The sequence below is a fragment of the Notolepis coatsorum genome (assembly GCF_963971535.1).
Source record: "Notolepis coatsorum genome assembly, chromosome: 13".
NCBI lineage: Eukaryota > Metazoa > Chordata > Actinopteri > Aulopiformes > Paralepididae > Notolepis > Notolepis coatsorum.
Genome location: NC_140177.1, coordinates 115,082,900 through 115,343,884, shown reverse-complemented (window position 1 = coordinate 115,343,884; position 260,985 = coordinate 115,082,900). Strand labels below are relative to the sequence as shown.

Below are 260,985 nucleotides of genomic sequence, written 5' to 3'. Positions count from 1 at the left end.
TCATCTCATGATCTCAAAGTGAGATGGGTCAGGGTGGGTTCGGGCAGGTAGCCTTAGTATTACCCTGATTAGCTTGTTTTGTGATGTCTGTAGTTTTATTTTCTGACTTTTGGGGGCACTGTTGTACCAGGAGCCACACGCATAGTCATAGTGACACTGTATGAGAGCTCCAGCAAGAATCTTCATCGCTGACTGATCTAAAAAATTAGAGATTCTGGCTAGGTATCTAGTCCTGTTATTTATCTTTGTAAGTGCTTGGTGAGCCATGCTTTCCCCTGATAAGCTGTTTTCCAGGACGCAACCGAGATATTTCACAGATGTTTTGTCTGTGAGAACAGTATCTCCTATTCTAATGTTAAAACCTGGCGATTTTCTGAGCCTGACCTTTGACCCGAATAGAATGGACTCAGTCTTCCCCACGTGGAGGGATAGCTTGTTGTGGCCTAGCCAGTTGCTAACCTTCTCTAGTTCTGCACTCAATGTCTGCTCAACCACTTGTTTGTCTTTGTGAGACACTAGTAAGGCGGAGTCATCTGCGTATAAAAAAAGGTCACATGAGCAAGCTGCTTTCAGGTAATTTATATACAGGAGAAAGAGGAGTGGACCCAAAACACTCCCTTGCGGGACCCCGCACTCTACTGTCCGAGGACTGGAGAGTACTCCGTTTATATCTACCACCTGTTGTCTCCCTGTTAGGTAGGAACCTATCAATTTCTGAGCTGCCTCATTAAAGCCTAGGGCCCTAAGCTTCATTAACAGGATGTTGTGATCCACTGAATCAAATACCTTCTGGAGGTCTAACATTACCATTCCACAGAACTTTCCCTCATCTACTTCTTTCCGGATGTAATCTGTGAGGAACAGCAGGCAGGTGTCTGTGGAGTGAGACCTCCTGAAACCAGATTGGTATTTGTACATGATGTTATTAGTGGAGAAATACCCGTCTATTTGCTCATATACTAGCCTCTCAATGGTTTTTGATAGAACGCCCAGGATGGAAATGGGTCTGTAGTTACCCGGTTCCAATTTGTTTCCCTTTTTGTGGAGAGGAATAACTCTTGCCGATTTCATTTTGCTTGGAAATGTTCCTGTGTCAATGGCTAGGTTGGTAATGTGAGCTACATATGGGGCAATGATTTCTGCAGCATCCTGCAAAAATTTACCAGGGATGTTGTCTAATCCAGTAGCCCTTGAGGTGTCAAGTTTTTTAAGCTTTTCCTGGACCTCCATCTCAGTCACTTTCCTAAAGGAAAAAGCATTTGCTTTAACCCCCTGATCTAGGTAGAATTTATGGACTTCACTCTCTATGTTGTTGCCGGGTTTAGCTGGTATCTTTTCAGATATAGTTTTTGCAATGGATGTAAAATAGCTATTCAGACAGTCTGCCACCTCTGATTTGTCTGCTGAAATTTTGTCTCCAATTTCTAAACTGATATTGCCCGATTTAGTCTTTAATTTCTTACTGTATCCTACCTCTTTAAGTGTCCTCCAGAGTTTCATTGAGTTGTTCCTATACTCTGTTATTTTTTCATTAAAAAAAACCTTCTTTGCCCCTTTAATCAAACTATTTACATAGTTTTTGTGTTTCTTTAAATCTAGGAAAGCCTGTTCTGTCCTGGACTTCTTAAATTGTTTAAAAAGATTGTTCCTTATTTTAATAGCTTTTAAAATGTCATCATTAATCCAGGGCTGTGTCCTTTGCTTTATCCTGACCATCTTCCTGGGTGCTAATCTGTCAACTACTTTAAGAAATGTTGTTTTAAAACCGTCCCATGCTTGATCAACCTCTTTGCAGTGCATTACATGAGACCAGTCCTCACCCCTTAAACCATCCAGGAGCATTTCCTTGCTGTAATTTTTTAAAGATCTGATTTGTATGTTGTTGTGACCCTCAAAATGACCCCTCTGCACCTTTCTGGTACAGAAAATTGCAAGGTGATCACTGAGTGCAAAATCAACAATGCCGCTGTTTGTTATCCTTTGTTTATCAGAGACCAGTATTAAGTCGATTATGGTCTGAGAAAGGGAGGTAACTCTGGTAGGTTCAGTGATGAGCTGGTGCAGGTCAAACAATTTACTATAGTTCAGAAGGGACTTTAATCCAGAGCTCTTCTTAAGTAAATCAATGTTGAAGTCTCCCATGACAACAACTTCTGATTTCTTGAAATCAGTGCACTTGGAGCATATCTCCTCTAGATCAACATAAAAATTGCCCTGATCTGGTGGCCTGTAACAGACAGCTTTTGGGTAACAGAATATCAAGCCACATCGCTTCTACCGCGTCGTGTTCAAGATCTGATTTAATATTAAAACTAGGGATGTCCGATATTATCGGTCGACCGATATTATCGGTCGATATCGGCAGTAAAATGTGATATCGGAAAATATCGGCATCGTTTTTTTTTTTTTACATTTATTTAACCTTTATTTACCCAGGCAAGCAAGTAAGAACCAATTCTTATTTTATTTATTGTCAAAAGTATGCATGTTGGTTTAATTCAACAACATAATAATGAATTGAATAATATAAATAATATGTATGATATAATATAATGTAATGTTATATATAATGTAATATAATAATAAAGTACAATATATGTAGCTCCCATTTGAATAATATAGACATAATTGTATGTAAAAAAAATTATGACATTCTTTAGAAGTCTTAAAATAAAAGACATTTAACTTTAACTTTATTTATATAGCACCATTCATACAGATTGCAGCTCAAAGTGCTTTACACAAAAAACGAAACAAAAGGATAAAAAAAAAAAAATAATAATAAAGACATTAAAATGATAAAAACGGTAATAAAACAACTTGATGAGATAGTAAAAATAGCTAAATAAGACAAAAAGTTACGCAACTTACTGATCATATATCAAACAATAATCTTAATGAATCTTTTCAATCTGGCTTTAGAGCCTTACACTCCACCGAAACGGCGGTTACCAAAGTCACAAATGACTTACTGCTCTCTCTTGACTCAAACCTAACTTCTGTGCTCTTATTGCTTGATCCCTGTGCAGCCTTTGATACTATCGATCATTCGATTCTTCTAGGTCGGCTTGAGAATCATGTTGGCATTCGGGGTCACGCACTTGCTTGGTTTAAATCTTATTTAACTGATAGAACACACTGCATGGTCTATAATGATTTAACATCTGAGACCCTCCCAGTGCAATGCAGGGTCCCACAAGGCTCTGTCCTGGGCCCTTTGCTATTTTCGATTTACATGCTACCCCTCGGCAATATCATACGCAAATTTGGCATAAACTTTCATTTTACGCTGATGACACCCAATTATATATATACCTATTAAGCCAAATGATTCCTCCCAATTACAAAATCTTGAGGCTTGCCTGCTTGCCGTCAAAAAGTGGATGTCGCAAAACGTTCTACTCCTTAATGCAGATAAAACTGAGATGTTAATTGTTGGCCCCCCAAACCACAGAGGCCTGTTTCAGGACATCTCCCTCAACTTTGATACTTGTCATGTATCCCAGAGCTCCACCATAAAAAACCTCTGAGTCATTTTTGATTCCTCCCTCTCATTTAATGCACATATAAAAAATGCCTTTGTCTACCACGCTCCCTACCTGTGGAACAAATTACCTGCCGTCGTCAGGGTAGAGCTGCCACGGTATTGATATTTTCCTTACCGCACAAATTTGCGAAATATTTCCTACCGCCGCGGTTATTACCGCACAGTGCGCACAAAAAAAAAATTGAATGCATTTTTTTTTTTTTTAGTAGTCTACTCTTATAGCCTGCCTCTAGTCTAATGGCGCTTTCCCACTGCATAGTACCTACTCGACTCGACCCGCTTTAGGCACCTGGTACTTCGTTCCTTTTCCACTGCAGCCAGGTACTACTCCGTTTGTCTCCGTGTGGGGATGCAGGCGGTGCCGCTCGCTTGTGTACACTGAAAGCTCCGTGGGCATAGCCAATTAGCCATGTCCGAGGGCTTGCAGCAAGCCAGAGTTTAACACAGTTTAAATCAATCAATCAATCAATAACAACATTAACCATACTCTCGTTGCGTCTATTCTGCCAAAGCTAACGTTACCTCTCATTGTGTATTCTACCAAGCAACCCGGGTTTAACGTTACCTCTCGTGTATATCGGCTGACGGTAGTATTAGGCTAATAACAACAACAAACTTAACACATCAGCGATCTTGTTGTGACACTAAACTCTCCGCTCGGTGGTAAATTGGGTTGATGTCGGTTTTGTTTCATCAATAAATAAGGCAGAATACACAGTGAATCCATTCTTTTTTGTTTATTGCACTTGGTTCTGTCGCAAACAAATCCTGAATGAAATGCATCCTTAGCGAGGCAGTAAAGATGGCGGCGTTCTGTTTTTGTTCAGAGCCTCCAAACTGTGACGCGTCTCTCTTCTGACCAGTCAGTGGTCTGCAATGTTTCACATGACTTTTCTGGTACCACTTCTACCCAATAGGGTCGCTTGGAACCGAGTAGGGTATATCTGCAAAGCCGCAAGCCAACTTTATTATTATGATAAAAAACAGCGGTGACGCGGTGTTCAGCCTAACTCTGCGGTGATCGTGATGCAACAGCGATACCGCGGTAATGCGGTTATCGCGGCAGCTCTACGTCAGGGGCGCCTGCACTGTCGAAGCTTTTAAATCCCTGCTTAAGACCCATCTTTTTTCTCTCTCCTTCAACCTACCCTGATCTCACCTGGTCGGGGACTGACCCTTAGATTAATCTGTCTAGTTTAGTTAGGATGTCTATTTGCTCCCTTGTCTGCTTTTCTGCAGACATAGGAGAACCTTTTAACCTCTGTCTCTGTCTCAACCGGTCCCATGGAACAGCTTCATACCGTCTTCTGTCTGGCCTGCAGTGCTGAACCCTGAGTGACTTCTCTTGCCCCCACGGGGCATACGGCCCTGAGCTATTGTCTTGTATCTCATCCTGTATCCATATGCTTGCAGTAGTTCTATCTATTACTCTATTTCACAATTTTCTTATATACTATAATTCTACTGTCACCATGTATGCATATGCTCACTACATGTATTTATTGCTCCATCTCCGCCAGCTACAAACATGGGAACTCTCTAACCCCCTCATATTGCTAGGTTTTAGTGAGTTTTTCCTTACCTTCGCGTGGGGTATGTCTGGGAGTGTTGCATTTATTTATTTTGCATTTATTTAAAAAAAATTGGACCTTATGGTGTTCTTGTTTTGTTCTTGACTTATTGTGATGTTTCTTCTTGACTTGTTTAAAGAAGAAGTGTACGGCCCATGGGGACATCAACGTGTGTTGTCGGGCCTTACAAATAAATTGGATTTGATTTGAGACATAATAATGATAATCTAGCGTTGATTTCAGGATGATTAGATAATCAGCCGATTTCCTGGAATTACTGAAAAACACCCAAACCATACTCTATTCAAAACGGTATAAAACGGAAATGTACGGATGAAAAAACAATCTGTCTCGGGCATGTTGACTAGAAGCAACTCACTGAGACTCGACGGCGTTATTAGACCCATAGATATAATATAAGATATATTTTAACTAAGGATGCTCAATATTGGCTTTTTTACCGATACCGATATACCGATATTGTCCAACTCTTAATTTCCGATACCGATATCAACCGATACCGATATATGCAGGGTTTCCCCCCAAAAAAATGGAATAATTTCAGGTAACTAATAATTTCACTGGATGCATTCAAAAGGCTTTCTAAAGGTAAGCATTATATGTGCAAAATATGATCATTAAAAAAGTAAAAATTAACATTACATAACTCTTGTTGTTGAATTAAACCAACATGCATACTTTTGACAATAAATAAAATAAGAATTGGTTCTTACTTGCTTGCCTGGGTAAAGGTTAAATAAATGTTAAAAAAAAATTTTTTTAGTTTTTTTTTTTTTTTTACCGATATTTTCCGATATCACATTTTACTGCCGATATCGGCCGATTGAATTTCCGATACCGATATCAACCGATATCAACCGATACGATATATGCAGGGTCCCCCCCCCCCCCCAAAAAAGAATTTAATAATTTCAGGTAATTAACATTATAATGCCGATATCGGCCGATAATATCGGTAGGCCGATAATATCGGACATCCCTAATTTTAACTTTTAAGCACTCGCAAATGTCACAGTCTAAAACTATATCAATTGAATATCAGCGCCCCCTGTGTGCTGGCGGTCAATGTGTTAACCTCTTAAGCGCTAGCCCTATTTTATTTTTAAATCCGCCTAAAATACATACCTAAGTAAATGGAAGATTGCTCCACTTCTACAAGGCCCATTTGCATGTTCTTGGTATCTATGGACATCTATGGATCTCAGGGAATGTATTCCCAGTGTCAGAAATATTGTGTCTTACTAGGCTTGAGTAAATTGTAATTAACCAAAGGAGAATATCAATTATATTTTTCTTTTTGTCATATTTGACGGTGAATAACACCATGCAAGAATTTACCAGCACCTTCTTGAGATCACATGTACAAGAAATCTAAGCAAATTAATAAAGGGAAGATGATTAAACGGAAGGTTTTGTAGATACAGTACTGAATTCTGCCATCCGGACACATGAAATTTGATATATGATTATAGAATATCAGGCCTATAAATTACCTTATTATGGCCAAGTCGCACATATATGGATCGGGCCAAATCTCCCCTTTCCAATGGCAGAGTTCAATCTGGATTTAGTATCACCAGGCGTGATTCACAAACCGTGAATGAAATCTACTGTAAGTACAGTTACTTTTTTATAATGTAAATTTCTCTGCCAATTTTCATCAGATTGCAATGCCATTTTTTTGCTAGACGTTCACAGAAAGGTAGAGAAACTAGCTGTGTTCTATTTTATGGCAATAACGTAATCCCGTAAAATAAGAGAAATAAAAAAGTTAATCCAGAAGTCACATGTCACATAATTGACAGGGGCTGGCGTGAGCTGGGTAGTGTAGTTTTTCGAAATTCGAAAGCCCTGGGTCTCTTCCTTCAAAAGACTACACTCACTTTTGGCTGTGCCCTTCCTCCCGTCAATATGCGCCGTTTTCCGACTCAATGCCCTGAGATTTCTAGAATCTTATATTTCACTAATAACAGTTAAAATCATTGGTAAACTAACGTAGTGCTGAACATATACACATTGACTGCTGTTTTGACAGGGTTATGGTCTTTACTCTTGGCTACATTTGAAAAAAAAAATTCAACATTAATTCATACATTCTGTAGAGATGGATTTATGGACCCCTCTGGCTTAAGAGGTTAAAAAGTAATGAGTGTAACATACGGACGATTTCCTTCAAATTGTTGTAAAATCTGTAATTTACGCTTTTCCGGTTGCCAGAGGCTTGAGGCTGCCAGAGGCTTGGTACATGGAAGGCTTCTCCGGGTCTGCAGCTGGACCCTACTCTCCCCACGCCACCCGCCTCCCTTGAATGCATAAACTGCTCTGAAGCCAAAACAACTGGTAAAAAAATCTTTACTGATCTGAACTTTAACTCCAACATAAAGTCTATAAGAAAATCTTCCTTTTTACCATCTTAAAAATATAGCAAGAATTAGAGGCTATATGTCCAAACAAGACCTAGACAAATTAATTCATGCCTTCATCTCTAGCAGGTTAGACTATTGTAACAGTCTTTTCTCAGGCCTCCCCAAAAAAGAAATCAAACAACTGCAGCTCATTTAGAATGCTGCTGCTAAGATTTTACAGTAACACCCTGCGGTGATTGATTGATTGAACATTTTATTAACAGCTCTGAAAATAACACCCATTAACACTGCACAGTGTCAATGAAACCGGACACTATATTGGTGAAAATAAACCTCACTGGTGTTAATTTTACACTTAATTTACTCTTGTATAGTGTGAAATTACATTTACATACAATATACATTAAGTAAGTAAAAATCACAAGTTACCACAAAATAATGAATTCAACAATTTTATTGTTGGTCAGGCAGGGTCAGACGGGCTTATAAAAAAATAAAACATAAACAACAATTACATTGACCTCAGCAGGTCTGCATAAAGTGCAATATGGAACAATACTTTGAGCAATCTGTGGTTTGAAGTAACACAGCTGATTTATATCCAACACCTTTACAACTAGGGTTGGGCATCGTTTGGATTTGAACGATTCCGGTTCAGATTTTTTTTGAAAATTTTAAAAAATTTTGACTTGATACAGTTAATTTGGTTGCTGTACTGTAACTATGGTATTAATTAACAAAGTAAAAAAAATATATATATTAAGAATCGAAATACAAATATGTTACTTCCGGTTCCAGAACCGGAAGTTAGGAACCGGTTGCTATTAGAACCGGTTTTCGGTGCCCAACCCTATTTACAACTCCGTCTGGATGCAGTAATAAAACAATCACATTAGCAGGTCTGCATAAAGTGGCAATATGGAACAATATACTTTGAGCAATCTGTCGTTCGATAATTCATTTGAATATCAAATGGTTTGAAGTAACACAGCTGATTTATATCCCAACACCTTTACAACTCAGTCTGGATGCAGTAATAAAACAATCACATTGACCTGCGTAAAGAGGACACGACCCCGGTCAGACGCCTCTGGTTTAGCTCCGCAACGATGTACACACTTTTAGCTATTATGTTTGTTTTTTCTACTTGTTTTATTAAAGCAACACTGGCGGGTACGTCATATGACCGCCAGACACTTATGGACCTAAACCCCGGGCTCAAAGAGGAGTTTGGAGACACTTTATGCCTAGAATGGCCAACTGAGATCAGAAGGGAGAACGGCGGCAAAGAAAATAACAAAGGATATGTTAGCCTCTCTCTCTCTCTCTCTCTCTCTCTCTCTCTCTCTCTATGCGTGTGTTTGGAGACGGAGCGAGTTTGTTTCTAACTTTTCTATTTATATATTGTGTTTCAAGTTGTGAATTAGACTGTACTTTATTTGACTGGTAGTGTTGTAACTTGTGGGGAGTCAGTGTTCGCTTGGTCCGCTGCCCGCTGCCAGTGACATGCCAATGCGTGGTACATGTTTGCAAAATGTTTGGTATAGCGCCCCCCATGGAGAAGAATGTACCGGCCGCTACTGCATCAGAGCCTTGAACAATGAACATTGAGTGCCACAGAACACTGAACTATCCACACACAAGCACACATGAGCACACACACGACATGCACGCTGTGCACGCTCACACACTAGCAGCCACTTTAACACTTTAACATGAGCGGGCACACACTCATGCCGCACACACCCACACTTATTGCCAAAAGGAAAGGCCACTTTAAATGAGTATAGCAACAGTAACAGTGTATTGCACTACCTAAGCTACCTAGCATGTCCTATATGCTCTGTAAATAACTATGTACAGATACCGAGATGTCACACCATGTTACCTGTTACCTGTTATTGCACAATGTTGTTTTTATTGGATTCTATTATATGTTGTACCACTGTATTGCACATCGTTGCGGGCAAGACCACCCGCATTTCATTGTATACTTGTATGCCGTGACAAATAAAACTCTTGACTTGACTTGACTTGACCTCAGCAGGTCTGCATAAAGTGAGAATATGGAACAATATACTTTGAGCAATCTGTCGTTCGATAATTCATTTGAATATCAAATGGTTTGAAGTAACACAGCTGATTTATATCCCAACACCTTTACAACTCCGTCTGGATGCAGTAATAAAACAATCACATTGACCTCAGCAGGTCTGCATAAAGTGGCAATATGGAACAATATACTTTGAGCAATCTGTCGTTCGATAATTCATTTGAATATCAAATGGTTTGAAGTAACACAGCTGATTTATATCCCAACACCTTTACAACTCTAACCCTAACACCTTTACAACCCTAACCCTAACCCTAACACCTTTACAACCCTAACCCTAACCCCTTTACAACCCTAACCCTAACCCTAACCCCTTTATAACCCTAACCCTAACACCTTTACAACCCTAACCCTAACCCCTTTACAACCCTAACCCTAACCCTAACCTAACACCTTTACAACCCTAACCCTAACCCTAACCCCTTTACAACCCTAACCCTAACCCTAACACCTTTACAACCCTAACCCTAACCCTAAACCTGAAAACGTACCAAACCTATAGCCACATCCAGTCTGAGCACATTTAAGGCGAAGTTTTTTTCCTTGAACGTAACCGTGAACTATTCGCAAATGCCTAACAAGCCTATTTGTACAACCTAACTCCTTCCGACAATCAAAACACTTCATGGTGGAGGAGAAGCCTCATGCACTAATGAAGCAACCTCGCCCTAACTTCAGCAACACAAGGACTCTCCTTGACTTTCCCAACATCAATACTGTACACAGTGGTCTGGAGGAACGTGTACATGTTGCGCAGCATGGTGTTGTATGCTGTGCCAAACACATAATGTGCCTTAAAGAGTTCATCTAAAGCACCAAGAGAAGAGATTGACTTGCAAGGTATGGCCTTCTTGTCAAGAATGATGTAAAACTGGTGGATCGCATTCTTCTTCACTCCAACAGCCAGGAGATAGGGTTGATTGCTGGTAGTGATGGCATCAAGATGCTCTTGGATGCTTGTTCCAGTCTGAGAAGACAAACACACATGGAGAAACAATTAGAATTACATGATTGTGGCGGCTGGGTGGCGAAGCGGGCAAGGCGCTCGTCACCAACGCAGGAGATACTGGTATCGAGCCCAGCTCTCTGCGTTGCTTCCGACTTGGCCGGCCGTCATACTAACACAATTGGCAGTGCATTATTTCCGGCGTTGGGTGCATGATGCGCATGCGCTGTGATCACAGCACAGGCGCACCAGGCAGCCAAATACGGAAATACAGCCGTTTTGAGCAGTGTTGACCAGTTTATAAAAAATATTTAAAATGTTTATTAGCAACGCCGAGCTTTCAAACCCTGCCGCGTGTGTGTGTGAAACCCTAATGGAACGCTGGGTACCTTTGAAATGTCTATGTGATATATTTGACCCACTGCTCGCTTTTAAGCAGTGCTTGATGTGCACATTAACATGGCTAGTAATGTGGGAGCCAGTGACTGCGTATTCGAGCCCCTGGCTTGCATCGCAGTCACGAAAGGGGCTAGGAATTGGCATAACGACTAACATTGGGATGGGAGAAAAACAGAGAAAAAGGAGGGGGGGAAATATAAAAAGAAATGAAATAAATAATTACATGATTGTAGCATTATAATCATAAATTCGTACATACATTAGGAGAAAATACCAACCTTCTTGAAGATAACAAGATGCTGCTCCGCGTTGGACGCCGACACCTTCCCTGGTCTCTTCCGACCCTGAGCAGAGGGTGGGATCAAGTGCAACAGCAGTAGAATCGATGAGAGATCACTGTCCCAACCTGTAACGATACAAGTTGGATGTTAAGACACTTGAATTATGTAGACCATAAACAAAATTCAGTCCATCTGCAATGTTAGCAGTATTTTTACAAAATAAGATAAAAGACAGCAGTTCATCACAAGAAGCTCTGCCACTCAAAATATGAATATACAGTACCAGTAAAAAGCTTGGATGCACTCATTCAAGTGAATGGGAAGACACTTTTGACTGGTTGATAATACAAAATGCCTCGTACATTTTTCACAGAAGTTCAGTGAAAAACAACAAGAATGGTATGCTCAAAAGCAGCTTACCAATGTCAGCATCCACTTCAGTGTCATCCTCAGGAGGATCAGCTATCAGCAGGAGCTCTTGAAGCTCACTGGTGGATGGAAGCCGTCTGCATTGTTGGATGATCTTTTTCTTGTATGTGGTCGGCCACTTTTCCAGAAGCTTGCCTGATACACCTTCTCCAAACATCAGAACGAAATCCTGTTCAACCTGGAGAGGGGGGATTGGGGGACAATTTCAGGATTTCACAGCCAACCAAAGTTAGTGGGTGCTAGTTGAGGTACAATACATCTACCCTCTATCATTCAAGTGTCACAAAATGGTCAAAATAATGGCAGATAATTACCACAGGCCGAAACGTTGTGTTCAAGTATATTAAAACTTGGGAACACTACAGACGGTGTGCAGACTTTTTTTCCACAACATTACAGATCTATTTTGAGTCTAGCACCCATGACTACACTTGGGATGTGCGTGAGTCTTTTCTACTAACTATAGATAATTACCAAGCCCTTGACGTCTTGGAAACGTGGAAAGTCAGACAGTATGCTGCTTGACTGCTGGGGGTCGAGGACCTTGTTGTGCCTATAGTCAAATGTCAGTTTCATCTTGTTGTTCACTGTGTCCTCATCAGCTGAATGTTTCATTAGTGAGATCGCTTCCTTGCACTCCTCTTCGCTCAGGGCAGTCTCTGCAACAACATGGGAATCTCGTCTGGCAGTTGGTCCTCCTCCACGAGATGGTTCTCCACAGGATTCTACAGAATATGGGGAAAAACACACACAAAAAAGAATCTACCAAAGGCCTGATTGATGGAGTTCTGCAGGTGGTTTATACAGTCATGGCCGTAGCCAGCTATGAGGTCACCGAGGTCAAACTCCCCAAACAAACAAGCACACCATTGATTTAATTGCCATATAAATCACACATAAAGATCTAACTATTACTCCTCTCTGAGCATGAATATAAAACAGGTGATCTATTAACTGTGTAAATCTTATGCAATATTCATCATTGATATTTGGATACTTGAAATCTGTATTAACTGAGTAGTTAGTATCAAATGAAATAAGATGGAACAGCTCCATGCATTAATTGCTCATATTTGCTCATTACCAGTATGGTATTGTTTAAATTGTACAGCTTTTTGTGTCTGTCTTTGTCTCTCCTTATTTTGTGTACTTTCAGTGAGCCAAGAAGTGGTGAAATATGTTAATACTTCAGTAACAATTTTTTTTACCAACAACAGGTGATTTTTTATTATAGATAATGCATTTTGAATGAATAGGTTGGGTTGTATAACTCATTTTGGTATGCATTTAGCCCATTCACCAAATTATAAATGCATAAGAGACCACAGGGCTTTGGTGCACTCTTTAGGCCACTCACCTGTAAGTGCCCCCACGTCCTGTAAATGACTTTGTGAGTGACTGACCTTAAGTTGATCTCTAGATAATAAAGTTTGTATAAAAAAAAATGTACCTCCCTAATTTCTAAACCCTGGCTGGGTGGTGTCCGACCGATTATACTGGGCCGGTCTGGGCCAAAAAAATAAATGGACCTCCCTAATTTCTAAACCCTGGCTACGGCCCTGTATACAGTAATCAATAATGCCGCATGTTTTGTTAATCAACTCGTTGTACTCAATATATGCATTATTAGTGTTACCTCCAAATGATGATCGTTTGTCTTTAGCAGCGGTTCTCTGAATAGTTTTAATCCTCCAGGCCAAGTACTCACTGCCACTCTGGCCATCATAATAATGCTCCTTGGAGGGTGAAAGATAAACAGACACTTCACATTTAAAAGTGAAAAACAGCATGCTCTGGTAGGATTAAAAATGTATCAACATTGCCACAACCATTACTGTGTGCAACTCACATAGCCATTCTTAGAGTGTGGGTCACTGAGGTAGGGGAATAAGGTCACGATTCCTCTGGCATACTTTTCTTTCAGATGTCTGGGTGGTGAAGTACTGGAAGATTAAAGAAGAATGTGTTTCTCAGTCATATTCCCTGGATTTCATTTAGATTTCAAATTAATTGGAAAGCTAGATTGAGAACAAACTAAAAACAAGGAGCTAATTACCCATTCTTCTCTGTCAAGTCAGCTGCCAATAGGTTCACCATTTTCCTTCTGTTGTCATCGTGCAAGGACTTGGTTCGATTGTATTCATTTATTATGCGTTCTCCACCAGATTTCTCACGAAGAATGGATTCCACCAACTTGAAGCACAAAAGCACAAGCACAAAAAACAATTCAGTGTTAGGAATATACTGTAGACTGCAATTCAAAGTTAAGGTAAAGGATAAGTATCCTTAATATCAGTTTTAACCCTATCTGAGGTCTGTCTAGCATGCTTCTAACTCGTGGAGATGATAATTTGAGAGATCCATCCAATCTCAAGTGAGCTACAATATTCTTACAGGCACGCGACCAGTACAATGGAATAGATGGGGGCATAACATTGACAGTAAAAAACATGCATTTCTGAGTTGTGAATCACAGGGTGATGCATACATATTACATGTGTGTCAACTCTTACTTGCTTGGCTTCTGTATCCAGCCTATGGCGTTTTCGTGAAGGGTCCTCTGAAATGATGACAGTATCCTGTGATCCTGACGAATCCAGGGATGATGGTTGGGACCCTGACGAATCCAGGGATGATGGTTGGGACCACTCAGATGAGGCTAGCGTGGAGACAGACTGCTCAGATGAGGCTAGCGTGGAGACAGGATAAATAAATAAAAAGATTATACACAGTTTCCTCATAAAGATGTCCCTTATCTAATCGAATGTAAGCTTCACATGACAAATAACTTATTCATTAAATATATATTACAAATATAATCAAACCTGTGTCATATTTGATGATTAGCACCCCAGTGGATGCATCTCTTGCTACCTCCTCAAAAACATCGTCATCCAATTCGGTCCCTGAACTGTCAAAAACGTTCACACCTTCCGTTACAGCTGGGACACAAAAACTTTGCAAATGCTAGAAACGGGCACAAAAGCTTTTGTAAACAGAAATGTCATTGGATGTATCCAGTGATTTCTAAATCTACTCACTAAATATTCACTTAATCTTGAATAATTGCTGTCTGCAATACAATAGATGAAGCCACAGATCCACCCAGTGGATAACCATGAGTATCACATTGAGGACAATTTCCCAATGATCCCAATTTCTTACCTGCACTCAGAAACTCCATCAGATTTATTTCTGTAATCCGAACAAACTTTTTCAACATCTCCCAGTTGTACTTTTAACAGCATGCTTGCAGCAGACCTGCAAGAGCGTTACCAACGAGTGGGCAACTTGAACACAGGGAAGTGTGGGAAATTAGTGTCAGGCTGGAATATTCAGTGACTTTGTACTTATTATTTACCTTATTGGGGACATTGATCTAAGTTAAGTTATTATTAAATGTTTTACTTAGATCAATGTCCCCAATAAGGTAAATAATAAGTACAAAGTCACTGAATATTCAAGCCTGACACTAATTTCCCACAGATGCAAACAGACAAAAAAAGGAGAGCTATATAACCCAGGGCTTTTCCTTGCATTTTCCCTGTGTTTCTTCCATTAAACTCAATCAACCATATTGTATGCATTCTAATGCACTCACTCTCATAACACACCATTTCATAGTACAGATTACTTATATCATTCAAGGGTATTTCCCTGCATTAACATTAGCTAGCAAGACACATTTGAAAAAACTCACGAAGGGCAAGGCTGGCTCACGTTCAAGGCCTCCCTCAATGTGAAATGGCGCACGTGCGTGCAGTCTTCTTGGCTGTCGCCGAAATCTGTGGACTTAACAAAATAATAACGTTGGTCAAATGCCAAATAACTGTTAATTGATTTCATACTGTAGGACACATTTACCTCAGAACATGGCGTGCAAATGTTCGTCACTAAGCCAATGTTAGCAGCTTGGTAACAGGGCCTTCCTTGCTTTTCCCCCGTTTTTTCCATTAAACTCAATCAACCATATTGTATGCATTCTAATGCACTCACTCTCATAACACACCATTTCATAGTACAGATTACTTATATCATTCAAGGGTATTTCCCTGCATTAACATTAGCTAGCAAGACACATTTGAAAAAACTCACGAAGGGCAAGGCTGGCTCACGTTCAAGGCCTCACTCAATGTGAAATGGCGCACGTGCGTGCAGTCTTCTTGGCTGTCGCCGAAATCTGTGGACTTAACAAAATAATAATGTTGGTCAAATGCCAAATAACTGTTAATTGATTTCATACTGTAGGACACATTTACCTCAGAACATGGCGTGTAAATGTTTGTTACTAAGCCAATGTATCGCCCTGTGTTTTTTTCGATCTTTTTTTCCAAACGATACAATTCACAATCACCCCTCCACATTGTATTTAACAACATTAACATTACCTCTTGCAAGTTGCTGGAAGCCAATAGCTACCGAATTAATTAATTAATATGTGATTAGGGGGAGAAACGTACCTGCTGAGTTACCTCTGCCGCGACGTGAAGAAAATGGCGTGTCTTGGACATTCTTCAAGAGAAGGAGATGGGCGGAGCTTCCCAGAGTAGTGATGACACCAGCCAATTAACTACGAAATATTTCACCAACACTGTCTGCATTTTACTCAAACTTGTTGTAATAACTCTGAAAGAGTCAATGTACTTTGACACTGCATATTTGACACTGCGTATTTTACTGTGCAGTGTCAGAAATATTGTGTCTATTACTAGGCTTGAGTCAATTGCAATGAACCAAAGGAGAATATCAATACATTTTTTTATTTATTTGTTGTCATCTTTGATGGTGAATAACACCATGCTAAAATTTACCAGACATGAGAAATTGCCACTGAGCTCATTCAGCACCTTCTTGAGATCACTCAAAATTCACAAAATCTAAGCAAATGAATAAAGGGAAGAGGATTAAACAGAAGGTTTTGTAGATACAGTACTGAATTCTGCCATCCAGATACATGCAATTTGAAATATGATTATAGAATATAGAATATCAGGCCTATAAATTACCTTATTTTTTTTTGTGATCACATTTGATAAATTACCTTATTATGGCCAAGTCGCACATCCATGGATCGGGCCAAATCTCCCCTTTACAATGGCAGAGTTCAATCTGAATTTAGTATCACCAGGCGTGATTCACAAACCGTGAATGAAATCTACTGTAAGTACAGTTACTTTTTTACAATGTCAATTTCAAAATTTTTCATCAGATTGCAACGCCGTTTTTTGCCAGACATTCACAGAAAGGTAGAGAAACTAAGTGTGTTCTGTTTTATGGCAATAATGTTCAGGTTTGTGGGAGATAACCCCGAAAAATAAGAGAAATAAAAAAGTAAATCCAGAAGTCAGATGATTGATAGGGGCTGGCGTGAGCTGGGTAGTGTGATTTTTCAAAATTCAAAAGCCCATCGAAAGCCCTGGGTCTCTTCCTTCAAAAGACTGCACTCACTTTTGACTGTGCCACTTCCTCCCATCTATATATGCCGGTTTCCGACTCAATGCCCTGAGATTTCTATAATCTTATATTTCACTAATAACTAACAGTTAAAATCATTGGTAACAAACGAAATTATACATGTTGACTGCTGTTTTGACAGGGTTAGGGTCTTTACTCTTGGCTACATTTGAAGAAAAAAACCGCACCATTAATTCATACATTCTGTAGAGATGGATTTATGGACCCCTCTGGCTTAAGAGGTTAAAAAGTAATGCACAATCAATCAATACATACATTTTTTTCTAAATCAAATGTTCTACAGTGGATGGGAGATGGGTGAGTCACTGGAGTGTAACATACCGATGATCTCCTTCAAATTGTCGTAAAATCCGTAATTTACACGTTTTACATGTGTGTACGCACAGAAAAATCGGGATTTATCAACCGTGCGTACACGGGTCCTACGCTCCTCCGTGTTGATAAATACCATTTGTTCTTACCGTCAATTCTCGTGCATGATTATCCATATTTGGTAATGGTCTAACCCGAGCGAACTCTGAGAAACTTCACTGAGAGGGAGATTGTTCACGGAGGTCTAAGCAAATAATTTAACGCGCTGTCAAACCAAGAAGACACAACACGCGTTATGGGAGAAATACGCGACAGGCTGTCGGACTTGTACAAGGTGATGTCAGATATCAACGGCTCCCTAAGACCATTGCTGCAATTCTGCCTGGACAGCTCAAAATACTAATAAAGACCGTTAACCACTGTTTGGCGTTGGTGTCAAACTGTCAATGTCATTATAACCATGCTGGAATATGAATGTCTTTGGTCGTTTTGTTCGATTGGCTACCGGTTATAATATGATTTGTAGAGGCATACAATCTATTTTGTTGTTGGTATTATAGTTATAGCCTATATACATTATATATGCATAGCCTACATTATGCAACAGTAATTTGCACATAACGCAGCATGGCACAGACATTTCACACGGAGCCCCACGCAGCCTGCATACAGTAAACTAACTTGATCGTTAATATAACTGTTGTCCTTGTATGTTTACGCTTATGAAAACATTTAATAATATTTATAGGCGATAGGCCCTCGTTTGGCCATAATAGCCTATTCTCAAATGGCTAAATCTCCTCGCTGACGGACCCATGTATAGCCTATATATCATATCATATTCCTATATGTCTCCAGGGAATCGTGGGGCTCGGGGGAAGAAAGGGAACCCCTGCTATAGCCTATCCTTTATAATGTTATGCTATTTTATTTACAGTAGTCTATTTATGATTTGTTTCCATAGCCGGTCTCAGTTATGCTGTGGTTGAGATGGGTTGGGATTAATGAAGCTGATAGGAGACTGCTTCTCGGCTATACGAATTAAAGGAAAGCCACGATTGAAAATAATGTACTTCCTTCTTGACAATAGCATAATATATAACAATAATACGAGAGTACAAGAACAATGAATCTCACTGCCATGTAGCCTATATGTATAGCATGCCTATGTGATCAATAAAAACACGAACTTGAATTCCATCATCATATTTATGTTGTGTCTCTCCACTATGTTATTTACTTTGTTATTTCTCCCCCCTATCTATGTAAAGCAACCTTGGGTCTCTTGAAAGGCGCTATATAAAATTAAGCTATTATTATTATTATTATTATTATTATTATTATTATTATTATTATTATTATTATTATTATTATTATTATTATTATTATTATTATTATTATTATTATTATTATTATTATTATTATTATTATTATTATTATTATTATTATTATTATTCTTATTATTATTATCATCATCACGTCTGTGCGGGAGCTCACAAATAGACTGTCTTAGTCTCAGTGAAGTTTCAACGGAGGTCATCTATTCTAACCAACAAATTGAAGTAGAAAGCATTTCGTTGTGACCAATCTTATTTGGAAACATGACACACAAAATAATAGTATTTAGCTTTTTATTTGAAACAATATTTAATCGCGTTTGGAGGTGAGAGTTCTGCGTCTGCCCCCTGTGCCAAACAAGCAGGCCAACCTCTTGTACTGTCGCTATTTTACAATGAACTATAATGAATTACAGTTCATACAGAACACGCGCCAGTGTTGAAACGGATGCATGAAATGCACGAATGCACGGAAGCTTATTTCCACGTTTGAAACTAATGCATGAAACTGATGAAAGCATAATGCCGTCCGTTTGCAGTCTCCATATTCTACCGCCGGGCGCCAGGTACGCATGGTCTGAGCTGAGCATAGATATATGCACAAAGTCAAGCACACGTTCAAATTGATAAGTCCCACACTTTGCTTAGAAATGATCATACGCACGGGTTACGCACATATCTGTGCGTACGCAACATTGATAAATGAGGGCCCAGGGTTATCGAGTGGGCACCTCCCTTCACTGGTGTTTCATCAAGTTAGGCCCACAACACTTCAGAAAGGTTCAACGGTTAGTTCCAGCATCCCAGAACCACCACCCTCCATGCTATAGTTTCACCTTTTCAATGATATCCACACACCGAATTTCCTTTATATAGGAAGACACTGTTGTGTTATTTCAGCATAACTATTAAAAGCAGTAAACAGAAAGAAACACGAGGTAAGCTAATAGTGGGTAAAGCTTTCTGATTCTTGTTTACCTTTAATTATACCAAGAATTACCCTGAGGTAGCTCTGTATTTGTCACGGTCCCAGACTGAGCCCTGCCTGAGGCAGTGGGGACAAGATGAACAGTGGTCTCCTGCCGCCCTCTAGCGGGCACAATCAGATGGTGCAGGCTATTATTATATTTGTATTGTTAAGTATGATTAATGTGATATCATTTTGCTTGTTGCCGTTGGCTTTCCCTTCCCTTGTGTGATGTCGTCCTCCTGTCTGGTTGTTGTATTTTGGTTATGCTTTTTGTGTCTAGTTTGGTGTTTATCTGATTCTGTGTTTTTGGCCTTGCCAGGTGTTGCTCATTATAATTAGTCTGTGTATTTAAGTTTGGTCTGTCCTCCCTTCCTTGTGGCGTCATTACCTCTGTTACCCCTTGTTGAGTTTATGTGTTATATATGATTGCATGTAACTACTTAACTGTTCCACAAGAGGGCGCTATAGGCGCAATGAGACGTAGCTATTGTAGCTGACGTCAGGTAAGAGGGTATATAAGGGATTGTTCCCTCCCCCTCGATCTCTTCCCCATCTTCCTCATCTACCTCTCACAGAAAGAGAAGGTCTCATGGTGCATATACAATGTGAAATAAACCATGCCGATTAAAGGCTAAAGAAGGACCTTGTCGTCATGAACCTATTATTGTTGCTCCCCAGGTGACTCTGTCAACAGGTTATGGGCCCAGATCACGGAAGAGCAAAATAATAAGGGTAGCTAGTTTAGCTGAAAGTATAGGCTAGGTTAGCAGCGGGAGCACCGCATGGCTAAGGCTAACGGGAGCTAAAGCTATGCCTACCATCAAAAAGAGGATGGCAACAAGAGGAAGGAGCAAGTGGCCCTCGTTTAACGGAAGGGCAGAAGACTACGAGCTCTGGGAAGAGCGAATTTTGTGCTGCATGCACGGAGTGGGACTGAAGACAACAATCTTGACGGCCCCCACGGGAGAAGTAACGGCGGAAGCGCAAGCCCAGGATACCAAGCAAAATGCGAGGCATACTGCGAGTTAGCACCACTCCTAGACGACACAAGCTTGGGGCTGATATTCCGCGACACAAAGGACAAAGGCCGAGAGAGCCTAAAAGTGTTAAGAGAACACTACATCGGCAGGGGTAAACCCCGGATCGTATCCCTCTATATAACACTGACCGCGCTGAAGAAAGCGCACACAGAGACTGTGACTGAATACATCATCAGGGCTGAACAAATCATCACGGCGCTTAAGAGTGCAGGAGAAGCACCGAGCGACGGATTAATGATGGCGATGGTTATGAGAGGACTACCGGAGATGTATAAACCATTCACACTGTTGGTGACACACGGTTCAGCGGACATGTCGCTGGGGGAGTTCAAGGCCAAGCTGCGGAACTTCGAGGCCTCAGAAGACACACACCCGGTCGCCGAGGAGGCGGGAGAGAGGGTACTGAAGGCCCGGGCGGCACCAAGAGAGAAGACCAGACCCCCGACGGAGCTGGCGTGTTGGCGATGCGGAGAAAAGGGTCACCGGAAAGATAACTGCACAATGACTGTTTGGTGTAGTTTCTGTAAAAGCACGGGGCACACAGACAAAGCGTGCAGAAAGAAGCGCGACCAGAGCGCTCGGTACGCGCACGTGCAAGATGGCGGCTGTGGACAAGATGGCGGCTGTGGACAAGATGGCGGCAACGGTGGACGTGAGGCGAGACAAGACGACGCCCGGAGAGCAGCGGGACGAGAGGACTTCATCTTCGGGGCGCAGACAACCTACGTCACCCAGTCAACGCAGCAGCAGCAGGTCCAAAGGAAGGGACTGATCGTGGACACAGGTGCGTCGTCCCACATCATCAACGACAGGAACCGATTCAAGAACTTTGACAACACCTTCGAACCGGAGAGAGACACAGCATGGAGCTGGCAGACGGGACGCGCACATTCGGGTTGGCGCAGGGGAGAGGAGACGCACATGCCTCATAAACAGTGAGGGGTGCCGGTGTAAAGTGACGTTAAAGAACGCTCTCTACATACCCTCGTTCCCACAAGAACTATTCTCTGTAAAATCTGCTACTGCAAACGGTGCCAAAGTGTTCTTCAATGAAGGTAAAGATGTCCTTGTAGAACCTGATGGTATGACATTTAACATAGAGGTGTACAAGAGAATGTATTATCTACAAACAGAATGTAATGATAATGATATGTGTAATGTCAGTCATGATATTCAGACATGGCATGAGATCATGGGTCATTGTAATTACGAGGATATACTGAAGCTGCAAGCGGTGACAGTAGGCATGCACATTAACGGTGAAAAGCATAAACCTAACAAGGAATGTGAAGTGTGTATAAAGGGAAAGTTCACTCAAACGAGGAACAGAGGTCCCACAGAAAAAGTAAAGATACCACTTGAGCTAGTTAACACAGATCTAGCCGGTCCAGTAGGCAATGAGTCCATAGGTGGCTTTAAATATGTACAGTCTTTTACAGATGTGTGTACAGGGGCAGTGTTTGTTTACTTTCTCAAAGCAAAGAGTGACACATTTCAGGCCACGGAGAAATTCCTTGCAGATGTAGCCCCTTATGGCAACATAAGATGCTTGAGGTCCGATAACGGAACAGAGTTCACAAATAGACAGTTCCAATCACTGTTTAGAGAGAACAAGATAAGACACGAGACGTCCTGTCCTTACTCCCCGCACCAGAATGGGATAGGATAGCAGAGAGGGAAGGACGCACTCTTTTCGAAATGGCTAGGTGTAAGCTAATAGATGGTAACTTATCCAAGAGTCTATGGCATTATGCGGTACAAGAAGCCGCTTACACTAGAAATCTGTGTTTTAATAAGCACACGGGCACCACCCCGTATACAGCACTGACAGGAAAAAAGTGTGATCTAGCCAGAATGCACAAGTTTGGGTCAGTGTGTTATGCTTACCAGCAGGACAGAGGAAAGCTTGAGTCCAGGTGTGAAAAAGGACTCTTTGTAGGGCACGACAAGGGCAGCCCCGCTTTTCTAGTATACTACCCCGGTAAAGGGAAAGTGCAAAAACACAGGCTAGTCAAATTTGTCACAAAGACAACATGTGAGAACGAGACACAGACACAGGAGCCAGAGCTGGACTCCAGAGTAGGGTGTGAAGAAAGAGAGACACCACAGCCTAGTGTACTGAGCACAGACGTGCAGACAGACAGTCAACAACCCCCAGAGGATGAGGACGGGAAGCACCCAAGGGTGACGTCACGTGCCTCATGCAGTGGGAGATATACCTCCCGGGAACATAAACCCCCAAAGTATCTGAAAGACTATGCCCAGAGAGAAAGTGACGAGGATGACAGTACACTTACCAGCATAGATTACTGCTACAGAGTAGTGAGTGGAGTACCTCAGACCTTTAAAGAGGCCATGGTGTCCCCTGAGTCAAGAAAATGGGAGAGAGCAATGAATGAGGAGATGAGGTCCCTAGAGGACAATCATACCTTTACTCTAACCAAGTTACCAGAGGGTAGACAGACAGTGGGAGGAAAATGGGTGTACTCAATCAAGGAGGGTATTGAAGGCCACGACAAGTACAAGGCCAGGTTTGTAGCTTAAGGTTACAGTCAGAGGGAAGGTATAGACTACGGTGAGACATTCTCACCCACAGCCAATCTGACCAGTGTACGGGTAGTGATGCAGAAAGCAGCTGAGGACAGTTTGATTTGACACCAGATGGATGTGAAGACAGCCTACCTGCACGCACCCATTGACAGGGAGATATATATGGAACAACCTGAAGGTTACGAGAAGAAAGGAGAGAAGCTAGTGTGTAAGCTAGAAAAATCCATTTACTGCCTGAAACAGTCTGGGCAAAATTGGAACGAGATGCTTCATACCTGTCTAATTGAAGATCACTTCATACAGAACCCAGTAGACCCCTGTGTTTACTCAAAGGAGTCAAAAGAGTCAGGAAAAGTGATAATTGTGATTTGGGTGGATGATTTAATCATCGCAGCAGACAACACTAGAAACCTAGAGCAGGTGAAAAGTATGCTCTCCACCAGATTCAAAATGAAAGACCTGCATGGACTTCGAAACAGTCTGCCGGTTGTGTAAAAATATCCCAGAAGAGATATGTGGAAAAGATCCTGAAACGTTTTGACATGCAAGAATGTAGAACAAGGGAAACACCATGTGATAAAAAGCTAGACTACCAAGAGGATGCTCAGAAATTGACAGATGTAAAAATGTACAGAGAAGCTGTAGGTAGCCTCATTTATTTGACAACATGTACTCGCCCTGACCTATGTTTTGTAGTGAGTAAATTATCACAGCATTTTGCTGATCCCACAGAAGAGCACTGGATTACAGCAAAACATGTTTTTCGCTATCTCAAAGGCACAGCAGATAAACAGCTTTGTTTCAGAAAGAGCAGAGAGGGCTTAGGGCTTCAAGCCTATAGTGATGCAGATTGGGCGGCAGACGCCACAGACAGAAGAAGTACTACAGGGTATTGTGTGAGTTTGGGTACAGACAGCTCACTGGTTTCATGGAAAACAAAGAAACAGCCCACAGTGGCACTATCAACTTGTGAAGCCGAATACATGGCTCTAACTATGACAATACAGGAATGTATTTATCTAGAACAACTGCTCGAAGGAATGGATACCTATGTATATAAGAAAACTGTTGTTTATGAATACAACCAGGGAACCATTGCACTCGCTAGAAACCCTGTGTGCCGACAGAGGTGTAAACATGTGGATATAAAATATCACTTCATCAGATCTGTCATCAGAGAAGAAAGGATGACACTTGTTTACTGTCCTACAGACGACATGGTTGCAGATGCTATGACCAAGCCTGTCTCCAAACTGAAATTGAGAAGATTTGCAGAGGTCATGTTTGGTGTGTAAAATATTGCCTGTTATGTAATATTGACTGCCATATTATTTTGATGTTTTGAACTGTATTATTTTCTTTGAAAAGTTGTTTTTGGAAAAGTTGTACAGTATACACGTCATCCATAAGTGGGAGTGTTGAGTTTATGTGTTATATATGATTGCATGTAACTGCTTAACTGTTCCACAAGAGGGCGCTATAGGCGCAAGAAGACATAGCTATTGTAGCTGACGTCAGGTAAGAGGGTATATAAGGGATTGTTCCCTCCCCCTCGATCTCTTCCCCATCTTCTTCATCTACCTCTCACAGAGAGAGAAGGTCTCATGGTGCATATACAATGTGAAATAAACCACACCGATTAAAGGCTAAAGAAGGACCTTGTCGTCATGAACCTATTATTGTTGCTCCCCAGGTGACTCTGTCAACACCCCTGTATCCTGTCGTGTCTCTGTCTACGTCGTTCTTGCCCTTTTGTTGTTTTGAGTCAAAGTAAGTGTTTGTTAGTATTCTGTTTTGTTGCCCTTTTGTTTTTGAGTGTTCAGTCCGTTTTCTGGTTAGGTTTTGTTTTCTCTCAGTACCAGCTCGGCTGCACCTTTTATGTTCGTGCTTTATATTACTTTTGTCCTTTGCCAAGTAAAGCTCTCACTATACGTTATTCTAGGGCTGGGCGATATAACGATAACGATAAATATCGCGATATATTTTAATAATCGATATCGAATATCGAATTATTTTTTTATTTATTTTTATTATATATATATATTTTTTTTTTTACCTGCAACAGGGCAGTTTTAAAACCAGAGACAGTGGACAGACTTGTCTTTCTTGCCTGCAACTTAAAGTAATGGCTTTGCTTGTCCAAATGACAATACTGACCAAATTGAGATTTATTTTTCTCTTGTCCATTTATTTTGTTTGCTTTCTAATTTAAAATACAGTTTGAAACCGTCTGTACACAGTAGGCTATGTGTGCTAGCAGAACTAGACTCCAGTCACGAGTCACGGTGCACATGTGCTGTGGTTTGTCCACCAAAAAAGCGCCAAAAGATCGAAAATAAACTAGCAGAGCCAGAACTGTTCAACTCCCCTGGAGCCACAGCCAGCAGAGAAGCCGGTTTACTTTCGCTTTTAAACCAGCTGCAGCCTGAGAACTGGAGTGTGAGGGGATGTAACACTAAAGATGGCGACAATGACAAAGAATTGCTGCAAAATAAACATACATCTGTTTTTTTATTTTATTTTTTTTAATACTTATAACAATTCGATAATTATCGATATCGAGAAATATGATAACATTATCATATCGTTATCGCGATATGATTTTTTTCCATATCGCCCAGCCCTACGTTATCCTGCCGTCTCTGCCTCCTTCCATTCCGCATATTGGGTTCTCCTCTCCTTCCCTCGCCACCCCATCGTAACAGTATTTATTAAAAAACTAAGTAATTCTACGCAAACTGCTTTTGTTAGAGCTGTCTAGCATTTCAGGGATAAAAAATGTATGGATTTAATACATTCATTTCTCAAATGTGACAACATACATGGACAGAGGAAAATACAGAGATATTATATGTAGGCTACTCATACTAAGAAAGCTGATTGCAGCAGTTGAATGAATAAGAAATCATGGCAGAATCTTTGCATGGGCATTGTCTACCCTCCAATACATCAGTCCAGCAATATGTCATTTGCACTGAATTTTGATCGCCACACCAATTTTTTGGGGAAAACAACTCGACAAAGAAATAAACAGGGATTAGATGGCGTTTGTTCATAAACTATAAATGTAGGGCAAAGCACAGGGATATAAATCACACTGAAGACCATTGCTGAGCAGAAATAGTCATTAGCCTGAAAACAGTTCAAACCAATGTAAGCGTTGTGTCGTTAAATTTTTATACTGGCCAAATACATGGTACCCGGTGTTACGTGCCCCCGTGGGGAGACGCAACACTAGGCCACAGACAGGATAGGTGAGGGTGCAGTGACACAAAACACCAGAGACAGATTGTAAAATAACAATATTTATTTTACAAATAAGGATCAGCAACACAGAGAGCAAAGAGGACCTACCAGTGAGCACCAAATAATATCAAAAGGAAACAAAAGCCCACCCCCCCTTTACAGGCGCGGACGCCCCAAAGTACAGGAGGTGGTGCTCACTCTAAACTGGTGTCTTTTAACAGTAGTTCTCCTACGTGATGCAGATGTAGACCCTAGGGTATCTTCCTGCCCTCAATGTCCCTGTGTGCGAAACAAAAGATTAATAACAAAGCAAAACAATCACCATAGGCTGGGTGACGAGGAATAAATATACACGGGTTAGGAACAAAACAGAAATGTACACAAACTATAAAGACTCCTAAACACAATGCAATGAACCAGAGCTTCAGGTACCAGCTCTACACCAAAGATACAACACTAAAGATACAGTTTATATAATAGAGATACACAACACTAAACACACCTCCTAAACTAACAGCACAAAGTGTCAGAGCCTTCACCAGCTCTATTACCAGAACACACAAAGGGCTCCCCCACACAGACCAAGAATAGTTACCACAGCACACAGACCAAACGAACCAGGGAGCTGACTAACACTGAAACACAAAGGGTATATGAAGGGAGAGGGGATGTTGATTGCAGAACGAGTCTCAGCTGCCGCTGCACCGGGGCTGAGTTGCTGATTGACCAGCTGCTGCTGCAACTGGGAACCTGAGAGTGGGATATGTGACACAAGAGGGAGACAAGACAACAACAAACAAAACATGCCTATATACACAACAGATTACATACATTACTCCCATATATATACACATAAGGACACCGTCCGTAATACTCCCCCCCATAAAGAGTCAGCCCATGGCTGGCGACAACACAACATACCACCCAAGTACCCCATCAGTTTTCCCAAAGAACACGCATCATAACACAAAACAAAACATCCACCACTGCCACCAACCAAACAGACCATCACCTTCCGCCTCTTCATACCCCTCTTGGTAGCATTTGACATGATCAGGGGTGCTGTTGACACAAAATGTCCAGGGGTACAGCAGTCCCAACACCAACATCAAAAGTATTAAGACCGTGGTCTGAGAAGGCACCTCACAAAAAGAAAACAGAGGGACGGTCCATGGTTAAAATGCACAATGGCAGACTGCTGCCCTTTTCCTCCTCACAAAGAAAAACACATAATACAATGTGAGAAAGTCCACACAGCACAGCACAAAAAGCAGCATTACAATATGCTGAGCAGCAGAGAGACCCCCCTCAGAGACAGCACTAGCCTCCTGCAGCCACTTTACAAGCCTGCACACACAAGACAACAAACCCCTCACCTGAGGTTTGTTGTGAAGAGTCTCTCCCATCAGCTGCTTCAACAGCCTCAAAGGACCGCCTATTGACCGAATTTTATCCACAACCGAACTGACCACCTCTCTGCTTCCAGCTAACCCTGGAGCAGGAGCAGTAAATGAACATGTGCCCAACCCAGCGTCTTCACTCTGGGCAACCACCAGCTTACCACAAGTCCTGGGTAACCGTGGTGCCTCAGAGGCTAGTGTTCCCCATCGAATTGTCACCCTGTCACTCGTCACAACTACAGGTTGTGGAGCACGGGTGATCGCACACACTGGCACATCTGGGAGAAACGGAGCAAACACATCAGGGCACAAAACATTAGGGTGATCCAAAACTTCAATACATGGCATAACTCTGCCACCAGCGATGTCATTACCTAATAAAAAGGTGACGCCACCCACTGGTAATGATGGGCGCACGCCCACCTTGAACACCCCCTTTGCCAACCCGCAGGTTAAATGTATCTGATGGAGGGGCACCGACACAAAGCCCATGCCGATCCCCTGCACCAACACACTAGAGCCAGTCGATGACTCATCACAAAATGGTAACATGTCTGATGTGATAAATGATTGTGCTGCCCCAGTATCCCGCAGTATGCGTACTGGACGCTGGTCCAACTCACTGCCACTGAGCGAGACCAACCCGTCCGACATAAACGGATCGTAACTGGGACCTGGGACGTCACACACTGTCTGGACCAAACCAACCGCTTTAGGTCGTCCATCTGTCTGAGACTGCTCCTTGCGTCTCAAAACAACACAGTCACTTATTACGTGGCCCACTTGATGACAGTAAAAACACTCCCGCTCCTCCTTGTAGCGGGGAGACACTGAGCGGGGCGGACTAGTCTGTCCAACATAGCCACTGCGGCGGATCTGCGGCGGACTAACATGTGACCTAGCTGGAGTGTGAGCAGAGGGATAAAAGGTCCTACTCTCATGTCGGAGAGTACCAAAAGTTTGCCTATAGGTCAGCACAAACTCATCAGCGAGCACTGCAGCCTGAGCCAACGTACCCACTTTTTGCTCATTCAAATATGTAGCCAAACGGTCAGACAGACTACCTTTAAACTCCTCCAGCAACAGTAACTCAGACAGTGAATTAAAATCAGACACGTCACTCGCCTTACACCACCGAAAAAATAGAGACTCCTTCTCACGAGCGAACTCCACAAAAGTACTGCCAGGTAACTTTCTGTGAGCTCGGAATTTTTGCCTATACGCCTCTGGCACTAACTCATAGGCTCTAAGCACAGCCGTCTTGATTAAGTCATATGACAAACTGTCGTTGAGAGGGAGGGCAGACAAAATCTCCTGGGCTTTTCCCGTGAGCTTACATTGTAGTAAGAGAGCCCAGACCTCTTTAGGCCACTTTAAAGATGAAGCAACTCGCTCAAAAGCATTAAAATATGCGTCTACCTCCGCCTCACGAAATTGAGGTACAAGAGAAATTAGTCTACTCACGTCGTAAGCCCCCACCGCCGTGGAAGAGGGTTGAGTAGGACTCCCAATCTTAGCAGCTTCAAGTTCCAGCTGCTTCATTTTAATCTCGGCGTCCACCCGGTGGCTGTCAGCGTCTAGCCGGCGGTTTTCAGTGTCCAGTTCCATTTTTCTTATAGCCAACCTGTGACTATATGTCCTCTCTTCCTTCCTCTCCTCAAACTGCAACCGTGCTAAACCCAATTGTAGACTGGCCTCTTCAGCACTCCCACTAGGGAAAGATGCTGCATGTCCGGGCACGGGAGACGTGACACCCGAAAGGGGAGGCTTATCCTCTACCCGGTCTTTAACCGGGTCTACCACCGGAGGTACCTCGCCCTCCCGCTCCTCGTCTGAGACTGGAGGGGAAGAAACAAAAGACGCTCCCTCACCGACACCGAGCACCTTGTTCCACACCAATATGCGCACCACCTCTTCTCTCAGGTCAGCCTTTGCCAAACTCTTAGCAAGGGCGACCTGAAAATGCAAGGCGATGGCAAACAAGTCTTCCCTCCTACACAGATCCAAACGATCAACCGAGGGATCATCCAGGAACACCTCCACCCCAAAAGACGACATCCCTACCCAGACACTAGTGCACACACACACCAAAAACACACCCAACAAACTACCACTCAAAACCAAAACCAATCAACGTGCCCACCGCACACCAACACCAACTGTCTGTTGCCCACTAATGAGCCCCCATTTATGTTACGTGCCCCCGTGGGGAGACGCAACACTAGGCCACAGACAGGATAGGTGAGGGTGCAGTGACACAAAACACCGGAGACAGATTCTAAAATAACAATATTTATTTTACAAATAAGGATCAGCAACACAGAGAGCAAAGAGGACCTACCAGTGAGCACCAAATAATATCAAAAGGAAACAAAAGCCCACCCCCCCCTTTACAGGCGCGGACGCCCCAAAGTACAGGAGGTGGTGCTCACTCTAAACTGGTGTCTTTTAACAGTAGTTCTCCTACGTGATGCAGATGTAGACCCCAGGGTATCTTCCTGCCCTCAATGTCCCTGTGTGCGAAACAAAAGATTAATAACAAAGCAAAACAATCACCATAGGCTGGGTGACGAGGAATAAATATACACGGGTTAGGAACAAAACAGAAATGTACACAAACTATAAAGACTCCTAAACACAATGCAATGAACCAGAGCTTCAGGTACCAGCTCTACACCAAAGATACAACACTAAAGATACAGTTTATATAATAGAGATACACAACACTAAACACACCTCCTAAACTAACAGCACAAAGTGCCAGAGCCTTCACCAGCTCTATTACCAGAACACACAAAGGGCTCCCCCACACAGACCAAGAATAGTTACCACAGCACACAGACCAAACGAACCAGGGAGCTGACTAACACTGAAACACAAAGGGTATATGAAGGGAGAGGGGATGTTGATTGCAGAACGAGTCTCAGCTGCCGCTGCACCGGGGCTGAGTTGCTGATTGACCAGCTGCTGCTGCAACCAGAGCCGTATAATTGAGAGTTGCGACACGCTTTGATCTCGCCGACAGGATATCACGTGGTTCACGGAGCTACCTGTAGTTCCAATTTGGCTTCCTGTCAACTTGATTTCAACGGTACAGAACGGCAGAACTAATTATACGGCTCTGCTACTACTGTTACAGCAATTTTTGGTACTTATTAATACAATGTGCATTGATCACTGTTGCGATATATCATTTACATATCTGCTACTTTAATATTTACATTATATCACTAGGCGATGACGGCAATTTCGAACGTTAAATGCTAGCTGTGCTAGCTGACTGATTGATTGATTGAAAACTTTATTAACAGATTGCAGAATGGGTACAGTACAGTACAGCTCAATACATACAATTGTTAAGGGGATGCAGACCAGAGAAAGACTTTCGTCTTGTTTACATCAGGGACGGGTCCCCCATTTTCAATTCATCGTAACATATGTGACATACAGATAGACAGTACTGCTACATCTATGATTAGATTTATGACTTATTTTACATTAGCCATATCACCAGTTGTTACACAATCAAGCATCATTGTATTATATGTGGGCTATTTATATTCAATATATATAATAGCATTTCAGGGGAGTGGCAGAGAGACTTGTGCTTCTACACATCCTAATGCTATATAAGACATTCATACATGCACATGTGAAAATGCAGTGAATATCATATCAAGCTGTTTACTCTGCATTTCTTAGCATTTACATTTCATACTGTAACCATTGATACTACTCAATTAAGCCAAGAAAGAAGTTTGGTCAACAGTAGAAAAAATACAAGGCAAGCAATTGCATTCCACAAATTTTTTATTATTATAGGCCTATAATATGTCCATGTAGAGGTCCAGTCTTCCAATCCTGTTGTTTGTAGTGCTAGGGCCTTTCTGTCACGACTGCTGCTCACCTCAGACTGGACACATGCACGTCATTATAGTGGTAATTTATCCTAGAAAACAAAACAGGGAGATAGAGTTATGGAGTTGCTCATGCACTCTACAACAACACACATCTTGTGCATAATCTTTCTATGGCCATAAAAACAGATAATAAACTATTCTATTTTTGATACAATTTGACTCATCTGAATTCCTACAGTTTCACTGTTTGACTCATTTAAAATATTCCACAACAGGTTCAATGTGTCCGGGTTCTTTGCAACAAGTGCTGGCCTGAAATTCATGGTGGAGCAGGAACAACGACCTCCATCTTACCAGACAACAGCATGGCTCCTGGAATGAATGAAAACTTTATTTAACAGGTTGCAGAATGGGTACAATACAGTACGGCTCAATACACACAATTGTTAAGGGGATGCAGACCAGAGAAAGACATTTGTCTTGTTTACATTTTTATTTTTAAAATTGAGCTCACCACCTACAAGGCTTTAAAGGGTGAAGCCCCAAGCTACATTGCTGAGCTTATAACCCCTTACTGCCCTAATAGGGCTCTCCGCTCCTCCGACCAAGGAGAGCTCGTCGTCCCCCGGACCAAACTGAAAACCAAGGGTGACCGGGCTTCGTAGCACCCAAGCTATGGAATCAGCTACCTTATGAAATCAGGTCTGCTGTTAGTGTGCAGTCTTTTAAACAAGGTCTAAAAACCTTTTTATACAGTGAGGCTTTTAATTGATCATGTATGTGGTATATATAACGTGTGTATGTGTGATTGTATGAAGTATTCTACAATCTTGTATGTGATGTAACATGTGTGGTTATTCTATTCTGATTAACCTTTTGCTGCCTGTAAAGCACTTTGTGATTTTAATCTGGAAAAGCACTATATAAATAAAATGTACCTTACATCAGGGTCCCCCATTTTCAATTCATATTGACATTTATGACATACACAACATACATGACATTTATGGCATAGGGACATAAAGGTATTTAGTACTGATACATTTGTGACATAAACGGTATTCAAATATACAGTACTGTTACCCATAGATCCTGACAGAGTATATACATATGATGGGGAGGGGACTGTACATTAGGAGGGGGTGGGTGGGAGAGAAATATACATACGGTGGGGAGGAGACTGTACATTTCTACTAATAATATACAACCTACATATCTACTAATAATATACAAACTACATTACTACTAATAATAATCAACCTCACAACTCCAAATGACTGGGACACGTCTCTCATTAGAGTCAAGACCACGAGAGGAGAGCCAGACAGGTCTGTATCCACTGTGTTATTGTCTATATATTATATTATGTAACCTTACTGTACCTTATATGAAGACCAGTCTATCTAGTGTCATGTGTTATTGTCTATATATTATAACCTTACTGTACCTTATATGAAGACCAGTCTATCTAGTGTCATGTGTTATTGTCTATATATTATAACCTTACTGTACCTTATATGAAGACCAGTCTATCTAGTGGCATGTGTTATTGTCTATATATTATAACCTTACTGTACCTTATATGAAGACCAGTCTATCTAGTGTCATGTGTTATTGTCTATATATTATAACCTTACTGTACCTTATATGAAGACCAGTCTATCTCGTGTTGCTCACTTTAACAATAAATCTAATAAACAATGATAAACTAATAAACACCAATATAATAACTGCAAATAATTTGGTAAATATAACGTTAGGCCAACGTCACGTCAGTATGGTAACGTTTGATTGATTGATTGATTGAAAAGTTTATTAACAGATTGCAGAATGGGTACAGTACAGTACAGCTCAATACATACAATTGTTAAGGGGATGCAGACCAGAGAAAGACTTTCGTCTTGTTTACATCAGGGTCCCCCATTTTCAATTCATCATAACATATATGACATACATGACATACAGATAGACAGTACTGCTACATCTATACATTTATGACATATCAGATTTGCAAATACAGTACTTTTGTGATACAAAAGTGTCCAGAAAAAGAGTGTATATACATTTGGCATAGAAACTGTACATTGGAGGAGGTTGGTTGGGTGGGGTGGGGTTGGGTGGGTTGGGTGAGGGCTGTACATTGGAGGTGGGGGGGAGGGGGGGTTGGGAAGGGGACACACACACATTTTACACTGTACATTGGAATATTGACAAAGCCTTACTTGGTCATTTACTGTACAACTAGGTTAGGACATTTGTAGGGGCCAGTTTCGAATTGCAGTCTCACGTAGGTGTTTTTTGAGAGTGTTTTTGAAGGTGGGTAGTGATTCACATTCCTTTACAGCTTTAGGCAGGGCATTCCACATTGATGTGGCATAATTGCTAAACGTGTTTAGTCCCTTGTTTGAGCCGAATCTGGGTTTTACATGATTTGTGGAGCTCCCTCTGGTGTTGTGATCGTGGTATTCACTGACCTTTGGGAAGTATTTTGACATCTACATGGGTACCTTGGTCGCGTAGTGTATCTTGTAGACCAGGCCCATTGCAAGTTGCTGTACTCTGTCGTCTACTCTAAGCCATCCTAGGTTGTCAAAGTGGGCAGGGGTGAGGTGGGTTCTAGGAGTCAGGTCAAGTAGTAGTCTGACTAGCTTGTTTTGAGATGTTTGTAATTTGTTTTTTAGTGCCTTTGAGGTGCTTTGGTACCATGAGGTGCAAGCATAGTCGTAGTACCCTTGAATGAGTGCTCCTGCTAGAGTCTTCAGGGTATTCTTGTTTACCAGAGAGGAGATCCGGTACAAGAATCGCGTTCGTTGGTTGACTTTTTTTATTACATTGGATGCCATTTTGTCACAGGAAAGATTAGCCTCTAGGATGGAACCCAGGTAGGTAATTTCATCTTTCCTTGTGATAATATTGTCACCCACTGTAACTGAGAAGCCGTCGGTCTTGCTGAGTTTGTTATTTGAACCGAAGAGAATGGACTCTGTTTTGCCCATGTGTAATGATAGTTTGTTGTCGGCGAGCCATATGCAGATTTTGCCTAGTTCCGAGCTGAGGGCTTTTTCAACCTGTAACTTGTTCTTGTCAGAGACCAGCAGGGCTGAGTCGTCCGCAAACAGGAACAAGTTGCAGTCACAAGCTGACGACATGTCATTTGCATAAATTAGGAATAGTAGCGGTCCTAGTATGCTTCCTTGTGGAACACCACAGCTCACTGTGAGGGGGGGGGATAGTGTACCGTTTACTTCCACCATCTGTTCCCTCCCCTCCAGGTAGGATTGTATCCAGCTCACTGATAAACTATCAAAACCAATTGCTTTTAGCTTGTCAATCAGAATGGTGTGATTGACAGTGTCGAAGGCCTTTTGTAGGTCCAGCATGACCATGCCGCAGTATTTGCCCGCGTCCACCTCTTGTTTGATGTGGTCGTTCAAGTAGAGAAGGCATGTGTCAGTGGAGTGGGATGTTCTGAAGCCAGATTGTGTTATGGTTTGTAACCGACCCCAATCGCACAACACAAGACAGGTATGATGGTTTGCCAAGAAACAGATATTTATTTGGAACAGGGAAAAAGGGCACTGTCCCTTTAAGGGAGAAAACACAAAACACTGGAATAACACAAGAGGGGAAGGTAAAGTGCCTTTAAGAGGCGGGCAGGAAAAGGGAACACTAAGGGAAGGTAAGGGAACGCCTAAGGGAAGGTTAAGGGAACGCCTAAGGGAAGGTTAAGGGAACGCCTTGGGAACAGAGGAACTAGAGACTAGGAGAACTAGGGAAAGAGGACTAGGGACTAGAAGAGCTAGGGATAGAGGACTAGGGACTAGGAGAACTAGGGATAGAGGACTAGGGACTAGGTGGAACTAGAAGGGGAGAAACTTGGGACAGAGGGGACTGAGGCCCGCGGAGGCGGGCTGGGGAACAGGGAGGAACTGGGGACAGAGAACCGCGGAGGCGGGCTGGGGACAGGGAGGAACTGGGGACTGGTGGGAAAACATCTGGGCCGCTCTGCAGAACAGAGGAGAGGGTTAATATTCAAAGGGAAAAAACAGAGCAGATGCAGAACAGTCCAAATAACAAAGTAACAAAGTAAATACTATCTTCGTGTGAACAAACACACAGTGGGAGATGAAATGTCCAAAATAATATCCACGAGAGAACAAAACAGAGTGGGAGATGAAATGTCCAAACTAATAACCATGAGAGAACAAAACAGAGTGGGAGATGAAATGTCCAAACTAATAACTAAGTGAGAACTAAAGGAGGCAATACGCTGGGAGAGTGACATCACAATCAAAACTCACCCAGGCGTATGCGTAATGGTACAGGAACAGCAGCGGGAACGGGGGCAAGGGCACTACGCTGAGTGAGTGACATCACAATCAAAACTCACCCAGGCGTATGCGTAAAGGTAAGGGACAGCAGCGGGAACGGGGGCAAGGGCACTACGCTGAGTGAGTGACATCACAATCAAAACTCACCCAGGCGTATGCGTAAAGGTAAGGGACAGCAGCGGGAACGGGGGCAAGGGCACTACGCTGAGTGAGTGACATCACAATCAAAACTCACCCAGGCGTATGCGTAAAGGTAAGGGACAGCAGCGGGGCGAGGGCATCGCCACCGGGTGGCTGGCTGTCCGAGCCGAGGAACAGAGTGCTGGAACAGTGGCGGTGACGAGGGAGTCGTCCACCGGGTAGCCGACTGTCGGAGCCGAGGAACAGAGTGCTGGAACAGTGGCGGTGACGAGGGTGTCGTCCACCGGGTAGCCGCTGTCGGAGCCGAGGAACAGAGTGCGCGCCACACCTTGGTGTGCGCGTCGGAACAGTGGCGGTGGCGAGGGCGTCGTCCACCGGGTAGCCGCTGTCGGAGCCGAGGAACAGAGTGCGCGCCACACCTTGGTGTGCGCGTCGGAACAGTGGCGGTGGCGAGGGCGTCGTCCACCGGGTAGCCGCTGTCGGAGCCGAGGAACAGAGTGCGCGCCACACCTTGGTGTGCGCGTCGGAACAGTGGCGGTGGCGAGGGCGTCGTCCACCGGGTAGCCGCTGTCGGAGCCGAGGAACAGAGTGCGCGCCACACCTTGGTGTGCGCGTCGGAACCGAGAGACGCCTCGGGGTGCGTCTGCGAGGAGGAGTGTGCCAAGCACGAAGGTCTGGAAGATGCGCGTCTGTGCGCTGGTACGGAGGAGCGTGCCAAGCTCGAAGGTCTGGAAGATGCGCGTCAGTGCGCTGGTACGGAGGAGCGTGCCAAGCTCGAAGGTCTGGAAGATGCGCGTCAGTGCGCTGGTACGGAGGAGCGTGCCAAGCTCGAAGGTCTGGAAGATGCGCGTCAGTGCGCTGGTACGGAGGAGCGTGCCAAGCTCGAAGGTCTGGAAGATGCGCGTCAGTGCGCTGGTACGGAGGAGCGTGCCAAGCTCGAAGGTCTGGAAGATGCGCGTCTGTGCGCTGGTACGGAGGAGCGTGCCAAGCTCGAAGGTCTGAAGTGGAACACTGGAATACCTCCCGTAGAGGATTAGAGAGCGCAGTACAGTGTCTCCCTCCAGGCAAACGGCGGCAGGTGGCGAAGGCTTGAGCGCATCTGGCGCGCTGGTCTGGAGTGGAACACTGGAATACCTCCCGTAGAGAATTAGAGAGCGCAGTACAATGTCTCCCTCCAGGCAAACGGCGACAGGTGGCCAAAGCCCTTGAAGATGCGCGTTGCGCGCTGGTGACTGGAGAGCGTGCCAAGCCCGAGGGTCCGGGAGATGCGCGTTGGTCTAGATGTGCGTCAGGACGAACAGCTGCGCTGGGGTCTGCAGTGGAGCGCTGGGGTGCCTCCCGTGGAAGTTACAGGGAGCGCAGAACAGTCTCCTCCACAGGCTACGGCGACAGCAGACGAAGGCTGGAGCAAACATCTCAAGGCTGGAGAGATCCATCTTACAGCATTGGTAGACCAGAGGATCTCCCGAAAAAGTCTAGATGTTAGAGAATATGACTCAGCATGAATACAACACGACCCCACGCCGAAACGAGGGGAAGAGCCCTGGTATTTAAAGCCCACAGGGGAACTAATTAGCCTGCCACCACAGGTGCGAGAGGTAATTGATAATAGACCAGGTGTGGCCACTGAGAGTAAACGAGAGAAAAGAACGAGAGGGTGGGGGCTAGAGAGAGTGAGTGAGAAGGGAATTTCTAACAGTAGGCTTTAAAGAAACAGAGAAAAGGTGGTGAGCAGCGGGCAAAACCTCACAGTACCCCCCCCTCAACGGGAGCCACCCGGCGACCCAAAACAAATACAGACAGAGTGGCAGGGGGCAAAACAAGAGGTACGGGCCAAGCCAGCAGGGGAAGCCACCACAAGAGTGGGGCTAGCAAAAGAAACAGGGTCGCCGAGGGGTAACTAGGGTAGCAGAGGGGCAACTGGGGGAACTGGTCTAGAGGAACTGGGTCTAGAGAACTAGTCTAGCGAACTGGGCAAGAGAACTGGTCTAGAGAACTGGTTTAGAGAACTGGTCTAGAGAACTGGTCTAGAGAAACTGGGTCTAGAGAAACTGAGGGGCGAGCAGGGTAGCTAAGGGGCAACCATAGAAGCACCGGGAAAGGGCTAGCAGAGGGAAGGTTAGCTGCCAGGGCACTGATAGCTACAGGGCCTATGCTAGCTGTACTGCTACATCAACATAGAGGCTGCGCAAGCTGCCGGAGCCAGGCTAGCAGAGGGAAAGGGTAGCTGCCAGGGCACTGATAGCTACAGGGCCTATGCTAGCTGTACTGCTACATCAACATAGAGGCTGCGCTAGCTGCCGGAGCTAGGCTGGCAGACAGGGCTGGACCAGCATGAGAGCACAAGCTAGCTGGAAGGACAGTCCTAGCTGTGCGAGATTCTACACAAAAAAGTGGAGGCCATGCAGAGGGACCGGGTTAGCTGCTTGGGCCTGGCTAGCTACAGGGCCTATGCCAGCTGCAAGGCTGCATTAACATAGAGGCTGTGCTAGCAGCCGGGGCCAAGCTAGCAGACTGGGGCTCTGCTGATAGTAGAGGCCTAACAAGCTGCAGGGGGGTCAAAACAGGGCTGACAGGGAAGCCAACAGGGCTAACAGGGGAGCTAACAGGCTAACAGGGGAGCTAAACTGGGCCAACAGGGAAGCCAACAGGGCTAACAGGGGAGCTAACAGGCTAACAAGGGAGCTAAACAGGACTAACAAGGAAGCTAAACTGGGCTAACAGGGGAGCTAGAGGGAACAAGAAAAAAAAAAAGGCAAACTCAACATACACCGTCTGTGCTGGCTGGGGTCGTCGATTTGGTGGGGTCGTACTGTTATGGTTTGTAACCGACCCCAATCGCACAACACAAGACAGGTATGATGGTTTGCCAAGAAACAGATATTTATTTGGAACAGGGAAAAAGGGCACTGTCCCTTTAAGGGAGAAAACACAAAACACTGGAATAACACAAGAGGGGAAGGTAAAGTGCCTTTAAGAGGCGGGCAGGAAAAGGGAACACTAAGGGAAGGTAAGGGAACGCCTAAGGGAAGGTTAAGGGAACGCCTAAGGGAAGGTTAAGGGAACGCCTTGGGAACAGAGGAACTAGAGACTAGGAGAACTAGGGAAAGAGGACTAGGGACTAGAAGAGCTAGGGATAGAGGACTAGGGACTAGGAGAACTAGGGATAGAGGACTAGGGACTAGGTGGAACTAGAAGGGGAGAAACTTGGGACAGAGGGGACTGAGGCCCGCGGAGGCGGGCTGGGGAACAGGGAGGAACTGGGGACAGAGAACCGCGGAGGCGGGCTGGGGACAGGGAGGAACTGGGGACTGGTGGGAAAACATCTGGGCCGCTCTGCAGAACAGAGGAGAGGGTTAATATTCAAAGGGAAAAAACAGAGCAGATGCAGAACAGTCCAAATAACAAAGTAACAAAGTAAATACTATCTTCGTGTGAACAAACACACAGTGGGAGATGAAATGTCCAAAATAATATCCACGAGAGAACAAAACAGAGTGGGAGATGAAATGTCCAAACTAATAACCATGAGAGAACAAAACAGAGTGGGAGATGAAATGTCCAAACTAATAACTAAGTGAGAACTAAAGGAGGCAATACGCTGGGAGAGTGACATCACAATCAAAACTCACCCAGGCGTATGCGTAATGGTACAGGAACAGCAGCGGGAACGGGGGCAAGGGCACTACGCTGAGTGAGTGACATCACAATCAAAACTCACCCAGGCGTATGCGTAAAGGTAAGGGACAGCAGCGGGAACGGGGGCAAGGGCACTACGCTGAGTGAGTGACATCACAATCAAAACTCACCCAGGCGTATGCGTAAAGGTAAGGGACAGCAGCGGGAACGGGGGCAAGGGCACTACGCTGAGTGAGTGACATCACAATCAAAACTCACCCAGGCGTATGCGTAAAGGTAAGGGACAGCAGCGGGGCGAGGGCATCGCCACCGGGTGGCTGGCTGTCCGAGCCGAGGAACAGAGTGCTGGAACAGTGGCGGTGACGAGGGAGTCGTCCACCGGGTAGCCGACTGTCGGAGCCGAGGAACAGAGTGCTGGAACAGTGGCGGTGACGAGGGTGTCGTCCACCGGGTAGCCGCTGTCGGAGCCGAGGAACAGAGTGCGCGCCACACCTTGGTGTGCGCGTCGGAACAGTGGCGGTGGCGAGGGCGTCGTCCACCGGGTAGCCGCTGTCGGAGCCGAGGAACAGAGTGCGCGCCACACCTTGGTGTGCGCGTCGGAACAGTGGCGGTGGCGAGGGCGTCGTCCACCGGGTAGCCGCTGTCGGAGCCGAGGAACAGAGTGCGCGCCACACCTTGGTGTGCGCGTCGGAACAGTGGCGGTGGCGAGGGCGTCGTCCACCGGGTAGCCGCTGTCGGAGCCGAGGAACAGAGTGCGCGCCACACCTTGGTGTGCGCGTCGGAACCGAGAGACGCCTCGGGGTGCGTCTGCGAGGAGGAGTGTGCCAAGCACGAAGGTCTGGAAGATGCGCGTCTGTGCGCTGGTACGGAGGAGCGTGCCAAGCTCGAAGGTCTGGAAGATGCGCGTCAGTGCGCTGGTACGGAGGAGCGTGCCAAGCTCGAAGGTCTGGAAGATGCGCGTCAGTGCGCTGGTACGGAGGAGCGTGCCAAGCTCGAAGGTCTGGAAGATGCGCGTCAGTGCGCTGGTACGGAGGAGCGTGCCAAGCTCGAAGGTCTGGAAGATGCGCGTCAGTGCGCTGGTACGGAGGAGCGTGCCAAGCTCGAAGGTCTGGAAGATGCGCGTCTGTGCGCTGGTACGGAGGAGCGTGCCAAGCTCGAAGGTCTGAAGTGGAACACTGGAATACCTCCCGTAGAGGATTAGAGAGCGCAGTACAGTGTCTCCCTCCAGGCAAACGGCGGCAGGTGGCGAAGGCTTGAGCGCATCTGGCGCGCTGGTCTGGAGTGGAACACTGGAATACCTCCCGTAGAGAATTAGAGAGCGCAGTACAATGTCTCCCTCCAGGCAAACGGCGACAGGTGGCCAAAGCCCTTGAAGATGCGCGTTGCGCGCTGGTGACTGGAGAGCGTGCCAAGCCCGAGGGTCCGGGAGATGCGCGTTGGTCTAGATGTGCGTCAGGACGAACAGCTGCGCTGGGGTCTGCAGTGGAGCGCTGGGGTGCCTCCCGTGGAAGTTACAGGGAGCGCAGAACAGTCTCCTCCACAGGCTACGGCGACAGCAGACGAAGGCTGGAGCAAACATCTCAAGGCTGGAGAGATCCATCTTACAGCATTGGTAGACCAGAGGATCTCCCGAAAAAGTCTAGATGTTAGAGAATATGACTCAGCATGAATACAACACGACCCCACGCCGAAACGAGGGGAAGAGCCCTGGTATTTAAAGCCCACAGGGGAACTAATTAGCCTGCCACCACAGGTGCGAGAGGTAATTGATAATAGACCAGGTGTGGCCACTGAGAGTAAACGAGAGAAAAGAACGAGAGGGTGGGGGCTAGAGAGAGTGAGTGAGAAGGGAATTTCTAACAGTAGGCTTTAAAGAAACAGAGAAAAGGTGGTGAGCAGCGGGCAAAACCTCACAGATTGGAATTCGTAGATTAGATTTTTTTCCGCGAGGTACTTTTCGATCTGTTCGTATACTATTTTTTCCATGACTTTCGAGATGGATGTAAGGATAGAAACAGGGCGGTAGTTACCCGGGTCTAATTTGCTGCCCTTTTTGTGCAGGGGTGTTACTCTCGCAATTTTGAAGTCCTTGGGGACGTGTCCCTGTTTTATGGAGAGGTTTATTATGTGTGTGATGACTGGGGTGATGGCTGCTGCTGAGTCTCTGAGGAATTTGGAGGGGATGTTGTCATGGCCAGTGGCCTTGTTTGGTTGGAGGGCGCTCAGTTTTTTGAGTACCTCATCTGTAGTTACTATTTCCAGTTTGAAGTCGTCTTTGTGGACGCCTAGGTTCTTGTAGTATGCTACTATGTGTTCTACCCCATACTGCCCTGAGTGGGAGGGTAGTTTGTTTACCAGTGTTGTGGCTATGTTTGTGAAGAAAGTGTTTAAGTAATTGGCTACATCCAGCTTGTCTGTGATGAGCGTGTTGTCCGTCTTTATGTTTATGTTTGAGAACCTGGTTTTGAGTTTTTTACTGCAGCCTAGTTGATTGTTGAGTAATTTCCAAAGTTCACGTGGTTTATTTTTGTTTTCCTCGATTTTGTCATTGATGAAATTTTTTTTAGCAGTTTTGATCATGGAGTTTACGTCATTTCTTAGTCTGTTTCTTTCTAGTTTGAGTTCAGTCACGTGGTCTTGGAGTTCACTGCTCGTGCTTTTGGTAAGCTTTGACTGACTTTTACGAAACTCAGAGCATTTTTTGTCTCTGGCTTTCATAGCGGTCAGTATTTCAGTGTGCATCCATGGCTCAGCGCGATTTTTTACCCTGGTGGTTCTTAGGGGGGCCATGTTGTTTAGTATTGATGAAAATTTGGTTTTGAAGCCAAGCCAAGTTTCTTCAACCAGTGTACCATTGAGTTCATCTGACCAGTCCAGACTCTCCAGTTCAAGGTTAAAGGCCTCGCTAGAGTAGGTTTTGAGGTCTCTAGATGTGACTGTTTTGTGACAGCCAGCCTTTAGTTTTAGCTTTTTGCGGGTACAGAATATCATATAATGATCACTTAACCCGCATGCTATAACCCCTTTATTGGAGATCTTGGACTTGTCAGAGGTCAGTATGAGGTCAATGGTAGTCTGAGTTGATTCACATATCCTTGTGGGTTGGGTGATTAGTTGGCTGAGGCCGTGCAGATCACAAAACCTATTGAAGGATTTGAAGACGGGTGCATCTTTTTGTTGCATATCCGTGTTCCAATCCCCAATAAGAATTTTTTCCGCATCCTCAGCTCCAGCTAAGCACACATCCAGAGTATCATAAAAGCCAGTTTGATCTGGCGGTCTGTATATTGTGCCGACTAGAACAGATTTTGCCCTTTCAAATAAAATTTCCACCCATACGGTTTCAATTGTCTCATGATGAAGGTCAGTACGGGTAATGAATTTGGTGTCCTTATGTATGTACATACAAACACCACCTCCATACTGGTTTCTGTCATTACGGACTATAGTATAGTTCTCTATTTCTATTTCAGGGTCTGTTACAGATGGATCAAGTTTAGTTTCAGTAAAGCATAATAAGTCTACCTTACCGCTCATAAACAGGTTTCTTATTTCGTCCAGCTTATGCTTAATGCTGTTCACATTAAGGTGAAAGATGTGTAGTCCGTTTTTATTAGCTGTGTTATTGATGTCTTCAAGTTCCAGGTAATTGTTTTCTGGTGCTGCTGTGGGGGAGGGAGGGGGGGGGCTTTGTTGTTGTCTCCGTGAGGTCTGTGTGCTGGTGTGTGGTAACTGCATTTAGAATCTAACAAGCTATTAACTTACGATCAACATTAACCAAAGCTTGCTACATAAAATACCAATATTGACTAAATCCATGAGTGGTCTGCTAATGCGTTAAAATGTACAAAGTAGTAAAAGTAAAGTAAACTTACCAGCGAGTTCCGCTCGGCAACAATGAAAATGCATGGCGTTGAGCTGAGACTTGAACTACGGACCACCCCTGAGGCGCTTTACTTCCGCATTCCACGATAACAACGAAAGTGGGTCGGAGTGGCGGAACTCTTAATTAAAGGGCTCTGCTGGGAACCTGAGAGTGGGATATGTGACACAAGAGGGAGACAAGACAACAACAAACAAAACATGCCTATATACACAACAGATTACATACATTACTCCCATATATATACACATAAGGACACCGTCCGTAACACCCGGATTTGCCGGTCTGGTGCATGAAGGCTCAGCAAAGACAAATCAGGAAATAACTTTTTTACAGAATTGCCCTCTTTTCCCAACAACTAAAACACTTGCTAGTAGTACGTTTAAAAATGAATTGATAAATGTCGACGTTTCTTTTATTATTATTTTTTCAACGTATTGTTTTTATTCAGCACAAAATTTAGACAGTACAGATACAAATACCTTTTACAACACATTCTCAATTACCAGCATGCCTGTACTGTATCATTACAGTACACACACACAACACACATGCTGCAATCGCTCACACACAAACGGTCACTTTAAACAAAATGGAAAGGACACTTTAAAGGAACGAGAAAAATAAAGGTCACTTTAAGGAAATAACCGATGTGGTTCTTGTATAGTATAGTTTAGATATAGCAAGTATAGCATAAGGATATAGAGTAACAACTGTATATTGTATAGTCGTGTACATAGGACCCAGTGCCTTAAATCCATAGCTAATATTTGTATTGCACTATCTCAGGACTTTAGGACTGAAGGCTCACAGCTCAAAAGAGGTGTGGGGGTGGGGTTTAGGAGGATAACTGGCTACAAGCAGCAAAATGCGGCTGTTGAGGGGACTCTGGAACGGGCAAACGAGCTAAACCAGTTCTTTAATAGGTTTGATCGAACAACACCCATGAGCTCAACAGGGCAGCCAGGTCCCCCCGGTCTTGCTCCCCATCCCCTACCTCAGATGGCCACAGCCTGCTCCCTCCCTTCTACCCCCACCTGCTCGCCCCCCTCAGTCCCTCATGTTCCCCTGTCCCCTACTTTGGATGGACATAGCTTGCCCCCCCCCCCCCTCCACCCCACACACCCCACACTTGCTAGCCCCCCTCGGCCCCCCCCTACCTCTGATGACAACAGCCCGTCCCCTCGTCCTCCTCACCCGCCCCCCCACCAACCCCACCCCCAGAACTCCAGCCCTGACCGAACACCCGGAGTCAACCCAACACCCACCTTCATCACAACGGATCGGGTAAGAAGGCAGTTCTCCAGGGTCAAGGTGAATAAAGCCAGAGGGCCAGACAACATCAACCCGAGTGCTGAAGACGTGCGCTGAGGAGCTGGCGGACACATTCCAACACCTCTTCAACCTCTCACTGAGACTGAAGAAGGTTCCCCGGCTGTGGAAAACATCCCTCATCGTCCCTGTGCCCAAGAAGGGACGCCCCACCACTCTCAATGACTACAGGCCGGTTGCTCTGACGGCACAGGTCATGAAGGTCTTTGAGATGCTGGTTCTGGAGCACCTAAAACGACAGGTGAGAGACTTTACGGACTCCCTGCAGTTTGCATATCAGCAGAACATCGGTGTGGAGGATGCCATAATCTACATGGTCCACAAGGCCTATCTAGATCTGGAGAAGCCGGGCAGCTCAGTGAGGGTAACATTCTTTGACTTTTCTAGTGCCTTCAACACTATTCAGCCTCCACTACTAGCTGAGAAGCTGTCAGTGATGGGGGTGGAGGACGACTTGGTGGCCTGGATCTTCAACTACCTCACTGGCAGACCACAGTCTGTCAAACTGCAGGGGTGCCACGCTGACGTGCTGATCTGCAACACTGGAGCCCCCCAAGGAACTGTATTGGCACCCTTTTTATTCACCCTGTACACCTCAGACTTCCGCTTCAGCTCCGGGAACTGCCATCTCCATAAGTTTTCTGATGACTCCTCCATCGTTGGATACATCACCAATGACAACAAGGAGGAGTACAGAGCTGTGGTGGAGAGCTTCACAGAGTGGAGCAAGGAAAACCACCTACAGCTCAACATCAGCAAGACGAAGGAGATGGTGGTGGACCATCAGCGGAGCAAGAGGAAGCCCCCAACTCCCGTCATCATCCAGGGGGTGGAGGTGGAAAGGGTGGAGAACTACAAATTCCTGGGTGTTCTCATGAACAACAAACTGGACTGGACGGACAACACCGAGGCCCTCTACAGGAAGGGACAGAGCAGACTGTTCTTCCTGAGAGGGCTTAGGTATTTTAAAGGGGATCTATTTTACTATTTCTTTCACTATTTGGGCACTTTTACACAATTCCTGTGAGTCTATGGAACACCTCTGTAATTTCATTGTTTTGTATTTCTAATGAAGTACTCAAAAACAGCATTTTTCTACCTCAAGATCTTAAGCCGTTTTGAGCCTGGGCACCTAAACCAGGTGGGGCCTGATCAGGGCCGCCTGGGAGAAATGCGAGGCCCTGTGCGAGATTTAAACGCGAGCCCGCCCCCCTAAAAGGTAAATATATATATATATATATATATATATATATATATATATATATTTTTTTTTTTCATATAGTCAACATATTCTTAAATAATAGCGCTGCCCGAGGCTGCGCATGATACAGTCAACATATAGCAAGAGAGAGAGCGAGAGAGAGCTCCCGTTCTACAGTCAATATACAGTGTTATCGCTGCACAGACCCGGCAATGCCCCTGACCCTCCACCAGAGCAAGGCCAGAGAGAGAGAGAGAGAGAGAGAGAGAGAGAGAGAGAGACACATTGGAAAGAAACAACCCAAAACCAGAGCAAATTTAAATGCTATTTGGCCCTAAACAGAGAGTACACAGTGGCAGAATACCTGAGCACTGTGACTGACCCAATACTAAGAAGATCCTTGACTAGGTACAGACTCAGCGAGCACAGCCTAGCCATCGAGAAAGGCCGCCATAGGCAGACCTGGCTCCCAAGCAAAGACAGACCCACTGCACACAAGATGAGGTGGAAACCGAGCTCCACTTCTTAACAACCTGCCCACTATACCAAGACATACTTCCCACAAATTGCAAACACCCAAAGAGTCTTTGAAAACATCGACAATAACTCAAAACTCCCATACCTACTTGGAGAAATACAAGAATGTGAAATAAAGCCCATTTGAATTGAAGAGAGAGAGATAGATAGAGCATGTCTGTGTGTGTTAGAAAGAGAGAGATAGAGAGAGAGCATGTCTGTTTGTGTGTGTGTGTTAGAGAGAGAGCATGTATATGTGTGTTAGAAAGAGAGAGAAATATAGAGAGAGAGAGCATGTCATTTTGTGTGTTAGAGAGAGATATAGAGCATGTCTGTGTGTGTTAAAAAGAGAGAGAGAGCATGTGTGTTTGTGTGTTAGAGAGAGAGCATGTCTGTGTGTGTGTGTGTTAGAGAGAGAGCATGTATGAGAGAGATAAGCAAAGATGAGCCCCTAAAGGATATTCAACTTTTAATGGAAGAACAAAACAGAAGGAAAAGATAACTTCACAAAGGCAACATGAATATACATAGATCCAAAAGGACAAAGATCAACACTTAAATCCAAAGAGAAGAGGGTCTATACCAGAGAAAACAAAGTAGCAAGGAGCCAATGGCTGACATCAGCTAAATAGGCTAACTGCAAATAGAGTAGCCAGGTACTGACACCAGGCCACACACCGTTAGCTACTACAACAGCTAGCCGGCCCGTTTGGCTCAATATAACGTTAGCTACGTTAGCTAGCCGGCCTGCTTTGGCTCAATATAACATTAGCTATAACAGCTAGCCGGACCGTTTGGCTCCCAAGAGAGAGAGAGAGAGAGAGAGATATATCTACGGCGGGAATAGAATAGAGTGCATTAAAAACTCACCAAACGTCCAAGAGGATGGAGACAACCGCGTGGAGTTGACGAAGTTCATCTGCCGAATGACCGTCCTCTTCATCTTGGCATAACAATGCTGCACGCGCTCTCTCTAGGTTAGCTAACGCTAGTTAGCCTTTAGCTAAGCTAGCTACTAGCCGACATCATCATGGCTATCCTGACTGAACCACACGTTAGCACTCGATATTATAACGTAGCTAAAGCTAACTTGCTGTCCCTGCCTTTAGCTAAGCTGACATGGCTAGCCTGACTGAACTGTCTAACATGCAACAACTTTCATCTTCAGTCCATCTGCCGAATGACTGTCCTCTTCGTCTTGGCTGGCATAACTAAGCATAACCTCCAAAGCTGCACGCGCGAAATAGTCAAACGCAGCTGACGCACGCCGGCGTACACATGATGTAACCCCTCCCTTCGTTGAAACCAATAGTATGTCTGCTGCAGAGTCCCAGAGCTCCAATAGTGAGTATGTCTGCTGCAGAGCCGCAGAGCCAGAAACAAGTCAGACACATTCTACAAACGTGTCTAATGTGAAATATATAAGCATATAAGCAAAACTAGATTTTAGGTCTGTGATGAAAAAGGGCCTCGCAAAAAAAATAAAAATAAAAAATAAATCTATTTTTTTTATTTTATTAATTTTTTTTGTGTGCGAGGCCCCCCTTCCCGCGAGGCCCTGTGCGACCGCACTGCTCGCACACCCCCTGAGGCGGCCCTGGGCCTGATGCTACACAGCCACATTATTATGCAGCTGGGACATCTCTGACATCACAGATCAGCACATTTTCAGATGACTCAGTTCAGTGAGGGTGAATATTGTGAGAGCAGAATTGGAAGAATGCGCCAATATGAGAATTAGAGACATAGATCATATTAATATAAGTCCACATAGCTATGCAACAATGCTAAACACTGAAAAAGGCCATTTATAAGATAGTTCCCCTTTAATGTCTGCAGCAAACTGCTGCAGATGTTCTACCAGTCTGTGGTGGCTGGTGCCCTCTTTTTCGCTGTGGTATGCTGGGGGGGAAACACCAACACAGACAAAATAAACAAACTGGTAAAAAAAGCAAGCTCTGTGGTGGGAGCGGACCTGGACAGTGAGTCTGGAGGTGGTGGCAGAGGAGGACGAGGAGGAAGCTGCATGCTATCCTTGAGAACCCCTGCCACCCCCTCTATGATGAGCTGACCGCAATGCGGTCCACGTTTAGCCACAGACTCCCCCCCCCCCCCCCCCCCCGACATACCACAAAGCGCTTTGGGCAGTCCTTTGTGTCGGTGGCAATCAGGCTCCACAACCAAGCAGGGCCAGGACGGGCCAACTGCGGTGGACTGGAGGAGCTGGGTTGTGGACTGTAACAAATTAATTTAATTATTTAACAGCACATTCATGATTGGACTTGTTTCTTTTTCATCACTTTTCTTTTAGCTCTTTTTAGTCCTATTTTAGCAATTTTTATCCCTGTGTACTTGTCCATCTTGTTTTTAACACATACTAATAAGTGTATGTTATGTATGTTATGTATAAACTGTTTTTTAATTGCTGTTTTTAAATGGCTGTTATGCTGTTTATGCTGTAAAGGACATCTGAATCTCCCCTCGGGGATAAATAAAGGTTTTCAATTCAAATTAGCATGTCTATTTTATCATGCCCATTTTATGTCTTTTAATTACCTGTTTTTTATGTCTATTTTATTATTAGTATTATTGCACAATCAAAGTGGGCATGGCCATCCGCATTTCACTGTATGCCCTGGTATGTATGTGACAAACAAAACTCTTGAATCTTGAATCTAATAGACAGCTATGCTTGGGGAAGGGGAGGGGGCATGTGGGAAACATAAACACAGATAAAACAGAATATAATGTGTGGATGAAAGAAATACAAATAATAATGATATAAAAGTGAAGTTAGTAGTTACAGTTTAGATGCAATCATAGTTGTGTATTGAGGGAATGAAAAACACATTTAGCTTAGGTAAGTATAATGGTGAGATAAATCAAACAATTTTTAAAAGAAAATGACAATAGAATGAGAAATAAGATAAAAAATAATAAAATAAAAATAAAAATAATACGAATGCCTTTATAGCCCTATACGCTCTATACATGCCCATGCACATTCTATCGAACTGTTTACCTTGCAACCTGACCAGATGAGTCATCCTCTCCATGACCTGGATTTCTTTAACTTTGTTTAGCAATTGGTTATGTGTTGGGGGACTGGACTTCAACCAATTAATTGTGATAATTTTCTTGGCAGCAGTTAACAGTATTTGAAGAAGATACACATTTCGAGGATGGCAGTTTTGAAATCTTGTGGAATGTCCATGTCAAATACCTTTTTTACATCCCTGAAGACATCATCCCAGAAGTGGCATAGTTTTTGGCGTTTCTTTTATTTTATTTATCTAGAATATTATACACACATTGATTGATTGATTGATTGATTGATTGATTGATTGATTGATTGAAGTTTATTTGAAATATGCAACAACAACAAACAAACAAGTACAGATATAGCCTTAAGCCATTCAAATATATACATTTATAAAGAAGAATACACAAAAGTTTATCTCAATTTTGTCATTTCATATTTTAAAAGGAGTGGGAAGAAGTATACACGTATTTAATCCCACCCCTTTTTACTCAAATCATACTTGACTCATTTAGAACGACCTGCTCTCTTCATAGTCACTTATAATGGAAAAAATGTACTTTGTTTTGATTAATTCCATATTATTATTTGCCAAAACTATAGGTTACCCTGTATAGTTCCTCTAGCCATTGTATATACATATATACAACTATACCTACATATGCACACATACACACACACACACACACACACACACACACACACACACACACACACACACACACACACACACACACACACACACACACACACACACACACACACACACACACACACACACACACACACACACACACACACACACACACACACACACACACACACACACACACACATCAAGGTTGACTGATGTCTTTCACCAAATACTGTACAATACAAAAAAAAATTCAATCCAATGGGATATAGTGTAACATCATGGGGGTAATGCTACTTAAGCATTACATCACGCGCAGGAGTGGTTTGTGAACAATAAACCATGCCTAGGGGTGGTCGTTAGACCCCCCTAGGCATGGTTTATTGTTCACAAATCACGACTGCAAGTGGTGTAAAGCTTTTATACAACTGCCACATTCATCCAACCTTATTTCTATACAATAAACACACATTAATCGAAGATTTATTGAAAAAACCATCCGCCAGAAAAAGTAGTTCCCACAACTACAAAAAAGACAATTTGCCTCCATGTGGAAGCAGATCGGAAGTGCATCCAACCAACTAACACATCCAACTGTGTATTATTGGAATGATTGAGAGAAGTTGCCTCATGTGGAAGCAGCTTGAAGTGCATCCAACCAACTAACACATCCAATTGTGTATTATTGGAATGATTGATTGAACATTTTATTACCAGATGCAGAATGGGTACAATACAGTACGGCTCAATACACACAATTGTTAAGGGAATGCAGACCTACTTTCCATAGAACTTCATTCTTAGATGCTTCTATAGAAAGTAGGTAAAACAAATTAAAAAGTTTTCTTTGCCCTATAGGAAAAAAACGTTTTCTTCGCCCTATTTTTTTATTTATTTTTTTAAACCTACTGTAGAGGGCCTAAACTTAACCAGTTGGAAACCAAGCGTACAGTAATAAAATTAGCAATCAATCAATCAATCAATCAATCAATCAATCAACTCAATAGGCCATGCTCACTTAGAACAGCGCAGCACCCAGCTCTCTCTCAGTCTGACCCGCGTTGCAGACAGGAGTGTGTGTGTGTGTGTGTGTGTGTGTGTGTGTGTGTGGGGGGGGGGTCTGGCGGTGGGTGGGGACTAGAGCTAGCGCTGACAGTCAGAGAGAAGGAAAAAGAAATTGAAAAAAAAAAAAATGCAAATTAATCAATCAATCAAATCGCGATTTTTCTTTTGTTCTAGAATGACTCAAGACCCATCAATTACATCATCCAACATTGTTTAAAGGACTAACACATTCGCAGTGACAGAATCGCTTCATATTTAGTCGTTATGGCGCTATCAACATATCCATTTGTTGTCCGCGATCTTGTTTTCTCCCGGAGTGAGCCGGCGGAGTGATATGTGATTCGGTTGTGGGCGGGTCCTGAGCCCAGGACCGTGGATTGTTGCCAATAAAGACGTGTAAATGGACTGTTTCAGCCAATCAGAATTGAGAAATTTGCATGCCGTTGTATAAATTGCAATATAAGAGGCATTTTCTGTCTACTGAGACTGAGGAGTACACTTCTCTACATGTCTGTTACGGTGGCACCAGGTAAGAGTGTAGAGTTCCAATAGTGGTTGGCAATAAGGAGACGGAGAGTAGGTTCGTTCTTCACAATTCGGGTATCCTCTTTATTAGGAACACACCGTAGAGCAGTTAGGTAAATAAGAGTACTAAACAATAGAGAGCAATGGGAGAGAATACAAGTCACTGCAGCACTTGTCTCTTGGTACCGCCGCATACTGGTTCTGGAGATTGTGTGAAGAGCCGACGAGGAACAAAGAAGACAGGAGTTATTTAAGGACACCATACCAGACATTCCACACATTCCACAGAGTGACAGCCAATCCCAGGTGACAACCAATAATACAATCAAAGGGGAGGAAAGTGACAAGTGACAGGATGGTAGCCGGGATCTCAGGTCAACCAGACCCGAGAACCCAGAACGTTACAGTACCTCCCCCTGACGAACGGCACCCAACGTTCACCTAGGGGCCTCGGGATGCAGCCGCCGGAAATCAACGATCAGGCTGGGATCTAAAATATCCCTTTGAGGCACCCAAGAACGCTCTTCTACCCCGTACCCCTCCCAATCCACCAAAAACTGAAACCCCCTACCCCTCTGTCTACAACCCAGGATCCTCCGCACCGTGTAGGCCGGCTGACCCCCGATCAACCGAGGCGGAGGAACCGCGGGCAGAGGCGGGGACAAGGGTGATGAGAAGAACGGCTTCAACAGGGACACATGAAACGTCAGATGAACCCTCATCAAACTCGGAAGCCGCAACCTGTAAGCCACAGGGTTCACCCGACGAACCACTCTAAAGGGTCCTATGAAGCGAGGAGCCAGCTTCCTGGGCCCTGATTTATCAACAATTCTTAGAAAGTGTTCTATTTTCGTACTTAAGCACAGAATTTAGAATGTGTGTACGCACAGAAATATCGGGATTTATCAACAGTACGTACACGGGTCCTACGCTCCTCCATATTGATAAATACCATTTGTTCTTACCGTCAATGCTCGTGCATGATTATCCATATATGGTAATGAAACACCCCCCATGGGATATGAAATAATGGACTGACCCGAGCGAACTCTGAGAAACTCCACGAGCGAGATTGTTTACGGAGGCGCTGTCGAACCAAGAAGACACAACCCGTGTTATGGGATAAATAAAAGGCTGGCGGACTTGTACACAGTGATGTCAGATATCAACGACTCCCTAAGACCATTGCTGCAATTCTGCCTGGACAGCTCAAAATACTAATAAAGACCGTTCGTTAACCACTGTTTGGCGTTGGTGTGTCATTCTAACCATGCTGGAATATGAATGCCTTTATTAGTTTTGTTCGATTGGCTATAATATGATTTGTAGAGGCATACAATCTATTTTGTTGTCGGTATTAGGTAGCTTATATGAATTACATATAATAGCAGCCATAGCCTACATTATGCAACAGTTGTGCATATATAATAGCACATGGCACAGCCCTGCGAACCCTGCACAGTAAACTAACTTGATCATTAATCTAGCTGTTGTATCTTTACGCTTATGAAAACATTAAATAATATGTATAGGCTATAGGCCGTCGTTTTGCCTTTAATAGCCTATATTCTCAAATGGCATTTAATGGCTATCCGACTCCTCGCTATCCTCGCGGACGGACCAGTATACCTTATATCATATCATATTCATATTCATATTCATATCATAGTTTACTCTATCAGCCTACCCAGCATGTAATACATTCTTTGTTAGAACTCAACTCGTTATTATTTTGCGCATAGATTGCAGAAATACGGGAATGTTTTGATTTATATTTAAAAGGCTTTGACACAAAACGAAATAAGTGGAATTTCGAAGTTGCAAGCAGAATACAAGTCATATCACCCACACGATATATGCTACCTGTATCCAGAGCATGTATGCTTTTCATTCATTTAAGACACATTTATTGCAAGGGTTTTGTATACACATAAACTCAACAAATAACCTCTGTTCTCTTTGCAATGCGTTTTTAATTCTTTCTTATACAGTAGGAAGGGGGAAGAACACTATATTGTGGGTGTTCATATGACTTGTATTCTGCTTACAGCTTCGAAATTCCACTTGTTTCGTTTAACAATGACAAAGCCTTTTAAATATAATCAAAACGTTCCCGTATTTCTGCAATCTATGCGCAAAATAATAACGAGTTGAGTTACGCGGAGCGCAGTCAGTGCACCCCGTATATTCCGATAACGCTATATATAAACCATGCTGCATTCATTCAGAAGGAAATGCCTATTATTCCAAATGCTATTTATAGGGTTTTGACCATAATTACACTACTATTGCTATTTTACAATTAACTATAATGAATTACGGGGGTCATACAGAACACGTCAGTCAAACTAATGAACGAAAGCTTATTTCCGCGTTGAAACTAATGCATGAAACTGATGAAAGCATATGCCGTCCGTCTGCAGTATCCATATTCTACCGCTGGGCGCCAGGTACGCATGCCCTGAGCTGAGCTGAGCAAAGTCAAGTTCACGTTCAAATTGATAAGTCCCACACTTTGCTTAGAAATGATCGTACGCACGGGTTACGCACATATCTGTGCGTACGCAACGTTGATAAATGAGGTCTCTGGACTCCACCCGGAGAGGGAGATCACGGGTGGAGAGCCAAACCCGCTGCCCAGGACAGAAAACCGGAGCCGGACGGCGCTTGCGGTTAGCCTGATGCTGGGCCTTAACCGAAGCCTTCTGCAGCGCTGTTCGAACCCGATTCCACGTCCGGCGACAGCGAGCCACATGTGCCTGGACCGAAGGCACCTCCGCCTCCTGCTCCTGCTCAGGAAACAGAGGAGGTTGAAAACCATATTGACACTGAAATGGAGACATACCGGTAGAGGAGGAGAGGAGGGTATTATGCGCATACTCAACCCAGGCCAACCTCCTACTCCACGTTGCCGGACACCCGGCAACGTAACACCTCAAGATCCCCTCCAGATCCTGGTTGACGTGCTCCGTCTGCCCGTTCGACTGCGGGTGAAACCCAGACGACAGGCTGACGGAGGCGCCGAGGCTGGTGGCAAACGCCTTCCAGAACCTGGAGGCGAACTGAGGACCCCAGTCCGACACGATATCCACTGGGAGCCCGTGGACCCGAAAGACGTGCTGTGCCACCAGATCAGCCGTCTCTCTGGCCGAGGGAAGTTTGGGAAGGGGAATGAAGTGAGCCGCCTTGGAGAAACGGTCGACCACCACCAAAATGGCAGTGAACCCATCTGACAAGGGCAGGCCTGAAATAAAATCCAGGGATATGTGCGACCAGGGACGTTTGGGAATAGGAAGAGGCTGGAGGAGACCTGCTGGTGCACGGCGAGAGGTCTTACTGCACGCACACACCGTGCAGGCCGCCACAAAGGAACGCGTATCCTCCACTGTCGACCACCAGAACCTCCTACGGATAAACTCCAGGGTTCTAGTGGCCCCAGGGTGGCCGGTGAGTGAAGAAGTATGTGCCCACTGCAGCAGGCGTGAGCGTGCAGCCTTGGGCACATACAGCCGTCCCGGAGGACCCCCACCAGGATCAGGCTCCCGTGCCAGAGCCGATCTTACCACCTTATCTATGCCCCAAGACACGGGTGCCAAAATCAAGGCCTGTGGAATAATGGGATGGGGGCTCTCCTCTCGACCCGGAGGATCAAATTGGCACGACAACGCGTCAGACTTAACGTTTTTGGAACCGGGTCGATAGGAGATGGTAAATCGAAATAGAGTGAAGAATAACGCCCACCTGGCCTGGCGAGAGTTAAGGCGTTTAGCCCCTTGGATGTAAGCCAAGTTCTTATGATCAGTCCAAACAATGAAGGGATGTGCCGCCCCCTCCAACCAATGTCTCCACTCCTGTAGTGCCAATTTGATTGCCAATAACTCCCGATTACCCACGTCGTAGTTACGCTCGGCCGAAGACAGCCGGCGAGAAAAAAAAGCGCATCCACCTTTACCCACTTTACCGTCCTTTAAACATCTCTGAGAGATCACCCCCCCCCCCCCCCCCCCCACGTGATGTCAGAGGCATCCACCTCCACAATAGACTGAGCCTCTGCATCGTGGCGGATCAGTACAGGGGCGGAGGTAAATCGACGTTTGAGGTCGCAGAAGGCCGACTCTGCCCTAGGCGACCATTCAAAGCCAGAGAGAGAGGACTTAGTGAGAACTGTTAACGGATTGGCTAAGGCGCTAAAATTGTGAATAAAACGCCTGTAAAAATTTGCAAAGCCCAAAAACCGTTGCAGCTCCTTGAGCGACGAAGGCTGTGGCCAATCCAAGACTGCACTCACCTTGGTTGGATCCATGCGAAGATCACCCTTCGTCAACACAAAGCCCAGGAAGGAAACAGTGTCAGTGTGAAACACACTTCTCTGCCTTAACAAATAGCTGATGCTCAAGGAGACGGCGAAGCACCTCACGAACATGCAGTTGGTGTTGCACCATATCACGAGAAAAAATCAGGATGTCATCTAGGTAAACAAAAACTGACACCCCAATTAAGTCCCGCAACACGTCGTTAACCAGGCTTTGGAAGACTGCTGGAGCATTAGCTAAACCAAAAGGCATGACTAAATACTCATAATGCCCATTAGGAGTATTAAATGCAGTCTTCCTCGTCTCCTTCTCTAATCCTGACCAGATTGTATGCATTACGTAGGTCAAGTTTAGAGAAGACCTGTGCCCCCTGTAAGCACTCAAAGGCGGTGTCCATGAGAGGTAGGGGATAACGGATCTTAACGGAAACATTGTTCAATCCCCTATAATCAATGCACGGTCGCTGACCCCCATCCTTTTTAGCAACGAAAAAGAAGCCAGCGCCGGCAGGGGATGTGGAAGGGCAGATATGCCCCGCGAGCAATGCCTCCTGAATGTAATCGTTCATAGACACAGTCTCAGGGCGAGAGAGGGAGAACATACGCCCACAGGGTGGAAAGGTACCGGGTAGAAGATCAATGGGGCAGTCGTATGACCTATGAGGCGGTAGTGTTTTAGCACGCGATTTACTAAAAACGTCTGCAAGGTCCCAATAGATCTCGGGTACACCCATTAAATCAGGATTAGGAGGTATGACAGAATCTGCAACGCTCACCACCATCCTGGAGAGAGAAGAGAGAGACAAAAAAGAAGAAGGGGTGGGTAAAACCTCGCCGGGGGACGACTCGACGCCGCTCCCCACCGAAAGTTCACCCGTTGCCCAATTAATGACAGGATTACGTTCGGCTAACCACGGATGACCCAAAACAACAACACACTGAGGAGATCTGATGACATAAAACTGTACCCATTCCCACCCCCCACCGGCCACTTGAATGTGCAATCGCGCCGTTCTCTGGGTAATGATCCCATCACCCAGTGGCTGTCCATCCAACGCCTGGACCGGAATAGGTACCTGCAATGTCTCTAAGGCTAAACCCCACTGTTCAGCCAACCCCACATGAATTAAATTCCCCACTGCCCCCGAATCCACCAATGCCCTGGTCTTTTTGAAAGTCTCCCCACAACCCACAGTAACCTCAAAAAACTTGCGCAAATCCCGGGTGAAAGGAGAAAGGAGCCCACCTGCTAAAGCCTCTCCAGAGCCTAGCGAGCCCTCCCGTTTTCCGACTCAGCCCGACAACTGCCGAAGCGGTGACCGGTCCGCCCACACCGGAAGCAGTGCTTCTGCTCCACGTACCTCCTCCTCTCGGCGTCGGAGAGCGACAGCGCTCCCAACTGCAGTGGTTCGCCTGTGTATCGCGGAATGAGGTCGGCACCGGAAGAGAAAGGGAATCGTACCTGAGGCTGAGACGCTGTTGATCCTCTCTCACGTCCTCTCTCCCGATGCCGATTGTCCATTTTAATGGCCAGGTTTATGATGCCATTCAGGTGCTCCGGCAATTCGCGAACCGACAGCTCATCCTTCATGCGAACCGAGAGCCCCTGGACAAACAGAACACAGCAGGGTATTTCGGGCCAGGCCGCCTCCCGGGCCAGAATGCGGAAATCAATGACATAATCTGCCACGGTGCGGAGGCCTTGCCGGCAAGCGATAAGTTGCCCACCGGCTTCATAAATGGAAATTACACGGGAAGTGTCGAAAACACGTCTTAACTCCCCGGTAAAGGCGTCCGCATCATGGCAGATCGTCGACCCGCTTTCCCATTCTGCCGTAGCCCAGGAGAGGGCCCGGCCGGTGAGAAGGGTGATGATATAGGCCACAAGGGACATGGCGGAAGGGAATGACCGTGGCTGGAGCTGGAAGACAAGCGAACACTGGGTGACAAACTCTCGACACCCCTCCTGGGCTCCCCCGTAGCGTCCAGGCGGCGTCAGCCTCGGCTCCCGAAGCTCCTTTGGGAACGATCGCCCCCCTTCGCTGCTGGAAGCCGTATCCTCCAACGAGAGACTTCCTGTAGCCCTCGTCTCGGCAGCCGCCTGGCGAGCAATGTTGGCCGAGGCCAGGGCTGAATCCGGCGTCTTCTGGGCAGTACCGGATATACTGCCCAGGCGACCCAGCTCGCTGCCCACCTCCTTCTGCCGCTCCATCACCACCCGCAGACCGCCCTTCTGCGCCTGGAGTTCCGCCCAAATTGCCTCCGTGGAACTCATCTTGGTCGGCTCTTCTGTTACGGTGGCACCAGGTAAGAGTGTAGAGTTCCAATAGTGGTTGGCAATAAGGAGACAGAGAGTAGGTTCGTTCTTCACAATTCGGGTATCCTCTTTATTAGGAACACACCGTAGAGCAGTTAGGTAAATAAGAGTACTAAACAATAGAGAGCAATAGGAGAGAATACAAGTCACCGCAGCACTTGTCTCTTGGTACCGCCGCATACTGGTTCTGGAGATTGTGTGAAGAGCCGACGAGGAACAAAGAAGACAGGAGTTATTTAAGGGCAACATACCAGATATTCCACACGTTCCACAGAGTGACAGCCAATCCCAGGTGACAACCAATAATACAATCAAAGGGGAGGAAAGTGACAGGTGACAGGATGGTAGCCGGGATCTCAGGTCAACCAGACCCGAGAACCCAGAACGTTACACATGTCACTGAGTGGCTCAGGAGGTAGAGTGGTCGTGAGGTATTCAGAAGGTTCCTGGTTGGATTCTGGCTCCTTCCGGCAGCTTGTCGATGTGTCCTTGAGCAAGACACTTAACCCCTAACTGCTCCCAATGAGCAGGTTGGCACCTTGCATGGTTGCCTCTACCGTCGGTGTGTGAATGTATGAATGAATGGGTGAATGTGAGGCATAAGTTGTAAAGCACTTCGGATAGAAGTGTTATCAGTCCATTTATATGAAAAGGATGATACATCTTTAGAAAGATGTTAATTTAGCTTTCACATGCTTAAATAATTCACAGCAGAGAAGACGTTTGGATTGGCAATTGGAGAAAACTGATCTTGGGTCTGTTGACAATGAGTTCATTCTGGCTTTAATATAAACAGCACAATGTTGTCCGGTCCATCAGAAGGCTTTTGCTTTCACTCATTCATGTCTTCACTCAACACCACCACTGACATGGGGGTGTGGCCAATCAACAGGACAGCATGGACTGGTTCGCAGAGCTCCGCCTCCACAACAGGGAACTTGAGTCTTTGGCCGTCGGTTTGCTGCAGACAGTATTACAGAACAGGGTTGTGAGATAGATTAAAGTGATAAAGAAATGGTTGTGAGCTAGATTAAAGTGATAAAGAAAGGGTCATGAGCTTGCTAGATTAAAGTGATAAAGAAAGGGTTGTGAGCTAGTACCCGGGACGCGTCTATTCGAAAGGCAACCGGTTCATGCGTTTTGCGAATCTGATTGGCCACTGACGTTTCTGGTCATGTGACATGTGCGCCCAATCGCGTGACGCGCCCATTTCCGCCTCGACCAGCAGCAAACTACCTAACGCCTAGTTTATCACTGGTTAAGCTTAGGCAACTCTTTCGAAGTTGGTTAGAGTTTGGAATCAGGGCTGGCGTTCTATCGCCATGCTCTAAGACAAACTCTAACCTTAACCAACTTCGAAAGAGTGCCTAAGCTTAACCGGCGAAATAACTTGCCGTCACACGATTGGTGCGACCAGAAACAGCAGTGGCCAATCAGAGCGCAAAACGCGAACGCGGAAGCATGAACCGGTTGCCTTTCGAATAGACGCGTCCCGCGTTAGACTCCCGGACCCGGCGACCTTTGCCGAATGTCTTCCCCCCATCTATCCTCCCATACTTCCTCTCTCTCTCTGCCGGACTTGTCCGAAAAAAAAACAATAAAATATCTACCAAAAACATAAAAAAAAGGGAAAAAAATCTTTTTTCTAGAGCTCTGGAACCATACAAGACTCCTCTTTACTGCCAAGCTCATTTATGCCAGTCCCATGCATAATTATTATTATAATATTTGTACATGCAGTACAAATAGTTACTTTAGTTACTTTAAAAAAAATTATTACAAGTACTGTAACACTAGTGCAGTGCCCGTTCAGTTCAGGGCATGGCCATTGGCCCTTCGGAACGGGCCAATTGCTTGGTTCCTGGTATTGCTGCTTGCAGCGTGGTCAGGGGGCGTGCCTGTTCAGAGCACATGGCTGTTATAGGAGCAGGCCAATTGCTTGAACCCTGGAAGTGCTACTTGCAGCACTCATTCATTTGAAGTTAGATTAAAACACATACACACACATAATAGTTGTAACCTTTGTTCAACTGTAAAATAGCAATACCTCAAAATTATTTGATAACTAAGTTTGAAGGAGCCTTGGTAAAATATTGTGTGTGAATATCAGCCAATATATCGTTTTTTTCTCAGTATCAGTATCGGCCCCAAACATCTACTATTTGTAAGGTTCTACTTTTGTCCTGTAAATATTGTTGAACACTTATTGAACTCAATTATCTGACATTTTAATTAATTATATAGTTCTATGTCAATCACACACACACAGTATTATGTATATGTATATATACAGGTATACAAACCAGTAACTCACCAGTGCGTAAGGCAGTGGCTCTTTGCGGAGGTAGTCTTGACAGTGTATGACTGACCAAAACACTGTGTAAATCAAGCCTGCCATGATCACTACAGAGACCACCGCTGTGGTGGGCGTCATCCAGGGGCTTCCAGGACCTGGAGGAACATCCAGCATTAGGGGTTGTTGATTATTGCAATCTGAAATCCTTGATTTTGTGGTGGCTTTTCTCAAAAATTGCAATGCAGTCTGTTTTATATTGTGGGGAAATTACAGGATATTGTGAAAATTGCCAGTCTGTGAAAAGAATTGTGATTGAAAAGTCAAATGAAGATTGTTCCATTGTTGCTACAATGTGGCAGAGTAACATTAAAATTTAAATCAAAGCAGAGCATTGTGTTATTCCAGTGACAATTAAAGGGGCACTTCACCAAAACAATGCTGATTTATTTTGCACATAATCTCACACACATCCAAAACCTCTAAATAGATTAATTTAGTGTGTCAGTTATTGAGCGTAAACGTGTTTGAATATAGCCACCAGTGATGTCATCAGAGGACACTGAATCCTTGTGTTGTGTTAATTACAGCTCAATCAAATGATAAGGTAGCAGTCCTTATAAGACGAGGTATGGCTATTTTTTCATCTACATCATTTCACGGTTTTAATTTTACTCTCATCAAACTAAATGAATGTGTAAAACTGTTTAGTTTTTGGATATGTGCGAGATTATGTGCAACATATAATATCTGTTTTTTCTTTTGTAAAGTGACCCTTTAAGTCAATATCTATAAACATGAACAACTGTCTTCCTAATCCGGAAATCAATACTTGCATTTGTGACATCTTCAAGTGACACTTTTTGGAGTTGGTCCATTGACAATTTGTTTTATGTAAATGTGCGGCTTACAACTCTGAATGAGAAGATATACCCATTTCCCAGTAAAATCACCATGGGTGCTGTCATAGTGTCCTAGTTGTTCCCTTATTCACTGTCTCTCAGTCACTGATGCTATCATGGTTAGAGTCTGGTCTCTCTGGTGTTCAGCTTAACAAGACGTGTTCATATTCACAAGCTGAAACTGAGCTGTATAGTATAATAGAAATAATATGTGGGAATTATATTATAGGGGGAATTTCCCCTTTAAGTGGCTCCATAGCTCCAGAACCAGGAAATTGTGAGCAGCTTGACCGTTTCATGCCAAAAACAGTGTCGCAAATTGCGTGGGATTTGGTTGAATTAGTGTTAATTATTGCAATTGGAACATCCTGGAGGGGCTGGTATGTCCTCAAATGTAAAATCTTCTTTCTAAATATCTAAATCCTGTGTGCATGATTATGGATTCAAATGAAAGATTGCTATAGATTTTTTATGTAAAAAAAAAAAAAACATCCACAGAGCTTTTAGATAAGTGCAAAATAAAAGTATTGCTTTTCCCCAAAAAAAAACATTATTGATTAATGAATGTATCATTTAAAACGTTTTGGTGGGTCCAAAATGAACTTTGTTTACATGTATGTATCCCCGCCCTACTTCCCATTTCCCCCCATGTGGAATGCACCAGATTGGATAAAGGATGTGCTAGTGCTCTAGTGCGACATCTAGTGGCAGAATGTTATCTATAGCACCTTTAAGTATTTAAAATGTGTGTGGGTGTGTCCAATCAGTTGACATAATAGCAACTTGATGTAAACTATCTCCTAAGTGGGAATACCCCTGCTTTGCTGTGTGAATTGGATGGTTTTCAGATGGCAGACCGCATAAGACCGTGGTATTAAACTCTCTTGGTCATACAGTGCTAGTGAGAGGAGGGTTCATGGTTTGAGGCTGGTCAGAGGAAAGATGCCAGTAGCTAGGAATCTGTGTGTGTGTGTGTGTGTGTGTGTGTGTGTGTGTGTGTGTGTGCGCGCACACGTGTGCGTGCGTGCGTGTGTGTAAAACACCTACTTCCAATGGTGACACACTGTTCAGTGCTGCTGCTTGTATGTATGTGTAAAACACCTACTTATAATGGTGACACACTGTTCAGTGCTGCTGCTTGTGTGCTGCATGTCCAGGTTTGTGTGGGCTGTGACGCAGTACATCGCTCCCTCCTGCAGGGCGGTGATATGGAGTGAATTCTGACCTGCTGGAATCACTTGCATGGAAGCCTGCCTTGGAGATGACGGCAATAAGTTATATACACTAATAAGCTGATCCAGTTAAAACATGTATACTGTTACGGTTGGGTAGGTGTGTTGGACCCAGGTGCAGTGCAAAACAGAGGAGACGGGATGCAGGAGTTGGTTTTCACAAATAAAAGCAATACTCTTTTATTTTGAGTAGCGAGTGGCACGTATAAACGGTACAAACAAAAGGGGAGAAAGCTCAGTCTCCACAAAACACGACAGTAAGTCGAATACATGAAAAGAGAACTTAAACACTAAACAGGGGAAAATAAAGGGGAGAAATCAAGTCTCCAAAACGGGATAAGCTAAATAATAAACTCGACAAAACGACGGTGCGGCAGACACACGCATCAAGATACACTTTCAATAACTAATTCACACGGCAATCAAAACAATTGGCGAACAGACTTTTTCGCCATGGCAAGAGTGATAAGTCTTACTCACAAAGGCATTACTCACGGATATTCTGGTGATCGACTAACAGTGTCAGTAGCAACACGGAAGAGTATATAAAGCCACCCTAACGACAGGTTATGTATATAACCTAGTTATATGAGTACTGGCTAAGCGTCCCGCTCTTAAGCCATACCGAGATATACCTCATCTCATGTACCTAGTGTACTCCATCAACGAATAAACCAAAATACACCCCTCACCTGCCAGGCCCCGCCCCTACTGCCGTACTATATTAGTACTGGGCATGGCCACCACTCACTCTTCCTCGGAAAAAATCGTTTCCAAACAAAAGTTTCCCCAAGGGAACTCAGGGCACGCTAAGAGCGGGACGCTTAGCCAGTACTCATATAACTAGGTTATATACATAACCTGTCATTATATTTCGTATTGGCATCGCGTCCCGCTCTTAAGCCATACCGAGATATGGGGTAGAGCGGACGCGAGGCCCGACAGATGCACCCCCTGAGGACCCGTAAGCCCACATCAAGGGGGAGGGGAGTCCCGTCACCCCATCCTTCCTAATGAAGAGGGGGCACAGTCAACTCCACCCGAGTGCGAACAAGAGGGAACTAGAACCCCTTGAACACACAGCACAGTGTGACACAACACACTGTGGCCCATACCCACACACCCCTGCTACCCCACCAAAGGACGGGAAGCAGGAGAAGCCACAGACCTCAGAACCGCCTGGGAGACAGAACCCCCGGTCATGTCCATGAGGTAAAACCTTAGGAAGGGACCCGGGGAGGACCATGAAGCTGCAGCACAGATGTCCTCCACCGAGGCCCCACCCAGCAGAGCGGCAGAGGCTGCCACCCCACGAGTGGAGTGCGCCCTGACGCCCCCAGGGGGAGCCAGCCCGGCCAACGTGTAGCAAAGGGCAATGCCCTCGCACAACCAATGGGACAGGCGCTGTTTCGATAGTGCCTTACCAGCACGAGAACCACCGTAACAGACAAAGAGCTGATCGGTAGCCCTGAGGCCCTGAGTATGGCTGAGGTAACCCCCAAGCCCGGACCGGACATGACAGGTGAAGGCCCGCCTCCAACTCACTAGCGTGAGGAGGCGGATGAAACGCCTGAACCATAATATCCCCGGAGCGGAAAGCACTCCGGATATTTTTAGGCACGAAGGCTGGATTAGGCCGCAGAGTGGCACCGCTATCGGAACGAAAAGACAGGCACTCTGGCCGTACCGAGAGAGCACAAAGCACACCCACACGTTTTAGCGGAGGTGATGGCCAGCAAGAATGCAGTCTTCGAACGACAGCCGTTCCAACAGCGCTTGCTCAAGAGGCTCAAACGGGGCCAAGGACAACCGACGAGGACCAATTGAAGATCCCAGCTCGGAGCCAAAGAGCATCAACGCCAAGCAGGAAACGCTTCACAAGAGGGTGGCTTTACACCACTCTTGGAAAATACGCCACTTACCCGCGTAACCCGCGATAGTGGAAGGAGCATGCGCGTTCCGGATGGTACCAACCACAGAAGGATCCATCCTCTCCAGACTCACCCTCTCACCAGCCAAACCACCAGCAGCTGGCCCAGCACAGGGAACTAACACAGAGACCTGTGCGCTTGAGAGAGGGCCCGCGATGACCAAGAAACAGGCCATGACGGGATACCAAGAGCTGGACCAGGACCGGGAACCACACAGCTGCGCCCCGGTCCGGCGCAATGAGGATCAAGGACCTGCGCTCCTCAACAAACCCGCCCCAACAACTGACCTAACAGATGTATGGGGGAAAGAATCCCAGGCGGCACGGCATCGGTCCCAGACCTGCCTGACTATGTCCGGACGTAATCCCCACCCGTCAGTGTGAGGACCGCCCTGCGACATTACACCTGTACCCACATTCACCCTGCCAGGGATGTGGAGAGCCCTCAGGCCGCGCAGATGGAGAACGCCCATAGCCAGCCGCCCGCCGCCCGGTGCAGACGGGGGGAGCGTACTCGTATTGACGTCGTATTGTCTGTCCTGACTTGCCTCTCACCGGGTCTATTTTCATACTGGAAAAGAACCACCTCCGTAACCTCCTCCTGGGGTGAAGAGGAGGCCAAGAGGGACCACGGAATGAGCAGATGCCCTCATACCGAGCAGGTGTATCACGGACAGCGCCGTAACCGTCCTAGGACGGAACCTCCCGAGCGTGTCGCAACACGCTCTGAGAAGGATGCCCATAGCACTCCACCCGTAGACTGGGAAGAGGAGTACTCTACTTCCAGTCTACAGCAACCCCAGGCTGGTAGGAACCCTGCCTGGCATGAGACCTGACGATCCACCTTGACCGCCAAGGACCAGAACGTCGGCAGGGCAGAATACACTTCGTAACCCCTGACGACACAGAGGCCCCAGTGCGGCCTCCACGCACTTGGTGAAGATGCGGGAGCCAGAGAAAAGCCGAACGGCAGCCCCTGGTACTCATACGCTAACCCTGTAAGGAAGCGTAGGTAAGCCCTAGGACGGAAGATCGGGGATGCGAAGGTCTATGGAGGAGAACCAGACCCCCACCTGACAGTGTTCAACAGGTAGGAGACGATCCAAAAAATACTGAACCTTCCCATGGTCCAACATGGGTCTGACACCCCCCCCTTCCCGATTTCTCAGGCACCAGAGAACACCGGGAGGAAAACGCCACGACGATGGCTTGCTTCGTCCACAGATATCAGATCTCGTCGACCAGAGCTGTCGCTGCTGGTGACCCTGACAATAGGGTCTGTACCAAACCCGAAAACGGGTGGGGTTGTGTTTTTAAATACAAGTCCCCGCCTCAGCGTTCTCTCCATCCACCTTGACATATGGTACTGCTGCAGCCATATGTGATGACACTCCCAACGCACCCGCCGCCATGTGGCGCAGGTCCGCCCGGTCCCACCCGCTGTGCGTAGCCAACCCTGGACCCGTGCGAGCAGAGCGTTCCGTGTCGGGGCATCTGACCCTGACACTACCCACGAGGCAATCGCACCCAAGGGGGGACCCCGACAGAAAGGGCCGGTTTGATACGGGGGAAGCTGACATCAGTTCTAGGTGACAAAAGCTCCCCCACTGAAACCCCTCCAGAACATGCTGAGGAGTCGTTCTGCAGCCGGACATGCAAGGTGTGAGGCCCCCATGGGTTCCTACACACCGTAGCCCTGCAGTGATATTACTACCACCCAAATCACGCGCGCCTGCGAGACCACTACCAATCTTTCAGGAGTGGGAGGCACCAACATGATACCTGGCCTGGCGAAGGCGAGGCCGGGGAAGCCTGCACTGTGTGCCTCAAAAGGTTTCGAGCCCCCCTGCTGACAACACTTATAGTTGACAGACGTAACACCAGGCTCAACCAACACAGCTTATGGTGTGGGAGCCGCTTGACGGCACAACATTCTCATGGACAGACCCAGGCTCAGCCATCAACTGGGTGTCAGCCCCTGTCCCCATGAGAAGCGAAAAGTGGGGCCGCCCGCGCTTCAACGAAGGCACGCGGCCCGCAGCCAAAGGAAACAATCAGAGCCCCCTTTTTCCGCTGGTGTTGGGGGAGGGAGTGATCGGAGAGCGGGCTGCTCACGGCAGGACGGCGACGGCTTGTATATTCCAAGCCGAGCCCATCCAACATGGCCGATCCCTCGGCCGCCAAGGCTGTCGGCCTTGTGGACACCTGTCGATTCAACGGCCAGGATACCTCTGGCGGGGGAAAACATGGCCGCCTGTCGAGGGCCTCGTCATCGCCGCTGACGAGGCCGTGCTCTCTCTTCTTCTGGCTGCACGGTGTGAGGCGGTGTGGGGCCTAGGACAATACCGCCCGCGCTCCAGCAGAAGACCAAAATCCTCTGCGGAGAGGGGAGCCCTGAGCGGTTATAGCTTGTGGCTAAGTCAAAGCTAATAACGTCAACAACCTCGCGCGATGTGTCGACGTCGGCTGGCCCTCAAGGCCCCGCCACCAGACACCATTTTTTGATAGAAAAAACAGCAATTCGAACACAGTTACTAATCGCTGCCAATTCCATACCGTGGCGGTACAGGCTTTAGCAGCCCACCAGCCACTCGCCGGGCCGACCCACCTCATGGTGTCGGCCGGGCGGGGCACTGTTTCAACATGTCAAAAGCAAAGGACTGATGCTAACACGGAGCACCAGTGGTGGTTGCAAACAGCAACCTCCACTGTGGTGTGCACCATGAAGGGGTTAATGAATAAATGAACTAACACCACGAACATACTGTAGAATGGGTAAGCCCATTGCACACAACGTTAAGGGGAGGCGGACCAGAGAGAATCAGTCCCGCATTCATTCATAATATTCACAACAGCACACCAGCCCTAGACCTCAGCCCATTTACCCATGAAGGTAAACAAAGCCCCCCCTGCACTACTCCCCCAGTAGACACCGATTGACCGTCAGCATGAATAGTTGAGAGGAGGGAAGGCTGTAGCATAGACAGACATTCCCGTAGCAGAGAGACAGAACAAAAACAGTAGCCCCACTATAGCATAGCGTTCGATGCTAATGTGGACAGAAAACAGTCAGCTGAGCCACAACACTGGCCGGCGCTAAATTCCATCCTGCAGCAGTATAGCTCTACTGCCACCCGCCGGGCCGACTCGCTCTCAAGCATCGGCTTCCGGGTGGGACACCGTTCAACCCCGCCGAGGCACAGGATCGATGCTACCTGGCTAGGCTACCTAGCCATGGCACACCCGCCCTGCACCCTGTTGTCAACCCATTTACCCGTAAAAGGATAAAATAGGACTCAGCAAAACCCCCCACATTAGCTACCGACTGACCTTCATCAATGAACCGGTTAATAGGAGGGAAAAGCGGCAACATCCCACGGCAGGGAACATTAGAACAGTGCCCAGCATTTCAGCATTAGTGTTAGCATTAGCATTAGCATTTAGCGTTAGCATTAGTGTGTAGCAGCACGCTCCAGGATCGCTTGGAACAGTCCATTTCAGGGGAACGTTCACCAAACCATCCCGCCCCTGGCGCCGACACACAACTCGGTTGTGTAACAAAACAAACCAGCATTACTAACACTAGCATCAATGCCTGATGACACAGGGCCTACCTGTGTGCAAGCCGGCTCGATAGCCAACCTCGCACGCTGTTCCTCGATCTGCTGCCACAAGACGAGGGAACATCAGAATAGACCCGACGTGTCGTTGGAACATACCCCGAAGATTCCAGGGGTAAGCAAATCTCCGTAAGCACTCAATATTATCTAAACTTTTCGAACAACTAGTTGCATAGGGCGTCTTGCATCCACTATGATGGAAACGAAAATAGAGGAAGAGTGAGTGGTGGCCATGCCAAGTACTAATATAGTACGGCAGTAGGGGCGGGGCCTGGCAGGTGAGGGGTGTATTTTGGTTTATTCGTTGATGGAGTATACACTAGGTACATGAGATGAGGTATATCTCGGTATGGCTTAAGAGCGGGACGCGATGCCAATACGAAATATAACTAGACACACCAATGAATGCAATCAGGGCAGATAGACAGGTCAATAACGCCAGGGCTTTGCTCCCTGAGGAGAGCAAAACCCCAAACATTACATATACAGGTGTTTGTTTTGTTTATTGTTATTCGCACTTACAAACATACATTCTGGAATAAAATAAGTAAAAAGAAGAAAGAAGAACAGTTCAAATGTGCAGGAAAGGTCAAAAAACCCAAGGGCTTATAAGCGACCTCCCCTCTTAAACCTATATAGGATAACTACACAAACCCCCCCCCCCCCCCCCCACACATTATGCACAAACACATGCGCATATCCCTCTCTCATACACACAGATACATACAATACAGCATTATACAACTATTATAATGTTGGGAATTTTTTTTAAAAAGACTTTACACAAATACACATGGATACTATAGACTACAGGATCTGTAGTTCTTTTTTAAGCTTACTTTTAAATATATTTAAAGTGGAACATGTTTCTATTAGATTAGGTGTAATTAACCCTTGTCTGGTGTTCGGGTCTGTGGGACCCATTTTCAATGTTTACTAAAAGAGAAATGATGGTCTTGGCTCATTTTATGTGGAGAACATACAAAATAACAAATTTTTATTGAATACACACTGTGCATCCCCTACACATTTATATCACATTCTGATCCACTGGACCCGAAACTGTGGACATTTTAGGTGATAACAAGTAAATAATAATGTGATAAAATGTTTACTAAAAGATCCATTGTGTACTTTCACTGTCTGCCTCCACCTTGTTTCATTTATATTCTTCAAGATAAACATGACTTATTCCATTGATGTCTTGATTATAATTAATATTTCTTTATACTAATTTTTTATCACAAAAAAAAACAAATAGCACTTTTGTTGATAAATGTGATCTAGCAGAGGTAAAGTGGCAAATGCTAACCGTAATATGGTTATATGCTAAATGTCTAAATTGCTTGTAATTGAGATAAAAGTTAAGTATTTTTACATTCATTTGTATGGCTTTATTGTTTTAAAATACCAATAATGTGGGTCCACCAGACCATGAACATTGGTTGAGTAACAAAAAACGCGAACACCACACAAGGGTTTATAGAACCAGTCAAGTCAAGTGTTCCTTTATGAATCCCGTTGGCTCTCATGGTGCTCCGTACGTCACCCTGGTGCCAGAGGAGTCTTCCCCATTCATCTCAGCATAGACCACTGCACTTTCGTGTTACATTAAGCTCATGGGAGAGAGAGCGGGGGGATAAAATGAATGAATGTGGATGAGAGCCTTGAAATTAGGTAGCTACGGCCGTGGGGGTGCTAGAGACATGATCCAATAGACTTTTATACGCCTGAGTCTCCCGAATACGGAGAGACCAATCCCAAATCGATCAGCACTTTCTCGGCCGAGCTATAGTCACTTTTCTGCACGTACTCCCAAACGCCGCATGCGCAGGTTGATCAACCTAGATCTCTGGACAATCCAGAGACTCCGTGGGCAATCTGCACATGCAGAGTTCGGGAGTAGGTGTGGGAAAGTGACTATAGCTCGACTATAACTGAAGTTGTCTGCCTCCATGAAAAATCTGATGTCAAATGTTTCTCAGGAAAGTGACCATAACGGGTGTCATTTGGAAATGAGAAATTAGAGTAGAACGTGACTGGCAGTTTTTATATCTCACCTTGTGTTCCTCGCCTCTCTTCCAGATGGTCACGCTTACTCCCACGGTCAGGGGCAGGTGCGTGAAAGACACCTGAAGAGCATCTCCCATCGCAGTCACACTCATCTCAGGCTCCGTCAGTATGGCTGTTTACACAAGATTAGATTAGATTAGATCCTAATGTATTGTCATCGTACAGCACAAGTACAGTACAACAAAAAGAAGTTGGCATCTGTGATGGACTGCTGTCTGTGGGTTTGGTTTTAGTTTATTCCGGTGTGCTATGGATTTATTTGGGTTTTTTTCTTGTGAGCTGTCAATCGCCAGACTCTCTGTGGGTTAATTGCCGCGTGGCATTCTTTGGCGTTTATTTTCAACCGCTAGGCAGTGGTGGTAGTTTTGGGTGTTTTCCCCCATTTCTTTGACCCTTGTGTTTTCAGTAGCTTTTAAATCTTTTGTTCAGTGTTTCTGTGTTTTCTCCGCCATATCTAATCTCTCTGCGATACCAGTGGGTAACTTTAAGATTCCCCCCATTTGTGTGTGTCTGCATGTGTGTCCAACCCCCCTCCCCCCAAGCCTGACGGGCATCTAACCAGAGTGCAAATATAACCGTGAATACAGATATGTAAACAGGGATATATGCAGATATATCTAATGGTTATAGATAAATATATATATATGGTATATATGGAATTATTGTACATGTCATACAGCAGGTATTTAAGCAGTAATATATTGGTAGACTATAGGATGAGGTAGGTGAATGAATGAATGAATGAATGAATGAATGAATGAATGAAAACTTTATTTAACAGATTGCAGAATGGGTACAATACAGTACGGCTCAATACATACAATTGTTAAGGGGATGCAGACCTGAGAAAGACGTTTGTCTTGTTTCCATCAGGGTCCCCCATTTTCAATTCATATAGAGGTAGTGTGGAGGACTGTCCCCTCCCTCAGTTGGGCTCTTTTCCCCTTCCCCCCAAATGTTCAGTCCCTCCCTTGTCCCCTCTACGCAGTTTTATTGTTCCCCCCCTCCCCTCTCCTTGGTATAAATGAGCCCCTCTCTCTGTGATTCGGTCTCTTCTCCCTGGTGTTCATAAGGGGAGAAAGCTCAGTCTCCACAAAACAGGACAGTAAGTCGAATACACGAAACGAGAACATAAACACTAAACAGGGGGAAATAAAGGGGAGAAAGCAAGTCTCCAAAACGGGATAAGCTAAATAATAAACTCGACAAATGACGGTGCGGCAGACACACGCATCAATATACACTTTACGATATATATTACTCATTACAAAGGCACCTCCCTCAAACTGAACAGTGACATCCAATTGGCAAATGATCTCAATACCTTTTATGCGAGGTTTGAGGCTGGGAATAACAACACCAGCCCACAAACCACTGCAATGGACGGGGGGGGGGGCACTGCCGATGGAGACTCAGTGTTCAGGATAACAGAACATGAGGTGAGGAGGACCTTTAAGAAAGTGAATATCAGGAAGGTGAATAAAAGTCTGTGCCGACCAACTGGCCCCGGTATTCACTGACATATTTAACCTGTCCTTAGAACAGGCTGTCATCCCCACCTGTCTGAAGAAGTCCACCATTATCCCTGTACCCAAAAAATCCAAGCCTGCTTGCCTCAACGACTACCGCCCTGTAGCTCTCACCTCCATAGCCATGAAGTGCTTTGAGAAGCTAGTGAAGGGCTACATCTGTTCCTCCCCATTAACATTTTCACTGCCACACACGAGATATCTCGGGTTTCCGATAGTTATGTTGAAAGATTTCTCGGATTTTTAATTTTTTTTAGCGATCTGAAATCATATTGCATCACGCGAGCCTACCCGAGTATACCCAAGCGCCGCCGGCGATCATATGTGGAAAAAAGCGCCCCCTATCGTCTCCCAGATGACATAAGGGATTTTGGAATGGACTCAATGAAAATGGATGGGGAAAAAAATCCGGTACTCCACATTTTCCAGTCCACTGATCCAGCCGGGGTTACCACAGTTCATTCTGGAGCCTCTCAGCCCCGTGGAATCATGTGTACTACTGTATCACGTTGGATCCATACACTTATTGATTTTTTCGAATGGTGATCAGGAATTGGAATATACCAGTTGGATACCATCTGATGTCAGGTAAGGAATCTATGTTATCAGTGTTAGGATAATCAGACAAATTTTGATGAAGATATAGGCTGTTTTGTGAAATGGGCTCTTTCGGTTTCACTGTAAAAGTCCAAGAGGAAATGAACACGGCGATTATCCGTGCACGGCGCGAATGTGCTTGCGTGCACGTATAATATTGATCATCTAGCGTTTATTTGAAAACGATTCATAAATAGGCCGACGAATATCAACGTTCTGGAATATTCCAGTAAAAGACGATTATCACAGAATGATCTAGAATGAACTGTTTTTTACCTCAAAACGGGTGCTTTTCAAAATGCTCTGAAACGGAAATGAAGCGATAAAAAACCAATCTGCCTTGACAGCACTGACTGGAAAAGTATTCTTTGATAAGCGACGGGCAGATTAGACACATAGCCATAATTTAAAACATAGATTAGGCGATATTAACGTTAACATTGAAGTGGACCGTGGCATCAAGGGGGTAAAAAGGAAAACCCGGCGTGGCACTCAAAGTGTTAACCTGGACCCCCTGCAATTTGCATACCACCCCAACAGGTCCACGGAGGACGCCATAGCCCATGTACTGCACACAGCAGCATCACACCTGGACAAGAGGCAGGGGAACTATGTGGGAATGCTATTCATCGACTACAGCTCAGCATTCAATACCATAGTCCCCTCCAAACTCATAGCCAAGCTCAGGGACCTGGGCTTGAACTATGACCTCTGCCAGTGGGTCTTGGACTTCCTGACGGGCAGACCCCAGGTGGTGAGAGCAGGCAACTGCACCTCCTCATCCATCACTCTCAACATAGGGGCCCCCCAGGACTGTGTTCTGAGTCCCCTCCTCTACTCCCTGTACACACATGACTGTGTGGCACAGCGGAACAACAACACAATCATCAAATTTGCTGACGACACAGTAGTGGTGGGCCTGATCTCTGCAAACGACGAGAGGGCCTATCTGGAAGAGGTAAAGGTTCCAGCGGGATGGTGTCAAGAGAACAGCCTCTCCCTGAACGTCAGCAAAACAAAGGAGATGATTGTGGACTTTAGGAGGTCGGGGGTCAGGGACTACAGCGCCAGCAGCATCGACGGAGCACCGGTTGAGAGAGTGAACAGTTTTAAGTACCTCGGCTCGGAGTCCACATATCCGAGGACTTGACATGGACCACACACATTGACAGTCAACCGACAGTCAACCGCTTTGACCAGAGTGGCCTCCCCACACCCCTCCCCCCACCCATCGACACCAGCACCAGATCACACCTACAAAGCACCCCCCCCCCCCCCCACCCACCCACCCACACCCACCAGCACCGGCACCCCACCCCCAACAGCAGCAGACTGCCTACCATCCCCAACCCTGACGATCACTAACAGTCAGGTCAGTAGGCAGCTCTCCAGGATTAGCGTAAACAAGGCCAGAGGACCGGACAACACCAATCCCAGGGTGCTCAAAGTATGTGCGGAACAGCTGGCAGCACCGCTCCAACATCTCTTCAACCTCTCCCTGAGGCTGGAGAGGGTGCCCCAGCTCTGGAAGACCTCCTGCATTGTCCCGGTGCCCAAGAAGGGACGACCCAGCACCCTCAACGACTACAGGCCAGTCGCTCTGACGTCACACGTCATGAAGACGTTTGAGAGACTGGTCCTGCAACACCTCAAGCCCCTGGTGCGTGACTCCCTCGACCCCCTGCAGTTTGCATACCAGGCAAACATCGGGGTGGAGGATGCCATCATCTACATGCTCCACAGAGCGTACACGCACCTGGAGAAGCCGCGCAGCTCAGTGAGGATTATGTTCTTTGATTTCTCCAGCGCCTTCAACACCATCCAGCCGTCACTGCTAGCGGAGAAGCTCTCCGCGATGCAGCTGGAGCACGGCTTGGTGGCCTGGATCAAGGACTACCTCACTGAGGCCGCAGTACATCAGACTAAAGGACAGTCAGTCTGACGTACTGGTGAGCAACACCGGCGCCCCTCAAGGAACTGTGCTGTCACCCTTCCTCTTCACCCTCTACACCTCAGACTTCTGCCGCAACTCAAGCGGGTGCCACCTGCAGAAGTTCTCAGACGACTCCTCCATCGTAAGCTACATCACCGACGATGATGAGGAGAAGTACAGAGCCCTGGCGGAGAGCTTCGTGGGGTGGAGCGACAGCAACCACCTCCAACTCAACACCAGTAAGACCAAGGAGCTGGTGGTGGACTTCCGGAGGGGCAAGAAGAGGCCCCCCCCGATTCCCATCACCATCCGAGGGGTGGATGTGGAGGTGGTGGACTCATATAAGTTCCTTGGGGTACACCTGAACAATAAACTGGACTGGTCGGATAACACAGAGGCCCTCTACAGGAAGGCACAGAGCAGGCTGTTCTTCCTGAGGAGACTCAGGTCCTTCAATGTGTGCAACAGACTGCTGCAGTCATTTTACCAGTCTGTAGTGGCCAGCATCCTCTTCTATGCTGTGGCATGCTGGGGAGGCTACATCAACTCAAGGGACACCAACAAGCTCAACAAGCTGGTGAGGAAGGCTAGCTCCGTGGTGGGAGTCGAGCTACCTAGACTTGAGGTGATGGCAGAGAGGGGGATGATAAGGAAGCTGGCTGCCATCATGGAGAACCCCTACCACCCCCTCTACGACGAGCTAGTCAAGATGAGAAGCTCGTTCAGCCACAGACTCATTCCCCCCCGACACTCAACTAACCGCCTCGGACAGTCCTTCATACCAGCGGCCATCAGGCTCCACAACAGTGGGCAGCGACTAGCAGCCTCCAGGCTCCACAACAGAGGGCAGCGACTGCTACCAGACATTGACCTGGGACTTATAGGAACCCAAGGAGGACAACCTACACTACCTTAGGCATACTGCACCTTATGTGGATACTGTGATACTGTGATACTGTGAATAATGTATATTTCAGTGGATACTGTGATACTGTGAATAATGTATACTCAGTAGATAGTAAATTATAACACTACCTTATGCATACTGCACCTTATGTGACACTGTGAATAATGTGAATATTTTTTTTTCAGCTAGTTAGATAGTAAATTATATTGACCAAATTGACCTAAGTGTTTACACTGCCTGTGTTGTTTTTACTACCTGTACCACCCCCCCCCCCCTTCCCCCATGCTGCTATGATGCCTGAATTTCCCCAAGGGGATCAATAAAGGAATATCTTATCTTATCTTATCTTAAGAAGGCACGACAACGCCTCTACTTCCTTAGGCGCCTAAGGAAGTTCAAAGTGAGTCAGAAAATCCTCAAGAACTTCTACTCATGCACAATAGAGAGCATCCTGACTGGCAATATCACCTCCTGGTTTGGGAATAGCACTGCTAGACCGTAGCAGACTACAGAGAGTGGCCCGTTCAGCCGAACGCACAATTGGAGGGGGGCTTCCCACTCTCCAAGACATTTACAACAAGCGCTGTATGGGTAAGGCTAAGAGAATAATCAAAGACCCCAGCCACCCAAACAACTGCCTCTTTGAACTGCTGCGGTCAGGCAAGCAATACCGGAGTCTCATGGGAAGCACAGAGAGACTCAGAAGGAGCTTCTATCCCCAGGCCATCAGGATGCTCAATGAACAATGAACAATAACAGTTCATCAAATACACCCACAACACACACATCCACACGCACACACTCACTTTAAATAAACAACACACTGTAGCACCCACTTTACCCACTTTAGACACTAATACACACTTTATATTTATTGGCATCAATCCCATGCACCTCATTGCACCTCACCACCACAAGGTGGCACCACAAGCTAAGCTATACCTCACCATTCTACACTGTACTGTATTGTAGCTGACTGTATAGACTGTACAGAAGTATAGACTGTACATATACTGTATATATGTATATTGAACATTTTTGTTTTGTTTACACTTGTTTACGTACTTGACTTTCTATTTTATACTTATTATACTATTTTACACTAGCTTGTTATTTTATCTAGCACACTCTCAGGAGCAAAACAGAAGGAAGCATTTCATGCAAAAGTATTCTGTATTTCTGTATGACAACTAATAAAGAAACTTGAACTTGAACTTGAACTTTCAATAACTAATTCATCCTGAGTTAATAAATTGTATTAACCTGATCCATCGACATGTAAGTTATTACATGTTTCCCACCGGATCCATCGACTGAGTAAGTTATTACATGTTTCCCACAGTACAGTAGCTATGATTATACACAGTTGTAGGCTGGCAGATGTAGACAGTGAAGGCAGTAGATGGGTATAACAAGGTCACATAAGATTCATACTATATTGAGTTTATGAGTTGAGCTGTTGTCTAAAAAGAGCTATAGAAAATGTAATTGTAGATGTTGGTCACCGTTCAATAGGGTGACCGAATACAGAGCCTTACTCTCTCTCCTTTTGAAGGGTTTTCCGAGCTCGGCCCACGGTGAAACGTGACCGCCGCACTGGGCTCTGACGCGGATGTTGTATTCCGAGTCTGAGCCGAGGTCAAGGGTCAGGTCACACTGAGTGCGGATGATCCGCTGGCATTCATGTGCGTCCACCCAACTTCCGTTCAAGATCCTGAGTTCAAACTCCCTGCAGGTGAGGAGATCGAGATGTTAATGACGCCATTTCCCTGAATGTAATCAAATCTAATCAAATTTATTTGTATAGCCTGAGATCACATGGAATAGCCTGCATAGGCTGTACAGGTGTTCTTGTATAGTAAGTCAAGAAGAAACATCACAATAGATCAAAAACCACCATAAAATCCAAATATGCCAGACTTTCCCCCAATGAATATAAGGAACGACTCACTAAAAACCTAGCAATAGGAAAGAAATACCATACCAAAAATACCATGTAAATACCATCTATAGTTCAGATTTGTGGTATCCAAGCCTTATGTCTTACCTATAATGTTGTTATAATATAATATAATGCAGGACCTGCTCAGAGGTCTTTAATTGGCATGCAATTATCCTCAACACACACACACCGGAACATACACGCATGCATTGTCTCTGTAGGATCGCCGATGCGATTAGTCTCAGCGATTAACCCATCCCGTTGACCTTCCCCCCCAAGGGCAGCCGGGAGCAGACAGGCGTCAACGTGAGCCGCGCCAGGGGACCAATCCAAGTGCTCCTGTCCGTCTTCGTCAAGGACGCCACAGCATTAGCGATCTGTTGTTGTGCATGTTTTTCCATTGGGTTTATCTTATCGGGGGGGAAACACTTGCGAGCACGGGGAGAACATGCAAACTCCACACAGAAAGGCCTGGGAGATACCCCCCCAGATAGCAAAAGGTGTTAATTCAATGTTGATTTATGGTCAAAATGCTTGATTTTTGGTTAAGGTCGACGATTGATGGTGAATCACCCATTAACCGATGAAGCAATTGACTAATGTTGAAAACATGTCATTGAATCAATATTGTTTTGTGGTTGCATTTTAATGATTGAAATGCCAATATCTAATAAATGTTGAATCAACGTATGCTGCTCAACGTATGCTGTCGTCATTGTCTCATCACCCAGACTGCACTGCACTTGTGCCCCGCCTCCCAGAATGCACCTGTGCGGCAGCTTCCTGGCAGCTAGCTACCTCATGTCTCTCTGCATAGTTAAGACTGGTGAGTACTGCATGGCAATAATGTCGATTATGTTGTATGTTGTATGTTGTATGTATGCTTTCGATTGCAAACGCCAGTGGAGTAGTGCCGTGTTCGTTTTTACATGGTAGAGAATATTATATTAACCGTTATGCATGCCTGCTAGTTGAAGCTAATTTAGCTAGTAGCGTTAGCAGTTAGCTATAATGTTTCTTGATTTTGGTGTTTAGTGATATCCACCTGTTGCATATAAGAATATAAGAGGCCAGGTATCAACGTTAGCTCCCGGAACGATAGCCAGTTAGTTAGCACCAGCCAGGTATCAACGTTAGCTCCCGGAACGATAGCCAGTTAGCCAGCACCAGCCAGGTATCAACGTTAGCTCCCGGCTAACTGGCTATCGTTCCGGGAGCTAACGTTGATACCTGGCTGGTGCTAACTAACTGGCTATCGTTCCGGGAGCTAACATTGATACCTGGCTGGTACCGACCCCTTTTTGACATTATTATCATATATTAATATTTTTATGAGTGATGCCATAAATTAACGTTTTTAAAATCAAACGTTTTCAAGTATTATTATCACTACTATGTCACAAATACATGTAGAATGTAAAACGTTAGGTTGGCAATAGTTTAGCAATAGGTTAAAAGTGAGTTTATATCATTTTAAGTTTTTTTTTCAACTCGCGTTTTTGACCCGGAAGCGGAAATGAAAATGTTGAACGATCAGAATTGGAATCTTTTTGCGGCCAGTTTCAAGAGGACCTCGCTAGCTATCTGCCAGTGTTGAAATTTCACCAAACTACACTTCCTGTGGTCCGCTATGGTCGTTCAAAGTTCGGCGTTCTGAATGAAACATATCAATAATTGTTATGATTCGCGATAATAAGCTACAAAAGGTAACGTTTTTGACAAATATTGAAACGCAGTCAGTTTCTCCACACTATTGTAATCATGTAGGAATAATTAGATCTGAAATTAGTTACAAAATGATTACACTGTGGGAGAAATAAAAAAGTACAGTCGATTACATTAAATATCAGTATATGTTATTATGCACGCTTGGTGATACTATATCCAAATTGAACTCGGCCATTTGAAAGATACTATATGTATATATATATAAATGTGCGAATTGGCTATAATAAGGTAATGTATAAGCATATATTCTATATTCTATAATAATATTTCAAATTGCATTGGTCCGGATGGGAGAATTCAGTACTGTATATACAAAACCTTCAATTTGATCATATTCCCTTTATTAATTTCCTTAGATCTTTTGTACACATGATCTCAAGAGGGTACTGAATGAGCTCAGTGGCAGTCTTTTAAGTTTGGTCATTATTATCATGGTTTTATTCACTGTCAAAGATGAAAAGAAAAATCATAATTCATATTTTCCTTTGTTTCATCAGAATTTAAGCAAGCCTAGTAATAGACACAATATTTCTGACACTGAGAATACATTCATTGAGGTCCATAGATGTTCCTAGATACCAAGAATATGCAAATAGCCCTTGTAGAAGTGGAGCAATATTCCATTTACCTAGGTATACATTTTTACTGATTTTCACCTGGGGTGGAACAGGTTAAGCTTAGGCACTCTTTCGAAGTTGGTTAAGGTTAGAGTTTGTCTTAGAGCATGGCGATAGAACGCCAGGTAGTTTGCAGGCTGTTTGGCGTGCCACTGGTCCTGCTAATGTTGAATGAATGAATGAAAACTTTATTTAACAGATTGCAGAAGGGGTACAATACAGTATGGCTCAATACACACAATTGTTAAGGGGATGCAGACCAGAGAAAGACGTTTTTGTCTCGTTTACATCAGGGTCCCCCATTTTCAATTCATAGTGACATTTATGACATACACATGATGACATTTATGGCATAGGGAGGGACATACATGACATACAGATAGTATATAGTTAGACGTTTGGTTATATGCATGGTATTTTCTAATGAACAATATAACAATAATATAATAATGAACTCTCTTGATATTGATCAAAATGTAGAATTATGCAAGTGTTTCACCCTGCACATTGCAATGCAGCACATTAATCAGGACCCTCCCCCCTTTTTTCTTTCTTTTTCCAGAATCACGTACCAGTTTCAAGAAGCCGCACGTTGCAGCAATTGAAGCAAAGACCTGTTCTAGCCAAGTAAATACCACAATTTATGTACCATTACATTGACTATATAGTTAGACGTTTGGTTATATGCATGGTATTTTCTAATGAACAATATAACAATAATATAATAATGGACTCTCTTGATATTGATCAAAATGTAGAATTATGCAAGCGTTTCACCCTGCACATTGCAATGCAACACATTAATCAGGACCCTCCCCCCTTTTTTCTTTCTTTTTCCAGAATCACGTACCAGTTTCAAGAAGCCGCGCGTTGCAGCAATTGAAGCAAAGACCTGTTCTAGCCAAGTAAATAGCACAATTTATGTACCATTACATTGACTATATAGTTAGACGTTTGGTTATATGCATGGTATTTTCTAATGAACAATATAACAATAATATAATAATGGACTCTCTTGATATTGATCAAAATGTAGAATTATGCAAGTGTTTCACCCTGCACATTGCAATGCAGCACATTAATCAGGACCCTCCCCCCTTTTTTCTTTCTTTTTCCAGAATCACGTACCAGTTTCAAGAAGCCGCACGTTGCAGCAATTGAAGCAAAGACCTGTTCTAGCCAAGTAAATACCACAATTTATGTACCATTACATTGACTATATAGTTAGACGTTTGGTTATATGCATGGTATTTTCTAATGAACAATATAACAATAATATAATAATGGACTCTCTTGATATTGATCAAAATGTAGAATTATGCAAGTGTTTCACCCTGCACATTGCAATGCAGCACATTAATCAGGACCCTCCCCCCTTTTTTCTTTCTTTTTCCAGAATCACGTACCAGTTTCAAGAAGCCGCACGTTGCAGCAATTGAAGCAAAGACCTGTTCTAGCCAAGTAAATACCACAATTTATGTACCATTACATTGACTATATAGTTAGACGTTTGGTTATATGCATGGTATTTTCTAATGAACAATATAACAATAATATAATAATGGACTCTCTTGATATTGATCAAAATGTAGAATTATGCAAGCGTTTCACCCTGCACATTGCAATGCAACACATTAATCAGGACCCTCCCCCCTTTTTTCTTTCTTTTTCCAGAATCACGTACCAGTTTCAAGAAGCCGCGCGTTGCAGCAATTGAAGCAAAGACCTGTTCTAGCCAAGTAAATAGCACAATTTATGTACCATTACATTGACTATATAGTTAGACGTTTGGTTATATGCATGGTATTTTCTAATGAACAATATAACAATAATATAATAATGGACTCTCTTGATATTGATCAAAATGTAGAATTATGCAAGTGTTTCACCCTGCACATTGCAATGCAGCACATTAATCAGGACCCTCCCCCCTTTTTTCTTTCTTTTTCCAGAATCACGTACCAGTTTCAAGAAGCCGCACGTTGCAGCAATTGAAGCAAAGACCTGTTCTAGCCAAGTAAATACCACAATTTATGTACCATTACATTGACTATATAGTTAGACGTTTGGTTATATGTATGGTATTTTCTAATGAACAATATAACAATAATATAATAATGGACTCTCTTGATATTGATCAAAATGTAGAATTATGCAAGCGTTTCACCCTGCACATTGCAATGCAACACATTAATCAGGACCCTCCCCCCTTTTTTCTTTCTTTTTCCAGAATCACGTACCAGTTTCAAGAAGCCGCGCGTTGCAGCAATTGAAGCAAAGACCTGTTCTAGCCAAGTAAATAGCACAATTTATGTACCATTACATTGACTATATAGTTAGACGTTTGGTTATATGCATGGTATTTTCTAATGAACAATATAACAATAATATAATAATGGACTCTCTTGATATTGATCAAAATGTAGAATTATGCAAGTGTTTCACCCTGCACATTGCAATGCAGCACATTAATCAGGACCCTCCCCCCTTTTTTCTTTCTTTTTCCAGAATCACGTACCAGTTTCAAGAAGCCGCACGTTGCAGCAATTGAAGCAAAGACCTGTTCTAGCCAAGTAAATACCACAATTTATGTACCATTACATTGACTATATAGTTAGACGTTTGGTTATATGCATGGTATTTTCTAATGAACAATATAACAATAATATAATAATGGACTCTCTTGATATTGATCAAAATGTAGAATTATGCAAGCGTTTCACCCTGCACATTGCAATGCAGCACATTAATCAGGACCCTCCCCCCTTTTTTCTTTCTTTTTCCAGAATCACGTACCAGTTTCAAGAAGCCGCACGTTGCAGCAATTGAAGCAAAGACCTGTTCTAGCCAAGTAAATACCACAATTTATGTACCATTACATTGACTACAGCACCTCATCACTATGTCATCTTATTCTCGGGCTAAAAGACGTAGAGTCAACAAATTACTGAGAGAGACAGAGCAGGCTATCCTCACTGATTATAAGTTAATTGTTGCTGCTAATTCAAGGACAAACCATCACTCTTTAGAGAACTACAACACCCCATCTGGTGTTTCACAGCGTAGACAGATGGCCGGCGATGACGGGCAGCTTATGAAAGGCAAGTCTATTGGACATGGTGTAATTCCTCGTGTGATTTGCTGCTTATTTTTATTTCTCACTTAATGATTTTAACTCTTCTTCTGAAGACCTTACCATCCAGAAGAAGAATTCAATGCTGGCTGAATTACTTGTCGTGGTGAAGGATCTATCGAGAGATGTGCAGTTCATCAAGACCGAGTTGGCTGAGGGCAACATATCTGGTGGGACCAGGGGACACGGGGTGGCCACTACAACCACTATGCTCCCCTTCCAGCTGCCAATCGCCAATGAGGCAGAATCATTACTGATGGAGCAATCAGTCCGTCAAAAGATGGTAATTTATTGAACTGCATTCATGTATCAAATGTAGATCGTTTCAGTGTGGTCTTGTTCAGGGGAAAAATGTGTTTAGCACTTTCTAGTTCAAAACGTGTTAGAGCTTGTATATCTGCTATTTATGAAACGTTTTGAAATTGTTCAAATATACCGTTTACATATGGACAGGAGGGTTAATGTGGTTAAACCTAATGACTGGCATGGGCTGGAATATCAGTGCATGCATAAAGTGTGTGTATAAACAAGTTGGTTGCTCTGTGTTCATAAAATAAACGTTATGCTGTTTCTAACGCAGGGCCTTCATTTTCTTCTCTCTGATTTAGATTTCTCGCCTGGCTTTGGTAGGAGGCACCAATTCAGAGAACCTGATCAGACTGATGTTGAAAACTGCTATGACCAACGCCCTGGCCAGTGGGTTCAACTGGGCTGGAAAGAAAGACAAGCGTTGTTCAGAAAGCAAGAAGCCATTCAATCACACCACACTACAAGCCTGCATGTTTGGTGAGCTTCCTCCCCTGCAAACTACTTCATAGGTTAAGTTTAGGTAGTGAGGTGGTGATGCTGGTGATGCTGGTGATTCAGAATATAATTATGCTGTTGCAAAAACTTAAAAAAAAAGTGTTATGTTGGAATAAAGTGATGAAAGTGCAACCTATAAGAAATGGACAACGTAATTGAGCTTTAGAGGTGCATGGATACACATTGTATTGCCTAGATGGTGTCAGGCTAGGCGATTGCTTAATTCTCTTTCCTGTCCAGTCTAACTGGATGCTGACTGTAGCTTGTTACTGTAGACCTACAGAGTGAGTAATTGAGTGATTAAAAAAAATCGCACTTGTGTGAAGTGAGGGGTGCTCTTATCATCGTACATCATCTCACCCACCTCTCTTCCTCACTTTTTTATTTTTGTGTCTATCAGCTGCTGCTCGACAGTTTGACCCCAAGCTGACCGACCAGGACTACAGCGAAACTGTCAAGAAGTGGCTTCGTTATGCGCCAGACCGGGAGGGAGGCATCTCAAGGAACCGAAGTGACCCAAACTTAAGTCAAGCGAACCAGAGTCAAACTTAGGGTACCCCAGCACAGCACAGCACACACTGTTTCCCTGGTTCATACAGTACAAGGAATTACCCTCATGGACACATGTTCTTCCATGGACGGCATCTACTTGAATGACTTATGCTGCTTCAGCCTGTTCTTGGAACCGAAGTGACCCAAACTTAATTGTCAAGCGAACCAGAGTCAAACTTGGGGTACCCCAGCACACTGTTTCCCTGGTTCATACAGTACAAGGAATTACCCTCATGGAAACTGTTCTTCCATGGACGGCATCTACTTGAATGACTTATGCTGCTTCAGCCTGTTCTTGCAGTGTTTATTTTTTTTATTTTTTATTTTAACCTTTATTTACCCAGGGTAGGTTCGCTGAGCACGGATGCTCTTTTTCAGCTACGCCCTGCTTCACATTCACAGAGTTCCATTCACACCTGGGAGCTGCCCAGGCCTAACAAAATTAATAGTTGGTTTCAGGTTGCCGACCGACCCTGCCGATTTAGGTGCGACCCAATATATTTTATGAGTTTTTAGAAAAAATTATATATTTTTTTCTTTTTTTCTTTTTTCTTTTTTTAATAAAGTTTCATAGAAATCTTAGTCAAACATTTAGTATTATGGATATTAAACATGCTGGCAGAGTACATGCATCCATGTTGTTGTGAACATTTTAATTAAATAAAGAAATTCCCTATCCATAGTCGCCGTGGGAAAGAATAAAATAAAAAAATAAAATAAAATAAATTCCCTACCTACCCATGGCCAAACTGACAACCAACCTGAAACCAACTATTAATTTTGTTAGGCCCCAGTACAACCACAGTCTGACACTGTTGGCCACTGAGCAACTCCACTGGAGCAGTTGGGGGTTTAGTGCCTTGCTCAAGGGCACTTCAGCGGTTGGTGTTAAGGGTATGGGAGAGAGTTATATGGGAGAGAGTTATAGAAACATTAGGGGTGTAACGGTACACAAAATCCACGGTTCGGTATGTACCTCGGTTTTGAAGACACGGTTCGGTATTATTTTCGGTACAGTGGGGGGGGGGGGGGGGATCCAAAAAAAATAGCTTTTCATTTATCTATTTATTTAACTGTATTAAACAATATAAAACGAATTGGCCATAATTGACTGAGCAAACTAATGCTTACTGCTGTAACCTACTAATAACACTTAAGTAAATCTGAAGATTATTATATAGCAGATGCCTTGGAGGATAAGTCGTGGACAACTGTAGATCATCTAAGCTCCACTGTGTTTAAATTCAAATCCTATGCCATTGTTATTTAACCCTTGTGTCTGAAAACTAAAGTATTATACTCTTATTAGGGGACTAAATTGAAAAACTCCATAAAAAGATTATGTTGAAATAATTTCCCACTTTCTTTTCCATAAATATTTTATTCAACTTCAGCCCTGATCATAACCATTTTTTATATTATTTTTGTAATGAAATACTCCCACTTTTCTGAAAAGAGTTGTTAAATATGACAAAAAAAAGAATATGTGGTGGTTATGATCGGGCTGAAGTGGAATAAACAATTTATGAAGAGTAAAAAAAAAAATACAAGATAATTAAAAGATTATGCCACATATTATGTTGGCTCATCACTGCAAAGTTATCAAACAAATACGAATCTGATCAGACACAAGGGTTAAGTTGTTGTTCCCTTTCTAATTTCCTCAAACATCTAGTCTAGTTAATGTGATCAATATTATTTGACAATTGATGCTTTTTGTTGGACATTTCAGTCAGTAGTGAGCTCATACTTTGAGCTCATAAATTTATAGTTAAAATGATTGAGACAACGCAATCTTGTCTTCGTTGTGCATGAATGCGTGTGCTCACCACACACAATATGTGTGTCACTATTCTGGCAGTGGCTATATATGTATTGTTAATGAAAGCCTGTTATAAGGTCTGTTATTTTTTTTTTGTAAAAAGTCACTGGAAGTTATGATACCCTAGAAAAAAATAAATGTTCATATTAAAGCCATGTTGTCATTTTTGTTTACACATTTTTGGAAATATGGTCATATAAGAATTTTATTATTATTTATTTAACAATAGTGTGTTTAACAGCAGGAAAAAAACATGTAATGTTATGATGTATACATATCAGCAGCAATATTTTAATGTAAAATGTACATTAATCAGTATTGATTCCTTAACTTTACAAGTTACAAGTAGATGTACAAGTTACAAATGTACAAGTAGAGTACCATTTAGATTATGGTTGAATAAACATTGATGTCTAACATTGATTCAATATAAAATCAACTAAAATGTGCATGTAGATTACCATTTAGATTATGGTTGAATAAACATTGATGTCTAACATTGATTCAATATAAAATCAACTAAAATGTGCATGTAGATTACCATTTAGATGATGATTGAATCAACATTGATATAGTATCAGCTATGGTTGACACCTAACGTTGATTCAACGTGTAAGTCATAGACAACGATCTGTATAATTTAGATGTCAGGCTTCAACATAGATTAAATATTTCTGCCTAACCCTATTTCAACGTTGATTCACCCTTTTTTTGCTACCTGGGTACCTGGCATCATGGAAACCTGTTCCCCAAGCAGGAATCGAACCCTGGACCTTCTTGCTGTGAGGCGACAGTGTTAACCACTACACCACCGTGCCGCTGTTCATTGGTAGAGTCCTTTTTCAGCACAATGCATGCTGCTCCCCATGCTACAGTGGCTCCAGATAGTTAGCCACAGACTGTACAAGCTGACTGAATGTCACTGAAATCTACTTTGTCAGCTTGTAATTACAGGAGCTTGATCCCATTGACTTTGCATTGGTCTGTGGCTAACTAGCCAGAGTGAGTATGAGGAACAGCATGGATTGTGCTGAGAAATGAGTCCACTGATCAACAACATTATTGGTAAGAAATAAGGCTAGGGTTCCAAAAATCGGAACTATCCCTTTAACCATTTCCAATAGTTGACCATAATCGTGGAATTATATCATTTCATTCTTTCTCACTGTAAGCAAGAGTAGTGCTTATTCCCAATCATTACTTGTGCAATTCTCTTTAAAGATAATTATTAAAAGAAGAGTTACCCCAGAACTAGCTCTCAGTAATGTGTCAGAAAACCTCTCCAATACTAATTTAATTGAAGACATAATATGCTAGTACTATTGCTGGACCAGTGTAACTTACCCCTGAAACTGAACAGAGTAGTAGACTGTAGTTCCACAGAGAGACTTTAGAGGGAACCATTTCAGCCTGTGTGTCATGTTTATTGACTCAATGGAAACTCCACGGGGTGACTGCAACAACCAAGCATCTACAGTATATGGACAAACACACAAGTATTGTAAATAAACTGTGACGTTAATTCTCAGTAGGCTGGTGTTTCCTCAGAATGCCTTCAGAGCCTACAAGAATAGACTGCCATAAATAGGTGACCACAATAATATAATTACAGTACGCCCTTCATATAATATAACTATGAATGAATGAATGAATGAATGAATGAATGAATGAATGAATGAATGAATGAATGAATGAATGAATGAATGGATGAATGAATGAATGAATGAATGAATGAATGAAAACTTTATTTAACAGATTGCAGAATGGGTACAATACAGTACGGCTCAATACACAATTGTTAAGGGGATGCAGACCAGAGAAAGACGTTTGTCTTGTTTAAATCAGGGTCCCCCATTTTCAATTCATAGTGACATGTATGACATACATACACAACATACATGACATCATGCCATTTATGGCATAGGGACATACATGACATACAGGTAGTACTGTTACATTTGTGACATATACAATATGCAAATATACAGTACTGTTACCCAGAGATCCTAACAGAAAATATATACATATGATGGGGAGGAGACTGTACATTAGGAGGGGGTGGGTCATTGTATCATAGTTCTATTTCATATTGGATGACACTGTTGCCCAGCCCTGCAGTTGAAATGTGTGTCATGTGTGATTCATGCATTCCTGTGTGTGCAAAAGTGGAAGAACAGGACATAGCCTTGATTAGGGTAGTCTCGCACGCACAGCCAGACCTCCACACTATACTAGCAATCTGGCTGAACCAAATTTCATTGTGGGGGAGAAATGTTTCTTTGTCAAAGTTTTCGGTCATGATTGTAGCTTGCTAGCTCAAAGACTTGTTGTTCTTGATTCTAGTGATGAAAAAAACAACAACAAAAAACAGCAAGCGGAACAGGAAGTTAATTAAGTTACTTAATAAAGTAAGTGAAATAGTCTGGAAAGGGAAACTAATTTATCATTATTTGATCAAAACTCACCATTCTGTCAATGCTTGGCCATGTTGGGGGTTGTGAAAAGGCATTCCTCTTTTTAGGGTTAGTCACAAATCAAAATCGAACTGACATAATGTATAGCATGTTATCACTGTTATCACAGGAATGCACAAGCACACATGAACACACACACACACACACACACACACACACACACACACACACACACACACACACACACACACACACTGAACTCTCTCACACACAAACGCACCACAGGTCACTTTAAACACATAAGAAAAGGACACTCTAAAGGAAGGAGAAAAAAGGTCACTTTAAGGAAAGAACTTGTTGTGGTTCTTGTATAGAATAGTTAGTATAGCAAGTATAGCATAGGACATAGAGTGAAACTGCATATTGTATAGTAGTGTAATAGGACCCAGTGTCTTTAATTCGTAGCTTAACACTTTGGATGCCACCAACGCTATAAGTCGTTAGTTCATGCCACCAGTTGAGTGCCCGCCAACGACATATATCGTTTGTTTGCCGTATTTTTTTATTTGACTTCATATTTCATCAATCGAGCCTCGGGTTAGTGCTGCAGAGTCTCTCTGAGCTCAATTGGGAAGATACCGCCCCCTATCGTCTCTCCCTGTGGTACTGCACCCCATTAGTTTAGATTGATGCAGGGGGAGTGGTCAGTTTCCTCATTTTATTTTTCCCTCAAGGCATCTGAAGGATCGATAGTGCTCACCGGCCCGGAAAACGTGTGGATTATGTATTTACAGGACTCAACACTGTAATCAATAAGCGTGATCGATATTTGGAATGGCGATCAGGAATTGGAATAATCTTTTTGGATAACATCTGATCTCAGGTAAGGAATCTATTTTACCAGTCTTAGAATAATCAGACCTGTTTTCACGGAGATATACGCTTTTTCCCTATGCGTGTGTGTGTGTGTGCGCGGTGATCGCTGATGAGGAAATGAGAGAATATATTTTTCAGCCCGCCTCTATAGCGTGCATAAGTACACATATACTATCGATAATCTAGCGTTTATTTGAAAACGATTCATAAATGAAAAATGACAACGTTTTTGTGTATTCTAGAATATTCCAGTAAATGCCTTTTATCACGGAATCTTTATATTTTCCTTGAAAACGAGGGCTTTTCAAAATGCTATAAAACGAAAATGAACCGATAAAAAAAAAATCCGTTTTGACAATGTTGACTGCAAACAAGTCATTGATAAACGACAGGCAGATTAGACACATAGCCATAATTTAAGAGAGAGAATATGCGTTCACAACGCTATCATTGAAGTCGGTGGTGGCATTTAACAGGGTTTTACCAATTACTAATTAGCTTTGCCTCTAGCAGCTACTATGCAGGTCCACAAGATGGCTACTTTTAAAAAACCCGAGAATAAACACTGAACTAGGAAGAACAGCTTTTTCAAGCTTTGCACCTTGGGCATGGAATGGGCTACAGGACCATATCCACTTAGATACCCTGGTCTCCCTCTGCGAATTTAAATCTGTATTACATAACTTCCTACAAGAAGAATGTCGCTGCTTTCTCTAGTTGGGTCCCAACTGCAAAACTGCAAAATTACTGTATTACCCTGTATTTTACTGTCGTACACTTTTACTATTATGTAGACTATTCTGTTTTGTGTTTTTATGTTTACATGTGATGTATTGTATATTGTATACATGCACTTTTATTATGTTCTTGTGTGATGTACCGCACATTTTATTCCTGTCTGATATTTGCAAATGCTATTGCTGTCATCTTGGCCAGGTCTCCCTTGCAAAAGAGATCTTGTATCTCAATGGGACTTCCTGGTTAAATAAAGGTTAAAAACAAAACAAAAATTCACCAGTGGTAATCAAAGTGTTAACATTGTATTGCCTTTTATCTCAGGACTTTTACCATGTCTATTTTATTATCTTCTACTCTCTTTGATTTACTATTGTATTCTTGCACAATCAAATTGGGCATGGCCAGTGCCACCCGCATTTCAAGTTCAAGTTTCAAGTTTGTTTATTATTTGTCAGAACAAAATACAGAATACTTTATAATGAAATGCTTGTTTCTGTATGAGCCTCTGAGAGTGTGCTACATACAGTAAAAAGAAAGTAAAGAAAAATTAAGAAGTAAGTAAAAAGTAGGTAAAGTCAATAGACATATACAATACAGAGTAAAATGAGTAACAGTGAGGTAGAATGCAGAGGTACAAAACTTGGGGTAGGGGGCAAATGAGGTATGAATGTAGTGCAAATCTCTTTAATAATAGATCAATATAAAGTGTGTTAAAGTGTCTAAAGTGAATAAAGTGAGTTGTAAGGTGAGTGTTTGTTTAAAGTGAGTGTGTACATGTGGATGTGTGTGCAGTGTGTGTAGATGATGGGTTGTTAGTTAGTGTCATTGTCATTGAGCATTTCACTGTATGCCTTGTGTATGTAATGTATGTGACAAATAAACCTCTTGAATCAATCTTGAATCTTCAGTAGCAGACTAGCACACAGCCACTGTGTAGAGTTACTACTGTCCAGCATACTGTAGCCCACAGCCCACTGTGTAGAGTTATAATAATGATAAAAAAAATATATATATATTTTTTTAAAGCTTGCTTTAATCCCAGTAACGTTAGCGAGCTAGCTAAATTATACATAAAGCGGTTTTCATATAAATCAATCTTCACTACGACTTTAAAACGGTGGCGCGGTACAGTCTACTGAGATGCAGAAAAGAGCTACCAAATCCATTCCGAGACAACGGAGCACAGTGCGTAACGAGTCTCAGTCTCTCTCTCTCCTTCAAGTAGCCAAACGTTACACTATAAAAACGAACTGAATAGTTGACTTACAGTAATGATATTCTAAAATCATTAAGTCTGCTTAATGGGCGCTCACGCACGCACACACACACACACACACACACACACACACACACACACACACAAGCACATATAAGCCATTCTCCCTTTCTGTGTGTGTGTGCACCCATCCCAATTCTGGTCTTCGGAAAGACCAAATGAGGTCAGAGGAGTTTACTGAGGATGGCCAGATAATGTTGATATTTAAACTTAAAAAATTATTATACAGAGAGAAGCTTCAGCAAGTACAAAACGCTGCTGACCGACAAAAGAGAATCCCTCTCTGAGGAAAACACAAAGGCCTAACCATCATGTATCACAATGGTGATGTCAGCCAGAGATGATGAACCTTAAACTCATTCCCCACCAACAACGAGTTTACTGTGTAGTTACTACTGTCTAGCATACTGTAGCCCACAGTCACTGTGTGTAGAGTTACCACTGTAGCCCACAGCCCACTGTGTAGTTACCACTGTCCAGCATACTGTAGCCCATAGAGTTACCACTGTAGCCCACAGCCACTGTGTAGAGTTACCACTGTAGCCCACAGCCACTGTGTAGAGTTACCACTGTAGCCCACAGCCACTGTGTAGAGTTACCACTGTAGCCCACAGCCCACTGTGTAGAGTTACCACTGTAGCCCACAGCCCACTGTGTAGAGTTACCACTGTAGCCCACAGCCCACTGTGTAGAGTTACCACTGTAGCCCACAGCCCACTGTGTAGAGTTACCACTGTAGCCCACAGCCCACTGTGTAGAGTTACCACTGTAGCCCACAGCCCACTGTGTAGAGTTACCACTGTAGCCCACAGCCCACTGTGTAGAGTTACCACTGTAGCCCACAGCCCACTGTGTAGAGTTACCACTGTAGCCCACAGCCCACTGTGTAGAGTTACCACTGTAGCCCACAGCCCACTGTGTAGAGTTACCACTGTAGCCCACAGCCACTGTGTAGAGTTACCACTGTAGCCCACAGCCCACTGTGTAGAGTTACCACTGTAGCCCACAGCCCACTGTGTAGAGTTACCACTGTAGCCCACAGCCACTGTGTAGAGTTACCACTGTAGCCCACAGCCACTGTGTAGAGTTACCACTGTAGCCCACAGCCACTGTGTAGAGTTACCACTGTAGCCCACAGCCCACTGTGTAGAGTTACGACTGTCCAGCATACTGTAGCCCACAGCCACTGTGTAGAGTTACCACTGTAGCCCACAGCCACTGTGTAGAGTTACCACTGTAGCCCACAGCCCACTGTGTAGAGTTACCACTGTAGCCCACAGCCCACTGTGTAGAGTTACCACTGTAGCCCACAGCCCACTGTGTAGAGTTACCACTGTAGCCCACAGCCACTGTGTAGAGTTACCACTGTAGCCCACAGCCACTGTGTAGAGTTACCACTGTAGCCCACAGCCCACTGCATATGGTATATTTCAACCTTTGGCCTTCCAGGTTAGTGCACGCCTGTTACCAGGTTTAGTTGGTATATACAGTATATAAAAGGTAATTTGCAATAAGTAGAGATTCTAATTCTAGGACAATTTATTGAACCCAGGATTTAAAAGTAGCTTTCAGCTCTATTCCGTACACAAGAAAGAAAAAAACTGTTTTGAAAAAACGATTGTGGTTTTGAAGTTCATCTGCATGCCTCTAAGTCAAGTCAAGAGTTTTATTTGTCATGGCATACAAGTATACAATGAAATGCGGGTGGTCTTGCCCGCAACGATGTGCAATACAGTAGTAACAACATATAATAGAATCCAATAAAACAACATTGTGCAATAAACAAGTAACATAGTAGGGCATATCGGTATTTGTACATAAGTTATTTACAGAGCATGGAGGACATGCTAGGTCCTTTGGTAGTGCAATACACTGTTACTGTTACTATACTATTTTTAAAGTGACCTTTCCTTAGTGGCCATAATAGGCGCCTGGCCTTAAGAGCACGCGGAGCAGCTGCTCTCCCACTATTGAACTTGGGGGAGCAAGGGTATGATCTTGCCCCACCACTTTTTGATCATATGAAAAATATGATATACCCCCCCCCAATATATAAATCTAACCATAACTACGTAATTTCAATCAAATTAATAATACGCAATGACACTTAATAACAAGTTTTTAAGTTTCCAAAGATTGCGAACCCCCCCCCCCCCCTGCCCCATTATGGTTTGATCCAGTTCCTCCCATCTCCAGCGCGTAGACCTTGGAGCACAGCGCTGCAGTCTGGCTGCAGGTAGGCTGAGTGTAAATCAAAGCCCACAGAGTGTGTCATAATATTGGTGGCAGGCAGGCAGGCTTTTCCAGTAAGTTGTTCAAATAAAAGGATTATGTTAGACATAAGTTACTATTGAGTGGTAGTAGAACTTCTACGGTTCTACCACGCAATACAATAAAAGTGTTTCACGGTCCCGAATTGCGATCTGGTCATACGGTTTCCTCGAATAAATAATAATAACGTTTCCCTCTCTGGTTGGCGTTAGCTTTAGTGCTAGCCGCTAGCTAACGTTATCTAGATATGTGGTGTGAGCTGGATGACGTTGACTTCATTTCCAAACGTTAACGCTATCTATATGGCAGACGAGCAGGGCCGGATTAATGACGGCCGCGGCCCGTGGGCCTATAGTGACGAGGGGCCTCCATTTTTTTTTTTTCTTTTTTACTTTTTTTTTTTTTTAATTTTTGAGATCGATGTCATGATTGTGCACTGCAGACTCAGGGAGGAGGCAGAGAAGGAGAGAAAGAGACACAAGATTTACAGGTAATGGAAATATATCTTTTTTCTCTTTCTTATTAAAAACTTGGCCTATTTGAAAGGAGATTGATTTAATAAAAATGAATGAGCGAAAAATCAATATACAGTGTATATACAGTATAATATATTATTATTATAGTAATCATACTGCAATATAAACTGAGTTTTATAGTGAAAAGAGCAGCATTATTGGTCAAGATTGAAGGCTCTATATTGCAGGAAATTGCACGTACAGGTTCATTAAATTTAAAAAAAAAGTCTGCCATGGAGGGGGTCGTGCCGGACCCCCTCCAAACAACCCCTTGCATGTCAAAAAAAAAATAAAAAAACGTGCACCCCCACTTTCAACTATAACTAGGCGGCCATGTGGGCGTGTGCAGCATGAGTGTGTGCTTGCTCATGTTAAAGTGGCTGCTAGTGTGTGAGCGTGTACAGTGTGTGTGTCGTGTGTGTGCTCATGTGTGCTTGTGTGTGGAGAGTTCAGTGTTCAAGGCTCTGATGGCCTGGGGGAAGAAGCTGAGCCGAAGTCTCTCTGTCCTAGTAGCTGGGGTTCGCAGGCGTCTGCTTGACCTCAGCAGCCTGAACAGGCTGTTGTTGGGGTGGTGTGGGTCTTTCATTATTCTGCAGGCTCTGGATTTGCACCTCTTGTTGTATAGAACCTGCAGGGGTGGTAGTGCAATACCCGTGGTACGCTCGGCTGAGCACACCACTCTATGTAGGGCCTTCTTGTCCTGTGCCGTGCTGTTTCCATACCAGGCAGTGATGTTTCCAGTCAAGATGCTCTCTACAGCTCCGGAGTAGAAGGACTGGAGTATCTTCCCAGATACTCTGAACTTCCTTAACTGTCTCAGGTGGTAGAGGCGCTGCTTCGCCTTTTTTACGACTGAGTCTATGTGTGTTGTCCATGTCAGATCCTCTGAGATGTGGACCCCCAGGTACTTAAAGCTGCTCACCCTGTCCACGGTAGCCCCGTTTATCCTCAGTGGTGTGTGTGTCTCCTGCTGTCCTCTCCTATAATCCACGATCAGCTCCTTGGTTTTACCAATGTTCAGGAGCAGGCTGTTGTCCTGGCACCAGCGTTCCAGTACCTCAACCTCCTCCCGGTAGGCCTTCTCGTCGTTGTCCGAGATCAGCCCCACCACCACCGTGTCGTCCGCAAACTTCACTATGGAGTTGGAGCTGAACTTGGCCACACAATCGTGTGTGTAAAGTGAGTACAGCAGGGGGCTCAGAACACAGCCCTGGGGGGACCTGATGCTCAGGGTGATGGTGTTGGAGGTCTGACCCCCCACCCTGACCGCCTGGGGGCTTTCACTCAGAAAGTCCAGTACCCAGGCGCTCAGAGCGGAGCTCAGACCCAGCTCGATCAGCTTGTCCACCAGTCTGGTGGGGACTATGGTCTTGAACGCTGAGCTGTAGTCAATGAACAACAGTCTCACATAGCCTCCCTTCTGGCGGTCAAGGTGAGAGAGGGTGCTGTGCAGTACTTGGGAGACCGCATCGTCAGTGGACCTGTTTGGCCTGTATGCAAATTGCATAGGGTCCATATCACTGGGGAAGGAGGCACAAATGTGATCCTTGACCAGCCTCTCGAAACATTTCATGGCCACAGAGGTGAGTGCCACCGGTCTGTAGTCATTGAGACATGTTGGGGAGGGTTTCTTCGGTACAGGGATGATGGTAGACATCTTGAAGCAGGCAGGGACCACTGACTCCGCCAGGGATTGATTAAATATGGCGGTGAACACAGGGGCTAGCTGGTTGGCACAGGACTTAAGTATGCGTCCTGTTATACCATCTGGGCCAGCAGCTTTTCTGGTGTTCACCTGCATAAATGCTCTTCTCACACTGTGTTCCGTCAATGAGAGAGCGTCCCCGCCCCCCTGCGGTTGCCCCCCCCCCCCCCCCTCCACAACAGCCGGCGCGCCAGTGACGTCACTAGCCGTTGAGCTAGCGGCGCCACTGTCTACACCAAACCGAGCGTAGAAAGAGTTGAGTTTGTCCGCGAGAGCCATTGAGGGGGCGCTGACTTTGTAGTCAGTTATTGTCCTCAGTCCCCGCCATAAGCCTCTTGTGTCGTTTTGTGCCATTTGTGTCTCCAGTTTATCAGCATATGTCCGTTTTGCAAGTTTTACAGCCTTGCGCAGAGTATAGACTGTATCCTTGTACTCCTCCATGTTTCCCGACTCTCTGCCCAGGTTATAGGCAGTAGTGCGGGATTTCAGAGCTGCTCTGATAGTACTATCTACCCACGGTTTCTGGTTAGGGAAGACCCGGACCTTTTTAGTGGGGACAATACTATCAGCCAGCGTTGTAATGAAACTCATGCTAGTAGCTCCCGCTAACGGCGGAAAACATGCTAACTATTCTAAACTTTTGCATGTGTTTTGGCCTCAGGCAAAAAGTACAACTTGCATATCCAGTAGCACACTCAGACATGCACTTTTGGAATCTAGTGTGTACTGTATACCCACAATGCAGTGAAGCCCGTAAGTCAGAGTCTGGTGAGCAATTCTTGTTATTTTAGCTCTGTACTCCAACACATTGGATTTTAAATGGAATAATGACTGAGATTAAAGTGTAGACTTTCAGCTTTAATTTGAGGGTGTTTGCATCCATATCAGGTGAACTTATACATACAGCTCAATGAAATTATGAAAAAAAAGTGATCCCTATTGTAATCCTACACGGTGATTGATTGAATGAACATTTTATTAACAGATTGCAGAATGGGTACAATACAGTACGGCTCAATACACACAATTGTTAAGGGGATGCAGACCAGAAAAAGACTTTCGTCTTGTTTACATCAGGGTCCCCCATTTTCAATTCATAATGAATTGTAAGTAAGGGTGCAATTAGCACCATGCAATCCATTCTTTGTGGATCTAGCCCTAGCCTGTTCCCTAGCCATATTTCCCCCCCAAAAATCACCTGCAATACATACATCCAGACACATGCAATATGAATATAGAATGTAAAATGCCAGGCCTATAAATGGCTTCATATGATCAAGTGATGCATCATTTGAAAGGTTAAGATCTCTTCTATTCGAATACCAGTGATACATCTGGATGTAATACCACCAGGTGCCCGGTAGAGGGCATCAACGACAGTGAATTAAATCTACTGTAAGTACAGTTACTTTTGTATAATAGGACAGTTGCGTAAAAGATTACCGGATTGAGTCAAGTTTTTTTATCAGACGTTAAAGAAAGGTAAAGAAACAATATACGTTGTATTTTATGGCAATAGCGTTGAGGTTTGTTTGACCCGTAAGATATAAACACGATATTCTAGTCAATGCTTGTGGTCAATGGTTTTCCTTCCTTTGTCTGCGGCTGGTGTGAGCTGGGTAGTGTAGTTTTATGAAATTTAGATGTCCATCGAAAGCCCTGGGGCTCCTCTTTCTCTGGACTACAATGATTTAATGACGACTTCTTGTTCTCGCATCTAAATCCTCTGTTTTCCGGGCCAATGCGCAGAGATTAAAATCATTGCTAGACAAACGTAGTGATACAAATATACACTTTTACTGCAAGTAATGGGGCCACTGTAAAAACCACTTAAACATTAGGAAAATATCCCTAGTTTTGGCTTGTCCACAAACCATGTCTCCAAGCTAATAAATCTATGTTTAACTCGTCTCCTCACGGTCTATATTTCCTCCATGTGATCCTCCTCACTGTCTACACCTCCTCACTGTCTACATCTCCTCACTATCTAGATCTCCTCCTCACTATTTATATCTCCTCACTATCTACATCTCATCCCTATCTACATCTCCTCCTCACTGTTGTCTACATCTCCTCACTATCTACATCTCCTCCTCACTATCTACATCTCCTCACTGTCTACATCTCCTCACTGCGCATGCAGGGTACTTTCTAAATTGATAAGGTCTATTTTTTCGTGGATATAGTATACATTTCTTCACATTTGAAAAAAATAAAACGTATCTTTTTTTTATGATGCGCACTTGGGGCAAAAGGTCAGGGGCTCAAGCCCCCCCCTATCTCTGCACACCACTGCTTTTGAATATGTTTAATGAATAAACAATTTACAAGGATCCATGTTTTATTTATTTTATTTATTAACAGATTGCAGAATGGGTACAGTACAGCTCAATACACACAATTGTTAAGGGGATGCAGACCAGAGAAAGACTTTCGTCTTGTTTACATCAGGGTCCCCCATTTTCAATTCATCATATGAGCGCACAGTGAGCCCACATCATCACAACACATGGGACTTATTGGCAGATAGTCTTTTCTGTGCGGTAGGCTACTTACAGTTTGTGGAGATGTGGACGACCAGAAGCAGCACAACGTTGGAAATCTCTCTTCTCGGTCTCATAGCCTCCATCTTCAGCTGCTCCAGTGACCATGTGCTTAACTGCTTGATTCTCTTCTCTCCTAATAAAAATTATCTTTGGGGTGATGGCACTTCTTACGCTATTGTTTTCTCACAGATTGCAAGCTCTCCTTTTCCACCTGTAACATGCTGTCCATTTTTTTATTTTTTTTTTTATTCCAGGCTAACTTGTGTGTTTAACTTGCCTTGTTTATTCCTATTACATGAGCTACTGTACACGCCTGAAAATAGAAGTCTTCTCCGATGATATTGGTTATATTATATGGTTATAATTGTTCAGTTTTCTGCTTCTTGGTTCTTGTAACGGCTGCACCCACTCCTGTTTTCATCCCGGCAATTCTCATGTCGGGTTTTGCACATTATTCCTGAATGCGTCTTGAAAATGTCAACAGCAGACCTAGGTGATGATGTGTGTATTCCTGAGTAGCTGCTCCTGTTTCTCTGCTGTTGGTTCTGAAGTGAATGTATAGTATAAGGTGAGGTCAGGTGTCTCAGAAATACTGGTACGGCCAGATGCTGAAAAAGAATTATAAGCTGCAAAACTGGTCCAACTTGTTATGAAAGGCTGTGCAGTTCACTTATGCGTTTCAACACTGAGTTCGCTCAGTATTTATAACATGAAAAATGTTGGTTCAATTCAAAGATGCTTCATGACTGTCTTAATTAACAATATCGCTAAAACAGTTTTACAATACATGATTCAAGATTGTTTATTGTCATGTGCACAGACACATGTACAGACATGACTGTCTGTCAGTGTCATGTACAGACAGTTTTGCCATACACACAAAATCACACAGATCACACAGTTCCTAACAAAAAATTAGCAACGTAAATACAAGCAAATGCTAAAAATAAGGGGATCTTAATATGTAGAAGATATGTACAAGGCACACGTGAGTAACATTAACTATTATTGCACGTTCCGTTCACAGTAGGATCCAGTAGTGTTTATAAATAAAAATATAAATATAGAGGTGACAATGGGTCACAGCAGCAGTTAAAGGAACATGCCAACATTTTGGGAAATCTGCTTATTATGATTAATAAGCAGAAAGATGCCACTGAGCTCATTCAGCACCTTCCTGAGATCAAGAAGACGTAAAAAGCTAAGCAAATTAACAAAGGGCAGATCATTTACAGGGTTTTTTGAAGATGGAGTCTTCGAAATCACTGATTTATTTTGAATCACTGTTTTTTATGATTGTGTTTTCATGAGGGTCACACACACACCCCTACCAAAAAGATGTGGAAAAAATAGAATGATACTAATCATAATCATACTATTATTTTCTAGACTATAGACCACTTGCACAACGTGAAGTAGGCATTTCCGGTAGGACTTCTGGGTTGAAAATGGTTCTTCCGGTCCCATTGATTGATTGATTGATTGATTGATTGATTGATTGATTGATTGATTGATTGATTGATTGAACAGTTTATTAACAGATTGCAGAATGGGTACAGTACAGTACAGCTCAATACATACAATTGTTAAGGGGATGCAGACCAGAGAAAGACTTTTGTCTTGTTTACATCAGGGTCCCCCATTTTCAATTCATCATATGACACACACGACATACAGATAGACAGTACTGCTACATCTATACATTTATGACATACCAGATTTGCAAATACAGTACTGTTTGTGATACAAAAAAATCCAGAAAAAGAGTGTATATACATTTGACATAGAAACTGTACATTGGAGGAGGTTGGGTAGGTGGGGTGGGGTTGGGTGGGGCTGTACATTGGAAGTGGGGGGGGGGGGGGGTTGGGTAGGGGGGACACACTGTACACTGTACATTGGAATACTGACATACATTTGACATAGAAACTGTACATTGGAGGAGGTTGGGTAGGTGGGGTGGGGTTGGGTGGGGCTGTACATTGGAGGTGGGGAGGGGGGGGTTGGGTAGGGGGGGGGGCACTGTACATTGGAATACTGACAAAGCCATACTTGGTCTTTACTGTACAACTGGGTTAGGACATTTGTAGGGGCCAGTTTCGAATTGCAGTCTCCCGTTGGTGTTCTTTGGGTCCGTTTTTGAAAGTGGGTAGTGATTCACATTCCTTTACAGCTTTGGGTAGGGCGTTCCACATTGATGTGGCATAATTGCGAAACATGTTGCGTCCAAATACATTGTTTTTAGCAACTTTTCTCCTGTTATTTAAACAACTTTGTTGTCACAGAGAGGTAATGAAACGTTTGTATTATTATATTATAGAATGTATTTAATAAGCAAACGTTTGTCAGCAGGGTTTTTGGGCTGTATTTCATGTAAAAACGTTTACTGTTAGTTTACTTGCTCACGCTAATTAAGGCTAATGCTGGCTAACAGAAGCTAGCGCAAGAAACGACGCCGCAAAGTAGTGTTTATGGTGCATTTATTTCCACCTTATAGCATTTGTACATTTGTATGACAGTCTATAATGCTCCTGTGAGGTTTTTCCGGACGTTTTGGTAATTATTTTCACTATAAAAACATATTTCTAAAAGATAAGAAGTTGATGAAAACGGGCCGGATTAGCTTTGAGCTAACGATCTTTGCCGATGCATACTTGATGTATTCATTCCATTCTAAACGTAGCGTTAGTTTACAAAACATTACCTGTCTATATAACGTTGAGGAACAAGGGTGTGTTTTGGTGAACATTGGACCGCAAAGCAGAAAATGCATTGCAGTTACAGACAGTAGCTAAATAGTTAGCTGCACTTCTTTCTCAAACCGAATTAATCACTCTAGTTTCCAGAGCTGATGTGATTATGTACAACAATACACACTCACACACTTTATAATTTGTTCCTCAATGTTATATCTGGTTACATTTGTTCCTAATGTGTGCTCAGTGCTCAGTATGTATGTGATGACAACACAACACACAAGAGTAATAATTATTTGTGTCGTGTCATCATCACTGAGCACACTGAGCACACATTAGGAACAAATGTAACGTTAGCGGCCACCACATCTACACGAACGTCTACACAACATAACAGTTGTTTGTAGGTCGGAAATGATGGAATAGATTTACCAACAAAAAAAGGTGTTTAACCTGCTCATACCTTATTAAAAGCGTGGGGCAGGAGCAGCACGGATAACTTGTGCTTCCATTCAAACAGACGGCAAGTCGGCAACACACGTGACGTCAAGTCTCGCTCGCGTGAGACTTCCTCTCTAGATACTCTTCAATACCTGGCCAGGGTACTCCTGGGTCCTAGTGCCCCCCGATGTTACACTACATGTCATGCACATGTATTTTATATGTTAATAAAATTGCATTTATCTTTAGTCCTAATTCTGTCACTGTTTGATGTCACAAAGAAGGGTGTATCCGAAAGCTGCCTACAACATTTGTAACATGTGATGAAAAAGTAAACAAATAATTAACTGTATTAGACACTTGTTAATTATGAATAGGCTTCACTTTAGATTGGCCCCCACGATAGCATCTGCAAATGATTTATAGATGTTTTATGAATGTCTTAACAAATCATTTGTTGAACATGAAAAATAAATGGAGATACAGTATAGTAGTTTTTTCATATCCATTTTTCAAAGCATCTACAAATGTGTTACTACAGTACACATTAAACAACATTATTTAATGATGAACAAATCAAGTACAAACAATGTTGATAATGAGTTATAAATAATGTAGAACTAATCTGTAAATGTTATACAAATATAGTTATAAATGATTTAATAATCATTTATGAATGTATATAAATGGTTTGTTCATGATTAGTTCATTATCCACTAATGCGTTATGAATACTTTGTAAATGGTATACAAATATAGTTATAAATGATTTAATAATCATTTATGAATGTATATAAATGGTTTGTTCATGATTAGTTCATTATCTACAAATACCTTATAAATGTATTATAACAGGGTGTTATTATAAAGTGCTACCAGAGTTTGTCTTAGAGCAGGGCGATAGAACACCAGCCCTGATTCCAATCTCGAACCTTAACCAACTTCGAAAGAGTCGCCTAAGCTTAACCAGTGATAAACTAGGCGTTAGGTAGTTTGCTGCTGTTCGAGGCGGAAATGGGCGCGTCACGCGATTGGGCGCACATGTCACATGACCAGAAACGTCAATGGCCAATCAGATCGCACCAGAAACGTCAGTGGCCAATCAGATCGCAGAACGCGAACACGGAACTGGAAATCCGCTGGTAAAAGAATAGACGCGAACGGGTTCCACAGTCTGGATTCTGGTTTGGCGCCAGATCTCTCTTTAAATTTTTTTTATCAAATTTTACTTTTTATAAACAAAACACCACAGCACACTATACAGTAACAACAACAATAATAAACATAACAATATCAAATAACAACAATAACAGTACAGTAATGACAATAATAGAAATGATAAATGGAGTAAAACAATTTATATCAAATACAAATATAAAAACAACACAAACCCTACAAAAGACATTAGACATACAAATAAAAAAAAAAAAAACATGCATGACAAGCATTTTTAAAGACTCATTCAAAGGAATCTGTGCTTGAAGTTTCAAGTTCAAGTTTCTTTAATATTTGTCATACAGAAGTACAGAATACTTTTATACAAAATGCTTCTTACTGTTACGCTCCAGAGACTGTGCAAGACAAGATAAGTATGAAATAAAATAACATAGTAAAATTAGAAGTAAAAAAATGAGGTCACAGTGTTCAGTTTAGACATATGTACAATGTTCGATGCAGAATAGACGTAGTTACCATACAATATACAATACTGTGCAGTGTACTAATATACAATACTATATAGTGCAAGGCAGAAATGGGACGAGGTGCAATTTAGGTACAATTCACAGTAGGTGTACGAGTTGTAGTGCAAATCCTTTATCAATAAATATAAAGTGTAAAGTGTGTTTGTGTGATCTAAAGTGTGGAGAGTGGGTGCTGCAGTGTGTTGTTTGTTTGAGTGAGTGTGTGCGTGTGGGTGTGTGTGCTGTGTGCATTTGATGGTTGTTGCATAGTGTTTATTGTTCGTTTAGCAGCCTGATGGCCTGGGGATAGAAGCTTCTTCTGAGTCTTTCTGTGCTCGCCTTAAGACTCCGGTATCGCTTGCCTGACCGCAGCAGTTCAAAGAGGCAGTTGTTCGGGTGGCTCGAGTCCTTAATAATTCTCTTAGCCTTCCCCTTGCACCGCTTGTTGTAAATGTTCTGGAGGGTGGGAAGCCCCCCTCCAATTGTGCGTTCGGCTGAACGTGTCACTCTTTGTAGTCTGCTACGGTCTTGTGCAGTGCTATTCCCAAACCAGGAGGTGATGTTGCCGGTCAGGATGCTCTCTATTGTACATGAGTAGAAGTTCCTAAGGATCTTCTGACTGACTTGGAACTTCCTTAGGCGCCTGAGGAAGTAGAGGCGTTGTCGTGCCTTCTTCACAACACTGTCAATGTGTGTGGTCCATGTCAAGTCCTCGGATATGTGGGCTCCGAGGTACTTGAAACTGTTCACTCTCTCAACCGGTGCCCCGTCGATGCTGAGGGGGCTGTAGTCCTTGACCCCCGACCTCCTGAAGTCCACAATCATCTCTTTTGTTTTGCTGACGTTCAGGGAGAGGCAGTTCTCTTGACACCACTGTGACAGGTTCTCTACCTCTTCCAGGTAGGCCCTTTCGTCGTTGGCAGAGATCAGGCCCACCACTACTGTGTCATCAGCAAATTTGATGATGGTGTTGTTGTTCCGCTGTGCTACGCAGTCATGTGTGTACAGGGAGTAGAGGAGGGGGCTCAGAACACAGCCCTGGGGGGCCCCTATGTTGAGCGTGATGGATGAGGAGGTGCAGTTGCCGGCTCTTACCACCTGGGGTCTGCCCGTCAGGAAGTCCAAGACCCACTGGCAGAGGTCATAGTTCAAGCCCAGGTCCCTGAGCTTGGCTATGAGTTTGGAGGGGACTATGGTATTGAATGCTGAGCTGTAGTCGATGAACAGCATTCTCACATAGTTCCCCTGCCTCTTGTCCAGGTGTGATGCTGCTGTGTGCAGCACATGGGCTATGGCGTCCTCCGTGGACCTGTTGGGGCGATATGCAAATTGCAGAGGGTCCAGGTTGATGGGGAGGGAGGAACAGATGTAGCCCTTCACTAGCTTCTCAAAGCACTTCATGGCTATGGAGGTGAGGGCTACAGGGCGGTAGTCGTTGAGGCAAGCGGGCGTAGATTTTTTGGGTACAGGGATGATGGTGGACTTCTTCAGACAGGTGGGGATGACAGCCTGTTCCAAGGACAGGTTGAAGATGTCAGTGAATACCGGGGCCAGTTGGTCGGCACAGACTTTTAGGACACGGCCGGAAGGAAAGTGACGTGAACTTGGCCCCCTTTTCTATTGCCGCTGTGTTCATGGATTCAATCGATCTGTATTGAAATATAAGGTTTTTTTATTCACAAACAGCTGCAGCTCTTGGGTCGGCCTTACAGTAGCTTGTGATACTAGTCTACATTCAAGGAACTGCAGAGAGCGAGACAGAGCAGACTTTGGACTCTCATGATGATCAACCATTAACTGAAGCCATAAAGCTATAAACCCCCATGGCCCACAAACACACTCTGCCCTGATGGCTTTTATTTTCTTCCCTTTTTTTTTTTTTTTTTTTACCATGAAACTAGGGGGGGGGGGGGGGGGTGATAAATGATTAACCACACTTAACAACCTGATCATTACCAATGACATATGCATGACTCCCATATGTCCTTCTGGTCGTAATGTACTATTACAGTCGGTATCCTCACTGAATCATCCAGTATCAATGGCTACGTTCACACTGCATTTTTGGCTCATATGTGACTCAGATCTGTCTTTTTAATGACAGTGTGAACAGCACAAATCACAGTGATTCTGATCTTTTCTATTCAGATTTGGACCACTTTCATATGTGGTTCTAAATCGGATACAGGTCTGATTTTTTTGCAATGCAAACTCAGTCTGAACAGTATAATTCATCCTTTTTACATAACTCTAGATTGACATTCATCACAATTCTGTGGTGGGTGTCACTCAGTGTATACAAACATGGAAGACAAAGACAGCTGTGATGGAGGTGATCAGTGGAGAGCCATTGAGGTGTTTATTTGGGGTGATATTTCTGTCAAAGCAAAACTTGAGGGGACATATCATAATGTGTTTGAAAGCATATTGAAAAGAAGACATGGCTCTTTCACCTCCTCCCCGCCCATTATCATTATGCTCATGAATTAGTTGGCCTCCACTGCACATCATAAATTAAACCATAAACTGTCACTTCAGTGTCCTCCATGTTTACATCCATCTTCGCTATTGTTCATTTGCACATGCGGGTCAGTTATTGAGCGTGACCAGTTCACACTGGAATCTGATATTGGCCACATTAAAAAGATTATGTGAAGAGCCAAACAAAATAATCTAAGCAATAAATCAGAATTGAACACTAAGGCTTGCAGTGTGAACATAGCCAATGATACTTCTCTTTACTAGAACCATGTAGTAGTGGTAAAGTTCTTCATGTTTTATATTCAGATTCAAACAGTTCCTGGTCAGTATATCCCATTGAGCCAATCTTTGAATCGCCCTAAAACCATACGATTTCTCTGGACTTCTAACCTCTAACAACTTGTTTTTATCATTGGGTTAATTTAGTTCACCAAGTCTTTGGGATAAGTCAAGAGGCGCTTTTACCAAATATCTGGGATAATGGTGCAGTCCTGGTCAAGTCAGAGATGTTTGGGATTTTTAGGAATCCCAGCATGTCAACATCATATTTCTGAGGATGTCTCATGATACTCCATGTTCATAATAAAATATATTTGTGCCACAAAAGATGAAGGGTCAGTGAAACATCACAACAACCTGCCTGAGTTTACCACTGGTATTTACCATTCGAGTGCAACTTCCTGGTGGTAAACTCGAAAATGTCCTTTACTTTGACCAAACGCACGATAAGTCAAGAGGTACTTCACAAAGTCTCTAGGATAAGTCGAGAGGTACTTTCACCAAGTCTCTGGGATAAGTCGAGAGGTACTTTCACCAAGTCTCTAGGATAAGTCAAGAGGTGCTTCACCAAGTCTCTAGTCAAGAGGTGCTTCACCAAGTATGTGGTAGAGTCAAGAATGCTTTCACCAAGTCTCCAGTCAAGAGGTGCTCTCAGTCTCTCACCAAGTCTCTAGTCAAGAGGTGCGTTCATCAAGTCTCTAGTCAAGAGGTGCATTCATCAAGTCTCTAGTCAAGAGGTGCTTCACCAAGTCTCTAGTCAAGAGGTGCTTGTCTCTAGTCGAGAGGTGTTTTCATCAAGTCTCTAGTCAAGGTGCTTCACCAAGTCTCTAGTCAAGAGGTGCTTCACCAAGTCTCTAGTCAAGAGGTGCTTGTCTCTAGTCGAGAGGTGTTTTCATCAAGTCTCTAGTCAAGAGGTGCTTCACCATGTATCCAGTCAAGAGGTGCTTCACCATGTTCACAACATTTATAATAATAGGGCCCCCTCTTATCTTACAAATTATTTTCAGTGGAACAGGGACATGCATACCCATAACACCAGAGCCAGCATTGCTGACCTGCGTATTCCAAGGTTCAAAACCGGGCCGCCTATCTACAGTTCCTAGCGGACCTGCGCCACATGGCGGCGGGTGCGTTGGGAGTGTCATCACATGTGGCTACAGCAGTACCATATGTCGAGGTGGATGGAGAGAACGCTGATGCGGGGACTTGTATTTACACAACCCCACCCGTTTTCGGGTTTGGTACAGACCCTATTGTCAGGGTCACCAGTCAACGAGATCCAATCTCTGTGGACGAAGCAAGCCATCGTCGTGGCATTTTCCTCCCGGTGTTCTCTGGTGCCTGAGAAATCGGGAGGGGGGGTGTCAGACCCATGCTGGACCTGTCCCATGGGAAGGTTCAGCATTTTTTGGATCGTCTCCTACCTGTTGAACACTGTCAGGTGGGGGTCTGGTTCTCCTCCATAGACCTGTAGGATGCGTATTCGCATCCCCGATCTTCCATCCTAGGGCTTACCTACGCTTCCTTTGCAGGGTTAGCGTATGAGTACCAGAGGCTGCCGTTCGGCTTTTCTCTGGCTCCCCGCATCTTCACCAAGTGTGTGGAGGCCGCACTGGGGCCTCTGCGTCGTCAGGGGTTACGAAGTGTATTCTGCCCTGACAACGTTCTGGTCCTTGGCGGTCAAGGTGGATCGTCAGGTCTCATACCACGCAGGTTTCCTACCAGCCTGGGGTTGCTGTAGACTGGAAGTAGAGTACTCCTCTTCCCAGTCAAGGGGTGGAGTGCTATGGACATCCCTCTCAGAGCGTGTTGTCGACACGCTCGGGAGGTTCCGTCCTAGGACGGTTACGGCGCTGTCCGTGATACGCCTGCTCGGTATGATGGCATCTGCTCATTCCGTGGTCCCTCTTGGCCTCCTCTTCACCCCAGGAGGAGGTTACGGAGGTGGTTCTTTTCCAGTATGGAAATAGACCCGGTGAGAGGCAAGTGGAAGCGGCTAAGGTTCCCGTGTCAGTACTGGGGGACCTCGCCCCTGGGGAGGGCCTGGGGTCCCCATGGGCAGTAGGCTGTCACACGTCATGTTTTTCACCGACGCCTCCCTCGTTGGAGACGCGTCGGGCCAACGCAGTAGGGGGCAGCTGGCAAGCCATGCTGCCCGGTCTGCGCTACGTTCAATGTGTTGGTATTGAAAGCGGTCCTTCTGGTCCTCAAACGGTGTTTGATCAGGACGGACAATACGACGTCAGCGTCGTATATCGACAGACAGGGAGGAGTACGCTCCCCCCGTCTGCACCGGGCGGCGGGCGGCTGGCTATGGGCGTTCTCCATCTGCGCGGCCTGAGGGCTCTCCACATCCCTGGCAGGGTGAATGTGGGTACAGGTGTGATGTCGTGGGGTGGTCCTCACCCTGACGGGTGGGGATTACGTCCGGACATACAGTAGTCAGGCAGGTCTGGGACCGATGCCGTGCCGCCTGGGATTCTTTCCCCCATACATCTGTTAGGTCAGTTGTTGGGGCGGGTACGTTGAGGAGCGCAGGTCCTTGATCCTGATTGCGCCGGACCGGGGCGCAGCTGTGTGGTTCCCGGTCCTGATCGAGCTCTTGGTATCTCCGTCATGGCCTGTTCCTTGGTCATCGCGGGCCCTCTCTCAAGCGCACGGGTCTCTGTGTTAGTTCCCTGTGCTGGGCCAGCCGCTGATGGTTTGGCTGGTGAGAGGGTGAGTCTGGAGAGGATGGATCCTTCTGTGGTTGGTACCATCCGGAACGCGCATGCTCCCTCCACTATCGCGGGTTACGCGGGTAGGCGGCGTATTTTCCAAGAGTGGTGTAAGGCCACCCTCTTGTGAAGTATTTACTGCTTGCCGCTCGGCGCTTTAAGCCGGTGAAACGTTCTCTGGCTCTGAGTTGGGATCTTCAATTGGTCCTCGGTCGGTTGTCCGAGGCCCCGTTTGAGCCTCTTGAGCAAGCGCCGTTGGAACAGCTGTCGTTCAAGACTGCGTTCTTGCTGGCCATCACCTCTGCTAAGCGCGTGGGTGAGCTTTGTGCTCTCTCGGTGCGGCCAGAGTATCTGTCTATTCGTTCGATAGCGGTGCCACTCTGCGGCCTAATCCAGCCTTCGTGCCAAAAAATATCCGGAGTTCTTTCCGCTCCAGGGATATTATGGTTCAGGCGTTTCATCCGCCTCCTCACGCTAGTGAGTTGGAGGCGGGCCTTCACCTGTCATGTCCGGTCCGGGCTTTGGGGATTTACCTCAGCCGTACTCAGGGCCTCAGGGCTACCGATCAGCTCTTTGTCTGTTACGGTGGCTCTCGTGCTGGTAAGGCACTGTCGAAACAGCGCCTGTCCCATTGGTTGTGCGAGGGCATTGCCCTTTGCTACATGTTGGCCGGGCTGGCTCCCCCTGGGGGCGTCAGGGCGCACTCCACTCGTGGGGTGGCGGCCTGTGCCGCCCTGCTGGGTGGGGCCTCGGTGGAGGACATCTGTGCTGCGGCTTCATGGTCCTCACCGGGTCCCTTCGTAAGGTTTTACCTCATGGACATGACCGGGGGTTCTGTCTCCCAGGCGGTTCTGAGGTCTAGAACCTCTTCTGCTTCCCGTCCTTCGGTGGGGTAGCAGGGGTGTGTGGGTGTGGGCCACAATGTGTTGTGTCACACATGGTCCCGCCTGTGCTGTGCGTTTAAGAGGTTCTAGTTCCCTCTTTTTCGCACTTGGGTGGAGTTGACTGCCGCCCCCTCTTCACTAGGAAGGAGGGGTGACGGGACTCCCCTCCCCCCTGATGTGGGCTTTCGGGTCCTCAGGGGGTACATTTGTCGGTCCTCGCGTCTGCTCTGTCCCCATATCTCGATGGCGAAGAGCAGGACGCGATTCGCCAGTACGACTATATAACGATAGGTTATGTATATAACCTAGTTATATGAGTACTGGCTGAGCGTCCTGCTCTTAGCTTGCCCTGAGGTCCCTTGGGGAAACTTTTCTTTTGGAAACGGTTTTCCGAGGAAGAGCGAGTGGTGACCACGCCTAGTGCTATATAGTACGTCACTAGGGCGGGGCCTGGCAGGTGCTGGGTGTATTTGTTTTATTCGTTGATGGAGTACACTAGGTACTGGAGATGAGGTATATCTCGATGGCGAATAGCAGGACGCTCAGCCAGTACTCATATAACTAGGTTATATACATAACCTATCGTTATTTAAGGTCATGTTTTGTATTGCTTGTCTGTCTGAGACCAAGGACCACAATGGAAATAAGTCTTGACTTTTTTGTGTAGCATCCTTGACGTTTTTCTGGAATCTTGTATTTTTTTTAAATGTCTAATCAAATCAAATCAAATCAAATGTATCCAGTCAAGAGGTGCCTCTTGTTTTTATTTCTTAACCCTTTCACTGCCACACTACAGAAGGTTAACCCTTTCACTGTGACAATACACAGAAGGTTAAACAACACCATGAATTTTGTTAATAAATAAATACATAATAATAGTAACAACAACAACAATAAAATAACACACCATAATAACACCAATTATCAAATAATTAATTAATTAATAATCTTAGAGAAAAACCCAAACCGGGAATAGTATTTGAACATAAAATTGGAATCAGTTTAGTTGACACATACTAAGTGTTGTTAGAAGCCATGTGTGTGGTTAGAAGCCATGTGTTTCAATAGCATAAAACTGCAGTGCCGCAGCCCCATACATAGGAGGGGCCTGTACTGTGCGTTGGGGGCCTGTATTGTGCGGTGCACTACTGCGCATGCGAGAAACAAAGTAAAGTAATTCTAATCTAGTCTAAGGCTTAAATTTAGGCCCTCATCCAGAAGAGGTTAAGCTTAGAGTAACAGTCAGGGCTGGTAATCCAATTGATATTCAGTAGATAAAAATTCTAGTCAATAGACAATTGGTTGCATTGAATGCTTTATTTGGTTACTCCTAATCCAATTGATATTCAGTTTAAGAGAAACATATTTTGGACATTAGGTCCTATTTTCCGTATGTTACTTTATGTTCCGTATGTTACTTTATGTTTCTAGTGTCCTATATGTTACTTTGTTTCTCGCATGCACAGTAGTGCACCGCACAGTACAGGCCCCCAACGCACAGTACAGGCCCCTCCTATGTATGGGGCTGCGGCACTGCAGATATACCCTACTCATGTGTTTACTGGACACATACTAAGTGTGGTTAGAAGCCATGTGTATACTGGACACATACTATGTGTGGTTAGAAGCCATGTGTTTACCACATACTATGTATGGTTAGAAGCCATGTGTATACTGGACACATACTAGGTGTGGTTAGAAGCCATGTGTTTACTGGACACATACTATGTGTGGTTAGACGCCATGTGTTTACTGGACACATACTACGTGTGGTTAGAAGCCATGTGTTTACTGGACACATACTACGTGTGGTTAGAAGCCATGTGTTTACTGGACACATACTACGTGTGGTTAGAAGCCATGTGTTTACTGGACACATACTACGTGTGGTTAGAAGCTAACTTCCCACATAGTGTACAGAGGATGTCTTTTATAATTTCCTGTTTGTCCTGTGCATGTTTAAACTCATACCTACATCTTATAGGTTACATGCCTCTGTATTCTATAAAGTATTGTATTCAAATTTCTTAATTCCTGTATATTCTATAAATATTAATTCTATAAAACACAGACGGTTGCAAGATAAATAAATGAACCCTAACAGCAGTGTGTGAACTATTTCTACTTACAATAGTACAGGCTCAGGGGAAATGCATGGTCATAAAACCATTATCTTGGTTTCATAGCAATTACCATGGTATACTCTATTTCTGTTTCACATCTATGCCTATGACTCATTTATCTGCTCTAAAGTCGAATGAAAAACCATCACTTCTCCTCCTCCACCTCAGTGGAGGTTCGGGACCAGCTGGATCAGATAGAGCGGAGACCACACATCCTTCAGAATTGTCGGTTCAGGACCAGCTGGACCAGATAGAGCGGAGACCACACATCCTTCAGAATTGTCGGTTCGGGACCAGCTGGATCAAATAGAGCGGAGACCACACCCTTCAGAATTGTCGGTTCGGGGGCGACCGGGTAGTGCAGCGGACTAAGCGTCTGTCTACCACCACAGAGACAGTGTGATCGAATCCAGCTGTGGTGCTTCCGGGTTGGCCGACCGTCCATACTAACACAATTGGCAGTGTTAGAGGGTGGGAAACCCGGCGAGGGTGGGTCCTGGTCGTTGTAAACAGCGACTCCTACAGTTCGGTCGGGGCGCCTGCACAGCAAGGGAAGGATCTAGGAGAGGTAGTGTGACCTTCCACACGTTACACTCTCCCAGTGAGAGTCCGCGCTGCCAGGTGAAAAGAAGCGGTGGGCTGGATACACATGTGTCGGAGGAAGCATGTGATAGTCTCCGCCCTCCCAGACCGACGGTAGGGGGTAGAGTGCGCAACGACCAGGAAGGGGATTGGGAATTGGCATAACGACTAACATTGGGATGGGAGAAAAACGGAAAAAGAAGGAGAAAAAAAAATTATAATACGTTGTCGGTTCGGGACCAGCTGGATCAGATAGAGCGGAGACCACACATCCTTCAGAATTGTCGGTTCGGGACCAGCTGGATCAGATAGAGCGGAGACCACACATCCTTCAGAATTGTCGGTTCGGGACCAGCTGGATCAGATAGAGCGGAGACCACACATCCTTCAGAATTGTCGGTTCAGGACCAGCTGGATCAGCAGAGCTTTAGGAGATAGAGCTAAGACCACACATCCTTGTTTTTCTAGTTTTCTTTTCCCTTTTATTTGCCCAGGATAGGTTCGCTGAGCACAGATGCTTTTTGTCAGCAACGCCCTGCTTAGTCCACACATTCCCACTGGGAGCTTATACTGTTGGCCAGCAGCACCACTGGCCACTGACATGGTTGTGTTTTTAGGTGTAGTGAGTACATTATGTGGTGTGTGTGTGGCGTTGAGGGATCAAGTGGACATGTGATAATCAGACATGAGACTTAGTGATGTGTTCTGTGTCTCCAGAGCTGCCCTGCCGTGACTCTCCACCTCTGACTGTAAACATCTCATGTGTACTGTGTATTAGGGTTGATCCCGACTAGTCGAATAGTCGACTAATCGATCGAAAGGAGCTGTAGTTGACAGCCAATCTCTCAGTCAAATATTATAATATATTTTTTTTTAATAATCATTCTTTCCGAAAGCAAAGAGGCCTATAAGCATGACTAACGCTAATGGCATGCATACCGGAGAGGCTACGAAAACGGGCACAGAGGTACAATGTGTGTCCCCCCCCTACACAACCCCCCCCCCCCCCACCTCCAATGTACAGCCCCCACCCACCCACCCAACCCCACCCCACCCACCCAACCTCCTCCAATGTACAGTTTCTACGTCAAATGTATATACACTCTTTTTCTGGACACTTTTGTATCACAAACAGTACTGTATTTGCAAATCTGATATGTCATAAATGTATAGATGTAGCAGTACTGTCTATCTGTATGTCATGTATGTCATATATGTTATGATGAATTGAAAATGGGGGACCCTGATGTAAACAAGACGAAAGTCTTTCTCTGGTCTGCATCCCCTTAACAATTGTATGTATTGAGCTGTACTGTACTGTACCCATTCTGCAATCTGTTAATAAACTTTTCAATCAATCAATCAATCAAGGCACTGAAAGAGGATTTCTTCCGTCTAATGAACACACACTAGACAAACAAGATCTATCCATCAGTGGACCAATTGCATGCTTTCGCAGAGGACAAGAAGTCTTCAGTCGACTCCTTCAGACATTAAGCACCCCCCACAGCCCAAATGCAATGATACAAAAAATAAAAGAATATATATATATGAGATACATCGGACTTGACTTCTTCGTGTCCCTCAATTAGTGTAATACCAGCATTCAACTGTATGCGCCACAGAGGTTTCTATCATCATCATCATCACCACCCACGCTATGCATAAAATATATAGGTCCGCGGAGAGGCACGCTGAGGAGGCCGTGCAAACTGCAATGGAATATGGGACATCTCTCTCTTTACCTAATATTTTGATTCTATCCTGACATTTTTCAGTTGGAACGGCAGTCTATATGCGTAACGGTAAAAAGAAAATATTATTATAAATTTTTTTTTTAAAGGGCACTTATTTTTTTATGAGGCTCAAAAAGGCAGGTGCTCAAGCACCCCTTGGGCTCTATGTGTGCACGTGCCTGAACCCAGGTATGTAATTTCATCTTGTGACAATATTGTCACCCACTGCATCTGAGAAGCCGTCGGTCTTGCTGAGTTTGTTTTTTGAACCGAAGAGAATGGACTCTGTTTTACCCAGGTGTAATGATCGTTTGTTATCAGCGAGCCAGGTGTAGATTCTGCCGAGTTCCGAGCTGAGGGTTTTTTCAACCTGTAACTTGTTCCTGTCAGAGACCAGCAGGGCTGAGTCGTCCGCGAACAGGAACAAGTTGCAGTCACAAGCTGACGACCAAGGCCAGATTAAGACTTCAGAGGCCCCTGGGCCAGATTCTTGTGGAGGCCCCCCCACACACACATACACGTGCATGCACAGTGGCGTTTTTATATGTCACTTTAAAAAATATATAGAATATTTAGAAGTGGTGGGCTCTGAGGGCCAAGCTAAAAGGACTTTGATCACCCCTGCCCACTTTGACAACCTAGGATGGCTTAGAGTAGACGACAGAGTACAGCAACTTGCAATGGGCCTGGTCTACAAGATACACTACATGACCAAGGTACCCATGTACATGTCAAAATACTTCCCAAAGGTCAGTGAATACCACGATCACAACACCAGAGGGAGCTCCACAAATCATGTTAAACCCAGATTCGGCTCAAACAAGGGACTAAACACGTTTCACAATTATGCCACATCAATGTGGAACGCCCTATCCAAAACTGTAAAGGAATGTGAATCACTACCCACTTTCAAAAACGCTCTCAAAGAACACCTACGGGAGACTGCAATTTGAAACTGGCCCCTGTAAATGTCCTAACACAACCCCCTCCAATGTACAGTAAATTACCAAGTATGGTTTTGTCAATATTCCAATGTACAGTTTTGCTTGTACAGTTGTCCAGTACTGTACTGTACCCATTCTACAATCTGTTAATAAAGTTTTCAATCAATCAATCAAGAAGAGAAAAGAAACACATCATGTTTAGATGGGGGGATGGCGCCATCCTCAGGAAGAAAAAAAACATGCACACACTTTGGAGACAAGAATATAATATTAGAATAGTAAGCTTACTTTTACGTGAATGTCAATTTAAATTATAATTAGGGAAGGGAGGGGGTTGAAATGTGTTTTTGTCCTGTGTTACTGTCTGTGAATTAATGAATTAATGAAAATTGTATTTAACAGATTGCAGAATGGGTACAAATAATACAGTACAGCTCAATACACACAATTGTTAAGGGGATGCAGACCAGAGAAAGACGTTTGTCTTGTTTACATCAGGGTCCCCCATTTTCAATTCATAGTGACATGTATGACATGCACAACATATATGACATCATGACATTTATGGCATAGGGACATACATGACATACAGGTATATAGTACTGTTACATTTGTGACATATATGATATGCAAATATACAGTACTGTTACCCATAGATCCTGACAGAGAGTATATACATATGATGGGGAGGGGACTGTACATTAGGAGGGGGTGGGTGGGTGGGAGAGAAATATACATATGGTGGGGAGAGAATATATACATTACATACGGTGGGGAGGGGACTGTCTATTAGGTGGGGGTGGGGCTGATGTATGTATGTATGTATGTATGTATGTATGTATGTATGTATGTATGTATGTATGTATGTATGTATGTATGTATGTATGTATGTATGTATGTATGACGTTTCTTAGGCGACTCTTTTGAAGTTGGTTAAGGTTAGAGTATGGAATCAGGGCTGGTGTTCTATCGCCCTGCTCTAAGACAAACTCTAACCTTAACCAACTTCGAAAGAGTGCCTAAGCTTAACCGGTGAAAGAAAGAGGCGTCACACGATTGGCGCTACCAGAAGCGTCAGTGGCCAATCAGAGCGCAGAACGCGAACGCGGAACTGGAAATCCGTTGGTAAAAGTATTCAGGCGTCGGGGCTGGGATGTGGAGATGCAAGTTTTGACTTTTTATTGCTGTTTTTACCTCAAACGGAAAACCTCAAACTCTTATGAAGAGGAGAAAAAATACTCAAGATTAGCCACCCACAGACGGCAGGGTGTGACGTACTGTATATTTTAGTTGATGAAATATTTTTGTTGACTAAATATTTTAGTTGATGAAATATGTTTTCATTTCAGTGTCACAGTATGACATCGATCTCCAAAATAAGAAAAAAAATAAAAATAAAATGTGGGGCCTCTAGTGACGAGGGGCCTCCAAAAAAATTAAATAAAAGTAAAAAAATAAATAATAATAATTTGGGGCCTCTAGTGACGAGGGGCCTCCAAAAGGCCTCGAGTGACGAGGGGCCTCCAAAAAAATAAAAAATAAAAGTTAAAAAAATTATAATACTAATTTGGGGCCTCTTGTGACGAGGGGCCTCCAAAAGGCCTCTAGTGACGATGGGCCTCCAAAAAAAATAAAGATTAAAATTTTTTTTTTTTTTTTTTGAGGCCCCTCATCACTAGAGGCCCACGGGCCGCGGCCCGGACGGCCCGGTCGTTAATCCGGCCCTGCTGACGACATGTAATTTGCATAAATTAGAAACAGTTAACGGTCCTAATATGCTTCCTTGTGGAACACCACAGCTCACTGTGAGGGGGGGCATAGAGTACCGTTTACCTCCACCATCTGTTCTCTCCCCTCTAGGGATTGCATCCAGCTCACTGATAGACTGTGTCGCTCAGTACCTTGGTCGATACATAACGGCCTTCCAGCACCGTTCCAGCCAGTCTGCCACAGTGAGTATCGAGGTTGGTTTAAGTGAGTATTATCGAGGTTGGTTTAGGTGTGGCTGTGAGGTGCTTCTGTTGTGATCATCACCACCATTAATCAATAATGCGTGTAGGGAGAGGAGAGGGACCTGCAGGGCGCGGTTCACTTTTATGGCCCTTGGCTACGGTGTAAAGTCCTTGTCAGAGCCGGAGACCTTAGATACGAGACACAACGCACAGCGTCAGGGTAGAGGTGAAAGCTTCCAAAGACCTTACTAAAGAGAATTTACATTTGCCTTTGTGATCTTATAGGTCCTGTTTTGGGGATTAATTTTAGATACATATTTGATAGGGTCCAATTGCTTTGGCCTTTGGATACTTCTGGGCCTCTCAGGCTAATCAAGTGTTTTCTGCCTTTTTTTTTTAAATACAATTTTTTGTCTTTGAAGTATGTCGACGGCTATAGAAGCGACTGGGTTCTTCTTGTGTATAGCCAGCTGGCTGGTGACGGGAGCGGCACTCGCCAATGACTACTGGAAGGTGTCGTCCGTCTCTGGCAGCGTCATCATCTCCAATCGGCAGTACGAGAACCTGTGGCACTCCTGCGCCGAAGACAGCTCGGGCATCGCTGAGTGTCGGGACTTCGATTCCCTGCTTGGCCTCCCTGGTAAGAACTAAACGCTGGCCGCTATTACAATGACACAGATGGGTTAAATACAAATACAAACATTTTTCATAATGATGGTGGATCAAACATGGACCACCATTTTAAACTTGATTTGTTAAGGCACATTTTTTAATCAGGTGTCCAAAGGTGGTTGCCAACATTTCCCCCGCCTACGATAATGATAATTCTATTAATGATTACAGCAGATACAGTATATTGTTTTTTGTTAATCTATTTAATTCATTCATAATTTCTTCTCTTCTTTTTTGTGTTTTATTTTTTTATTATTTCTTCTCTTCTAATGTATGACATAACATTATCAGTTAAGGATACCATTTTGAGCCTCCATAATCCATTGACAAAATGGAAGGAAATAGGCCTATGTATCAGACCGGCAATACGTCATCTGCACTGACTCCTTTAATTCACTGTTTCCTTTACATGAATGGAAAACTATGGGATATGGTTGAAGTTACTGACTATCTTAAGATGTTTTTGTTTTTCCTAATATCCAATATCCTAACCCATTATTTTAGTGATGTGTGCTTTAGTATTTTAATTTAAGTAGGCTAATCTGAAAAAGTCCTGACACCTGGTGGTATGATAGCCAGAGGTGGAAAGTATCCTATTCATTCACTCATTCATCCATTTAGTCTCGATTTTCTTTTTTTAAGTATTTACTTCTACTTGAGTACGTTTTATTTTGGTCATAGGAGCACTAACTACAATGAGATCTAGTACAGTTATGCTGGATATAACTGACATGAGCTTTTGTGGTATGATACGTTTCAAGTATTTGTCACGTATAAAGTACATGTACATTACAGTGAAATGCTTAGTTCTGTATGAGCCCCCTGAGAATGTGCTTCATACAGTAAAAAAGTTTAATTAAGTCCAAACACTATACAAAATATACAATATACAAACTAAAGTACAACCTAAAGTACAACCTAAAAGTACAAAATACAAGGCATGTCGAGCTCTGATGATCTTCTAAGCCTTCATGCAGCTATGTTTTTGGTGCCCCCTACAGGCCACGTGCAGGCATGTCGAGCTCTGATGATAATCTCTCTGCTCATGGGTCTGGGCTGCATGATCGTGGCCCTGCTGGGCCTCAAGTGCATTAAGATCGGCAGCGCCACGGAGCAGAGCAAGGCCAAGATCGCCGTCTCCGGTGGAGCCCTCGCCATTCTCTCTGGTGAGATTCAGATGAGGAGAAAACGGAATGAACCGGTATCCATGACGTGTTGTAAACGAAGCAAATAATGAATCACAAGTGACAATAATAATGTTCTAAAACAACCATAAAAAGTGTATTTCCTGTTGCAATGTTTACTAATGCAATAAGGCGGGAAACGTCTGTTGCTAGGGGAACAGCTTTGGTCCCAGTTTATTTCCTGTCAGTTAAATTATAGTTATAGGAAATACATTTGGGCCCATTAATAACATTCTAATTATAACATTATTACAAAAAATAAAATAGACCTATTTCTAACATGACAACATAAATGTTTATGTTGTCATGTTAGAAATAGGTCTATATTATTTTGTCATTGGGGCGCCTCCAAAATTGGCCATTTTCGTTTTCGTTTTTGAGGACTGCATACTTTTTTTGCAAACCAAAACAACATACTTTATACTTATAGCACATGCATGTGCCTGGTCTATTTTGAAAGATGACATTCTGAAGTTTCTGATTCCAGAAAAAAATGCACTTTTAGTGCTGACGTAATAGAGTAACATAGGTCTGAACTTGAGTTGTAAAAAAACTTGTTACTAAAGTTTTTCTGTAGTAGTTAGTAGTCCAGAGGTAGTATTTCCCCAGAAGGTGGTAGGTATGGCTTACAAATCCAGACGGAGCCATAGCCTGAAGCCTTATGTAGTACTAGTAGTAGTCGTGTTTTTTTGTTTTTTTTATGTAGATCCCCATGTGGGGTATCATTGGAAAGCCACACTCATTGGCTATAACGATCCACAATAATTTTAGAGATCGGATCTAGATTGACGGAGTCGGGAGTGGTATTTTGCGCAATACCGTGTACTTTGCACAAGCCTCAAATACCGGCATGTAACTCGAGAACCGCTGAACGGATTTTGTCGGATTTTGTCGCTATCGACAGACAACAAATAAGCCTTCAATTCGATATATATATTGTATTACAAAATATGCACACCCGAGCCACTAGGGGTCGCCAAAGTGCCGGTTGCAAAAAGTCCGAAAAACGTCCCATATGAGTGACGTTGCAGCTTAAGAGGATTAATGTGTCTTAATGTGTAGCGTTATACTGCGTTACACCCTTTTTCAGTAATTCAATTCATTCCTGAATTCCTTTCATTTAAAAGAACACTCACACCAAAAAATAAAGCGCAAGATCTCACACATCCTGTATACCAAAACTATAAACTGTTCGAGAGTTATTGAGCTAAATAGTTTGAATGTGTGATGTCATTATGATGATGTCACTCTAGGCTAGTGGTACATATCCACTTCCATTCATTTGTGCTAAGCTAGGCTAGCTTTCTACTGAATGCACAGAGGAAATCGCATTTCCCATAATGTTGGTGTGCTCCTTTAAGATATGAGCTCCCCTGAAAAAATATTGTCAATAATGCTTTTTGCCAAGTTTGACTTGAAGATGGAAAACAAGCTTTTGGGGATTTTCTTTACCCATCATAACTCAAAACACATGTCTATTTTAGTCCCAATATTCACAGATATTTCACATATAAACATCTATAAAATGGAGTATAATTTCAAGTTTAAGTTTCAAGTTCAAGTTTCAAGTTTCTTTATTAGTTGACATGTAAAAATACAGAATACCTTCACATGGAATGCTTTTTTCTGTTATGCTCCTATGAGGATCGTAGGACGCTTGGATCATACACATACAGCTCATTACAGTAATATTCCACAATTATTACATTTTAGATAGTAATAATGGTACAGAGCCTTGAGACAAACATATGCGTATTCACCACTGCAAACAGACTGGCAGCCGTCATAGGCAGCGCCATGTACGGAAGGAGGGGGGAGTGGGTTGGGGTTGTTACAGGGCTGTAGGAGGGGGGGGGGGGGGGGGGTGGGAGTGGGTGATGAGACAGCGTTAACTGCGATATACTGTCGTAATAAGAGCTCAGTAAATCAATATTTAATAATCCATATTTTGGTGGTGGGGCTGCCCTTTTGTTTATGTGTTACTTGAAGATTTGAAGACAAATTATGTATTTACATTAGATTAGATTCAAATATATTGTCATTATACAGCTAACCAAAGTGCAAGGCAACAGTAAAGTGTAATATACAGTGTAACAAGTATAACAAGTGATTAAATGGAATATATATATATATATCCCACTCCTTGAATTCTTCTTCTGCCTCTGTGTGTCCCGCAGGTCTCTGTACCATGGTGGCCGTGTCCTGGTACGCCTCTAGAGTTGTGGAAGACTTCAACAACCCATATTATGGCGGTATAAAGTAAGTTGACACTCTAGTATCTACACTAGATACTAGTAAAGATGTGTTAATTATTTACACTCTAAAAAAAAGATTTAATAATTAATGCCTACATTATCGACACTCTAAAAAAGATTAGTTAATTAATGCATGCATTGTCTACACACACTCTAAAAACAACGTGTTAATTAATGCAAACATTATCTACAATGTGTAAATAACACAAGGTGAGTCACCTCCTATCTAAAGACAGAACAACAAACATGAATGTGTTTAGTAATGTTTTGATGAGTGTTATTGTGTGTCTGCAGGTTTGAGCTGGGCACCGGGCTCTTCATGGGCTGGGGCGGGGCCTCCCTGGGCATGCTAGGCGGAGCTCTTCTTTGCTGTGCATGTAAGAGGGTTTCTGATGGTAAAAAAGGGTAAGGACATCCCCCGTCACCTGGCTGCCACACTAAACAAATGATAGAACTTGTATTTCTGCCAATACTCGACTTTCAGTATAGTTTCATTTCTCGTTTTCATTGTTTAACTCATTTTGATTGCAGCCTTTCCGTTCGGTTGTCTCTTGCACTTGTTTTGTCTGCACTGCTCTTTGATCTTATTCCACAATTATTTAATCTGTGACACACTGTCAAAAGTGCTTTACAGTGAAAGTGCAGGGAAGCCATGTAATCCTATTTCAATTAAGTAAGGGCTCTACAGTTTGTAATAAACTTTAAAGCACCATGATATACAATATAAATTAATAACTCAAATCTACCTTTTTGATTGGTTATTTGACAGTGTGCATGTATGATACTGTTGTCATATAGAAATCAGCGTCTGTTTTGTACGAGACTCAGAAAAGCTTTGGACATTTTTGGTCAAAATCAAAATGTTTGGACAATTTGTGTCCACGTGTAGCAGGTGCCACCTAGCACCTGCCACGAAATTCGACCGTGCCTCGAGTGGGAGTCGAACCCCGGGCGTCTGCACCGGGGCCGACATAACAAACCGTTGCGCCAAGAAGGGAATTCCCCCCTAAGCGCTCGGTTTATATGCCTCTGGGGAGTGAGTTTTACACACTTCTATGTGCCATAGTCACACTATCGCGCCACATATCCGTTACACACGTATGAAACAATGCTTCTTTCCGCAACACTATGGACATTTTATGAAAGCCATCTTAGGTGTAATGAAAGGAATTACCAAGCTGTTTCTATCCATTCAAGGTCTTTGGCTGTCACCTCTTCTGCTGTTCTGATTCTTCTCTGACTATAAACACACAATCAATATCTGAATACAAATTATATTATGTACTATGCTATTATGTCGATACTACTACCATGTACTATGCTACTATGCCTATACTACTACCTACTATGCTAATATGGCTATACTACTACTATGCACTTAGAATGTAGCACTCAAGTTCGGCACTGCTAGACAAAAAATACCAATTACCCTTAGCCCCGTACTAACCCTATTACCCCTACTGCTGACTTGTTGTACACAATTATTGTGTTGGATAAAAGTATCAGCTAAATTAGGGGTGGACGGTATAAACGGTATATGGTATAAACGGTATGAATTTGCTCTACGGTATGGATTTTGAGTATACCGTGTAACCGGTAGTGCAGCTCTAAAATAGCAATGACGTCATGTAACCACAGCGCGACTATTTCACTCGCATTTGCCCCTAAAAATAGATAGAATTAGTCATAGATAATAGATATGTGCGAACTGGAAAAAGTTATTTAGGAGGCTTCGCGCAGTGGGCGTGCCAGCCCCTACCGCACGCATGTAAACACGGGTCTAGTAGTCTAGTGGGACGGGACACGGGAGCTGTCGGCGTCTCCCTGAGCTAACGTTAGCTTAGCTACCGTTACAAAATGACCCAGTCAACTATTCACTTTTAGTTTAATACATGATGGGGCATTGTCTAACCCAGGGGTTCCCAAACTTTTCAGGCCAGGGCCCAGAAAATAAGGCGTCAGAGAGCCGCGGCCCAATGCACATCGTCTGGCCTTTTTTTTTTTTTTTTTTGCGAGGCGACCGATTTTTTAAGCCAAATATCACTTCAAGCCTATTAAGTTAGTTCAAGTTAGTTATTCATTTATATGTGCTATTTATGAGAGGGCTAACTTGTTGCAAAATAATAATGATAATAATAATAGTCTCATTAAAATACTATTGTTGCTTCGGTTGTTTTCAGCGTTTTATGTGCATAATCTGTTATTTAGTTTGAAATGTTCATTGAAATAAGTAGATTTTTCGTTTTTGTTTATTTATTAAGTTAATATAAAACCATATAGTCACATTTTAGAATACAATAGAATAGAATTTTAGAATACAACTAGAAACACTGTCCTGGCCTGCTTCTAAGTTCAGTGGCCTGACAAAAAAAAATAATAATATTTTTTTTTTTTTTTTAATCATCTCGCGGCCCACCCGTGGCTGCTCGCGGCCCACCTTTGGGTCGCGACCCCGACTTTGGGAACCACTGGTCTAACCGAACGGTATCTAGTCGGCCAGCTACCGATAGCTCCTGACATCAACAAACGCTCCACAAAGTCTAGTACTAGAGACGTGTATGCTACCTGTTAGCTCACGTTAACGCAAGTTAGTTCACCGTTCAAAACGAAATGACCAATTGAACTAAATAATTCACTGAGGCGTTGTATTAACGTTATATATGCAGTAGCTACAGATAGCTCATGATATCAATGTCTTATAACACTGATTCGATGCGTATTCGAGCTGAGGGCTTGCTAACGTTATAATACCAATACAATAGGGTCCAGGTGCAGCGCCGGAGAATCCTGGCCGTAGCTCTGCTCGAGGCTACTAGAGTATAGGTCCAGGTGCAGCTCCGGAGAATCCTGGCTGTAGCTGGAGGCTACTAGAGTACACACAGACAGTGGAGCTTGTTGCGTGGTGGCGATGTCTCGCAGATAATACCAGTACAAGTCTAATTATATAATATATATATTTTATAAAAAAAAAATTATAAAAAAATTTATATAAAATAAAAAAACTTTTTTTATCAAAAACGATGATACCGTGATATATACCGTTACCGTCTATGCTTCAAATTATACCGTGATATAAATTTTAGACCATACCGTCCACCCCTAAGCTAAATTACTAAATGTAAATGATCCTCTACTCTGTGTTTCAGGGGCTACCATGCCGGCCAGCAGAAGCAGACAGTCTACACAGCCACTTCTAGATCTGAGGCAGATACTAAAGCCTACGTCTAACAACATCCTCCCCTCCTGTCCTGCTTAAGCAACATGGCAACATTACGTGAAATGCGCTTACCGTCTTCTCCAGAGTCAGACAAGAAGATAGATATATTTCCTCTCTGTGTGTTCATCTGGCTGCAAGCTAGCCTATAGCTTACCACAAATTAATGGAAGCAGATACGGACCAGCTAGCCTATAGCGGTTGGCCAAAAACACCTCTCCCGGAGTTTTAGGCTAGCCTATAGTGCTCCGTATCTGCCTCCATTCATTTGTGCTAAGCTAGGCTAGCTTGCAGTCGGATAGTTTTCTACTGAATACACAGAGACGAAATTGGTATCTATCTTCTTGTTTGACATATTGTTGCCATGTTGCATTAAGATTGCTTTCTTTCTTTCTTTCTTTCTTTCTTTCTTTCTTTCTTTCTTTCTTTCTTTCTTTCTTTCTTTCTTTCTTTCTTTCTTTCTTTCTTTCTTTCTTTCTTTCTTTCTTTCTTTCTTTCTTTCTTTCTTACTTTTTCTTGTTAGCCATGTTTCAATTTAGAATTGTTTGCTATTTGTTTCAAAGGTTTTTAAGTGAATAATAGATCTCATAGCCTAATTGCTAAATGGTATTTGGATATGAGTTAAGGATTGTGAGCTTGTCATGTGGCCATTTTAAATTAGTTTTAATACTATCCCAATAATGTTTTATTAAACAAAATGTTTCTGTCATTCTGCATAGAAGTTGGATAGATGTGTGAAGTTCTAGAATATGCTACTATTGTTACAAGTGCTCATCTGGGAGGATAATTGTGTATAATAGCCTACTATGCAAAGGATATTTCTATCAAACGTCCCTTCATGTTCATTGCATTTCTGAATTGAATCATGTTAGTTAATTGTACTAGTTCTGTTCATAAGATTAAATCATTTTCCAATAAAATCCATCATTTGTGTATGTAAATGAGACATTTTGTATCTGCGAACATTAGGAAATGTGTTGAAGTGACAAGGGTCATTCAGTTCAAATGACAACGTACTTCTTTGTGCAGCACATGGAGATGAATGATAGGTCTGCAGGATATGTGTGTTTGTGTGTGTTTGTGTGTGTGTGTGTGTGTGTGTGTGTGTGTGTGTGTGTGTGTGTGTGTGTGTGTGTGTGTGTGTGTGTGTGTGTGTGTGTGTGCGTGCGTGTGTGCGTGCCTGCGTGTGTGTGTGTGTGTGTGTGTGTGTGTGTGTGTGTGTGTGTGTGTGTGTTTGTGTGTTTGTGTAATCTCCAGTCTCCAGGTTGGTAATCCATCTTTGTCTCTTAAAATACCTCAGCTGTTTCTCTGCTGACGGAGTGGATAAAGGATTAAAGCTACACCTTCACTCTTTATGTGTGTGTCTGTCTGTGTGTCTGTCTGTCTGTGTGTCTGTCTGTCTGTCTGTCTGTCTGTCTGTCTGTCTGTCTGTCTGTCTGTCTGTCTGTCTGTCTGTCTGTCTGTCTGTCTGTCTGTCTGTCTGTCTGTCTTCATGACAAATAAAACCACAGCAAAAACTCTTATTACATCATATACATAACCTCAAAGCTTCTTTAAAACATAATAAGCTCACTGTTGGGAGTGTCTAGTAGATATCCACCTTTTTTCTCAGCTTCTACCACAACAGTAATTTCCCACACGGTCATATAGATGTGTCCATGAACATAAAGCACAGTTAGAGGTTTGCCACCATAGTTGTGGCCTCTAAGGAAGGGGTCCAAAATAATGACCAGGAACCTGGGTTCAAGTATAAGTGTGCAGTAGATTCTGTGAAAGGTTTCCACCTGGATGGACTGAATTTAAATGACCAAAGTGGCACAGTGATATGCTCAATCTGTAATCTAAATGTAAACAAACGGGTGTCCCCACCACCAGTAATGAGACGTGTTTTCATTCTCCAGTCGATTGATTGATTGAGCACAAATAATCGTTTTAAATTAGATTTGGTGTATTTCGTGGCTGTAAGGGTTTTGTTTACTTGGTTAAGAAAATTCCAAAAAACACATTTTACCATTCATCTGGAAAAAAAATTCAGTAATGTATGTGCATGCCCCACATTTTTATGACCAAAAGAAAATCCAGATTGGAGCTTTAAGAAGGCTGGGTGTATATTTCCAAAGCATGCTACTGTATACCCAGAAAAATAGATGGATCTACTCCCCATTGACCACATTGCTGAATGACTGCAACCCGTATAAATCCTGACTGGGGGCGATGAGAACAGAGGAGTGGGAGGTCACCCACACGTTGCTTCTGCTAAACATCTCCAGTGACCTATTGCCGCCATTTCTTAAATTTTTTTAGTCAATGTGTTTGTTAAAGTTTTAGACGTTACAGTAGACATTACAGACGTAACAGACATAAGCACACAAACAAAACAAAACCAAGAAAACAGAAAAACAGTTCACAGAGCTCTTCTCAATACACAACCGTTACAATACAATACAAAGTCATTATTTCAGGAAGTGAGAGACATAGTCAACCGTTCCATGTAAGAAATAAAAGGCTGCCACACCACATCAAACTTTCCACTTGATCCCCGCAATGTATATTTTATCTTTTCCACTTTTAAACAATACATAACAGCACAAATCCACCTGCCAAATGAGGGAGGACGATAATTTTTCCAGTTCAAATGAGATGTCTTGCTAGAAGGGAGGAGTAAGCAATACAGTTCAACTGTGCTTTTGTATTGCTGCCATTTCTAAAGAAAGTGATTAATAAAGGATATGATGGGCACTGTGTGACCCCCGGCTGTCTCGGAGGAGACTTGTCCCCATGCCGCAAGTCTTTCTTTCTTTCTTTCTTTCTTTCTTTCTTTCTTTCTTTCTTTCTTTCTTTCTCTTTCTTTCTTTCTTTCTTTCTTTCTTTCTTTCTTTCTTTCTTTCTTTCTTTCTTTCTTTCTTTCTTTCTTTCTTTCTTTCTTTCTTTCTTTCTTTCTTTCCCTCCCTCCCTCCATCCCTCCCTCCCTCCCTCCCTCCCTCCCTCCCTCCCTCCCTCCTTCCTCCATCTGTCCATCCCCCCATAACTCGATATAATCCGGCCCAGTGCTGAGTAAGGGAAAGCGGCCTCAATCCAATCAAGAAATGTTGCCCTGCGTGTGTGTGTGTGTGTGTGTGTGTGTGTGTGTGTGTGTGTGTGTGTGTGTGTGTGTGTGTGTGTGTGTGTGCGTGCGTGCGTGCGTGTGTGTGTGTGTGTGTATGTGTGTGTGTGGTGTGTACTCTCATCTGTGTCCATTTGCCATTCTATGTTTTGGTTGGGGTTTGGGGCGGGGGTTAAAAGTTCATCCCGCTCACCTGATTGGTCGAGGGGACACAGTGACAGGTGACAGATACATAAGGTTCCCTGGTACATAAGGGTCTTTTCATTCTCCCCAATCTCACCATCTGCAACTGCACAGGCAAGTGTGTATATGTGCGTACGTGTGTGTGTGTGTGTGTGTGTGTGTGTGTGTGTGTGTGTGTGTGTGTGTGTGTGTGTGTGTGTGTGTGTGTGTGTGTGTGTGTGTGTGTGTGTGTGTGTTTGTGGGTATAAACGTGTGTGAGAAAAGTGAATTCCAGATTCCTAGAAGGCAATTAAGAACGACTGGTAGCTTTGACAGCCATCTAAATGACTAGTTCTTATTTTGTAGTTAGTTTAACCACTGAACGCGTGAGTGTATGTTAGGAGAGCATGAACATATGGAGCAAAGATGACAATAATGTTTACAATGGTAGAGCTATTATGTGCAATACATTTAGAACCTGCTTTCTTAAAGAGGAGCAATGGCAAATATATTAGTGAACATGAACAACTGTCAGCTAACAGGAGTTTAGCCACGACCCTCCAGACATCAGAGGAGTTAAACAGCATCACCACAGTGTTAATAATAATAATAATAATAATAATAATAATAATAATAATAATAATAATAATAATAATAATAATAATAATAATGGCTTGAATTTATATAGCGCCTTTCACATACCCAAGCCACTTTACAATAAAAAGGGGGAGGGGAGAGGATAGCGGTGACCTAAACTAAGAAACAAAATACAAAAACAGAACAGAACAGAGCAAACAGAACAGAGCAAAAACAGAACCAAACTAAATAGAAAAAACAGAATGAATAGGATGCTCAGGAGAATCAGAGACCATAGTCCTGGGTGAAGAGGTGGGTCTTCAGCAGGTTTTTAAAGTGGACAAGAAAATTAGCATTTCAGATGTCCATGGGGAGGGAGTTCCAAAGGGTGGGGGCAGCGACACTAAAAACACTGTTCCCGAAGGTCCGCAACCAGGCTTGTGGGATGGTAAGTAAGCCTGTGTCAGAGGAGCAGAGATTCCGGGAGGGGGTGTAGGTGTGGAGAAGGTCGGATAGGTATTGAGGGGCGGTGGTGTGTAGGGATTTATATGTGAGCAGGAGGATCTTGAAGGTGACACGAGATTTTACAGGAAGCCAGTGAAGGTGTATGAGGGTGGGGGTGATGTGTTGCCAGGGTTTGGTGCGGGTGAGAACCCTGGCGGCAGAGTTCTGAACGTACCATTTACTGTGTGAATGGTAGCAACATGTTCAAAATGTTTAATAACTCTTACCTTGCAAGGGCCCACATGTGGGCCCTCTTGAGGACGATTTCCCCACCGGCACTTTGGCGGCCACTAGTGGCTCGGGTGTGCATATTTTGTAATACAATATATATATATATCGAATTAAAGCCCCATTTGCCTGTCGATAGCCCTTTCAGGTGACAAAATCCGTTCAGCGGTTCTCGAGTTACATGGCGATATTTGAGGCTTGCGCAAAGTACACAGTAAAGCGCAAATACTTCTCCCGACTCTTGGGGCTCTAGTTCCGTCAATCATTTGACGATCTCGAAAATTGGACAGGGTTGTAGCCAATGAGTGTGGCTTTCCAATGATACCCCACCTGGGGATGTACGAATCAGGGATCTAGGTGAAAAGTTACGAGCGAAAACAGGAAGAGAAAAACCGCCAAATGAATTGCAGTCTATGAGAAAACAGAGCTTTTCTTTTGTACACAGTTTACCAAAATCACTCCTAATCACTCATTTCTGAACGGATCTTTATGAAATTTGAACATGGTTTTTAAGCCATACGAATTTCTGGGGAAATACTACTTCTGGACTACTAACTACTACAGAAAAACTTGAGTAACAAGTTTATCTACAACTCAAGTTCAGACCTATGTTACTCTATTTCATTACCACTAAAGGTGAGTTTTCCTTATTGTCTCAGATACTACAGAATGTCATCTTTCAAAAGAGACCAGGCTAATGCATGTGGTATAAGTATAAAGTATAGTATTTTGGTTTGCAAAAAAAGTATGCAGTCCTCAAAAACGAAAACTTTTTACAGGTTTGAAATACATGTGTGAACAAATTTTATTGTTCTCAGTTCTGAAACTGAAAATGTACCCATATACTCAAAACATCCCCCCCATGGGTGCTCTCAGTGTCATATTTACCATATTTCTCAATTCACTGTCTATGGAGCAGCTCCAGACTTTATGACATCACCAAGTGTTTTACCACTCTGATTTGGTGATTTAGGAGAGATTGTTCACCCTTACATAATAGTATCATGGTATTTCCAAAAATAGTATCATGGTATTTCGATAATTTTTGGTCACTACCATCATGATAGTGACCAAAACTAAGTTAACATCAGACTACCATGATACTTATTTTGTAATGGCATATTCACAAATAGCTTGGACTATAATATGAATTCTTAAATTGGGTAGTGTTCCCCTTTAATTGTCTCTGTCTCTCTCCCCATCTAGAGTCTGTGGACTTGAGCATCTTTCCAGTTCGAAAATGAGTTCAAAAATGATATTCTTCAAGAAGACGTGCAAAGACAAGTCGGTGAGAGAATAGCTTTTTCTAAAACATGAACCATTCACCTCCCAAAATAACTTACTTGAGTTTCACAGTCATTCTTGTATATTACATGTCATTTAAATGGGCACTTCACCAAAATACAATGCCGATTCATTTAGCACATAATCATATGAATATGGCCATTCAACGTCATCAGGGACATTGAATAATAATAATTAACATATACACTTTATTTGTATAGCACCTTTCATACAAGAATTGCAGCCCAAAGTGCAGAATTGCAACCCAAAGTGCAGAATTGGAGCCCAAAGTGCAATCATTGTGTTGTAAATGGTGTAGATAATTTTTTTTTTTTAATATTTGTTAAAAAATATAATATCTTGTATTATAGGGATAGCTACCTTATCATTTCATTCATCTGTAATTAATATTAATAATGTAATTAATTTAATAACGCAAGGATTCATGATGATGTCACTGTTGGCCATATTCAAACTAATTTAATCTCAATAACTATCAAACTAAATTAATGTGTGCAAAACCGTGGACATACGGCAGATTATGTGCAAAATATATCAGCATGGTTTTTTGGTGAAGTGCCTTTTTTTCTAAAGCTGTTCAACTCCATTTATGTCTCCTGTCAAACTGTGCTGGTGACGGTAACACAAAGTAATGATACGTGACGTGACCCAATTTAAACCAAGTGTATGAGAGCATTATGTCAGATTACAGAAGAGTGTATTACTTAATTTAAAAGAACACGCCAACATTTGGGGAAATTAGCTTATCGTCTACTCAGTTTTCTCTCTGTGTGTTAGCCTAGCTTAGCACAATGAATGGAAGTGGACATGGCCGGTTAGCCTAGGCATTGTCCAACTAACACCTCTCCCGAAGGCTAACCAGCACTGTCCTCTTCCATTCATTGTGCTAAGCTAGGCTAACATGCAGCCAGATAGCTTTCTACTGAACACACAGAGAGAGGAAACTGGTATCTATCTTCTGGTCTCTCTCTGGAGAAGACGATAATAATTTCCCAAAATGTTGGCGTGTTCCTTTAACTGGAGTACTGTTTATCCATCCAGAGAGTTTCCATTCGCTTAGTTTTGGACATACAGTAGCCTATCTGCTGTAGAGCTCTATGCCATCATGCCAATACAATGGTTTGTGCGCTCAAAACACAACAAAATACAGTTACTCAAGATAATCCACAGACGTTGTTATGAGCAGTTGCATGTACAGTAGGAACTATTTTCTCTCCCATTCATTATTATAGGTGTGTACTTCAGTAGAAAATATTAGTTTGAATGCTTTGACTAATCACCACATATAATATTTACCTTTAAACCATATAATGTGGATAAATGGGGCTACCGTGGACAGGGTGAGCAGCTTTAAGTACCTGGGTCCACATCTCAGAGGATCTGACATGGACAACACACATAGACTCAGTCGTAAAGAAGGCGAAGCAGCGCCTCTACCACCTGAGACAGTTAAGGAAGTTCAGAGTATCGGGGAAGATACTCCAGTCCTTCTACTCCGGAGCTGTAGAGAGCATCTTGACTGGAAACATCACTGCCTGGTATGGAAACAGCACGGCACAGGACAGGAAGGCCCTACAGAGAGTGGTGCGCTCAGCCGAGCGTACCACGGGTATTGCACTACCACCCCTGCAGGTTCTATACAACAAGAGGTGCAAATCCAGAGCCTGCAGAATAATGAAAGACCCTCACCACCCCAATAACAGCCTGTTCAAGCTGCTGCAGTCAGGCAAACGCCTGCGCACACCAGCAACTAGGACAGAGAGACTTCGGCTCAGCTTTTCCCCCCAGGCCATCAGAGTCTTGAACACTGAACTCTCCACACACAAGCACACATGAGCACACACACGACACACATACTGTATACGCTCACACACTAGCTGCCACTTTAACATGAGCACACACTCATGCTGCACATGCTCACATTTATGGTCACTTTACAAAATGAAAGGTCACTTTAAAAATAGTATAGTATAACTTGAGATTGTATAATATAGCATTGTATAGCAGTGTACATAAAGACCCAGTGCCTCATCCGTAGCTAACAGTGTATTGCACTATCACAGGACCTAGCATGTCTTACCATGCTCTGTAAAAACTCATATGTACATATACCGATATGCCCTACTTTGATTACTTGTATTGCACAATGTCGTTCTATTGGATTCTTATTATATTATTATTATTGTATTATGCACAATCGTTGCGGGCAAGACCCCCCGCATTTCACTGTATACTTGTATGCCGTGACAAATAAAACTCTTGACTTGACTTGACTTGACTCACACCAAACGGTCACTTTACAAAATGAAAAGGTCACTTTACTTAAAAAATAAAAATAAATAAATAAATAAAGAACGGGAGTGGTTCTTGTATAGCAATAGATGGATATAGCAAGATAGCATAAGGATATATAGTATAACTGTATATTGTATAGTATAGTATTGTATAGTAGTGTACATAAGACCCAGTGCCTCATCTGTAGCTTAACACTGTATTGCACTATTGCAGGACCTTAGCATGTCTTTTACCATGCATTTTAAACTTTATGTACATTATACCTGTTATGTCTTATTCTTATTACTTGTATTATTGCACAATCGCTGGGGGCATGACCACCCGCATTTCACTGTATGCCCTGTATGCCGTGACAAATAAAACTCTTGACTTGACTTAACTTAGTAAGTGCCTACATGTGTGTGTGTGTGTGTGTGTGTGTGTGTGTGTGTGTGTGTGTGTGTGTGTGTGTGTGTGTGTGTGTGTGTGGTGCACATGCACAGTAAGAATAATTGTATGTTTGCATTTCGCTGGCTACTGTAGTTAAAGACATTTTGTTTTGCCCTCATTCAGGTCGGAGTCTACATGGGGAAAAGGGATTTTATTGACCGCGTCGATTCTGTGGAGCCAGTGGGTGTGTAGTTACACACACACACACACACACACACACACACACACACACACACACACACACACACACACACACACACACACACACACACACACACACACACACACACACACACACACACACACACACACACACACACACACACACACACACGATATTATACGCATGATATTATATATATAATATCATGATATTATATATATAATATCATGTGCACTGGAAACCTACGAGAAGTACTGAAGGTCTGTGAGTCATTCTGGGCTCCCGTGTCCTGCATTTGAAGAAACCTCTTTCATTCACTTTCAGGAAGTTTGATCAGGTTTTTCCTGATCTTGTTTTTGTCTCTACAATACGTTTTCTCATGCGCCTAAATGCATTTGAGAATCCTATGCAATATGCTTCTTATATAAACAATACACATACTGTAACCTGTACCTCTTCCTACCACTAGATGGCATAATCCTGGTTGACGCTGCAGCTCTGAATGGAAGGAAAGGTCAGTGCCTAAAAACGTTGTCCTCATTATATGCCCACTTTTCACATTTTGTTTAGGGACAAATGTGTGGAATAGGGACCAGGGACAACTTGTTGTCAGTGTACAAAACGTTAGGAACAAAGGTGTGAAATAGGGACAGGAGACATTTACTTTTCCCTCCCCCTCATAGCCTATATATTTACTGTTAGGATCTGAACTCTTGCAGGTCTTGGGATATTTCAATGTTTTGGCTAATTTTGATTTAAATTGTATAATTCCCATTTTTAAATGTTTTACCATGGTATGTTTGGTATCTTTTTTTTCAGCACAGCCTCACATATATGACCTGACAGTTAGTTTTCATATTGTATAATACTGTATATACTGTATACTGCATAATGTACAACACAAAACACAAAATCGGATTGAGAAAATGTGTTATTTTTTTTACTATGAACCAATGCAAACATATCAAATCAAGGATATAAAACAGTGGAAATGCACCCTCAGGTAGCATATTTACATAAACAAAAGAGAACAGATCAGAATTCAATTTACAAAGCATTATTTTCTCCATACACAGGTAATAAACACAGACGAAATTTTGATTATCAACTGGAAATGATCACCAGCATGCTTTTTTTTAAAACAAAAAGTCAGTAAAGGTAATTTTCTTTACAAAAAAAAGTAAAAAAAAAAAAAGGTTTACAGTAAAAAAGTAAAAAATAACTAAATAATTAAATTGTGGGATATTCAATATACATATATACAGTACACATATGACTAGAGTGCAGTCATATAGAGTGCAGGATGCCTGAGGCGTATCCAAAAAAAATATTGCACCTGTCAAACTGTAATGCCTTTTGACAGGTGTTACCTGTGTATACGTGGCATGGGGGTCTAGCTGCGGTCCTGGGGGTCTGCACGGCATGAACCGGAGGGGCTGAGGGGCTGGATCAGGATCACTGTCGGTCTTCCAGGGCGTCTGATCTCCTGCCTGATCTCCTGCCTGGGCTGGACGTCTTGGCCTGGCCTGGGTTGTCCTGCGTCGGACTGGAGCAGGCTGCTCATCATGTCTGCACATAAATGGCACACACATTGTACATATAAAACACTGCTCATACAACACACACTGTATATACACTCAATTTTCTATTCTGTATATATTGCGTACAAAGTCTGCAAACCTAGTAATAATAAAAAAGCAATAAACATCCATAATAAGTCTCTCACCTGTCTGGGTCATTTCTTGACCTGGATCTGGCTTGGGCACGCCCTGCCCCCCTAGATGTCCCAGGCAAATCATTGCTGTAGACAATGACATGTAAAAATACATTATTTTCAACTTTTATGAACAGAGTAATAACTAAAACAAAAGCACTAATAATAATAATAATAATAATACTAATAATAATAATAATAATAATAATAATAATAATAATAATAATAATAATAATAATAATAATAATAATAAGTCTCTCACCTGTCTTGGTTAGCCCTCCTTCCATGTCTCACTGAACTGGTTGAAGGCAGGGCTTCTGCTCCTTCTGCTCCTTGCTCCTCCTCACTGTAGACATTCAACATTCAACAAGGACTCTCTTGATGCACACTTATCATGTACACTTATCCTGTACATGTGCATTCATCATGTGCACTTATCATGTGAAAGCCTTTCTTTGCCTTTCCCAACAAGTCTGACTAAAACAAAAGCAATCAAAGTCCAAAATAAGTGTCTTTACCTTTCATTGTTGTCATCATCAAACAAGAATACCCTGAAGACTCTAGCAGGAGCACTCATTCAAGGGTACTACGACTATGCTTGCACCTCATGGTACCAAAGCACCTCAAAGGCGCTAAAAACAAAATTACAAACATCTCAAAACAAACTGGTCAGACTACTGCTTGACCTTACCCCTAGAACCCACCTCACCCCTGCCCACTTTGACAACCTAGGATGGCTTAGAGTAGACGACAGAGTACAGCAACTTGCAATGGGCCTGGTCTACAAGATACACTACACGACCAAGGTACCCATGTACATGACTAAATACTTCCCAAAGGTCAGTGAATACCACGATCACAACACCAGAGGGAGCTCCACAAATCATGTTAAACCCAGATTCGGCTCAAACAAGGGTCTAAACACGTTTCGCAATTATGCCACATCAATGTGGAACGCCCTACCCAAAGCTGTAAAGGAATGTGAATCACTACCCACTTTCAAAAACTCTCTCAAAAAACACCTAAGGGAGACTGCAACTCGAAACTGGCCCCTGTAAATGTCCGAGCACAACCCCCGCCAATGTACAGTAAATTACCAAGTATGGTCGTCAATAATCCAATGTACAGTGTTGTTTGTACAGTTGTACAGTGTCCCCCACCCACCCCTCCTACCCAACCCCCCCCCCCCCCCCCACTCCTACCCAACCCCCCCCCCCCCCCCCCCCAACCACCTCCAATGTACAGTCCCACCCCCACCTACCCAATCCAATGTACAGTTTCTACGCCTAATGTATATACTCTGTTCTTTCTGGACTCTTTTTGTATCACAAATACAGTACTGTAATTGCAAATCTGGTATGTCATAAATGTATAGATGTAGCAGTACTGTCTATCTGTATGTCATGTATGTCATATATGTTACGATGAATTGGAAATGGGGGACCCTGGTGGAAACAAGACGAAAGTCTTTCTCTGGTCTGCATCCCCTTAACAATTGTATGTATTGAGCTGTACTGCACTGTACCCATTCTGCAATCTGTTAATAAAGTTTTCATTCATTCATTCATTCATTCATCATCAGTGGACCTTTCGTTGTAGTCACCATCACCAACCAAAGATGGATCGTCAACGTTAGCACAGGATAGCTCAAACTACTACTACTAAAACGTCTACTAATACTACTACTACTGCTACTACAACTACTACTACTGCTACTACTACTACTACTACTACTACCACTACTATTACTGCTACTACTACTGCTACTACTACTGTTATAAAAGTCGAACTACTAACTACTAACTGTCCGACAGAAATTATCTAGTGGACGAATTGTGCAGGCTTCTTCTACACTTCTTTTCTGGCAGTAAACTTCCGCCTCCTTCGTCACTTCCTCCCAATCTTTTCCGTTTCATTCTAGCACAAAAAATGGCCAAGATATTGATAAAAATTTAACGCATGTAAAATTATATCTGGCACATTTTACGCGTGCGTAAAAGTTTATTTAGCGTCGAATTGAAATGATCCTGGTTCAGTCATTTATTTTGGTTTATCAAGACAAAATAAAAAGTAGCGTGTAGTTTCAAGGCCACGTCATAATGCCACGCCGAGAAAACCCGGAAATGGACTACGTTTTCGGTACAGAGCGTCACAAACTGATGACGTCACTTCATCACAGCGCCGTGAGCCGCGACCGGGAACCGTTCAGTACTGTATATTTGCAGAATCTTGTATGTCACAAATGTAACAGTACTGTATATCTCTATGTCATGTATGTCATAAATGATTAGATTATATTAGATCAGCGGTTCACAAACTTTTTTGGCCATGCACCCCCCGTCACCTCCCGACCTAGCTGACGCACCCCCAATCCCCAACATAAAAAAGACAACACAGTCTAGCGCACTAAAGGCATCAGGTTTATTCCAATAAGAACATATACCAAAGTGTAGTAGGCCTATGACAAACAAATAAAATACTTCACCACACAAAAGAACAAAATGAGAATTACATGCGTAGACTCAGAAACAGATTGGCCAAAAAACCAAACGCATTTTCATGGATTTTCAAGTGCAGTGGCCTGCAGAAAGAGAGCGAGGGGGCAGAGAGAAGGAGTGGAAGGGAGAGAGAGAGCGCGAGAGAAAGGCATGATTATTCCCAGTATAGGCCTGAGATTAATCATAATTGCAATTGCTTTTGCTTGGGTTTGTGTTGTTTTCTCTGTTATGTGGAGTCATGTTCTCTGTGTTTAATTTTAAATTAATATATTAAAACCAGCACTAACCTGGTAGCAATAATTATATTGATGGTTAATTACATACCCTCGTTTACTGGACGGCCCATCACGCGCACTTCGCGGCACTTTGCCCTCGTCTCTCGGATTAATGCTATGGATGGGCCTGCATCTGTGTACAAAGCTCTGCGAAGTTTGGTGATTTGGCAATTGAAGACAGTTTAATGAGCAAGTCCTTCTCAACATCATGCAGTCTGGCGATATTTTGTCTTCACTGCTGTGAGCAGATAATCCAGCCTCGCATAGATTTAGGTTTTGGCGAAGGGCATTTAAATCCTCCTCACGGCTTGCATTGCCAGGTCTGGGTATATGCTCCATCAGATGGTCGATCAGCTGTTGCTGCGGTTGTAGTGACAGGTGTGGGACAGGAGGGGAAACTTCAAATGGGTTGAATCCACGTCTGAGATGCATCCATAGGTCATGGGTCACGGTGGGAAATATGTCTGTAGCTGCTCAGCGAGTTGGTTGAGGTGTTCTGTTATTAGGCTTTTTACAGGTTCACCCATGACAACTTTGTTTCCCTCCAAGAACACATGAAGTGTAGGAAAACACATGAGCATAATATACGCTGCCACAATAATAGCGCACCGGTCCCAGTCGCGCGCCCATGGCATTTTGGCAGTAAGTAAAGTGCATTTTGGATACATATTTTTTTTTAATTATTATTAAAACGTACGTTTTTAATTGAAACGTAAATTTCATGATTTACACAGTGAAAATCCCCATTTGAAATAATGTATATTAGTTATATTTATTAGTAAAATAACACCATAGCACGGTAGCACCGCCATTAGCCTTTTCATGTCACGCACCCCCAAGCGGGCTCTCACAGTTTGGGAACCCCTGGATTAGATGATTAGATTAGATTATTATATCTGTATGTTGTGTATGTCATAAATGTCATTATGAATTGAAAATGGGGGACCTGATGTAAACAAGACAGAAGTCTTTCTCTGGTCTGCATCCCTTTAACAATTTTGGGTATTGAGCTGTACTGTACTGTACCCATTCTGCAATCTGTTAATTAAAATGTTCAATCAATCAATTTCAATCATTGTTGTCAGTGTACAAAACGTTAGGGACAAAGGTGTGATATAGGGACAGGAGACAACTTGTTGTCAGTGTACAAAACGTTAGGAACAAGGTGTGGAATAGGGAGACAACTTGACAACAAAAATGTGTGCAAAACTGTGTGTGAGATTATGTGCAAAATAAATCAGCATTGTTTTTTGGTGAATAGTCAAATCAATGAGGTGATGCTCCCCTTTTAAACCAGTGTTAAATAATTAATTCGCCTTATACACATCGCTGCTATCATTAATGGAGATATTCCTATCCCCCTATTCCAACACCAGGTCTCTCAGGTCAGCCGATCAGAGGCTCCTGACAGTCCGGAGGTCTAACCTCAATCTCAGGGGGGGCCGTGCCTTTGCTGTCGCAGCCCCTGAACTGTGGAACAGCATCCCCACCTCCATTAGGCTTGCCCCCTCGACAGATACCTTCAAGTCTAGACTCAAAACCCACTTCTACTCATTAGCATTTCCCGATGTACACTGACTCGTGCCCTGTTTTCTTGTGTGTCCTCCTGTAAAACTGAGATGTGATTGTTGTCTATATGTTGTCTAGAGATGTATATGTGTATCTACCCTCTGTACAGCACTCTGGTTGACATGTGTCATGTTTAAATGTGCTCTATAAATAAATCTGATTGATTGATTGATAGCATCAAAATGATAAAAATGTAAATCGTAAATCATAACTGTTCCTACATGACTCATGCAGCTGCATTTCTATTAGGTGTTGTTATTGACTTAGGTTGTTATGAACACATTTCAAACAAATGGCTCATTCACTCCCATACATTTCCAAAATACAAAACTATGGCAGTTAAAAACATTCTGAATCAGGTAATCACGAGTCTGTAGTAACATTAGTGTCTTCTGCCTGTTCTGACTATTCTGGTTCTCCAAGTGATATTTTTCACAACAAGGTTTTAAAGGAACATGCCAACATTTTGGGAAATTAGCGTACCGTCTTCTCCAGAGAGAGACAAGAAGATAGATTCCTCTCTGTGGGTTCAGTAGAAAGCTATCTGGCTGCATGTTAGCCTAGCTTAGCACAAGGACATGGCCGGTTAGCCTTCGGGAGAGGTGTTAGTTGGACAATGCCTAGGCTAACCGGCCATGTCCGCTTCTATTCATTGTGCTAAGCTAGGCTAACGTGCAGCCAGATAGCTTTCTACTGAACACAGAGAGGAAACTAGTATCTATCTTCTTGTCTCTCTCTGGAGAAGACGGTACACTAATTTCCCCAAAATGTTGGCGTGTTCCTTTAACATCGAAGTGAACGGACACTTCCACGACTTCCCAGTATGGTGGCTGTGTGTGAAGTGAACGAGGAAGGACAGGATAACCCGTGAACAACCCTCCTTGTGTGTAGCGTTCGTCACCCTATCCTGCACATTCCGTTACGGCCGAGACGACATGGACGTGATGGGCATCGTCTTCCGTCGGGAGATCTACACGTGCACGCGCCAGGTGTACCCTCCCCTGGAGGACAAGGAGAAGGCGATCCACACGAAGACGCAGCAGAAACTCCTGTGCAAGCTGGGTGACAACGCCTACCCTTTCTTCTTCGAGGTGAGGACCAGAGCTTAGTCAACCTTTTCTTCTTCGAGGTGAGGAGCAGAGGGCTTAGTCAACCCTTTCTTCTTCGAGGTGAGGACCAGAGGGCTTAGTCAACCCTTTCTTCTTCGAGGTGAGGACCAGAGGGCTTAGTCAACATATTTGCGCCCTTGTTGTTGTCGACTCATAAATGCTAGCTCATCGTGTTACACACACGCACGCACGCACGCACGCACGCACACACACACACACACACACACACACACACACACACACACACACACACACACACACACACACACACACACACACACACACACACACACACACACACACACACACACACACACACACACACACACACACACACACACACACACACACACACACACACACACACACACACACACACACACACAGTGCAAGTCACTTGTCTTTGTCTCTTTCAGTTCCCTGACAACCTGCCTTGTTCAGTGTGTCTCCAGCCCGGACCCAGAGACGTGGGCAAGGTGAGGCTCAGAATAATGGTCTGTTAAAGGAACATGCCAACATTTTTGGAAATCATTTAGCTTATCGTCTTCTCCAGAGAGAGACAAAAAGATAGATACCAGTTTCCTCTCTGTGCGTTCAGTAGAAAGCTATCTGGCCGCACGTTAGCCTAGCTTAGCACAATGAATGGAAGCGGACAGTGCCGGTTAGCCTTCGGGATCTTATACCACTCTCTGCCACCGTTAAAAGCCTATGGAGATGTTTACCTTCTTTGCAGGGCTATAACTTTTTTAATTGTATTGCTATATTGACATTACTATGGCCCATTCAACATCGATTATCTATCGTTCAGGATGTGGGAACGTTATTCCTTTTCATTCATACATTGTTGTGTTAATACCTTCGAGAATATAAGTATGTTTTTTTATCTTTTCTGCTGTAATTCCAAAAACAGTAGTTATAGGCCCTGACGATTATCGATTGGCATTTCTTTCCCATACACGCTATATTAAAAATTCAAATGTATATGATCGGTATACATTATGCTTCATCATGCATGGAGTGTGTCGTTTATAATTCCTTGATCATCAGTAACGGCTTTATGTAGTATGGGTGGATATATTGATCAGACTGTTTGCAAACAAGGAAATGCACAATCGGGTTGAAAATAACGTTACTGTTCTCTTACCATGGGCCGATGAGACTGGCGAAGAAATATCCCAATTATTTGACACCGATCACCTAGATCCATTTCCGGTTTGTATGGCGCAATAAACGCCGAAATCATATAGATTATTGCGTTATGACAACGATCCATATGTACTATAGTGTCTGTCAGGAGACCCGTAGCGAGATGTGACTGCCGGAGGAATTTCCTCGACGCACCGATGACAACTTCCGGTTTTTGAGTGTGTAACTCGCCCGACCATCCACCAGGCGGCGGTATTGAGCCGTTGCAGTCCCATCTAGGGTCCCGCTAGGGCACCGGGGGTTGGGTGGATGAATTATGAATGCCATGGCGAAAAAATGAAATATTGATCTAAAAAACGCTGTACAGCGATGTTGGCGGTCAACACATGGCGGGCAATAGCGCTGGAAAGCTATTTTGGCGACCAATGTGTTAACACGTTGTTACTTTACGCTGTGAGCGTCATTACGGGACGCTATTCTTTTTGTTTGCAGCAATGTGCAGTGGATTTTGAGATCAAAGCTTTCAGCGCTGACAGCCAGGACGCCACAGTGCGCAAACGGTTAGTGGCACAATTCTCTATGTGGGAGTTATTTATCTCATAGTGCTCTGTTTTATATGAGAAAAGATCTTTTGGTTTGTGCATGTGTGGCTGTGTCCCATACTCGTGTTATATTAGCTGTATTAGCCTCAGGGCAGCTCTGGCTGCAATTGTAGCTTACCACCACCGGTATGACTGTGTATGAACGAATAATGGACTCTGTGAAGCGCTCTGGGTGTCATGAAGAGCGCTATATAGATCCAAGTCATTATTATTATTATTATTATTTAAACTCGACACACATAGAGAGAATTAGGCCCAATCCCAATTACCTTCCCTTGGCACTACCCCTCGTTTTGGATTGCTCTTCAAAACAAAGCTACAAGGGGTAGGGGTTAAATCTTTACCTAGGAAATGGGACACCACTCATTTCACATCAGTAGTACAATAATGTAAAAGACTTAGTGACTATGTATCAGCGTATTCTTTTTTTTCAGGGCCTAGAAACCTAAGCTACAGTGTAGTTACATATTATAATGATATATGTATCAACCACAGCACTTTGACCTGTTTCGCCATATCTGATCGTTAAACTGACATAACCATTGTGTCTGCTATTAAAAAGATACTTTATTATTATTCTTTTTTAATACTCTCTTTCTCAGATTTTTCTCTGTTTTCTCCCTGTCCCAATTTAGTCGTTATGCCAATTCCCCCCTCCCCTACCTGGTTGTTGTGTGCATGTTCTCCTACTGGTCGGTACAAGGGAACCCTGAAGTCATCCGCACGCTTCCTCCGACACGCGCGGCGACAGCCAGTGACTATTTTTTTCACCTGGCAGCGAGGACTCTCATTGGTGAAGTGTAACGCGTGGGAGGTCACGGTGCCTTCATCAAGTCCTGCCTCCGCTGAGCAAGCGCCCAGACCTGACCTGTAGGCGTCGCTGTCCACAACGCCAGATTCCCACCCATGACTTGCCCTCCCCCTAACCCAGCCAAACAGGTTAGTATAGCGATCAGCCCAAGCCCCAAGCAATGCTGACTCCAGGAGTCGAGACCGCAGCCTCTTGCATTGGTGACGAGCGCAATCTCCGCTACGCCACCTGACCGCCCAAAAAAAAAATACTTTAAACCATATTTTTCTTTCTTGATTTGGAGCCGTAGAAATAGTTGTAATCATTTTTGGAACGGTGTGAGATAGAAAAGAATACTGAAACTGAAACCTAAGTCAACCCCTCAATCTGATCTGAAAGCACTCCGTTTTGGAGGGCCAGTTGGAGAGCTAGATGATCACTTCCCCTAAAGCCACAATAGAATCGGGACACCCTACACTACATGGCTACATGCAAAACGGAGGGGTAGGGCCAAGTGGTAGGGCCAAGGGGGGTGGGGACCAGCCCTATATCAGTTAAGTCTCAATCTGGTAAATGTGTGTAATGTTGCTCTGCGGTGGAACTTACCCATAACTTAACTTTGGAATAGCCCCTTGTTCTTGTGTAATGCCCAAATGTTTCAGTGTTACAATATCTTTTCCAGTATTCCTTACACACTTGATTAGATTTTTTGGTCAATGATAATCCGGGAGTGCTTATCCTTGAGATGGGTTGACTATTAGGCCTGTGATCAATTGTGAGCGAGAACTTGCTACGAACCACAAAAAGCCATGCCGCCGCTTCTCTGTGGCTTTTGTGGTTAGATTAACGTTATGGTTAAGGTTAGGTTAAGGGCAGAGATGGGTTCGGTTAACTTAAGGTTAGGGTTAGGTTATAGTTAGAGTTTGGGAAATGGTTAAGATTAGAGGGGAAAATCGGTCTTAATATTAGCTAGGCTTGGATATGTAAATGAACACACAAACGTAAACTTGGTGTTAGAGGTAACCTTGCCAAACCAGAGTTAACTATGGTGAAACTATAGAATTAAAGGAATATCTTGGGCTTCAGCCCCTCCTCAATGGGAGGTCGGTGCTCTCAGTGTAGGACAATAAACTAGGAGCAGGTCTATTGTGAAGGAATCCTCACTTTTTAAAGGGGCACTTCACCAAAGAAAACAATGCTGATTTATTTTGCACACAATCTCGCACACATCCCCAAACTTCATCACTTCAACTTCAAATTCATCATGAAATGATGTAGATGGAAGAATATCAATACCTTGACTTTTAGAGACCGCTACCTTATCATTTCATTGAGCTGTAATTTAACACAGAGCTTTTGGATGTGTGTGAGATTATCTGCAAAAAAACCTGTTGGTGAAGTGCCCCTTTAAAGACTGAACCCAAATAAGATACTGGAGCTCACAAATCACTTTAATAGTTTTATTAATAATAAGGTGCAAACAACGTTATTTCCGAAGAACATTGCGTCTTTTTCATCACTATCACTACAGAAACCATAGCATTCCTATAGTAAAACCTCATGAATCCTACAGTGATCGACCTTAAACTTTAATATTCCACTATGAATATTATGATTACTATGGTGAATCACTGCAGTGTTACTGTGGTAAATTAAGAATATTTAAAGTATTTGTAGTTCATTTTCATATTGGTTACATGAGTTTGAACCACAATGAACCTCTGTAACATTCCAACATCCCCCCCCCCTCCAAGAAAGACCAAGAAATTGGTCTTCAAAAGCTGTCATCATTACCGGGAGTCATGGTTATTATAGTTTAGTTTTTATTAGTCTCAGTATTAGTTTTATTTAACATTTTCAGGGGTGACATTTAAGAGGTTCAGAAATAGGTATTGTGTAATACAAACATCACTTTGTGTCAAACATCACTTTGTGTCAAACATCACTTTGTCAAGGCAATTGACTCACAGTCGTGTAGACCAGTGGTTCCCAACCTTTTTCCCCCCAGGGACCCCCAAACATCTCTGATGAAATTCGCGGACCCCCTCCTAATAAGATACCATAAAATACTTTTTTTTTTTTCATTTTAATAACAAACTGCTTATACACAGGCATATGCATCACAATTAGACCCACTATGCTTCTTTGACTTGTGCCTTCAATCAACAAATCTCATCTTGCACCATATGCATTTCAAAATGTTTGGCCAATATTCAAATGCTGTATTCATCCTCTCAAATCAGGCCCTAATGGTGAACGGTTTGCATTTATGGAACAAATCAATGCAACAAATTAAACTAAATATGAGACAGGAAATTCCAATCAGTAGCAGAGAGAATCTGTCCTAGCTGGGTTTAATACCTTTTTTTTGTCATTTTAATAACAAACTGCTTATACACAGGCATATGCATCACAATTAGACCCACTATGCTTCTTTAACTTGTGCCTTCAATCAACAAATCTCATCTTGCACCATATGCATTTCAAAATGTTTGGCCAATATTCAAATCCTGTATTCATCCTCTCAAATCAGTCCCTAATGGTGAACGGTTTGCATTTATGGAACAAATCAATGCAACAAATTAAACTAAATATGAGACAGGAAATTCCAATCAGTAGCAGAGAGAATCTGTCCTAGCTGGGTTTAATACCTTTTTTTGTCATTTTAATAACAAACTGCTTATACACAGGCATATGCATCATAATTAGACCCACTATGCTTCTTTGACTTGTGCCTTCAATCAACAAATCTAATCTTGCACCTTATGTATTTCAAAATTCAAATCAGGCCCTAATGGTGAACGGTTTGCATTTATGTTGAATGAAGTAAGAATCCACTGCAGTAAAAATATCCTCACCTCGAGTGGTGGTAGTAAGGTTGACTGACATGAGAATGTCCTGCTTCAGATCCTCATTTTCAATATATTGCACATAAACGATGAGCACAGCCTCGTCTGCGACAGTTGTAGTTTCATCAAGTTGTATGGCAAATGGACCCTTTCTAAGCTTTTCTGACAGCTGCTGCTCGCAATCACTTGACATCTTATCAATTCGGTATTTCACTACATTGTTCGAGAGTGGTACTGATTTTAGTTTATCCGCCACCTGTGGGCCGCACAGTTTCTAAACCATTCTGATGCAGGCTGGTTTGATGAGCTGCTCGCCAATATTGTGCGGTTTCTTTGCTTTTGCAATTAAAAGCGAACACTCAAAGGAGGCTTCGGTAGCCTTCTGTAAATCACTGCCACCCCTGCTCCACGCTACTCTAACATCAACAGGCTTGTTCGCCTTGAGAGACTGTTCTTTCCTCCGAAAAAAGTCTGGATCCTTCCCAACGGTTTCTGGGTGCTTAGACGCCTGATGTCTCTTCAGCTTGCTGGGCTTCAGGCTCGAGTTTGCCAACTTTTCTCCACAAATCACACACTCAGGTCGTTTGTCTGGTCCCTCAGTGAAGCCCATGGTGATGTAATTTTCGCGATAGCTGTAGGTCCTAACTTTTTTTGCAGATGAGCTGCCATCATCTCCTTTTCGTTTGTCACACATTTTCGCCTCTGGCGGCTGACTGCAGACGAGCCGAGAAAGTTAACTAGCGTGCTAGGCTAGCTACAGAAAGTGATAGAGTCAACTGATTCGCGTTTTAGCGGCTACCCGGTAGCCTACTGTTAACATTCAAAAATCATGTCTAGATGTTTATTTATTTATCTTTATTTTTTTATTGTAGTGGAGAGACTATTCATGCTTCTGATGATAAAAAAAAAAAAAAAAAAAAAAAAAAAACTCAAATCATCTGTGGTCTGGCGGACCCCCTGCGCCCCCTGGCGGACCCCAGGTTGGGAATCACTGGTGTAGACGTCCCAGTGTCAATGAGTATTATGCACCAATGCCTCACAGCCGTGTAGCCATTCCAGACTCAATACTTTATGCACCAATGCCTCCCCACACACCTTGTTGACAAAGTTTACCAAACTGACAAAGACTAAAACTAAAGCCATTTTCTGTATATTTAAATTTTATTTGAGTTCGTAAGTACACATTATAGTTTCAGTTTAGTTTTCTTTTTCTCTCTCTAAAGTCTAGTTTTTATTTGTATTTCAGTCAAATGTTCTTTCAATTGTCACGTTAGTTTTAGTTAAAAGAACACGCCAACATTTTAGGAAATTAGCTTATTGTCTTTTCCAGAGAGAGACAAGAAGATAGATACCAGTTTCCTCTCTGTGCGTTCAGTAGAAAGCTATCTGGCTGCATGTTAGCCTAGCTTAGCACAATGAATGGAAGTGGACATGGCCTAAGCTAATTTCCCAAAATGTTGGCGTGTTTCTTTAACCGTGATAACCTTGTCAGTAGTTACAGTATATACTCTCTCTGTGCCCGTGCCCCCGATCCTCCCAGGAGCACAGTGAAACTCACGATACGCAAGGTGCAGTACGCACCAGAGGACGTGGGCAAGGCGCCCAAGGTGGAGACCACCAAGGAGTTTGTCATGTCTGACAAGCCCATGCACGTTGTGGCCAGCATGGAGAAGGAGGTGGGTACTTCCTGTCTTGTACTGGCCAATCACAAGGCAGGGTATGAAGGAGGTGGATACTTTTTCTCTTGTACTGGCCAATCACAAGGCAGGGTATGAAGGAGGTGGGTACTTCTTGTCTTGTACTGGCCAATCACAAGGCAGGGTATGAAGGAGGTGGGTACTTCTTGTCTTGTACTGGCCAATCACAAGGCAGGGTATGAAGGAGGTGGGTACTTCTTGTCTTGTACTGGCCAATCACAAGGCAGAGTATGATTGAGGTGGGTACTTCTTGTCTTGTACTAGCCAATCACAAGGCAGGGTATGAATGGGAATGGGAATAAATGCAAGTGGAAAGGAGACAAATGCCTATAATCCTAATGTGAAAAACTGTTTTGCCTTACCTTGCTGCTACTGAAAAAAAAAAAAAATCTTTTTTATGCTTGTTTTATATGTCTGTAACAAATTATGTTTTATATGTTTTATATGTCTGCATACATTGTATCGGAAATGTAACATGTGTGTACGTATTACAAATAAGTACATATATTACATATTACATTTTATTTTTTACTTTTTACATTTTCAAAAAGTTTTGAAGTTCCCCTGCTGGGGGTCGAACCCTAACTTTGAACAGTAACTTGGTGTCTTAATGTTATGTCTTAATCATAACCGTTAAGCAAATGTTAAAACTAACCTCAACTCTAACTATAATCATAATTAGATAGGGGTGAGAGCACTCGCCCGCCTAATATATTACTTATGGCTATAACATAACATACATTACCTTTTTTCCTGGGGTCGATAAGTACTTTATTTTCGTTTTCTGATGAGACCGTGTTGAATATATACAGTAAAGTAGCCTACATACAGTACAGTGGTTTCTGCCTTTGGATATCATTACCTTACTCATTTCATAATTTCATGTTGCTTTATACTATTATTCTCCTATTATTCCCTGTAAGAATCATAATTGTGGATATACTACTATGATATACTAACTAGACCATATACCTCATGACCGCCATATTGAATCTTATCTGATGTCACTTCCTCCTCCAGACATACTACCACGGAGAGCCTATCAAGGTGCTTGTGAACATCACAAACTGCTCAAACAAGAACATAAAGAATGTTATCGTCTCCGGTAAGGACAGAGACATTCTTGTTCGACTACGCATTCAGGAAATACTATATTATAAACAAGAAAATACATCGAAATTACAGCCAAATGGGCAGTAGAACACAAGCTGTAATTTGACATTGGATGCCAAGGCTGCAGTGATTGTTGTCTTCAAGTGCTTTTGTGCACATAACTGCTTTGTAGAGAAATCAGAATCAGAATCAGAATCAGAATCAGAAAGGTTGGCTTGTTATTACCAAGTCGTTCTATTTCATTATGGCTGCCGCTCAGCGTCATTCTGCACGCACTTCACTTCGTGCACGCGCACTGAATAAAAAATTCCACAATGTACCTTTACATCCCAACATTCGTCTGGCCACACCCCTATCCGCTTACCTTCATAAGCAGGTGTGTGGTCACCTACTCGCCTCCTTCTTCACTTTCACCACAAGGAAGTGCCTTCGGTATGTAGCAGGGTGGATTATCCCTGCTTCGTGGGAACTGTGGTGCGCGGTCACTAGGTAGCGAGACACAGTAGCACTCTGGCCAGCTGCACCTCAGTCTTTGGGGTCCGGAGCGTCAACTGGAGACTGGCAGTGGGAGTGTATGAGGCCCAGGATTACTCTGGTCTTCCTCCCTCTCTCTGGGGCAGTCAGCAGTACTCCCCAACACACCCTCACCCTCCACAATTGTCTCCTTAGCCCTCCCACACCTAATGACTGGATGGTAAAGAAATAACTTGGTTCCCCCCGCAAGCAGTACCCTCCCTCAGTAACACCAGAAACCTTACAGTGGAAATGGAAGGTAGAATAGGAAGGGGTTAATGATATATATATTACCCGCATCAAAGGGTTAGGATTAGGGTTAGGTTCAATAAAAGACACGCACACAGTGCTCCCGTTCTGGATGGATGTTATTATAACTCAGCCTAGTTACAACAATGCTACGTCTGGTGATTACTGCACCATGGGTATCAACACAATGATTACACTGGCATAAATCAATTATAGTATTACACCCAGGGACCAAGTGCTCTCACGGTACCCAGACTAAGTGCTGCCCACGTCTGGGAGGAACACAGTATTTACCTCCTCTAAGGAATTACACATACACTGTTCCCGGTTGGTAATATGGGGAAGGAAGGGGGAGCATAGGGAAGGATAATAAAAGGGATTCACTGAACAGGAAATATTATGAAACACACACCTTATCACGCTCAAAGAAAAGGAATGAAATAAAAGAGTGAGCCCACAAAATACCGGTAAAGTCCTATCTTAATGCCGGCATATATTGTTCGGGGTACCCCTATGAAATGGTAGTAGCAACGTTACTTTCGCCCGCGGGCTGCACCACACTGTGTATTGTATAAGGAATCGGGAGCATCAATGCTCATTTGTACTCATCCGAAATGGCCGCCTCGCCACTCCACTGTTGTCCGGGAGGCAAGATGGCGTCGAACGCTCTCGGCGAGGATGTTAGCAGGCGGAGCTAGGCAGAGAGGCAGCGCCGGCTGAGAGCGTGTACTGAGCGATGACGACCCCTGCTGGATGGGCGGAACTCCCATCGGCCGCAGGCAGCCTGGTGCAGGTCTGAGTGAAGTCCTCCGGAGCAGGCTGAATGCAGGCAGCCGGTTGCAGGTCTGGTCGAAGTCAGCCGGAGCAGAATGGTCGTTGGCCCACGCTCGTCCTGGTGCGCGCACTCTATACCGCACACTGTAACTACTATAACTCGGTAGTTAAAGACTTGGATACTTGTTTAACCGCACGTTACTTATACCGCACACAGTAACTATCATAACCCGATTGCTAGTGCCTGGCTCTGCACTTATTGTTCATATACTACCGCTGGTACTGCTAGGATATCGTGTCCACTAGCCAGTACTGGTTATCACCCGTTGTCCTCTCACGGGGCCCTCTGGCATAATGTCAGCAACAGGGCTATGCAGAGCCCCCGTTAGCTGCGACTACTCGTTGTCCAAGTTCACTGCCGAAGAGAACGGCTTCCGCTGGTCTCTTCCATATATCACCTCCCAACTCTCTCCGCCACTCTCTGCCTGCTAGCGCCCCCTGCTGGTCCCGCCTGCCAGTCACAAGGGGAGACGCATTGTAGAATATGATTCAGTACTGTCATTTATAATCCATATTCCAGTGCTCTTCGGAAGGGGACGCTTGTGTCATTGTTCGTGTGAATATCAATGACACTAGTTAGAATGTCTTTGTGTACAAAAGGGATATAAAACACAGTCAGCAGTTCTGAATAATATACCATATTTTCCAGACTGCTACATTTCCCCCCACTTTGAACTTGCTAAGTCCTCTGCAAGTTAACAACAAAAACAAACGCATGCATGAAAACGGTCCTGAAACCAACAGTTTCACACATCGATTGACAATTACACATTATGCAGTTTTACACACTCCTTCAGGAGTTGGACACACTGTTCAGCGAACACACTCTTGAGCACGTAGTCCTGGCGATACCGAGCGGGTAGCCGACCTCTGGTGCTCCTCTGGGGCCGAGCGGGCTCCACTCTGGGGGGTTCCACCTCCCCCGCCTCCGACTCCGTGTCGGATTCTTCAGTGTCTGTCGGCGGGTCATGGACCACGGCCTCACCCTCCGGGGCCATCGGTGGACCGCCCGCGGCCTCCTCTTCAACTCCGTCTCCGCCTTCCTCCCCTTCTCCTCCCGATGGGGTCGACTCCGCGTCGGACCCAGCGTTCGCTGCCTCTTCCGGGGCGTCCCGCACGGGCCTGGGGTGGTTACACGCCCTAGGATGTGGTTCTCGGCGGCACCCGAAAGCATCTCCACTGTCTGACTCGGACGAGCTCCGCAGCGCCACAGGAGTCTGTCGAGGGGCCCTCACCCTTGCTTCTGGGTCGGAGGCTGGAAACGGACAGGTCTTGAGCTGGTCTCGATGCACGGTCCTCTCGGGGGCCCCCTGCTTCGGGCCTGACTGTGAACACGGGTGTCCCTTCGTGACTCTGCTCCACTACCACGTACGACGTAGGCTCCCACTTGTCTTGTATCTTGTTACGGCCCCGGGTCCGGTGGTCGCGTATCAGGACTCGGTCCCCTGCTCGCAGGAGTGCACCTCTGCTCTTCCTGTCGTAAATCCTCTTGCGTCGATGAGACGCCTGCTTCGCCGTGGCCTTGGCGGCCTCTGCAGCGGCCTTTAATCGCTCGTGATGACCCTGTACTCACTCGTCTAGGTCCCCCGCTCCCTCCTGGATGACGTCTCGCCCCCCCAGGACATCTCGGGGCATTCGGGCGTCTCTCCCGAAGAGCAGGTAGAAGGGGGAGTACCCCGTGGAGGAGTGCACATGGCAATTGTACGTGAGTACCAACTCGGGTAGGTGCTCTTTCCAGTCTCGCTTCTTCTCTGCGGGCAGACTCCGCAGCATGTCGTGCATGGTCCGGTTGAACCTCTCACATTGCCCATTCCCCTGAGGATGGTAAGGCGTGGTGCGGCTCTTGGAGATTCCGTACAGTCGGCAGAGTTCCTTGATGACGCTCGACTCGAAATTACGCCCTTGGTCGGCATGGAGTCGGGCAGGGCAACCACGCTCAAAGAAAAGGAATGAAATAAAAGAGTGAGCCCACAAAATACAGGTAAAGTCCTATCTTAATGCCGGCATATATTGTTCGGGGTACCCCTATGAAATGGTAGTAGCAACGTTACTTTCGCCCGCGGGCTGCACCACACTGTGTATTGTATAAGGAATCGGGAGCATCAATGCTCATTTGTACTCATCCGAAATGGCCGCCTCGCCACTCCACTGTTGTCCGGGAGGCAAGATGGCGTTGAACGCTCTCGGCGAGGATGTTAGCAGGCGGAGCTAGGCAGAGAGGCAGCGCCGGCTGAGAGCGTGTACTGAGCGATGACGACCCCTGCTGGATGGGCGGAACTCCCGTCGGCCACAGGCAGCCTGGTGCAGGTCTGAGTGAAGTCCTCCGGAGCAGGCTGAATGCAGGCAGCCGGTTGCAGGTCTGGTCGAAGTCAGCCGGAGCAGAATGGTCGTTGGCCCACGCTCGTCCTGGTGCGCACACTCTATACCGCACACTGTAACTACTATAACTCGGTAGTTAAAGACTTTTATACTTGTTTAACCGCACGTTACTTATACCGCACACAGTAACTATCATAACCCGATTGCTAGTGCCTGGCTCTGCACTTATTGTTCATATACTACCGCTGGTACTGCTAGGATATCGTGTCCACTAGCCAGTACTGGTTATCACCCGTTGTCCTCTCACGGGGCCCTCTGGCATAACGTCAGCAACAGGGCTATGCAGAGCCCCCCTTAGCTGCGACTACTCGTTGTCCAAGTTCACTGCCGAAGAGAACGGCTTCCGCTGGTCTCTTCCATATATCACCTCCCAACTCTCTCCGCCACTCTCTGCCTGCTACCGCCCCCTGCTGGTCCCGCCTGCCAGTCACAAGGGGAGACGCATTGTAGAATATGATTCAGTACTGTTATTTATAATCCATATTCCAGTGCTCTTCGGAAGGGGACGCTTGTGTCATTGTTCGTGTGAATATCAATGACACTAGTTAGAATGTCTTTGTGTACAAAAGGGATATAAAACACAGTCAGCAGTTCTGAATAATATACCATATTTTCCAGACTGCTACAGGTAGATCCCACACTTGACGAGGTTGTTAGCTGAAGAAAGTTGAGACGTGTTTACATTTTTTCTTGCTTTTTTCTTCTCGCATATATTTGAAAAAAAAGTCATAATGTCTACTTCGGAGGGTCGCGCACGCAACGCCACTCTTCACCAGAGGTTCTCCATTGCCGCCTCTGTCGTGCGTCTTGGAGCAGGGTTGAGGCCTCTCTCGTGGTCGGCAGCCACGCCCGGTAGGCGTCCGATGGGTAGTTTGCCTCTCCAAGGAGCTGGTGCACCAGTGCCGTCTCCTGTGCGATGGCCTGGTTCCGGCTCTGGTTCCTCTGCTTCCGGGGAGTCGTCCGCTGTTGGGCGGCCGGCTCCTTTGAGACGCAAACTTTTTGCGTCAGCTCGCTCCCGTCGCAAGATGGTGGCTTGCAGACGCGAACGGCCTGGTTTTGGTGAGTTGCTGGAGCCAGATGAGGATGCGTCGGTCTCTACATGCCCGATGGAGACAGAGGACTACATGATAGAGGCGGACGGGTTCTTGTTTGAAGGCCCGGTGGAGACGTGTCCCCTGCCTGTCCAGGTAACACTGGAGGGGGGTGAGATGTCTCCTTGGGGTTCCCCGCCCGCAGATGTTGGGTTAGAACCTCCGACTCGGCGGCGGGATGCCCTGCTATCAGCCACATTAGAATGTGGCTCCTTGACCAGTAGTCTGCTGTATGTGAGGGACGCGGGCTCGGAGGAGGAAAGTATGCAGGGGGAACTGCGTGCTTTGTTTCCCGAGCTCATGGCGGCGGCGGCAGTCGCAAACGGCGTGCCGCTGCCGCAGCCACTGCCTGTTCCTGTCCCTGATGATCTCATAGGTCATCTATGGCAACGTCGCCCGGTGAGAGGGGTGGACGTTGTCTACCCATTTTTCCCCTCAATGGCGGCCTATGTCCGTCAGGGCCAGGTGGTCTCCCACATCATGGGCCTTACTCCCGCCTACGTGCAAGTCACGCGGGTGGCGGGTTTGGTAAACGGCATGAAGGAGGGCGTGCCACGGCTTTATAGGCCGATGGCGGCGCTCCTTTGTCCGGAGGTGGTGTGGGAGCCGTTACTGAAGCCGGTTCCCCAAGGGAAATCGGCGAGGCGGTTGGCATATTGGAGCGACCAGTCATTTATCACCGGAACACAATCTCTAGCTGCCGCGTCTAACATCGCGCAGCTGGCGAGATTCATGTCCGGGATATTGACGGGCGGCACGGAGCTGACTGATTTACAGCATGATCAGCTCGCCCAGTCGGCAGGAGCCATCCTGCATCTGACTCAGCCGCAGGCTATAGCCGCTGGGAAAGTGCGCGCCCTGGCCACTCTGATCCAGCGCCACCTTAGGCTGGAGCAGGCGCGTGTGCCGGAGAAGAAGAGGACTCCACTTCTGACGGCACCCCTCTCCGATGCTGGACTATTCGGGACGGCACTGCAGCTGATGACCTCAACCTGCAGGGAGATGCAGGAGGAATGCTCCGTGCTCCAGCCTCATTTCCCCCCGCCCGATGTTGCCGGTGGAGTCAGACGGCCGCCGCGTCGTCGAGGTTCCTCCGCCGTGGCCGCCACTGCCGCCACCGCCACTGCTGGACCTTCAGCGAAAAAGGCCAGGAGGAGAGAGGGCGCCTCCGCCACTGCAGCCGGCCCATCTACGCCCGGAGGTGATGGTAGGGATCGTCGAGACTAGCCGCCGATCGTTTACCGTCCCTCCGGGGCTCCACGGGGTGGGAAGCCCCGAGCGGCTCGTGGCAGGGTCGCTAAGACTCAGTGACTTTTTCCCTCTGTGGTCCCCCCCCTGTTTCCCTTCCCGGCCCGCTATGATTTTGTTCGAAAATAAAGAGTCCCCTCTAAAGGGGGACTGTATTTTTTGTTAACAAACTGTGTTTATTCACCAAACATATGATGGGGTTGCAACGTGTGAATCTTTCGCTAGTATGGGTTGATAGGAGGGCTAGATGTTACATTCATGTTAGAGCTTAAGCAAAGCCTGCAGCCTACACTCGGTTGAAAAAAGGTTTTTTTCTGCCTCGACCTGAATCTCCACATAAAGGTAGAGGTTAGTTGTGTGCTCTGTTGCTTACACAGTGATATTGAGCTGCAACACTATTGTGTTGGGTTTGCAGTAATGCTCGTATGAAAACGTACCGCGGCTCAGCCGCTCTCTCTCTCTATCAATGTTTTTCTGTGTTACAACATGGATGCGGGTGTAGGATTCACACACACACACACAACTTGGTCTTGCTATAAACCCTGTTCACAGATGTGTCTGTGGTTAGCGTGCATTGTATTAGCGTGCGCTATTCATTGGCATTGCTACTAAAGGTATCATATGGCTATTGTTGTTGTTGTATGCAAGGGTTGGGCTTGTGAGGGGGTGACGGATAAACCCCTCTTCTGATTGGTCAGGGGGTTTATTGGCCTCTCTTTTTCGTTCAGTCAGGGCCAAGCTGTTAGGCGGCTTGGCAGGGAGGGGGGGGGGGGGGGGAAGGGTTTCCCAGACTCTGCACCCATCACAGGCGTTTGAGTCTTGGGTTTCCCCCCGTCATAGCACACGTCACTAGGCACGTTGCTATTGGACGATGACTTCCGTGAGTTTAGACCCGTATGTAGGGTCTGTTGTTGTCAAGTGTCGGGGCAGAGCGTAGGAACTTAATGTTCTACTACGCTCGATATACACGTAACTTGAGTCGGTTGGTCACATGACTCAATGTTACCGTGACTTTTCAATCTATGGCTCACGTGGGAAGTCTCTCTGAGGAGTTCCGTCTCTCGTCTGTGGTAGGGATGACGGGATATAAAAATGTAAAAAAAAATTACCCTCGGCTGCGTCACGTGGGATTCATGTCAGTCGGTGTTTCTTTCTTTTTTAATATAAAAGTGTGGAGAATGTGAAGCGCGACAACCTTCTTGTCGTTCTCCCAGGCGCCTTGAAGGATCAATGTGGGGTCTGTTAGACTGTCCATTGATATGTTTTGGGTCCCGACGCATACATAGTGCTGGCTCGGGGTGTTTCTATTCAGAATCATGCGGGTGGCTAGTACGCCTTGGTTACTTGTTGTTAAAACAGCGTTTTTATAAAGCAACTGGGATGGGGGATTTTTTCCTTTTCCGAGAGCCTGTTACTGGGTCTCGACGGATTCTCGTTCATATCTGGGGGATGTTAACGGAATAGATCGGAACATAGGTAGAGGGGTCTCACGCCCTTGGGGTGGGCCACCGAGCGCGGTGTAAACAGGACCGTCTGGGTGGCGCCCTCTTTTCATGTTTTAGATCAACACACATATCTGCCCCTTCTCCTGGAGTAGGCATGTCGGCGTGGTTAGGACACGGGACTGGTTCTGGTCACGCTGGTCCAGGTCAGTTAACCCGGTGTCTGCCGGGGATGCAGATCTGCTGTTCTGGTACCCTGAGGGACTTGGGCTTTTTTCAGGGGGAAGAATGCCGGGTCGGCCCGGGTGTCACGGGGTTAGGCGTTATGGAGACCCTTTGTTGGGTACACTTTGTACCTGGCACTATTATAAGGGGCTGGTTCTCCTTTCTTCGCTCCTCTCTCACGCATGGCGAAGAGGGGGCTGTTGGGGTGGTCTTCTGGACCTCCTCTGGTAACCCTGTGTGCTTCCCGAGCCGCCGGGCCCGGTCCGAAGTAATGTTTCGTTGAAACCGTAGGCCTGGGATAACCCTTTTTTGGAAACTGAAACACTTGTGCTGCGGTATAGCTGGTGTATACCCGCAGGTGTGTTTTGGAGTTTTTTCTTGAGGGGTTATAGGAACAACCACCGTCTGTGTACCGAGAGGGTGGTTGATTCCCTGGTGTGTTGGAGCAGAGTCAACTCCCGGGTTACCCGGTTGAGTGTGCCCCTGCAGGTTCATGACGTCTGCCAATCGTGTCAGCCTTCTCTGCCTCGACCCCTCTGGGTGGTTTTTTTTTTATGGAGGCTTTGTCATGGTGCTCAACAACGCCAGCATACGCCCCTTCCGCCGGGGGGGCTGTTTTCAGTTGACTCCTTTGGCGCCTGTCTCGTCCGCAGTGCTCAAGGCTCAGGTCTACAGCCTGCTGCCTGGTTTCCTCAGTGCGCTGCCTGCTTCCATTGGTTAACCTTTTTTGAGTGCTTTACGGCCATGCTGACTGCCTGTGTTGCAGGGTCAGTGTGCCAGGCGGTGTACTATTGGGGGGAAAGGGCCCGCTCTTGGAGGGGCCCTATCCGAATACGCTGGCGATGTGGGGGGCGGTCTCACTAAGTGACCGCCTGGTGGGGTCTTGATGCCTGGCGTCATTGACCTCTCCGGGCCCCCTTTTTCCAGGGGATCCAGTCCCTTCGTGGGTCTGGGTCTTCCTTCGCGCTCCGCTGCTACGGCCTTGCCATGGGGTTGAGTTTGCTCTTGACCCCGTGATTTTGGGGGCAGTAACAGGTAGGGATGTCCCGATCCGATGACGTGATCGGGATCGGCGTCGATCACGTGCTTTTCAGAGGATCGGGGATCGGGAAAAAATAATAATAAAAATCGGCAGTCAAAAAAAGAAAAATTTTATTCAACAAACATGACCATGTCCACGTCTTAAACTCATACAGAGGCCTTAGTTTTGGTTTAAAATTACATATAATATATCATCATTAATGTATTTATTGTCACACAGAGCAGAATAATTGTCCACAACAAACACATTCCCTTTAATTTACACCGTTGCAACAAACACATTCCCTTTAATTTAGACCGGCTACCGCTACACGCTCCACATCACAACAACAGTACAACACGTCGCTCCCGAAACACGGTTAATATCCACTGACTTGAGCAGCTAGACTTAATGTCAGAGGTTTGGAACTAAGCATTTTAAAATAGAAAGTCAAGCCAGTTGCAATGTTTGCAAGGAGGACAGGCTGGAGGCGAAGTTTTCAGTCCTAACTTTTCACCTGGAGGATAACGTGACTGAGGATTATCGTCGGCGTTTCAGACCAGAATGGACCATTACGTAAGTCGAACACTGAATGTATACTAATGTGCAAACATATATTGAAACTTTTAATATTTCTCATATGAAGCAGAAGCACATTTCTCAGGGTGAATGTAATAACAAAAGCCTCCGCGCTCGCGCCTCGGACTATAGGCACCAGATGGGCTTGTCTCGCTCTGCCAGTTTCTGACAAAAATGCATCAAAATTGATTACTAATGTGAAAGATCGGATCGGAAACGATCGGATCGATAGATATTTAAAATCACATGATCGGGATCGGATCGGGAGCAAAAAAAGGCGATCGGGACATCCCTAGTAACAGGGGTTGTTCTTTCCGTTCGTTTCCTGGTGGCATGCGGGTTGTGCGTGTGCGTAGTCATGGGGTCAAGCCACGGTCTGCTCACCCTGTGCATTGAGTTGCTTGAGTTCCTCTTCGCACGGTCGGATCCGTCTCCCTCCCGTCCTCCAATAGGGAGGGTATCCCTCCATTAGGGAGGGTCAGGGGGCTCGGTCCTCCCCGGTCTGATGGTTGTGGGGGGCCTCAGCGGGGTACATTTGTCGAGCTTTGGCTCCCGCTCAGCTCCTCTTGTGCAGAATGACGCTGAGCAGCAGCCATAATGAAATAGAACGTAAGGTTATGTATATAACCAAGTTCTATGAAGTATGGTGACGCTCAGCGTCAGGACGCCGATGCGGCCCTTGATCTCACCTTGTGGTGAAAGTTTGGGAAGGAGGCGAGTAGGTGACCACACACCTGCTTATGAAGGTAAGCGGATAGGGGTGTGGCCAGACGAATGTTGGGATGTAAAGGTACATTGTGGAATTTTTTATTCAGTGTGCGTGCACGAAGTGAAGTGCGTGCAGAATGACGCTGAGCGTCACCATAATTCATAGAACTTGGTTATATACATAACCTTACGTTTTCACATACAAGGAATTTGATTTGGCATTTTCGGTGCGACATTAATGGACAGACAATACCGGACAGATAAGATAACAACGTGGAATAAAACAAAATGGAATATAAGCTAAGTTAAAATAGAAGCACAATAGAATAGAATAGAATAGAATTATGAAATAAAAGTAGGCCAGGGCTGTACAACTGTAAAATAAAAATGTGGAATAAAATACAATGGGATATAAACTAAATGAAAATACAAGCACAATAGAATATAATAAGGCCAGTGCTGTACAATTGTGCACAATGTGATCAAGTATATACACGAATTAGAATAAAACAACAATACAGTGGGATGGAATATTTAGCAGGGCTGTGCAATTGGGCAGTTATGTGCAAAGTGTGAACAGTGAAGTATGAACTAGTATGAAGAGTTTGATTGTATTTAAAAATATGTAGTCCAGTGGGGGGTGTCAGTGGGGGTCCCGAGCCTTGTTGATGAGGCTCACTGCAGAGGGGAATAAACTAAATCATGCATTTAGTAAAACATTCCCAGTTTTACAATAATTGAAAAATTCTGTTTAAAAAATATATATTTCCAATGAATACTCCATTCCTGGCTTAGAACACACATAACAACATATTTCCAATGAATACTCCTGGCTTAGAACACACATAACAACATATTTCCAATGAATACTCCATTCCTGGCTTAGAACAGGCATAACTCAGTGTCAAACAGCTTTCTCTCTTGTGTTTCTCAGTGGACCAGGTGGCGAACGTGGTGTTATATTGCAACGACAGCTACGCCAAAATCGTGGCCATTGAGGAGTACGGGTAAGGTCGGATCGATTCCCACATTATTACGTTATTTTTGTTTGTTTTTAATAGCAAGCATTAGCTCTTCATCTTTCATGTGCAATATTGTTTTTTTCCTTTCTTTTGTATAATGTCTTTTTTTGGGATGATTGTAATAAGTTAGGTTATTGTATTGTGTATAATATGTGTATGTATGTGTGCATGTGTGTGCATGTGTATATGTATGTATGTATATGTGTGTGTATATAATTATATATGTATGTATGTGTATGTATGTGTACGTGTATTGTGTGCATGTGTATGTTTATTTGTATGTGTATATATTGATATGTGGTACTTCGGACCCCCGGAAGACTAGCTGGTGCCATTGGCATCAGCTAATGGGGATCCTTTTAATAAACAATAAACAATAAACAATAAACAATAAACACGTCAAAATGTATGGCAATTGCTCTAAGACTAGAGCTTGACACTTATCCTGAAATTACATAAGGACACTTTTCAGCTGCGACCAGCAACTCTACAGCTCGCAGTAGTGTAATCATTATAATCAGTATTGTCTCTCAGGGGGCTAGTTGCCAGCTTCTCTGAATAAACCTGAAATAAAACAATCTTGTATAATTGTTTTCATACCACACCAAACTTCAAATCCAACATAATTCATTCTACATCCAATCAGCCATTAAATCAATTGTTCTGTAAAAACTGAAAAAGGGAGATGAAGTGGTCACAATACATAAACATGTGTTATGCTGTAATTTAATTAAGCATTACAACCATAGATATATAACACTAGATGGCTTATCCCGCTGCTGGCCAACGGAGACCGACGTTGCCACATGGTGGCCATCTTGCGAGGGTGGAGCACGCCCACTCATAACATGCATGTCTATGTTGCATGTACTATTGAAATAACCATAGCTTGCTAAATTTTCAACCGTTTGGTTTGTTAAAAACGTCAGAGATGTAGTTCATACTGCATACTTATAATGGACTTTGATATGAAAAAATATTAAATTATAAAAAGAATTATTCCAAGCAAATCATAGCCACGTTAGTCAAGTCAAGTCAAGTCAGTTTTATTTATATAGCACATTTACAAATGACTAACAGCCAAACCAAAGTGCTTTACAACATGAAAAAACACACATAATGCAATAAAATACACTAAAATTACAAAAAGGTAGAGTACAGTACATATAAGAAAGCAAGGGCAAAGTGCAATAAAAAAGAGACAGGAAAATTGGATAAAAAGTCCAGAGTGACAGCGGACGTCATGTATAAATGCTAGGCTAGCTCTGGTCAAAGGCCAGGGAGAAGAGGTGTGTTTTGAGCAAGGATTTAAAAACCTCTAGGCTCTGGGCAGATCTTATGTGGGGGGGAGGCTGTTCCAGGCAGCAGCAACAAAGGCTCTATCTCCCCTAGTTTTAAGCCTGGTCCTAGGCACCTCCAGCAGCAGCTGGTCAGCAGACCTTAGGGCTCTGGATGGGGTGAGGTGATTTAGGAGCTCAGCTAAGTACAGTGGAGCCAGCCCGTGTAGTGCTTTAAAAACAGTAAAAGTTTTAAATCAATACGGAAACGGACAGGGAGCCAGTGGAGAGAAGCCAGAACTGGTGTGATGTGGTCACGTTTCCTGATACCGGAAAGCAGACGGGCAGCCGCATTTTGTACCAGTTGCAGGCGACGGAGCAGCAACTGGTCAATGCCGACATACAACGCATTGCAGTAATCCAGCCGGGTCGAGATAAAGGCATGGATCACCCTCTCCAGATCCTTCTGGGAGAGGTATGGTTTGGTCTTGGCCAGAAGTCTGAGGTGGAAAAAGCTAGTTTTAACCACAGAACTAACCTGCTTATCAAATAAAAAATGTCTGTCAAAGATTACTCCAAGGTTTCTGACAGAGGAGCGGATGTTTGAGCCCAGAGGGCCTAGGGCATTGGCACTAGGGTCAGGCGAATCATTACTAAATAAAATTATCTCTGTTTTGCGCTCATTTAAGTTGAGAAAGTTTGCACTCATCCATAGTTTAATGTCAGCCAGGCAATCTAACAGTGGTTGTAATGTAACCTTGCCTTTTGCTTGTAGGGGTAAATAGATCTGCACATCGTCGGCAAAGCAATGGAAGGACATGTTGTGCTTTGCAATGATTGAGCCTAAGGGCAACATATATAATAAAAAAAGGATGGGGCCCAGTATCAACCCCTGGGGCACCCCACAGCAGTGGCGGCCGCCACTGGGGGGCGCTAGGGCGCCGCCCCCCCCCTGGTAAAGAGAGCAGGAGAAGAAGAAAATGTTTTATTTTTATTTTTATTTTAGACCCCTAAAAATAAAATAAACATGTTTAAAATGAATAATATTTACTCATTTTAAGTATGTTTGTGTTTCCAATGCACAATATAATGTTAAAATATAAAATATTAATAATCGTTTTCCTGAACAGGAAGTGACGATTCTGTCTGATAAAGAACGTTCCATTACCTTAGCCACATTTCTCCTGCCGTATTTCTCTCGGGCTAGACGTAATAGCGCTCTGAGTGCGCGTCACTGTTTCATCGCTGTATCCGTCGCAGCCAATCAGTGCGTAACGCGTTGTGCGTTGAAATATGATGTTTATGATGGAAGCCGGGCGCGATTTGAAGCGGTCTAGCCTAGCAGCGTCAAGACTTTTCCGTAGCCGCATTTCGCGGAGACGCTCTCTGATTGGCCGACGTCAGTTTTTTTTTCCGTAGCAGCATTTCGCGGAGACGCTCTCTGATTGGCCGAATCCACTTTCTATGTTCCAATTCTAGGTTGGTGGTAGAGATAGTTGTGTTGTTGTGAGATGCAGCTATTTGTCTTAGAGCGTGACTGCAAGTTCTTTCGACGGTTAAGCTTAGGCACTCTTTCAAAGTTGGTTAAAGTTAGAGTTTGTCTTAGAGCATGGCCAGGTAGTTTGCAGTCTGTTCGACGCGGAAATGGACAAAGAAATCAAGTACTGTCTTGTTGTGTGGTGCTAACAGCTAACAAGCTATATGGCGGATGCAGTCTGGACAGTGGACAGTGGTCTGGATATACATCATCAACAGCGGATTATACACTTTATAAAGCCCACCACGTTTCAATTAAACAAAGTGAGTTAATGCTGTTGTGTTGTGATGCAGCTATTTGTTGTTAGCTCACACAGTACTTGTTGGCTATAAGCTATATATGGATGCAGTGTGGAGGGACATGCACAATGGACAATGGAGTGGATATACTTTATCAAGCCCTTCTGCCTGCTCTGCTGTCAACTTAACAACAACAAGGTAGATTTGCGATATCGCTCCTCTCTCTCTCTCTCTCTCTCTCTCTGTCTCTCTCTCGCTCGCTCGCTCTCTCTCTCTCTCTCTCTCTCTCTCTCTCGCTCTCTCTCTCCCTCTCTCTCTCTCTCTCCCTCTCTCTCTCCCTCTCTCGCTCTCTCTCTCTCTCGCTCTCTCTCTCTCTCCCTCTCTCTCGCTCTCTCTCTCTCTCGTTCTCTCTCCCTCTCTCGCTCTCTCTCTCTCTCTCTCTCTCTCTCCCTCTCTCTCCCTCTCTCTCTCTCTCTCCCTCTCTCTCTCTCTTGCTCTCTCTCGCTCTCTCTCTCTCTCTCACAATCCTGTGTCTCCGAGAAATGCGGCTATGAAATGCTGAGATGATAATAGCACTTCAAAACGCGCTGCTGTGTTGTGAACTATATAACATTAATTTCGCTGCTGCTGATGCATAATGTATGAATGAATGAATGGTGAGTTGTTTAAAATGACAACATATACATGTGTTAATTATTTATTGGATTGATCCGAGAGACAGAGAGAGAGATTGCTCCAGAGCATTTATTAACGTTATGTTACATTTTCAACTCGACCTAACGTCAGTTGCGACCCACCAATGGAACATAGTACCAGCCGCCACTGCCCCACAGGTAAGAGTGGCCGCTGAAGAGAAGAATTCTCCAAGCTGGACTGAGAAGCTCCGGCCAGGCAGGTAGGACTTAAACCAGCGTAGGGCAACGCCTGTGATGTGCCAACATATTTTTCCAGGCGCGACAATAAGACAGTGAGGTCTATAGTGTCGAAGGCGGCTGTGAGGTCTAAAAGCACGAGAATGGCAGGATTTCCAGAATCGGCAGCTAAAATGAGATAATTTTTTACTCTCAGGAGGGCTGTTTCGGTGCTATGGTGCGGTTTAAAGCCAGACTGAAAATTTTCGTGGATTTTATATACATCTAAAAACAGTTGTAACTGGAGGTAAACTGCTCGCTCCAGGACTTTTGACAGGAAGGGTAGTTGGGAAATAGGCCTGAAGTTTGATAGAATAGAGGGATCAAGGTTTTTCTTTTTTATCAGGGGTTGAATCACAGCATGTTTAAAAGCGGTTGGGACACAGCCAGAGCGAGTGGCGCGCAGGGGCATGGTAATTTTTACGTGGGCACTTAAGGTAAACACAACAGGTGAATGGTCAGAAAGACCTGAAGCACAGATGTCTGTTATGGAGACAGATACAGCAAACGATAACACAAGCAGGGCCGCCTGGGAGAAATGTGAGGCCCTGTGCAAGATTTAAACGCGAGCCCCCCCCCCCCCCCCCCTAAAAGGTAAAAAAAAGAAAAAGTCAACATATTCTTAAATAATAGCGCTGCCCGAGGCTGGGCATGATACAGTCAACATATAGCAAGAGAGAGTGCGAGAGAGAGCTCCCGTTCTACAGTCAATATACAGTGTTATCGCAATGCCCCTGACCCTCCACCAGAGCAAGGAGAGAGAGAGAGAGAGAGAGAGAGAGAGAGAGAGAGAGAGAGAGAGAGAGAGAGAGAGAGAGAGAGAGAGAGAGAGAGAGAGAGAGAGAGAGAGAGACACATTGGAAAGAAACAACCCAAAACCAGAGCCAATTGAAATTCTATTTGGCCCTAAACAGAGAGTACACAGTGGCAGAATACCTGAGCACTGTGACTGACCCAATACTAAGAAGATCCTTGACTAGGTACAGACTCAGCGAGCACAGCCTAGCCATCGAGAAAGGCCGCCATAGGCAGACCTGGCTCCCAAGCGAAGACAGACCCACTGCACACAAGATGAGGTGGAAACCGAGCTCCACTTCTTAACAACCTGCCCACTATACCAAGACATATACTTCCCACAAATTGCAAACACCCAAAGAGACTTTGAAAACATGGACAATAACTCAAAACTCCCATACCTACTGGGAGAAATACAAGAATGTGAAATAAAGCTCATTTGAATTGAAGAGAGAGAGATAGATAGAGCATGTCTGTGTGTGTTAGAAAGAGAGAGATAGAGAGAGAGCATGTGTGTTTGTGTTAGAAAGAGAGAGAAATATAAAGAGAGAGCATGTCATTTTGTGTGTTAGAGAGAGATATAGAGCATGTCTGTGTGTGTTAGAAAGAGAGAGAGAGAGAGAGCATGTGTGTTTGTGTGTTAGAGAGAGAGAGCATGTCTGTGTGTGTGTGTGTTAGAGAGAGAGAGCATGTATGAGAGAGATAAGCAAGACAGCTAAGATGAGCCCCTAAAGGATATTCAACTTTTAATGGAAGAACAAAACAGAAGGAAAAAATAACTTCACAAAGGCAACATGAATATACATAGATCCAAAAGGACAAAGATCAACACTTAAATCCAAAGAGAAGAGGGTCTATACCAGAGAAAACAAAGTAGCAAGGAGCCAACGGCCGACATCAGCTAAATAGGCTAACTGCAAATAGAGTAGCCAGGTACTGACACCAGGTACACACTGTTAGCTACAACAGCTAGCCGGCCCGTTTGTCTCAATATAACGTTAGCTACGTTAGCTAGCCGGCCCGCTTTGGCTCAATATAACATTAGCTACAACAGCTAGCCGGCCCGTTTGGCTCAATATAACGTTAGCTACGTTAGCTAGCCGGCCCGCTTGGCTCAATATAACATTAGCTACAACAGCTAGCCGGCCCGTTTGGCTCAATATAACGTTAGCTACGTTAGCTAGCCGGCCCGCTTAGCTCAATATAACATTAGCTACAACAGCTAGCCGGCCTGTTTGGCTCAATATAACGTTTGCTACGTTAGCTAGCCGGCCCGCTTTGGCTCAATATAACATTAGCTACAACAGCTAGCCGGCCCGTTTGGCTCAATATAACGTTAGCTAGCCGGCCCACTTGGCTCAACATAACGTTAGCCAACATAACGTTAGCCTTAGCCACGATAGCTAGCCGGCCCGAGAGAGAGAGAGAGAGAGAGAGAGAGATATCCACGGCAGGAATAGAATAGAGTGCATTAAAAACTCACCAAACGTCCAAGAGGATGGAGACAACCGCGTGGAGTTGACGAAGTTCATCTGCCGAATGACCGTCCTCTTCATCTTGGCAGCTAACGCTAGTTAGCCTTTAGCTAAGCTAGCTACTAGCCGACATGGCTATCACGACTGAACCACACGTTAGCACTCAATATTATAACGTAGCTAAAGCTAACTAGCTGTCCCTGCCTTTAGCTAAGCCGACATGGCTAGCCTGACTGAACTGTCTAACATGCAACAACTTTCATCTTCAGTCCATCTGCCGAACGACCGTCCTCTTCGTCTTGGCTGGCATAAGCATAACCTCCAATGCTGCACGCGCGAAATAGTCAAACGCAGCTGACGCACGCCGGCCGACTGTACACATGTAACCCCTCCCTTCGTTGAAACCAATAGTATGTCTGCTGCAGAGCCCCAGAGCTCCAATAGTGAGTATGTCTGCTGCAGAGCCGCAGAGCCAGGAACAAGTCAGACACATTCTACAAACGTGTCTAATGTGAAATATATAAGCATATAAGCAAAACTAGATTTTAGGTCTGTGATGAAAAAGGGCCTTGCGGGAAGGGGAGCCTCGCAAAAAAAAAAAAAAAAAACATGAACATTAAAATCACTGCAGATTAAAACGTGGTCATATTTCACCATGATCCCAGCGAGAAAGTCAGCAAAGTCTGTGATAAACTCCTTGTTGAATTTAGGTGGACGATAGATAACGGCACAGAGCACAGGAGACGACAGGTTCAAATGTTTGCAGCTCAAAGCTAGAGTAGCTTGCTACAGGCTGGGACAGGCGGCACTGGAAGCAGGATTTGAACACAGAGGCTAAATCTCCACCTCTACCGGATGACCGGGGGGAATTAAAAAAATTACAGTCAGGAGGGAGCAGTTCGCAGAACGGATAATAATGTTTGTAATAAACCAAACCGTTTGTAAATCCGTCAAGATTTCAGCGAGTTAAGAGTATTTTTGTTTGTATAAACAAACCCAGTAGGATAACTAAAGATAGTGCCACATTTATTCATAACATATTTACGAATGTTCATGGCCAAGCAACAAGTGGTTTTGTTATGGTTTGTAACCGACCCCAATCGCACAACACAGGACAGGTATGAGAGTAAGCCAAGAACAGGGCATTTATTGAATACAAACAAAAAGCGGCACTGTCCCTTTAAGGGAGAACACAAAATACTGGAAACAAGAATTAGGGAAAATTGGCACTGTGCCTTTAAGAGGCGAGCAGGCTAAGGGGCTAAGGCTAAAGGACAGGGCCAGGGCAAAGGACAGGGCAGGAACAGGGGCACTGGAGAGGGGAACAGGGACAGAGGCCCGGGGAGGCGGGCTGGAGACAGGGACAGAGAAAACAGGGTTAAGGCCTTGGACAGGGCGAGGGCCAAAGCTGCTTACAGGGATGGAGTAGGAGCGCGCAGGCTAGACGTCTGGAGTGGAGCGCGTCGGCTCGGAGAGACGCATCCTCCCGTAGAGGATTAGGAAGCGATGCGCGTCGGCTAGAAGAGCGCGCCGGCTCGGGGTCTGGAGTGGAGCGCGTCGGCTTGAAGAGCGCGCCGGCTCGGAGAACGCGCCGGCTCGGAGAGACGCATCCTCCCGTAGAGAATTAGGAAGCGGTGCGCGTCTGCAGTAGTAGCGCGCCGGCTAGACGTCTGGAGTCGGGCGCGTCGGCTTGAAGAGCGCGCCGGCTCGGAGAGACGCATCCTCCCGTAGAGAATTAGGAAGCGATGCGCGTCTGGAGTAGGAACGCGTCTGGAGTAGGAGCGCGTCTGGAGTAGTAGCGCGCCGGCTTGAAGAGCGCGCCGGCTCGGGGGTCTGGAGTGGAGCGTGTCTGGAGTAGTAGCGCGTCTGGAGTAGTAGCGCGTCTGGAGTAGTAGCGCGTCTGGAGTAGTAGCGCGTCTAAAGTAGTAGCGCGTCTGGAGTAGTAGCGCGCCGGCTAGAAGAGCGCGCCGGCTCGGGGGTCTGGAGTGGAGCGCGTCTGGAGTAGTAGCACGTCTGGAGTAGTAGCGCGTCTGGAGTAGTAGCGCGTCTGGAGTAGTAGCGCGTCTGGAGTGGGGCGCGTCGGCTTGAAGAGCGCGCATCCCCCCGTAGGATAGGGAGCGATGTGCGTCTGGAGTAGTAGCGCGCCAGCTAGACGTCTGGAGTGGGGCGCGTCGGCTTGAAGAGCGCGCATCCCCCCGTAGGATAGGGAGCGATGTGCGTCTGGAGTAGTAGCGCGCCAGCTAGACGTCTGGAGTGGGGCGCGTCGGCTTGAAGAGCGCGCATCCCCCCGTAGGATAGGGAGCGATGTGCGTCTGGAGTAGTAGCGCGCCAGCTAGACGTCTGGAGTGGGGCACAGGAATACCTCCCGTAGAGAATTAGAGAGCGCACCGGCTGTGTCCCACTCCAGGCAAACGGCGACAGGTGGCGATGGCTGGCACCTCGTCTCACGCCGGAGACGAACCAGCATACAGATACAGATATGACAAGGATACGGAATAGAGAATCTCCCGTAGGAGCTTACAGATAGAGAACGACCCGACGAGGACTGGGGGGGAGATCGAGGTATTTAAAGCCCACTGGGGCGCTAATTAGAACACACATCAGGTGCGTGATGGTAATTGATACTTGACTTAGAAGTGTGTGTTCGGCAAGGACCAATCAACACAGAATCCTCACAGTACCTTAAAGGAACGGAGCGAGGCAGGGAATGCAATAAATAAACAACGACAGCGCGAGGGTGGGGGCTGGTGAGGTGAGGAGACAGGGAATTAAAGGTCCAGGGAACAGGAATTAAAGGTCCAGGGAAGAGGCGAACCTCACAGGTTTGTTCTTAAGTGATACCAGTGATCATCTTCCTATTTTTGTGATATTACATAATTTAAAGGTAAAATGTTCAGTTGATGTAAGTGAATCTTCTTGTAAATTTGTAAGAATAGGACACCAGAAAGAATGGAGGCCTTAAAGATGGACCTTACAAACTACAACTGGGATGAGGTGTATGTTGACGATCCAAATCAGGCATAATGATGCATTTTTGTTGACGTTCACAGAGCTATACAACAAACACTGTCCTATTAGAAAGAGCTTGGTGAAGGATAAATATAAAGGAAAGCCATGGATGTAACTGCCTATGTGTTCAGTTTAAGTTTGGTTCCTACCAGGGTTTTGGTTCCTAACGGCTGCTATTGTAGTGATTGTAATGGTACATAATTCACCCACAGACTATGGTTAGGAACATTCTAGAACATTAGGTCCGCCAGAACATTCTGGCACGTGTGTGATGATGTCATAGTAGTACATGCTAAAACAGTCTAGAACATTAGCTCTGCCACAACATTCTGGAACGTTCATGATGATGTTATAGCTGGACATTCTAGAACCTTGCACTTCCTTATATAAGTAGAAGTTCCGGCCACAAACAGTCTTTCACGTACAGAGTTCAGAGCATCAAGACAGAAGATCAAGCAAGCAGATGCTAAAGTCCATAATTTCCTCTGTTATTGCATGCAGCCAATAAGGTACGTTGGGTGTCGTAAATGTTGCTATGTGTAGGCCCAATGCCATGTAGCTAAGCCGGGGCGGACTTAGTACATTTGGCGCCCTAGGCGAGATTCACCACTGCTTTTTTTTTGTATTTTTTTTTTTTTTTTTTGTAATTTTTTTATTTTTATTTTTTTTTATGGCTTTTGCCTCTTCATAGTTCTCTAACGTTAGTCTTTATTTCCTCAATGCTCAATTCTATAAACACTTGACCGATACCCATCAATGCACAGCGCTCTAGCATGTTCTGACTGTGAACACCTAAAGCTGAGGCTCAGACCGACCGACCGTTTTAGATTTTTGGCTCATTTTCCCTTATGTTAGAATTTCTTTTATGTAAAAATAATGGTTGCCGATATAGAGGGGGCGCCAAAACTGCACAGAGAATTTTTTTTTTTTTTTTTTTTTTTTTTTGGCCTCCCCCCTCTGGGTGGCGCTCTAGGCGACTGCCTATATCGCCTGTAGGAAGGTCCGCCCCTGAGCTAAGGTGCTAACTAATGGCTTGCTAAGCATCAATGATTGAAGGACGTAATGTGCTTGTAGGTTAAGTTCATTTAGTTAACAACATTGCAAAGACATGTGACACTAAGAGACAAGTAGAGATAATATGGATGTATGTATGTTGTTATTGTTTGAGCTGTGATTTATTGTATTTCATGTATGTGTTCACAGTTCTCACGGTTCGGATTGAAATAAATCCAATCAGTAATATCAAGAACGTGTTGCTGTCATCATTGAAAGTAGAGGGAGTTACAGTGAGAACTTAACGATAGGTTATGTAGATAACCTAGTTATATTAGTATTGGCTGAGCGTCCCGCTCTGAGCCTTATGAGATACCCCTTATCTCCTATGATACCTACTGTATCTCCCACGAACAAAATACATGCACCCCACCTGTATGGGGCCCCGCCCCCATGGTGGCACCGCCCATATAACCGTGACTCTGGTCACCATACACTCTTCCTCGCCAAATCCCGTCCCAGGAAAAGATCCCTCAAGAGGGAACTCAGGGCCGCGCAGAGCGGGACGCTCAGCCAATACTAATATAACTAGGTTATCTACATAACCTATCGTTATATATCGTATTTGCTTCGCGTCCCGCTCTGAGCCTTATGAGATATGGGGAAGAGCGGACGCGAGGCCCGACAAATGTACCCCCTGAGGACCCGTAAGCCCACATCAAGGGGTGCAGGGAGCCCTGTCACCCCATCCTTCCTAATGAAGGGGGGGCGCAGTCAACTCCACCTGAATGCGAACAAGAGGGAACTAGAACCCCTTGAACACACCGTACAGGCGGAACCACGTGTGACCCAACACACTGTGGCCCATACCCATACACTCCTGCTACCCGACCAAAGGACGGAAAGCAGGAAAGGCCACAGACCCCAGAACCGCCTGGGAGACAGAACCCCCGGTCATGTCCATGAGGTAAAACCTTACAAAGGGGCCCGGGGAGGACCATGAAGCTGCAGCACAGATGTCCTCCACCGAGGCCCCACCCAGGAGAGCGGCAGAAGCAGCCACCCCACGAGTGGAGTGCGCCCTGACGCCCCCAGGGGGATCCTGCCCAGCCAACGTGTAGCAGAGGGTAATGCCCTGGCACAACCAATGGGACAGGCACTGCTCCGACAGTGCCTTACCAGCACGAGCCCCTCCGTAACAGACAAAGCTGGTCGGTAACCCTGAAGTCCTGAGTACGGCCGAGGTAAATCCCCAAGCACGGACTGGACATGACAGGTGAAGGCCCGCATCTAACTCACTAGTGTGAGAAGGAGGACGAAACGCCTGAACCACAATATCCCGGGAGCGGAAGGAACTCCGGATATTCTTAGGCACGAAAGCAGGATTAGGTCGCAGAGTGACACCGCAATCGGTCCGAAAAGACAGGCACTCTGGACGTACCGAGAGAGCACAGAGCTCACCTACGCGTTTAGCGGAAGTGACAGCCAGTAGGAACGCGGTCTTGAAGGACAGCTGTCCCAACGGCGCCTGCTCGAGCGGCTCAAACGGGGCCAAGGACAACCGACCGAGGACCAATTGAAGATCCCAAGTAGGAGCCAAGGAGCGTTGCACCTGTTTAACGCGTCAAGCGCCAAGCAGGAAACGCTTCACAAGAGGGTGGCTGAACAAGACATCCCCTCAAACCCCTCATGATAGGAGGATATAGCTGCTGCATATACCCTCACTGTCGAAGCCGACAGTCTATCAAGGAGAGACTGGAGGTAACTAAGGACAGCATCCAGGGGGCAGGAGACTGAGTCCCGGCCCCCCGCCTTACACCACACTTGGAACATACGTCATCTGCCCGCGTAAGTGCGACAGTGGAGGGAGCATGCGCATTCCAGATGGTAACACCATCAGGATCAAGAACCTGCGCCCCTCAACGTACCCGTCCCAACAACTGACCTAACAGATGTATGGGGAAGAATCCCTGGCGGCACGGCATCGGTCCCAGACCTGCCTGGCCATGTCCAGACGTAATCCTCACCCGTCAGGATGAGGACCGCCCCGCGACAGTACCTCTGCACCCACATTCTCCCTGCCGGGGATGTGGGGAGCCCTCAGGACGCGCAGATGGAGGACGCCCATAGCCAGCCGCCCGCCGCCTGGTGCAGAAAGGGGGAGCGTACTCCTCCCTGTCTGTCGATACACGACACTGACGTCGTATCGTCCGTCCTGATCAACACCATTTGTGGACCAGAAGGACCGCTTTCAACACCAACACATTGAACGTAGCGCAGACCGGGCAGCATGGTTTGCCAGCTGCCCCCTACTGCGTTGGCCCGACGCGTCACCAGCGAGGGAGGCGTCGGTGAAAATGCGACGTGAGACAGCGCCGTAACCGTCCTAGGACGGAACCTCCCGAGCGTGTTGACAACACGCTCTGAGATGGATGCCCATAGCCCTCCAACCGTTGACTGGGAAGAGGAGTACTCTACATCCAGTCTACAGCAACCCCAGGCTGGTAGAGACCTGCCTGGTACGAGATCTGACGATCCACCTTGACCGCGAAGGACCAGAACGTCATCAGGGCAGAACACTCCGTAACCCCGGACGACGCAGAGGCCCCAGTGCGGCCTCCACGCACTTGGTGAAGATGCGGGGAGCCAGAGAAAACCGAACGGCAGCCTCTGGTACTCATATGCTAACCCTGCAAAGGAAGCGTAGGTAAGCCCTAGGATGGAAGATCGGGGATGCGCATACGCATCCTACAGGTCTATGGAGGAGAACCAGACCCCCACCTGACAGTGTTCAACAGGTAGGAGACGATCCAAAAAATGCTGAACCTTCCCATGGGACAGGTCCAGCCTGGGTCTTACACCCCTCCCTCCCGACTTCTCGGGCAGAGAACACCGGGAGGAGAACGCCACGACGATGGCTTGCTTTGTCCACAGAGATTGGATCTCGTTGACCAGAGCTGTCACTGCTGGAGACCCTGACAATAGGGTCTGTACCAAACCTGAAAACGGGTGGGGTTGTGTAAACACAAGTCCCCGCCTCAGCGTTCTCTCCATCCACCTCGACATATGGTACTGCCGTAGTCATATGTGACGACACTCCCAACGCACCCGCCGTCACGTGGCGCAGGTCCGCCAGGAACTGTAGATAGTTGGCCCGGTCCCCCCGCTGTGCGTAGCCAAACCTGGAACCGTGCGAGGAGCGCATTCCGTGTCGGAACACCTGACCCTGACACCACCCACGAGGCAATCGCACCCAAGGGGGAACCCCGACAGAAAGGGCCGGTCTGATACGGGGGGCTTCCGATGAAAACCCCCCCCCCACTGAACACCCCTCCAGAACATGCTGAAGGAGTTGTTCTGCAGCCGGACATGCAAGGTGTAAGGCCCCCATGGGTTCCTACACACCGTAGCCCTGCAGTGATATTACTACCACCCCAAATCATGTGAGCTGCGACCACTTGCCAATATTTCAGGAGTGGGAGGCACCAACATGATACCTGGCCTGGCGAAGGCGAGGCCGGGGAAGCCCGCACTGTGTGCCTCAAAAGGTTTCGAGCCCCCCTGCTGACAACACTTAAGTTGACAGACGTAACACCAGGCTCAATCAACACAGTTCAAGGTGTGGGAGCCGCTTGACAGCACAACATTCTCACGGACAGACCCAGGCTCAGCCATCAACTGGGTGTCAGCCCCTGTCCCCATGAGAAGCGAAAAAAGGGGGGCTGCCCGCGCATCAACGAAGGCACGCGGCCCGCAGCCAAAGGAAACAATCAGAGCCCACTTCTTCCGCTGGTGTTGGGGAAGGGAGTGATCGGAGAGCGGGCTGCTCGCGGCAGGACGGTGACGGCTTGTTTGTTCAAGCCGAACCCATCCTACATGGCCGATCCCTCGGCCGCCAAGGCTGTCGGCCTTGTGGACACCTGTCGAATCAACGCCCAGGATACCTCTGGCGGGGGAAAACATGGCCGCCTGTCGAGGGCCTCGTCATCGCCGCTGACGAGGCCGTGCTCTCTCTTCTTCTGGCTGCGCGGTGTGAGGCGGTGTAGGGCCTAGGACAATACCGCCCGCGCTCCAGCAGAAGACCAAAATCCCCTGCGGAGAGGGGAACCCTGAGCGGTTATAGCTTGCGGCTGGGTCAAAGCTAATAACGTCAACAACCTCGCGCGATGTGTCGACGTCGGCTGGCCCTCAAGGCCCCTCCACCAGACACCATTTTTTTAATAGAAAAAAACAGCAATTCGAACACAGTTCTAATTGTTGCCAATTCCATACCGTGGCGGTACAAGCCTTAACAGCCCACCAGCCACTCGCCAGGCCGACCCACCCATGGTGTCGGCCGGGCGGGGCATTGTTTCAATATGTCAAAAACAAAGGACTGATGTTAACACGGAGCACCAGTGGTGATTGCAAACAGCAACCTCCACTGTGGTGTGCACCATGAAAGGGTTAAATGAATAAAAGAGCTAAACCACAAAAAACTGTAGAATGAGCAAACCCATACACACAAAGTTAAGGGGAGACGGACCAGAGCGAACTAGTCCCACCTTCATTCAAAATATTCACAACAGGACACCAGCCCTAGTTTAGCCCATTTACCAAAAAAGGTAAACAAAGCCCCCCCCCGCACTACTCCCCCAGTATACCGATTGACCGTCAGTATGAATGGTTGAGAGGAGAGAAAACTGTAGCAAGACAGACCTTCTCATAGCAGAGTGACAAAACGAAACAATAGCCCACTACACAGGGCCGCCTCAGGGGGTGGGGGGCCTCGCGTCTAAATACGCACAGGGCCTCACATTTCTCCCAGGCGGCCCTGCCCTTATACTACTGCAGCCTAGCGCGAGGCGATGTGGGACCCAGAACAACAATTGCCTGCGCACAGACACGCAACATGTTTACCATGTCGGCTGGACCCATAGCCCCACTACCCGACGCCAACCCAGATGGGAACACCGTTCAACAAACCCCGCCGGAACACAAGGTAACATACCTGGCTAGGCAACCTAGCCACGGCCTACCCTGTTGTCAACCCATTTACCCGAAAAAAGGTAAATAGGACTCAGCAAAAAAACCCACAACAGCTACCGACTGACCTTCATTGATGAACCGGGCAAGAGGAGGGAGAGTGACAACATCTCACGGCGGAGACATTAGAACAGCGTAGCAATTAGCAGTAGTAATAGCATGCGGCATTAGCGATAGCATGTAGCATAGCATTAGATGTTTTAGTAGCACGCCCAAGACAGCTTGGAAACCGTTCCCTGCAGTGAACGTTCACCAAACCATTCTGCCCCCGGCGCCAACACACAACATGGTTGTGTAACAAAACAAACCAGCATTACTAACACTAATACCCATGCCTGAAGACACAGGGCCTACCTGAGTACAAGCTGGCCCGACAGCCAGTCTTGTACAGCTGAACCTCGATGTGCTGTCATCAAACGAGGAACATCAACATAGGCCCGTCGTGTCGCCGAAAACATGCGTCGAAGATGCCAGGGGCCAGCAACCTCCGGTAAGCTTTCAACATTATGAATCTTTTTCATCCTGCTAGTTATCGTATGGTGCACGCATCCATTACGCTGGGACGAAAATAGAGGAAGAGTGTTTGGTGACCAGAGTCACGGCGGGGCCCCATACAGGTGGGGTGCATGTATTTTGTTCGTGGGAGATACAGTAGGTATCATAGGAGATAAGGGGTATCTCATAAGACTCAGAGCGGGACGCGAAGCAAATACGATATATAACTGCTCCAGAAGACAGCACTAGAGAGCAGTGATTCTAGAACATTACAGCTGCCACAACATTCTGGAACGTTCATGATGATGTCATAGCGGCAACATTCTAGAACATCGAACATCCTTGCATTAAACCCAAGATGTCTGAGAGTGGCAGCCAGCTAGCCACGGTTGCGGAGGTAGATTGCACCGGTACGCAGACACAAGCACCTGCGTCGCTGCAGCACAGCACAACCGCGCAAATACCAGAGGAAGAAGGCACACAAGTTAACCCTGCTTCCTCAGAAGAGCCACAAAGAAGCCCTAGATTCCGCACGTTGACGGAAAAGGGTCAAGCTATGCAAAGGGGAGTGCAAAAAGGAAATCTTACTTTACAAGAAATATTTACAACTGAGAACCAGTAAAAGCGAAGAAAAAAATAAGCTGTATAAGAATAAACTGATTTCCATTATGAGAGTACAGAAGAAGGAATACTACAATAAAATATTAGAGGACAGTGCAAATAATATACAAAGGACCTGGAAAATAATCAATCATATTATTCGGAATAGGGGTTATAAATCTGAATTTCCAAGTTATTTTCTAAATAGCTCTGATGCTAAAGTGGACAATGTAAAAAGCATCGTTGAAGATTTCAATGACTACTTTGTGGGTGTTGGAGCTACTTTGGCCAGCAAAATTGTTGTGCCTGAGGATAAAAAAGATATGTTTAATAATCTTATAAATGGTAATATCAGTTCTATTGTTATGGATTAGTGTTGTCTGAGGACCCAATCACGGAACAGAACGAGGAGAGAACAGGCAGACGAGTGGAACGAGACGTGAAGCCAGGGGTGAAGTGTAAAAATTGTCTTTACTTCAAAAAGGGTAGCAACCAAAACAAAGAATCTCATAAGCAGGTACAAAAACAAACAGAGGAACCACAGCAGAGCTGGTAGGGGAAGGCACAACTAATCTACAAAATAAACACTAATAAAACGAGACTATAAAAACGAAAACAAAGATGATAATACAAACTGAAAAACTAGACTTACTGAAAAAAGGGAGACAGGGAACGAATGACAGCGCAAGGACGAGGGTAACAGCAAGGACAGGATACTCAGGAAACATCAACACAGGGATCTCCAACAATGAACCGACAATGGAGGACAGGAAACACACAGCATATAGACAGACTAATTAAGACATGGGACATAGGAGGGCTAATTACCAACGAGGCACACATGGGGAGAAACACAAGACCAAACACTCTGGGGAAATAAACCGGGAAACAAACAAAACTAATCACACAAGAAAAGACTGAACACTAGACAGAGTAAACAACCACCATACAAGGGACAAATAAAACAATTAACAAGGGAACAAGACTAAAGATAACACAAGGTTAAAACACATGGGAGACAACACAAAGGCCAGGAATAAAAGTCTGTGCAAAGGTGGGGGCTGTTGAGGAGGAGAGGAAAGTCTGTGCAAGGGTGGGGGCTGTTGAGGAGAGAAGGTCCCAGGGACAGGCGAACCCTCACAGTACCCCCCCCCTCCAGGGACGGCTCCCAGACGTCAAAAGGGACCGTCCGGGAACGGGCAGGACAGGGGGCCGGGAGCCAGGGAAGGGGAACACAGGGAGAGTCCGGGGGAAAAAGTCAGGACGGACAAGGCCGGGACGAGCGACACATTGGGCAGGGGGGCGGCGACAGAAACCCAGGAGGGGCACAGGAGAAACGGGGCAGAGGAACAGGGCCGGAGAGGGGGCTGGAGAGGGGAGAACAGGGCACGGGATCAGGAGGACCGGAGACGGGGACAGAGGCCAGGAGAGGGGGGCTAGAGATGGGAACAGGGACACGGTGAGGGGGGCTCGAAACAGGGACAGAGGGCCGCTGAGGGGGACGAGGGGAGCCGAAAGCAGGGACAGAGGGCCGATGAGGGGGTCGAGGGCAAAGGGGCGAGGGTGACAGGCCCGGAGCAGGACCCCCGGACGGGGGACCCACCAGGCGCCGGACTAGGGACCGGACGCAGAACCCCGGACGGGGTTCCCTGCAGCCGAAGACCACGGTGTAGAACACGGCGTAGACCACGGCGTCGGACTGGACCAGACGAGGAGCCGGGACCAGACGAAGAGCCGGGACCAGTCGAGGAGCCGGGACCAGACGAGGAGCCGGGACCAGACGAGGAGCCAGGACCAGACGAGGAGCCGGGACCAGACGAGGAGCCGGGACCAGATGAGGAGCCGGGACCAGACGAGGAGCCGGGACCAGACGAGGAGCCGGGACCAGATGACGAGCCGGGACCAGACGACGAGCCGAGACCAGCCGCCAGGACCTCCCCGGGAGCTGGAGGAGGAACAGGGGCAGCAAGAGCCGCTCTAGCAGGGGCTAAACTGGCAGTAGAGACCGGGTTAGCTACCTGGCTAGTGCTAGCAGCAGGGGCTCTAGCAGACGAGACTGAGGTGCTAGTAGCAGGGGCGCTAGCAGACAGGACTAAGAGGCTAGCAGCAGGGGCTTTAGCGGACGAGACTGAGGTGCTAGCAGCAGGGGCTCTAGCAGACGAGACTGAGGTGCTAGCCGGAGTAACACGGAAAAAACCCATCCTGATAACTGAAGGGGCAGTTCTAGCAGGATAGTTAACGCTGGCTGGAGGGCCAGACCAAGGAACCGAGACCAGAGAAACTGGGGCCATAGGGAACGAGCTAGCTGTTGTCTGAGGACCCAATCGCGGAACAGAACAAGGAGAGAACAGGCAGACGAGTGGAACGAGACGTGAAGCCAGGGGTGAAGTGTAAAAATTGTCTTTACTTCAAAAAGGGTAGCAACCAAAACAAAGAATATCATAAACGAGAGCAGGTACAAAAACAAACAGAGGAACCACAGCAGAGCTTGTAGGGGAAGGCACAACTAATCTACAAAATAAACACTAATAAAACGAGACTGTAAAAACGAAAACAAAGATGATAATACAAACTGAAAAACTAGACTTACTGAAAAAAGGGAGACAAGGAACGAAAGACTGAACACTAGACAGAGTAAACAACCACCATACAAGGGACAATTAAAACAATTAACAAGGGAACAAGACTAAAGATAACACAAGGTTAAAACACATGGGAGACAACACAAATGCCAGGAATAAAAGTCTGTGCAAAGGTGGGGGCTGTTGAGGAGGAGAGGAAAGTATGTGCAAGGGTGGGGGCTGTTGAGGAGAGGATAAGGTCCCAGGGACAGGCAAACCCTCACATCTATGTTCCCCACCTGTCTGAAGAAGTCCACCATCATCCCTGTACCCAAAAAATCTACGCCCGCTTGCCTCAACGACTACCGCCCTGTAGCCCTCACCTCCATAGCCATGAAGTGCTTTGAGAAGCTAGTGAAGGGCTACATCTGTTCCTCCCTCCCCATCAACCTGGACCCCCTGCAATTTGCATATCGCCCCAACAGGTCCACGGAGGACGCCATAGCCCATGTGCTGCACACAGCAGCATCACACCTGGACAAGAGGCAGGGGAACTATGTGAGAATGCTGTTCATCGACTACAGCTCAGCATTCAATACCATAGTCCCCTCCAAACTCATAGTCAAGCTCAGGGACCTGGGCTTGAACTATGACCTCTGCCAGTGGGTCCTGGACTTCCTGACGGGCAGACCCCAGGTGGTAAGAGCAGGCAACTGCACCTCCTCATCCATCACGCTCAACATAGGGGCCCCCCAGGGCTGTGTTCTGAGCCCCCTCCTCTACTCCCTGTACACACATGACTGCGTGGCACAGCGGAACAACAACACAATCATCAAATTTGCTGATGACACAGTAGTGGTGGGCCTGATCTCTGCCAACGACGAGAGGGCCTACCTGGAAGAGGTAGAGAAACTGTCACAGTGGTGTCAGGAGAACTGCCTCTCCCTGAACGTCAGCAAAAAAAAGAGATGATTGTGGACTTCAGGAGGTCGGGGGTCAAGGACTACAGCCCCCTCAGCATCGACGGGGCACCGGTTGAGAGAGTGAACAGTTTCAAGTACCTCGGAGCCCACATATCCGAGGACTTGACATGGACCACACACATTGACAGTGTTGTGAAGAAGGCACGACAACGCCTCTACTTCCTCAGGCGCCTAAGGAAGTTCCAAGTCAGTCAGAAGATCCTTAGGAACTTCTACTCATGTACAATAGAGAGCATCCTGACTGGCAACATCACCTCCTGGTTTGGGAATAGCACTGCACAAGACCGTAGCAGACTACAAAGAGTGACACGTTCAGCCGAACGCACAATTGGAGGGGGGCTTCCCACCCTCCAGAACATTTACAACAAGCGGTGCAGGGGGAAGGCTAAGAGAATTATTAAGGACTCGAGCCACCCGAACAACTGCCTCTTTGAACTGCTGCGGTCAGGCAAGCGATACCGGAGTCTTAAGGCGAGCACAGAAAGACTCAGAAGAAGCTTCTATCCCCAGGCCATCAGGCTGCTAAACGAACAATAAACACTATGCAACAACCATCAAATGCACACAGCACACACACCCACACGCACACACTCACTTAAACCACACAAACACACTTTATATTGATTGATAAAGGATTTGCACTACAACTCGTACACCCACTGTAAATTGTACCTAAATTGCACCTCATCCCATTTCTGCCTTGCACTATATAGTATTGTATTAGTACACTGCACAGTATTGTATATTATATGGTAACTCAGTTATGTCTATTCTGCATCGAACATTGTACATATGTCTATACTGAACACTGTGACCTCATTTTTTTTTTTACTTCTAATTTACATGCTATACTATGTTATTTTATTTCATACTTATCTTGTCTTGCACAGTCTCTGGAGCATAACAGTAAGAAGCATTTTGTATAAAAGTATTCTGTACTTCTGTATGACAACTATTAAAGAAACTTGAACTTGAACTTGAAATTAAATTGATATAATTGAAATTGTAAGTAAATTCAAAAACAAAACATCAACTGATATAAACTCCATTGACATGGTAATTATTAAAGAAGTAATTGAGTCTATTGTAAAACCTTTGACCTATATATGCAATCTGTCTTTTCAAAGAGGTGTTTTTCCTAATAATATGAAATCAGCAAAGGTAATACCAATATTTAAAAATGGAGATAAACATCAAATGGACATTTATAGACCAGTGTCTCTACTTCCTCAATTTTCAAAAATATTAGAGAAATTATTTGTGAAACAACTGGATCTTTTCATTGGCAAATACAAAATACTGAGTGAACACCAGTATGGGTTCAGGGAAAATAGAACTACTACATATGCAGGGATGGAGATGGTAGAAGAAATAACTAAAGCAGTTGACAATGACGAGTGTTCTATTGGTATTTATATTTACCTACAGAAGGCTTTTGATACAATAGATCACAGCATATTAGTGAGAAAACTGGAGAAGTATGGTGTTATGTACTAGGAGCCTGATCACTCCTGTGTCACTGTGCATGCAGGCCTGATCACTCCTGTGTCACGGGGCATGCAGGTGAGGGCTGCCAATTAGCTAATTGCTGCTGATTGGCTACCTGCTGGCAGCTTTAAAACCAGCCCTGGTAACACACATGCAGGGTCTGTGGTTAGAGAAGTGTTGGGTAACAGATAGCTATCACGGTCTTCTGTCATTGTACTTTAGTTTACACCAGTAATTCCTTAATAGAGTAGCATTTTGAGTTTGAGCACAGGGTTTTGGTGTTGGTTTGCACATAGGTTGCGGGCCTTTGAGCCAGGGTCGTAACAGTTGGGCGCTCGTCCGGTATATTTACCCCTAGAAATTTGTTTGGTGGTTTTTCTTTTTGTGTTACACGGGGTGTCATGGTGTTATGGTTTGGGTGGTGTTCGTTACATATTGTGTAACGTGGGGGCTTGAGCCGTTTGTGAGTATGCCTTATTTGTTTGTAATTTGATGTGACTACTTATGCTGTTAAAATATATAGTTTAGTGGGCACCACATGTAGATAGTAGTATTTTCTGGTTGTTGGTTAGCTTCCTGTGCACCACATACTCCTGGGGCAGTCAGGGAAGTGATGAGCACCATCTACTTGTCTGGTACCGTATCATGTACTGGACGGGTGGATGGTCAAGTATGATCTTTGACTGGTAGCAGGTGTGGGTGAAGATGGTTAGGTCTACAGGGCATTAGTTTAAGGGTAGGTAGATTAGGGGGCCAGAAAACACAGGTAGTGTGGTAGGGCCTGATTTAGTGTTTCTTAGGGTAGACATGTGGTGGGCCGGTTTTGACTGCAGTTTAGATGTAGAAGCATATGTAGTCATATCAGGTTAGAAGGCGCACCTGTTTGGATTTGTTTGTTGAATTTATTTTGTTTGTTTGAGTGTTTGGTGAGCATACCTGGTAGCACCTGACCTCCTGCGTGTATGACACGTCTATTTATTTCAGGGTGGTTGTGTTTTTTTTTTTTTTTTTTTTTTTTTTGCAAACTAGAAAGGTGCGCTCCGTAGAGCTCACATTTCCACCGCGTTCCCTTCTGGTTGTTATTATTGGCATTAGCATTCTTCAGTGGTTCTTCAGTGGTGCTTCGTGGTTCTTCAGTGGTTCGTTAGGGGTTCTTTAGTGGTTCTTCGTGGTTCGTTAGTGGTTCTTCGTGACTGTAAGGTAAAGTGGGTAGCTTGTGGTGACTGGTACAGTAACGATGGCTTCCATCAGGGACTTTGTTGATCGCCTGTCTCATGACATGTTGGAGAAGTTTTCCAAGGAACAATTTCTAGAACTTGCTGTACACTACAGGGTAGAGCTTACTGCAAGTGAGAAACGTTTGAAGCCAACTGCCTTGAGTGCTTTAAGGGTGTTACTCATTAGAGAGCAGGTGCTTGAGGAGAGGGTGGAGGAGCCTCCTTTGTCTGACGCGTCTCCGCTATTACCTGGTGCAGAGGGTGAGTGGAGGATTAGGGAGTTGGAATTTAAGGAAAGGCAGCTAGAGCGAGAGCGTGAGGAGAGGAGAGAGGAGCGTGAGCTTAAGGAGAGAGAGAGGAGAGAGGAGTGTGAGCTTAAAGAGAGGAAAGAGGAGCGGGAGCTTAAGGAGAGACAAATGTTGCTGGAGCACGAGCATGCGCAGAAGGAGCTTGAGTTTAAGCATGCTGCCTTACAGGCGGGTGCTCTGCATTCAGAGTCACGTTCCGGTTTTGATGTAGGCAGGAATATTAGGATGGTGCCTCCATTTTTTGAGAAAGACGTGGAAAGATATTTTCCCCTTTTTGAACGGGTGGCGACCACATTGAAGTGGCCTGATACCGCCTGAACACTGCTGCTACAATGTGTTTTAGTTGGTAGGGCACAAGAAGCCTATACTGCTCTGTCCCTTGAACAAAGCGCTGATTATGAGCTTGTTAAAGCTTCCATTTTGAGGGCTTATGAGTTGGTTCCCGAGGCCTATCGTCAGCGTTTTAGAGGCTATCGCAGGTCGGAGGGACAGTCGTATGTTGAATTCGGAAAAGAGAAGGAGAACCTGTTTGCGGTGCACCTCGCAAAAAGCAGAGTCAAGGGAGCAGCTTAGACAGTTGGTTCTCCTAGAGGAATTTAAAAGGTGTGTTCCTGATAACGTTTCCACACATCTAAATGAGCATAAGGTATCGAAGATAGGCGACGCTGCTGTCTTGGCTGATGAGTTTGTGCTAACACACAAATCTGTCTTTGTAGAGGAGGGCCGTGTGGAGTCCAGGAGTAGTAGGCGTCCTTTTCAGGGGAGCCGGTTCCCGGCACCAGTGTCTGCTGGTCGGTTTACTTCGACTCCTAGGCAAGGTGGCTCTGCTAGTGCATTCCCAGAGGCGGTTATCTGTTTTTACTGTAAGGAGCCTGGTCATATCGTTGCTGGGTGCCCTGTGCTTAAGCAGAAAAATGTAAAAACTGTGGCTCTGGTAGAAATCATGGACAGGACACCTATGCCGACATTAGAGGGTGGGGTGCGAAGTATCAAAGGTGCAGACAGGGAGCTAGAGGGCTCCTCAACGTTTATGATGGATGGATTTGTTTCACTGGTTGGTGCATTAGGATCAAAGCAGGCTATTACAATATGGAGAGATACAGGAGCTTTCCAGTCTCTCATTCTGGATGGGATTTTGCCATTTTCGGAAGATTCTTCATTGCATTCCGGTGCCATTGTTCAGGGCTTTGGAGGAGGCTTTGTGAATACTCCTTTGCATGAGGTCTCGCTAAACTCTCCCTTAGTATCAGGCAATGTTGTTGTAGGAGTGTGTTCTCACATTCCCATAAAGGGGGTGTCCTTCATTCTAGGGAACGATTTGGCCGGTGGCAAAGTGCTGGCTACTCCAGTTGTAATTCCCGTCCCTGTAGTTTCTGAGGTTCCTGATGAGCTCGCACAGAAGCATCCAGGAGTGTTTCCTGTGTGTGCGGTAACACGCGCAATGTCAAAGGTCAAATGTGACACCCATGATGTCGTTAACTCAGATTGTGATATGACACTTAGTGACACGTTCTTTGTTGAGTTGAAAAGTGGCCCTGATGAGGGTTTTGGTAAGGTGATACCGTCTCATGAGCAGTTGGTACTAGAGCAAAACAAGGATGTCTCCTTGTCGTCCCTCTTTGAAGAGGCAGTTTTAGAGGATGCAATGATAGATACGTCTCAAGGATACTTTGTTAGCAATGACGTGCTCATGAGAAAGTGGACACCACCTAACCTTTCCAGTCTGGATGACTGGGGCAGTGTGTTTCAGATTGTTGTTCCAGCCGTGTATCGTCCTGATATACTGCATCTAGCACATGATCATGATCTTGCTGGTCACATGGGAGTCAGGAAGACTTATGACCGTGTGCTGAGACATTTTTGTTGGCCTGGTTTGAAGTCGGATGTGGCACAATATTGCCGCTCGTGCCATGTGTGTCAGGTTGTTGGTAAACCAAACCAGAAGATCCCTCAGGCTCCCCTGCAGCCTATTCCTGCCGTTGGGGAACCTTTTGAGCGGATCCTCATTGACTGTGTTGGTCCCCTCCCTCGAACTAAGACAGGGAACCAGTACCTTTTGACGATTATGTGTGCAGCGACCCGTTTTCCTGAAGCCATTCCTTTACGCAAGATCACAGCCCCAGCTATATCCAAAGCTCTGGTTAGGTTTTTTTCGACGTTTGGTTTACCAAAGGTTATTCAATCAGATCAAGGGTCTAACTTCATGTCCCGTCTCTTTGCTCAGGTCCTCCAGCAGTTGTCTATCCAGCATTGCCCTTCCTCTGCCTATCATCCAGAGTCCCAGGGGGCGCTGGAGAGATTTCACCAGACTATCAAAACAATGCTGCAGGCATATTGTACGGAGTTCGAAAAAGACTGGGATGATGGAATCCCTTTGCTTCTGTTTGCTGCTAGGGAGGTAACCCAGGAGTCTCTTGGATTCAGCCCGGCTGAGCTGGTGTTCGGCCACACAGTGAGGGGTCCTTTGAAACTGCTGAAGGAAAAGTGGTTGGCTGACCAGACTCCTTCCTCTACTAACTTGTTGGACTATGTGTGTGACTTCAGGCTTAAGCTTAGTAGAGCATGTGAACTAGCGAAAGAGAACCTAAAGGTAGCCCAAGGAAAAATGAAGGTGTGGTATGATAGGCGGGCCCGACATAGGGTGTTCTCACCGGGAGACAAGGTGTTGGTTCTCTCGCCTATTCTTGGGTCTGCATTACAGGCTAAATATAGTGGGCCATACTCCGTTGAGCGCAAAGTTGGTGAGGTCGACTACTTGATTAAGACTCCCGACCGCAGGCGCAAGAGTAGATTATGTCACGTCAATATGTTGAAGGCGTACAATGATAGGGCTCAGATTGACCAGTCAGGGGTCAAGCCTGTGGCTGTTCTAACAGTTTCTGCATCTCCTATTGTAGCCGACTGTTCTGTGTCGAAGGAGATTTCTCAGGGCAGGTTGCCAAACACCCAGATACTAGGTGACTTGGACTCACACCTGTCGAACTTGCCACTTCCTGAGCGTACGGATGTGGTGCGCCTACTTAGACAGCATATACGTTTGTTTTCTGATGTCCCTAGTCATACTAATGTACTCGAGCATGACATTGATGTTGGTAGTGCAGGGCCAATTAAGCAACATGCCTACAGGGTGAATCCGGAAAAACGACGGATCTTGAGTAATGAAGTAGACTATATGGTGAGACATGGCATTGCGGAGCCCAGTTCTAGTGCGTGGAGCTCCCCCTGCCTGCTTGTTGATAAGCCAGACTGCACTCATCGGTTCTCTACTGACTTCCGTAAAGTTAATGCAGTAACCAAGCCGGACTCGTACCCTCTTCCTCGGATGGACGACTGTATCGATCGGGTGGGTTCAGCAGCCTTTGTAAGTAAATTGGATTTGCTAAAGGGATACTGGCAGGTTCCGCTTACTCCGCGAGCACGTGAGATATCCGCGAGTTTCTGCCAGTATACAGTGATGGCCTTTGGCATGCGAAATGCCCCAGCGACGTTTCAGCGGCTAGTAAACAAGGTCCTGGCCGGGGTAGCGTTCTGTGAGGCATATCTGGATGACCTGGTTATCCACAGTTGGCGGAAGTGTTCAAGCGGTTGGGTGATGCTAACTTGACAGTTAACCTTGCAAAATGTGAATTTGGACAGGTCACGGTTACCTACCTGGGTAAGGTGGTTGGACGTGGGCATGTGTGCCCCATTGCAGCTAAGGTGGAGGCTATAGTGGGCTTCCCTGCTCCCATCACCAGGCGGGAGTTAAAGCGCTTCCTAGGTATGGCAGGGTACTATAGGAGTTTCTGTAGGAACTTTGCTTCTGTTGTTGCCCCTTTGACCAATCTGCTCAGTCCTAAGGTACCTTTCGTGTGGACTGAGACTTGTCAACAGTCTTTTGAGAGCATCAAGGGTATTCTGATTAGCGCTCCCGTTCTGTCAGCTCCCGATTTTCAACTGCCATTCAAGTTGGCAGTGGATGCTAGTGACCTCGGTGCTGGAGCCGTCCTCCTGCAAGAGGATGCATTAGAGGTGGAGCATTCATACTCTACTAGAAGGAGCAGTACGGATTTTATTCTGCCAAGATTTAACTCCCTAATGGGCACAAATACATTTTTATATTCTGCAGCACTGGAGTGGAACAAGCTTCCAGTGGCCCTGAAAAACATCGAAGAGGGGGGAAGTTTTAGACGTGCCACAAAGAAATGGCTAGCCAGTGAAGCATAGAATAGCCATAGGAAGGAGAGGGTAGGAAGTGCTTTTTTTTGTATGGGGTTGCTATTATGTTTTATTCTGTTTTTTATTATGATGATCTTTGTTTTATTATGATGCTCTATGTTTTATTATGATGCTCTATGTTTTATTATGATGCTCTATGTTTTTATTATGATGCTCTGTTTTAGTATGTTTTATTATGATGCTCTATGTTTTATGATGTCTGTCCATGTCCAAAATCAGGGACCATGATGGAAATAAGTGCTTGCACTTTCTCATGTTTTTATCCCTTGGATGCTGTCTTTTACTCCACAATAAAAATCAATCAATCAATCACCCAGTGTGCTACTTTTCTAAAAAGTTTGACAGGCATCAACTGCACTACTCTACTATAGAGAAGGAGGCGCTCGCTTTGGTTCTTGCCTTGAACCATTTTGATGTTTACGTTGGATCCTCCAGTTTACCCCTTGTTGTGTATACAGACCATAACCCTTTGGTTTTTCTTCGCAGCATGGTGAACTCGAACCATCGTTTGATGCGATGGAGTTTGTTCCTCCAAGCGTATAACTTGGATATTCGCCACATTCGTGGGAGGGACAACGTGCTAGCAGACGCCCTCTCACGGTCATAGTACCGGTGTTTGTGGTACCCGTTGTCGCTGTTGTGGTAGTGGCCCTGACAACTAATGGGTCACAGTTGTTTTTTTGTTTTGTTTATGGGTTGTTGTGTAGTGGTTGCCTCTTGGGCAACCAGTTTGGTGGGGGAGGTGTTATGTACTAGGAGCCTGATCACTCCTGTGTCACTGTGCATGCAGGCCTGATCACTCCTGTGTCACGGGGCATGCAGGTGAGGGCTGCCAATTAGCTAATTGCTGCTGATTGGCTACCTGCTGGCAGCTTTAAAACCAGCCCTGGTAACACACATGAAGGGTCTGTGGTTAGAGAAGTGTTGGGTAACAGATAGCTATCACGGTCTTCTGTCCTTGTACTTTAGTTTACACCAGTAATTCCTTAATAGAGTAGCATTTTGAGTTTGAGCACGGGGTTTTGGTGTTGGTTTGCACATAGGTTGCGGGCCTTTGAGCCAGGGTTGTAACATATGGGATACGAGGTATAGCTAACTCTTGGCTGAAGAGCTACTTGGAAAACAGACAGCAATGTGTGCAAATTAATGACACTGTGTCAGGATTTAGGAAGGTCACCCGTGGAGTACCCCAGGGATCTGTGATAGGTCCAAAACTTTTTATACTTTATTTTAATGATATGTGCAATGTTGCTGAGCTGTTAAAGTTTGTTATTTTTGCAGATGATACAAATTTATATTGCTCAGGAAGTAATTTAAAGGAACTTTTGTTTGATATTGAAAGAGAGCTTGAAATTCTCAAAACTTGGTTTGATGTTAATAAATTGTCTCTCAATATTAAGAAAACTAAATTTATGGTTTTTGGTAATCGAAAAGAAATAGAGGGGGATATCGAGTAAAAAATATGTGATGTAAAAATAGAAAGAGTTTCTGAGAAAAAATTTCTATGGGTAGTTATTGACCCGAAATTTACATTTTTCTCTGGGTAGCGTCTCACTGGCTCGTTTGAGAGCGGGGAACCAGGCTGTGGAGACATTGCAGGTGGTGAGGTATCAGCACTAGAGCTCTCAGTTTCGGACGGAGCTGCGGTGGGTGGTGCTGAGCAAACTGGATTGTCTGAGCAAACTGGATTGTCTATTTCCTGCTCAGGTGAGTCCAGGCCAGGTGACACACTGTTCTGTACCTGAGTGTCCAGGATTTGGTCAACATGACGTCTCCATAAATAATCTCCCATGTCCACAGTATACATCAGCCATCCATCACGTGAAGTGATTGTTCCGGTGTTCCACTTGTCCTTCCAATAATCACTGTCCTACTTTGAAGCTCCTTGTTGGTTTGTCGTTAAGATGTTTGAACTGTTTGTCCTCCACGTCACGTCGCACATCTGGTTTGAGAAGGTCCATGTGAGATCTTAGGTTTCTTTTGAGAAACAGCATAGCTGGCGTCTGGTTGATAGTGGCGTGTGTGATATTGCGATATGCAAAGAGGAATTTGTCGATTTTGTGCTGGATCGGTAGATCTTCATTATCCATCGCTTTGATTGCTTTCTTGAATGTCTGCACAAATCTTTCTGCTAAGCCATTCGTGGCTGGATGGTATGGTGCAGATGTGAAGTGCTTGATTCCATTTTTCTTTACAAACATCTGGAATTCATCCGAAACTAACTGGCGTCCATTATATGTGCATATCTGTTGTGCTAAACCATTCCTGGCGAACACAGTCCTCAGCACAGAAATGGTCTTCTCAGATGTAGTTGACTTCATTTTTTATCACTTCTGGCCATTTTGAATGCGCATCTACAGCGATCAAGAACATTGAGTCTTTGAATGGTCCTGCGAAATCAAGGTGTACTCGCTGCCACAGTGATGATGGCCATTCCCATGGATGTAGAGCAGCCTGTGGTGGTGCATTCTGCATCTTCTGACATTGTTTATAAAGTTTATTATAAAACTATGCAAATAATGTACAGAGCTAAAGCAAAGTTACTCCCAGACGGGGTGCAAAGGTTTTTTTCAATACATGAAAGAAAATATGATTTGAGAGATATTTGTAAATTTACTGTTCAAAAAGCTAAGAAAGGGATTAAAAGGAGGTGTATTTCTATTATTGGGGTTAACTTGTGGAACAATGCTGATATACAGTTAAGAATGAGTAATTCGCTTTTGGTTTTTAAGAAAATGGTTTGTAAAGCTATTTTTGAAAACTACAAGGGTGAATAATACTGTTTCTTTTGCTATTTTCTTTTAGAATACTGTTTTGGAGTCTTAATTTTTGTTAAGAATATAGGCATATATAAGCATTATGCTTCAGTCTGTACCGTTTCAGTCACTGTAAAATCAAATATTCTTAAATGATGGTGTATATTGTATTGTGTGAGATGATGACTGAATAAACTACTACTACTACTACTACTACTACTACTACTACTACTACTACTACTACTACTACTACTACTACTACTACTACTACTACTACTACTACTACTACTACTACTACTATTTGTGCAGATCATCACCTTAACCTGTTAGCTGTAGGAATATTTCGCCTAAAGGTACATGCCTAAGTAAATGGAAGATTGCTCCACTTCTGCAAGGTCAATTTGCATGTTCTTGGTATCTAGGAACATCTAGGGACCTGGGGGTATGTATTTCCAGTGTCCGAAATATTGTGTCTGTTACTAGGCTGAGTAAATTGTAATGAAGAAAAGGAGAATATAAATTATGATTTATGATTTTTGCATCTTTGATCGGGTACAAGAAAATGCTCACTGAGCTCATTCACCACCTTATTGAGATCATGTAAAAATCTAAGCAAATGAATAAAGGGAAGATGATTAAACAGAAGGATTTGTAGATACAGTAATGAATGATAATTGATTTTAATTATAAATTCATATTTGACCTAGCGCTGCCGCGGTATTGATGTTTTCCTTACCGCACAAATTAGCGAAATATTTCCTACCGCTGCGAATGCATTTCTTTTTGTTTTTTATAGTCTACTCTTTATAGCATATAGCCTGCCTATAGTCTAAATGTCTATCTTTAGAGGATGACTTTGGACCATGAATATTGTTTGGGATTTGGCAAGCACGCATTCGTTATTGAAAGTGAAACACAGATTCGAAGTCTCCCCTCTGGTCGTGCGCCGTTCACTCGGTGTCGCGGGCAGGGGTGGTAGCGGCGCGCCCGGCGGTTACCCCCCCGACCCTTTCTTCTTCTTCTTATTATTATAACGTTTCCTACTTATGATTACAAAGGCATTCGTTTTTAAGGGCGGTCAGGTGGCGTAGCGGAGATTGCGTTCGTCACCAACACCGGAGACGCTGGATTCGCCTGCTGGATTCGCCTGTTCGAATCCAGCTCACAGCTCCGGCGTTGTCACCAGCTTGGCTGGCCGTTCACACTAATACAATTGGCTGTATTAGAGGGTGAGAAAGCTGGCGGGGTGGGTCCGGGTCGTTGTAAACAGCGACACCTACAGTTCGGTCGGGGCGCCTGCTCAGCGCGGATAGGATCTAAGGGGGGTAGTGTGATCCTTCCACACGTTACACCCTCTCAGTGAGAGTCCGCGCTGCCAGGTGAAAAGAAGCGGTTGATTGGCTAGACGTGTGTCGGAGCGGAGGAAGCACGTGATAGCCTCCACTTTCCCAGACCGACTGTGGGGGGTAAGTGCGCAGCGACCGGGAAGGGGATTGGGAATTGGCATAACGACTAACATTGGGATGGGAGAAAATCGGAGGAAAAAGGAGGGGGAAAAAGATAAAAAAAAAAACAAAGGCATTCGTTTTGTGGCATTAACGTTATATAGTTACACGTTCAATAACATCAGCGTATTTACCGGACCATAGCAAGGCAAGCATTACTCAATTCATATCTCAGTTCCTTTCTTTGCTCAGAGCGTGCCGAGTTGTGCCCATTCTGCGGTCTGTTAATAATGTTTTCAATCAGACAAGTGTATAGAACGAAGGGCTTTTATTATAACATTCATTGCAGTAAAATCATTATGCCTCGTTTAGTACTCCTGAGGAGCGACGGTAATCCACTCCGGCGGGAGCTAACGTATTAGCCATGTTGTGAGCTCTGATCAATGGCTGACATTCAGGAAGTAAAAACCTAATACGCGCTTGCCGATTGGTGGTAACACACTGCAGGACGCTCCAACGTGTGCCGCATCTCTCTTCTGACCAATCAGTGGTCTGCAGTGTTTCACGTGACTTTTCTGGTACCCAATAGTGTGAGGTTCGCCTTTCCCTTGACCTTTAATTCCCTGTCTCCTCACCTCACTAGCCCCCACCCTCGCGTTCGTTTACTCTCGTTTGCTCTTCAGCAGCCACACCCTTGGACTACCTGTCATTATGTGTTTGATTGGTCTGGTGCCGAACACACACTTCTTGTTCGAGTATCAATTACCATCACGCACCTGATGTGTATTCTAATTAGCGCCCTTTTGGGCTTTAAGTACCTCGCTCTTCCCCTCTGTCCTGGTCGGGTCGTTCCGTATCATATCTCTATCACCAAGCTCCTTCGGGAGGTTCTCTGTCTGTAGGCTCCTACGGGAGTTTCTGTTTCTGTCTGTATGCTGTTTTATCTCCGGCGTGAGACGAGGTGCAAGCTTTGGCCACCTGTCGCCGTTTGCCTGGAGGGAGACATTGTACTGCGCTCTCTAATCCTCTACGGGAGGTATTCCAGTGTTCCACTTCAGACCTCCGCGCAGCAGACGCGCATCCAGACCTCCGAGCCAGACGGGCTCTTCACTCCAGACGCGCATCCAGACGCGCATCCAGACCTCCGAGCCAGACGCGCTCTTCACTCCAGACGCGCATCCAGACGCGCATCCAGACCTCCGAGCCTGACGCGCTCTTCCCTCCAGACGCGCATCCAGACGCGCATCCAGACGCACTCCAGACGCGCATCCAGACCTCCGAGCCAGACGCGCTCTTCACCCCAGACGCGCATCCAGACGCACTCCAGACGCGCATCCAGACTCCGCGCCAGATGCGCCCTCCGTACCGGCGCGTACTCCAAGCAGACGCGCACCACTCAGACCTCCGCGCCAGATGCGCTCTCCGAGCCTGCGCCCTCCTACTCCTCCCTGTAAGCAGCTCCAGCCCTCGCCCTGTCCAAGGCCTTGACTCTGTTTCTCTCTGTCCCTGTCCAGTTCCTCCTAGTCCTCCTAGTCATCCCTGTCCTGTCCTCCTAGTCCTCCCTGTCCCCAGCCCGCCTCCGCGGGCCTCTGTCCCTGTTTCCCCATTCTAGTCCTCCTAGTCCTCCCTGTCCAGTCCTTCTAGTCCTCCTAGTCCTCCCTGTCCCCAGCCCGCCTCCGCGGGCCTCTGTCCCTGTTTTCCCCTCTCTAGTCCTCCTAGTCCTCCCTGTCCAGTCCTTCTAGTCCTCCTTGTCCAGTCCTCCTAGTCCTCCCTGTCCAGTCCTCCTAGTCCTCCCTGTTCCTGCCTTGTCCCTTGCCCTGGCCCAGTCCGTTAGCCTTCCCTTAGCCTTCCCCTTAGCCAGCTCGCCTCTTAAAGGCACTGTGCCTATTTTCCCAAGTTCATGTTTTCCTGTAATTTGTGTTCTCCCTTAAAGGGACAGTGCCGTTTTCTGTTGTTTTCAATAAATGCCCAGTTCTTGGCTTACTCTCATACCTGTCTTGTGTTGTGCGATTGGGGTCGGTTACAAGCCATAACAGTACGACCCGACCAGTCGACGACCCCAGCCAGCACAGACGGTGTATGTTAAGTTTGCCTTTTTTTTTTTTCCCTCTAGTTCCCCTGTTAGCTTCCCTGTCAGCTCCCCTGTTTAGCCTGTTAGTCTCCCCTGTTAGCTTCCCTGTTAGCTTCCCTGTTAGCTCCCCTGTTAGCCCTGTTAGCTTCCCTGTTAGCCCTGTTAGCTCCCCTGTTAGCTTGTTAGTCTCCCCTGTTAGCTCCCCTGTTTAGCCTGTTAGTCTCCCCTGTTAGCTTCCCTGTTAGCTTCCCTGTTAGCCCTGTTAGCTCCCCTGTTAGCTTGTTAGTCTCCCCTGTTAGCTCCCCTGTTTGCTTCCCTGTTAGCCTCGTTAGCTCCCCTGCAGCTTGTTAGGCCTCTACTACCAGCATGGCCCCAGTCTGCTAGCTTAGCCCTGGCTGCTAGCACAGCCTCTATGTTAATGCAGCCTTGCTGCTGGCATAGGCCCTGTAGCTAGCCATGCCCAGGCAGCTAACCCGGTCCCTCTGCATGGCCTCCACTTTTTGTGTAGTTTTCCCACTGCTAGGACTGCCCTTTCAGCTAGCAAGGTCAGTTTTCCCACTGCTAGGACTGCCCTTTCAGCTAGCAAGGTCAGTTTTCCCACTGCTAGGACTGCCCTTTCAGCTAGCAAGGTCAGTTTTCCCACTGCTAGGACTGCCCTTTCAGCTAGCAAGGTCAGTTTTTTCCCACTGCTAGGACTGCCCTTTCAGCTAGCAAGGTCAGTTTTCTCCCACTGCTAGGACTGCCCCTTCGGCTAGCAAGGTCAGTTTGCCCCACTGCTAGGACTGCCCTTTCAGCTAGCAAGGTCAGTTTTCCCACTGCTAGGACTGCCCTTTCAGCTAGCAAGGTCAGTTTTCCCACTGCTAGGACTGCCCTTTCAGCTAGCAAGGTCAGTTTTCTCCCACTGCTAGGACTGCCCCTTCAGCTAGCAAGGTCAGTTTGCCCCACTGCTAGGACTGCCCCTTCAGCTAGCAAGGTCAGTTTTTTCCCACTGCTAGGACTGCCCCTTCAGCTAGCAAGGTCAGTTTTCTCCCACTGCTAGGACTGCCCCTTCAGCTAGCAAGGTCAGTTTTCTCCCACTGCTAGGACTGCCCCTTCAGCTAGCAAGGTCAGTTTGCTCCCACTGCTAGGACTGCCCCTTCAGCTAGCAAGGTCAGTTTCCCCACTGCTAGGACTGCCCCTTCAGCTAGCAAGGTCAGTTTTCTCCCACTGCTAGGACTGCCCCTTCAGCTAGCTTGTTCTCTCATGCTGGTCCAGCCCTGTCTGCCAGCCTAGCTCCGGCAGCTAGCGCAGCCTCTATGTTAATGTAGCAGTACAGCTAGCATAGGCCCTGTAGCTATCAGTGCCCTGGCAGCTACCCTTTCCCTCTGCTAGCCCCTTCCCTGTTCCCCTCTCCAGTGCCCCTGTTCCAGCCCTGTCTGCTAGCCTAGCTCCGGCAGCTAGCGCAGCCTCTATGTTAATGTAGCAGTACAGCTAGCATAGGCCCTGTAGCGATCAGTGCCCTGGCAGCTACCCTTTCCCTCTGCTAGCCCCTTCCCTGTTCCCCTCTCCAGTGCCCCTGTTCCAGCCCTGTCTGCTAGCCTAGCTCCGGCAGCTAGCGCAGCCTCTATGTTAATGTAGCGGTACAGCTAGCATAGGCCCTGTAGCTATCAGTGCCCTGGCTGTTACCCCTCAGCTCCTTTAGTTACCCCTCAGCTCCTCTAGTTACCCCTCAGCTCCTCTGGTTACCCCTCTGCTCCTCTAGTTACCCCTCAGCTACCATGGTTACCCCTCTGCTCCTCTAGTTACCCCTCAGCTCCTCTAGTTACCCCTCAGCTCCTCTGGTTACCCCTCAGCTCCTCCAGTTACCCCTCAGCTACCATGGTTACCCCTCAGCTACCCTAGTTACCCCTCAGCTACCCTGTCCCCTTGCTAGCCCCACTTTTGTTGTAGCTTCCCCTGCTAGCATGGCCCAGTACTTTTTGTTTGTTGCCTTGTTATGTCCCCTGCCACTCTGTCTGTATTTTTGGGTCGCCCGGTGGCTCCCGTGGAGGGGGGAGTACTGTGAGGTTCGCCTTTCCCTTGACCTTTAATTCCCTGTCTCCTCACCTCACTAGCCCCCACCCTCGCGTTCGTTTACTCTCGTTTGCTCTTCAGCAGCCACACCCTTGGACTACCTGTCATTATGTGTTTGATTGGTCTGGTGCCGAACACACACTTCTTGTTCGAGTATCAATTACCATCACGCACCTGATGTGTATTCTAATTAGCGCCCTTTTGGGCTTTAAGTACCTCGCTCTTCCCCTCTGTCCTGGTCGGGTCGTTCCATATCATATCTCTATCACCAAGCTCCTTTGGGAGGTTCTCTGTCTGTAGGCTCCTACGGGAGTTTCTGTTTCTGTCTGTATGCTGTTTTATCTCCGGCGTGAGACGAGGTGCAAGCTTTGGCCACCTGTCGCCATTTGCCTGGAGGGAGACATTGTACTGCGCTCTCTAATCCTCTACGGGAGGTATTCCAGTGTTCCACTTCAGACCTCCGCGCAGCAGACGCGCATCCAGACCTCCGAGCCAGACGCGCTCTTCACTCCAGACGCGCATCCAGACGCGCATCCAGACCTCCGAGCCAGACGCGCTCTTCACTCCAGACGCGCATCCAGACGCGCATCCAGACCTCCGAGCCTGACGCGCTCTTCCCTCCAGACGCGCATCCAGACGCGCATCCAGACGCACTCCAGACGCAGCATCCAGACCTCCGAGCCAGACGCGCTCTTCACCCCAGACGCGCATCCAGACGCACTCCAGACGCGCATCCAGACTCCGCGCCAGATGCGCCCTCCGTACCGGCGCGTACTCCAAGCAGACGCGCACCACTCAGACCTCCGCGCCAGATGCGCTCTCCGAGCCTGCGCCCTCCTACTCCTCCCTGTAAGCAGCTCCAGCCCTCGCCCTGTCCAAGGCCTTGACTCTGTTTCTCTCTGTCCCTGTCCAGTTCCTCCTAGTCCTCCTAGTCATCCCTGTCCTGTCCTCCTAGTCCTCCCTGTCCCCAGCCCGCCTCCGCGGGCCTCTGTCCCTGTTTCCCCATTCTAGTCCTCCTAGTCCTCCCTGTCCAGTCCTTCTAGTCCTCCTAGTCCTCCCTGTCCCCAGCCCGCCTCCGCGGGCCTCTGTCCCTGTTTTCCCCTCTCTAGTCCTCCTAGTCCTCCCTGTCCAGTCCTTCTAGTCCTCCTTGTCCAGTCCTCCTAGTCCTCCCTGTCCAGTCCTCCTAGTCCTCCCTGTTCCTGCCTTGTCCCTTGCCCTGGCCCAGTCCGTTAGCCTTGCCTTAGCCTTCCCCTTAGCCAGCTCGCCTCTTAAAGGCACTGTGCCTATTTTCCCAAGTTCATGTTTTCCTGTAATTTGTGTTCTCCCTTAAAGGGACAGTGCCGTTTTCTGTTGTTTTCAATAAATGCCCAGTTCTTGGCTTACTCTCATACCTGTCTTGTGTTGTGCGATTGGGGTCGGTTACAAACCATAACAAATAGGGTCGCTTGGAACCTCGAGAGGAGTAGGGTATATCTGCAGAGCCGCAAGCCCAAGGAGAGCAGGGTACTTTATTATTATTATTATAAAAAACAGCGGTGATGCGGTATTCAGCCTAACTCTGCGGTGGGCGTGATATAACAGCGATACCGCGGTAATACCGATACCGCGGCAGCTCTAATTTCACCTTGAACTTGACCTTGACCTTATGGCCAAATCATACATCTATGGATAGGGAAAATGCTCCTCTTTCCAATGGCAGGGTTGAATATGGATTTAGTCATTTCCTTGCGGTTTTTACGATAATTAGCATTTTCCGATAAATTCTTATTTCCGATAAATCGTATAAAACATCGGTAAAAATAAAAATACTACTGTTTTTGATAGGGTTATGGTCTTTACTCTTCGCTACAAAAAAAATATTTATAAACATTAACCTCTTAACATCCAAGCGCCCACATGTGGACGATTCTTTGCCGACCTCTAGTGGCTCGAGTGTGCATTTCTTTTAATACAATATATAGATATAATTAAAGCCCTATTTGTTGCCTGTCGATTGCCCTTTCAGGTGACAAAATCCGTTCAGCGGTTCTCGAGTTACATGCCGATATGTGAGGCGTGCCCCAAAGTACGCAAAAGTACACATTACCACCCCGACTCCCGGGGTTCTAGTTCCGTCAATCATTTGGCGATCTCGAAAATCTTTGCACAGGGTTGTAGTCAATGAGTGTGGCTTTCCAATGATACCCCATGATATGATCATTCTAATACGGTCTCTATTGATCGATTTATGATAAAAAAAAAGCAGGGTCCCCCTATAGGGGGACCTTAAGGCTTAACAGCAGTAGTCCACCCTCGCAAGATGGCCACCGGTGAAGTACGCAGCAGACTCCGCCTTGAGCCCTCTAGTGTTATATATCTATGGTTACAACATCTACACCTTGACTTGCTGTCCGCTCAGAGACGCGGTCGCCGCCGGAGCGAGCTTCCAGAAGGAGTTCACGCTCGTCCCGCTGTTGACCCACAACAAGGAGCGGCACGGCATCGCGCTCGACGGCAAGCTGAAGCATGAAGACACCAACCTGGCTTCCACCAGCATGTGAGTAGTGTCATTGTCGAGAACCAGAACCAGATTCAGGGGCGAGTGATTCACAGGGAAGATCGTGGAGATTGTGATATATTCTTGTACAATCCACTCTTCATTTCTATTCCTAACTTTTGCCACAGCCGCTCCGACAATCCTGATAGTAATAGGGTTATTTTACTTGTGTTTACTGCTCTCAAATGTTTTCAACTTCCTTTAAGACTGCAGATGGAGTACTATATTGTTAAAGGAACACAGAGCAGCATTATAGGAAATGCGCTTATCATCTCCTCCAGAGTCAGACAAGAAGATACAGTATAAATACCAATTTCCTAGGGTGGCTGGGTGGCGCAGCGGACATTGCACTCGTCACCAACGCAAGAGACACCGGGTTCGACTCCGGCTGTCGGCGTTGCCTCCGGCTTGGGGCAGCCGTCATACTAACTCAATTGGCAGAGTTAGCGGGTGGAAGTCGATGGGTGGTAATCTGGATGTTGTGGACAGCGACTCCTACAGGTCGGTTGGGGACGCCTGCACAGCAGAGACAGGAAATGGCGGGGGTAGTGTGAGCCTCCCACACGTTACACCTCGCCAATGAGAGTCCGCGCTGGCAGGTGAAAAGATGTGACAGGCTGCCTCCTCGTGTATCGGAGGGGACACAAGTGATGCAAGGCTTCTATCCTCCCTACAACCGGCCAGTGGGGGGCATATGCGAGCAACGTTCAAGACAGGGGAGAGGAGAATTGGCACAGTGGAATTGGGATGGGAGAAAAATTGAAAAAGAGGAGAAAAAGGGCGGCTAGGTGGCGCAGTGGGCAAGGCGCTCGCCACCAACGCAGGAGATGCTGGGTTAGAGCCCAGCTCTCTGTGTTGCTACCAGCTTGGCTGGTCGTTCATACTAATACAATTGGCAGTATTAGGGGGAGGGAAGCTGGTGGGTGGGGATCAGACGTTGTGGACAGCGACTCCTACAGGTCGGTTGGTGCGCCTGCGCAGTAGAATCAGGAAGCGAGGAGGACGGCGTGTCCCTCCCACGCAGACCCTCGTCGCTGAGAGATCGCGCTGTGCAGGTGAAAAGATGCAACGGCTGCTTCCTCGAGTACCGGAGGGGACACGTGATGCAAGGCTTCGTCCACATTGCAGCCGGCTTGTGGGAGGCATGGCCTAACAACGTTCGAGACAGGGGAGGGTAGAATTGGACAATACGAAATTGGGGACGGGAGAAAAATAGAAAAATGGGGAGAAAAAGTAGATAAAGAAAAAAGAAAAAGAGGAGAAAAAGTGGATACAAAATATATATATACCAATTTCTTCTGTGTGTTCAGTAGAAAGCTATCCGGCTGCAAGATAGCCTGGCTTAGCACAAATTAATGGAAGTGGCCTAGCTTAAAACTCAGGCAGAAGTAGGCTAGGCTAGTGGTCCGTATCAGCTTCCATTCTTTTGTGCTAAGCTAGGCTAGCTTGCAGCCGGATAGCTTCCTACTGAACGCACAGAGAGGAAATTGGTATCTATCTTCTTGTCTGACTATGGAGAAGATACGCATTATTTCCCGTAATGTTGATGTGATCCTTTAACAGTTGGTTCAGTAACTTGGAAAGTAGCTATAGAAAAGCAAAGTGATTATGAATTGTGAAAACATGTCAAAATAGTGTGATATAATTTGGTCATATTGCCCAACCCTAGGGCCTTTGAGTTTTTAAATCCACTGTTTGTCTGTCTATATGTCTTTTTTTCATCCATTCATCCATCCACCTATCCATCCATCCATCCATTTATCCATCCATCCATCTGTCCATCCATCCATCTGTTTATCCATCCATCCATGCATCCATTCATCTATCCGTTTAGCCATTCATCCATCCATCCATCCGTTTATCCATCCATCCATCCATCCATCCACCCAGCCATCTATCCATCCATCCATCCATCCATCCATTCATCTATCCGTTTATCCATCCATCCGTTTATCCATCCATCCATTCATCTATCCGTTTATCCATCCATCTGTTTATCCATCCATTCATCTACCTTTATCCATCCATCCATGCATCCATCTGTTCATCCATTCATCCATCCATCCATCCATCCATCTGTTTATCCATCCATCCATCTGTCCATCCATCCATCCATCCATTCATTCATCCATCCATCCATCCATCTATCCATCCATCCATCCATCCATCTATCCATCCATCCATCCATCCATCCATCCATCCATCCATCCATCCATCCATCCATCCATCCATCCATCCGTTCATCCGTCCACTCGTCCGTCCAGCCCTTCATCCATCCACTCATCATCCATCTCTCTTGCAGTATCAAGGAGGGTGTGCTGAAAGAAGTGATGGGAATCATGGTTTCATACCGAGTCAGCGTCAAGGTTGTCGTTGCCGGGTCAGTTCACTTTGTGTGTGTGCGTGCATGCGTGCGTGTGCGCATGTGTGTGTGCGTGTGTGCGTGCATGTGTGTGTGTGTGTGTGCGTGCATGAGTGTGTGTGTGTGTGTGTTACTTAAAGGGGACACATTATGGAAAATGGGTTTTGCCTCGTAGGGAATCTGAAATGTAATTTAGGCACTGGGGGGAAATGACATATTAGATACTACTTTCCATTTAGCCAGGGTTTGGAGTATTTAGATTAACTAGCCGTTATAAACTTCTAACAAGCTGTTTAGAATTATTATCATTTAGCGATGTCATATGAATTTTTTTAAACATAACATGTCCCCTTTCTAACTGGTGTTGAACCAGTTAGCTCTGCATCTATGATCTTATGTGTCCTTGTTTACAAATGGTCTCTGTTGTTAAATGACAGCATCTTGTGTTTTCCCTTCTAAACCACTGCAATCTCTGCCTTTGGATCACAGCATAGTGGGATCCAGGTACGGAGATTCCTGCTTGTTTTTACAATGAACTCACTCACTGAGGTTTGATTTGATTTGACATTTAAAAACATTCAAGATTCAAGAAAACATCAAGTCAAGTAAATTTGATTTATATAGCACATTTCTAAGCAGCGGCAGCTGGCACCAAAGTGCTTCACAGGCAGGTTGATAAAAGACAAAAATATTACGATGCAAGATATACAATTAAAAACACAATGAACAATGAATGTAATAAAAGGTAGGACACAGTAAAGCAGGTAGGACACAGTAAAGCAAAGAAGATAAAAATCGGCCAGGGGTCTAGTGGTGATTAAGTGGGGGGGAGGACCAGGGAGAACAAGTAGGTTTTTAAAAGTGATATAAAAACCTGCAAGGTCTGGGCGGCCCGTATATTGAGGGTGAGGCTGTTCCACAGACAGAAGGCTCTGGCCCTGTCCACACGAGAGTTTGGATTTAATATGACCGAAGTTTGAAAAAATAAAACTCCGTCCACACGGTGAACACAGGTGGACAACCGTGTATAACTGCGTACTCACGGCAGAGCTGGAACCCAGCAACCGATACATTTAGTACAATGTAATACAATGCCAAAGCAGTAGGCGGCGATGTTGTTCAGACATGAAGGCCATTTCAACCAATCAGAAAAGACTGAATGCTCACTAAACTTCCTGTTGGGTCGCGATCTGCCATTAATTAACTGAAGAAGAAGAAGTAACGTTACCGATATGAAATGGATGTAAACGTTATTTAACAGATTGCAGAATGGGTACAATACAATACGGCTCAATACAAACAATTGTTAAGGGGATGCAGTCTGGACTGGGTTCCTTATAACAATAACTTGACAACACATGAGTTTAGTTTAGCTGCAGCTACATGTTTACTCTGAGCGTCAACAGACATCAGTCGATCACAACACTCAACACAGACGATACGTTTTGAACAAAAGTTTGTTACAATCATTTTCATATGACGCTACTTGGGACAGCTCTGCTGTAAACACTGGTGTAGTTGGCTCTGCTCTAATCTCTCTACCCCGCGGTCTGCCGTGAACATGGGGAATAATTGCGACAGCTCTGCTGTAAACACTGGGAATAACCTCGGTTGCTATGTCCACACGCAACTGCAAAACCGCACAACTCCACCCTGGCCACCGGTTTCAAAAGACCGCGGTTGCAGTGTAGCAAATCCCCGGTTGTGTGTGGCCGAACAGTGCAACTGCGCACATACAATCACGGTTACATTAAACCCAGCGTTCGTGTGGACGGGGCCTGTGTCTCCCCTAGTCTGAACAGAACTGTGGATTGAACAATGAACAATCGTAACAACCATCAAATGCACTCATAGCACACACATCCACATGCACACACTCACTTTAAACAAACAACTCACTGCAGCACCCACTTTAGAACACCTAAACACACTTTATATTTATTGGCAAAGAATTTGCACTACAACCCATACCTCACCTTACTGTAAATTGTACCTATTGTACCTCATCCCATTTCTGCATTGTACTGTATAGTATATAGTATATTGTATTGTAACTCAGTTACTTTTCTACTCTGCGTTGTATATTGTATATATGTGTGTTTTGAACACTTTTGTCTACTTACTTGACTTCTATTTTATACTTACTATACTTTACTCTATAATTTTATCTAGCACAATCTCTGGAGAAAAACAGAAAGAAGCATTTTATATAAAAGTATTCTGTACTTCTGTATGACAACTAATAAAGAAACTTGAACTTGAAACTTGAACTTGAACTAAAGAAGGCAAAAACAAACAATAGCGACACGTGCCTCACAGGGAGGACTTTACTGTGACGCTTGCTGACATAGGCTATAGGTATGAGTAACGTTACAGAACCACACATAGTCCACACCACACAGGTGTCTGCATGCATGATGAAGACGCATATATTGAAATACACATGCTCAGATTAACTCCTCTGATCCAACACTAAAATTCACACACAACAGTCCTATTTACACATAAACACACGGATGAACCAATACCGAACAACAAGTCCACGACCAAACACATCGAGTCTAACATTATTATACTAGTAGGCAAATGCAACATTATCGCCACCCACCTGATGGTGAAGATCTGCCCAATTCTCAAAATCTGCATGTCACAGAAGTAGTCCCCGCAGCAGGCTGCTTCGCCTTCTTTGTAAAACCAAAATTGGTTAGAAGGCTTACTTCTTTGATATTTCGTTTAACTTTCGACATTATCCTGAATACCTGTATTTATTTTTTTTAAACGGCGGGTGAAGTTTGATTTGTGCCTGCAGGCTGCAGCGCCGCCCCGCTCCGAATGGTAAACGCAAGAATAGCATGCATGTTGCCATCTATTACGAATAGGGTATATCTGCAGTGACCCCATAGATTTATGCTATTGTCTATTACGGTGAATTAGTGCGCAAATCATTATCATACATCAAAATAGCCTAATTTTATTATTATACACGATGATGACGATGAAATTACAGAAAAATTAGAAATGCATGGCAAAAATAGCATTTATTGTCAGTATTTTAGAGACCCCCCAAAAATTCACAAATCATGTTTTCAGGGGGGCTGATGTCTCATATAGGGGAGCCATGGCTCCCCCAGCTCCCCCATGGTTCGCACCCTGAGTCCATGGAAGAGAAAGTTCAAAGGTGGGGGTTGTTGAGGAGTACAGACAGGAGGGAAAAGTCCTGGGACAGGTGGACCCTTACATTTCTGGGTCTAATAAATATGCTTTTCTGGCCAGAAATGTAGTTCTGCCATTCACCTTCCTCATTGTTTTGAGAGCCATGGATTTCCTTCTCAGGCTGCTTTCTAGGTGGCAACCTATATAGCTTATAGACTTTTTTGCCGCAAAAATCATGTTGAGAGGTAATATCTGCATGTTGTAATATATACGTCTCTGGCTGTTCCAGTGAGGTGATTCTGGAGATCCCTTTCCGTCTGATGCACCCTAACCCTGAAACAGGTACTGCCACAAGGGTGTGTGTGTGTGTGTGTGTGTGTGTGTGTGTGTGTGTGTGTGTGTGTGTGTGTGTGTGTGTGTGTGTGTGTGTGTGTGTGTGTGTGTGTGTGTGTGTGTGTGTGTGTGTGTGTGTGTGTGTGTGTGTGTGTGTGTGTGTGTGTGTGTGTATGTGTACTGTATGTGTATGTGTATGTGTATGTGTATGTTGTGACGAGCCTTGTGGTGTTCAGGCTCGACACGGACCAAACAAACAATTCCAATGTCCACACAAGCACAATTTCAATAAACAAATGATATTTATTGATCTGCAGTACAAATCCGATGGGAAATAGAGGGGTCATATAAGAGTCCAGGGTCAATACATGTTCCAGGCTCTCGTACAAAAAAGGGAATGTTCAATACTCAGGGTTTGTCGTCCAGGGTCAGTTTCACAAGGGGGTATCCCAGCGAGTCCAGGGTCCAATAACACGAAAACCTTCTCACTCTCACCTCTCATTCAAACTACCTCTTAACTCACAAACTCAGTATCTCACTCTCTCTCTACGAACTCTGCTCCTTCCTCACCTCCACTCAACTCTTCTCTGTCTCTCCTAGGTTTTTATGCTATGTGTGTCTTGTGTGTGTGTGTGGGATGTGGGTGATCACGTGGTGCACAGGTGTATTCCATCAGTCCTAATCAACTCCTTAATTAACTCTCCTCTGCCCGTGGCAGTAGTATCTCCCTTCCTCCACGTAGCCACGAGACGGGGGATGATATCTGCCACAATGTGTATGTGTATGTGTATGTGTATGTGTATGTGTATGTGTATGTGTATGTGTATGTGTATGATGACAATGTAATTCAAATCTGATTTTTTTCCCATTGCTGTCTGAAGAGAGGTAAGTCTGGCTCACGGTCGTCTCACCTCCCATCATCCACATTCATGTGGTGATTATGTAAAAAATCTATTGTTATCCTTATTGCACCCTAGACACATAGGTTTAAACGGTTCGCAGCGGGTATTTCACGAAACAGGATTTCGTAGTAAGCCCAGTAATTTAAAGGGCTTTATCGACAAAAACAACTTCACATTCATCATTAGCAAAGCTTCTCCACTTCTCCTCTCTCATCAAAACATGTTCCCCGGGCGGTCAGGTGGCGTAGCGGAGATTGCGTTCATCACCAACACCGGATATGCTGGATTCGCCTGTTCGAATCAAGCTCACAGCTCCGGCGTTGTCACCAGCTTGGCTGGCCGTTCACACTAATACAATTGGCTGTATTAGAGGGTGGGAAAGCTGGCGGGGTGGGTCCGGGTCGTTGTAAACAGCGACTCCTACAGTTCGGTCGGGGCGCCTGCTCAGCGCGGATAGGATCTAAGGGGGGTAGTGTGATCCTTCCACACGTTACACCCTCTCAGTGAGAGTCCGCGCTGCCAGGTGAAAAGAAGCGGTTGATTGGCTAGACGTGTGTCGGAGGAAGCACGTGATAGCCTCCACTCTCCCAGACCGACTGTGGGGGGTAAGTGTGCAGCGACCAGGAAGGGGATTGGGAATTGGCATAACGACTAACATTGGGATGGGAGAAAATCGGAGGAAAAAGGAGGGGGAAAAAGACCAATAATAAAAAAATAAAAAAAAACATGTTCCCATGGTGTTGAGCGGAAGCTAATAGCAAGACAGGAAGCAACAGGCTTATGGGAAATGTAGTCTTATCATGAGAATTAGGCGACCAGCTGTTTCAGCAATGGTCTCATTTGTTTACTTATTATACCAAGGTATCACAACCAATCTGACAATGATATATTTTGTTAGCAATATTATCAGTACATAGTATGAATGAATCACACTCCCTAAACCTACAGTGGTGTTTAAGTTCAAGTGTTCAAGTTTAGTTTTACAGATTCAAACCCAAAACATACATTACAAGATGTAATTCAAGCTTTTTGTCAAAATTACCTGGTAAATTATCTGGTCAACTATCTGGAAAACAATCTAGTCAACTATCTGGTAAACGATCTCGTAAACGATCTGGTAAACTATCTGGTCAACTATCTGGTCAACTATCTGGTCAACTCTCTGGTAAACTATCTGGACAACTATCTGGTAAACTTGCTCATCCTCTGCTTTGTGAAATACTACCAAGCCATTCAGTTTACCACACACTCACACAACAGTTACAATTAGACTGACGTCAACACAGCAAGGTACTGCAATCATTAAACAATGTCAACGTTGTGTCCTGTCATGTGAATCTATTCATCCTTGAAAAACGTGCTGAATCATGTGCTATTTTCATCATCCTGGCCCGTGTAGCTGTCCCCTCCCTTGCCCTCTGTTTGCCTTTGTCTGGGTGACCCAGAATGGGGATCGTGTTCGTTAGAGGTGTTCCAGAGAACGTGACTTCCTATCACTTCATGTGCTGTGCTTCCCTTTTGTGTCTGCCTCCTTTTGTTACTGTCTGGCTCTGCGTTCTTATCTTTGGGGGCGTCTATCCTTCTTTCTTTCTTTGTGTCTCTTTCTTTCTTTCTTTCTTTATCTTCTACTGTTATCTAATTTTCCCCTCTCTATCCCTCTCCCTTTACACATCGATCCCTCTGTCCCCAGCCAACTCTCTCTCTCTCTCTTGTCGTGTCTCTGTCCTTCTCTTTGTTTCCCCTCTCTCTCCTGAGTCTTTCCTTCGCAGTAATGGGCAGAAACAAGAATCAACAGGTTTAACTGCAGAAACAAGAATCAGCAGGTTTAACCGCAGAAACAAGAATCAGCAGGTTTAACCGCAGAAACAAGAATCAGCAGGTTTAACCGCAGAAACAAACGTCAGCAGGTTTAACCGCAGAAACAAACTGTGGACATGGCCAGTTAGCCTAGGCATTGTCCAACTAACACCTCTCCCGAAGGCTAACCGGCCATGTCCGCTTCCATTCATTGTGCTAAGCTAGGCTAATGTGCAGCTTTCTACTGAACGCACAGAGAGGAAACTGGTATCTATCTTCTTGTCTCTCGCTGGAGAGGACGGTAAGCTAATTTCCCAAAATGTTGCAGTGTTCCTTTAACCGCAGAAACAAACGTCAGCAGGTTTGCGTGAACAAAGTGGAGTGCCGCATTGACTCAGACCACCGCAGCAGCTTGGACCATGGTAGTGTGCACCTGCTTGGACCATGGTAGTGTGCACCAGCTTGGACCATGGTAGTGTGCACCAGCTTGGACCATGGTAGTGTGAACCAGCTTGGACCATGGTAGTGTGCACCAGCTTGGACCATGGTAGTGTGCACCTGCTTGGACCATGGTAGTGTGAACCAGCTTGGACCATGGTAGTGTGCACCTGCTTGGACCATGGTAGTGTGAACCTGCTTGGATCATGGTAGTGTGCACCTGCTTGGACCATGGTAGTGTGCACCAGCTTGGACCATGGTAGTGTGAACCAGCTTGGACCATGGTAGTGTGAACCAGCTTGGACCATGGTAGTGTGCACCAGCTTGGACCATGGTAGTGTGAACCAGCTTGGACCATGGTAGTGTGCACCAGCTTGGACCATGGTAGTGTGCACCTGCTTGGACCATGGTAGTGTGAACCAGCTTGGACCATGGTAGTGTGCACCAGCTTGGACCATGGTAGTGTGAACCAGCTTGGACCATGGTAGTGTGCACCAGCTTGGACCATGGTAGTGTGCACCTGCATGGACCATGGTAGTGTGCACCTGCTTGGACCATGGTAGTGTGCACCAGCTTGGACCATGGTAGTGTGCACCAGCTTGGACCATGGTAGTGTGCACCTGCTTGGACCATGGTAGTGTGCACCTGCTTACTAGCTGAACTAGTCCAATTCTCTGGCACATTGTCTCCCAATATGGAGCAGAGCATAATATATCTGTATATGTGGAAACGTATTTTCCACTGTGGTTCTATTTTGTTTGCTTATGTACTGTACTTCCGCCTTCATTTGCTGTCTTTTTTTAATGAATCACCTGTGGGCTTCCAAGTTTCATGTTCAAGTTTGCTTTTATTTCTCACGTATAAAGTACATTACAGTGAAATGCTTGGTTCTGCATGAGCCCATGAGAATGTGCTTCATACAGTAACAAAAAAGTTAAAGAGGAATAAAGTCCCAACACTATACAAATATACAATATGGAGCTGAAGTAAAAATGCAGGCAATGAGGTACAAAAATGCAGACAATGAGGTACAGGGGGGGGGGGGGGGGATGAGAGGGGGGGGAGAATACTAAATGCAAAAACGAGGTATGTCTTCCCTTTATGAGTGATTGATTGAAAACCTTTATTTATCTTCGAGGAGAGATTCAGATGTCCATCACAGCATCAACAGCCATGAAACAGTTAATAAAAACAGTTAATACATAACACTTATTTAGTACGTGTTAAAAACAAAGATGGACAAATACGTAGGGCTAAAAAGAACAGCTAAAATAGGGCTAACATTTTGCTAAAAGTGGTGAATGGAAGAAAAGAAAAAGAAACAAGTCCATTCATGATGTTAATTAATTAATTAGTTACTGTCCACAACCCAGCTCCTCCAGTCCATGGCAGTACGCCCGTCCTGGCCCTGCCTGGTTGTGGAGCCTGATTGCCACCGGCACAAAGGACTGCCCAAAGCGCTTTGTGGTATGTCGGGGGGGGGGATAAGTCTGTGGCTAAACGTGGACCGCGTAGCGGTCAGCTCATCATGGAGGGGGTGGCAGGGGTTCTCAAGGATAGCGTACAGCTTCCTCCTCGTCCTCCCCTCTGCCACCACATCCAGACTGTCCAGGTCCGCTCCCACCACAGAGCTTGCTTTTTTGACCAGTTTATTTATTTTATCTGTGTTGGTGTGGCCCCCACAGCATACCACAGCGAAAAAGAGGGCACTAGCCACCACAGACTGGTAGAACATCTGCCATCTGCTTATTTATTACTCCGTCCGTGTAGTGAGCAGGAGGAGGAGGTGGTGTTCGAGGAGTTCAATCGCTCCAACCTGAAGGGAATGGCCGCTGACGAGGAGGAGGAGGACGACGGCAACGTGTCCGGCGGCGATGACATGGCACCCAAAGAGAAATAGTGGTGCGGGGGCAAACCCCCCACGCTGTGATCAGTCCAAACTACAGCAGTTAGGTGTCTGAGGCGCCTTATTGTATGTGATGGAAAGTTCCTTCCTTAGGAGTGACATAATGCAATCTATAATTACATGACTAAAATAAACACAGAGCCATATGAGTTTTTTTAACTCCGAATTCTATCTTGTAATTCTGGGACTTCAACGGCCAGTTGCATCATCATCACATTCAAAATGCCCATCACATTTGAGATAGGGGGCCTTCAGATGGCCCACATTTTAAACATCCTCTGTGTTAATATTGTATGTGTACGATGGTTGCTGCACAGTCACAAACATAACTAAATGACTCCCAATGAGCTGATTGCACTGTTAGTGTTTATGTCCTTAATGTACTTTGTATTTATGTGGACATAAATAAATAAAGCATTTAAAATGTGTGTGTGTGTGTCTGTGTGTGTGTGTGTTTTTTTTTATAAATTATTTATAATTATATAATATAATAATTATATTTTTTCCATTATTTAGTTGGCAAGTCTTTTGCATTACTTTTCACTTTTCAAAATAATTGAATAATAATTATATTATATAATTATAAATAATTTGGCAAAATAACTCAATTTACAATGATAGACATGCATAACTGTATAGTCCCCAGCTCCAGTATACTTCTGGAGGAAGCTCATACAATAGTTTCCTGTCAAATACTATTGGATGACGTGATTAATCACGACAGGAAACCAAAGTGTGAGCTTCTGCCAGGAAGTATACTGGAGCTGGACTACAAAAATGCACGTAGGCTATTGCACATTAAAAACAACAGTCCAAACGCACAAATGAGGTAAGCCATGAATGGCATTTATTGTCAAAAGACAGAATTATATTACAAATAATTATATTCTTCTTGAAATGGTAAATGGCTGTTTTCTTTATTTCTTAAATTTTTTTTACAATTTGTGCACATTTTACCGATAGGAAAATCCCATATTAACTCTGAAGAACTGGTCCTCTGCGAAACTCTCGTTGTACAAGTATTGCAGAGAAAATTCAAAGGTACTCACAGTTGCACGAGGGTTTCAGACAGAGAAACGCAATGGTTTAAAAGCTCGGCATTGCTAATAAACATTTTAAATATTCTTTTATAAACTGCTGGTCAACACTGCTCAAAACGGCTTTAGCTGACTGATGCGCCTTGTACAACGAGAATTTCGCCAGTTCTTCAGAGTTAATTATGGGATTTTATTGTCAAGACAAAGTAATCATATTCGTAAGTAAAATGGTAAATGGCTGCTTTTTTTTATTTAAATTTTTTTAAACAATTTGTCCACATTTTACCCATTCACACACCGACGGCAGCGGCAACCATGCAAGGTGCCAACCTGCTCATCGGGAGCATGTAGGGGTTAAGTGTCTTGCTCAAGGACACATTGACACGCTGCCCGGGGAGGAGCGGGAATCTCCGGATTGCCAGATGACTGCTCTACCTCCCGAGCCACTGTCACCATGAAACTAGTATTTCCAGGTCTTACCTGAAAATGAAACTAATGAATAAACTTTTCATGCACTCACTCAAAAGAACAAAAGAGGCACTCAAAAAAACAAAAGAGGCACAGGGACGACAGGAGCATGTCAATTGTCTATGCAGACCATTCAAAGTCTATGAGATCCGAAGAAGGGTGGTCACGTGAGGGGACGACAGGAGAAGGACAATTGTCTTTGCAGACCATTCAAAGTCTATGAGCTTACTTACGAAGAAGGGTGGTCACGTGAGGGGACGACAGGAGCATGACAATTGTCTATGCAGACCATTCAAAGTCTATGAGCTTCCGAAGAAGGGTGGTCATGTGAGGGGATGACAGGAGAAGGACAATTGTCTTTGCAGAACATTCAAAGTCTATGAGCTTACTTACGAAGAAGGGTGGTCACGTGAGGGGACGACAGGAGAAGGACGATTGTCTATGCAGACCATTCAAAGTCTATGAGCTTACTTACGAAGAATGGTGGTCACTTGAGGGTTGATGGCGCTTCACTTCTTTGCCCTGGAGCCTTTCTCTGGGTTTTCAGTTTGAAATAGACTCAGCATTTATCAAGGTGCTCACCTGTGTCTTTTCTCACACCACACCCTGATGAAGACTGCTACTAGTTCAAACTTGTTGGATCATCCTAACAATAAAAAGATTTTTTTAGCCTAGCAGAGTGCCTCATGGTACCTCTAACATAATGTTTACATATCCGAATTTTGAAGCCATACTATAATGTGAATTAAACCATTATGTCAATTTCTTAACAAGATAGCACAGCAACATCAAGTGATGGTGTGGTCCCAATTCACATAGTTTGCTCCAGGCTTCATACTCAAAGCATTTAATCTACTTTATGGCCTCTGTAGAATGGCATGGACTTAATAGCCAGATAGTCTTTGCATGATAAGTCTTACTGATGACATTGATCATGTGTTTGAGTGTTAAAATACCTTTGGAGGAACTCCAGTGTGGATGATCCAACGGAAGGATACTCCAGGTTGAAGACATAGTAGCTGGTGAATAAAGCAGCTACCCCATGCAAAAATAATGGGTGTGGGCCCATCACAACTTGTCCCTCGATGGATAGCATCCATCCAGAAGGCTTGCATTGTGTCACCTGAAATGAACAGATACCCCGTCATGCGTTATTGTGGATAGATACATTCCTGCAAGGACATGACACAGAACCCTCCAGTTCAGGTGGACAGCACTTTTCTACTCCACCATCAGATGGGTATCAAGAATGAGCTGCTAAGACCCGCTGCCTCTCTGTGCGCTCCGTCGAGACTGTGCTTACTTTTGTTAATATTTATAGTTTTAAGAGTTTTGTTTGTACCAACGGTTGGTGCATTTAATGTGTATGACCGTCAGTCACTCATAGACATTGGATTACGGGAAACTTACCAACTGGATTACTCTCTGGATCAGCTCACCGAACAACAACAATGGCCTGCTGAGATCTTGAGGACATCGGGACCAGACCTCCTCGGCCCATGCAACAAAGGAACCAGGCGACGAGGAAGGAGAGCCGGCGTCCGAAATAGACTGAGATCCAGGCGACACAGAACGCCATTGCCCAGCATATTGCTGGCCAATGTACAATCAATAGACAATAAACTGGACGACATCAGAGCAAGGATTCAATTCCAAAGAGACGTTAGAGACTGCAATGTTCTCTGCTTCACCGAGACGTGGTTGACGCCGGACGTCCCAGACCACGCCATTCAACCGGCCGATCACTTTTTCATCCACCGCAAGGATCGAACAGCAGAATCCGGCAAACAGCGGGGAGGTGGGATAGCCTTCATGTTGAACAACAATTGGAGCGATCCAGGCAATGTGAAGGAGCTTTCAAACCACTGCTCCCCCAACCTGGAGTATATATCCATCAAGTGCCGGCCTTCCTTTCTCCCGAGAGAGTTAACGACGGTCATTCTGGTCGGAGTGTATATCCCACCGCAAGCAAACACAGGCAACACGCTCTCCAAACTCCACGACGAGGTAAATAGAATCCAAGCAGCTAACGTTGATGCTGCTATTGTTGTTGTGGGTGATTTCAATAGCGCCAACCTGAGAAGAGTATTGCCGGACTTCTACCAGCATGTGACTTGTAACACCAGAGGCGGTAATATTTTAGACTATTGTTACTCGCAATTTAAATGTGGTTACAAATCTCAGGCTGCCAGTGGATTGGGCAAATCGGACCATGACGCCATCTTCCTTTTTCCAAAATATAAACAAAGTGTCAAGCGTGCCCCGGTAGTCTCGCGAGAGGTGCAGAAATGGTCTGTGGAGTCAGAGGAAACGCTACAGGCTGCACTTGAATGTACAGACTGGGGGGTGTTCCGAGATAACACAGATAACATTAATGACTACACGGAAACAGTGCTGGACTTTGTTTGTACTTTGGTGGAAGAAACAATCCCCACTACCACAATTAGAGTTTACCCAAACCAAAAGCCCTGGGTAGACAAATCCGTCTGTAAGGCTCTGAAAGCGTGCACCTCAGCCTACTACGTCGGGCTTGTGGCAGGCAACATGAATGACCACAAGGTGGCGAGATGCAACGTGAGGAGAGTAGTAATAGAAGCAAAGAGGCGCTACAGGGATAAAATTGAACTTCAATATGAACAGGCTGACTCTAGAGTTATTTGGCAGGCCTCAGAACGATGACAGATTACAAAGGCACCTCCCTCAAGCTGAACAGTGACATCTCCTTAGCAAATTATCTCAATACCTTCTATGCAAGGTTTGAGGCTGGGAATAACAGCACCAGCCTACAAACCACTGCAATGGAGGGCGGGGGACACTGCTGATGGAGACTCAGTGTTCAGGGTAACAGAACATGAGGTGAGGAGGACCTTTATGAAAGTGTATATCAGGAAGGCAGCAGGACCGGACGGTATCCCCGGCCACGTCCTAAAAGTCTGTGCCGACCAACTGGCCCCGGTATTCACTGACATATTTAACCTGTCCTTGGAACAGGCTGTCATCCCCACCTGTCTGAAGAAGTCCACTATTATCCCTGTACCCAAAAAATCCAAGCCTGCTTGCAACGACTACCGCCCTGTAGCTCTCACCTCCATAGCCATGAAGTGCATTGAGAAGCTAGTAAAGGGCTACATCTGCACCTCCCTCCCCATCAACCTGGACCCCCTGCAATTTGCATACCGCCCCAACAGGTCCACGGAGAACGCCATAGCCCATGTGCTGCACACAGCAGCATTACACCTGGACAAGAGGCAGGGGAACTATGTGAGCATGCTGTTCATCGACTACAGCTCAGCATTCAATACCATAGTCCCCTCCAAACTCAAAGCCTAGCTCAAGGGACATGGGCTTGAACTATGACCTCTGCCAGTGGGTCTTGGACTTCCTGACGGGCAGACCCCAGGTGGTGAGAGCAGGCAACTGCACCTCCTCATCCATCACTCTCAACATAGGGGCCCCCCAGGGCTGTGTTCTGAGTCCCCTCCTCTACTCCCTGTACACACATGACTGTGTGGCACAGCGGAACAACAACACAATCATCAAATTTGCTGAGGACACAGTAGTGGTGGGCCTGATCTCTGCAAACGACAAAAGGGCCTACAAGTCAAGTCAAGTCAAGAGTTTTATTTGTCACGGCATACAAGTATACAATGAACTGCGGGTGGTCTTGCCCGCAACGATGTGCAATACAGTGGTACAAAATATAATAGAATCCAATAAAAACAACATTGTGCAATAAACAGGTAACAGGTAACATGGTGTGACATCTCGGTATCTGTACAATAGTTATTTACAGAGCATATAGGACATGCTAGGTAGCTTTGGTAGTGCAATACACTGTTACTGTTGTTATACTAATTTAAAGTGGCCTTTCCTTTTGGCCGTAAGTGGGTGTGTGCGGCATGAGTGTGTGCCCACTCATGTTAAAGTGTTAAAGTGGCTGCTAGTGTGTGAGCGTGCACAGCGTGCGTGTCGTGTGTGTGCTCATGTGTGCTTGTGTGTGGATAGTTCAGTGTTCTGTGGCACTCAATGTTCATTGTTCAAGGCTCTGATGGCCTGGGGGAAGAAGCTGAGCCTAAGCCTCTCTGTCCTAGTAGCTGGGGTTCGCAGGCGTCTGCCTGACCTCAGCAGCTGGAACAGGCTGTTATTGGGGTGGTGGGGGTCTTTCATTATTCTGCAGGCTCTGGATTTGCACCTCTTGTTGTATAGAACCTGCAGGGGAGGTAGTGCAATACCCGTGGTACGCTCGGCTGAGCGCACCACTCTCTGTAGGGCCTTCTTGTCCTGTGCCGTGCTGTTTCCATACCAGGCAGTGATGTTTCCGGTGAAGATGCTCTCTACAGCTCCTGAGTAGAAGGACTGGAGTATCTTCCCCGATACTCTGAACTTCCTTAACTGTCTCAGGTGGTAGAGGCGCTGCTTCGCCTTCTTTACTACTGTGTCTATGTGTGTTGACCATGTCAGATCCTCTGAGATGTGGACCCCCAGGTACTTAAAGCTGCTCACCCTGTCCATGGTAGCCCCGTTAATCATCAGTGGTGTGTGTGTCTCCTGCTGACCTCTCCTATAATCCACGATCAGCTCCTTGGTTTTACCAATGTTCAGGAGCAGGCTGTTGTCCTGGCACCAGCGTTCCAGTACCTCAACCTCCTCCCGGTAGGCCTTCTCGTCGTTGTCCGAGATCAGCCCCACCACCACCGTGTCGTCTGGGAACTTCACTATGGAGTTGGAGCTGAACTTGGCCACACAGTCGTGTGTGTATAGTGAGTACAGCAGGGGGCTCAGAACACAGCCCTGGGGGGACCCGATGCTCAGGGTGATGGTGTTGGAGGTCTGACCCCCCACCCTGACCGCCTGGGGTCTTTCACTCAGAAAGTCCAGTACCCAGGCTGGAGGAGGTCAAGGTTCTAGCGGGATGGTGTCAAGAGAACAGCCTCTCCCTGAATGTCAGCAAAACAAAGGAGATGATTGTGGACTTTACGAGGTCGGGGGTCAGGGACTACAGCCCCCTCAGCATCGACGGGGCACCCGTTGAGAGAGTGAACAGTTTTAAGTACCTCGGAGTCCACATATCCGAGGACTTGACATGGACCACACACATTGACAACCGATATCAACCGATACCGATATATGGAGGGTTTCCCCCCCCCAAAAAACTGAATAATTTCAGGTAATTAACATTACATATGTCTTGTTGTGGAATTAACATAACATTATGCATACTTTTGACAATAAATTAAATCAGAATTTGTTCTTACTTGCTTGCCTGGGTAAATAAAGGTTATAGAAATGTGTGTGTGTGTGTTTTTTTTTTAAACCGATACCGATATTTTCCGATATCACATTTTAATGCCAATATCGGTAGGCCGATAATATCGGATATCCCTAATTGACAGTGTTGTGAAGAAGGCACGGCAACGCCTCTACTTCCTCAGGCGCCTAAGGAAGTTCCAAGTCAGTCAGAAGATCCTTAAGAACTTCTACTCATGCACAATAGAGAGCATCCTGATTGGCAATATCACCTACTGGTTTGGGAATAGCATCGCACAAGACCGTAGCAGACTACAGAGAGTGGCCCGTTCAGCCGAACGCACAATTGGAGGGGGGCTTCCCACTCTCCAGGGCATTTACAACAAGCGGTGCATGGGCAAGGCTAAGAGAAAGACTCCAGCCACCCAAACAACTGCCTCTTTGAACTGCTGCGGTCAGGCAGCGCCTATGCCTTCTACAACGCTGTTCGGTTTCCGGGGTTCCTCTGATTGGCCACTAAGCCCACGTGACCGCGCGCTAGCACGCCCCCCTTATCGCCCACTCTCGCGTTGTGAAGCGGAAGCGCCAGCGGGGTGAGGCGGTGGTTTCTCCCCGGCTCCGTGCGCCGCTGACTCGGTCCAGCTCCAGCGGCCGTCTTCCGCCTGCGTATCCTCTCTCCGAGGCGGCTCGTTCTTATTAATCCCCCATTGTTCAGGTCGACATGGTCGCACAAACACCCGTTGGAGGAGTAGTGGGGGAGAAATGAATGAATGAATGATTGAACATTTTATTAACAGATTGCAGAATGGGAACAATACAGTACAGCTCAATACACACAATTGTTAAGGGGATGCAGACCAGAGAAAGACTTTCATCTTGTTTACATCAGGGTCCCCCATTTTCAATTCATCATAACGACATACATGACATACAGATAGACAGTACTGCTACATCTATACATTTATGACATACCAGATTTACAAATACAGTACTGTTTGTGATACAAAAAGAGTCTAAAAAAGAGTCAATGTATACATTTGACGAAGAAACTGTACATTGGAGGAGGTTGGGGGGGTGGGGTGGGACGGGGGTGGGTAGGGGGTTGGGGTAACTGTGCATTGGAGGTGGTTGGGTGGGGGGGGGGGGGGGGGGGGGGGTTGGGTAGAGAAACCAGTAAATCCAACATTCTCCATAAACAACGGAAGTTAATTGAAACATGATCACAAAATGATTATAAATGAATTTGTTGCATATATTGCATATACTGTATTGATGTAAATTCAAAGACCTGGGCCCTCATTTATCAACGTTGAGTACGCACAGATATGTGCGTAACCCGTGCTTACGATCGTTTCTAAGCAAAGTGTGGGACTTATCAATTTGAACGTGTGCTTGACTTTGTGCGTATATCTACGCACAGCTCCGACCGTACGTACCTGGCGCCCGGTGGTAGAATATTATTATTGCAATCTGCAACGCGGAAATAAGCTTCCGTGCATTAGTTTCAACACTGGCATGTTCAACTTCTGTATGACCCGTAATTCATTATAGTAAAGTATTGTAATTATAACGGGCTCACGTGCGAGGTTGGCCTGCTTGTTTGGCATTGGGGGGGCAGACGCAGAACACCCACCTCCAAACGCGATTAAATATTGTTTCAAATAAAAAGCTAAATACTATTATTTTGTGTGTCATGTTTCCAAATAAGATTGGCCACAACTAAATGCTTTCTACTTCAATTTGTTGGTTAGAATAGATTACCTCCGTTGAAACGTCACTGAGACTAAAAGACAGTTTAACAATAATAATAATAGCTTCATTTTATATAGCGCCTTTCAAGAGACCCAAGGTCGCTTTACATAGATAGGGGGGGGAAATAACAAAGTAACAAACAAAGTGGACAGACACAAATAAATATGATGATGGGATTCAAGTTCACGTTTTTATTGATCACATAGGCAGGCTATACATAGGCTGCATGGCACGGTCCATCATGATATTGTAGATGGATCGAGCAATATACAGTTACTGTACCACCCATGTAGCTGTCAAAGCTCCATCACAAATGCAGTTATGTGAATAGAAAGGGATTCCACTCAGTGATGCGCATTTGCCTGATTCATGTCGTTGCTGCATGCCGGGAGGAAAGGCATGCTGCATGTTTTCAATTCATTAAATAAAACGGATACTTTTTGCAAGGGTTTACTGACTGTCATACAAATAATCAACCAACTACATACTGTAACTTTTCAGTGCACGTTCTTATTTACATTGCTCCCGCAGACCCGCACACAGACATGATGGAATTGAAGTTCAAGTTTGTATTGATCACATATAGGCAGGCTACACATGGCGTATAGGCTACATCATACATGGCAGTGAGATTCATTGTTCTTGTATATGCTCTCGTATTATTGTTTATATAGGCTACCCAATACCGACATCAAAATAGATTGTATGCCTCTACAAATCATATGCAGCAGGTAGAAAATTGACGGAAAATCCATCGCGATTTGGAATAAAATTGAGGAGAACTTTAATCCCTGGGTATTAATCGAACGAAACGGAAAAAGGCAGTCATATTCCAGCACGGTCTTTATTAGTTAATATGGTCTTTAAGTTAATAGATATCATATCCGACATCACCGTACGTGTACATGTCTGTCAGCCTGTCACGTATTTCTCCATAACACGCTTCGCTACGCTTAGTCAATTTTTCCACATTTCATGGGGGTGTTTCATGACCGTATATGGTTAATTACGGGCGGTGCTATATGCAAATACTTAAAATCGTGCACGAGCGTAGAACTTAATGGTATTTATCAACACGGAGGAGCGTAGGACCCGTGTACGCACGTGTGATGAATCCCAATATTTCTGTGCGTACACACATTCTAAATTCTGTGCTTAAGTACGAAAATAGAACACTTTCTAAGAATTGTTGATAAATGAGGGCCCTGCTCTTTCCCATTTTTTCAGTGTATAGCAGTGACGTGACACAGACTACACAGGTGCTGATATATTGCTATGCTATTGTGAGATTATAAAATGTGATGTGATATTACAGAGGATTTTGATTGCAATATTTTATTGTGAAATAATAATTAAATTATGTGAAATGTTGATATGCTATTGTGAGATTACAACATCTGATGTGATATTACAGAGGATTTTGATTGCAGTACTTTATTGTGAAATAATAATAATATAATGTGAAATCAAAAGATACTGTCTTTTTTACATGTATTTGTTGGGATATTACAGGGGGCCTTGATTACAATATGTTACTGTAAGATAATACTGTTAAATGTTGTGAAATGCTGGTTAATTTTATTTAGGCCATGTCCCCACGTATCTGGATCTTTTGCAAAACGCACATTTTCTTCCACGTTTGGGCCTTTCATCCACACATAAACGGTGTTTTCAGAAACATAAACGGAGATTTTTGAAAACGCATTTTAAAGTGAAGATTTTCTAAAATATCGGTTCAGTGGATCTGTGTAGCCACTGTAAACGCATAGTCTAGATAAACGATGATGCCACAACTCACTACGCATGCTCAGACTGTTGTTCTATCTATGGCAATAGGCGCCCGTAGCCTTGAAGCGCATGCAGGTAATAAGATGGACAGCGCCTGGTGCTGAAATGACAGACAGAAATAGCATGTAGTTTCTTCCCCCTCGAATGTATATATTTTCTTTTATTGATCTCTGCCTCTTAAGCAGTACTGTATATTTGTATATCTTGTATATCATAAATGTCTGGATGCAACAGTACTGTATATATCTACTCCAGTGCCGACAGATTAGGCCATCAGACGCTGCTTGCGTGTAATAGGGATGTATCTGTTATTTAGTTAGGCCTACTGGACATTTTTGTTGACATAAGTAGATTTTTCGTTTTTGTTTTTTTATTAAGTTAATATAAAGCATGTTTTGAAAGTTTTTGAGGTTGTTAAATACACGCCTTTGATTTATTTAAGTGGCGAGTGACGTCTTTTTCGTTGTCCGCTTATTTCTCGCCAGAGAGATACAATGTTGATCACAATATCCCGATTCCAAAACAAAATAAAGCGAGTCCCTATCACAAACTGTCCCAAAGATATTTAATGTTTTGCTAAACATGTCTAGTGTTGCGCCCGACTTCAGTTAAAAGCCAAATTGCATTATAAATTTAGTTAATAGATGCCAGACAGAAGAGGTCTGCACCTGATGCAGATTGTTTGGAGAATATTACTTTACTATTTCTCTAATATATATCAGACCGACTATAGGCTAGCTATGATATATATTTCAGCTATAATGTCCTAACAGAGAAACTACCACCACCTAAAAAAAATCCTTATTATACCTTGTTTTATCCATGTTTAGGCAGTAGCGCTTTGAAGTAACTTCAGTGGACAGTGCCTTGGTGCTGAAATGGCATTCAAACTATCCTTACTTATGACTGTGACGGGCGAAGACGACACCACACATGTAAACAGTAACAATGCAATTAATGAATGTCTTGTTGTAATATACCCAATGCCATGCGTCTTCTTGAAGCAAATTCAGCTTGTTTTGCTTCGTAGTGGCTCCGCTCGGCGTCACTCATGCACTATCCTCGCATATGTGCACGCGCACTGAATAAAAGACCACAATGTACCTTTATATCCCAATATTTGTCTGACCACACCCCTATCAGCTTACCTATATAAGCAGGGGTGGGGCCACCCCCTCGCCTCCTTTCTCGCTTTCACCACAAGGAAGTGCCTCGGTAGATCCCCACTTGACGTGATGTGATAGTAGGAGAAGAGTTGGAAAACAAGAGATACGTTGACATCATATCTTTATTTTCTCTCTCACTATTTTCGAGAAAATACGGCGATATTGTCTTTGTCACTGGAGTGTCTGGAAGATGGTGATCATTCTAAAAACCTCCATCGGTTTTCGTATTGGGAGCACGCCGCTACATGCCTCCCAACTGCAGTCTTCTTTGCTGTGGCTGGTTGCGGTAAAACCTTTCAGCGACACAGCTGGACTGTAGGATGCGCCGCTGTTGTGAGAAGCGGTGGGTTCCAGGTTGGTGAGTAATGTTTTGCTTGCGAGCTCCACTTGTCTGTTAGTGCTATGGGGGTTAGCTGACAATGTTTACGAACACCGGCCCCAGATTAGGGTCCTTTGTTCAGCCTCTTAGGCGACGGCGGAGGACCTTGGTTTGAAGCCCATTATAGCAACTAGTGGGCCACGGCCAGTAGAACTGGTGATCCCAGGATCTCTGGACGCGTGGGTACTTCTCTGTCACCGTATAGGCCCCGTCTCTCATATGCAAATGAGAGTTTACCCTAAACGAGGAAATGTGAGCATGGTTGTTCGTTATCGGAAAATCCATGTTCAAGTCAGCTACAGCCCAGATGGGAATTGTGCTGGCTCTGCCGGATGTTGGTAAAATAACCGTTGTAAAACTGTGTTAACATCTCGTTTCTCTTTTCTCTTAAACGGTGAGGAGGGTTTCAGAACGGCGGCCTGTCTGAGTGTGACTTGTTGTATCGTTGTGTACGAGTTCAGGTGGTAGCTGCTTAGCTTGCGTGCTAGTTGTGGCCTACTGTGTTAGCCAGTCAGCTGTTAGCTGCGGCGCTAGCTCGCTGTGTTACCAAGCCTGTTGTGTCAATAGGCTAGGTAACGTTAGCTTGCTGCTATCGGCCGAGAGCGGCCGTTAGCTTAATGCTACACTGTTGAATGTGCTGTGACTATAACATGTTTTTAACACTCTTGACTACGACGTCATCTTTGACAGAGGATGTTCGTCGAACCTGCCCGGAGCCAGGCCGGCGAGGACTGCGTCAACAAGGAGCACCGTAGCGGCGGGTTGGAGCAGCGAGCTGCCCGTGTCGTCAAACACAGGAGGCTGTGTTTACTTCGGTGACATGTTAGAGACTGCAATTCGCTTGATCTGCGCTCCCGGTAGGCAAGGTCCTGACCAGACCTTGAACACTTCTTCTTGCTTTCCCTTCTAAATGTTTTGTAAATAACGATGTTTTCCAAAACGAGTGTTGCTGCACTACATTTAGGATACGACGCGAGTTATGTGTGAATTGTCTTGTCACTGGTCTCCATGCAAATCGGGTTATTGTTACAGATGTGAAATGATCTGGTTTGTTGTGTTGAGACACATTGTGTGTTCATGTATCGTGTACTCACAACTAAGGGGGTTAAACTAACCTATAAAGCTATGCTTAGTGACATATGAGTAAAGAATGATTCTTTTCTCAGCCTGTAATGACAATGAACAGTGTGTTCACATATTGACAGGTTTACGTGTTTAACTGGCCGTATTAAGGGTAAAGTAGGAGGGTTGTGTTTCCCCCCGGTTCCCTGGGGACTTCTTCATCCTCCTCTCAGACATGTTGTTACACTATATTGTGTCACTGTGTGGTAGGGATACGATGTAACCCTTGGCTTAGTTGTTGGGGTTGTGCTAACCGCTTGAGAAACTTTATTTTCCTAAAGAAAAGATTGTTTGGTCACTTTTTCGTGTGTGCTTAGCAAGGCCTGTGGCCGATACTAATCGAGAATTGTGTATTCTCTCATTATGAAAAACGGCGTTCCTCTGTAGAGTGTTTTTGCCATTTTTTGTAGGTGATAATGGGTTGTGTGTGTCGTGTGACCTACAACTGGGTTGGGCTGGCCACAGAAGCACATGTGTAAGTCTGGTACCGGGGCTCTTGCGAGGGCCCTCTCTGTTCTGTGTTTTTTCCTTAGTAAAAATCAGATAGCAGGTTGGCACATGCGCTGTGTGAAGCTGTTAGACGCTTCATGGGGCTGACTGTGACTGCGTCATACTCTTTTTGTCATTACATCGTATCATGGGTGTGGGGTCATAAAGGGGTGAACTGGTAACCTTTCCTCCCCCTTTTTTCTGTTGGTCAGGGGTAAACCCACCTGTCCTTCAAGGTTCCTGTCACGTTGCGGTTCGGCACGTTACAGGGTGAGGGGGGGGGGGGAGTTTCCTGGTCCCACGCCCTGGAATATTGGGCGTGTGCACCGCAGAAATTCCCCCGCCTTAGAGTACGTCACTGTGCGCGTCTCTGTTGGTAGGACTTCCGTGTGCTGTTCAGGTCCATATGATGGATCCGTTTCGGGGGGTGGTCAGGGCTCCTCCTCACGAAGCCCTAGTACAGAGCCTCCTCCTCCTCAGATTGTCAAGGTGAGTGGAACCTCAAGAAGGAGTCCTACTCTATTGTGTGTGTATTTGATTCAATTCGATTATTGAGTGTGTATGGGTTCAGTGCCTCCTCCCCGGAGAGCCCTAAAACCAAGCTTTTACATGGCTCAAGGTGCAATATATTCTTTTCAATCTGTACAGCTCGCGTGGGAAGTCTCTCTGGAGATTTCCGTCTCCTCCCTATGGGAGGGTGGTGGGATGTAAAAATGTGAAAATGTTTTACCCCCGGCTGTGTAGACTGGGATACATACTGTTGGTGCTTCCTTCTTTTCTATTAAGAAGAGTTGGAGTTAGGAAGCATCACACCCCTCTTGTCGTTCCCCTGGGCGCCTTGGGGATTCGATGACAGGTCTAAATAGCCTGTTCATTGATGTGGTTGTGTCCCGATGCACGTATAGTGCTAGCTCGGGGTGTTCTGTAATCAGGCGAATGACTGGCACGCCTTGGTTGCTTGAGGTTAAAACGGCGTTTTTATAAAGCAACTGGGATGGAGGTTTTTCCTCTTCCGACGACCTGTTTTGGTTATCGACGGGTTCTCGTTCATATCTGGGGGATGATGACGGAATGGATCTGAACATATGTAGAGGGGTCTCACGCCCTGGGGGTGGGTCACCGGGCGCGGTTCGCACCGAACGTCTGGGTGGCGCCTTCTTTTCATGTTTAAGATCAACACGCATATCTGCCCCTTCTCCTGGAGTAGGCATGTCGGCGTGGTTAGGGCACGGGACTGGTTCTGGTCACGCTGGTCCGGATCAGTTAAACCCGTTGTCCGCCGGGGATGCAGATCTGCTGTTCTGGTACCCTGAGGGACTTGGGCTTTTTAAGGGGGAAAATGCCAGGTCGGTCCGGGTGTCACAGGGTTAAGCGCAATGGAGACCCTGGTTGGGTACATTTTGTACTCTGCACTGTCGTAATGGCTTACGGCCATGCCAACCTCTACACGCTCAATCTCGTCAGATCTCGGCCGCTACGCAGGTTGGTCCTGGTTAGTACTTGGTTGGGAGACCGCCTGGGAATACCAAGTACGGTGTGCTTGGGGCTGGTTCTCCATTCTTTTCGCTCCTCTCTCACGCATGGCGAAGAGGGGCCTGTTGGGGTGGTCTTTGACCTCCTCTGGTGACCCTGTGCTTCCCGTATCACCGGGCCCGGTCCGAAGTAATGTTTCGTCGACCCGTGGCCTGGGTTAACTCTTTTTTGAAAACTGAAACACTTGTACTGCGGTATAGCCGGTGTATACCCGCAGGTGTGTTTTGGAGTTTTTTCTTGAGGGGTTATAGGAACAACCACCGCATTGGGTAACACCAAGGTGGTTGATTCCCTGGTGTGTTGGAGCAGTGTCAACTCCCGGGTTACCCGGTTGAGGGTGCCCCTGCACATTCATGACGTCTGCCAATCGTGTCAGCCTTCTCTGCCTCAACCCCTTTGGGTGGGTTTTTTTTTAAATGGAGGCTTGGTCATGCAACAACGCCAGCATACGCCCCTTCCGCCGGGGCGGCTGTTTTCAGCTGACTCCTTTGGCGCCTGTCTCGTCCGCAGTGCTCCAGGCTCAGGTTACAGCCTGTTTCCTGGTTTTTCCCCGGTGCGCTGCCTGCTTCCGTTGGTTAACCTTTTTTGTGTGCTTACGGCCATGCTGACTGCCTGTTCTGCAGGGTCAGTGTGCCAGGCGGTGTACTATTGGGGGGACAGGGCCCGCTCGGCTGAGGGGCCTTTGTCCGAATACGCTGGCGATGTGGGGGGCGGGGTCACTAAGTGCCCACCTGGTGGGGTCTTGATGCTGGCATCATGGACTTCTCCGGGCCCCCGTTCCAGGGGGTCCAGTCCCTTTGGTGGGTCTGGGCCTTCCTTCGCGCTCCGCTGCTACGGCCTTGCCACTGGGTTGGGTTTGCCCTTGACCCCGTGATTCTGGGGGTAGTAACGAGGTTGTTCCCTCCGTTCGTTCCCGGGTGGCATGCGGGTTGTGCGTGTGTGTAGTCGTGGGGTCAGGCCACGGTCTGCTCACCCTGTGCGTTGAGTTGCTTGAGTGCCTCTTCACACGGTCGGGTCCGTCGCCCTCCCGGGAAACCTCCAATAGGGGGGGTGCCCTCCATTAGGGGGGGTCGGGGGGGCTCGGCCCTCCCTGTTCTGATGGTTGTGGGTTCAGCGGGGTGTATTTGTCGGCCGGTGACTCCCGCTCGGCCTCCCTTGTGCATGAGTGACGCCGAGCGGAGCCACTACGATACAGAGCGTTAGGTTATGACTATAACCAAGTTCTGTTATTAGTGGTGACGCTCGGCGTCCGACGCCGCTGCAGCCCTTGATCTCGCCTTGTGGTGAAAGCTTGGGAAGGAGGCGAGGGGGTGGCCCCACCCCTGCTTATATAGGTAAGCTGATAGGGGTGTGGTCAGACAAATATTGGGATATAAAGGTACATTGTGGTCTTTTATTCAGTGCATGTGCACATATGCGAGGATAGTGCATGAGTGACGCCGAGCGTCACCACTACTAACAGAACTTGGTTATAGTCATAACCTAACGTTAATGCGTATGCAGGTTTGTGTCCACGGGCAAACTATATTCACGTATTCACGTAACTCGCATATATTCAAATGATTCCTGTAATTGCTGTACAGTAACCATTCAACTAATAATGTTATTAGGTCATCCTGGGACCACTCATGTCACCCGTAATGCCAACATCCTCATAACTATCCACAACATCAGAGTGCATCAGGTGCAGACGCTCTAATGTCTGGCGTCTATTTATTAACACAATTTAGAATTTGCTATTTGGTCTAAAGCCGGGCGCAACACTAGACATGTTTAGCAAAACATTAAATATCTTTGGAACAGGACTCGCGATATTTTGTTTCAGAATCGGGAGATTGTGATCTCAACATTGACATTGTATCTGTCAATCATCCTGTCCGCTCGGCACCGCTATGGTATTTGAGATATCGCGTATCGCCACCTACTGGCCCGGCATGCTTGTTGGAGCAATTTATAGAGTAGCCTCCAGCTGCATCCCCGGAGATATCTGCTCACGGGCAACTTCCGCCAGCCACACGACACGTCTGCCGCTGACAGGACACGCGCTGATTGGCGGAAAGTACGGAAGTATCTCGAAGTACCTCTGACGTATCTCGAAGTACGTCTGACGTTTCTCTACGTTAGCGAACGTTAATTGAACGTCAAAAGCAAGTACGTCTGCGCTGACGTGCGGTTGTTGAGAGTGATTGATTGAAGAGTTCCTTGTTCCGTTATCAACATGAGAGGGGGGGGGGGGGGGCGAAGTTACCAAACGTATATCGATCAGGTAGGAATATCTTGTATTGATCAGGTTAGTAGATATTGTACCGATCAGGTATTACAGATCATATCCGCATGAAATAAACTAAAATGTTAAAACCCATTTAGACTGTTTCTCATTCCTGTACTGTTTATACTCTGCTCCTGTGTTGTAACCCAGCCCCCTCCAATGTACAGTAAATGACCAAGTATGGTTTTGTCAATATTTGCCAATGTACAGTTTTGCTTGTACAGTTGTACAGTGTCCCCCACCCACCCACCCCTCCTACCCGACCCCCCCCCCCCCCCCCCCAACCACCTCCAATGTACAGTCCCCCCCCCCACCTACCCAACCTCCTCCAATGTACAGTTTATACGTCAAATGTATATACTCTCTTTTCTGGACTCTTTTTGTATCACAAACAGTACTGTATTTGCAAATCAGGTATGTCATAAATGTATAGATGTAGCAGTACTGTCTATCTGTATGTCGTGTATGTCATATATGTTATGATGAATTGAAAATGGGGGACCCTGATGTAAACAAGACGAAAGTCTTTCTCTGGTCTGCATCCCCTTAACAATTGTATGTATTGAGCTGTACTGATCCCATTCTGCAATCTGTTAATAAAGTTTTCAATCAATCAATCAATTTATTTATCCTTTATTTATCCAGGAATGTCCCATTGAGATACAAGATCTCTTCTTCCAGGGAGTCCTGTCAATCAGACAGCGTTTGCTCTGTACCTACCTGTATTCCAATAATGGATTTGTCCATACCTGATATCCATAGATGTCCCTAGATAAGAGGTTAATGGTGTTACCCAGTGTCTCAAAATACTGAGGATAAGGTGTAACAAATACAAACATAGTTCAGTTATTGGCTTGTAATGCTAAAATGCGTTTAAAATCGAATGGCATTACATAACAATTTACAGCTTTTAGGTAACACAAGTGTTATTGATCTAAGCGATGGTTATTTCAACATGTAAATGCAATAATAAACTGCAGAAGAAATCAGTCGACAGTGTTTTTAGCAATTTGTAAAACATTTTTTATTTCCATTGCCGAGAACCAGTCCCATGGCCAAATGATGGTTGAAGGCGTTATCTAGAAGAAAGCACAAACATAATTTCTGTTAGGCCAGTACAGCTTTTGTGCATTAATCTCTTCAAATAAGGGACAATAATAGGACAAGTAATATTTTCTTTTTCTTTTAACAATAGCATAGACACTGTTGTCAGAATCCAAACATTCACTTCGCAGATGTGATTTTGAAGTAACTTCCATGGAACCTGGTTCAGAGTGTTTTCTTTCCATGTGACGTTTCAGATTCTTCTTGTTGATGACTACTGCACACTGGGGACAAGCCACCAATATAGTCTTGCTCCTCCTCACCAGTGGCTACTGTAGCATCGTGCTGCTTATTAATGAGCTGGTTCTCACTGGTAGCCTCCACAATGACAACCTTGATGGCAGGCTCGTCAGTGTCAGTGCTGATGGCGTTCTCACTGGCTGCACGGACAACCAGTTCTTTGACCTTACTCTCTCCGACACCTCCATCCACGTGTAGTGTTTTTGTACTGTGGAAGCTGCTCCTGCACAGTGCCAGATGCGCTATAAACCGGTCTTTCTTCTCAAAATGTGTGGTTTTGCAGGAGGGACAGTGGAAGTGACCATTGCCCCTGCATTCCAAATTGCACTTAAAGATGGTGTGATCTGGAAAAGATATGTACACAGTCCCGGCGCCATGGGCGGGCATTAGGGGGCCGGGCCCGCCCACTGAGTCAGCTGTGCCCACCCTGGTATTTTATTTTATTTTTAATTTTTTTGGTCAATCAAAGTCAACTATCCAAATCCTTAGTCGGGGACAGCCCTAGTGGGCACTGATGTCAACAACAACACTACTGAAGCTAGCACGGCACTCTGTGAGAATTCGTTTTCTACCCTCAAGAACGTCTTTACAGAACATCGCCTTAGTATGCTTCATCGACGCAACTAAGGCCAATTTAATTCAGTTGGCATTTGAGAAGGACTTAACTAAAAAGTTCAGGAATGAGTGGAGGGGCAGTGTTTTAAGAAGATTTCACTCTGTTCCCAAACGCCGCTTGCCGCTCTACTTATGATGGTGAGTAGCCTGTGGAGGAATTTTGTTTGCTTTTTTATGCACCTTATTTTTGTCAGTTCAGTTCAGTTTGTCAGTGAATTCAGAAGTGTTGAATAAATGGAAACTTTTCAAAGATATAGAATAGAATATAATAGAAATGTATTATCCTGAGGGAAATTTGACACTGCAAATCACTCAACATTAAACATTTAGACAGAACAAGTCACGAATAAGAATAACAAAACAAATGGCCTAAGAATAGAATTAAATGAAATAGAATAAAAATAGAATAAAAGATACAGTAAATAAATACAGTAAAATATACTGAAGTCTACAGTAGGTGTAATAATGCACAGTGCTGTTTAAAAAGTAAGAGTCCAGGGCCCTCATTCATCAACGTGACGTAGAAAATGTTCTATTTCCATACTTAAGCACAGAATTTAGAATATGTGCACGCACAAAAAAAACTGGATTTATCACACGTGCGTACACAGGTCCTACGCACACCTGTCTTGATAAATATGACTTTGATCCTACGTTTGAGCTCGTGCACTGTTTTAAGTATTTGCATACCAGAACCGCCCCGATTAACCATATACGGTAATGGAATACCCCCATGAAATGTGGAAAAATGGACTAAGCCGAGGGAAGCGTGTTATGTGACAGGCTGACAGACGTGTACACGTACGGTGATGTCGGATATGATATCTATTAACCATTGCTGCCTGGGCAGCGCAAACACTAATAAAGACCGTGCTGGAATATGACTGCCTTTTCCCGTTTTGTTTGATTAATACCCAGGGATTAAAGTTCTCCTCAATTTTATTCCAAATCGTGACGGATTTTCCGTCAATTTTCTACCTGCTGCATATGATTTCTAGAGGCATACAATCTATTTTGATGTCAGTATTGGGTAGCCTATATAAACAATAATACGAGAGCATATACAAGAACAATGAATCTCACTGCCATGTATGATGTAGCCTGCCTTTCAATACATGAACTTGAATTCCATCATGTTTGTGTGCGGGACTCACAAGGCTGTTGTCACAATGGGTGGTACTGGTACAGTAATAACAGTCTACACAATATCACGATGGACCATGCCATGTAGCCTATGTTCTATTATGACATTATCTGTGACGACAAATGTTCTAGAATGTTTGATTAAGATATCATACTCTGACAGCATGCCTATGATCAACAAAAACACGAACTTGAATCCCATCATCATATTTACATAGTCTGTCCACTATCTTTATTACTTTGTTATCCCCCCCCCCCCCATCTATGTAAAGCGACCTTGCATGGGTCTCTCTTGAAAGGCGCTATGTAAAATGAAGCTATTATTATTATTGTTGTTGTTATTATTATCATGTCTGTGTGCTGAGCTCAGTGAAGTTTCAACGGAGCGAGGTAATCTATTCTAATCAACAAATTGAAGTAGAAAGCATTCCGTTGTGGCCAATCTTATTTGGAAACATGACACAAAATAATAGTATGTCGCTTTTTATTTGAAACAATATTTAATGGCGTTTGGAGGTGGGTGTTCTGCTTCTGCCCCCCGTGCCAAACAAGCAAGCCAACCTCTTGTTCCCGCATGAGCCCGTTATAATTACACTACTGTCGCTATTTTACAATGAACTATAATGAATTACGGGTCATACAGTAGTTGAACATGCCAGTGTTGGAAGTAATGCACGGAAGCTTATTTCCGCGTTGAAACTAATGCAGAACTGAGGAGCGCTTATGCCGTAGTAACGATGTTCTACCACTGGGCGTCAGCTACGCATGCTCCGAGCTGTGCGTAAATATAAGCACGAAGTCAAGTTCAAGTTGAAATTGATGAATCCCACACTTTGCTTAGAAATGGTCGTATGCACAGGTTAAGCACATATCTGTGCGTAAGTCACGTTGATGAATGAGGGCCCAGGAAGATGGTAATTGTCACTCTGTGCTCAGTGATGCAGTGAGGCACAGTGATGCATTGTATAGTCTGATGGCTGTCGGAATGAAGGACTTCCTGTGCCGTTCAGTGCTGCATTTAGGTAGTGTGAGCCTATAACATGCTCCTCCTGTCAGCCAAGTCTGTGTATAGTGGGTGGGAGGGGTTTTCCCTGATGGCCTGGAGCTTAGCAAGGTTCCTCCTCTCCGCCACCCTCGCTAGAGTCCAGCTCCACCCCAACCACGCTACTGGCCTTCTTGACCATCTTATCCAGCCTGTTTGTGTCCCCTGCTCTCAGTCCGCTGCCCCAGCAGGTCTGTTATATATATCCGTTCAGTCTGTTTTTGTATAAGTGAAAGTTCTTAAGATAGAGAGAAATTAGATTTTTCAATTGCCTCTCTGCTGTTTAGTTCAGCACCGTGGGCAGCGCCAAGCAAGCCACAGCGCTGCTGTCCCAGCTGAAACGTATAAAAGGGAACCTGTGTTGAAAAACCATTGTGCCCCCCCGAGAACATTTTATGCCCCCCCACTAATTTGTTTCTGCAGCCTGGTCTGTATGTACACCGATCAGCCATAACATTAAAACCACCTGCTTAAACCCGTGTTTATAGAGTGTTTATTTTTAATCATGAAAATAATTGTTTAAGCAGGTGGTTTTAATGTTATGGCTGATGGTCCATGTCAAACTGCAATGCCTTTGTTTCCACATGTTGGTCCATCATTTACAGGAGTTACCAGTGCAAGAAAACAACATGCAATGAATACAACAGGGAATACCTTTGTGCTGCACTGCTTGCCTTTTGTGTCTGTCCAGATGTGTTAGGACCTTGCTCCTAAACGTTGGCTTAAACACACCAGGCTTGCAGAAAGGGCAATGGTATGCTGTGCAGCAGTTGACACATGGTCCAGCTGAGGAATGATTCCCCTCATCTGAACTGTAATGTGTAGGCCTAACTAGAGTACATTACAGTACAGTGCGGGAGGGGAGGGGATATTTTGGTTAATTAAGAATTGTGATAATTAATCACCAACTAACCATGTAGCAACCAGTAGTAATCACCAATAATCCCCTTAGAAACCACACAGGCTCTGCCACACCTAAACGTAATCTCACAAGTTGCAAAAACACTTCCCAAGAATAGATAATCACCCAGACACAAAAACCATGCTACATATGCATTACTGACATAGAAAATCTAACAGAAAGACATAAACAGTCACTTTGCACAGGGTGTCCAGTTGTATGCGTTTAGCATTTAGATTATTAGTGTCATGGTTCCTGCCAGGCAGCGCTTCCTCCCTCTCTCTCCATCTCTCTATATTGCGTTCCAAACACAACCGTGATAATTAGATAATTTAGGATTAGATTTAGACTATAGATTATATATTCCAACTATATTTATTGTAGGGCAAAATAACTGATATACATACCCTCATCTCGCACCTTGTTGCTCATATGCACATGTCCAGAGTTAATAATATTGTATATTGTTTACACTGCCTTTTTATTATATTTTTACTTCTCCACTGTACTATAATTATGTGACCTGTACCTCTATGTCTTCTACTAGCTGTATCTCCCCTCCCCCCTCCCCATGCTGTACTATAATTATGTGACCTGTCCCTCTATGTCTTCTACTACCTGTACCTCCTACTACCTGAGATGTGTTTTTCATTGTGACATTGCAGAAAGCAGAGGGAATTTGAGGTAAAGTTTAAGTGCTCTTTTAAATCAGTCAACTGAGTATAAGAGAGACTGGAGTCTCTGACACGGTCAACTGTGAAAGCACAAGGGGCCAGTTCATTCGAGTAAGAGAGACTGGAGTCTCTGACACGGTCAACTGTGAAAGCTCAAGGGGCCGGTTCATTCGAGCTTGCTGAAGAGTGCCTGAAGAGTGCTTGCTAATGGACAAATGACATTCTCAGAATATACAAGTGTCAGACATTTCTTGTCTGTTAATGTCACTTTCTTTAAACCCATATGTGTTTTTGTAATGACCGGTATTCATACGTGGATGTAATCTATTTTATAGGATGTTGGTATATTTATATGGCATTCTGCCACCACAATGTATACAGATATCCATCTGAAACCAGGTTTACCCATGTGTAATGCTCAGTAAGATTCTCTATTTCATTGATGTTAACATGACTACTGTTTTATGTACAGACTGGGTTTGATGTGCAAACCTTATTAATCCTTTGTACAACATGTGTTGATGTACTATGAAATAATCCTTGTATGAAAACAACCACCTTCTGAATTCACTCTGAGGCTAAATAAAGCATGAGTTTTAAACTATAGCGCTGTTGTCTGGCTGCACAAGCTTATTTCCCTACTGGCTATATTTGAAGTCAGATGAGGAGACCATTCTATCAATTATGATCCTTCTTCCTTTCCAGATAAGCAACCTCATTGTACTGTAAATAACCTTAGATATTGATTAGAAATATACGACAAGATCCATAGATGTCCCTGGAGCAATATTCCATTTACTTAGGTATGTATTTTTTTGTATTTCAGAGAATGTTGGTGCATGAGGTCCAATGTTCCATGCAAAATTAGGACCAATCAAGAACTCAAACAAAGGCCTGTGTCAGAGGGGTCAAATTTAATTTGAGAAAAATGTACAGATCAAGAATATTGCTGCATCAACAGAGCTACAACACACAATGAACAAATCACGAACAATACATCGGCAAGGATTATGTTTATCCCTGTTTATTTTATTTGGGCTAAAAATCATGAAAAAAACTAAAATACGCTCAATCCCTGGTTATTCTAGTGCCACTCATATCAAATAACGTGCCAGTGCAACTCAAAGGGGATCACCAACTCTCTTACACGTTTCCCCACATATAGCGTTCTCTTACCAGATCCTCCACCCCTCTCTCCTTCAGTTTAAATCATTTCAATGAACCACTTTGCAAAAACTCATCATACCAAATAAAACCTCCGTATCTTTAGTCTTCCTACTCTGTTTTGTTGTTGTTGTTGTTGTTTTTGTTGGGTTGGTTTCATGGGAAAATATATTGTAGATCTGTGCAACGATTTTACACATCTCCCAATGCTAAATTACAAATGTTCCTGTTCTGTTTGGAATCAAACCAATCTCATTAAAAGCATAAACACAGAGTAAAAAAAGAGGGGGGGGGGGGGGGCAATGTAAGTGACTAATATTACATTTATCAAATCAGAGTTGTTGTAATATTTATGTTGTGTTGCTTCTGTCGTAAACCACAACCGAATTGGACAATGACATTGGACGGAAACTTGATTGGGGCATTATGATTGCAGAAGCTGCTTTTGGTATCACAATGATTCTCTATGAAGCAGCAAGCGTCTGTGTAAAGGGCTCATCAAGATTACAGAGGTCAAAGGTAAAATTGCACAACTAGATCCGACATGCTTCAAAAACATTACAGTCACTATAGGTTATAAGTCAGAACATAATAGACCAATTGTCTGGTCAGCTTGACTAACCAGTAGTGTTTGACTAAGTATAGTTGCTGAGCTGACATGTGTAAGCCTATTTCAACTTGTGTGTGTGTGTGTGTGTGTGTGTGTGTGTGTGTGTGTGTGTGTGTGTGTGTGTGTGTGTGTGTGTGTGTGTGTGTGTGTGTGTGTGTGTGTGTGTGTGTGTGTGTGTGTGTGTGTGTGTGTGTGTGTGTGTGTGTGTGTGTGTGTGTGTGTGTGTGTGTGTGTGTGTGTGTGTGTGTGTGTGTGTGTGTGTGTGTGTGTGTGTGTGTGTGTGTGTGTATGTTGTACATAAATGTAACAAAATAATCTTTGGGGGCCTAAAAATACATTACACGTTTTCCTTTTGTATGTGTATGTAGCCTATGCTTGTTCAGCTGTCTGTAGTAGCTGTTGTTGCTGTTGTTGTCGTGGTGGGTCCATCCCACATATAGTGTGCAGTGGGTGGTACATCTGGGAACTCAAGGCCCTCGCCCAGCCTTCCGCCCACAGAAAGCAGGCATGAATCGGGGTAAAGCAGGAACCCACTGAAGGTGCTGCTGCTCTCGCTGCTGGTGAACATGCCGTTGGTCGCAGTGTCTTTCACCTGCAGCCAAACCCTGTCCCCCGTGGTGAGGTGGAGGACGACTTGGTGGCTGGCGGTGGCCAGGTTGGTGGCCTCTGTCGTTTTGACGATGGGGACGTAGTTGAGGAACAGGCCCACCTTCAGGACCCTGCTGAAGACCGACAGGTGGTAGCTGAAGACATAGGTGCCGTTGACCGGAGCGGTGTAGATACCTTCTTGGGGGTTGTAGTCGTTCTGCTGGTTGCTGTGCGTGTGTGGAAACGGCACGGGCATGTTGGGTATGGGGAACGGTAGGGCGAGACAGGCGGAGAACGAGGACATGATGGCCGGGGAGCACGGCCCGGGCATTCCCATCATTCCCATCATCCCCTCCATTCCTTGTTCACCGGCCAGGCCCTCGGGACCCTTGAGGCCAACGTCACCGTGTTCTCCCTTGGGCCCCAATCCTCCAGATTCCCCGTCCACACCGTCTGCCCCATCGGTGCAATTACATATTCCCTGTTCCCCTTGATCACCTTTGTCACCATTCACCCCAGAGGAACCAGGGGCACCGATGTCCCCCAGATCCCCCTTAATGCCCTCTACCCCTTTGGGGCCCTTGAGCCCCGGTAGGCCCCTAGCTCCTACTGGTCCAGGGATGCCTGGCATTCCTGGTGGGCCCACCACACTATCACAGGATTCGGGACACATCCCACTCTCTCCCTGGGGTCCCTGGACACCTCGAGGCCCATCGTTGCCCAGGTCACCTTTGTCCCCTGTAGACACACACACACACACACACACACACACACACACACACACACACACACACACACACACACACACACACACACACACACGCACACGCGCGCGCACACACGCACGCACACACGCGCGCACACACGCACGCACACACACACACACACACACACACACACACACGCACACACACACACACACACACACACACACACACACACACACACACACACACACACACACACACACACACACACACACACACACACACACGCACACACGCACGCACGCACATGCACACACGCACGCACACACGCGCGCACACACACAGAGGTGAGATAAGAAACATGCGTGACATGCATATGAGAGATGTACGTTAATGGACCAACCTTTGTATCCACGGGCCCCCTTGGACCCTGTGAAGCCCAGGAGGCCATGGTCTCCCTTGTATCCCTCCTCTCCTTTCTGACCTGTTAAACACAAGCAGAGAGAAAGAGACAGACAATGAGAAAGACCTAGTTTTCCATGTTGTTACACAACATGTATTTTTTTCCAAACCGTACATATGATGTTTCCATCATTAAAGCTCCGTTCAGACTGCAGGTAAATCTGATCTCAAATCACAGCCCTATGTTCCCACAGCCCTATGTTCCCACAGCCCTATGTTCCCACAGCCCTATGTTCCCACAGCCCTATGTTCCCACAGCCCTATGTTCCCACTGCCGTATGTTCCCACAGCCATATGTTCCCCCGTCCCTATCTTCCCACAGCCCTATCTTCCCACAGCCCTATCTTCCCACAGCCCTATGTTCCCACAGCCATATGTTCCCCCGTCCCTATCTTCCCACAGCCCTATGTTCCCACATCCCTATCTTCCCACAGCCCTATCTTCCCACAGCCCTATGTTCCCACAGCCCTATCTTCCCACAGCCCTATGTTCCCACAGCCCTATGTTCTCACAGCCCTATGTTCCCACAGCCCTATGTTCCCACAGCCCTATGTTCCCACAGCCCTATCTTCCCACAGCCCTATGTTCCCACAGCCCTATGTTCTCACAGCCCTATGTTCCCACACCCCTATCTTCCCACAGCCATATGCGCCCACAGCCCTATGTTCCCACAGCCCTATGTTCCCACAGCCCTATCTTCCCACAACCCTATGTTCCCACAGCCCTATCTTCCTACAGTGTTGAAATCAGAGGTTCTGTGTAGGATTGTTAATAACTGTCTAACTGCATATATAACTGTTTCCACTTGTAACTGTCTAACTGCATATATAACTGTTTCCACTAGAGGGCGCTCTAGGCGGAGCCACTCAGGAACACCACCAGGTGGCGAGTATAAATAGAGATGTCTCCTCCCATTCTTTCTCTTTCCCCCAGCCTCTCAGTGAGAGGAGACCTGTAGAACTGCTGCTCTGCCATGTGAATAAATAAACCACGCCAGTTAAGGCTCAAGATAGAAACCATGCCTCTTGACCACATTATTGTCGCCCTATAGCCGAATTCTGTCAACAGGTTATGGGCCCAGATAATGCCGGGGCGAAATAATAAGGGTAGCAAGCTTAGCTGAAGTATAGGCTAGGTTAGCGCCGGGAGCACCGCGTGGCTAGACGCTAGGCCAACAAGAGCTAAAGCTACGCCTACCACCGAAGAGGATGGAAAACAAGGGAAGGGGCAAATGGCCCTCATTCAATGGAAAAGCAGAGGACTACGAGCTCTGGGAAGAGCGCATGCTATGCTGCATGCCAGTGGCGACTGCTGACCAAATTTCTTGGTGAAGCACAAAATTATTATATTATATTATATTATATATTAAATTATATTTTTTAAACATCCCCAACGCTGCAACACCCCCATTCCTCCCAGGTGTCAGGCTCCTCATTCGCTTCCATTCATTTTGGGGACCATGTTTAAATATCATACTTCTGAAGTATAAACAAACTATACTGCTGTGACGATGTACAAAACTGTACATTGGAATATTGGTAAACATATCGGTCAATCCCATTGTCCCGTGGGATTATGCCCCCCCCTCCCTGCGGCGATATTAATATTTGATTAGAAACGCAAGCAAGGCTTGGCGCGACTCATGTGGTCCTTGGGCTACCTTATTATTACACACGCAAGGCCACAGCGGGCCAATGAATTATGAAGTATAAACAAACTATACTGCTGTGACGATTTCAATAAAACAGACCATTCTGAGTCAATGGTACAGCAAAACTGTACATTGGAATATTGGTAAACATATCCCTGCGGCGATATTAATATTTGATTAGAAACGCAAGCAAGGCTTGCCGCGACTCATGTGGTCCTTGGGCTACCTTATTATTACACATGCAAGGCCACAGCGGGCCAATGAATAATCATAATCACTGTAAAATATATATATATATTTATATGCACTCACCACACAACAGCCAAAGTAGTGACCGATCTCATCTTCCATTGAATATTGCAGCTCCCTTCTTTCCTTCTCTGTCTATTGATATCTCCTCATCACATCTTGGGAATCATAAACATTCCTTCCTTCCTCACTTCCCTAAAGCGTCTTGTTACTCGATCTGCCCTCGTCCCCCCACCCCCCTCCTCCTCACGAGCTCCATGTAACGTGGAAGTGCAGTGGTCTATACCATGTCTCGCAGCTCCTCTCTGATTGAACCTCAGACCGTCGAGGGCTGTCAATCATTCAACCCGCGTTCGTGAGTAGCGTGCGCCAAGTTGCACGGGCAGGGCTTAGATGACTCAAATAGCCTATTTTGATTGGATAATAGAATAAAAAGATCAACCCGTGCAGGGAAAGTTGCACTTGAGTGATTGACAGCTAGCCATTACCAGTGTTGTGCTAGTTACTGAAAAATAGTAACTCAGTTACTTTACTAGTTACTCATTTCAAAAGTAACTCCGTTACGTTACTAGTTACTTACACCCAAAAGTAATGCGTTACTGTGAAAAGTAACTATTTAGTTACTTGAAGAAGAAAAAAATTGCTCCCATGCAGATAGATACTCAAAATCGGTTGATCAACTTGACAGTTTCCATTCACATCACTGAACTCTGCTAAGCAATGTGGTCTAGATACAAACACAAATCTGACACAAACACAAATGTCCCGACGTAATAAGAAATGCACCGTGCCTAATTGCTCGGGGAGGTTGAGCGCAGGCACGTTTAGGTTGCGCGCATGCACGTTTAGGTTGCGCGCATGCACGTTTAGGTTCTAGGTTGAAAATAAGTGCTTAAGGAACAGCCGTCTTGCAACGTTGTTTAAAGGGGAACTATTTTACTATTTCTTTCACTATTTGGGCACTTTTACACAATTCCTGTGAGTCTATGGAACACCTCTGTAATATATATTTTTTTTTATTCATTGTTTTGTATTTCTAATCAAGTCCTCAAAAACAGCATTTTTCTAACTCAAGATCTCGAGCCGTTTTGAGCCTGGGCTCCAACCACTGTGTGCAGTTCATCATGTACCTCGCCATTATCATGCAGCGGTGTCCTTCTGACATCACAAATCATCACATTTTCAGATGACTCAGTTCAGTGAGGGTGAATATTGTGAGAGGAGAATTGGAAGAATGCGCCAATATGAGAATTAGAGACATAGATCATATTAATATAAGTTCACATAGCTAGGAAACAATGCTAAACACTAGCCATTTATAAGATAGTTCCCCTTTAAGATATCAATCGTGCATTGCAACGTTAGAATAGTTAGGATATCAATTGTGCATGAAAGGACTATATTTATATTGTGTGATTAGTATTGATGAGATTCCCTGGCAGATTTGTAGTCAAAATGCGTTGATCAACTTGAGTTTCCATTCATTTCCATTCACATCACTGCACTCACCAGTGTCTGTCGAGATGTAACCTTAGTCCAGCAGCCGCTTAAACATTTTCTTTATCTCATTTCCATGTTGTACTGTATATTCTCTCTCCAAGTAGTAGTCCAAAAAGTTTTTCGTCCCATTTGCTGTGTGTCGCCTGGTATCATTCTACGCGGGTGGCGAGTGGATTTGGATGAGTGACAGTCCTCGTAGTTAACGTTAGACTCCAGTATCTTTGAGCCAAAACACAAATGACATAACTAAAACGTTATTTTCTTTTCGCTCGACAAAAGAGAAATACGCGAGTAGCTGGGGCTGCTGGGCGCTGCCATTATCAGTCAGGAATAGTAAACAAAACACGCCCCCAGCATAGCGTTTCCCCGTAGCCAGACAGGATATGAGGATAATAATAATAATAATAATAATAATAATAATAATAATAATAATAATAATAATAATAATAATAATAATAATAATAATAATAATAATAATAATAATAATAATAATAATAATAATAATAATAATAATAATAATAATAATAATAATAATAATAATAATAATAATCACTACCGCTCGCTATCAATCTACGCCGTATATAACGCAAATAACGCAGTGACGAGCCATTCAGTAACGTAAGTAGCATTACTGAATTTCAAAAGTAATGCGTTAGAGTACTAGTTATCGCCAAAAGTAACTTCGTTACTGTAACGCGTTACTTTGTAACGCGTTAGTCCCAACACTGGCCATTACTGACTACAGGCCTGATCAGAGAGCTCAGAGCTGTCACTTTTGGCCATTTTTGAAAAAAAATTAAATTCACTGGCATTATTTTTTTACAGAGGAAAACATTTCTAAAAAAAAAATAATAATAATAAAAAAAAAAAAAAAAAAAAAAATATATATATATATATATATATATATATATATATATATATATATATATGTAAATTAATAATAATTATGAATTATGAGTGAATTTGTGTTTCACGTGTTGTCACGGCGGAAGAGCAAGCCCTGGACGACCAGCGTAACGCAGACTCGTACTGTGAGTTAGCGCCGCTGCTCGACGACACCAGCTTGGGGCTGATATTCCGCGACACTAAAGACCAAGGCCGAGAAAGCCTGCAGGTGTTGAGAGAGCATTACATCGGGCAAGGAAGACCCCGAGTCGGGGCCCTCTACATAACACTAACGGCCCTGAGGAAGGGGCAAACCGAGACTGTGACCGAATACGTCAACAGAGCGGAACAGATCAGGACGCCATTGAGGAGTGCCGGAGAAGCACCAAACGATGGGCAAATGATGGCGATGATGATGAGAGGACTACCGGAGCTGTACAAACCGTTCACACTCCTGGTAACACATGGTTCAACGGACATGACGCTGGGACAGTTCAAGGCTAAGTTAAGGAACTTCGAGGCCTCAGAAGATACCCACCCAGCCGCCGCGGAGGCGGGAGAGAGGGTGCTAAAGGAGAGGACCAGGACCACGACGGAACTGGCGTGTTGGCGATGCGGAGAGAAAGGCCATCAGAGAAGCGACTGCACAAAGACTGTCTGGTGTAACTTCTGCAAATCCACGGGGCACACAGACAGAGCGTGCATGAAGAAATACGACCAGAGCGCGTGATACGCGCATGGGCAAGATGACGGCCATGGACGAGACGGAGGCCATGGACGAGACGGAGGCCACGGAAAAAATGGCGGCTACGGACAAAATGGCGGCTACGGACAAGATGGCGGCTACGGACAAGAAGACGGCTGTGGACAGGATGACAACAGCGGACACGATGGCGGCGACGGTCGACGTGAGACGGATCGAGACGACGCCCGGAGAATAACGGGACAAGAAGACTGCGCTTTCGGGGCGCGGACGGCATGTATCGCCGGACCGGCCCAGCTGCAGCGAGCCCAGAAAAGGGGACTGATCGTGGACACAGGTGCGTCATCCCATGTCATCAACGACAGGAGTCGGTTCAGGAACTTTGACGACACTTTCCACCCGGAGAGGCACAGCATGGAGCTGTATGTTCCCACAGCCCTATGTTCCTACAGCCCTATCTTCCCACATTTCCTTTTTTCATAAATTTGTATCTGATTTGATCCCCCTTTCTCTTAATTTGGTAGCCAATTACACCCAACCTAGTGAACATAGGCAAATCTGATCAGCGGGAACATAGTAACATAGGGCTGTGGGGCCATTGGGCTCTGGGAACATAGGGATGACCCTATCCCCACTGTTTGCACATTTGCAAGTGATCAGATTGGATGTGTGTGTCCATGTAGCCGGTGTCGTTTCGCTCTGCGTTGTGTTTAGATTCGACCCCTGTTAAGGGATCGCCCTGAGTGGGAGTTGAACCCCGGTCTCCCGCGCCACGGGCGGCATCACAGACCACTAGACCAAGAGGTGAATTCACTTCTTGGTAATGTGTCTGGACGTCTCTGGGGAGTGAGTTTTACTTGCAGTACCGCTTAACGTCCACAGCCACTTCACTACACTGTCCATCGTGACTGTGGATAGACACGCGGTACCTCTGTTACATCCAGACATCACCATCAACAGCTTAGCCAGGGCGGCTTCATTTCCCCAGCAGAGTGACACTAACAGGCGTCGCATCAAACATATGCTAAGTTGCTAACGTTAACGTTAACTAGCGTGCTACATAGTTGGTAACTTTAGGTAACGAAAATGTATTGTTAAGGTTGCTTTTTTGCCATTAGACAAATTGATTAGCTAAGCTAAGTATCAGCTGGCAGTAGCTGCTCTGATGCACTTCAGTCACTCTGGATTTGATGCCGTCATTGTGTGTCATGTTGTGAGTGACATGCAGGGGTGTAAAACGTACCCAGAAATTATACTTAAGTGAAAGTATGGGTACCGTCTCAAAATCGTACTCAAGTTAAATTCAGAGTATCTAAAAACACACTTGAGTAAAAGTAAAAAAGTTTATACTTACTAAAAAGTCAAAGTAAAAACTTTTTTTCTGACTGTCTATTCTTCTGATAGCAGGTGTTTAATCAAAGATCCCCGCTTTCTAGTCTTGCACAAGGACCAATCAGCATGGGTATGGGCAGGTTAATTTTCCATTGATGGGGATTTGATTGGCTGTTTTTAAATAAAGTGCGGCCGCAGGATTAATAACGTTAATGTTAGTTTGGCCAGAGAAACAAATATACTAATTAAAATGGTTGGACCTGCAAGATTTGTACTTTGTACTTTGTAGGTCTGCATTTTAAATGTAAGGAGTAAGAAGTATGTTTTTTTTCCTCTGAAACGTAATTGAGTAAAAGTACAAGTATATAAACCTAATAATACTAGAGTAAAATACAAATCCCCAAAAACGAAGTACAATTACTCAAGCACTTTACACCCCTGGTGACATGACACTTTGAAATCCCATTTGAGTGGCAAGAGTGTGTACGGACTGAGATGCATCTGTAGAAATCTGGTCGGAATTCCATTTGAAACCACCTCCAATGTGGTTTGGATCAGATTTGCAAAAATTGCATTTCATGTGGTTTGTTTGCTGTCTAGACTTTATAAAATCAATCTGGATATATGCCAAAAAGAATATTTGGGCTGGCAGCCTATATATTATAGTATATTATAGTATTATGATGTTAATATTATCAACATAGCTGCCCACTTTTCATCAGAGAGGTTAGAGACCTGGTACATGTAATATGTGCTGCCCTCCTGTTGCCAGCTAACGACTGTAATTAGGGCTGGGAGGTTCACTGTATTTTTGTGGCTTCCTCACTACATGATGATCTCATGACGCTTAGAGCACAAAAGTGTGCATCAAGTTCAAGGTCATATAATTTTTTATTTTTTATATTTTCTAAACATTTTCTTCCCCACAATTACCACTAAGAGCCTAACCTCAAGTTATCTATAAAAGATTACAAATATTTCCGAATTTTAACCACTTATATTCAGGTTTGTTTGATAGTAACTGCCTTTTTATGAGAAAAAAAATGCAGAAAACGGCATATTTTTTATATTTATATACGTTTTCGACCCCATAGTCCAGCGTGGGAAACCTGCGCAAAGTCCTTGTGAATAAGATAATGTCCTTATATATACAAATGATTGAATCATTCGGTCAGAAATAGCCGAGACGCTAACGTTAGTAAGCACTGTGTTACGTTCTGGACGCCGACCTCGGTCGGTGACCACCCACATTCCTGGCATATGTCACTGGGCTTGTCACCTGTCATTTCCCTGTCAATTAGTGCTGTCACTTAGGGGTGGTTCCTGATTGGCTGTCACGGGGGTGTGTGTGGAATGTTGGTATTTGGTCTCTATTTAACATACCTCTCTTCTGCTTGTCCATTGTCAGGTCTTCACTAATTGCGTTCGGGGATAACGCGGACGGTTCTACTGTGGACCTCCAATAAGCTCCCATTTACCTTATCTTACACTTGTGCTTTTAGCACTTGTTCTCTCTTAGAATTTACTCTGTGTTCTTACTATTAAAGTCGAACCTGTTCAAGAGTAAACACTCTCTGTCTCTGTGATTGCCTTCAACCATTGGAATTCACCTACCTGCATTCTGACAGAAGACCTGACCATCAGAATTCCATGGAGGCCATCATGGAGATGCTCCGGACGCAGGGAGCAGCCCAGACACGGATGGAGGAACATCAGCAGCTGGTCAGCGCCGAGTTAATCCGACTCAATGGGGTCGTCGGATCATCCCAAGCGGTGGCGCAGTCGGCGTTGGCCACAGCTCGACAAGCCCAGGAAGGAGTGGCTGGTGTGCAGTCGGCGGCGGGGGAAGCAGCGCTCCACGCAGAGGAAAGTCGGGGGGGGTTCGGGGTCCAGGAGCGGTCCCGCGAACCACATCTGCAGGCGCCCGCTCGCTATGACGGATCACCGGATGGTTGTCGGGAATTCATCACCCAGTGTCTACTCGTTTTCCGGCTGCAACCACGATCTTTTCCATCGGAGACAGCGCAGGTAGCGTATATTATCACACTGCTCACCGGCGAAGCTCTCTCCTGGGCTACGGCGGAATTAGAGGCAGGGGCGATAATCTGCGACAGTCTGGACGCCTTTACCCGGGAATTGAGAAGAGTATTCGATACTTCCCGGGTACTCTCGATCTTCGAGGCTGGTGGTCGTCTTCTCGACTGCCGGCAGGGCCTCCGCACTGTCGCAGCTTATGCTATCAAATTTAGGATCTTGGCTCGGGAGACAGCTTGGGCGGAGAACGTCTGCATGGTTCTGTTCATCAGGGGACTCTCAGCGCGGATGCGAGATGCTCTCTCCGCGCGTGAGATCCCCGAGCAGCTGGAAGTGCTGATCAACACCACCATCAAGATGGATAATCGGCACCGGGAGAGGGAGAAGGAGCATGTCAACAACACCCAGCCCCAGGTATGTTTTCCTTCTTCTCCTGGTGTTGATAATTCCATGCATTACACGAGTGGGCCACTGGGTGATGAATCCATGCAGCTTGGAGCGCTGTCGCTCTCGGACGACGAGAGGCAGCGCTTCATCAAAGAGCGACGCTGCTTCCGGTGCGGCCGCACCGGTCACCGCTTCGGCAGCTGTCGGGTCCAGGCTGTATCGGCTCGGCGCCAATCGGGGATGGAAGGTGCGCCGTCGGGCCTCGAGAGGGCGCCAGCAGGTGGGCTCATTCCTGCCAAGACCACGGATTCTCGCAAATTTTTTGAGGTGGCGATCAACGGTGGGGGTGACATTAGGGGAACTAAGGCTCTCATTGACTCAGGGGCGGCGGGCAATTTTATTCACGTGGGATTGGTGAATGAGTGGGGAACCCCGGTGGAGGACTTAGGGGTTCCCTTACCAGTCTATGCCCTGGACGGTCGGCCCCTGGGCAGTGGGAGCGTCACCCAGCGCACAGTTCCCTTACACATCCGGGTGGAGGGTGGGGAGTGGGAATGGGTTACTTTTTTTGTCATCTTTTCCCCCTATTCTGTCATGGTGTTGGGTCATCCCTGGTTGTCGTCATGTGTTCGTGTCATTAATTGGAGCACGGGCAAACTCTCAACGGCGGCCGACGTCAAGTCGATCGTCAGCGGGAGTTTGCCCAAACCCTTGTCTCCCCCCCCCTCTTCTCTTTTGTCTCCTCCCTCTTTCTCCAGGATGGTGGGGAGCGTGGCAGATTCTGATCTACCCTCTAATCCCGATTTAATAGGGGTGCCTGAGATCTATTGGGACCTGGCGGACGTTTTTAGCAAGACGCGTGCTAAAGCACTTCCGCCTCATAGATCATACGACTGTCCCATTAATCTTCTACCCGGTACCTCCCCGCCTCGCGGGCGAATGTTCTCTCTCTCACGCCCCGAAACCTTGGCCATGAACACCTACATAGAGGAGGCATTGCTTGCGGGGCACATACGCCCTTCCACTTCCCCTGCCGGCGCTGGCTTCTTTTTTGTTGATAAAAAGGATGGGGATCAGCGCCCATGCATTGATTATAGGGGATTGAATGACGTTTCCATCAAGAACCGATATCCTTTACCCCTCATGGACACGGCCTTTGAGTGCTTACAGGGGGCACAGGTCTTTTCTAAACTTGACTTACGTAATGCATACAACCTGGTCAGGATTAGAGAGGGAGACGAGTGGAAGACTGCATTTAACACACCCAATGGGCACTATGAGTATTTGGTCATGCCCTTTGGTTTGGCTAATGCTCCGGCAGTCTTCCAAGCCCTGGTTAACGACGTGCTGCGAGACTTGATTGGGGTGTCAGTGTTTGTCTACTTAGATGATATCCTGATTTTTTCTCGCGATATGGTGCAACACCAAATGCACGTTCGGGAGGTGCTAGACCGTCTCCTCAAGCATCAACTATTCGTTAAGGCTGAGAAGTGTGTGTTTCACACGGACACTGTGTCCTTCCTGGGCTTTGTGTTGACGAAGGGCGATCTGCGCATGGATCCAGCCAAGGTGAGTGCAGTTTTGGACTGGCCACGGCCTTCGTCGCTCAAGGGGTTACAACGGTTTTTGGGCTTTGCAAATTTTTACAGGCGCTTTATTCGCAATTTTAGCGCCTTAGCCAATCCCTTAACAGCTCTCACTAAAGCCTCTCTCCCTGGCTTTGAATGGTCGCCTAGGGCTGAGTCGGCCTTCTGCGATCTTAAACGTCGTTTTACATCCGCTCCTGTATTGATCCGCCATGACGCGGAGGTTCCGTTCATTGTGGAGGTGGATGCCTCTGACGTCGCGGTGGGGGGGGTGCTCTCTCAGAGATGCTTAAAGGATGGGAAAGTGCACCCGTGTGCTTTTTTTTCTCGCCGTCTGTCACCAGCCGAGCGTAATTACGACGTGGGTAATCGGGAGTTATTGGCGATCAAATTGGCACTGGAGGAGTGGAGACATTGGTTGGAGGGGGCGGCACATCCTTTCATTATTTGGACTGACCATAAGAACTTGGCTTACATCCAAGGGGCTAAACGCCTTAACGCTCGCCAGGCCAGGTGGACGTTGTTCTTCACACGATTTCGATATACCATCTCCTATAGACCCGGCTCCAAGAATATCAAACCTGACGCGTTGTCGCGCCAGTTTGATCTTCCTGGGCGGGAGGAGCAGCCCCATCCCATTATTCCACCGGCCTTGATTTTGGCACCCGTGTCTTGGGGCATAGAGAAGGTGGTAAGGTCGGCGCTAACGCGGGAGCCCGATCCTGGTGGGGGTCCTCCGGGACGGTCGTATGTTCCCAAGGTGGCGCGCTCACGCTTGCTACAGTGGGCACATGCGTCATCCCTCACCAGCCACCCAGGGGCAACCAGGACCCTGGAATTTATCCGTAGGAGGTTCTGGTGGCCGACAGTGGAGGGGGATACGCGTTCCTTTGTGGCGGCCTGTCCGGTGTGCGCACGTAGTAAGACCTCTCGACGGGCACCGGCGGGTCTCCTCCGACCACTTCCTATTCCTAAACGACCCTGGTCACACATATCTCTGGACTTTATTTCTGGTCTTCCCCTTTCGGACGGGTTCACCACCATTTTGGTGGTGGTGGATCGGTTCTCTAAGGCGGCTCACTTTGTCCCTCTCCCCAAGCTTCCTTCGGCCCGGGAGACTGCTGATTTTATTATACAGCATGTCTTTCGGGTCCACGGGCTGCCAGTAGATATCGTGTCGGACCGGGGTCCTCAGTTCGCCTCCAGGTTCTGGAAGGCGTTTGCCGCCGGCCTCGGCGCCTCTGTCAGTCTGTCGTCTGGGTTCCATCCACAGTCGAACGGACAGACGGAGAGGGTCAACCAGGATTTGGAGGGGGTCTTGAGGTGTTACGTTGCCGGTAGTCCGGCAACGTGGAGTAGGAGGTTGGCTTGGGCTGAGTACGCGCATAATACCCTTCTCTCCTCTTCTACCGGTATGTCTCCCTTTCAGTGCCAGTATGGTTTTCAACCTCCTCTGTTTCCCGAGCAGGAGCAGGAGGCGGAGGTGCCCTCGGCCCAGGCACATGTGGCTCGCTGTCGCAGGACGTGGAAACAGGTTCGGAAGGCGCTACAGAAGGTTTCGGTTAGTACCCAACGGCAGGCTAACCGTAAGCGTCGTCCGGCTCCAGTTTACCGTCCAGGGCAGCGGGTTTGGCTTTCCACCCGGGATCTCCCTCTCCGGGTGGAATCCAAGAAGCTGGCTCCTCGCTTTATAGGACCATTTAAAGTGATTCATCGGGTTAATCCAGTGGCTTACAAGTTACGACTTCCGAGCTCTATGAGGGTTCATCCGACGTTTCATGTGTCCCTGTTGAAGCCATTCCTCTCATCGCCCTTGGCCCCGCCACTGCCTGTGGTTCCTCCGCCCCGGTTTATTGGCGGTCAACCCATTTACACGGTGCGGAGGATACTGGGTTGTAGGCGGAGGGGTAGGGGGTTTCAGTTCTTGGTGGATTGGGAGGGGTACGGGATAGAAGAGCGTTCTTGGGTGCCTCAAAGGGATATTTTAGATCCCAGCCTGATCGTTGATTTCCGGCGGCTGAATCCCGAGGCTCCTAGGTGAACGTCTGGTGCCGTTCGTCGGGGGAGGGTACTGTTACGTTCTGGACGCCGACCTCGGTCGGTGACCACCCACATTCCTGGCATATGTCACTGGGCTTGTCACCTGTCATTTCCCTGTCAATTAGTGCTGTCACTTAGGGGTGGTTCCTGATTGGCTGTCACGGGGGTGTGTGTGGAATGTTGGTATTTGGTCTCTATTTAACATACCTCTCTTCTGCTTGTCCATTGTCAGGTCTTCACTAATTGCGTTCGGGGATAACGCGGACGGTTCTACTGTGGACCTCCAATAAGCTCCCATTTACCTTATCTTACACTTGTGCTTTTAGCACTTGTTCTCTCTTAGAATTTACTCTGTGTTCTTACTATTAAAGTCGAACCTGTTCAAGAGTAAACACTCTCTGTCTCTGTGATTGCCTTCAACCATTGGAATTCACCTACCTGCATTCTGACAACTGGTTATTGGTAATATTTCCAGCGGGGGTACAGTACACGTTTTGCCGGTAGATTCTGAACAGACAAGCGCTGTGTACTCAACCACCAGCCCCTCCCAAGCAGAGCGAGCTCAGCGAGGAGCCGAGGGGGGCGGCACCAATCAAAGGGATCCGTGGTGCAGCTGTGTGACACGGTTGATACCAGTTTGAGGAGGAGGAGGGGAGAAGGAAGTGCTGCTGCATGCTGCTCACTCTCCTCGGAAAAAACTCAGAAAGCACGAAATAGGCGCCAGGGGGCCACAAGGGTTAAAGGAGTATCATATATCTCTTCACCATCAAAAATAAAGAAAAGGGGCGCTGGGGCGCCGCCCCCCCTGGTTAACCCTGGTTAAAAGAGAGAAGAAGAATCCTGGTCTGGTAAACTATGGGCTATGGCACATCAGAACGCTCAAACGCTCTCTCTCTCTCTCTCTCTCTCTCTCTCGCTCTCCCGCCCTCTCTCTCTTTCTCTCTCTCTCTCTCTCTCTCTCTCTCTCTCTCTCTCTCTCTCTCTCTCTCTCTCTCTCGCTCTCAACACAGCGTGTTAATTTCACAGCGCTAGATGCATAATGGCTGAATGAATGAATGGTAACTTGTTTAAAATGACAAGATATATGTGTTCATTATTGGATTGATGATGATACCTGTACTAGTGGGGGCTTAGTTAGCTTCGTGCCAACCTCCATCAGACTGCTGAACACCTATAGGCCAGCCCCCCCCCCAGGACTTTGGACTACTTAAAATAGACTCCCCCTTCCACCTGATGTACTGTACTACTATTATTTATATACATATAGAACTGCTCCACATGTTTTTTTTAATATATCATGCTTTAAGTACTGTAGTTTTAATGTAGTTGGTGTTTTATTTATATAGTGGTCTTTTTATTGTAGTTTTAACAATTTTTTTTTATATATAGTGGTGAGTGTCTATGTATTTGTAAAGGAAAATAAAGTAATTTGAAGTTGAAGTTGAAGTTGAAAAAGGTAGAGTACAGTACATATAAGAAAGCAAGGGCAAAGTGCAATATAAAAAGAGACAGGAAAATTGGATAAAAAGTCCAGAGTGACAGCGGACGTCATGTATAAATGCTAGGCTAGCTCTGGTCAAAGGCCAGGCAGAAGAGGTGTGTTTTGAGCAATTGAGGGTGACCTCAATTGTCCTTTTCCAGAATAAATAATGGTTTAAATTGAAAATGGAAAGGATAATCAATAAGAGAAAACTACCTGCATTTGTTTTTGTCAGTGACATACATGTTGCATGCAAGGAGAAAGGTGCACAGCGCTGTTGTGCAGCACATTGGGTGCACTGCCAGTGCTACAGTATTTCTATGTCACATGTAGATTAGATTACATTAGATTAGATTCAAATGTATTGTCATCGTACAGCACAAGTACAGTACAAAGAAAAGAAGTTGGCATCTAACCAGAGTGCAAAGGTAACAGTAAAGTGCAATAACAATATACAATGACTAATATATACAGTGATTAAACTGGAATTTATAAATGAGTACTACTGAGTAATAATGCTAATCTGATGTGTGTACAGTGTTACTGTATTATTATCAGTGATGCCACAGATTACTTGTAAAAGTAATCTGATTATTGATTACTGATTACTCCTTTAAAAAGTAATCTTAGTTACTTTACTGATTACTTGATTATCAGAGTAACTTAGTTACTTTGAAAGTAACTAGGTTACGAAGTCGTCCCCCCTGCTGCTGCCACAACATAAGAATGACAAAAAAAATTGAGTAAAATGTACTCAGTTTGAGTAAAATGTACTAATAGGGCAGGTAGGCCTATCTATAGATCTATAGATTTCACAAAAGATAAATGGTCAATAACACCACATGTAGGCTGATATGTAGCCTACCTTTGAGGCCTGCCCCATTCAGATATGGTTCTACGTTATTATTATTTATTATTGTGTGAATGAATGAATGAAAACTTTATTTAACAGATTGCAGAATGGGTACAATACAGTACGGCTCAATACATACAATTGTTAAGGGGATGCAGACCTGAGAAAGACGTTTGTCTTGTTTCCATCAGGGTCCCCCATTTTCAATTCATATAGACATTTATGACATACACAACATACATGACATTTATGGCATAGGGACATATAGGTATTTAGTACTGATACATTTGTGACATAAACGGTATTCAAATATACAGTACTGTTACCCCTAGATCCTGACAGAGTATATACATATGATGGGGAGGGGACTGTACATTAGGAGGGGGTGGGTGGGTGGGAGGGAAATATACACACGGCGGGGAGGGAATATATATACTGCAGTGTTGTCAGTGTGCTACTGACAACCTACATACTGCAGTATGGTGTTCCATGTTCATGAATAGTGCAAGCAAAAGATGTTTAACTCAAAGGTGGAACATACTGTTTGGCTGGTGCATCTCCGACTCCGAGTCCTGTAGAAGTCGATGGTCGTGCTGTTCTGTATATTCCATATGCGGTAGACAGTATTTTGTTTCCTCCGCAAAGTGAATGTTTTTTTCACCCGGCTTAGTTTACACAAACGTTAAGTAGACTAGTGAACTTCCAGTGCAAGGAAGCGTTACGAGCGCGAGCGTCTCCCTGCTACTGTAGCTCGCAGGTCAGCCTGATAATAACAATAACAGCCGCGCCCACCAGCATGGCTCAACACGCGAGTTTGCGTGCTGTGACGTCACTCCCCAATACAAGGAAAAGCTTTCCAAACGTATATTTGACTGTCGAAAACGAAAGAAAATACTGCATTCCGCCTGCATTATGATGAGATAGTAACGAAATAGTAACGCACAGCCACTTGAACAAGTAACTGCAATCAGATTACTGGCTTGTAAAGATTAACGCGTTAGATTACTATTTTCGGGGGAAAGTAATCAGATTACAATAACGCGTTACTTAGTAACGCGTTAGTGGCATCACTGATTATTATGTAGGCTCCAGTGATACAGGTATAAATACACTATGGTAGTAAGCCATACTGGCCAGAGGTATAACTAGTAAGAGTAGGTAAGGGATATATACAGATATCGTTTTTTTTTTTTATTTTCTATATTTTCTCCCATCCCAATTTCGTATCATCCAATTCAACCCTCCCCTGTCACGAACGCTGTTTCTTGCCTCCCACAAGCCGGCTGCAATGTGGACTAAGTCATACATAGCACAAGTCCCCTCCGGTACTTGAGGTAACAGCAGTCGCATCTTTTCACCTGCGCAGCTCGATCTCTCAGTGGCGAGGAGTAACGCGTGGGAGGCTCACGCTGCCCCCGACACTTCCTGATTCTACTGCGCAGGCGCACCAACCGACCTGTAGGAGTCGCTGTCCACAACGCCAGATCCTCACCCATCAGTTTCCCACCCCCTAATACGGCCAATGTGTATTAGTATGAACGACCAGCTAAACTGAAAGCAATGTGGAGCGCTGGGCTCGAACAGGCGAGCCCAGCGTCTCTGCATTCGTGGCGAGCACCTTGCCCACTACGCCACGTAGCCGCCCTATTATATACAGATATAAACTTTATGCATTGTTGTCACTTGCCATATCTTGCTATGCTCGCTCATGCCTGTATTTTTTATGTCCGTTCTATTTTATAATTTTTATTTTATTTTATTTTATTTTTATTTTACTATTTTTAAACTGAATCATTTTAAACTATTTTTACTATTTGTGTTACTGAAAACTGTAAGCGGAGAGCCTATTGGGATGCTAGATCCTAATGTGAAACACTGTGATTCTACCTGTCTATCTTTTTATGCTCGCTTATGCCTGTATTTTTTACTGTTGTGAAGCACTTTGAACTGCAACCTCTGTATGAAAAGTGCTATACAAATAAAGTTATTATTATTATTATTATTATTATTATTATTATTATTATTATTATTATTATTATTATTATTATTATTATTATTATTATTATTATTATTATTATTATTATTATTATTATTATTATATAGTTATAGTATATAGGTAACAGGAATATATGCAGGTATATTCAGACAGGTGTGGAAAAATATATATACTGGAAAAAGAAATATATACAATATATATGGTATAGACCTAAGCATGTAAAAACATACCCTTCAGTCCTTGGCGTCCACGGAAGCCTGGTGGACCTCTGAGTCCCATAGATCCCCTCCTCCCTGGACTCCCGGGACGCCCTGTTTGTGGTCACATTATTTGATAAAAATAATAAAATAAATAACTCTTCTCTCCCTTTCTCTCCTTGCTTTTTCAAATGAACAAGTTCATTAAAACTCAAGATTAGATTCAAATGTATTGTACAGCACAAGTACAAATATGTTGACATTTAGTGCATTAACAATATACAATGTACAAGTGATATATATAACAAGCTACTGAGAAATATATGCTAAGATAAGATAAGATATTCCTTTATTGAAATAATTTAATTACATAATTAAACTGTGCAGTATAATAGTGCTATAACTAGTAAGAGTTGGTATTGGATATATACAGATATAGATATAATATATACAGGTATGTGAACATGGATATATGCAGATTATATCCAACAGTTGTAGATAAATATATCTAAAGTAATAAAGTAATTATCATTTAATATAAATAAATATCTATTATGTATTTTCACAAGAATTGAGATTTTCTTCAGACAAAACAAAGAAACCCATGCGACTTTACACTGTTCTGTTAACCCTTTCACGACCACACTACGGAAGGTTAACCTTTCACTACCACACTACACTGGTTAACCGTCTGTAGTGTGGTAGTGAAAGGGTTAACCTTCTGTAGTGTGGTTGTGAAAGGGTTCAAATACTATACGCCATGTATTTCGTTTTCGTATAGTACTTCTATTCTATCCCTTTGTGGTCTACAATACGTGCCTGTCAAGCCTCGGTCTCCGCGGTCGCCCTTGGGTCCCACGTTGCCCTTGCAGTGCGAGCAAACACAGAACCAGGGAACCTGCTCGATGGGCGGAGGCACAGGGGCGTTCAGTATCATGTCACAGAACGCCATGTCGGGGTTTCCCGTCGAAAACGGACCGGGCGGGACCGGGCCCGGGCCTGGGCCTGGGCCCCGGGACGAAACTTTGTCGTACATGTTATTATTTACATCGGTTAAAAGGAGGTTAGTGGGTAATGCTATCCCGTCACCGGACGAGTCTGCCTCTTCTGTCTCCCAGAAGTCGGGTGTGTTGTACGGCATGTTGTACGGCATGGAGGACTGTGACACGGCGGAGTGGAGGGTCATGAGGAGCAGCAGCCCCTGTAGCCTGGAGAGCATCTGGAGGAGGAAGAGGAGGATTACAGTGTTGCTTCTATTATGCATAGGAGATAGAATTCATCAAATATGAGTCATGATTAATATGTTTATGCAACTCTCTCTCTCTCTCACACTCTCCCTCTCTCTCTCTCTCTCTCTCTCACACTCGCTCTCTCTCTCTCTCTCTCTCTCTCTCTCTCTCTCTCTCTCTCTCTCACACTCTCTCTCTCTCTCTCACTCACATGCCCTTTTACATATGGTCAAGATATTTGGGGGTGCTTAAGATATTTGGAGGGTTTGGAACAAAACAAGATAGTGAATCATTCTCACTCTTTTTCACACACATAGACATAGATTAAATTAGCAGTAAAGCAATTGTTTTCCAACACTGGCCACCATTGAGTGTTCACACCATTGTTTGATCCGTTTGCAGGCCTATCCCCCCAGTCAGCTGCAGGATATTTCCTAATTTTCCTACCTGAACATTTAATATCACGCTTATGAATCTCCAAGTGACCTAAAACTAAGAGGTAATTACTATTTCTGGGCAAGGATGGTCATGATTTATATCCATGTGTATGCATGTGTTTTGTTCTAAAGTTGTAGTTTATGAACAAACATCTTCCAATCCCTGTTTATTCCCAGAGTTGTTTTCCCCCAAAAGGGGCATGGCGATCAAAATTCAATGCAATTGACATATTACCGGTCTGATGTATAGGGTCAAGGTATACTGGCCTCCTCAGCACCAGTGTAGATTAGTACATATTTTATTATTCCCAAGGGGGCATGTCGTTGTGCAGCCAGCAGTTAAAAACACATTATTTTCAAAAACATAATTGATGACATACAAACAATACATTAAATGGAGTGCAGCACCCTCCTTAAAAACATAGAAATATGAACTTATCATCACTTCACCGCCATCTACCCCAGCAACATTTTCTCTGATGCACCATGTCAAATGCAGCAGTGCAAGGCAGGTTTATTTATATGGCACATTTCATACACGTTACATACAGGTATTCTATTTCTGCACTCAGATGTGTCAACGCTCGACACAGTGGATGCAGAGTGTTCATTAGGACGGCCTGGTATGATATCCCTCTTGGAGTCTTGGCTATACGGACATGATACAAACGGGAGAGATTGTTCCGATTTGTTCCTGTACCCACATCCTAGGGCTGGGCGGTATGGTCTAAAATGTATATCACGGTATAATTTGAAGCATTACCAGTAAGTAATGGTATATATCACGGTATATTCATTTATCTTAAAATGACTATATAAATGCTTCTGACGGGGTAAAACACTGGTATGGCAGCTATTACTGTACTCTTGTATTACTAGGACATATTTCACACAGTACAGAGGTATTTTAAGAACATGTATTGTGCAAAACTGCAATCTTTTCTCAAGTTACTTCCATCTCTGAAAAACACTTTTTTCATGAAATACAATAAAACCAAGCGGCACAAAGTGAAAATAAAAACTACAGCAGGACAGGAGGTTTCTTTCCCTCAAACAACTCAAACACAATACAACTCCAACATAACTTAACTTTAGTGTACATGTTTGACAATGTAGAGAGAGAGCGTGATGTAGGTTTGAGTTTGAGGTTTGAGCGTCCTAAGTTGCTGTAGTTGATGATGTCACACCAGGATGTCATTGTCAACACAGAGTTGGAAACGGGATGCCCGATGGATAAAGCGATATAAAGAAACGAATATCCAATAAATGTGAAGTTATCTTTGAACCTCTGTTGTCAAGCCTCGTCAATATACCCCCCCCCCCCCCCTTTCCTCACTAATGGAACTGGTGCCGCGGAGTCACGCTAGAACGTTAGCTTAGCGCTAACGTTAGCCCTACTGTTGTGACTAGCTGCTCTAGTCTACCGGTCACAAGGTATGAAGATATAGTCAAAATCCATACCATAGCGCAAATTCATACCGTATACCGTTTATACCGTCCACCCCTACCACATCCTTAAGTGCAACTACAATATACAGCTGAGTGAGACGTTTTACATGGACAAAATAATTAAAACACAGACATACTGACTTCGAGGTTGAGTTCTAGTGGTTTGTTGATGAGCAGTCTACAAGTTGATTAGTCGATTAATCTGTCAAAATCAACCAAGAGTCCATTAGCCAGTTAGTTAATTAATCTGTCAAAATCAACCAAGAGTCCATTAGCCAGTTAGTTGATTAATCTATCAAAATCAACCAAGAGTCCATTAGCCAGTTAAGTTGTTTCAAGTTTCTTTAATAGTTGTCATACAGAAGTACAGAATACTTTTATACAAAATGCTTCTTACTGTTACGCTCCAGAGACTGTGCAAGACAAGATAAGTATGAAATAAAATAACATAGTATAGTATGTAAATTAGAAGTAAAAAAAAATGAGGTCACAGTGTTCAGTATAGACATAATGTACAATGTTCGATGCAGAATAGACGTAACTGAGTTACCATATAATATACAATACTATGCAGTGTACTAATATACAATACTATATAGTGCAAGGCAGAAATGGGATGAGGTGCAATTTAGGTACAATTTACAGTAGGTGTACGAGTTGTAGTGCAAATCCTTTATCAATAAATATAAAGTGTGTTTGTGTGATCTAAAGTGTGGAGAGTGGGTGCTGCAGTGTGTTGTTTGTTTAAGTGAGTGTGTGCGTGTGGGTGTGTGTGCTGTGTGCATTTGATGGTTGTTGCATAGTGTTTATTGTTCATTTAGTTAGTGGATTAATCTGTCAAAATCAACCAAGAGTCCATTAGCCAGTTAGTTGATTAATCTGTCAAAATCAACCAAGAGTCCATTAGCCAGTTAGTTGATTAATTTGTCAAAATCAACAAAGAGTTCATTAGCCAGTTAGTCGATTTAAGGCGAGACACCCCAGGTGAATAGGCTAAACAAATATTTGAATAGATATCACTATGAAACTGTCCCAGCTTGTTATGAACAACTAAGAAAAAATGTATTGCAAGTTTTCTGAGATCTTATGTTTATATATGCAAAATAGGCGTTACCTAATTAAATATGCACTAATTTGCATATGTCGCCAGGGTAGACATCAACAACATTGGATGATGCCAGATTAAAAAAAAAAATCATTATGTTGACACATAACACAATGAACTCAGAAGGGATTGTGGCTATGTCTTTTTATCATCCCATAAATCAGGAAATGCTGTCTACAGTCATAAAGAAAAATCTATTTTCGCCAGGTATTTCGGTATAAATGTACTATAAATCAGGCTATGAATGATATATCAACAAACCCCTCTGAACAAAGATGCAGGGTATATATAGGAAGAAATGTGGAAAGTATGGTGTGTGTAGGTGCTAGGGAAATGGTACATGTCTACCCTTGCATGTAAGAAAAACGCATAAAAACTCATTTTTGGGAAAACGCCTTCAAAGTTCTGTATTGTAAAATGCCATAAATTTTTATTTAAAACCACTATTTACAAACACGACACCCAATCAAACCATTAGTAATAGACAACTTAAACACATGCTTGATAACTGAATAACATAATAACCTAATAATAATGATGTTATTGAACTGAACAGAACTACACACAGGCTACAAACAGTGTAGTAACAAACTCAACACAACCGATTACTGTACCCCCTAATAGGCAAAACAAATATTTGAATAGATATCACTATGAAACTTTCCCAGTTTGTTATGTACATATAAACTAAGAAAAAATATATTGCAAGTTTTCAGAATTTTATGTTTATATATGCAAATGAGACACTTCCCCATTAAATATGTGCACATTTATGGATGCAATCAGGCAAAATGAAGTAAAATAAACAACTAAATGTGTGTTTTATTGTCACTAGTTTCATAGAAGACATGTTTAGGAAGCAAAATATAACTAAATCAACCAAAACAAATATAGTTGCCTATTAACCTGGGGTGTCGCCTTAAAAAAAAGCACTAGAATGAACATTTCTTTTACAGATTAGTTGATTTGAATATCCAAGGTTGAACATCCGAGTTTCAAAGATATAACTTTTCTTTTTTTTTATTCATGAATTCAGCATTTAATACATTTCTATTCACTTGATTTAATTAATTTGTAAGTCCATCTTAACATAGTTAAAATACATAAGTATCCTCCTAAAATATGTGACTCCTCTCCTCAAAGGCAAAGTATCTCAAAAATGATTAATTCATAAATTGACACTTTCACCTGAAAGTAAATTGATAAGAACTGTGTAAACCTGATACAAACGTTGGATTTTAGGTCCAATAATTATCCTAGTTTCAGATGTTTGATCCATTGTCCTATGTCCCATCTCAAGCATGATTGTTGACATGTAGGTTCGATGAGCAGCGAAAGCAATTCATATTCATATATATTCTAACTACACACCCTCAAGACACCTCCACTCTACATCCTCTGGCCGCCTCAGACCCACTCCTATCCAAGCTCTGGGAGGGTCATCAAAGAGAAGCCGCCTATTCTCTGTCCTCGCTCTACAATGGTGGAATGAACTTCCCACCCGTTAGGACAGCCGAAACCCGACCAATCTTTCGCCGTTGACTGAAGACACAGTTCTTCAATCAATATTTGAAAAGAGAAAAAAATAATACTAACCTTCTTACTGTCCTCTACTGTCATGCACTCTTCCTAATATACTAACACACAATATACTAATACACTTGACACTGTAGCACTCAAGTCTGAACACTTCCATGAACATTGTTACTCAGCTACTAGGCACTCAACACCGCAGCACCAAAGTTTCAGCACTGTATGATGAACATTGTTACTCAGCTGAAAGAGTTGTACCCTTCCTGCTGACTTGTTGTACAAAACTTTGTCGTAAGTCGCTTTGGATAAAAGCGTTCAGCTAAATGACAAAATGTAAATGTAAACGTATTCACCCAAATTCCCAGAATTAGAATGAATGTATACGTCGTCTAAACCAGCCTCGAAGGTTGTATTTTGGCTTGTTTGTTTGTTAGTACACCAAACATGGATGTCACACACTCACCGTTCCTTTGGGTTCATGCGTCGGCGCCTGCAGGACAAGACGTTCGAGGAAGGATGAGTGGCGCCGCGGCTTTCAGGATTTTATAAACCCTTCCCCAAAACAACACGTCTTTCAATCTCCATCACACACCCTGGACCCGGGAACAAAAGCAGCGAGGGAAAGGGAGGAGGAGATACTTCATTGTTGCTCGAAAAGACTAGAGTAACTAGGCCTTCTTGCCTGAAAGATGACCTCACTAACAATGAACGCCATGAAATGGTGAGGAGGGGAGAGAGGGATAGAGAGAGAGATAGAGAGAGGGGGGGAGAGAGAAAGGGAGAAAAGAGAGAGAGAAAGAGAGAGAGGGAGAGAGGGAGAGAGAGAAAGAGAGGGGAGAGAAAGGGAGGGAAAGAGAGAGAGAGACACACACACACACACACACACACACACAGAGAGAGGGGGGAGAGAGAGCGAGCGAGAGAGAGACAGAGAGGGCGAGAGAGAGAGAGAAAGAGAGAGAGAGAGAGAGAGAGAGAGAGAGAGAGAGAGAGAGAGAGAGAGAGAAATAATTACATTATTTTTTTAATTATAAGGGATAATGTACATTGCTTAGAGTTTGTGTGAATGAACCAATAGTATTTTTTCAATGCAACACAACACAAGTGTCAAGTGAGCGTGCACACTGAGGAAGGCCAGTGTGTCTGTGAGCGTGCGTGCTGAGGAATGCCAGTGTGTCTGTGAGCGTGCACGCTGAGGAATGCCAGTGTGTCTGTGAGCGTGCACACTGAGGAAGGCCAGTGTGTCTGTGAGCGTGCGCACTGAGGAAGGCCAGTGTGTCTGTGAGCGTGCGCACTGAGGAAGGCCAGTGTGTCTGTGAGCGTGTGCGCTGAGGAAGGCCAGTGTGTCTGTGAGCGTGCACGCTGAGGAAGGCCAGTGTGTCTGTTAGCGTGCGCACTGAGGAAGGCCAGTGTGTCTGTGAGCGTGTGCGCTGAGGAAGGCTAGTGTGTCTGTGAGCGTGTGCGCTGAGGAAGGCCAGTGTGTCTGTGAGCGTGTGCGCTGAGGAAGGCCAGTGTGTCTGTGAGCGTGTGCGCTGAGGAAGGCCAGTGTGTCTGTGAGTTTGCACGCTGAGGAAGGCCAGTGTGTCTGTGAGCGTGCACGCTGAGGAAGGCCAGTGTGTCTGTGAGCGTGCACGCTGAGGAAGGCCAGTGTGTCTGTGAGCGTGTGCGCTGAGGAAGGCCAGTGTGTCTGTGAGCGTGCACGCTGAGGAAGGCCAGTGTGTCTGTGAGCGTGTACGCTGAGGAAGCCCAGTGTCCTGAAATGTCTGCTGTGCTGTGAAAATGTTATCTGCATTGGAATAAAATAAAAAATGAAAAATCTATAAACAAAGTTGACCTGAAGCTTCAGGCTTTACTGAGTGCAGTCCTTCATCTCTCTGACTACTATCCACTGCTCGAATGTCGTGGTTCTCGATCTTCTTGATGCGTGACCCCTTAAAACAGAGGAACGCCTTCTTTGTAACCCCTAACATGGTCCAGTATGATGGTTAAAATGTTTACATTTTGACACCAAGACATTACAATTAGTTCCACATTTCAGGCAATGTCACTTGTTTAGTAATTGGAGTAGGAGCTTTAGACGTAAAGCATTGCTTATTTCAAAAGAAAAAAACATTATAAACATGATGACGTACCAAGTTTCAAGTTCAAGTTTCAAGTTTGTTTTTATTTGTCACGTATAAAGTACATTATAGTGAAATGCTTGGCTCTGTATGAGCCCCTGAGAATTTGCTTCATACAGTAAAAAAAAGTTAGTCAAAGAGGAATAAGTCCCAACACTATACAATATACAATATGAATATACAAACTAAAGTACAACCTAAGTACAATGAAAGTACAATGAAGTAAAAATGCAGACAATGAGGTACAAAGGCAGACAATGAGGTACAAAAAAGGCAAGATGCAAAATGAGGTATGGATGTAGTGCAAATCTCTTTAATAAATAGATAAATATGATGTAGTGTTAAAGTGTTTAAAGTGTCTAAAGTGAGTGTTAAGGTGAGCGTGTGCATGTGGATGTGTGTGCAATGAGTGTAGATGGATGGGTTGATGTTACATAGAGTCATTGAGCATTATGGTGGCCTGGGGATAGAAAAGTAAAGAAAGGAACTGGATGAGTGCGGCGTAACCACTTTGATATTAGCCAGCCCGCTAACTTATAATGTAGCTGTAGTCTCAAATAGTATAAAGAAATGTATAAATAAAAAATGTCTCACCCCTCCCGGCCTCTCTCTCTCTCTCTCTCTCTCTCTCTCTCTCTCTCTCTCTCTCTCTCTCTCTCTCTCTCTCTCTCTCTCTCTCTCTCTCTCTCTCTCTCTCTCTCTCTCTCTCTCTCTCTCTCTCTCTCTCTCTCTCACACACACACTCACTCACTCTCACTCCTCTCTCTTTCACACACATCTAAGCCTCCTTTTCACTTTCTCTCC

The 260,985-nt window shown here is 44.9% G+C and overlaps 4 protein-coding genes across 6 annotated transcripts; 2 read left to right on the top strand and 2 right to left on the bottom strand.

Annotated features, from left to right (window-relative positions):
• Nucleotides 1-58,847: 58,847 nt before the first annotated feature.
• Nucleotides 58,848-99,287, bottom strand: crfb16 (cytokine receptor family member B16). 3 transcript variants are annotated; one of them, XM_084327439.1, is made up of 7 exons: nucleotides 98,765-99,287; nucleotides 87,758-87,884; nucleotides 77,354-77,544; nucleotides 70,837-70,961; nucleotides 63,100-63,244; nucleotides 61,114-61,250; nucleotides 58,848-59,760 (listed from the first exon to the last, which is right to left on the bottom strand). In XM_084327439.1, exons 1-7 carry the CDS (start codon nucleotides 98,835-98,837, stop codon nucleotides 59,632-59,634), a joined length of 927 nt encoding a protein of 308 aa, XP_084183565.1. In that variant the 5' UTR covers nucleotides 98,838-99,287; the 3' UTR covers nucleotides 58,848-59,631. The 3 variants fall into 3 exon arrangements, with proteins under 3 accessions (XP_084183565.1, XP_084183566.1, XP_084183567.1); XM_084327440.1 differs by having other exon boundaries at nucleotides 63,100-63,187; XM_084327441.1 differs by lacking the exon at nucleotides 87,758-87,884.
• An 18,406-nt stretch (nucleotides 99,288-117,693) lies between these two features.
• cldn15la (claudin 15-like a) lies at nucleotides 117,694-124,609 on the top strand (the record flags this gene model as incomplete). Its single annotated transcript, XM_084327777.1, has 5 exons — nucleotides 117,694-117,910; nucleotides 118,944-119,108; nucleotides 121,304-121,385; nucleotides 121,676-121,786; nucleotides 124,528-124,609. 5 exons carry the CDS (start codon nucleotides 117,694-117,696, stop codon nucleotides 124,607-124,609), a joined length of 657 nt encoding a protein of 218 aa, XP_084183903.1.
• A 5,799-nt stretch (nucleotides 124,610-130,408) lies between these two features.
• saga (S-antigen; retina and pineal gland (arrestin) a) lies at nucleotides 130,409-208,909 on the top strand (the record flags this gene model as incomplete). Its single annotated transcript, XM_084327776.1, has 12 exons — nucleotides 130,409-130,456; nucleotides 133,321-133,381; nucleotides 133,830-133,874; nucleotides 140,308-140,507; nucleotides 140,942-141,001; nucleotides 142,164-142,231; nucleotides 147,453-147,588; nucleotides 148,630-148,714; nucleotides 159,946-160,018; nucleotides 197,887-198,024; nucleotides 200,327-200,404; nucleotides 208,780-208,909. The coding sequence occupies 12 exons, from the start codon at nucleotides 130,409-130,411 to the stop codon at nucleotides 208,907-208,909; spliced, it is 1,122 nt and encodes a 373-aa protein (XP_084183902.1).
• Nucleotides 208,910-234,037: 25,128 nt separating this feature from the next.
• Nucleotides 234,038-260,031, bottom strand: LOC311239468 (uncharacterized protein; the record flags this gene model as incomplete). The annotated part of the gene is made up of 5 exons (XM_084327775.1): nucleotides 234,038-234,984; nucleotides 235,357-235,437; nucleotides 252,342-252,422; nucleotides 253,128-253,527; nucleotides 259,915-260,031. The coding sequence occupies 5 exons, from the start codon at nucleotides 260,029-260,031 to the stop codon at nucleotides 234,038-234,040; spliced, it is 1,626 nt and encodes a 541-aa protein (XP_084183901.1).
• Nucleotides 260,032-260,985: the final 954 nt, after the last annotated feature.

What these genes read in the sequence shown, in the direction of transcription:
- crfb16 (XM_084327439.1), bottom strand. Translation starts at nt 98,837, where the DNA reads ATGGAGGCTATGAGACCGAGAAGAGAGATTTCCAACGTTGTGCTGCTT. An exon ending in CGTCCACATCTCCACAAACT is followed by an intron (nt 87,885 to 98,764) that starts GTAAGTAGCCTA and finishes CATATACTGTAG; the next exon opens with ATGCTTGGTTGTTGCAGTCA. An exon ending in TACTCTGTTCAGTTTCAGGG is followed by an intron (nt 77,545 to 87,757) that starts GTAAGTTACACT and finishes CCTCACCTGCAG; the next exon opens with GGAGTTTGAACTCAGGATCT.